Below are 219070 nucleotides of genomic sequence, written 5' to 3'. Positions count from 1 at the left end.
CGGTGTTAAACCCAACTCACTCACTCACTCAAGATACAATACGTGTCATGATACTTAATTTGCAGCATTTTTGTGTGAAGTTTTATGTTTCATATGCATCGGAACTAGTTAAAAGGCTTGAAACATCCTGAATACCTTGACTCCTATTTGAAAATAAAAATGTCTCATTCCATTAATCCTGGAGTGTCAACATAAGTACTTTCTGTTATTAATTATATCAAATTGCAAAATACATTAGATGTGCCCCCTAACTGAACAAGTTGAATTTGAACGAATGGTCCATGTGAAAAACGATACAGGATTAAAATATGAATCAATACAAATTATCGAAAAGTCAGGTAAATGTGTATCGCGAATCAAATCGTCTGAGAATATTAAGGCTGCATCAATGTATTGATGAATTGTGACATCCCTGCTCATTCTACGATTAGTATGTCAAGAGTAGTACTGATGGTGTTCATTATATTTCTAACAAGCCCATCGCCATCATCTCTGAAACTCAAACTTACAAGAGGGTTGATATTTTTTTAACGCCTTAACTTACGTTTGTCTCATGCTTGTGACAATGTGACAGCTGGATTATCTAGTCAGAGATGGGAACATCACGATGTATTTACTGTTATGAGTTGTATGTATATTCTTGTGTTGTTATTATTTCAGATATTTTATATCATGTTAAATATACTCCGGACCAGTGAGTTCAGTATGTCGGCCATATTCCTCACAACTTCTGTACATACCGTATTCCATGTAATAAGCGTCCAGGGCGCTCTCAAAATTAGAAATAGGGGGCTCTTGTTAGAATATTATTTTGGTGAAAAATAAACAAGAGTTGAAAGACAATAAATTTTGTGGTTTATGTTGACAGCCTAAAATGTTTATATACGACAGATATATTTTTCCAGAATTTAATTGTCCATAATTAAGAGACATATAACACACGAGTGCGTACTATACACGAATAAATAAGTCGTGTGTACATTGATCAATCGAAAGGGGTGCTAATTGGGATTGTTCACGAGCCAATATAATAGCAAATATCGCCGTGGGCGCTTATTAGAGCGGGGTGCTTATTACGTGGAATACGGTACTGACCATTTCATACCCTGGGTGTGTGGGGAGAAGGGTTGTTTTTTCGGTCACAGATAATTTCTCTGTTAGGAGACGAACATTATTTATTTTAATGAAGAGGATTTATGGATGTCAACTTCTTTACTTTGAGGAGTACTGTATTCGACATAAAAAGTGCCAAGGGCACTCTCAAAATTAGAAATAGGGGGCTCTTATTAGAATATAATTTTGGTGAAAAAAAACAGAGTTGAAAGATTGTAAATTTCTCAGTTTATGTACCAGAAATGATACTAAAAAAAGTCTGTGCGTATTATACACGACAGATATATTTTTTTCAGAATTTAATTGCCAATAATTAAGGGTACATATAACACACCAATAAATAAGTCTTGTGTACATTGATCATTCGGAAGAGGTGCTAATTGGGTTTGTTCACTTGCCAATATATTGGGCAAATATCAATGTGGGTGCTCATTAGGTCAAATACGGTATATACTTACTCCCTCATCAGGTGCATATTCTCCTGATGAGTAAGTATGTCCTCTGACGTTTCCTCATAATAAAGAAGTTGACATCCATAAACTCTCTTCCTTATATGTATCACTTCTAAATGCCTTTTAAAGACTTGATTATATTTTTGTTCACAGGACATTTGTTCAGGACATTAAACGTTATGGAACATTTTATATATTTTTTAAGAACATTGGGCAAAATTAATTTCCTCCAGAATATTCTTGGGAAAAGTATTTGAATCTCAGACCCCACCTTACTTGACAACCCCACCAACCCCCCACACCGCCACACCCCACCCCACCCCCACACGTCAAATGGTCAGTTTCTTATGCTACCCAGCTGGTGCACTGTAGATTCACTCAAAATATGTAGTATCAATGTTTTTCAATAGACATACAAGATGCCAGAATTGTCTCTTATTTTAAAAAATGCTGTTGATAGTGTCCTCTTACTCTTTGTAATGTTAACTTCATATTATTCTTTTGAAGATGTAGGATATATGTGTGAATTTAGTTTCTTTTGAGAAGATTGTACATTTGTATCTGTATTGGTTTGACAGACGGTCACATGACAGACTTCCTATTTGGTCACATGATGGGCTAGTTATATGGTCACATGACCCAGTCCACATATTGTGCATATATACAATACTGACATTTTTTAATATGTTATGACTCCACATTTTATTCTTTTTTTTAAGTTTCTTAAGAATAAAAAAAAATTCTTTTGCCATGTAAAACATTGAGATTGTGCTATAACAAGACTTAACTTGAAATAAGAATAAGAACTTAATAAGATGGCATTGATTATGTTTGATTACAGAAAAAACCTATTCCCCCATAAAACCAATTTTATGTTATATTTTAAGGACAAGGCTTAAGGAGTAGTTTTGCAAAAGTGAAAAGATCAATAAAAATGCTGTGTGTGATTTAAACTACGTTGTAAGACATGTTTGTTTGTAATTTTTTGGTATTTGATTAGTTTCTACATGTAATCGGAAAGTAACCTCTTCAACACAAACAACTGTTTTGTATTTATTTGGCATATTGAAAAGAAATTCTATAGCACAAGACATTAACTTTTTGTCCTTATTTTGATACTGATTGCCATGTTGTAACTTGTATAGAAAATTCTTTTCAGAACAAAACACATTTAGGGATCATGAACTGCGAAAAATGCTTAGAAAATGAATAATGCCCATTTTTAACCTGTAGAGTCCCTCGTTGAGCCCTAATGGTCCCCAGTGATGACAAAGTTAATTAATATTTGAAAAAATACACAGCACTAGTTGGAGATAATAAGATAAATCAGTATTATGATACTTGTTTTTGACAGTGTTTAAAGAACTTATTCAAATTTCCTATGATGTGGACTAGGTCTAAAATACGGCTTGACTCCTCATATGTCTTTTAATAAATGTTTCTTTCTGTTTTTGAGTGGCCCAGCCATCTAAGGTGCTAGAATTCGCTCTGCAGAGTTGCGTCCCTTGGGCACGCCAGAAACCTATGATTGTGAGTTTTAATTCTGGTTCGCCCCGATCATGTTTCTAGGTTTGTCAGCACCATACCCGTGCTCGGGGGTTTCACCAAACGTCTGAGACCTGCATCACTTTGGGCTTTCCTCCCACATTAAGCTGACACGCCGTGATATAACTGGAATACTGTTTAAAACGGCTTTAAATCCAACTCACAAACTCACTCTTTCTGTTTCGCTAATGGGGTGCAGACTGTTGTCAATCAATATTATGGAATGCAGATTGCTGTCAATCAGTATAAAGGTTGTAGATTGCTGTCAATCAATGTAATGGTTTGCAGATTGATGTCAATCAATATAGGGAATGCAGAATGCTGTCAATCAATATAAAGGTTGTAGATTGATGTCAATCAATATATAGGATGTAGATTGCTGTCAATCAATATGGGATCAACTATGAACTTATGACATTTTCTGAATGATTTTGTGTATCCGTCGTCAGCAGGACTCTTTAGTTTCTATGTGTGTGGAAGTATGTCCAACATGGAGAAAAAAATCCCTGGTTGGCAAGGATGAGTTCAATATTGCTATTGCTGTGCCATGCATCTTGTTGGGACATTATGCTACATGTAAATAGCCTGGAGCTTTCACCACTATTTCAAAGCCTGAGTCAGATGTATTACTCAACATTTGAGAGGGATACTCTGCTGTGTCATACTGCTACGTTACTAGAGGACGGCAGCTGGCGTACTTGAATTTTGTACTTACTCCTATTATCTTTACATGAAGCTGAACAGGCTCCAGTTGCATGGCAATATGGGATACTATTTGTATGACATCATCTCCAAGCAGCCAATCACAAAGTCAAGTCACATTTCCATACTCAGATTGACCGCCTCCGTGGTCTTGTGGTAGAGCTTCCAGGATTCGAACCCCAGCCACGTCATATCAAAAGACATTAAAAGATTTTACTTGTTGCACTGTCTGGCGCTCAGCATTAAGGGGCTAAACAAGGATTGGTCGGCTCGGTAGTCCGTATACTGTTACTGAGTGGGGTATTCATGTTAAATGGCGGCATGGTATCTCAGTGGGCTAGCACGATAAAATCGGCATCATTCTGGATTAGTACAAGCAGCCACACCCACACCACACCCACACACACACACACGTGCATATTAAACCCCTTTTCACGTCACCATACTCAGATATCCCTATCGAATGTTGAGTGGTATATTTTCTGGATGTAGTTAGATAATGTCACAGGATGACATCACGCTAGTAGACTTAAGAGTGCTGTGTACGTACAATGTATTGCAATCATTATGTGTCAGAACACTACATGCTATAGTGTGTGGAAACACTGCTTGTGTGCGCTCTGTTCAACACATACTAAATGCATGTGGAAGCATGTACTATATGTGTGTGTGGAAACAAGCTGCATGTTTGGCAAAAACCCGTTTGTGGAAACATACTATATATGTGTGTGGAAACCAGCTATATGTTTGGCAAAAACCCGTTTGTGGAAACATACTATATATGTGTGTAGAAACCAGCTATATGTTTGGCAAAAACCTGTTTGTGGAAACACACTATATATGTGTGTGGAAACCAGCTATATGTTTGGCAAAAAACCGTTTGTGGAAACATACTATATATATGTGTGTGGAAACCAGCTATATGTTTGGCAAAAACCTGTTTGTGGAAACATACTATATATAAGTGTGTGGAAACCAGCTATATGTTTGGCAAAAACCTGTCTGTGGAAACATACTATATATGTGTGTGGAAACCAGCTATATATTTGGCAAAAACCTGTTTGTGGAAACATACTATATATGTTTAGCAACGCTGTATATGTGGGAACATGTTGTGTGTGTATGACACGTGCTGGGCGTGTTTAGTGCTGGACCACAGTGCTACAGTTGCCTAATGGAGCCCTTGCCATGTGCCTAATCAGCATATGCAGTGTATTCTAATATATTAATAAAAATGTTATCAACTTTTATTGCAATCTCTTTGTATTTTATTTCTGATAAATAGACCCGTGAAGATCAAGGTAGAGGATAGGTCTTCAGCAACCCATTCTTGCCTTAAAAGGCGACTTTGCTTGTCGTAAGAGCCGACATACGGGATCAGGTGGTCAGGCCTTCTGACTTGGTTGATACATGTCATCGTATCCCAATAGCGTGGATCGACGCTCATGATGTCAATCACTGGATTGTCCGGTCCATACTCGATTATTTACAGACGGTCATCATACACCTGGAATATTGCTGAGTGCGGCGTTAAACAACAAAGAAACAAAACAACAATCTAATTTATAGTTTTACGAGTTAACCACTGGCACACGATTGTCGGGATGTGCCCGGCTCGTATCTCCGATCCTCATGCTTGTGCTGAGGCAGATTATAATGGAGATGGCCAGGATCTCTGACGACTGTCATGCTACCCTGGTGTGTCTGTTATACTTAGAGGCTGTTGTCATGTGGCTGGAATCTTAAAACTGAAAAAAACCCAAAACATTTGTAATAGGAAGTGTCCATTCCATAAGTGCAGAAAAGATTGATTGGAGGGAGCATGATTAGGGCTTCATGTGAACCACTCTGTTCCTTCCCTAAAGCGCACTAAAGACTGATTGGAGGGAGTATGATTAGGGCTTCATGTGAACCACTCTGTTCCTTCCCTAAAGCGCACTAAAGACTGATTGGAGGGAGCATGATTAGGGCTTCATGTGAACAAGTTTTGTTCCTTCCTTAAAGCGCACTAAAGACTGATTGGAGGGAGCATGATTAGGGCTTCATGTGAACAAGTTTTGTTCCTTCCCTAAAGCGCACTAAAGACTGATTGGAGGGAGCATGATTAGGGCTTCATGTGAACAAGTTTTGTTCCTTCCCTAAAGCGCACTAAAGACTGATTGGAGGGAGCATGATTAGGGCTTCATGTGAACAAGTTTTGTTCCTTCCCTAAAGCGCACTAAAGACTGATTGGAGGGAGTATGATTAGGGCTTCATGTGAACAAGTTTTGTTCCTTCCCTAAAGCGCACTAAAGACTGATTGGAGGGAGCATGATTAGGGCTTCATGTGAACCAATTTGTTCCTTCCCTAAAGCGCACTAAAGACTGATTGGAGGGAGTATGATTAGGGCTTCATGTGAACCAGTTTTGTCCTTCCCTAAAGCGCACTAAAGACTGATTGGAGGGAGCATGATTAGGGCTTCATGTGAACAAGTTTTGTTCCTTCCCTAAAGCGCACTAAAGACTGATTGGAGGGAGCATGATTAGGTCTTCATGTGAACCAATTTGTTCCTTCCCTAAAGCGCACTAAAGACTGATTGGAGGGAGCATGATTAGGGCTTCATGTGAACCAATTTGTTCCTTCCCTAAAGCGCACTAAAGACTGATTGGAGGGAGCATGATTAGGGCTTCATGTGAACAAGTTTTGTTCCTTCCCTAAAGCGCACTAAAGACTGATTGGAGGGAGCATGATTAGGGCTTCATGTGAACCAATTTGTTCCTTCCCTAAAGCGCGCTAAAGACTGATTTGAGGGAGCATGATTAGGGCTTCATGTGAACAAGTTTTGTTCCTTTCGTAAAGCTCACTAAAGACTGATTGGAGGGAACATGATTAGGGCTTCATGTGAACCAGTTTGTTTCCTTTCCTAAAGCGCACTAAACACTGGTTGGAGGGAACATGATTAGGTCTTCATGTGAACCAATTTGTTCCTTCCCTAAAGCGCACTAAAGACTGATTGGAGGGAGCATGATTAGGGCTTCATGTGAACCAATTTGTTCCTTCCCTAAAGCGCACTAAAGACTGATTGGAGGGAGCATGATTAGGGCTTCATGTGAACAAGTTTTGTTCCTTCCCTAAAGCGCACTAAAGACTGATTGGAGGGAGCATGATTAGGGCTTCATGTGAACCAATTTGTTCCTTCCCTAAAGCGCGCTAAAGACTGATTGGAGGGAGCATGATTAGGGCTTCATGTGAACAAGTTTTGTTCCTTTCCTAAAGCTCACTAAAGACTGATTGGAGGGAACATGATTAGGGCTTCATGTGAACCAGTTTGGTTCCTTTCCTAAAGCGCACTAAACACTGGTTGGAGGGAACATGATTAGGTCTTCATGTGAACCAATTTGTTCCTTCCCTAAAGCGCACTAAAGACTGATTGGAGGGAGTATGATTAGGGCTTCATGTGAACCAGTTTTTGTTCCTTTCCTAAAGCGCACTAAAGACTGATTGGAGGGAGCATGATTAGGGCTTCATGTGAACCAGTTTTGTTCCTTTCCTAAAGCGCACTAAAGACTGATTGGAGGGAACATGATTAGGGCTTCACTTGAACCAGTTTGTTCCTTCCCAAAAGTGCACTAAAGACTGATTGGAGGGAGCGTGATAACGGCTTCAAGTGATCCATTTTTGGCCTCCCTGAAGAGTACTAAAGACTGACTGGATACACGAAACACTGCTTCGAGGAGCATGATTGGGGCTTAATGTAAACCATTTTTTTTCATCACTAATACACGAAACACTGATTGGAGGAGCATAATTGGGGCTTCAGGTGAACCCTTTTGTCCATTTCTTAAGTACACTAAACACCGATTGTTGGGAGTATAATTGAGGCCTTTATGTGAACCAGTTTTTTTTCCATTCCAAAAGTACTCTGAACACTGTTTGGATCATGTTTGGTGCAAAATACTGCTTTCTTGTGTAATGGTTTGGGAGTATTAATAGCATGCCCTTTGGTCCTTTGATGTGAATAAATAAAAGCAACAAAACCCTTTCCATATCCTCAAGAAATATGAGTAGGATTCCGAATATATTATGATCATGTGCTTATGAATCACTGTCAAATGATGATGATACCACGTGCTCGTGAAAAGGTGATTGTATCCTGCCCCACCAGTGGCACCCGCCACAAACACATGCAAAGGCAAGTCAATTGTTCACCTGAAAAACAACAACATGGGAACATATGATGCAAGTCCGAATAACGACTTACTTCGATCATCATTTTAGTCACTCATGCGTCACATTGTGAATGTCCTCCACATGTCTGCAATAAAACGTTTTGAAAACTTTTATACAGAGGTCTTGAATGTTGTAACATTTTTTTAGCAAGCGTCGTGTGGCGCTCTTTGAAATCTTACAAGAAAGAGCTTGTAACTCAAAAGTTAGTAAATGGAGACACCACAGCTCGACAAAAAGTTGACTATTGGACAGTTGAAGTTGGAACTAATGCGTTTCGGGAAAGTTGGATAAAGGCTGCGCTAAAATACAAAGTAAAAGCTGTAATTATAAACACTGTCATTTATGTCAAATGGAGGTCTTATAAAATATAGATGTATTATTTCATTTGTATTTAGAAGTGGTAAGTTAGTTAAGTTTCCAAGAATCCTTTTCTAGTGGCTAGAAGTGATTTAATGGATCGGGGGTAAGGCGTACCCCAGTACCCCAGTGGCGCGGGACGTTGTTCAAAATAAAAAAACACACTGCTGTGCGGTGCCAAGCAACAAATACATTTTCATGCAAATCGTGTCAGTGGTGAGTGCAACTGGTACGGCAGGACATGCTTGCCCTTTTCGCGAACACCTGGTGTCAACACTGATTTTCAGTGGTCAATTTAAGTTTTACCGCTACTTTGCCTTCTACGCCAAATGGAATCCGCTCCGTCGGATAATCGAGACTGGTTATTCTCTGGCGTTGACGTTTTATATCTATTCGCAGACCTTTGTAAGGTTGCTGGGATATATATGAGTGCTGTCTAACACAACAAACTATTCCTTTGAATAGAGAGATCAATTATCATTCACAATTCATATAGTGAGATAAATATGATATTTAAACATGGTATCTGTGCAATTGTGAAATATAGACGTCATAACCTGGAGCTGACGGTATATAATTCGACAGAGGGGTAATTCACTAATAGTATTCTAGAAGAAAACACAACTTATGAAGATCTGAATCTATGAATGCAATAGAAAATTTTACGTAGTATCGAATCAGCTTGTTGCAACTTTGTATTACCCACAGGTTTAGAAATAACCGAGTTGATATAACTCGTATATGCGCTGGGGCAAATATCACTGCAAGGGCACCTGTGTATTGTTTCCGTCTTCCGGACGTCATTGTTGACGTCATTCGAAGCTTATTGTGACGTAAGATCGGAATGATGTCACACTAGAAATGACGTCATAGCTGAAGACAAACGACGGTCGTGATCAAAGCATGGAACTCAAAACGACTGAGAAATAATGTGTAATAAAGCAATTATTACACTCGCATGTATGTCATTCTGAAACCCGTGCAAGAATTCTTGTACACGTGTATTACCGTGGCTCTAGCTCGGGAAATACAAGAATTCTGACTCTCATTTCGTAAAATCAGCTACACATGCTCATATAATTATCTGTATTTATTCCTCAGTATAGATCTGGTTCCATTCCTTGTGTTAATCGTACTTTACATCTTTACACCCTATTATCGGTTTATAATTTTAATTTGCTTATCACAACATATCATGTATATATACCTCTCATTACTTGGATGGAGTCACTCTTTGGGAAAAGGGACGGTCGGGTAGCCTGGTGGTTAAAGCGTTGGCTCGTCACGCCGAAGACCCGGGTTCGATTCCCCAGCTGGGTTCAATGTGTGAAGCCCATTTCTGGTTTCCCCCGCCGTGATATTGCTGGGATATTGCAAAAAGCGGCGTAAAAGAATACTCACTCACTCTTTGGGAAAATCGAAATCATCTCTCTTGTGCAGCTTGGTGTAGAGGTTGCTATAATGTTGTATCTCTATGCAAGGATACCCAGGGCGCGGCAATTCGCTGTGCAATATTGTGTCGCTTGGGCACGTCAGACACATGATTGTGGGTTCGAATCCCGGTTCGCCCCGATTATGTTTTTAGGTTTGTCACCATACCCGTTCACGTGGGTTTTACCAAAATTGTAAAATCTGAGACCTGCATCACTGATGGCTTTCCTCCCACATCAAGCTGACACGCCGTAATATTACTGATATAATGTCCCAAACAACGTTAACCCCAACTCACTGCTTTAAATGTTCTCTCCCCAAATTTGACAAAGATGTTGTCGATCAGGAAATCCAGCCGCTCACATATATTTTTACGCCACATCTGATTTTTTCAGAGTTTAGTCACTTTCACCCTCAACCAATTAGATCCATTAAAAATTGTAATAAAATGTGATTTCAGAACCCCATTCTTGGAAAACAAATGCTTCACAGGTGAAAGTAATCGGGATGGAATATATACACAGCAATAGTGATTTATTTGTGTTCAATGTCTATCATACAGTGAGAGTGAGTGAGTGAGTATGGTTTTACGCCATATTTAGTCATATTCCAGCAATATCACTGCAGGGGACACCATAAATGGACTTCACACATTGTTCCCATGTGGGAAATCGAAACTGGGCCTTCGGCTTGATGAGCGAACGCTTTGACAACTAGGCTACTCTACCGCAGTGACATCGGCCATCAACAAGTACATGATATTGTTTGACACCTGCATCAACTACCTGTATCAACTTGTGACGTTTGTATACAATGTGATTGAAGTGTTCAGGTGAGGTGAGGTGAGGTTGGTTGGGGTTGGTTGGGGTGGGGTGGGGTGGGGTGGGGTGGGTGGGGTGAGGTGAGGAGGTTAGGTGGGGTGGGGTGGGATGGGGTGAGGTGAGGGGGATCGAGGTGAGGTGGGGTGGGTGAGGTGGGGTGAGGTGAGGTGGGTGGATGGGGTGAGGTGAGGTGGGGTGGGGTGAGGTGATGTGGGATGGGTGAGGTGAGGTGAGGTGGATGGGGTGAGGTGAGGTGAGGTGGAGTGGGGTGAGGTGAGGTGAAATGAGGTGAAATGTGGTCGTCGCTTCGTGAATTAACAAATGTTATTATCACAGTATTGAAAGACGTCAGCTCTTACACGGTCTGCCCATTCCCTAATAACGCGAGACTGCGGTGCCTTGTTGCTATGTCAGGTCGCGAACAACAACGCTTACCGACGCAAAGAGAACGACGTCACCGAAAGACGACCTTGTCTAACTGTCGCGTTTAACGCACTCAGAACTCCGTGTTTCTCACACGAAGGTTACAAAGGTGTGACAAGGCTTCATCGCAGGACTTCATTTCAGGACATGGATCAATGCTGACTTAGCCGCTCCGCGTTCTTTAGGGCTAGTTTCTGTTATCAGCGTATCAGTTGATGGAGGATCATGAACATCACCGATTTCGGAAATGACAGTAGTTATCATTTCAGGCTGAGACCCTGGGAGAATTTAATATGTGCGATGGTCCTTCTTACATTCGGTATGTGCTTTTTTATTTTTCTGATAAGGTTCAATGTCTGAACGTTTCATTTCTCATTATCTGCCGCCGGGTCCACAAAGCGAACTTAGCGTTTCGACTGTCCATGTTGGAGTATTGGACTTACTATCATCTTGACACAAACATTGTTCTGTGGAACGAGCCCTAGGTTTGTTTCCGCTTGTTGTGCTAGTAGTAGAATAAGCATATTGCGATAGTAGAAGTAGTATACTGACTCAGAACCGATCAGTCCTTGTTTTTCTCTCCTTAATGCCAAGCGCCAGACAGGGTAACAACAAGTCCCATCTTGTAACGTCTTTTGGTGTAACACGGCCAAGGATCGAACCACCAACCTTCCGCTCTCCCATGAAGGGGGTCTCAAATAAGCAGGCAAAGATGTAGTGACGGTACAATCAGCACGTGGACATATAGTGACAGTAGAATTAGCAGGCAAAGATATCGTGACAGTAGAATTATCAGGCAAAGATGTCGTGACAGTAGAATTATCAGGCAAAGATGTAGTGACAGTACAATCAGCACGTGGACATATAGTGACAGTAGTGGACATGTCCACGTGGACATATAGTGACAGTAGAATTAGCAGGCAAAGATGTAGTGACAGTAGAATTAGCAGGCAAAGATGTAGTGACGGTAGAAATATCAGGCAAAGATGTCGTGACGGTAGAATTAGCAGGCAAAGATGTAGTGACAGTAGAATTAGCAGGCAAAGATGTAGTGACGGTAGAAATAGCAGGCAAAGATGTAGTTACAGTAGAATTAGCAGGAAAAGATGTAGTGACAGTAGAATTAGCAGGCAAGATGTCGTTACAGTAGAATTAGCAGGCAAAGATGTAGTGACAGTAGAATTAGCAGGCAAAGATGTAGTGACAGTAGAATTAGCAGGCAAAGATGTCGTGACGGTAGAATTAGCAGGCAAAGATGTAGTGACAGTAGAATTAGCAGGCAAAGATGTAGTGACAGTATACTTAGCAGGCAAAGATGTCGTGACGGTAGAAATAGCAGGCAAAGATGTAGTGACAGTAGACTTAGCAGGAAAAGATGTAGTGACAGTAGAATTAGCAGGCAAAGATGTCGTTACAGTAGAATTAGCAGGCAAAGATGTTGTGACAGTAGAATTAGCAGGCAAAGATGTAGTGACAGTAGAATTAGCAGGCAAAGATGTCGTGACAGTAGACTTAGCAGGCAAAGATGTAGTGACAGTAGAATTAGCAGGCAAATATGTAGTGACAGTATACTTAGCAGGCAAAGATGTCGTGACGGTAGAAATATCAGGCAAAGATGTGTTGACGGTAGAATTAGCAGGCAAAGATGTAGTGACGGTAGAATTAGCAGGAAAAGATGTCGCGACAGTAGAATTAGCAGGCAAAGATGTAGTGACAGTAGACTTAGCAGGCAAAGATGTCGTGACAGTAGAATTAGCAGGCAAAGATGTAGTGACAGTAGGATTAGCAGGCAAAGATGTAGTGACAGTAGAATTAGCAGGCAAAGATGTAGTGACAGTAGAAATAGCAGGCAAAGATGTAGTGACAGTAGAAATAGCAGGCAAATATGTAGTTACAATAGAATTAGCAACCAATAAAACACTTTAAATAAATTAAATACTTATATACTTGTCTTCTGGATGACCGTCCAATGCAGTGGGCAAATATTATGAATAAAGTCACTGAAAACAAATCAAATAGTTTTTAGACACGGATAGTCAATTGAAGATCACATTTACACATTATATGTTATTGTCGAAAATAAATAGTGTAAACGGAGGAGAACATTTTTTGTTATTGATACTGCAGAACGAATTGAATTATGGAAATTGTTGTCTTGTTATGGTCTAAGTGGGAAATTGGTGCAAACATTTAAAGGTGTATATTCCTCAGTAAAATGCTATGTTCGATTATGATGATTGCAATTTACAGGCTTTATTGTCCATTCGGCTTAAGGCAAGGGTGTATGTTAAGCCTAATGTTGTTTTCTTTATTAATAAAGGAACTTGTTGTAGAAAATTAACACAGTGGAAATCATGGTATCCAGATGTTCCCGGATGTCGTGGAAACTCGTATGTTACTTTTCAGTGATGACAATATTTTGGTTTGAGTGTCCAGTCCGTTAGATACATTAGCTATGTATATACGTGGCGTTTAACTGTAAATTTAGACAAATCTAACACTGTAGGTTTTAGTTAGGGAAGTAGGTTTTCATCAAGAAAATAACTGGTACTTTAACGGGAAATCCATGAAAATAGTAAATAGTTATAAGTATACTTAGTTATAAAGTAGGTTATACTTTTAAAAATAAACGAAAGTAGGTGGAAAACAATAGACATATCACTGAGAATATATCCAGTCTGTAAACTCGGTATAGAAGATGAGTTTCATTTCATGTCCAACTTATTACAAAATTAGAATGAAGTATCTACCGCAAAACTTACATGTCAGTATTTTTAATTTTAAGTAGGGGTGACTACTGGTCTGGAAATCACTATTGCGATAACTATTGATATTGAAAGGAACTATTGCCATAACTATTAATATTGCAAGCAACTATTGCGATAACTATTGATATTGAAAGAAACTATTGCCATTACTATTGATATTGCAAGCAACTATTGCGATAACTTTTGATATTGAAAGAAACTATTGCGATAACTATTGCTATTGCAAGCAACTATTGCGATAAATATCGATAGTTTTCAGTGTATCATTTTAAATGGATTTTAGAGTTGAATTAAACCTTGGAACTGAAGTTTCCTTTGAATGTGATAACCATAACAACAAATAAAAAGTAAAGTTTGAGATATGACTGATTTGTTTTTTCTTTAACCTAATAATTTAAGAAAAAGAAACTTCCACATTACCATGTGTAAATTACTACCACTCATGATCAAAAGAAACCCAAATTTGAACAGCATTGCATGTATTTCATTGATATGGTAAATACAATCGAAACTATCGATATCCCTAACTGAAATCGATACTATTGATCGGAAACTGATTCAACAATCGATTTATTGACTTTAAGTGCTTACCAATAGCAATATATTGATATTTCGATTTATCGTGACAACCCTAATATTTAGAAACTTTTTCCCACGAATAATACATATAATTTGAACATGTTTTCCTTAATATTTACCATGCTCTTTAAAAGAGATGTAAATGTATGTGAATGTAACCTACCTTTGGCCTTGTTCTATATGTATGCACACGGGCCCAGGGTCCTACATACAGAAATAACGATTTTTTGACTGATTGAATGACAAGCAACCGGATGCTGGGGAGCAGTTCTAACCCGGTTCTCCACCGTTGACAGCTGATATGGAGAGCGAATCAAGCCTCAAACTCCCAGACTTGTCGATGTTGGTATTTTTTATGTCCAAAGACACACGGGGGAGATTCTATTTATCATCTAACAACATTCTTTCAATTGTTCAACTTGTAACCAATAATAGGCAGTGTCCTGTGTGCAAAAAGTACTGCAAACCAGCTTCTGTGGAAGAAGAAGCAGAAGAAGAAGAAGAAGAAGAAGTAGTAGTTTATTCATGAATGAAGGCCACATGGCCCAGAGTGGGTGAGTGAGTATAGTTTTACGCCGCTTTTAGCAATATTCCAACAATATCACGGCGGGGGACACCAGAAATGGGCTTCACACATGGCCCAGAGTTCATTAACATGAATAATATATGCTATGCACATGCACATATTTTCCTACAACAAACGTTCATATGTGTTACATTTGTATTTACCTTGGTAAATGTCTTTTAATTTAAATATATGGACATGTTTTTATAACAGAATAATTTCTGGTAGAAAGAAGACTGATACATTTTGGAACAGATGGTTGCACATGGTAACATTTTGGAATTAAATTTTCTCCACTACTTTTATACAAAGGACAAATTAACAAAAAGTGGTATTCATTTTCTATTTCATAGCGGTTACATTTACTAATAAACTTATCGATGACTCTGTGGTTGTATTAAATCGATTTTTCTGTATTCAGATTATGGCCTAAACAACGGAATTTACATAAAGCTCTAAGAAGATCTCTTTCACATACTAAAGTATACAGATACTTTTCTGGTTCGAGTAATGATTCATAAGATGAATAAATAACAAGGAAAGAAGAATTGGTGATTTTGTAATGCCAGTTTTAGAATTATATATCTTTACGTCGTTGTTTGAATATAACCATGAAGCATTTCACATCGCCGCAATCCTGAGACAACCACACATATGAAAACCCAGTTTAAAACAATAATTGTCGTATATAAGAAACCCAGTTAGTTTGATCATTTTCGTCAAATGCTTTTAACATATGGTAACAGGCATACGGATATCTTGTTTCATGTGATCTAAGTAGTCGACATCAATACTTGATACAACGACTGTAATAGTGTACACACAATGATGTTTTTCTCAGTTCCCCTAGAATTGCATTTGTTGATGTTCGTTTTCCAACGGAAAGAACTCTTTTAAAGAAATTACTTTGAACCTTTTCAATGCTTTTTTCATAGGCACATCTCCATTTTTCTGAGCCATATGAAAGAACAGGAGCAACCTTTGAATCAAATATTTTAGCAGCAGTAGAAAATGGGAGAGATGGGAATTTCTTTATCATATATAACACAGGACAAGTCGCCTTCTTTGCTTGAATAGCTAGTGTATCACATGCTTTAGTCCAAACAAGCCTTGAAGAGAATAGTAGACAAAGGTATTTGAAATATGATACATCTTCAATTTGCGAACCTTTATAAAACCATTTCTCAGTTTTCCTCAGATAACCACCCTTTCTAAAACTTAAGACTTTTGTCTTATCTAAATTAAATTCAATGCCCCATTTGTCACAATAAGAGTGTCAACAAGAGTGACATCATCAGCAAATAATAATAATAACATGATTTCATCAACATTTTCTTTCACAAATATGCCTCTTAGCCCAAGAATGTCCATTTCAAGTACAAACTTGTTTATAAAAAGTATAAAAAGAACAGGACTCAACATGCATCCTTGTCTAACACCACTTGTATTAAAAATACTTGTTTTCACATCTTCAACCCTTACACATGCTTTTATATTTGCATACATGTTTCTAAGGATAATAAACATTTTACCATGAACACCTCTATTTAATAACACATATAACAACTTATTTCTATCTACATAGTCGAAGGCATTTTTAAAGTCTATGAAACAGGCATAAAGTCTGTGGTTTGATTTTCCAAGAAATTTCTGACATAGGGATTGTTGAAATCAGTGGTGGAATAATCATTTCTAAATCCCGCTTCTGCTTCATGTAGCATATCATTAACTTCGACCAAGTTTCGTATTCTCAGTTCCAGTACTGAAGTGAAAATTTTACTAAACAATATTTAAAAGCAAAACTACCCTGTAATTGTCCGGATTTCGAGCGTCACCTTTTTATACAGTGGGACAATCATTCCTATATTCCACTCATCTGGAAATTCGCCACGATCAAATTTAAGATTATAAAGTATATTTAATACGACACAATGGAAAGAGCATTTTTATAAACATCAGAAGGAACACCGTCAATACCAGCTGGTGCTTTACCAGTCTTTAAACTTTAAAGTAATTCGACAATTTTAGCAGTCGCTGCATTAACTTTCATATGGACAACATCAAGAAAATCATAAACTATATGATTGCCCATATCAGAGTTTAAACTCTTCATTAACGTAGTCATGCCGTTTGAACTTGAGTATTGCTTCAGAATCAAGATTAGTCTGCTTGTGATATTGCGCACTATGGGAAATACATGAAAGTTTTAGCTGACATGAAACTGTTAGATGATCAGAATCCGGGCCAGAGTTCACAGCTAGATCTATGATATATTTGAACATGTTTTATGATGCGATAAAGTAGACTACCAAGCTAGTGCCCCCATTACTGACACATGTAAAACTTCCCTCTTTGTCACTAACTGATCTACCATTGACAATACGTATACAGAAGCTTTTACATAATTCGAGAAGTAACAACCCATAGCTGTTTACACTACTGTCTTGCGTAGACCTTTGTCGCCAAATACATACGTCTCACCAAGTGGAATATAATCTGAGTCGGTTTCGTCCACCTTAATAAAATCATCGTTATCTCCTACTATGGCATTAAAGTCTCCACACAGCAGTATATCTACATTTTCGTCATATTTTGATTTCAAGATGGCTAACTTTAAGTCTGAGTCATCGATACCATTATTATCTGTATGCATAAAGCGGGATTTATCTGGGAGGACACATACAGAGCCTAAGAGTAACCCTTTACCGGGTGTGATTATGCATATAAAGACAAAATTTACCCAGATTGGATGAATTTGTTCAGTTCCCATATTCCATATGCATAAGAAGCCGGGTTGGGATGTTAAATTGCCGATGAGGCAAATATGGAACTTATCTAACCCTGTATCGTCATGTTTTCCAAAAAGTTAAGTGTTCCCGTGCAGTGACATTAAGTGTTCTAGGCAGGGACGGTACTTCTTAACTCGTTCACTCAATCTGACGTTGTTAGTGTAAACACGCAGAAAGAAACAACGGCACAGAGATTGTCGGCAAAATTGTCAAGCGTGTGTGACAGTTTCTTACAAAAGGTAACTTTGGCAAAAGGGAGGAATTCAAGAGCCGTTTAGCGAATTATTATGTTCAATTTTTCAATTTCAAAAGTTTGTGCATTATTATCCACTGAAGCTGAATCTATTGTGAATTCACACTTACTAGTCGATCAGATTCGAATATTCACCAGTCATCTTAGAATAGCATCTAAGAAAAGTCAAAACGTGCCTAAACATTTTATTACCTTCAGATTTGCAATTTGTGTGAGTGGCGGGTGCTATCGGTAGGGCAGGACATGCTGACTCTTTTCGCGAACACCTGGTGCCAACACTGATTTTCAGTGATCCATTCAAATAATTTTCACCGCTAGTTTGCCTGATAGAATCTGTTTTGACGGATAATCGAAAGTGGTTATTCTCTGGCGTTGACGTTTTATATCATAATACGATTATGTAATCCCGTTGCAGGCATTTTCGGGATTGTCACGAACTCCGTATCCGTCGTGATGTTCCTACGGGAGAAGAAGTTCAGGACGTCGGTGGATGCGTTGCTCTTCAACCTTTCAATATCGGATCTTGGGATGACTGTGGTGTGTTTTCCCTTTGTCATCTCAGCAAACTTTGCTCAGGTAATCTTAGGTAGTTTGTACACCTGGTACATATTTATATCCCGCAAAATGTAATGTAATGTTAAGTGTTCATGTGCAGTTATGTTAAGTGTTCCAATACAATAATGTTAAGTGTTCATGTGCAGTTACGTTAAGTGTTCCAATACAGTAATGTTAAGTGTTCATGTGGAGTTACGTTAAGTGTTCCAATACAGTAATGTTAAGTGTTCATGTGCAGTTACGTTAAGTGTTCCAATACAGTAATGTTCAGTGTCCATGTGCAGTTACGTTAAGTGTTCCAATACAGTAATGTTCAGTGTTCATGTGCAGTTACGTTAAGTGTTCCAATACAGTAATGTTCAGTGTCCACGACCTTACGTTAAGTGTTCCAATACAGTAATTTTAAGTGTTAACGACCTTACGTTAAGTGTTCCAATACAGTAATGTTAAGTGTTCATGTGCAGTTACGTTAAGTGTTCCAATACAGTAATGGTAAGTGTCCATGTGCAGTTACGTTAAGTGTTCCAATAGAGTAATGTTAAGTGTTCATGTGCAGTTACGTTAAGTGTTCCAATACAGTAATGTTAAGAGTTCATGTGCAGTTACGTTAAGTGTTCCAATACAGTAATGTTAAGTGTCCATGTGCAGCTACGTTAAGTGTTCCAATACAGTAATGTTAAGTGTTCATGTACAGTAACGTTCAGTGTTCCAATACAGTAATGTTAAGTGTTTGTGTGCAGTTACGTTAAGTGTTCCAATACAGTAATGTTCAGTGTTCATGACCTTACGTTAAGTGTTCCAATACAGTAATGTTTAGTGTTCATGACCTTACGTTAAGTGTTCCAATACAGTAATGTTAAGTGTTCACGACCTTATGTTAAGTGTTCCAATACAGTAATGTTAAGTGTTCATGACATTACGTTAAGTGTTCCAATACAGTAATTTTAAGTGTTCATGTGCAGTTACGTTAAGTGTTCCAATACAGTAACGTTAAGTGTTCATGTGCAGTTACGATAAGTGTTCCAATACAGTAATGTTAAGTGTTCATGTGCAGTTACGTTAAGTGTTCCAATACAGTAATGTTAAGTGTTCATGTGCAGTTACGTTAAGTGTTCCAATACAGTAATGTTAAGTGTTCATGTACAGTTACGTTAAGTTTTCCAATACAGTAATGTTAAGTGTTTGTGTGTTGTTATGTTAAGTGTTCCAATACAGTAATGTTAAGTGTTCATGTGCAGTTACGTTAAGTGTTCCAATACAATAATGTTAAGTGTTCATGTACAGTAACGTTAAGTGTTCCAATACAGTAATGTTAAGTGTTCATGTACAGTTACGTTAAGTGTTCCAATACAGTAATGTTAAGTGTTCATGACCTTACGTTAAGTGTTCCAATACAGTAATGTTCAGTGTCCAAGACCTTACGTTAAGTGTTCCAATACAGTAATTTTAAGTGTTCATGACCTTACGTTAAGTGTTCCAAAACAGTAATGTTGAGTGTTCATGACCTTACGTTAAGTTTTCCAATACAGTAATGTTAAGTGTTTGTGTGTTGTTATGTTAAGTGTTCCAATACAGTAATGTTAAGTGTTCATGTGCAGTTACGTTAAGTGTTCCAATACAATAATGTTAAGTGTTCATGTACAGTAACGTTAAGTGTTCCAATACAGTAATGTTAAGTGTTCATGTACAGTTACGTTAAGTGTTCCAATACAGTAATGTTAAGTGTTCATGACCTTACGTTAAGTGTTCCAATACAGTAATGTTCAGTGTCCAAGACCTTACGTTAAGTGTTCCAATACAGTAATTTTAAGTGTTCATGACCTTACGTTAAGTGTTCCAAAACAGTAATGTTGAGTGTTCATGACCTTACGTTAAGTGTTCCAATACAGTAATGTTGAGTGTTCATGACCTTACGTTAAGTGTTCCAATACAGTAATGTTAAGTTTTCATGTGCAGTTACGTTAAGTGTTCCAATACAATAATGTTAAGTGTTCACGACCTTACGTTAAGTGTTCCAATACAGTAATGTTGAGTGTTCATGACCTTACGTTAAGTGTTCCAATACAGTAATGTTAAGTGTTCATGTGCAGTTACGTTAAGTGTTCCAATACAGTAATGTTAAGTGTTCATGACCTTACGTTAAGTGTTCCAATACAGTAATGTTCAGTGTTCATGACCTTACGTTAAGTGTTCCAATACAGTAATTTTAAGTGTTCACGACCTTACGTTAAGTGTTCCAATACAATAATGTTAAGTATTCATATGAAGCAACATTCATCGTTTGCCGTGATGAAGGGCATGTTTGCATGAATCTGTTTGTAACACACTTTATCTATTTATTTCAGGAGTGGATACATGGCGACGTTGGCTGCACTATGTACGGGTTTCTTAGCTTTCTCTTCGGCAACGGATCAATATCAACGCTATCGGCCATCAGCGTGGAACGATATCTTATAATATGCAGGAAGTATGAAGGTAAGCGAAGTACTGACACGTGCTTAAGGCTGTCAGTATCGAGGTTAACATCAAGTGGGTTTTTTTCAGATTACCGGGTGTTATTAGGTATTTAACACTCCAAAAAATGCCAGTTAAAGCCGACGGCTTAATCACAGACTGTGTTTTCTGATTAAATGTATTCGCCACTTGTGCAGGAACTGACGGTAGATTCGGAGAATTGACTTCAACATTTTTTGTGTTTTAGGAGGTGTTAATAAAAAACCCAGTGTGCACATTGTGTAAATCCTCACTGTTTTCGGTTTATGAAAATGTAAACGAAAAAATAAATACCTGCAAAGGCCCGCAATGGTTTTACAACTGGATGATTCCAGTGTATCATTTACATGGCTCGAATGCACAGTATGAAAATAAACTCTGAAAACACATGCTTTTCTGTATTGTAAATTACTTTGCTTAATTTTCATATCATTACGCCAATATCTTGACTGTCTTGAATAACCATGCCTTTATACCTATGGAACAAAGTATATGTGTTTCATATAACGTTCAGTAAAAATACATTTATCTTGTAATTAAATAATGCATATTTCAATACATAACCATGCAGACATCTCCTCGACTTTAAGATCGTGATTTACAATTTGCACGTGCAAATACAATGTAGATGTTTTCGTGTTTGTTGGGAGCATAATACTCACCCACACGTGAGTTTTGAATGTGCTCAGCACACAATCATTGTTCAAATATCAGGTGCTCATAAATGACATTTCTATGACCACAAATAACGCTCACGGCTTGTCACGGCTTGCTGAAAACTGACGTCAACGGGCCGCGGGTATGCCTCAAACAGGCATGGCGCAAACTGAAGTTGGCAGACCCTTTAATGGTCATCGAAACACAATAACATCTCTTTGGAGACGTTATCTACATCAGGACAACACTCATGACTTGCCTAGGGACAGTCATCCACCTGTGACGTCACGTCAACAAGACAACCATATTCGGTTGGTGCATCGAATCTACGAAACCGATACCAAACTGCCATCTTAACAGCTCGGATAATTCCTGGGTTGAAATCAATAAGTGGCAGAACGGTGAACAAACGGTTGAGGCAGCACAACATCCGGCCCCGACGTCCAGCGATAAGTCCCATTTCGCTTCCCCGCCACCGTCAGGAACGCATAACGTGGTGTAGACAGCATCTGGGGTTCAGAAGACAAGACTGGGACACTATACTGTTCACAGATGGGTCCAGACTTCATCTGAGCAACTTTGATGGTCATGCAAGTGTCCACAGGCGCCCAGAAGAACGTTTTAACAACGCCTGTGCTACTCAACATCGTCAGTTTGGGGTTGGAAGTGTAATGGTTTCGTGTGGCATCAAAACTAATGGGAGAACACAATTCTTCATTGTTGGTAACAATTTGAATGGTGTAGGCTACCGGGAAGACATCGTTCGAGATCACGTTCTACCATTTGTGGAAATGCAGGGGCGTAACGTCACATTGCAGCAGGATAATACCCGCCCACATGTTGCACGTGTCGTAACACTCTTTCCGAGGCAGCATAACCTTGCTGTAATTTGCCATGACCTTTCCCCCATAAAACGTGCCTGGGATGAAATGGAACGAGGTCTACGCCAGGACCAGAACCAGCCGGGAACGTCAGCTGGGTTGGGCCAATATTTGGTTGACTTGCCCCTAGGCTATTTTCAATCTTCTGGCGTCTTCAATGCGCCGCCGCTTCCTCGCCTGTATCAACGCAGTGGACTCCCGATATTGATATTGCCAATTGAGTTGTTACACCACCTCTATTTTAGGGCGTGTCTCTACGTCTCCTGTTACCATACATAGGTTTAACTAATGATTTTTTTACCATTTTTACTATTTTCAATAACATAACCTTTACATCACTTTATATACACCCCTGTTTGTATATTTTTACCTTCTTGTGTAACTATGCATACATCTAAACCTTCCAGTATAACCATGCTTATATCTAGACCTTCCAGTATAACCATGCTTATATCTAGACCTTCTTGTCTAACCATGCTTATATCTAAACCTTCCAGTATAACCATGCTTATATATAGACCTTCCAGTATAACCATGCTTATATCTAGACCTTCTTGTCTAACCATGCTTATATCTAGACCTTCCAGTATAACCATGCTTATATATAGACCTTCTTGTCTAACCATGCTTATATCTAAACCTTCCAGTATAACCATGCTTATATATAGACCTTCCAGTATAACCATGCTTATATCTAGACCTTCTTGTCTAACCATGCTTATATCTAGACCTTCTTGTATAACCAGGCTTATATCTAGACCTTCTTGTCTAACCATGCTTATATCTAAACCTTCCAGTATAACCATGCTTATATCTAGACCTTCCAGTATAACCATGCTTATATCTAGACCTTCTTGTCTAACCATGCTTATATCTAGACCTTCTTGTATAACCATGCTTATATCTAGACCTTCTTGTCTAACCATGCTTATATCTAAACCTTCCAGTATAACCATGCTTATATCTAGACCTTCCAGTATAACCATGCTTATATCTAGACCTTCCAGTATAACCATGCTTATATCTAGACCTTCTTGTATAACCATGCTTATATCTAGACCTTCTTGTTTAACCATGCTTATATCTAGACCTTCTTGTATAACCAGGCTTATATCTAGACCTTCTTGTCTAACCATGCTTATATCTAAACCTTCCAGTATAACCATGCTTATATCTAGACCTTCCAGTATAACCATGCTTATATCTAGACCTTCTTGTCTAACCATGCTTATATCTAGACCTTCTTGTATAACCATGCTTATATCTAGACCTTCTTGTCTAACCATGCTTATATCTAAACCTTCCAGTATAACCATGCTTATATCTAGACCTTCCAGTATAACCATGCTTATATCTAGACCTTCCAGTATAACCATGCTTATATCTAGACCTTCTTGTATAACCATGCTTATATCTAGACCTTCTTGTCTAACCATGCTTATATCTAAACCTTCCAGTATAACCATGCTTATATCTAGACCTTCCAGTATAACCATGCTTATATCTAGACCTTCCAGTATAACCATGCTTATATCTAGACCTTCTTGTATAACCATGCTTATATCTAGACCTTCTTGTCTAACCATGCTTATATCTAAACCTTCCAGTATAACCATGCTTATATATAGACCTTCTTGTATAACCATGCTTATATCTAGACCTTCTTGTATAACCATGCTTATATCTAGACCTTCCAGTATAACCATGCTTATATCTAGACCTTCCAGTCTAACCATGCTTATATCTAGACCTTCCAGTATAACCATGCTTATATCTAGACCTTCCAGTATAACCATGCTTATATCTAGACCTTCCAGTCTAACCATGCTTATATATAGACCTTCCAGTATAAGCATGCTTATATCAAGACCTTCCAGTCTAACCATGCTTATATCTAGACCTTCCAGTCTAACCATGCTTATATCTAGACCTTCCAGTCTAACCATGCTTATATCTAAACCTTCCAGTATAACCATGCTTATATCTAGACCTTCCAGTCTAACCATGCTTATATCTAGACCTTCCAGTCTAACCATGCTTATATCTAGACCTTCCAGTACAATCATGCTTATATATAGACCTTCCAGTCTAACCATGCTTACATCTAGACTTTCCAGTATAACCATACTTATATCTAGACCTTCTTGTATAACCATGCTTATATCTAGACCTTTTTGTATAGCCATGCTTATATCTAGACCTTCTTGTATAACCATGCTTATATCTAGACCTTCCAGTATAACCATGCTTATATCTAGACCTTCTTGTATAACCATGCTTATATCTAGACCTTCTTGTATAACCATGCTTATATCTAGACCTTCCAGTATAACGATGCTTATATCTAGACCTTCCAGTATAACCATGCTTATATCTAGACCTTCCAGTATAAGCATCCTTATAACTAGATCTTCCAGTGAAACCATGCTTATATCTAGACCTTCCAGTATAACCATGCTTATATCTAGACCTTCCAGTATAACCATGCTTATATCTAGACCTTCCAGTATAAGCATCCTTATAACTAGATCTTCCAGTATAACCATGCTTATATCTAGACCTTCCAGTATAACCATGCTTATATCTAGACCTTCCAGTATAACCATGCTTATAACTAGATCTTCCAGTGTAACCATGCTTATATCTAGACCTTCCAGTATAACCATGCTTATATCTAGACCTTCCAGTACAATCATGCTTATATATAGACCTTCCAGTATAAGCATGCTTATAACTAGATCTTCCAGTGTAACCATGCTTATATCTAGACCTTCCAGTATAACCATGCTTATATCTAGACCTTCTTGTATAACCATGCTTATATCTAGACCTTCCAGTATAAGCATGCTTTTATCTAGACCTTCCAGTATAACCATGCTTATATCTAGACCTTCCAGTATAACCATGCTTATATCTAGACCTTCTTGTATAACCATGCTTATATCTAGACCTTCTTGTATAACCATATGCTTATATCTAGACCTTCTTGTATAACCATGCTTATATCTAGCACCTTCTTATATAACCATGCTTATATCTAGACCTTCCAGTATAGTGAGTGGGTGAGTGAATTTTGTTAAACGCCGCTTTTAACAGTATTCCAGTTATACCGCGGCGTGTCAGCTTAATGTGGGAGGAAAGCCCGAAGTGATGCAGGTCTAAGACGTTTATCACTTCGGTGAAACCCACGAGCACGGGTATGGTGCTGACAAACCTAGAAACATAATCGGGGCGAACCTGGATTCGAACCCACAATCATAGGTTTCTGGCTTGCCAAAAGGACGCAACTCTGCCCAGCGAATCGCGGCGCCTTAGCCGACTGGACCACCCGTGCCCCCAATCCCAATGTAATATCCCTTTACATCTCTCGGAGTTAAACCTTAATGATTTTTAATAATCATTTGTAATCGATGTGTTGTTTCGTATTAATAACGTTAGGATACAATCATGCTAACATCTTATCAGTCTGTTGTATTTTACACACGTTTACACCCATGATACACTCGGCCATTATTTTATTTTAATTTATACTTCCAGGAACCATTTTGCAAAGAAGGTTGTCGCTCGTGAAGATTTTTGGCATTATTTGGTTCCAAGCTTTTATGTGGGCGATGCTACCAATCACTACAGGTGTAGAATATGCATTGGAACCATTCCAGGTAAATCAGTAAATGTGATTAAACAGTAGGACCCACCTGTGAAGATCCGGGGTAGAATAGGTCTTCAGCAACCCATGCTTGCCGTATAAGGCGACTATGCTTGTCATAAGTGGCGACTAACGGGATCGGGTGGTCAGGCTCGCTGACTTGGTTGATGCATGTAATCGCATCCCAATTGCGTTGATCAATGCTCATGATGTCAATCACTGGATCGTCTGGTCCAGACTCGATTATTTACAGACCGCCGTCATATAGCTAGAATATTGCTGAGTGCGGCGTTAAACAATAAACCATGCGAAACAAAACTCAGTTTTGAGGAAATAAACTTCGTCACAGTAGAAATGAAAAATAGAAGTTTTACAAGTGCTAAGTCATACATTCATGGATGGACCAAGCCGTTGGCTGAACATGGGTAGCTCTTTGTATGAAATCCTGGAAGGGATATTGTCGCGTTTTAAATTTTTTTTCACACATTTTAGATCGGGCGACAATGCGACACCGCGACATATTTTGACCGTGAAAAATGTCGCGTTGTCGCACTTGAGAACAAATTATTCAATAAATGCGACAAAACCCTTTCCATAGACTCAAGAAAGCTCTCCCAAAAGTAATAGCCGATAATGCGATAAAATAATTTTGGTTAATTTTGACATTTCGGTTTGTTTTTGTAAGGGCGACAATGTCCCTTCTAGGGTTCCATACTTTTAATCACTGTAACACTCCACACAGACATCGTGCTCGGTGGACTGGCAGGGCAGGTCTCTCAGTGCCAGGATCTTCATTTTTGGACTTGTTGTACTGGTGTTGGGCGTCAACACGTTTGTAATGACCTTCTGCTATGTCTGCATCTACTATACGGCACGGAAGGAACGTTTCCGGCGACGGGCAATACAAGATATCGTGATCACAAAGGTACTGTGCATATGTTCGATAAAGTGATACCGTTGTTGTCAGATGCCTTTTGTTAAAAAAAATCATGACTCAATTCGGATATGTCTCATTGGAATGACTACGCCATTGACAGCATAAATTATTAATACTGACTGGTGACATCTTGTTTCCCTCTCTAAGAGTTGCGTCCCTTCTACATGGATGCCAGGATCTGTTATTCATGGGTTCGAATCTCACATTGTCCGCGATCATGATTCACTTTTACCTTATTCGATAAAGTGGTATTCATATCCATATCGTGAATAATAATAATAATGATAATAATAATAATAATAATAATGCAAAATTCTTCATTTGAAACGTGGCAAGGTAGAAGAGGGAGGATCAGTCAGTTTACTTAGAGGAGGAGTTATTGACCATCTTGAGGAAGGTCAGGCCTACACGTACTTAGGGACCAGATTAGGGACAAACTCCAGAATCCCATGTACAAATGTAGACTAAAGAAAATCTGGAGTTCAGAGCTGAATACTTATGCTGTGCCCGTCCTTTTGTATTCTTTTGGTGTTGTTGATTGGACGAAACAAGAAATTCAGGGTATTGACACCCTCACACGAAGAATCATGTCAGACAATAGATCCCACCACCCTCGCTTTTCCCTCAATCGCTTATATTTACCAATTATGATGGGAGGGCGTGGTTTGATTAATGTGGATGCTCTTCATGATAGAATTGTTTTGTGCACTTTTGCACACATTTACTTGTCTGATGATCCTCTTGTGAAGCATGTCAAGACTCATGATGAAAACAAGGCATTCCACAGTTTTCTAAAACGAGCCAAGGATGTGGGACATAATCTCAATGTCGGTGTTGATTTTGTTGATTGTTCTGTACTGCTGAACGGTACAGAAATGACTGTCAACCAAGCGAAGTGCCATATCAAGTCGGCCCAGACTCAGTTTTTCAAGGAGAGGCTATCTGAACGACCACTGCATCGAGTTTATGTGCAGTGTGTTGAGAAGTTCAGCAATCCTGCAGAGTTCTATGCGTGGATGAAGTCGTCTGGCCTGAAAAGTGAAGTAGAAGGCTTTCTGTTTGCTGCTCAGGACCAGTCACTTCCCACTCGAAACCGTCAATGTGTGATTTTGCATCAAAATGTAAATTTGAAATGTAGATTATGTAATGAATTTAATGAGACTCTCCAACACACTGTCAGTGGATGCCCAGCTTTGGCACAAACACAGTATCTTAAACGACATGGTGGTGTAGCTCGATCATTTTATTACCGTCTTCGCCATGCTTGTGGTTTTGACACAGAGGTCCGTCCACCCAAGGTACGACCCGGAATATGTAGAGGGCGTCACGGAAAATGTTAAATACAAAATTCTTTGGAATAGGCCCATGTACAGCCTACGTATCCAGGCCAACAAACCTTTCGATAAATCCAATGAAATCATTGGTATCACTGAATTTTATGTCCCCTTTGACACTAATGTAATTGACAAGATTGAGGAAAAACATGGCAAATATGCGGACCTCGCTTTCGAAATGTCACGCTTGCATCCCAAGTACCAAGTTGTCCGACTCCCTATTGTTCTCGGTGCCCTAGGTTCGGTACCTCCCAATCTGTTGACTAACATTGGGAGAGTACCCGGGTTTGCTACCAGGAATACAGCCCTTCTGACAATCTGGGTAATGAGCCTAACCAGCCTGATTGTGCCAGGATCACCCAAACCCTCTTTGTTGCATTTTTTATTTATATTTTATTTATTTTTAATCTGTCAATAATAATAATAATAATAATAATAATAATAATAATAATAATAATAATCTCATGTACAAATGTTGAGGGGCGATTGATAAGTTCTAAGCCTAACAAAGAAAACAAAGTCAGTTTGATACCAAAGCTTTTTATCTTTCGACATAGTCCCCTTTAAGGTCAACACACTTCTGCCAGCGATGTTGCAATGCCATTATGCCACTTTTGTAGAAGTCAACTTCTTGGTCACTCAAAAAGTTGTTGACCGCTGTAATGACATCATCATCTGACTGGAAATGAGTTCCAGCTAAATGCCTTTTTAACTGTGGGAACAGATGATAGTCCGACGGAGCCCAATCAGGTGAATAAGGTGGATGTTGGAGAAGTTCAAAGCCACACTCATGGATTTTGGCCATTGCTATCGGTGATGTGTGTGCTGGAGCATTGTCGTGATGATAAAGCACACCTTTCGTCAACTTTCCACGTCGCGTAACTTTGATTTTCTCTCTTAACTGTCTCGGAAGTTCCACATAGTAAGCCCCTGTAACAGTACGGCCTTTAGGAAGCCAGTCCACCATGATCACACCTTCAGAATACCAAAACACGGATGCCATGACTTTCCCCGCTGAAGGCACAGACTTTTCTTTCTTTGGAGTAGGAGATGTGACATGTTTCCACTGTTTAGACTGTTGTTTTGATTCAGGTTCAAAGTGGTGGACCCATGTTTCGTCCATTGTAACAAATCGTTTGCGAAAGTTATCTGGATCACCTTCAAAAAGCTTGAGGTTCTCCCTTGAGAGATTCGCTCTTTGACGTTTCTGATCAGCTGTCAACAGTTTGGGGACCCATCGAGCAGAAACCTTGTGCATTCCTAGAATATCTATCAGAATGAAATGCACTCGCTCCTGAGAGATGTCCACTAAGTTGGCTATCTGTCGCAGTGTCACTCGTCGGTCGTCCATGATTATGTCCAGGACTCGCTGTACCGTTTCAGGTGTTGAAGACACAACAGGTGGACCAGGACGGGGTTCATCATCAGTGCTCAGTCGCCCACGTTTAAACTCTGCCACCCATATTTTCACTGTTGCATATGACGGGGCATCTTCCCCTAGTGTGGATAACATATCCTCATATATGGCATTGGGTGTAAAGCCTTTCTTGTAAAGGTATTTGATAACAGCTCGCTTTTCCTGTTTCTCCATTTTAAGTCATCTCATAACCCCCCTTGCAGTCAATAGCTTATACTAAACTAAATAATGTGTCCAATACAACAATCCTCCTGTGTATGTCACTGTACTTGATCAGTCTATCACCACCACAAAGGAATTCATCCGTACCACACTCCTTCAGAGGTAGGCTCACAACTTATCAATCGCCCCTCGTACTTATAATACAGCCCTTCTGACAATCTGGGTAATGCAGAAGGCTGCAGTGTTTCGGAGTCTTCACATTCTCCGAAAAGTTCTGGGTGGGTTTGACTAGGCAGCGCTTCCTGGGAGAAGTCCCATTAGCTGTCTGGGCTGTGTGTAGAGGGGGCAAGGGCCCTGAGCTGATGATGAGTCTAACCAGCCTGACTGCCAGGATCACCCAAACCCTCTTTGCTGCATTTTTATTTTAATCTGTACAACAACAACAACAACAACAACTTTATGACTGTACCCGAAGCATAAATTGAGAATCAACTAGCATTTGAATCAATTCTTTGTCTGGCAGTTCGGTTGACATTAAACTTTGTCATATAATTAAAAGCGGTAAAAGCGGCAAAACCCTTTCCCCAGTAATAAATATCTGCCAAAAGCAGAATCAATTGTACGATTCCAACTATATCATGAAAGCTTTTGTTCATGAATCACTATCAAATAGTGATGACACCAGAAGTTCGCGAAAAGGCAACTTTATCCTGCCCTGCCGATGCCAACCGTTACAAACACATGCAAAGACAAGTCAGTTGATCACCTGAAAAAAAACCTGGCAACACATGGCACAAGTAAAAAAATTGGTACTTATCCCAATAAATTACTGGCACTTGTCCTCTATTCCACCGAACACAGCATGCATCATATTGTTTGTAATCGTTTTTTGTTCTTTCAGACATGTTTCCTGCTAGTCGTCTCATTCTTCGTATGTTGGACGCCATATGCTGTCAAATCTATTTGGGAATCCTACGGCAACCCTCAATCTCTCCCTCCTTTCTTCGCCGTGGGCCCCGTCATCTTCGCCAAGCTGTCAAGCTGCCTCAACCCCATGATGTACGTCTTGATGTCCAAAAGGTTCCGAAAGCGTTACCTTGACACCATCAAGTGCAAGAAGCGGAACCGGATGTACCCGTCTAGCATCACCACCATTCAGATGACGTTCAGGCAGTACAGTGGACGTTGAAGGCGGAACCGGTTCACATTTGTTGACGTCACGTGACAGGACTACTGCTGTGCTGCGTCAGGCAATAAATACTTACTTTTTTATGCGAAGTTGGTTGGTTGGTTGGTTGGTTTGTTGATTAACGCCGCACTCAGCAATATTCTAGCTATATGACGGCGGTCTGTAAATAATCGAGTGTGGACCAGACAATCCAGTGATTAATATCATGAACATCGATCCACGCAATTGGGACCGATGACATGTATCAACCAAGTCAGCGAGCCTGACCACCTGATCCCGTTAGTCGCCTTTTACGACAAGCATGGGTTGCTGAAGACCTATTCTACCCCGGAATCTTCACGGGTCTTATGCGATGTGTATGAATGGCGGGTACTTCCGATAGGGCAGGATATGCTTACCCTTTTCACGAACGCCTTGTGTCGTCACTGACTTTCAGTGGTCCATTCATATAATTTCCACAGCGCTTTGACCTTTACGTCAAGTGGAATCTGTTTCGGGAGAGAATCGTGGCTGGTTTTTCTCTTGCATTGACAATTTATATTTGTTTGTGTGCTGTTTACCGCCGCACTCACCAATATTTCAGCGATATGACGGCGGACTGTAAATAAACTCTCATAAACTGGTGAATACATGGATTTTGAGTCAAGATTTCCACTTCATACGGATGTTTAATTCGAATGATTATATTGTAAATTTGTAATCAGATTTTTCTTTACTGTGTAAATATACCAATGATAAATATACATTCGTCTGTGTGGACTGTGTTCATTGTTTTCCTAAACCATCGGATATGGTCTTGGTCTCAGGGGATTCAGTGTCAGACGTGGTCCCTGTAGCCAGTTTGATATCCGAATCAGGCACATCATCCTTACCTCAGACACATGGTGACGACCTTTCCTACCCAGTGCGACCGCCCCCGCAGTGAAGTGGATAGAGCGTCTGTTGGGAGGGCGGAAGGTCGGTGCTCCGGTCCCCCGGGGGCGTCTTACTTCACCAACATACGTTAAAAGCCATTCGTGACTAACTCGTGTTATTCCGGGACAGGCCGAATAACGACTCGTGCCCCTCTCATGGACATTTTTGCGACCGGGTTCCGTCATAGCGCAAACGGGCATACATAAAACAATTGTCAACTCGTTGCGTAATGCTTCACATATATTTCCCCATATATTATATATATTTCAGATGCAATTTAAAGCACATCGGGACATGCGGAATTATACAGTATAATTGAACACATTTAACTGTATCTTGGGTATATTTTAGATGCAAAATATATGTAAAATCAAAAATTATTCCTGAGGGATTCTTTGACGAAGAACGTGCATAAGTCATACGCGCATTCTGATTGGTTTTTCGTATTTTCGCACATAACATTCATCGACAGGGGGACGAGTCTTCTTGCAGGTTACGGAAAGGGGCGAGTGGTGACGAATGGTTGAAAGCCTCAGTCGGCATGGAGTCAGTGCACTGTGTCTGACTGAGGTATCCTGGTTAACGGCAGCATCGTACAAGAACATACAAGGACAAACGAACACACGCACACACGATCCTTTCTCCAAATCCCTGCTTGAGATCAGGAGCCGTTGTTCGACCGGTGGAGTATTTGATCATCCAGTGGCCTAAGACATGTTGCTGAGCAGAATGGTCTGCTCGTGCCAGCTTCCAATCCATATTTACACGGACTATGATCCCTGGTCTTTCAGCACCATATAATTAAATTTTCGTTGTGTTCATTGAAATTCCTGTATTCTGATCAGCTAAATTGGTCACGTATTATTGCATAATTTCCCAATGAATGTAAAACAATTAGCCACGCCCACAGTGGCGCACTACTTTTATTACTGCGGAATGTCGGGGGTCCCCCCCCCCCCCTCCAATATTACAGTCGAGGGAATTCCCTTTCTGCTCACGTGTATTGTCATGCACAGGACATTTAGCGACTTTTTCATGCATATTCATTGTCCAAACTACCCTTTGAAACCGAAGGCCGAGAATGAATGAAACAGCAAACGTGCAGGCTCGCTCGCCTGTTTTTTCCCGCTCGCCTCGGTTCAACATTCATGTCTTCGGGTTTCATTTCTGAATAGCATATTTCCTACTTTTACCGTGATCAGGGAAGTAATGGTTGAATCTGGGGGTAACTGACCATGTTATTTGAAACAGCCGCCTTCCCCCGGACAATTTTTTCCCATAAGCATTGACTGTGTATTTTCCTCGGTTCATCGAGGTATGAATCGAAAAACCGATGTGCAAACTTTTGTAATAATCCTTTACGCGGATTCATACAGTTTGCACATCGGGTTTTCGATTCATACCTCAACGAACAGAAATAAATACACAGTCAATCCTTAAATAAATCTGGCAGATGTCTGCGACCTGCCTGAAGTTTGCGTTACATTCGGTCGATTCTTTTAACGAAGTGGTCCCCAGTGCCAAGGGCCAACTGGTCAGGCTCTGTGATTCGGTAGGTAACGTGTCGTTGTGTGAACTGTTGTGTATATTATTGCACATTTATCGAGTCACAGGTTTGTCTGGTCCAAGAAGCGCAAACATGCAAGTGGAGAGTCACATTACATTTCATATAGTATCTAAGGCGGATTTTTCATCAATTCTTTTGTAACCATTATTTTGAAGTATTTAAGAATTAATCTTGAATTTTAGTAATATTCTTTTTTGCTTGTCAATTCCTTTTCGGCACGTGCTAAGATAGCTGGCCTATTTACCCATGTGTAAGTACGCGTTCCGAGAGAGTACCGTTCTCAAAGAGCTCTTGACGACATGGTAGACGTTAAAAGATGGTACTTGTTGTTACCCTGTCTGGCGCTCGGCATTTAGGAGCTAAAACAAGGACTGGTCGGCTCGGAGTCAGTATACTGTGTCTGAGTGGGGTATTCATGTTAAACTGCGGCATGCTATCTCAGTGTGCTAGCACTATAAATCAGCATCAGTCCGGACTAGTACAAGCAGCCAAACACACACACACACACACACACACACACACAGACGCACGCACGCACGCACGCACGCACGCACGTCGCTTTATGATTGCAATAAGCTTGGACGCGACGTTAAACCCAATTTCGCCTCGCCTTGACGTCATGGTAGGATGGAGACATACCTGACACAGTAGGTTTTATCTCCTAATTCGAAAATGACATTTCAGAATCCTTCACTCTGATTAGTCCTCGAGTGATATCGAATCTACGTTATACTAGGATGCTACAGATAACATATATAGATGAAGATATATTTGAAAGCACTTCTCCCACATATCCGAGCTATTTCAACTCCTAATTCGAAAATGACATTTGAGAATCCTTCACTCTGATTAGTCCTCGAGTGATATCGAATCTACGTTACACTAGGATGCTACAGATAACATATATAGATGCAGATATATTTGGAAGCACTTCTCCCACATATCCGGGCTATTTCAAATACTGACCTACCTCCTACACGTTGCTAAATGCGATGTTGTTGGTCCTAGACTAGTAAGGGTGACATTTCATTTCAGACGGAAAGTACTATGAACAATGACTTAGTGAGTATATTGTCAAATTCAGTTAAGAATTGTCTTTCACTTTGTGTGAGTTCATTGGAGTATTAACCTTCATAGAGTGAGGGCCAAACTGTATTCTCGAGAAATGTGAAAATAGTCCGTCATGTTTACGTCATTTCAGGAATACAGTCTCGTGAAAAATACATGAACGTCAAATTGTGTCGTACATACGCGTATGAACATCAATATCGTGGTCATGTGTCCGACCTCTCGTCCAGTGGAAAAGCCGTATATCGTGTACAGTTCACATTAAAAAAATTATCACAGCTTGAATTTTGGCGCTACTCTAGCAAGTACTGTGACGTCATGATTTTCTCGTCAGAATTCTTGAAAGAATTGTCCCTGGCTGACGTCATAATAGTGGTATGTCCTTTAGAACTAAACTCAACGTGGAAAGGGGCGCAATACTTTATGCGCAGCTTTGTGCAATACTTTATGTGAAGCGATGTGCAATAATTTATATGCAGCGATGTGCAATACTTTATATTCAGCGATGTGCAATACTTTATATGCAGCGATGTCCAATACTTTATATTCAACATTGTGCAATACTTTATGTGCAGCGTTGTGCGATGCTTTATGTTTAATACATTATGTTCATTTCGCAATTGTTGAGGACTTTATACTCAACACATATTTATTATATCCTAATTCTGCTTTAATTTATTTGCAACGCGTAATTTTATCTCTTAATTCTGCATTACGTTATGTTCAAAACATATTTTATCTCCTAATTGTACGGGACTTCATGTTCACCGCATATTTTATCTCCTAATTGTACGGGACTTCATGTTCACCGCATATATTTTATCTCCTAATTGTACATAACCTTATGTTCACCGCATATATTTTATCTCCTAATTGTACAGGACTTCATGTTCACAGCATGTATTTTATCTCCTAATTGTGCGGGACTTCATGTTCACCGCATATATTTTATCTCCTAATTGTACAGGACCTCTTGTTCACCGCATATATTTTATCTCCTTATTGTGCGGGACTTCATGTTCACCGCATATATTTTATCTCCTAATTGTACAGAACCTTATGTTCACCGCATATATTTTATCTCCTAATTGTACAGGACCTTATGTTCACCGCATATATTTTATCTCCTAATTGTACGGGACTTCATGTTCACAGCATGTATTTTATCTCCTAATTGTACGGGACTTTACGTTCAATATTGTTCAGTAATGCACATTTCAGTAGCACGCAGCATCTGCCAGTGAACAACTACTGGAGTGGCGACGTGACTATGAACCACCTGACTGTGGAGACATGTGATAAACGAAACATAATCTCTTTAATTCGCACGTGGCTTATATACGACATTTTTATGACTGGCAGTGACATCTGCCTGTCTGTGCTCTGACGTCATATATCTCCCCATTCAACAACACTTCCGGTTAAGATACATTATCTTGTACATATATACAGTCTTGTCAAATATCCGAATTATAAACATATTGATTTCTTAACATAGAGCATACAATAGGGTATATAGATCGCATTCTTCTTTCTCGAGCTTAAAACTAAACTAACCATTTTAATGACACAGACTGGGGTCGGATAATCACAGAAGTTTGTTCCTTAAGTACTGAATTAGTATATGTAAACGATACATTGGCATTAACCTTCTAGAAGTCCTATTTTTGTTAGACAGGTTAGTCTCCTTTACACCTGGAGACTTGGGGGGGGGGGGGGGGGGGGGTAAAAAAAAAAAGTTACAATCTGAAAAGTTGTGTCTGGCTTGCAATCAAAATCAAATTGAAGATGAATTTGATTTTATAATAATTTGTGGTCGATATGTACATTTAAGACGAAAATATATACCCAAAAAGTTTTACCTGTACCCCTCCATACATACGTTTCATATTCTAATGGCATCAAATAATGTAATAATCATTCAAAATCTATCCATATTCATTTACAAAGCAATGATACTACGTCTTGTGTAAATTACCTAAAATTTTGTATTATAATGTTTCTCTCTCAGTGTATACTCTGTAATGTATAATGGGCCTGTGGCCTACAATACATAATGAATAAAGACTAAATACACCTGGTGTCGTCAATGCTGATTTTTAGGGATTCATTCATGTAATGCTGAGCGCTGTTTTGCGTTTGCCCCGATTGGAATCAGTTCCGGCGGATAAGCGAGACTGGTTATTCTCTGGCGTTGACGATTTATATTAACGAACGGTTTTGGAAATGTATACGAATAATACCAGCCGAGTCTTGGAATACCATCTGAATGATACTATAAATGTGTACCTTTCACAGCCGGAAAAAGTAATACCGTATTCGACGTAATAAGCGCCCAGGGCGCTCTCAAAATTAGAAATAGGGGGCTCTGATTAGAATAGTAATGTTTTTAGCCTGAAATGTTTATAAACGACAGATATATTTTTCCAGAATTTCATTGCCCATAATTAAGGGTGCATATAACACACGAGTGCGTATTTTACACGAATAAATAAGTCTTGTGTACATTGATCAATCGAAAGGGGTGCTAATTGGGATTGTTTACTGGCCAATATATTAACAAATATCGCCGTGGGCGCTTATTACGTCGAATACGATACTTATGGTATTTTTTTTATGAGGAAGACTGAAGCATCACACTGATCTCATCATATTTTGCAGCAGATGCTCAGGGGAAGTTACTAAATATGACACGTTGCACCTTTACAAACCTCTTAAGTCAATAGCACTTACTTTAATGGATTGGGCGGTCAGGTTTGTTGACTTAGTTCACAGTGTGGCGTCGTACCCCACGAAGTGGCTCATTGCTCATGATACTCATCACTGGATTGTCTGGTCCAGATTCAATTGTTTACAAGCCGCCGTCGTAGTGCAAGTGTATAGCTGTGTGCGGCGTTAGAAACAGACAAACACTTTCTTTTTTGTGAAACGTGTGTGAGTCACGTGTGCAATAAGTAAAGCAGAATGTCCTTACCCTTCTCGCGACCACCAGAGCATAACCAGAGCATAACCAGTCTCGATTATCCTCCGGAACAGATTCCATTTGGCGTAAAAAGCAAATCAGAGGTGACGGTTGTATGGAAGGATCACTGCAAATTAGTGATGACACCGGGTGCACGGGTGGCCCAGTCGTCTAAGGCGCCGCGATCGCTGTGCAGAGTTGCGTCCCTTGGCCACGCCAGAAACCTATGATTGTGGGTTCGAATCCCGGTTCGCCCCGATTAAGTGTCTAGGTTTGTCAGCACCATGGTTCACCGAAGTGGTAAACGTCTGAGACCTGCATCACTTCGAGCTTTCCTCCCACATCAAGCTGACACACCGCGATATAACTGGAATAATGTTAAAAGCGGCGTTCAACCCAACTCACTTACTCACAGAGATGACACCAGGTGTTCGCGAAGAAGGCATGAAACAAGCGTCTCCGTGATGGTAAAGAAGAGAAAAAATCTTCTTCTTGCTCCAACATACTACACTCTAATTCACAGTACTACTGAAATACATTGTCTTGAAACCCACAGCAAATTATATGTGACAGGTCAACACTCGCTTCACAACACTGATGTATATGGTAATTGTGGAATAATCTTCCCCAAAAAACTAATTAATAAAAAAAATATGATTATGACCTCATGTAGGACATGTTTGTATGCACCATCACTCAAACACGTGCGAGCAAGGAAATGACCTCCTGATGTCGGAATGGCTGTTTAAATATTTGCCTTTAAATATTTAAGGATTAATGAGACTCATATTTATAATTTCGTGACTAGGGTTGAATGCAACGACATTCTGCCTCCACATAAACACGATTTCGACTTTTAGTAATTTTTGGTTTGACGTTTACAAGAGCGTGAGACTTCTTTGGCTCTAAACAAGCACGACTCATGAGTCATAACACAACGTATACCGAAACAAACAGGAAAGGGATCGTAAATATTTTTTTTGGAATTTTTTAAAGAAATTGTATGCCCAGTCATCACAATAAAAATATTCATGATCCCAAACGTTTGTGTTCAGCATACATAGATCATTGTCGCATTTTATTATCACTGGCATTTCTGTACGTTGGGACTAAGATGAGATGAGACACAACATGGAGGTTACATAATCAAGTCTTAAATGAATAATACTAATTTTGAGCTGTTATAATCACAAAACAAAAAAGTTGATTCACAAGCAGATTGTCCATAGAGAATTATTGTCCCTGACCAGTTAATTGTTATGGCGCTGAACAGTGAGTGAGTGAGTGAGTTTGGTTTAACGCCGCTTTTAACAATATTCCAGTTATATCGCGGCGTGTCAGCTTAATGTGGGAGGAAAGCCCGAAGTGATGCAGGTCTCAGACGTTTACCACTTCGGTGAAACCCACGAGCACGGGTATGGTGCTGACAAACCTAGAAACAATATCGGGGCGAACCGGGATTCGAACCCACAATCATAGGTTTCTGGCGTGCCCAAGGGACGCAACTCTGCACAGCGAATCGCTGCGCCTTAGACGACTGGGCCACCCGTGCCCCCGGCGCTGAACAGGTTTCTCTTATCTTTGAGACAAGTGATTTTGTTCGAATAATGCCTCATTCACTCAGCAGCGAATGGGTACCCGGTAGAATGAGATCATAATGTGGCTGTATCATTCTTGCGCCTCAGAGGCTGCCTGGATTATATACTCCCCAAGGAGCTGAGAAAGAAATCGAGCGCACAAAATCGAGGTAGAAATGGCGTTAGCGCTTTGAGTATGGACGGACGGACTATAGCGCATTACAGTTATCTAAAAACTCAAAGGAATTGCTTGACGATTTGCAATCTCAGAAAAGAATCACTTTCAATTTTGTCAAAACATTATATTTTATAAATTTGTACACCACTATCCCACACGACGAACGTGGTTACCATAGATATAGTTACATATTTATCTTTCAAAGTTCAGGACAACTTGACAAAAATGAAAGCAAACATCATCTGTAGTTTGGGGGCATGGGTGGCCTAGTTGTCTAATGCGCCGCGATTCGCTGTGCAGAGTTGCGTCCCTTGGGCACGCCAGACACCTATGATTGTGGGTTCGAATCCAGGTTCGCCCCGATTATGTCTCTAGGTTTGTCAGCACCATAGCCGTGCTCGTGGGTTTCACCGAAGTGTCTGAGACCTGCCTCACTTCGGGCTTTCCTCCCACATTAAGCTGACACGCCGTGATATAACTGGAATACTGTTAAAAGCGGCATTAAACCAAACTCACTCACTCACTCATCTGTTGTTTTATGAGAAAACAAATATGAAATGCTGGACCAAAGATAACATCATTGTATAAATTGTGGACAGGACATTTGGCCTAGAAGTAGGAATCCCAATTGGCACTAATCGAACCCTCTCCTTGCTCCCTGATCATGGTGGCCTTCATAATAACGAGCCAACGTCTTAACCACTAGGCGACCACCCACCACCCCCGCGAGTGGATATACGTATAGATATGTATCACTGCATGGCAAGAGATATGTATCACTGCATGGCAAGAGATATGTATCACTGCATGGCAAGAGATATGTATCACTGCATGGCAAGAGATATGTATCACTGCATGGCAAGAGATATGTATCACTACATGGCAAGAGATATGTATCACTGCATGGCAAGAGATATATATCACTACATGGCAAGAGATATGTATCACTACATGGCAAGAGATATGTATCACTACATGGCAAGATATATGTATCACTACCTGGCAAGAGATATGTAACACTACCTGGCAAGAGATATGTATCACTACATGGCAAGAGATATGTATCACTACAAGGCAAGAGATATGTATCACTACATGGCAAGATATATGTATCCCTACATGGCAAGAGATATGTATCACTGCCTGGCAAGAGATATGTATCCCTACATGGCAAGAGATATGTATCACTACATGGCAAGAGATATGTATCCCTACATGGCAAAAGATATGTATCACTGCCTGGCAAGAGATATGTATCACTACATGGCAAGAGATATGTATCACTACATGGCAAGAGATATGTATCACTACATGGCAAGATATATGTATCACTACATTGCAAGAGATATGTATCACTACAAGGCAAGAGATATGTATCACTACATGGCAAGATATATGTATCACAACCTGGCAAGAGATATGTATCACTACATGGCAAGAGATATGTATCACTACCTGGCAAGAGATATGTATCACTACATGGCAAGATATATGTATCACTACATGGCAAGAGATATGTATCACTACATGGCAAGATATATGTATCACTACATGGCAAGAGATATGTATCACTACCTGGCAAGAGATATGTATCACTACATGGCAAGATATATGTATCACTACATGGCAAGAGATATGTATCACTACATGGCAAGAAATATGTATCACTACATGGCAAGAGATATGTATCACTACATGGCAAGATATATGTATCACTACATGGCAAGAGATATGTATCACTACATGGCAAGAGATATGTATCACTACCTGGCAAGAGATATGTATCACTACATGGCAAGAGATATATATCACTACATGGCAAGAGATATGTATCACTACATGGCAAGAGATATGTATCACTGCATGGCAAGAGATATGTATCACTACATGGCAAGATATATGTATCACTACATGGCAAGAAATATGTATCACTACATGGCAAGATATATGTATCACTACATGGCAAGAGATATGTATCACTACATGGCAAGAGATATGAATCACTACATGGCAAGAGATATGTATCACTACATGGCAAGAGATATGAATCACTACATTGCAAGAGATATGTATCACTACATGGCAAGAGATATGTATCACTACATGGCAAGAAATATGTATCACTACAGTGCAAGAGATATGTATCACTACATGGCAAGAAATATGTATCACTACATGGCAAGAGATATGAATCACTACATGGCAAGAGATATGTATCACTACATGGCAAGATATATATATATCACTACATGGCAAGAGATATGTATCACTACATGGCAAGAGATATGAATCACTACATTGCAAGAGATATGTATCACTACATGGCAAGAGATATGTATCACTACCTGGCAAGAGATATGTATCACTACCTGGCAAGAGATATGTATCACTACCTGGCAAGAGATATGTATCACTACATGGCAAGAGATATGTATCACTACCTGGCAAGAGATATGTATCACTACATGGCAAGAGATATGTATCACTACATGGCAAGATATATGTATCACTACATGGCAAGATATATGTATCACTACATGGCAAGAGATATGTATCACTACATGGCAAGAGATATGTATCACTACATGGCAAGAGATATGTATCACTACATGGCAAGAGATATGTATCACTACCTGGCAAGAGATATGTATCACTACATGGCAAGAGATATGTATCACTACATGGCAAGAAATATGTATCACTACATGGCAAGAGATTATATCACTACATGGCAAGAGATATGTATCACTACATGGCAAGAGATATGTATCACTACATGGCAAGAGATATGTATCACTACATGGCAAGAGATATGTATCACTACATGGCAAGCGATATGTATCACTACATGGCAAGAGATATGTATCACTACATGGCAAGATATATGTATCACTACATGGCAAGATATATGTATCACTACATGGCAAGAGATATGTATCACTACATGGCAAGAGATATGTATCACTACATGGCAAGAGATATGTATCACTACATGGCAAGCGATATGTATCACTACATGGCAAGAGATATGTATCACTACATGACAAGAAGGGAGTCACATAGATGTCAAAACTACAGCTGTAGCGTTTAGATTGATCAAAATGATATAGCCATAGTTCATATTAATTATCTGTTTATGTGAAATACGTCACTCATTTCATTTCACAAAGTGACGTTAGTTAACCTTAATATACAACTTTAACACAGCTTTGACAGACAAGGGGAGTAAAAAATCTCTATTCATAAATAGAATTTAATCGCGAAACAGACGTTAGCATATCCAAAACACGCCGATGCGTTTTGACGTATGTTGTCTGTGAATCGTCAGTGTTTTGAATAAAAAGACCAGACTCCTTGTTTTCATTTGGAAACCGCGGCGGACCAGCAGACGTGCAGGGGAGGCTTTGACAACCATTAAGACTGGTCGTGACGAGAGTAGTGGCAGGACTGATGTGCACGAACTAAACCTGCACGAGCTTGGGCGGTGGTATAACACGCGTGTCAGACGACATCCGCCAGTCACTTTTCGTCGCCATCTTTAGACAATCCAGGACGCCATCTTGACTCTTCGCCACAGGTCAGTGAAAGTACCAAGATATTTGTTTTGTTGATACTTAGAACCTAATTTAAGAATGCGCCCGATTTGAGTTCTTATTCAATTAGCTTTTTTAATTTAATTTCCTGATTTAAAGCTATGATAAACATTAATCTCTCTGCCAACAGCAACCAGACATTTCTGTTTCTGAAGTCTATTTAACTGTCTGGCATTTGGTGATTGTTGGGTTTGATTACTTTTTTTCTATTGTATAAACAAAACGTCATTCAAATTAAAGAGTTGAACTTGTGAAAAAAGACATGCTTTTGAAATAATGTAGCAAGGCAAGAACATAACCCTTTTAATCTCCATGTTTCATAATACATGACACTGTATTCCCGTGTAATAATGTGTTTCTAGTTGGGTCTGTCTACGTAAGTCTTAAGCATAGCTGTGTATTAGGAAACTCCGTTAATCCAGGCACCGTTAGAACAGAAACCCTGCGATTTTAAACCTTAATAAAGAACACGTTTGTGTCCTGTTCTTTTTTGGAATGGGTTTGGTTGATTCATTTTGGGAATTTCTCCAACACCAAATTTCCCTGCCGTGATATAACTGAAATACTGTTAGAGCGGGGTTAAAACACTCTCACACACTGTAGTTTGATCAGCTACTTGTTCCAGTTTCACATGAAAATTGTATGAGCGGGGCCCCTTTCGCCTGGTGGGTCACATACCTTTTTTATTATTGATCTAAATATTTAGAGGGCATAATAAAAACATTCAATTCAAAACTCCATTTTGCTTTTTACGTCCAATGGAATCTGTTTTGTCGGGTGGTGGGTGAGGTGAAATGGGGTTTAACGTCGCGTCCAAGATTATTGCACTTATATAACGACGTGCATGTACGTGTGTGTGTTTGTGTGGCTGCTTGTACTAGTCCGGACTGATGCCTATTTATAGTGCTAGCTCACTGAGATACCATGCCGCAGTTTAACATGAATACCCCACTCAGACACAGTATACTGACTCCGAGCCGACCAGTCCTTGTTTTAGCCCCTTAAGCGCCAGACAGGGTAACAACAAGTACCATCTTTTAACTTTTTAACGGTATGGCGCTGCCGGGGATCGAACCCCGGACCTTCCGCTCTCCGGGCGGACGCTCTACCACTAGACCACAGAGGCGGTCCTGTTTCGTCGGAAATTCGAGACTAGTTATTCTCTGACGCTGACGTATATACATCTCAATATTTGATAGACATTTTGTATTTAAAAAGGTGAGTATTAGTTGAGTAGTAATTCTTTTATATGTTATATATCTTGTTATATTTACAGATTTATGAAAGATGGCGGAAGTGTGCGTCTCGTTCCTCTATTTCGTGCTGGGGTCTCTCCTCATCCCCCTAGCAGCCCTCCAACCGGCCCCTGGAGGGACCCAAGTTGAGCTGAACATGCTGCAGCCTGGAATGTCACAAGGGATGATGCAGATGCAGCCACAAATGCATCAAGGTATGGGGATGCAGATGAGGATGCTGCCCCCGGTGATGCAAAATATACAGGGGATGCAGTCTGGGGGGCTTCAGATGCAACAGCCGGGGTCTGGCCCACCGGCCTGGATGACGGATTCTAGAGGCAGAGCCGTACAGATGAACTTTGCCATGGGTCCTGACGTGGGAGCTAGCATGACTGGAGCCGGTGCTGGAGCGAGCTCTGGAATTCCAGTGACAGGGGCATCTCAAGGAGCCGATGGATTAGGAGCTAGTATGGGAGGTGGGATGGGAGTAGGTATGGGTGCTGGGATGGGAGGTGGAATGGGAGGCGGAATGGGAGGTGGCATGGGTGGGGGTATGGGTGCTGGGATGGGAGGTGGAATGGGAGGTGGCATGGGTGGGGGTATGGGTGCGGCTATGGGTGCAGCTGGACTACCTGGCATGGCCTTACAGCAAGCTCAGCAGCAGGCTCAGCAACAAGCTCAGCAACAGGCTCAGCAACAGGCTCAGCAACAGGCTCAGGCTCAGCAACAAGCCATGGCTGCCCAGCAAGGGCTTACAGCCCAAGGCGCTCAAGGAATCCCAGGCGGTGTCGGCGGTGTTCCCCAACCTGACATGCAAATGCAAAACTCCATGTGGGCAATGGGGCCCTACCCCCAACCAGGAATGATGGGGGGACAGTTTGGCTTCCAGTACCCCATAGCGGGAAACTACCCAGGAGGGGTACCCGGTATGGCAGCCGACCCCCAGCTCGCCATCTCCCTCATGCCGGGGACGACGCCGCGACCAGCTGCCGCAGCCGCCGACGTCGTAGCCAAAGCTGGTATCGTAGGAACTGTTACGTTAACCCCAGCCGTAACAAAACCTCCCGCGTCCACACCGTATCCCAAGATTCTGTACGTAGACAACCCCAAGTTCACAGACGGGATGATAAACTGGAAAGACGTTGCTGATGCTTTAGTTCAAATTGGCAGGGTCCTTAATTGGCTAATGAAGTTCTCATATGCGCAGTAACAACGTTTTTTCTCAAAATTACCACAGTTTACAAATAAATACGTCTGCCTCCGTTGCTTTCTCGGTGATACTGTTCATGTCTTGGCTGACGATTTCGGGACAACTGGAAAGACATTGGACTATGCGTTGAATTACTGGACAATCATTAACCGAAATTTAGACCTATAACCCATTGGCGGTAAATGACGTCGATATGAGTAATGTAAAAGCAAGTGCAAGTCTATGTGTGATTAAAATCATATTTATACCTGTACGTTGTTTTGTTACCAATAGTTTACCAAATATTGGCTTCAATTGTACAAAAGATCCGGGGTAGAATAGGACTTCAGCAACCCATGCTTGCCGTAAAAGGCGACCATGCTTGTCGTAAGAGGCGACTAACGGGATCGGGTGATCAGGCTCGCTGATTTGGTTGATGCATGTCATCGTATCCAAATTGCGTGGATCGATGCTCATGATGTCAATCACTGAATTGTCTGGTCCGGATTCGATTATTTACAGACCGCCGTCATATAGCTGGAATATTGCTGAGTGCAACGTTAAACAACAAACAAACAAAATCAATTGTACAGTGTTATTTCATCGCGCAGAAGAAGGGTCGTCTATGTTTGTTTTATGAAATAACATAGGTACTATGTACCAACACATGGGCCTGAAATACATTATAAAAACACAAAAATGATGAAACTGTTACTTAAGTGTGAGTGTGTATGGTTTTACGCCGCTTTTAGCAACATTCCAGCAATATCACGGCGGGGGACACCAGAAATGGGCTTCACACATTGTACCCATGTCGGGAATCGAACCCGGTTCTTCGGCGTGACGAGCGAACGCTTTAACCACTAGGCTACCCGACCGCCCCCTGTTACTTAAGGCTCCTCGAGGTTAAGTGTTACGGTTAATTACAAAGGTGGCAATGAGGTAGCCTGGTAGTTAAAGTGTTTCTTCGTCTCGCTGAAGACCGGAGTTCGATCCCCGAAGATACACGAGGCCAACCTCTCGTGTACCCTTGCGTTATATTGTTTGAGTGAGTAAGTGAGTATGGTTTTAAGCCGCTTTTAGCAGTATTCCAGCAATATCACGGCTGGGGACACCAGGAATGGGCTTCACTCATTGTACCCATGTCGGTAATCGATCTCGATTTTCGGCGTGACGACCGAACGCTCACATTGTTTGAATATTGCAAACAGATGCGTAAAATAATACTCAATCACTTATAATCCCACAAAATGTGTTATTCTTGTCCGTGTATTTTGGTATGTATTTTCCCACTGATTTAAGACTTACAACTCACTCACTCACTCACTAACTCATGTTACATGAATGAATGGGGTTTGATGCTACTTTAAACAGTATAACACGTCAAACGTGGTCGGAAATCCAAAGAGACTTAGGCTGAGAAGTGATGTGAGGTGAAATGGGGTTTAACGTCGCGTCCAAGATTATTGCACTTATATAGCGACGTGCATGCACGTGTGTGAGTGGCTGCTTGTACTAGTCCGGACTGATGCCGATTTATAGTGTGGCCCACTGAGATACTATGCCGCAGTTTCACATGAATACCCCTCTCAGACACAGTATGAGACTCCGAGCCGACCAGTCCTTGTTTTAGCCCTTTAATGCTGAGCGCCAGACAGGGTAACAAAAAGTACCATCTTTTAACGTCTTTTGATATGACGCGGCCTGGAATCGAACCCCGGAGCTTCCGCTCTCCGGGCGGACGTTCTAAGGATGAGAAGATTACCAATTGGTGAAACCCACGAGGGCGTATTTGGTGCTAAGAAACCCAGGGCCATAATCAGGGCAGATTTGGGGTTGGAAGTCACTGTCACAGGATTATGGCATGATCCTGGCATCCCTAAGGGAAGTAACTCTGCACAGTGAATTGTCGCTTATAACGACAGGACCACACGTTCCCCTTAAAAATGGAGAATTCTAAGGTTTAGTCGGGAATACAAGGATGTGGGTTAGCTTTAACGTTGCTTTGAAAACAGTATGTCAGGTATATCAGTGACTTTGTGAGTTATTTGGGTTTAACGCTGCATTAATTAATCATACACCGCCTCCGTGGCCAAGTGGATAGAGCGTCTGCCCGGAAAAGATAGGTGGTTCGATAACCGGCCTCGTCATACCAAAGACGTTAACAAATGTTACCTGTTGTTACCCTTGGCATCAAGGGGATAATACTAGGACTTGGGTTCGGCTCTCTCTCTCTCTCTCTCTCTCTCTCTCTCTCTCTCTCTCTCTCTCTCTCTCTCTCTCTCTCTCTCTCCCCTCTCTCTCTCTCTCTCTCTCTCTCACACACACACACACACGCACGCACACACACTTACGCCCTCAAATAATAATCAACAATCGGGTCAAAACGTGCAACCAGTGAATCACCGGAGATAAGGGAGACAACTCTCCACTGCAAGTTGTAGCGGTTTCAGTAGAGATTTTTCAACAAACCCTGCATGTTTGTAGTCCAAGGAGGATTGGTCTACAAACAGAATAGTCATTGTCATCATCGCGTTGTATAAAAACGTGGAATACCATAAATCATTATCTATACTTTGGAGCTTTTGTGTGTGGACAGATTACATTTAGACCTGAGTTTGCTGGTTTGATTTGGATAGGATACTCTTTCAGCTTAACCGATGTTAAATACTTGATTTAGCGAAAACACATTACACATCTGTTTTTAAAAGATTCTGGTTTATCTATATTTAAGTGTCATCCAGAGGATTCAGTGTCAAAGGAGACAGGGTTGATTTATGGTGTTCAGCTTCGTTTATATTGTTTCATTGTGGCGTTACTGTCCATTTACTGGCGTATCTATCAAAAGAATGATTACTTTCATAATCGTTTTATAAATCACCCTTTGAAAAATCTGGTGAAATCTAATCTAATTGCAAGCATTCTGATAATCATTTAAGTTTCATGACAACTTTTGTGAAGAATTCTTATCAATCATGTGTTAAGTCTCATGAGAACCATTTGTAAAACTTTCTGATAATCATGTGTTAGGTTCAATGATAACCCTTTGTAAAGCTATTTGATACTCGTTAGTTGTTTTATGATAACCCTTTGTAAAGCTTTCTGATAATCATGTATTAAGTCTCATGATAACCCTTTGTAAAGCTTTCTGATAATCATGTATTAAGTCTCATGATAACACTTTGTAAAGCTTTCTGATAATCATGTATTAAGTCTCATGATAACCCTTTGTAAAGCTTTCTGATAATCATGTATTAAGTCTCATGATAACACTTTGTAAAGCTTTCTGATAATCATGTATTAAGTCTCATGATAACCCTTTGTAAAGCTTTCTGATAAGCATATGTTACGTTTCATGATTACCTATTGTAAAGCTTTCTGACAATGGAAACCTTTGTATAAACTTCTGATAATTATTCTAAAAGTATTTTCATAATCTTCTATAATGTCATGTTAAAATGCATGGGTGTTTTATGACATTATATTTCCAAACTTTGTGAAAAAGGCTTGAAAATTAATCATTTTCATAATTACCGCACCAAACATAGCAGTGTGTCAACCAGTTGTCACCTCTGATTCATGTTTGGGCATAGTGACGGAAGTCGACATATGTTAATGCTAGAAACGGAGTTTCCGTCAGCAACACAGAAGTTGAACTATGGAAGCCTCTAGTTTCCTGTTTCGTTTTCTTTTTTTCATATATTATTTATTCGTTTGATGAGGAAAACGACGAGCACATGTTTTACACATGACGTTTATTTGTCTGTTTGTTTGTTTGTTTGTTTGTTGTTTAACGCCGGACTCAGCAATATTCCAGCTGTACGATGGCGGTCTGTAAATAATCCAGTCTGGACCAGACAATCCAGTGATTGATATGATGAACATCGATCCACGCAATTGGCATCAATCAAGTCAGCGAGTCTGACCACCCGATCCCGTTAGTCGCCTCTTACGACATGCATTGTCGACTCTTACGGTAAGCATGGGTTGCTGAAGACCAATTCTACCCCGGATCTTCACGGGTCACTTACACATGAAGAGAGACTGGAAGATAATTGATACAGATATCTCCCTCTCTCTTATTAATGTGATATTTTCATGAGAAGGAATGTACACAGTGTCATGATTCCATTTATCATCGAAAATTCCTTAGCGACTTCTGCCGAGAATAGAGGCGTCGTTCATCTAACAACTCAACCTGCCGGAAGCTGCGATGAGACATGCGCAGTTGACGTAACAATCACAACAAGCAGCTAAACAAGAGCACGTAATGTCGTCATTCAGATGATTCATCGAAAAGCTGTGAGTTTACACATTCCTTTCAGCTGACACACCATGAAATATCCGAAAAACTGTTCAAAACAATTCTAAACCAAACACGCTCACTCATTACTTACTGGATCAGTCCAGATCACCCATCTTCCTCAATCGGGGGATTCCGGGAAAGAACTGGTCCATGTTCCCGAGGCAAGGGCGTAAACTGACTATAAAAGTACATTTTCTACCCTTGGCGAACTAGACTGGAACTCCGGGCTTACATTTTGGCTGGATTAACGAGTCTATGTATAGTCCAATCAAAATCGCGCAACGACCAAGACATCCGGTTCGTAAACAACATGGATTTCACCGTGCATATTTCGATCAACTGCAAGATTTGCAAAGCATGTGTACCGTCAAATGGGCGTCGATAGATATTTTCCAAATCTTTTTTAATCAAGGTGCTCGAGTGAATTTATGCACTTCGCGAGATAAGACCCGTTTTATTACAATATAGATCTTGTTTATCGATCAGATTGTCTTACCTGGGTGCCGCAAAGCAAATGCAAGTGATATGAGAGGTGGAAGCTGATCAATAACAGGGACATAGAAGGGACTTAAATCGTAATTGTCACTGGTGGCGCTACGATCGAGCCTGGAAATTCAAGCCTAGTTGGGCAAGGGTGGAAACTGGATTTTTATAGTCAGTTAACTCCCCTGCCTCGGGAAGATGCTTGTCCGCAGGAATGTATGCCGGTCGTATGAGGCAACTTATCTGATCGGATGGTATTAAGGCTCTGTGGCTTGGTTGATTCTGTATCATCGTACTCCGATTCATTACTCATAATATCAATCAGTTGACTGTCTGGTTCAGAATCGATTATTCGTTTTAACACATTTTTATTTCCGAAAATTATACACGGGCTGGATAGGTAAACAAGTCCTACGACTTATATTAACACCGCTCCATTTATACATACAATAAAAAATGAACATACTGTCAAGGTAGTGTGTGTGTGTGTGTGTGTGTGTGTGTGTGTGTGTGTGCGTGCGTGCGTGCGTGCGCGCGCGCAGATAATAAGAGATTAGGGCATGTATAAAACGTTGTATTACGTGTCATGTATAACACGTGCATGGGCTAAACCACTGGTTGCGTTTTCGGTTGCTTTTTCCATCAACTTCAATCTTGCACTTTTCATTGTTTTTTAATAGTCGTTGTCTATTTTCCCAATTTCATAAGAGCATTGGCATGAACAACATTGTCAACATACTCAGACCTATTGCCTCTTGTTGGCACCTTATGGTGTTTCTCACCCTCCATACCTGGGGAATTCTCCAATAATAACACACCACTGGTAGAGAGTCCGCCAGGAGAGCGGAGGGTCCAGGGTTCAGTCCCCGGGCGCGTCATATCAAAATACGTTAATAGATGGTACTTGTTGTTACCCTGACTGGAGCTCGGCATTAAGGGGCTAAAACAAGGACTGGTCGGCTCGGAGTCAGTATAGTTTGTCTGAGTGGGGTATTCATGTTAAACTGAAGCATGGTATCTCAGTGGGCTAGCATCAGTCTGGACTAGAAAAAGCAGCCACACACACACACATGTGCATGCGCGTCGCTATATAAGTGCAATAATGTTGGACGCGACGTTAAACCCCATTTCACCTCACCTTAATAATGACGCTGAGTATTACAAGGAATGTCACCTGCATGTCAGTTAACGTTGTGTATTTTTTTATGACCTGTTTCGAGAAGGTACAGGAACCTGTTCTCCTTTATATAGATCACATAATGCTGTTCCGTTTGAGAGTAATGCTCATCTGGCAGTTTGAGTACACGGAAATGTGGCACCAGAATATTTATGCTAATACTCCGTTGTTTTCAAGCTTTTTTTTACCTATTTTTGACACAGTGACTTCTGGGATGGTTACAGGGTTAGAGCAAGATTGCTGATCTTAAAATTTTAAAAATACGGAAACGTTGAATTGTGTTCAGAATTCGTCGTAGTCAACTGTCAAAAGAAACGCGCAACAGAGTGTTTCTGTCAATGATCCATTAGCATCTGTAGTCCAATGGGTCAGTAGTGTGTTGAAATAGTTAATGTGATTAAATGTCTGATTAACAAAAAAAAGCACCATCACTACTACTACTACTACTACTACTACTACTACTACTACTACTACTACTACTACTAAGACTACCACTATTTCCCCACTTCACTACTGACACTAATATTATTTCTACTGTTTATGCTACTTTTAGTATAAATATTACATTTACCACTACTACTACTACTACTACTACTAATACTACTACTACTACTACTACTTCTACTACTGCAATTCTTCTACTACTACTACTACTTCTACTTCTACTACTACTACTACTACTTCTACTACTACTACTACTACTACTTCTACTACTACTACTACTGCAATTCTACTACTACTACTGCTGCTGCTACTGCTACTACTACTACTACCACTACTTCTACTACTGCTGCTGCCACTCCTACTAAAGCTACTACTACTACTACTACTACTACTACTGCTGCTGCTGCTGCTGCTGCGCTATTTCCACCTCCATTTCTAGTGCCGTTACTGTAACTAATAGTAACATAATATTATTCTATCATTAATAATATTGTTACTGCTACTGCTACTACTACTTCTACTACTACTACTGCCGGTACTACTACTACTACTACTACTACTACTGTTACTACTATTACCATTACTACTACTGCTGCTGCTGTCACTCCTACTAAAGCTGCTACTACTACCACGGTTGCTGCTCTACTACTACAACTATTACTTGTGCTGCAAATAGTAAAATACAACTGCTATTAACATCATCATTGATATTATTGTAACTGATATTGCTGCTACTACTACTACTACTACTACTACTGCTACTACTACTACTACTACTACTACTACTACTACTACTACTACTACTACTTCTACTGCTACTACTACCACTATTATTACTGCTACTACTACTTCTACTACTATTACTACTACTACTACTTCTACTGCTACTACTACCACTATTATTGCTGCTACTACTACTACTTCTACTACTACTACTACTACTACTACTTCAACTGCTACTACTACCACTATTATTACTGCTACTACTACTTCTACTACGGCTGCTGCTACTGCTAGTACTACTACTGCTACTACTATTGCTACTCCTACCACAAAACAACATATATTCGTACATACGGGAGAAATATGATGTATTTATATATATTGTATATAAATCATCAAATCTTAATTTGTAATAAAGCAATTCTGAGCAATCTGTAAATTATGCAATTAAACATATAAAATCACGGAAAGAATATAAATTCATGGCATGACGGTTTTAACTGGTAATTACGGAGGAGATAAGCTAATCGCTGAGGGTGTGTATCGTGCAATTCATCCCCACTGCGGTTGGCATGTATATAAAAGTATGCGTGACTGTCACTCAAGCGGAAGGCCGTCTAGTGCATGCGCAGTTGTACAAGAAACAAGATGGCGGCCTTTTAGAATATTGTCACACAAACGTGACCCGGACCCGACCTCGAGAGGTCATGACGTATGTGATGGACATTATCTAAATACAGAGGCCTGAGCAAAACTCGACCACACGGAAAGTGTCAGGCCAGCGTTCTTAACGGAACTACATTATAGGCGCAGCTAGCGAGAGGTGAGTAGGCTAAAACGGATTAATACACACTATAATCCGGTACCAAAATCAACAATCAGAATATGTATTCAAGCCGAACTAGCAATTGTTTTTTTGGCGACCGATACTGTTTATTCTGATTTGATTTTTTAACTTAAAAAAAGAAAAGCTGAACAATAATTTCTCTGCTCCTCGTGATATAACTGGTACATATTAACAATAACATAGACGAGAATCAAAAGTACTTATAATTCAAAGTCCACTTTGTGTATACCGTTAATATAATACACATAGATACATTGAATGCGACATTGTAGTTAGCATAACACATTCTCCACAGCGCAACCTCGCCTATCTGGACTTTAACGCTATCTATAATGAAGCTTCGGAACGCTATTCACCTCTCTTAAGTATGCCCATTACATATATAGCCTTAGATATTCCCATTTCTTAATTAGGTTAAACGTTTATAGCCATATTTGCCGACATCAAACAATATGAGTTAGGTAAGGATAAGTTATATGGATGAACATCTTTTTTATTACAATAACAGACGTTTCGGTGATAAGGTTGTTCATAGATATATACCTTATATATTTTATACTTATTTCTGAATCCCACACACAGATGTTCATATTAGTTAGGGTTCGTTTTTTAATGATTTGAATCAAACTTGCTGGCGTTGGAAACTGGTTTGAACATAGGTTTCATTTAACCAATTGTTTATTAGTTTGTAATCTGATTAATTGTGAGTCCGCTGTTATTATTAAACATATTTCATTGTCCAAAAAGACAAAGGGATTGGGTACAAGTGCAACACTTATTACCGCCTTCTCCCTATATACAGTTAAACTTAATATTGCATAATAGAAATGAACATTTTACAATTGAAGACTGACATTGTGGAAACATAGTGCGCATATATATATGAAGGATATGTACAATATGCTGGAAAGTGAAGCCAGTGTGCATCTAACACATATGCAAATATTATACATTTTGGTGTTTATATATAGATTTAACAATATTAATTATTAACAATTTGGAAACAATCATATGCTAGCTACTGAATATGTCAGTCGTTTCTATAAATTTCTGTACAGACAAGAATATCTTTGTACTCAGGAAAGATTTAGGTTTGGGTCGCCAAAAAGAATACTATGTAGAGTTTTTTGTCCTCCAAGATCGTTTAGAAGCGGTTTCCTTGTATTTATTCCCACAATGAATGGTATACCCACAGGAAAGGATATAAGTACTTTTGAATTTTTATCCATCTAATTATACATTCACTTATGTTCGAGATAAATCAATTATATTTTTTTATTTTATAAACACGAGATAGAAATAACAATTTCTGTATGTGAAACCTTTCAGCTTTTCTTTCCAAACAACATCGGGTGTTTACGCTGCAATTCCTCTCAACGTTATGTGTTTCAGATTTGAGGGTTAAATTGAGTATTTGATACCTGTAAATTTCATTTGGAACTAACTATATCATAAGCATGTGTTTATCTATGACTAAGAGAATGGGGTGGTCGGGTAGCCTAGTGGTTAAAGCGTTCGCTCGTCACGCCGAAGACCCGGGTTCGATTGCCAACATGGGTACAATGTATGAAGCCCATTTCTGGTGTACCCCGCCGTGATATTGCTGGAATATTGCTGAAACCGGCATAAAACCATACTCACTCACTCACTCACTCACTCACTCACTCACTCACTAAGAGAATGTGATTGTAACAGGCCTCCGCGAAAAGGTGAGCGTATCCTGAGGCACAGGTTGCAAAGGCCAGTTACTTGTTCAACTGAATAAAAAAAACGGAGAACATACGGTACACGTGAAAATAAGGAATTGCACCTGACGTGAGTTTAGTTAATGATGCGTCAAAGTTGTAAAGATCCTCCACATGTCTACCATAAAATATTTTAAAAACCTTACAAAGACATCGTGTGCTATAACCCTGATCAAACAACTTGTTAGCAAAAGTCAATTCTTTGTAACAGAAATACTGCAAACGTAGACGATAGGCATGTAGTACGTATGTATAGAAATAATATTCAACTGATAATGTCACATGTCTTGTCATTTCTTATCTTCATTGCATGATACACATTAACCATTAAGGGACCTACCATTTGATATTCTGGGGTGGGGCTGTTTTGTTAAGAAAAACAGCTTGCAACAATGTAACGAGAAAAACTTGAAATTTCGGGAAAATATACAAATAATTGAAATAAAGCAAAATTTCGATTTAAAAATAAATATATATATGCTACCAAAGTGGCACCATAGGCTTTCGTACGATTGTACCTGAAAAGGTTTGAAATGTCGATGCCAAGGGCTAGAACTTCTGGAATATTGTTCGACATAAAGGTTAAGTTGGCTTGGGAGATTTTATAGTCTCTCTGAATTTGTATGCAAAGATCTTTGTATGAAACAGATAAGCTGAGAAACATGTTATTTACAAGAATGAAATATCAATTTAATGATTTCAGATTTCATCTCTCTCTCCATCTCTCTCTCCCTCTCTCGCTCTCTCTCTCTCTCCCTCTCTCTCTTCGTCTCTCTCTCGCTCTCTCTCTCCCTCTCTCTTTCTCTCTCTCGCTCTCTCTCTATCTCTCTCTCTCCCTCCCTCTCTCTCTCCCTCTCTCTCTCTCCCTCTCTCTCTCTTTCTCTCTCTATCTCTATCTCTCCCTCTCTCTCTCTCCCTCTCTCTCTCCCTCCCTCTCTCTCCCCCCCTCTCTCTCTCTATCTCCCTCTCTCTCTCCCTCTCGCTCTCTCCCTCCCTCTCCCTCTCTCTCCCTCTCTCTCTCTCTCTCTCTCTCTCTCTCTCTCTCTCTCTCTCTCTCTCTCTCTCTCTCTCCCCTGTGGCACCCGACACAAACACATGCTAAGGCATCAGTTATTCGTGCTTGTCAAAACACCTTTATCCCCAAAGATCTTTCGCCGTTCAATGGATCTTCAAGTGTAATGAAAACTTTAACTCACATTGTAGTCCTTGGCGACGCACAACAGTAGTATTTGAGGCGTCATAATATCTATGACGTAACAGTGACAATAGAGGGAGAAGTAAAACGTAGTCCTGTAAAATGAAGTCGTTAAACTTTGGAAAACAACTTCTTTATTTTTTGTACGGACGTTGGACGTTTGAGGGCTACTTCCTGCACGTCACCAGTTGAATCGAGGCGTAGCCCTGAACACCGTTACAAACAACATAGAAAGTTAATCTATAAGAAGGTCAATGTCTCCATGTTCATTCATACCTGTAAAAGTCTCACTAACTAAACACAATACAACTGTATATTTGCAGACACACAACCATGCCTCTCCTTCCCGCCATCGTAGTTCTTCTGTGTTCCGTCTGGACAACCGACGCACAGACAGGCGAATGCTGCGCCAAGAACTGTTGCACGTTCAAGTGTTGCCAAGAACGAGGACTCGCTAACAAGATACCAGTTGATCCTGCAGCCACCGGCAGCATTGGCGTGGGAGGCAGTGACCCCACTCGCGGCACAGGTTCAACCACTGCCTACTTCTATGACACTGCAGTGGGGCCAAACGCAATCGGGGGAGGATATAGGAACCAAGGTTCGGGAGGAAATCCCACGGGGTTGTTCCCCTACCCTGAGGAGGTGGTGAACTACCTCGACCTGTCAGCTACATCCGGTATGGGATCATCCAGGGCTGATGCTGTTGCTGCAGCGGCTGAAAATGCAGAGCGACAAGCCGAGGCCATTAATGAGGCGGCATCAGGATTGAGAAAAAACCTCGAAAGAGCAGGAATATCCTCAGATTTGCAAATGGCTGCAGCTCTCTCAGGTGGACCTATGTCGATGAATGTTTTAGGAGGCGGTGTCGGTGGACGCACCGTGAGTGGGACAAGTTCAAGTTCTGGATCTGCAATGAACACACTTGTGCAATTTGGTGGAGGCTTTGCTGACCCTCAGACAAACGCATTTTCCCAAGCTGATGCCGAAGCACGAGCCAAAGCTGGTGTTCAAGCACAAGCACAACCAGGTGCCGCTGCCCAAATTGGGGCTGCACCACGTTCACAAGCTGAGGCACAAGCCATCGCAGAGGCTCAAGCACAAGCACAAGCACAAGCTCAAGCACAAGCACAAGCACAAGCACAAGCACAGGCACAGGCACAGGCTCAGGCACAAACTCAGGCACAAGCTCAAGCACAAGCACAAGCTCAAGCACAGGCACAGGCTCAGGCACAAACTCAGGCTCAAGCTCAGGCACAGGCACAGGCACAGGCACAAGCTCAGGCTCAAGCTCAGGCACAAGCACAGGCACAGGCACAGGCACAAGCTCAAGCTCAAGCTCAGGCACAAGCACAGGCTCAGGCTCAGGCTCAGGCACAGGCTCAGGCACAAGCTCAGGCTCAAGCTCAGGCACAAGCACAGGCACAAGCTCAGGCTCAAGCTCAGGCGCAAGCTCAGGCTCAAGCACAGGCACAAGCTCAGGCTCAGGCTCAGGCTCAGGCTCAAGCTCAGGCTCAAGCTCAAGCTCAGGCTCAGGTACAGGAAAAGGGTGGAATCCAGGCCCTTCCGGGACACCCCGGTTCAGGAATGCAGAGTAACCAAGCCGGCACCACAAACCTAGAAGCAGCTGCTCTTGCTATGGCTGAGGCTGTTGCCGCCGCCGAGGCAGCTCAGTCAGCTGCTGAAGGAGCTAATGTCACACCTAATGTCGATGGATTTACCAATTTCTTCAACAAGCCGGCTTTCCTAGATGCCCAGGTCGACCCGGAGATAAAGGCAAATGTTAATCTAAACAGCGTGGAACCCGTGAAAGGGGCACAATCAGAAATAAATCTTTTAGGATCGTTTGGTATGGGAAACAATTCCCCATCGTGGGCTGGGCCAGGAGGAAGTTCGGCAGTAGGTTCATCACAAGCAACAGGAGGTTCACAAGCAGTCTTGTCACAGGAAGGGGCTCAAGCATTTGGCTCAGCACAAGCTACCGGGGGCTCACAGGGGATAAGCAACATTGTTGCAGCAGAAGGGGGAAACGCAGTTGGTGTGGCACAAGCTATAGCAGAGGCACAGGCCATGGCAAATGTTATTGCGGCGGAAGGCGCTCAAGCATCTGGATCTTCACAGGCTGCAGGACGCTCACAATCTGTTGCTAATGTTTTAGCTGCAGAAGAAGCTCAAGCAATAGCTATGGCACAAGCTATAGCAGCTTCGGAGGCAGTTGCTGATATTATAGATGAAGGAGCACAAGGGATGGGTTCGGCACAAGCATCAAGCGGTTCACAAGCAGCAACAAACATTGCAGCAACAGGAACGGCTCAAGCAACAGGTTCATCCAAGGCTGGGAGTGGTTCACAGTCAATGACCAACCTTTTAGCAGCTGAGGAAGCTCAAGCGATAGCAATGGCAGAAGCAATAGCAGCTTTACAGTCGAATGCTGATACTACCGCTGCAGGAGGATCTCAAGCTGTTGCCGGTGGACAGGCAGTTTCTAGTGCTCAGGCAGTGGCAGAGGCCAATGCGATAGCAAATGCTCAGGCCGCCGCTCAAGCACCAGCAGGTCTAGGGTCACAGGCGGACGCAGTTGTTCAAGCAGCAGCTGAAGCACAAGTAATGGCTAATGCCATTGCAGCTGCTGAAGCACAGGCGTTGGCTATAGCACAAGCAGAAGCCAATGCACAAGCAGCCACTGGGGCTCAAGCAGGTGTTCCGGTAGGTTCTAATGCAGCTCTGACAGATGAGCAGGCGCTTGCTCAAGCCATGGTCCAGTCACAAGCACAGATCCAAGTCCTTACCCAGTCCTTCTCAGCTGCAGATGTGCGTGTAAAAGCACATGCCATAGCACAAGCCCAGGTAGCAGCGACATTGCAGGCCCTGGTTCAGGCTGAATCAGGAGCTCTTTCAACAGCGGAAGCACAAGCATGGGCCCAGGCGAAGACAGCAGCAGATTCTCAAGTACAACTTTGGGGTCAAGCACAGACATATGCAGTGGCAGAGGCTACTGCTTTAGCCGAGGCAGTGGCATCAGCTCAATCGATACTGCAAGTTAACACTCTAGCAGAAGTACGGGCATTCGCAAAGGCACAGGCCGATGCAGAAGCAAACGCTGCCATCGCTGCTGAAACTGAGGCAAAAGCTATTGCAGACATACAAACTGTTGCAGCCATTCAAGCCCAAGCTGAAGCACAGGCTCGGGCACTAGCGACAGGGAATGCACAAGGTGGTGCACAGTCACAAGCACAGGCACAAGCTCAAGCACAAGCACAAACAGGGTCCGAGGCACAAGCACAAGCTCAGGCACAGGCACAAGCACAAGCACAAGCTCAGACACAAACTCAAGCACAAGCACAGGCCCAAGCTCAGGCACAAGCTCCAGCTTCAGCCCAAGCTCAAGCACAAGCACAAGCACAAGCGCTGGCAATAGCGCAAGGACAAGCAGGAACACAGGCCGGAACACAAACTCAAGCACAGTCACAGGCTCAGGCACAATCACAAGCACAAGCAGGTTCCGAAGCACAAGCACAAGCTCAGGCACAAGCTCAAGCACAGGCACAAGCACAAGCTCAGGCACAAGCACAAACACAAGCTCTAGCACAAGCACTAGTTAAAACCCAAACAGAGGACGACGATCAAGCGAAGGCACAAGCTCTAGCACAAGCACAAGCTCAAGCTCAAGCACAAGCACAAGCACAAATTCAAGCAGAGGCCGAGGCACAGGCACAAGCTCAGGCTCAGGCACAAGCTCAGGCACAAGGTCAAGCACAAGCAGAGACGCAAGCACAGGTTCAGACACAAGCTCAGGCACAAGCTCAAGCTCAAGCTCAGGCTCAGGCACAAGCACAAGCACAAGCACAAGCTCAGGCACAAGCACAAACAGGGGTCGGGGCACAAGCACAAGCCCAGGCACAGGCACAAGCCCAAGCTCAAGCTCAAGCTCAGGCACAAGCACAAACAGGGACCGAGGCACAAGCACAATCTCAGGCACAGGCACAAGCACAAGCTCAGACACAAGCTCAAGCACAAGCTCAGGCACAAGCTCAGGCACAAGCACAAGCACAAGCTCAGGCACAAGCTCAAGCACAAGCTCAGGCACAAGCTCAAGCTCAAGCACAAGCACAAGCTCAAGCACAAGCTCAAGCTCAAGCTCAGGCACAAGCACAAACAGGGGTCGGGGCACAAGCACAAGCTCAGGCACAGGCACAAGCCCAAGCACAAGCACAAGCACAAGCTCAGGCACAAGTTCAAGCACAAGCACAAGCTCAGACACAAGCACAAGCTCAGGCACAGGCACAAGCTCAAGCACAAGCACAAACAGGGGCCGAGGCACAAGCACAAGCTCAGGCACAGACACAAGCTCAAGCACAAGCTCAGGCACAAGCACAAGCTCAGACACAAGCTCAAGCACAAGCTCAGGCACAAGCACAAGCACAAGCTCAGGCACAAGCTCAGGCACAAGCTCAAGCACAAGCACAAGCTCAGACACAAACACAAGCTCAGGCACAAGCACAAGCACAAGCTCAGGCACAAGCTCAAGCACAAGCACAAGCTCAGGCACAGGCACAAGCACAAGCTCAGACACAAGCTCAGGCACAAGCACAAGCACAAGCTCAAGCACAAGCACAAACAGGGGCCGAGGCACAAGCACAAGCTCAGGCACAGGCACAAGCACAAGCACAAGCTCAGACACAAGCTCAAGCACAAGCTCAGGCACAAGCACAAGCACAAGCTCAGGCACAAGCTCAAGCTCAGGCACAAGCACAAGCTCAGGCACAAGCACAAGCTCAGGCACAAGCTCAAGCACAAGCACAAACAGGGGCCGAGGCACAAGCACAAGCTCAGGCACAGGCACAAGCACAAGCTCAGACACAAGCTCAGGCACAAGCTCAAGCACAAGCTCAGGCTCAGGCTCAAGCACAAGCTCAGGCTCAGGCTCAAGCACAAGCAGAGGCAGGGGCACAAGCTCAAGCACAAGCACAAGCACAAGCTCAAGCTCAAACAGAGGCCGAGGCACAAGCTCAGGCTCAGGCTCAAGCACAAGCTCAAGCCCAGGCTCAAGCTCAAGCAGATGCCGAGGCACAGGCTCAGGCACAAGCTCAGGCTCAAGCACAAGCTCAGGCACAAGGACAAGCTCAGGCTCAAGCACAAGCTCAGGCACAAGCACAAGCAGAGGCACAAGCTCAGGCACAAGCTCAGGCTCAAGCTCAAGCACAAGCTCAGGCACAAGCTCAGGCTCAAGCTCAAGCACAAGCTCAAGCTCAAGCAGAGGCACAAGCTCAGACACAAGCTCAAGCACAAGCTCAAGCACAAGCAGAGGCACAAGCTCAGGCACAAGCTCAGGCTCAAGCTCAAGCACAAGCTCAGGCACAAGCTCAAGCTCAAGCAGAGGCCGAGGCACAAGCTCAGGCTCAAGCTCAGGCACAAGCCCAGGCGCAAGCTCAGGCACAAGCTCAAGCTCAAGCTCAAGCAGAGGCAAAGGCGCAAGCTCAGGCACAGGCTCAGGCACAGGCGGATGCTCAAGCTCAAGCTCAGGCACAAGCGGATGCTCAGGCACAAGCTCAGGCACAAGCCCAAGCAGAGGCCGAGTCACAAGCACAAGCACAAGCACAAGCACAAGCTCAGGCACAAGCACAAGCACAAGCTCAGGCACAAGCCCAAGCACAAGCTCAGGCACAAGCTCAAGCACAAGCTCAAGCAGAGGCCGAAGCACAAGCTCAAGCTCAGGCACAAGCTCAGGCACAGGCACAGGCTCAAGCACAAGCACAAGCTCAAGCACAGGCTCAGGCTCAAGCACAGGCTCAGGCACAAGCGGATTCTCAGGCACAAGCTCAGGCACAAGCTCAAGCAGAGGCCGAGGCACAAGCTCAGGCTCAGGCTCAGGCTCAAGCTCAAGCACAAGCTCAGGCACAAGCACAAGCACAAGCTCAGGCACAAGCTCAGGCTCAGGCTCAAGCTAAAGCACAAGCTCAGGCTCAAGCAGAAGCGGAAGCTCAAGCTCAAGCTCAAGCTCAAGCTCAAGCACAAGCACAAGCTCAGGCACAGGCACAGGCACAGGCACAGGCACAGGCTCAAGCACAAGCAGAAGCCCAAGCTCAAGCACAAGCGCGTGCCGAAAGAGATCTTAAAGCTTTGAAGAAACTCAAGGAACAAGCAGAATCAAATATCAGGGCATTTTCGCAAGTATTGGCTGCCGCAGATGCCGAGGCCCAGGACTATACCAGCACTCTAACAAAGACTGTCGCAAGGGCGAATTCACTGGCTCAGGCACAGGCAGCAGCTAAGTCAAAAGATGAGGAGGATGAGTTTGCTTTTGCCAAAGCAGCTGCAGATACGTTGGTCCATGTATTAACACAAACACAGGCACACGCAACAGCAGAAGCCACCGCCTTTGCTGCTGCCTTAGATGCTACCACAGGCATAATCCAAGCAGATACTATTGCACAGGCACAATCACTAGCACAGGCTCGGGTAACTGCAGAAGCTCAAGCCCGAGCAGAAGCTGAAGCTAAATCGCAAATAGCAGCACAAGTTCAAAAAGCTACAGATGCACTGGCTAAGGCGGAAGCAAAAGTACTAGCAGTATCGATGGCAAAAGTAGACGCAAAGGCAGCTGCACAGGTACAGGCTAAAGCAGAAGCTAAAGCAACAGCAGAAGCAGAAGCTAAAACAGCTGCAAAGTCGCTGGCACAAGCGCAAGCGAGCGCGGCTGCTCAGGCAGAGGCACAGGCTCAAGCGCAAGCGAGCGCGGCCGCACAGGCGCAGGTCCAAGCGCAAGCGAGCGCGGCTGCTCAGGCACAGGCACAGGCTCAAGCGCAAGCAAGCGCGGCCGCACAGGCGAAGGCACAAGCGCAAGCGAGCGCAGCTGCACAGGCGCAGGCACAAGCGGATGCACAGGCAGCAGCACAAGCTAAGGCACAAGCTAAGGCAAAAGCGCAGGCCCAAGCACAAGCAGCTGCTCAGTCACAATCAAGCAGTAACACAACAGGCGCATCTATGCCCGTGAAGAGGCATGATGTCCCCGACTATCTGACACTGGATGAACTACGTAAGTATATCACTGACTCCGTGTGCCGTGTGTGGCGTAATCCTTTTGGACAGAATCAAGCTTCAACAAGCCTCAATTAGCTTCAACAAGCTTCAACAAGCTTCAACAAGCTTCAACAATATATAAAGTATATAAAGTAACAATATATTTGATAAAAAAAAATTGTAGTGTCATCGCATGACTGCAAAGAGACTTAGGAAAAGAAATTAAATATCGTGTTCTCCATGCGAATCGAGAAAAGTAAATTGATACAAATTCATTTGAAGGATACGTGAGTTGATGATTTCACCTACATCATTGCTGACACCATTTAAACACGTCGAAATCGTCCATTGATAGGAGCCCCTGTTTCGCTTCAGGTATGTCGTTCACGACGGGGAGTTTTGACCGGAACACGTGGTACGGCATCAACCCTCGCTTCTGTAATCAGTTCCTGGAGTTCCACATGAGCGAGAAGGGCGAGTTCTATGTCGCCAACAGAATGTGTCCGTATGGCCTGTTTTGGCTTCAAGATTACATGAGATGCATGGCTCCATCTTCTGTTCCCTGCAGCATTGGTAGGTGACACTACTTCCGGTTGGGCTCCACTACTTCCGGTCATTTCTGGTGACGGTGTTTTTTCATTGTTCAGTAGTTACATGTTGACGGATAGTAAAACAGTTTTGAAATAAATGTTAATAGAACAATATACGAATAGCTGTTTTACATTACAATTCCTAACATGCAAAATTGGTGAAAACGAATTTTCCAGTTTTTTGCTGGGCTAGGTGTAATCTTTCAGTGACATCGTCCGAATTAATGTCCCTTAAAATCCCAAGTTTAGGGATTAACAATTGTTCACAATACACGTTTCAGACCCCTGTCGTATAAACGGGAAGACAGGCGTGGTGTATGATCGACAGGACACGTGCGGCGGCTTCTATGAGTGTACCCGGGACACCAGCAGCCCCTACATCTACGCCAAACCCATGTGTTGTCCCGCCAACTACAGGTTCAACAGCAAGCGCGGCTACTGTGTTCCAGATAAAAAGTGCACGGAAAAGTGTGGGGTTCCGTCCGATCTTGCATCCTCCAGCGGTATGTAAAAAAATCAAACACCAGCTAAGGCCTCATTTATGGACGGGGGAATGACGTCTGTGTGAAACTGAAATATTATTCATTTGGCAGTTTAATCATTGGGTTTATTTCTGAAATACATCTCGGGGAGACATCCATATATGTGCCTTTTCTTAGTTATTTAACATGTAGGGCAAGATGGCCCAGTTGTCTAAGGCGTAGCTTTTAACGTGCAGAGTTGCTTCCCTTAGTCGTGCCAGAATCCGATGATCCGATGAATTCTGTTCTTGCGGTTTTCACCAGAGTGGTCAACTTGCATCAGCTTTCCTTTCTCAATAAGCTGACTCACCGTAATATACCTGAAACACGTGCGTTGGGGGCACGGATGGCCCAGTCGTCTAGGGCGCCGCGATTCGCTGTGCAGAGTCGCGTGCCTTGGGCACGCCAGAAACCTATGATTGTGGGTTCGAATCCCGGTTCGCCCCAATTATGTTTCAATGGGTTTCACCGAAGTGGTAAACGTCTAAGACCTGCATCACTTCGGGCTTTCCTCCAACATTAAGCTGACACGCCATGATATAACTGGAATAATGTTAAAAGCGGCGTTAAACCCAACTCACTCACTCACTCAAAGGTGCGTTAAACCAAACCGGTGAAGATTCGGGATAGAAATGGTCTCAGATGCCAGTGTTTGTCATGATAGTCGACTGACGGGTTCTGGTGGACAAGAGCGCTGAATCGCGCTTGTCATCATATTGCCAATTGCGTAGATCGATTCTCATGATGTCAATCACTGGATTGTCTGGTCTAAACTCGACTATTGCTGAATGCAGAGTTAAACAATAAACAAACAAACAAACAAACAAATATTTTGAAGGACATGAACATTTCAGGATGCTCGAAGGTGGCCGTGCCATTTGACCGCATGGCCTACTACCAGGTGACCGACAGCCAGAACACCTACGCCCTTCAGGTGATGCCCTGTCCCCCCGGGACCATTTTCAGCCCCATGAAGTGCCACTGCGTCACCTCGGCAATGCTGGCCGGTCCCGACCTTGTCAACCGTATGTATTCGTATGACTTCCTGTATTTTTCGTATGACTTCCTGTCTTTTGTAAGGATCACAACCCTGCGCCCACTTGCACAAAGCGATCTTAGCCCTAAGACTATTGTAAGCCTATGTTAAAGTATGGGAGTTACGATCATCTTAGAAGTGCCACTGCGTCACCTCGGCAATGCTGGCCGGTCCCGACCTTGTCAACCGTATGTATTCGTATGATTTCCTGTCTTTCGTAAGGATTACAACCCTGAGCCCACTTGCACAAAGCGATCTTAGCGCTAAGACTATTGTACGCCTATGTTAAAGTATGGGAGTTACGGTCATCTTAGCGCTAAGATTGCTTTGTGCAAGTGGGCCATGAAACTTTTGATTTATTGTGAAATAGCAACATCATTGCTATAATATAATTATTAACTTGAATAAATGAAAAGCATTTGTCTGAAATGTTTGAAGGTCAGTTGCATGTCTTCTCTGGTAATTGTCCCGCATCCCAAATTGACATCCGTTACCCATACTGCTTCATATACATATAAACGCGGAAATTAACTTACAAACTGCCCCCAAAACAAGTTGATGGCATAATACATAAATATTATCTACCCACGAGAAGTTAAAGAAACTTGAAGTTAAAGAAAAGTGATCTCTCACTTCACCTGAGTTGTATACCCGGCTAAATCTGGGATCTCAGACTTCAGAATCTAATCCACGTATACTGCAATATCAATATCACTTCACACAATGTACCCATTTCGGGAATCGAACCTGGGTCTTCGACCTGACGAGCGAACGCTAAAACCACTAGGCTACCAGACACCCCCCCCCCCCCCCCCCAGGGGCAGGGAACAATATCAAGATCACATTAGGTGAGGTGAGGTAAGGTGAAACGTCACGTGTGTGTGTGTGTGTGTGTGTGTGGCTGCTTGTACTAGTCCGGACTGATGCCGATTTATAGTGCTAGCATACTGAAATACCATTCCGCAGTTTAACATGAATACCCCACTCAGACACAGTACACTGACCCCGAGCCGACCAGTCCTGTTTTAGCCCCTTAAAGACAGGGAAACAACAAGTAACATATTTTAACGTCTTTTGGTATGACGCGGCCGGGGATCGAACCCTGACCTTCCGCTCTCCGGGCGGACACCCTACCACTAGACCACGGAGGCGGTCAGACCACATTAGACTATATTTACTGACTTAGGGCATAATCGGTTTCAGGGGCCGGGGGTGGCATAAGGTTAAAGCGTTCGCTCTTCACGTCGGAGACCCGGGTTCGATTCCCCATATGGATACAATAAATGAAGCCTATGTATGGTGTCCCCAGCCGTGATGCTGCTGGAATATAACAAAAGCCGGCGTACAACCATACTCGCTCACTCTATCACTCAATAGTTTCGATTGCTGGTTTGTTTTCAGCTTGCCTTCCTTCTCTGCGGTTTAATTTCGACATGGGGAAAGTGGAGGATGTCATGCACTCTGGAGCCGCATTCGCTCAGCGGGATGTGAAGATCGTCCGTAAGAAGGGTCGTATGTGTGCCCGGTTTGGCAAGGGCAGCTTCATCAAGTTCTGGTCTTTCAGCAACAGGTCGCTCGGGAAGAAGTTTGGCTTGGTGTAAGTCATGTTACCTACACATATAGGTGCTGGGTCTTGACATTGTGACTTTTCCTTTCTTCTTGTGTGACTTGGGTTTAACGCCGCTTTAAGCAATATTAAAGCAATATCACGGCGGGGGACATATAAAAATGGGCTTCACACATGGGTATCACATATTTATAATGATGTTATCTTAATGCAATCTTGACACCCCTTGATATATTGATATTCTGTTGGTGCTAACTTGATGCCATTTTGATGCCATTTTGATGCAATATTGACACATCTTGACAAACTGATATCCTCACGATGCTCTTGTTGTTGCCATCTTGACACATCTTGACACATCTTGGTAGATTGATCTCGTCTTGATGATTTTCTTGATGCAATCTTGACACTTCTTAGTATATTGATATCCTCTATCATTGATGCTATCTTGATATAAAATTGATTTCCTCTTGATGTCATTTGGCAATTCTTGATATCCTCTTGATTCCATCTTGATGTCATCTTGACACATCTTGATATACTGATGTGCCCTTGATGTCACCTTGACACATCTTGACACATTTTGATATACTGATGTGCCCTTGATATCACGTTGATGTCACCTTGACATCATCTTGATATACTGATGTGCCCTTGATATCACGTTGATGTCATCTTGACACCATCTTGATATACTGATGTGCCCTTGATATCACGTTGATGTCATCTTGACACATCTTGATATACTGATGTGCCCTTGATATCACGTTGATGTCACCTTGACATCATCTTGATATACTGATGTGCCCTTGATATCACGTTGATGTCATCTTGACACATCTTGATATACTGATGTGCCCTTGATATCACGGTGATGTCATCTTGACACCATCTTGATATATGGATGTGCCCTTTATGTCACATAAATGTCATCTTGACACCATCTTGATATACTGATGTGATTTTGACGCTATATTGATGTCATCTTGATATATGGATGTGCCCTTGATGTCACGTGGATGTCATCTTGACACATCTTGATATACTGATGTGCCCCTGATCTCACGTTAATGTCATCTTGACACATCTTGATATATGGATGTGCCTTTGACGCCATATTAATGTCATCTTTACACCATCTTGATATATGGATGTGCCCTTGATGTCACGTTAATGTCATCTTGACACCATCTTGATATATGAGTGTGCCTTTTGACGCCATATTGATGCCATTGACGCCACTTTGATATATTGATGTCCCTTGAAGCCATATTGATGTCATCTTGACACCATCTTAATACCCTCTTATTGCGTGGATCGATGCTTACGATATCAATCACTGGATTGTCTGGTCCAGACTCGATTATTTACAGACCGCCGTCATATAGCTGGAATATTGCTTAGTGTGGCGTTAAACAACAAACCAAACCAAAACCAAAACCATCTTAATGTCACGTTAACATCCTTTTCCCAGGCTTAACTTCCGCATCAACTATGTTCCTAACAAGCCTCAGTCCATCATCAGCAACTGTAACCGCCCCTCGGTGCAACTGTACATCGTCGGCAAGACGCTGTACGCACGTGCAAACAATGTGGAAATAAAACTACCATATAAGGTGGGTCCCAGTCTTTCTTAGATCCTATACTACATTTTCATTATATTAGTCACAGGTATATATGAGTATGTGCACGTGTATAAGTAATATTGTCAGTTTCCATTACATTATTGATATCTTTTTATAAACACTTCAATCACCTGTATATTCACAGATGATTTGGATGCAAATCCTCAACTGACACTAATTAGATCAGTCAGAACCACACCATAATTGTAATATTTCTGTTTATTTGGTTATTTAACTGTTAAAGAACCGACGATCCAGAGAAGGTTCCTTCAACATTCCATCCGCAACCCCCCATAACAGCAATATTTTATCAAACAAGAACGTTTTGAAAATAAATACAATATCTGAGATTAAACCAAAGTTAGGATCCTTGAATAAAGTTAAAAGACAGGGTGCCATTGTACAAAGAGATCTTAGCGCCAAGGTGATCGTAACCCACATACATTAACACAGACTTACGACAGTCGTAGTGCTAAGCTTGTCTTCTACTACGCCACCCTGGTCTTTAACTAATGTAGATATTTAAGATATATAATGCTTTAAAAATATTTTGATGATTTTTGTATATTTTAGATAGGAAAATGGAACAATGTGAAATATATTTTCGATGCTACCCGCGGAATGTTTGAACTGATCTGTAACGACGACGTCCAGATTGAAGGCGTACCTTCAGGTGAGTAGTTGTAACTGTTGCTCACAATATGAATCACTGGATTGTCTGATCCAGTTTATTTCCAAGCCGCCGTCCTAAAGATGGAATATTGTTGAGTGCGGCGTTAAACAACAAACACAAACATACAAACACAAACAACAAACACAAACATACAAACACATACAACAAACACAAACATACAAACACAAACATACAAACACAAACATACAAACACAAACAACAACCACAAACATACAAACACAAACAACAAACACAAACATACAAACACAAACATACAAACACAAACAACACAAACAAACAAACAAACACAAACATACAAACACAAACATACAAACACAAACAACAAACACAAACATACAAACACAAACAACAAACACAAACAACAGACACAAACATACAAACACAAACATACAAACACAAACAACAAACATACAAACACAAACATACAAACACAAACAACAGACACAAACATACAAACACAAACATACAAACACAAACATACAAACACAAACAAACACAAACAACAAACACAAACAACAGACACAAACATACAAACACAAACAACAAACACAAACATACAAACACAAACATACAAACACAAACATACAAACACAAACAACAAACACAAAAATACAAACACAAACAACAAACACAAAAATACAAACACAAACATACAATCACAAACACAAAATCGAAGGGGACGCAAGTCGTTGTGCAGAGTTACGTACCTTAAGGATGCCAGGAGCTAAGATAAGGGGTTTCGAATCCCAGATTCATCTTATCATGTTTCTAGGTTTGTGAGCACCGTATCCTGCTTGTGGGTTTCACCAAAGTGGTAAACATCTAAGGCATTCATCCTCTCATTAATTCGAATTTTCCTCCCAAATCAACTGATATACTGTTCAATAAGGCGTAAAGCACAACTCACTCACTCACTCACTGATGGTCTCCCAATCACTATCAATACTAACCTCGGAACCACCAAATTCCCACAACTATGAATGCTATTTACATAATCAAACGACATAGATTGATCATAAGTCCGAATTGCTCCTTGTAAATAATATCTGCCTATCTATGGTACAGGAGAGGGTCTTGCTGCAACATCGTCCTGCCTAACTATTGGACTCTGTCTTGATGGCTCCAGGCATATGGAAGGATTCGATGGCGATCTTGATGACGTAAGTCAACATGTCTTTTCACATGTATTTATATTGCAATAAGAGCGACTGGGTATAAAACATGTCAGCTGTGGTGAATAGCCAGACCTTTAGGGACCGACCTTTTGATTTTCTTGGGCATATTTTCAAGTCGTTCAAACACTACCTGAACTTAACTTAACTGAAATGTGATAATTCTGTTAATGATTACCCCAATAACACAGAGTGTCCTCACTTTACACAAGTTGCGTATTACGAACAAAACTAGACTTTACCCCGTTCACATGCACAACATTTACTGGCGTAAGTAATTTTACACATGTGTAACTATACATACGTGCGTACATTTACATTTTGGGGCACGGGTGGCCCAGTCGTCTAAGGTGCCGCGATTCGCTGTGCAGAGTAGCGTCCCTTGGGCACGCCAGAAACCTATGCTTGTGGGTTCGATCCCGAGTTCGCCCCGATTATGTTTCTAGGTTTGTCAGCACCATACCCGTGCTCGTGGGTTTCACCGAAGTGGTAAACGTCTGAGACCTGCATCACTTCAGGCTTTCCTCCCACATTAAGCTGACACGCCGCGATATAACTTGAATAATGTTAAAAGCGGCGTTAAATCCAACTCACTCACTTACTCACATATACATTTTCTATGCGTTCACATGAAAAGCATCTTAGGTGTGTAAATAAAGTATGTAAATTGTTCGTCATATTCGTCAGTCTGTTCACGACTTCCAACACAAAACAACATGAAGTAACATGTGTTTGATTTAATTTGTACACAAAGTTTTGACTCCTTGAAACCAAAAGAAAACACCGTCCGCTCAACTCTGTATATACGCATAAAAGTTGGCAACTGCTGACAATTTGTTTTTTGTTGGCAAAAGAACACATATTAATTGGATCATCCTCTTACGTTCACATTGCAACACATACACACAGTGCAAATTAACATTTACATTTGCACCTGCTCCAGACATGATGCAAATTTGCTCCTGGTGTAAATATACACACGTGAGTAAACGCGTTCACATGACAAGCATACTCACGTGTGTATTTCTACACGCGTATGCACATATACACACATATGTATAGAGGCGCATGTGAACGGGGTATTAGAAATAATTCTTTTTTAACGCTCTTTCAGGTTGAGATATTCGAGTGTGCACCCTCAGACTCTACAACACCCGACTCCCAGAATCAGATCGTGAGCATCTTTCACTAATTTATTATCATCCAATCATCGGCTGATAATGGGTCACGATGGAAAGAGCGTGGTACCGCCACATTTCGTCGTCCCAAAGTTCACCATTTTGTGATTCCATTGTGTGCACTCTCAGTTCGGCAACATCAGGACAGCAAAGACTTTCTTAGACTGCACGGGTGTGATTGTGACGTCAAAGGTCTTCGTTGTGTTATGGACGTTCTGGTTTGTGATGGTAGAAATAAATGAAAATATGATTTCCTCTAACCAGTTGTTGATCAAGCTGGCCAGCTGCCAGTTGCAGACGACTTCCGGTCGCCATGTTTGTTATACTTGTCTCCAAACGTGTTTTTACTATTAAATTTTTATGAAAACATGTCTGCTGTAGATTCATTGAAGGGGTAGTTTTCCCTTCTTGTGCTCCTCGTGCTTTGATTAAGTTTCTCCAGAATTTACTTTAAAAATGTAGCCTAATTCTAGTGGACAGTTTTTTGTCGCTTGTCGGGAGAAGGGTTGTTTATACTGAACAAAAAAAGGTTAGGTATCATGCATATTTTGGGGGATATTTGGGGTAGTGAAAACTGAGCACACAATTTCATAAAAATATCCCCAAAAATATTAATGATCCCTAACGTTTTTGGTTCACTATAACTACATACATGCTAAGTTTAGGGTAACCTGGACCAAAAATGATAAATTAAAAGACATCGTTTTCTTTATAACTTGATAAAGCAATTTAACATAATCTCGCACAATCGACATAACTGCATACTGGTATCTACCCATTTCCCAAAACAATTTACGGATTAATGCATGATGCATCATGACGGAGGAAAGCCATGTTAAAAAACACAATTTACACAAAGCCAGTTCACGCGCCTAAGTAGGCCAGATAGTAAACCGTCATACCCTCTATGTTTAAGCAATAACTTTATAAACTTCTGGCGCGGTGGGGTAGCCTAGTGGTTAAAGTGTTCGCTCGTCACGCCGAAGACCCTGGCCCGATTCCCCATATGGTTACAATGTATGAAGCCCATTTCTGGCGTCCTTCGACATGACTGAGGCCTTCGAGGATGGAGGTTGTCTTCAAGACTCTCCCTGCCATGCTTAAACTCTATGACTGCCCATCTCTTTACGGTAGCGGAGCGGTCGGGTAGCCTAGTGGTTAAAGCGTTCGCTCGTCACGCCACAGACCCTGGTTCGATTCCCGACCTGGGTACAATGTATGAAGCCCATTTCTGGTGTCCCCCGCCGTGATATTGCTGGAATATTGCAAAAAGCGGCATAAAACCATACTCACTCACGATAATCTTCTGACCTCATGACGTACTACGCATCAGGTAAACACATCGCTATTATATGTTGGACGGGTACATTCATCCGACATTTATGTAACCAAGCTCGTTAAAGCGGACATTACAAAACAGGAATATGCGTCTTGAAAGTTAACCCTTGCACTCCCGAAACAAATGCGCATTGTCATAAATATGCACATGATGTTGTGTCTATATAAATAAAAAGGCGTTTTTGAAAACGTCATTTTGTCAAAGTAGATTCTGACGTCCAACAAACATGACCAACGGCATGTTGAAAAGTGCGAACAAAGCCAGTGACAGAACACGTGACACCAAGTAATGGCCAAGCATATGTATAGAAGAGAATACATTGTATACTGACTTATGTGTAATCAGCAACAATCCCATTACCGTTACTGACACTAATGTTGAAATGAAATTTGGTTAAACACACAATAAAACACACAACGCCAGTGACCCCGGCTTAAATAAATTATCCCAAAATATACCAGACCATACTCGGAGCCATAAAGGTGTCACAGCTAGCCAATTGTGAAATGCCAATGGTGACGTCATGGCACGTGACACGAGACATCACGCTGCCAAAAGAGTCTGAAAAAGCTTCTTTTGTATTAAACAGATTCCATCTGTCAATGGTATCAGCGTGTGTAATTATGTCTGGCCAAATTGCACTGTCTAGACGCTTATAGACACATGATGTGCTGTCAAGACAAGGGCGGCTGTCGACATTTGTCGCCTTGAAATTACGAATGTTTAGTTGACATTTTGTTTCAACTTACAGCGTCCAGACAACATCCGGGACATCAAGGTGTGACATATGACATCTCATTGTCCGGTGGCAGGATAAAGATTGTCTGGTGTCATGCCAGTGTCAAAAGTCCTTCCATGATAATGATCAAAACAAAGGCGACGTAAGAGTGTTCGTCTACAAAGGGACTTTGTGAACGTGTTTTCACCAAGCCAAATCGTGTATTACTTGAATGTAGCTGGAATAATACAACAAACGTCTGGCTGCTGTTGTTTTCCTAAATACAAATGGTTCCCATTCATGCTGTAATGGTAACACGGTTCTAAATATACCACACAGGATTGCCCCGCGCGTAGTTCCGCCACTAAACAAGGATCCAATGCTTTCCTTAAAGACGTTGCTTTTTCTAAACCACACGGTTCCTCCACGCGTAGTTCCCGACCTAAACGGATCCAATGCTTTCCTTAAAGACGTTGCTTTTTCTAAACCATACGGTTCCTCCACGCGTAGTTCCCGACCTAAACGGATCCAATGCTTCCTTCACAAAGATATTGCTTTCCTAAATAAATCTCATGGTTACTATTTACAAGGTTCCGCACCTAAACAAAGATCCAATGCTTTCCTTCACTAAGATATTGCTTTCCTAAATAAATCGCATGATTACTCATACATACTTCCGTACCTAAACAAGGATCCAATGCTTTCCTTCACTAAGATATTGCTTTCCTAAATAAATCGCATGATAACTATTTACAAAGTTCTGCACCTGAACAAGAATCCACTGCTTTCCTTCACTAAGATATTGCTTTCTTAAATAAATCGCATGATAACTATACACAACGTTCTGCACCTAAACAAGAATCCACTGCTTTCCTTCACAAATATATTGCTTTCCTAAATAAATCTCATGGTTACTATTTACAAGGTTCCGCACCTAAACAAAGATCCAATGCTTTCCTTCACTAAGATATTGCTTTCCTAAATAAATCGCATGATTACTCATACATATTTCCGTACCTAAACAAGGATCCAATGCTTTCCTTCACTAAGATATTGCTTTCCTAAATAAATCGCATGATAACTATTTACAAAGTTCTGCACCTGAACAAGAATCCACTGCTTTCCTTCACGAAGATATTGCTTTCTTAAATAAATCGCATAATAACTATACACAAAGTTCTGCACCTAAACAAGAATCCACTGCTTTCCTTCACTAAGATATTGCTTTCCAAAATAAATCGCATGGTTACTCTGTACATAGCTCCCCACCTAAACAAGGATCCAATGCTTACCTTCACTAAGATATTGCTTTCCTAAATAAATCACATGATCACTCTGTACATAGTTCCGCACCTAAACAAGGATCCAATGCTTTCCTTCATGAAGGCGCTGCTTTCCTAAACCACACAGGGTTCCTCCACGCGTAGTTCCGCTCCTCAACAATGCTTTACCTTCAGCAGCTGTTACCTTCAGAAGTATGAACCACACAGATGTCAGCAATGTACAAGTTTATTGACATTTTGATTGGTTTTGACATTTCTGTACAAGACATGATTTTGGCAGTATATGTAGGCATTTGTTTCTACATCCTTGTCGTTGATAGTCAATACTCCAAATAATGCGACTACTGGAAATCTTATGGACAATCAATAAAAATAAATGTATTCTGTAAAATGCCTTTGTATGGTTATATCTGAAGGCACATATTGCATATAATTCACATAAATTAAAAAATGCGAAACAAGTCATTTCATGAACAGTGAACGTACAATCCACATTCGAAAAAAATATTTTTATCCCCATCAACTCATATTACAGGCGTATTGGATAAATATTTGAGATAAGATGAGATTCCAAAGTCAGTATTATGTATGATCATCTAGCAGCTATGAATGCCCTGCTCCCTTTGCTTAAAACCTTGACTAACAGATGATACATGAGGAGAGCAGGCTTAGACCTCCTGGCAGTCCAAGCAAATTTTATTCAAGTTATTTGTAAACATTTTTTCATTTAATGATTTGATTATTCAAATATTTCCTTCATCAAGATTTTGCTTTTCTAAAAATACCACAGAAGGTTCCTCCACATGCAGTTCCACCCATTAACCAGGGCCCACTTCAAAAAGCGATCTTAGCACTAAGACTACCATAAGCCTATGATAAAGAATGGGAGTTACGATCATCTTAGCGCTAGAACCCAATGCTTCACCAAGGCATTGCTTTTGCAAACACATGGTGTCATCACCAATTCTCAGTGATCCATTCGCATAATTTCCTCCACTGATTTGCCTGGATCTGGTTTGTCGGATGACCAGAGTCCACTTGCCCAAACGATCTTAGCGCTAAGACTATTGTAAGCCTATGTTAAAGTATGGGAGTTACGATCATCTTAGCGCTCAGATCGCTTTGTGCAAGTGGGCCCAGAAGTGTTTATTCTCCTGTGTTGACATTATATATTCCTAAATAAACCAGGTTTCATCCACGAGTTCCACAGGGTTCTGCCCCAAAACATGGATCCAATGATTTCCTTCATCATGACTTTGCTCTCAGAATTAAATCATCTGTAAACTTTTTTAATTTAAATGAATATATCAGTTGATGATTAAAACCTAACATCACCGAAACAGTTTCAAATTAGACACTACTCACTGGTTAATTCTAGACCGAAAACAGACACCAGATCATGGAACATAGTGAGTAAGTATGGTTTTACACTACTTTCAGCAATATTCCAGCAATATCACCACGAGGGACACCAGATATGGGACCCACACATTGTACCCATGTGAGGAATTGAACCCGGGTCTTCAGCGTGCCCCTTTAACCACTAGGCTACCCACCCACCCCCGTGTCTCTCCTGGAACATAGGCCCCCTTTAATGCTGATTAGTTTTTCTCATAGTATTAACCAAAAATAATAAATAGAAGAAAAAATTCTTTAATATAGTATAAGCCCATGGGTCTACTCCTTACAAGGTTGTAACATATACAACATATCAGAATTTACAACAAAATAATTTCATTTATGGTTTCCAAATATCGGGATGAGGAGTGTTAATGATGTACATAACTCTAACAATGAGTATCATAGAATGGTAATGAAAGAAGCCAGTAACCATGGTAACATTTCAGAAACATTGTTCCATCATCACTTTATCTAAGAGTAGGCTATGACTTAATAGTTGGGTGCTTAATACATACATTATCACACTGATTCTACGGGAGTAGCTATAACCGGTGTTGCACCATAATAAAGGTCATTGTTCTATACACTTTTACAGTGAGTGAGTTGCATTTAACGCTGCTTTTAACAGTATTCCAGTCATATCACGGCGTGTCAGCTTAATGTGGGAGGAAAGCCCGAAGTTATGCAGGTCGCAGACGTTTACCACTTCGGTGAAACTCATGAGCACGGGTTTGGTGCTGACAAACCTAGAAACATAATCAGGGCGAACCGGGATTCGAACCCACAGTCATAGGTTTCTGGCGTGCCCAAGGGACGCAACTCTGCACAGCGAATCGTGCCGCCTTAGACGACTGGACCAATAAAGCCCCCTACACTTTTACAGCAACTGTCTCATTGATAATAATGATGCTCATGTTTAGAACTAGATTTCTATAAAAAAATGAATTTAAAAAACAATACATGAAAGCTTCTGAACTTTTGATGGGGATACTGAAATAGTTTATAATCTTGATTATAATAAAAGGAGTTTCCAGATCATGGAGGCTACTTATTGTATTCTATGAACATTAATATTCATATTTTAACATTGGGGTTTTGACAATTCTTGATGTTCATCCCTAATTAAAACAATAAGACGACAACTTGCTGAATCCTAATTTGTCGCCTTAAAAAAGAGATGAAAATAAGTCCCAGTTTCTATGGCAACAACTAAAAGCAATCATTCCTGATGCCACCTGAACACTAAGAATATCCTTAACAAACTTGAATAGCATATTAACATAGGAAGTATGGTTTCAGTAAAACAATAGATTGTAAACAATGCAAACAGTGGGCCAACACTAAACAGAGTATCACAGACAGTTAACCACTGTTTTACATTAGGACCTGGGCCCCGTTCCACAAAGCGATCTTAGTGCAACGTTGATCGTAAGCCTATGCTGAAGTATGGCAGTTACGACCAACTTAGCACTAAGATCGCTTTGTGGAACGGGTTCCTGGTCATTTATTACAGCGTGGTGGGTCATGGTAAAATGTTACATAAAATGGGTGGGTTTTATGGGGTTCGGCAAAATATGATACATCCCCAAAGACCAATCCTAGCTCCCCCAACCCTGTATTAAATGACCAGTCTCTAACACACCATCAGACAAACAAAGACATCTTCGACTTGGACAAAACTTCAGGTATGTGGCTCTTCATGGATTACTTCCCCTTGATTCACGGTAACCCCAGTGCTGTCCCTATGAAAACACCTGTTTTGTTTGTTGTTTAATGCTGCACTCAGCAATATTTCAGCCATATATGACGGCGGTCTATAAATAATCCAGCGGTAGATATTGGCACTAGTCCTGTAGTCCTTGCCAAACTGCCCAATAGTTAAGGTATCATAAGGACTAGTAGAAATTTGCCATATTTAAGGGTTTTGCTATATGTTATCATTATAAGGACTAGTGGACTAAATATGTTAGTTTCTACCCCTGTAATCGAGTCATAATTGACGTCATGATGTTTGAAATTGGGATACAATGACATGCATCCATCAAGTCAGTTAGCCTGAGTACCCGATCCTGTTAGTTGCTTCTTACGACAAGCATGGGTTGCCGAAGATCACTTCTAACCTGGGATCCACCAAGTCAGTTAGCCTGACTACCCGATCCTGTTAGTTGCCTCTTACAACAAGCATGGGTTGCCGAAGATCACTTCTAACCCGGAATCCACTTGGGGTGCTTAAATAATCTCAACATGATTGTGACAGGGCTGCTAAACAGGTTCTTCAATCTTATTACAATTAGATCATTACTCTCATACACCTCTTTACACCTCCATAGGAGAATACATTAGATGAATTTTAATAGGCCAATCAGTGTGAGGCTTTTAAATTCTTGGCGTTTGTAAAACATTCAGGCAAGTAATATCCGATTTCTGTATTATTGCTGAGTTCCAAATGCTTGTTTGTTGTTTAACGCTGCACTCAGCAATATGCCAGCTACATGACGGCGGTCTGTAAATAATCGAGTCTGGACCAGACAATCCAGTGATTGACATCATGAGCAACAATCTACGCAGTTCGGATACAATGACATGCATCAACCAAGTCTGCAAGTCTGACCACCCGATTCCGTTTGTCGCCTCTTAACGGCAAGCAGTCACCTCTTATGGTAAGAGACCTGGATCTCTAACCAAATCTTCATGGGTCAGTTCCAAATGTAGATAAATAAAGCTCCACTACTAAATTGTTGTGGATATTTCATACATCCTGTTGTTAGTGATCACCATTGCAACAATGAACTATCCATGGTATATTTGATTCTGCGCCATATTTTTTGCCATGAATTGAATTTCTGAACTGAAGAAAAGAAGCTAAATCATCTTAGAAAGCTAACACCTGACTGGCTCAAGACGTCATGCAGCCTTTTTTAATATTGGGCGCTTCAGGATTGATCAGGGTTCATTGGAGGCAACTGTCTATAGAGGTGTCCTGAGATCATCGACGCAGAGAGGAATCGGAGCAAAGATCCGAGTTGAATGACACTGATGGTATGTATCTGCATCCACACATTGTAATGTCATCCATCTGTCCTGACACAGCAATCAACACACACACTCACACACGCAGACCCAGACAGACAGACACTCATTCGTTCTCATGACCTCAGATTTCATTCTATGATTTTACGATTCAGTTAGGAGGTGATAGCATGATACATGATTGAACCATCCAGTGATCCTGTGATTGAATCATCCAGTGATCCTGTGATTGAACCATCCAGTGATCCTGTGATTGAATCATCCAGTGATCCTGTGATTGAATCATCTTGTGATCCTGTAATTGAAACATCCAGTGATCCTGTGATTGAATCATCTTGTGATCTTGTGATTGAATCAACCAGTGATCCTGTGATTGAATCATCCAGTGATCCTGTGATTGAATCATCTTGTGATCCTGTGATTAAATCATCCAGTGATCATGTGGTTGAATCATCAAGGGACCCTTATACATGATTGAATCCTCCAGTGATCATGTGATTGAATCATTCAGTGATCCTGTGATTGAATCATCCAGTGATCCTGTGATTGAATCATCCAGTGATCCTGTGATTGAATCATCCAGTGATCCTGTGACTGAATCATCCAGTGATCCTGTGATTGAATCACCAAGGGACCCTTACACATGACTGAATCATCCAGTGATTCTGTGATTGAATCATCCAGTTATCCTAAAATTGAATCAATCCAGTTCCAATATTACCTGCAGCAAACAACAGAACTACAGATTCTAGGAAGGGCTTGATTATTGTACAATTATGCTCCAATTCTTGCCATATATACACAGGAGATACAAAATGAAACAAATGATTATATTTGTAAAAAAGGTATTAAATAGCAAAATATAGTTGAAAATGTACAGTGGAATCAACACAAACAGCATTGAAACATAAGTTATGCTAATAATTGCACTGTTGATAGGGCTTAAGCTCCACAGCTTAAGCGCCTTAGATGACCAGGCCACCCGTGCCCCTTCGCACAGAGTTAGTTAGGACCCAGTATTCCAGTTATAAAAAGGCATGTCAGCTTAATGTGGGAGGAAAGCCCAAAATGATGCAGGTCCTAGACGTTTACTACTTTGGTGAAACCCACAAGCACGGGTATGGTGCTGACAAACCTAGAAACATAATAGGGGCAAACCGGGATTCGAACCCACGATCACAGGTTTCTGGGGTGCGATTTCACTGTGAACCATACCGTTGGGTTAACATGGCTTCATCGTTATACAATTTCAGACATTAAATGGAAGCTCAATTAGGGAAGTACCAACTCATTCGTCAACAAACTAGTCTTAAAAATAAACGTCACCGCAATCAAGAGCCCAGGGCCACATGGTAAAAATTGGCATGAAAAGGTTTGAAATAAAAATATGGATAGTTAAAACAAAAAGCTTTGGCAATAAACAGCAGAGCTCCATGATAATTCTTGTCTGTTTTAATGCAAGATCAAGGAAAAGCACAAACTCACACACATGTCAAGGTTGGTTGGTTTGTTGTTTAACGCCGCACTCAGCAATATTCCAGCTATATGACGGCGGTCTGTAAAAATTTGAGTTTGGACCAGACAATCAAGTGATTGATATCATGAGCATCAATCCACGCAATTGGGATCGATGACATGCATCAACCAAGTCAGCGAGCATGGTCAATCCATGTCAAGGAGATTGTCTAGCACACATACATTCAGCCAAGGAGTCCACGGGTTGGTTCATCTAGACCGCATCAGAGGCCAATTTCCAGTCAAACACTGCAGCAAAATCTAAATTCTAAATTCTTGTTAAAATAGTTATAACTAATGTTCAATCTCATCAAAATCAGATCTAAGTTCTCGCTGCCGCTAAACAAAGATCTGAGGACATCCCATTACGGGTCACGTCAGAACGACTTTTTGCGAACTTTGACCGCCCACTGAAACGACTAACAAGAAGTCAACATCAGCCAATTAGAAAGCAGCTTTCTCGGGCTTTACGGCACTCGTTTCAACCTGGCAACTTCCATTTCAGACTACACTGGAAAAATATGTTGACACAGTTATGGATTAAAATTTTGAAAACTGAACAAACTAACAATCCGGAATGTCTAATATATGGTTGAAATTATATGGTAGTGCTTCCTACGTACTGTGCAACGCCTCCTCTGTTCAAATGTTTATCCCACGGCAGCGAGAGATAGTTTTGACGGAATCAGTCGTACGAGCTGTAATTGTCGTTCAGAATACCCTGTGTTAACGTTTTCGAGGTTGCATGATCAGAAAACCCATTCCGAGTGTCACTTTCATGATCTGGTAAGCGACGCTTTGATTGGTCAAATGAAAGGTCGTTCTGATGTGACCCTTAATGGGATGTCCTCAGACCTTTGTTTAGTGATAGCGAGAACTAAGATCTGATTTCAATGAGATTGAACTAATGTTATGGTTTATAACAGTAATTTGTAGATCACTGATAACTGGACCAATAAAGAGCAAGAGGTCTTAATGCCCGGGATAGACACGGCCTCTGGTCTCTTTGTCCGAGACCCGTGAAAATCTAGAGGGACTGGTTGTTTTATTCCAAAATCTAGTTATTTATTAACAAGTCCCAAATGAGCTTCAGCTTACTTGTATATGACCAATGGTGTCTACCCTAAATGCTAAATTTACATCATTGCACTGAATGCAAGAACTACCGTAAAATGAACTTTTGAACAAAATAATAATTATTTTTCCAAGTTAGCCTGTTAGTTAGTTAGGTGCTTAAAAGTACACACAATTTATGGATAAGAACTTCCCTAATTACTGTAAAGGCGAAGTTTCGGTATTGATCCTTAAACCGTTGTTAAGCTGTATAAGGATCTATTCCAAATGTCACCTCTACAGTAATTAAAGAAGTTCTTATCCATAAATTGTGTCAACTGTGTCATCTGTCAACTTCTAAGAAATGCCTATCAAACAATTCAAAGGAGCTAAGTTTATAATCCTAGATATATCCCTGTCTTCATTGGCTTGATGAGCTAAAGCTTCCCCCAGGAGATGACCCACGTCCCTCTATAGAGTACAATTACCGTATATGACTAAATAAGCGGCACTGCAGTTATCGTGAGTTAGAGGTGGGTCATTGACCAGGTCAAACACAGTATTCAACTTCACAATCTACTGTAAACAAGATGATCTAGCCAGATCCATTCCAATCCTTTGGCTCTAATTCGTCAAACATAATGCCCTAAGTTTGGTGGGATTCACAGAAAGTCAGAAATTACTGCCAAGCGAGATCATATAAACTACCTTTGTGATGCAGTGAGCTGCATGGCACAGGTGAGCTCTTCCACCGGACGTTATTGGCAGAATTTCTGTACATTTGTTCTTGGAGTCTTCAGAATACAGGTATGACACTTTACACAAGGCACTGTTCTCGCAATATGGACAGACAGGCACTGAATTCTGATGTGAACGAGTCTCTCTCTGTAGGAGGAAGGCATTTGTTCTCTCTCATACACAAATCAGGAACATGGGCTCACTCGGCCATAAGAACATAAATCGATGATGGAAGAGTGAGTGAGTGAGCGAGTTGGGTTTAACGCTGTTTTTAAGAGTATTCCAGTTATATCATGGCGTGTCAGCTTACTGTGGGAGGAAAGCTCGAAGTGATGCAGGTCTTAGACGTTTACCTCTTCGGTGAAACCACAAGAACGGGTATGGTGCTGACAAACCTAGAAACATAATCAGGGCGAACCGGGATTCGAACCCACAATAAGAGGTTTCTGGCATCGTCAAGGGACGCAACTCTGCACAGCGAATCGCGGCGCCTTAGGCGACTGGGCCACCCATACCCCCCCAATGATGCGAGAACTGCACAGACCGACTTTGTTGTGGTACCATGTTCGTCGTTCTAAAACGTCATTAAACCGTCCTCACACATCTATATCATTCCCTGTCAAACGTCCAATAGCTCATCCTGATACCATATTCTTCATCCATATTATAACTTTTTTCACATGGAATCACAAAATATATTTCCTTTTTTGATAAAATGTCTCCAAATTCACACCAAAAGCTTTAAATAGATCAATGTACAATATAAAATGTCAGTGATTCAAATATCAAGAGACGCTTTCGTCACAAATTAGGACCAGTCCTACGTTTAGTGGCTATCACAAAACCACATCTCTCACTGTCATCCACATGTAGTTATCTTCCCTACAATGACATGTCTCTTGCCCATGAATTTTGACCATCTAGCATATCACTGTCAGTCTACCTACGAATAGGTATCCCGCCAGGCAATGATCGTCCCCCTACATTCCACTCACTCGTCACACCCCATCAAATCTCACTCGTACTTCACACAGCTAAAACTCAATCATGAATAAAACCAACTGTAGCTGCCATTACATCTTCAATCTACCTTCAAGTAGGTACCACAATCCTTCATCATTCATGCATGCCACACACTTACCACTGTCAACAGATCTAGGACATTCTGGTTCTACCTGTGTACAACTACTGCATACGCTTGTCATGTCTCATCCACTTTTAAAAGTGGCACACATTTTGGCACATGGGCAAAAAGAAGCTATTTGCTAGCACGAAAGACAACCGGTGATGTTGGACAATCATCATGGCGGGTGGGTATCCATCCATTCAGCGTTACCATGGTATCACGTTTCCATGGAAACCAGAGTCCTGATGGTCGTCAAGGACATCGACAAGATGGAGCACCCTTTGGTACAGGAAGACGGCTTGCCGGAATCATAATTCCTCGAAAAATGCAACACGTGCATTAGAAGTACTCGCACCAATCTGAAATAAAGTGAGTGAAATTTAATTTCAGAGCCCACTTTCACAAAGCAGTCTTAGCGCTAAGATTATTTTAGCCTGTGTTAAAGTATGGGAGTTACAATAATCTTTGCAGTGAGACTATTTCAGCCTATGTTAAAATGTGCAAGTTAGTATTATCCTAGCACTGAGGCTTTATGAGTCAATGTTAAAGTATGGGAGTTACAATGGTCTAAAGATAACTTGCAAGTCAGTAGCTTTCAGTTTAAGGGACGAGCAGTATTCAAACCAATTAAGGCCAGGGTATAACTAATACGTGTTTCACTTTGTGTCTTCATCTGGACTTAACCACAGCTCATCAGTATTATGGAATGCAATCCAATTTGTGCTGTGAGTCAGATGGATTTAATGGCACTCTGAACAGTATTTCAGTTATGTCATGGCATGTCAGCATAAGGTGATACAGGTCACAGGGATGGTGAAACACACTTGCATCTAGGTGACAGGCACCATTAGGGGACCAGTACCATTAGGTGACCAGTACCATTAGGTGACAGGCACCACTAGGTGACCAGTACCATTATGTGACCAGTACCATTAGGTGACAGGCACCACTAGGTGACAGGCACTACTAGGTGACAGGCACTACTAGGTGACAGGCACCACTAGGTGACAGGCACTACTAGGTGACAGGCACCACTAGGTGACAGGCACTACTAGGTGACAGGCACCACTAGGTGACAGGCACTACTAGGTGACAGGCACCACTAGGTGACCAGTACCATTAGGTGACCAGTACCATTAGGTGACAGGCACCACTAGGTGACCAGCACCACTAGGGGACCAGCACCACTAGGTGACCGGGACCACTAGGTGACAGGCACCACTAGGTGACCGGGACCACTAGGTGACCAGCACCACTAGATGACAGGTACCATTAGGTGACGAGCACCACTAGGTGATAGGCACCACTAGGTGACCAGCACCATTAGGTGACAGGCACCACTAGGTGACCAGTACCATTAGGTGACCAATACCATTATGTGACAGGCACCACTAGGTGACAGGCACCACTAGGTGACCAGTACCATTAGGTGACCAGTACCATTAGGTGACAGGCACCACTAGGTGACAGGCACTACTAGGTGACAGGCACCACTAGGTGACCAGTACCATTAGGTGACCAGTACCATTAGGTGACAGGCACCACTAGGTGACCAGCACCACTAGGGGACCAGCACCACTAGGTGACCGGGACCACTAGGTGACAGGCACCACTAGGAGACAGGCACCACTAGGTGACCGGGACCACTAGGTGACCAGCACCACTAGATGACAGGTACCATTAGGTGACGAGCACCACTAGGTGATAGGCACCACTAGGTGACCAGCACCATTAGGTGACAGGCACCACTAGGTGACCAGTACCATTAGGTGACCAGCACCATAAGGTGACAGGCACCACAAGGTGACCAGCACCACTAGGGGACCAGCACCACTAGGTGACAGGCACCACTAGGTGACCAGTACCATTAGGTGACCAGTACCATTAGGTGACTGGCACCACTAGGTGACCAGTACCATTAGGTGACCAGTACCATTAGGTGACAGGCACCACTAGGTGACCAGTACCATTAGGTGACCGGCACCACTAGGTGACCAGTACCATTAGGTGACCAGCACCACTAGGTGACAGGCACCACTAGGTGACCAGCACCACTAGGTGACAGGCACCACTAGGGGACCAGCACCACTAGGTGACCAGTACCATTAGGTGATAGGCACCACTAGGTGACAGGCACCACTAGGTGACCGGGACCACTAGGTGACCAGCACCACTAGATGACTAGCACCATTAGGTGACGAGCACCACTAGGTGACTGGCACCACTAGGTGACTAGCACCAGTAGGTGACAGGCACCACAGTCACCACTAGGTGACCAGCACCATTAGGAGACAGGCACCACTAGGTGACCAGCACCACTAGGGGACCAGTACCATTAGGTGACAGGCACCACTAGGTGACAGGAACCACTAGGTGACCAGGACCATTAGGTGACCAGCACCATTAGGTGACCAGGAGACCATGACTAAAGGGTGCATCTCTGTACTACGCCTGTTCAAATAACAAGCCACCCAAAACATCAAGCTCAGAGAGAAGAGCATATAGGTTGCAGCAGGATCACGAGGGGTACATGGTGAGTGGTATAAAACCTAATTAGGGATGTATAAAACCCCATGTACCCCGAGTGATCCTGCTCCAACGTATTTATCTTACCGACATGTTTTAATGTGACATTGCAAAAGGATTCAAACAAATTCAAAATTGATAGAAAACAGCTGCTCAATTGAGCTGAGCTATGTCACATGACTTCCATTGACTCGGAAAAAGCATGCAGCTTTTTGCTTTGAAGCAGGGTATAAGGGATTATTCCTCCTGTCAGAAATCCACGTGCAGCCTGACTCTCTCATGGCGGGGTATAAGAGATTTATTCCCCCACTGAGAAATGTATTCCCCTCCAAGGTGTGATACACAATATACCTTATCAAGGTCACGTGGACCAGTGAGATCTCATCATTCTGACATGGAGGTATGATAAAAGGTAATGTTTGGCATAATTCATATTTATATGACATGATACTAGAATCTTTACAATTTGTGATACTTAGCTGTTATGATTTATTGGCATAGTGAATGAAAATAGGTTCACTGTCAACGCTTGAGTAACATGTAAAACTTTGGCAGTAATTTTCTCCTGGATTTGACTGTGTGGGAATTGTACCTTTCTGAGAGTGGAGTACTTGGTGTCCCCTCTCTGCATGATCTCCTCATGGAGTCGGTCGAAGTCTGTCTGTCGGTCCTCCACCTTCAGCACCTCGATCTCCGTCTTCAGCTCCTTCAGCTGCTCCTGCAGGTTCTTGCTCTTCTCCATGTACTCCTGCCTGAAACACACGTCACACACATGTACACATGTACACGCATCACACACATGTACACACATCACACACATGTACTCCTGCCTGAAACACACGTCACACACATGTACACGCATCACACACATGTACTCCTGTCTGAAACACACGTCACACACATGTACACACATCACACACATGTACTCCTGCCTGAAACACACGTCACACACATGTACTCCTGCCTGAAACACACGTCACACACATGTACTCCTGCCTGAAACACACATCACACACATGTACTCCTGCCTGAAACACACGTCACACACATGTACTCCTGCCTGAAACACACATCACACACATGTACTCCTGCCTGAAACACACGTCACACACATGTACACGCATCACACACATGTACACACATTACACACATGTACACGCATCACACACATGTACACACATCACACACATGTACTCCTGCCTGAAACACACGTCACACACATGTACACGCATCACACACATGTACACGCATCACACACATGTACACACATCACACACATGTACTCCTGCCTGAAACACACGTCACACACATGTACACGCATCACACACATGTACACACATCACACACATGTACTCCTGCCTGAAACACACGTCACACACATGTACACGCATCACACACATGTACACGCATCACACACATGTACACACATCACACACATGTACTCCTGCCTGAAACACACGTCACACACATGTACACGCATCACACACATGTACACACATCACACATATGTACTCCTGCCTGAAACACACGTCACACACATGTACACGCATCACACACATGTACACACATCACACACATGTACTCCTGCCTGAAACACACATCACACACATGTACACACATCACACACATGTACTCCTGTTTGAAACACACGTCACACACATGTACACACATCACACACATGTACTCCTGCCTGAAACACACGTCACACACATGTACACACATCACACACATGTACTCCTGCCTGAAACACACGTCACACACAGGTACACGCATCACACACATGTACTCCTGCCTGAAACACACGTCACACACAGGTACACGCATCACACACATGTACTCCTGCCTGAAACACACGTCACACACATGTACACACTTCACACACATGTACTCCTGCCTGAAACACACGTCACACACATGTACACACATGTACTCCTGCCTGAAACACACGTCACACACATGTACACGCAACACACACATGTACTCCTGTCTGAAACACACGTCACACACATGTACTCCTGCCTGAAACACACATCACACACATGTACTCCTGCCTGAAACACACGTCACACAAATGTACACACGTCACACACATGTACTCCTGCCTGAAACACACATCACACACATGTACTCCTGCCTGAAACACACGTCACACACAGGTACACACGCCACACACATGTACTCCTGCCTGAAACACACGTCACACACATGTACACGCATCACACACATGTACTCCTGCCTGAAACACACGTCACACACATGTACTCCTGCCTGAAACACACGTCACACACATGTACACGCATCACACACATGTACTCCTGCCTGAAACACACGTCACACACAAGTACTCCTGTCTAAAACACACATCACACACGTACTCCTACCTGAAACACACGTCACACACAGGTACACACGTCACACACATGTACTCCTGCCTGAAACACACGTCACGCACATGTAGTTATTGTACTCAGGTCCCTACCTCTCCTTCTCTATCTCCAGTGCCAATACCCCTACCTCTCCTTCTCTATCTCCAGTGCCAATACCCCTACCTCTCCTTCTCTATCTCCAGTGCCCATATCCCTACCTCTCCTTCTCTATCTCCAGGGACAGCTGGTCCATGTCCCCCGGCAGATGCTCCACTGGCATCTGTGGGGGGGGTGGAGGCGTGGGGGTCAGTATCGTGTGGTCAAGCTTCAGCTCGTTCATTTCTGGAGCCATGTGGTAACTGTGAAAACTCTGAAAATATGTGTACTGGTGAAAAAATGTATTCATTACAACTCTGGATATTCCTTTTCATAATTGCAATAGCATTAACGTTAGATTTAATATATAGATTTAATGGAGGCAATAGGAATAACATTTCAATGTATTATTCCAATCTCACTGATGAGAAGACAGGTAAGTTACCCCAGCACTGTAGGGGATGTTGGTCCGAGATACCTCCAGGAGCTTATCCTTGGCAAACTTCTCTGCGATCCTAGCATGAAGCAGTTCGTCCTTCAGGGTCTCTGCTTCCTTGGCTCTTGGGAAAACAAACAAACCAATCATCAACACACACGTCATATTGAGTACTGCTATATTATACTGCAAATTCCTGTTTATGCCCCAGCCTGTCCTCCAACACACCCCTGACCTGTCCACAACACCCCCCTGACCTGTCCACAACACACTCCCTGGCCTATCCCCAACACACACCTTGGCCTATCCCCAACACCCCCCTGACCTGTCCCCCAACACACCCCTGGCCTGTCCCAAACACCCCCTGACCTGTCCCCCAACACACCCTTGGCCTGTCCCTAAGACACCCCTGGCCTGTCCCCAACACCCCCTTGGCCTGTCCACAACACCCCCCTGGCCTATCCCCAACACACCTCCTCTCCGAGTCCTCCAGGAGTTTGGCTGCTATCATCTCTGCCTCCCTGGCCCGGTGCTCCATCAACAGCCTCTCCTCCTCCGTCTGAATACACACAAGAAGCAGCTGTACTTGTAGCAGGCTTCCACAAAATACATGCTACACCACTCAAACAAAGCTAACACCCAATTACTTCATATGACCATAGTTAACCTTTCATGGCTGGGGGGTATTGCAACACACAGCCTTCCAATTCTGATGTTCTTTAACTTGTTTTGAGTACAAAGTAGACACAAGTTATGTCAAGCAAGACAACGGTATAAGGATCTATCCCGAAACGTCACCTTTACAGTAATTAAAGAAGTTGTTATCCATAAATTGTTTCTACATTGTCATCCAACAACTTCTAAGTAATGCCTATCAGTGAGTGAGTGAGTTTGGTTTTATGCCGCACATCACAATATTCCAGCAATATCACGGCGGGGGGACCAGAAATGGGCTTCACACATTGTACCCATGTCGGGAATCGAACCCAGGTCTTCAGCGTGACGAGCGAACACTTTAACCACTAGGCTACCCGACCGCCCTTTAATGCCTACCAAAGAATTGTTTTGAGCAGAATATGTTCAGTAGCCAACAGGACTAGTGACACTAGACACATTGCCAGTATTACAGAAAATGTGCACAACAAATTGGAGGCTGGTTGGACCACGTTAATGTGTTAATGTAAGCATAGAACACAGAATATAAAAGCTTATGAAAGCTAAAGACCTTTATTGCAGACACTTTGATCCGATGGACTTCATTTTCTGCTTCTTTTGATTTTTCTCTCAACAACAGAGCCTCCTCATCCATGATGCGAACCTTCTCTGCCAACAAGTCTGCCGTCTCCTCCGAACGCATCTACACAAGCAGAAGCAACAAACTCAATATTTCATAGGCCGATACCATCAGCCAATGTCAAGCCGTTACAGAAACATCGTATCAGGGTTCAGTGATCACAATGGCCTGGTGCCATACGAACGCATCTACACAAGCACAAGCAACAAACTCAATATTTCATAGGCCGATACCATCAGCCAATGTCAAGCCGTCACAGAAACATTGTATCAGGGTTCAGTGATCACAATGGCCTGGTGCCATACGTGCACTGACATGTGAAATGGGGCATTCAAATTAGCAGTAAGGGCCCTTCCTTCTGTTGTGCCAGAATCATAGATGGCACGATAAATGTTATAATCCTAATATCGAGGTATGTCCGAATCTGATTACGACAGTACTGACAGTGACGTAGAGCTCCCAGAATGCAGTGTGACTGACCAGAGCTTCCTGCGACATGCGGACCTCATCTTGCAGCTGCATCAACCGCCGCTCCAGGTCCTCCTTCTCCCGCATCATCTCTTCCCGCATCTGCTTCTCCTTCGCCAGCCGCGCCCGGTCCAGCTGCAGCAGCAAACACACCATGATGAAATACATCATCGATCAGCCGGTGTAGCATGTCAACATTCTATACTAAAACCCTGGACCCACTGCTTCCTTTTGAGCCCAGTTCAAATGATCTGGTTGGTTTGTTGTTTAATGACGCACTCAGCAATATTCCAGCTATATGACAGCAGTCTGTAAATAATCGAGTCTGGACCAGACAATCCAGTGATTGACAACATGTCACAACACTAACATGAGACTACAAATCAAATTCAATCCATGTGCAGTGATTTCACTAAAAGCAAATAACATGATGACAATTTCACGATTTTATCTTAACTATGTGTTACACTTTGATAGGACAAGGTTAAATATTATTACAAAATATATCAAATGATATTTTGGATGGAAATCAGTCTACATTCTAGAACGTGAATTAATGTGTGAGATTCTTTTGGGAGTTACTGATGAAGAGCGATGAAGATTGTGACATCACTTCCTGTGTTCAAAATTAAGGGGAGTCCAAGGGTCGCCCGATTCCGAGCCTGACCCACATGTTTCTGAGCCTGACCCACCTGTTTCCTAGACTGACCCATCTATTTCCTAGACTGACCCATCTGTTTCCTAGACTGACCCATCTATTTCCTAGACTGACCCATCTGTTTCCTAGACTGAGCCACCAGTTTCCGAGCATGACCTACTTGTCTCCAAGATTGCCCACCTGTTTTCGAGCCTGACCCACCTGTTTTCGAGCCTGACCCACCTGTTTTTGAGCATGACCCACGAGTTTCCGAGCATGACCCACCTGTTTCCGAGCATGACCCACCTGTTTCCGAGCCTGGCTCACCTGTTTCCGAGCATGACCCACCTGTTTCAGAGCCTGACTCACCTGTTTCCGAGCATGACCCACCTGTTTCCGAGCATGACCCACCTGTTTCCGAGCCTGACTCACCTGTTTCCGAGCCTGGCTCACCTGTTTCCGAGCATGACCCACCTGTTTCAGAGCCTGGCTCACCTGTTTCCGAGCCTGACTCACCTGTTTCCGAGCCTGGCTCACCTGTTTCCGAGCCTGACCCACCTGTTTTCGAGCATGACCCACCTGTTTCCGAGCATGACCCACCTGCTTCCCAGACTAACCCACCTGTTTCCGAGCCTTTTCTTCGCGTGCTTGGGCCTTCATCTGCTGAGTTTCCATGGAGTCCGGTTTCCGCCTCCGCATGAACAGTTCATGGTTGCCCACACACAGCTCCAGGATCTGCACACCAGGATCACATGTCACAATAACGACGGCAGGGATGCTCTCATTGCAAAGTAGTTTGAAACACTTTTGCAGTTTAAAATCACTGACATGCACAATTGGAAAAGAAAAAGCCTTAGCTCCAACGTTCTGACACATCATGAAATAGTTCTTGATAATCTTATCCCAGATAACTTGATTTATTACTGAATCGTTTGGGAATATCACATCCACATTTAAATAACTTTAAAAACTTTCAAGTGTGGTATCTATCATCATCATCATCATCATCATCACCACCATCATCATGTCATACCTACCAACTTATTAATCCTCAGCTTTGGAGCATAGAAAGTAAAATCAGCCGCACCCTTGCCAACATTTTTTATAAGAAACTGCAATAAATGAGAAAAATTTGAATCAAAAACTTACAGGAAACAAATTCTAAAAAAAGTAAAAACACAGGTTCTCAGTCTAATTCTTGCATGCTTGCAAGTAATTTATTAACATGTAAAAACAATTTCTCTACAATGAATTTGGAAACTACTCAATTCTGAATTTTCAATCAAAGGTTGCAAATCCCAACAAATGCATTAATTCAGAGGCTAATATTTATATTGAATTATAATATCTTTGAATACTTATGATAATGATTACCTTCTTGTCCTTGAATGAGATATTCTTGATTTCACTCCAGGGGAATGTTATCTTGGGTGTCAGCCTGTTGTCCCGCTCGTAGATGTTGATCCCCCGAGCGTCCACACCCAGCCACAGATCTGTATGCTTCTTATTCTGATGCCATAAAAACATACAATTCAATTTGCTTTAACCATTCATTTTTAACGGTTTCGACCCCTAGTGGATAGAGCATCTGCCTGGAGAGCGAAAAGTCAGGGTTCAATTCCCTGGCCATGTCATTCCAAAAGACATCAAAAGATTGTACTTGTTACCCTGACTGGCATTTTGCATTAATGGGACAAAACAAGGACCTTTCGGGCTCAGAGTCAGTATACTGTGTCTGAGTAGGGTATCCTTGTTAAACTGAGGTATGGTATCTCAGTGAGCTAGCACTTTGACAGTCATTACTCCAGTGAGTGAGTGAGTTGGGTTTAACGCCGCTTTGAACAGTATTCCAGTCATATCGCGGCGTGTCAGCTTAATGTCGGAGGAAAGCCCGAAGTGATGCAGGTCTCAGACGTTTACCACTTCGGTGAAACCCACGAGCACAGGTATGGTGCTGACAAACCTAGAAACATAATTGGGGCGAACCGGGATTCGAACCCACAACCATAGGTTTCTGGCGTGCCCAAGGGACACAACTGTGCACAGCGAATCGCCGCACCTTAGACGACTGGGCCACCCGTGCCCCCCATTACTCCAGACTAGTTCAAGCACATACAAAAGATTTGGGACAGTTGGCAGCTATGCACGTTTAGTAACAATCATCAAATAAAACAAAAGATAAAGTCCATGGCATTGTGGTAGTACAGCTCCACTGGAGGATCTGCTTTGTCAACTAGATGCTTATTACACATCAACATGTTACTAGACAAGATCAGTCACACATACTCTACCTATTATTTCAATAAGCTTTAATAGACACAGATGTTGTATTGAAATAGTAACCATGGATCTCAATGCTTTGGTTTGTTTGGTTGGTTCGACAAGCATAGTCACCTTTTACGTCAAGCATTGGTTGCTGAAGACCTATTCTACCCCGGAATCTTCACGGGTCAGATCTTCATGCAGTCGGACACATTCTTCCTATTCTTACCTTAATCTGAAAGTAGTTTACTCCGTACATCTCAAAGTCCTGGGCTATCTTCAAGTACTCAATCTCAGCTTCATCTCTGCAACACACAATCACAACAGATGTTAGTGAATGAGTATAGCAATTTAGCACTTTCAGCAATATTCCAGCAATATCACGGCTGGGGACACCAGAAATGGCTTTCACTCACCGTAGCCATGTTGGGATTCGAACCTGGGTCTTCGGAGTTTATGGGCAAACGCTCTAACCACTGTCCTCGCCCACCACCCCACAACAGCTATTAACAATCACTGTTTACACACTTAAGTCAGTTTTCGATGGCTTTCATATATTGCAGCACAACAAACCAACAGATGTAACTAAATGTTGCTGGGCACTTTCATTTAAAAAAGAATATAATAAAATAGATATTAATTTGTTTAGTGTTTAACCAAGTTAGTATTTAATTTGCATGACTTTCGACCTCTATTTGAACTAGACTGACTATTTCTACTGTCAACAACTTCTTGGGGGGCATGGGTGGCCCAGTCGTCTAAGGCGCCGCGATTCGCTGTTCAGAGTTGCATCCCTTGGGCACGCCAGAAACCTATGATTGTAGGTTCGAATCCCGGTTCGTCCCAATTATGTTTCTAGGTTTGTCAGCACCATACCCGTGCTCATGGGTTTCACCGAAGTGGTAAACGTCTGAGGCCTGCATCACTTCGGTCTTTCCTCCCACATTAAGCTGACACGCGGCGATATGACTGGAATACTGTTAAAAGCGGCGTTAAACCCAACTCACTCACTCACTCAACAGCTTCTTGTGACAGTAAGTATAAGCTTTGATCTGCGTCATCTATAGCCATGCTTCTAGTAGTAGTAACTCACAGAAGCATCACAAATCTTTTATTTTTAGACCTTTGCTTTCTTTTCTCAAAACAACACTTTCAGTTTCACTGCTACAATAACAGCAAAGTGATGGAGTTAGTTTTGGTTTAACGCCTCTTTGAACAGTATTCCAGTTATATCACAGTGTGTCGACTTAATGTGGGAGGAAAGCCAAAACTGATGCAGGTCTCAAAACGTTTAACACTTTGGAGAAATCCACGAGCACGGCTACGGTGATGACAAACTGACAATCATAGGTATCTGGCATGCCCAAGGGAAGCAACTCTGTTCAGCTAATTTGCAGTGCCTTAGACGACTTGAATAACAGTAAGGATGATTTGCATGTAATTCTACCATGACATTTTAGAACCCTGCATTCTGATTGGTCAGCCAATGATATCACGTCTACATTCTACCATGACATCGAAGAATGCTTCATTCTGATTGGTTAAAATGAGTAATCAAATTTCCAGGCTTATTAAAATATATCGATAGCCTACGTTCCAAGAAATCTAAATGTTGTATTAAAAGAACTAAATCCGATAAAAGAGTCACTCACAGTTTTGTATAATTCCCTCATGAAATGAAGATCTAACATTCCTCACTAAGGCTCAGGCCTATAAACATGATAAATGTTGGCCAGAATACATTTTACCGGACACCTTCCTTTCGGTAATGGTTGTACTTTCCTTTCGGTAATGGTTGTGCTCCTTCCCTAACCATTGCTAGATTAACGGGGTTTCAGAGGCTTGCCAACACAACTGCCTTGAATTGAGTAAATGTAATTTTTAGCTACCAAAATTAATCGAAAATACTATGTTTCCTTAAATGTAGCTCCGATGGATGTCACTGACATGGTTGTCGTACGTCATTATGGAATTTCTATTTTTGAGTATTTTTTCGATGCTGGTGTCCAATTTTCAATGTTTATGAATTGCTCTGATATTCAATTTAATAATATTAAACCATACAAATGCACGCAGATATTTTTTCTGCGTATTTTTAGCTTTATCACCCTGTATTTCAAATAGTAAGTCGCGTGCAGATATATTTGAGCATCCAACAGACATAGCGGACAGGTGTCGGGTAAAAAGCATGTGTACCTAAACATTACTTTTACTCAAGTGAATGAGTGAGTTGGGTTTAACGCCGCTTTTAACAGTATTCCAGTCATATCACGGCCTGTCAGCTTAATGTGGGAGGAAAGCCCCAAGTGATGCAGGTCTTAGACGTTTACAATTTCGGTGAAACCCACGAGCACGGGTATGGTGCTGACAAAACTAGAAACATAATTTGGGCGAACCAGGATTCGAACCCACAATCATAGGTTTCTGGCATGTCCAAGGGACGCAACTCTGCACAGCGAATTGCAGCGCCTTAGACCACTGGGCCACCTGTGACCCCCATTTACTCAAGACAAAACATCTAAGCTTGTAAGTTATTCTCTATCTGCCAAGGCGTACTGACTGCCACCTACCTGGTCATGCCGCGGCGGTCAGCGTACCACACTTTGATTCTCTCCTCCCACATCTCGGGGGTCATCTGGTACTGGTCAATGACCCTCTGGGGCAGCAGGTCCTCACTGGCCAGCATCCCCGCCTTGTACGTCGAGGGGTCGTAGTCCCCATACTGCAACCCAGGTGGAATACAGTCACACTAGACTCTCGCCATTTTACATGTTTTTTCCATAAATGCAAAATGAAGTTACCTAATATAATATACATTTGAAAAAAAGAACTAACAGGCCTATAATAGGTTATTATGAAATTTAAAGAAAAAGGTACCACAGCAAAACTAAATTTCGGGGATTTCATAGTAAGTGGGTAATGTAAAAAAAATGTATTTGATGGAAACTAATCCCGGCTGTTTTTTGTTCGTTCCATCGTTAGTTCACTCGTATATTTATTTTACTTGTTTGGAAAGAAAGGGTATGACTGAGTGAGCAAATGAATTATATATATGTATATATAAAAAACAGAAATCTACAGCTATCTCCCCTACCATTTATGTTATTTTGTACATACTAGATTCTGTAATACAGAATTTAAAAAAAAATTGTAAAACAATTTTTAAACCCTGTGGGGATTCCTGGTTAAAATAGGTCCCTAGCAGCATACGCTGGTCTAAGAGGTGACCAAACTGACCGGGAGGCCAGACTTGGTGACTTGGGTGATAGCAAGTCCTCGTACTCCGAAGGCTCATAATATCGAACACTGGATTGTCGGGTCCAGATTTGATTATTTACATGCCACTGTCATATAGCTGGAATACTGCACATATGTTGCGCCCCACCAGTAAGTACCCATGAACCAAATTATAAAAATGACCGAGTAATGGCAAAAAAAGTGTTTTTCGCTTTTCAATATGGCGGCCATACTGACAATCGCACTTCAACTTCTTGAACAAATTTGGGTGTCATCTTTGGTGGGAACAAGATAGTGAAATTTCAGCTTCATTGGTCCAGGGGTGTCTGTTGTTGTTTGTTGTTTAACGCCGCACCTAGCAATATTCCAGCTATATGAAGGTCTGTATATAATTGTCTGGACCAGACAATCCAGTGATTGACACCATGAGGGTCGATGCACGCAAATGGGATACGATGACATGCATCAACCAAGTCAGTGAGCCTGACCACCCGATACCATTAGTTGCCTGTTAGGACAAGCATAGTCGCCTTTTACGGTAAGCATTGGTTGCTGAAGACCTATTCTACCCCGGATCTTTACGGGTCCCAGGGGTTTCTGAGGAGATGTTTACAGTGCCAGGAAATGTAGTGAGTGTTTGGGAACTATTCTGCAGCAGACACCCCACAGGGCTCACTTCCTCACAACCATGGTCTTAAGCCGCTTTTAGCAATATCACGGCAGAGGACACCAGAAATAGGCTCCACACATATACAGTCAAGTCTCGTTAATCCGACACTCGTTAATCCGACACTCGGCTTTATCCGACACAAATGATGGGAACCGATTGATTCAGTGCTATTTAGTCCTGTTAATCCGACATTCTCGCACTCCGACTCCGACACACCTAATTTGCAACGAATTACCGAAATCACTCATTAATCAGTCTCGATAATCCGACACAGTGATCAGCGTACTCCGTGGTCATCTGCCCGCGAGTACACAGCCAGTGTTTTGACACGCACTGGCTGCAGAGATTAACTTTCAATTAACAGGAAAAGCTATTCAAACCTGTATGTACAAAGCTATACAAATGTAGTTTACAAATTGAAGCCAGATTAATGTGCCAGTTTTAAATACGAACAGGTATATAAAACATGGTCGACTCACCATGGTGGACTGGTATGTAAACAAGAAAGCATGGATGACTTCATTAATATTCAAAGCCTGGCTACTGATCTTGGATCGGCAAATGCGATTGGAGCAATGCCACGTGGTATTGCTGTTGGACAACGCCCCATCCAATGCTACTGTCGACGTAACTAATGTGAAATGTCACTTGTGACGTGTGTCGTTGATGTGATAAATTCAGTGAGTAATGTCTCCATTGTTATGTATAAATGGGAAAATTATTATTATTATTGCACTGTCATTAATTATAAATTAAGGAATGAATGAATAAACAACATAACAATATTAATATTTCGTTTTTAATGATTTTATTACAAGGTACACACGGTTATTTTCTAATGTGAAGACGTCCGATTTTCGATCACAAATGAATTAATTTCGTTAATCCGACATACTCGTTAATCCGACACAATCATGTGCAACCAACGATGTCGGATTAACGAGACTTGACTGTACCTTTGTCAGGAATCAAACCCGGGCCTTCGGCATGATGAGTGTACGCCTTAACCACCAGGCTATCCCACCTCCCCTCACCACACCAAATACACAAGACTGGTTATTCAGGGTAGACCTTATCCTGTTAAAAACTGAATATTTTGTTCAGCTTGGAATATGCAGGGATTTAATAGGATTATAGTAGAAATGATATAGTTGGGTTCTGAACTTATGGTACATAATGCGAGGAGTACTTGCTTGGATTTATAGAGGGCTAAAATAAAGTCTGACACGTTTCGTTTTTATTTCCATTTTCCCCCCCAAAAATAAAAAATCATCCTTGAAAAAAAAGTGATCCAATATAGCACGCAGTTACTTCCCTTTACATGCGCACTGCTTTACTGCGGATCTCGTGTTATGGTCATGGCAGCAACAAGTTTGTAAGCTTGTTTATGTAGGGAGGCCCTTTCCCAGGTTGATGGTGCACTACTGTTTATTTGGGTACATACTAATTTGAACAATAAAAAAACCCAAAAAGAACCATCGCCCACCTGCACTATATTTTCAAAAGTCATTGCCTGAGAACCAATTTTTTTCATATTTTTTATGCCTAGGATTCCCTTCAGTACCCTTAGCAGGTTAAACTTGTAATTCTTATCAAAATTGGGATTTTTGTTAATGTTCTTTTTTTCTCAAATTAGGAGGTATTTTAACATTGCATTCAATGCAATAGTGTAAAACAGAACAAAAATGCTTTTTAATTCTGTTATCAGTGAAATACATGTCACCTTTGCAAAGCCAAAACACTGGTCATCGTTGCTCATGACTACAACAAGCGGGAATTTTGTTTCCAATTTTGGAATTTGTACTTGCAATGACTGCCGACTCTGAGCAGGTGCAGATAAATACCTGACTTCATGTCACAGAGACATGCGGTTCGATTCCCGACATGGGTACAATATGTGAAGCCCATTTCTGGTGTCCCCCGCCGTGATATTGCTGGAATATTGCTAAAAGCAGCGTAAAACCATACTCACTCACTCACTCACTCACAGAGACATGCGATTCCTAGCACTGACCTTGGCCTGCACGGCGTACGAGGCGAGCAGCACGGAGGCCTCGGGTGGGCAGTAGATGTCCATGTTGAGTATTGACTGCTTGACCTGCAGGAAGAACAGGTGCTGTGTGATCTCCTGGATCAACTCCTCCGACACGTCCTCTGGGTAAAACTTGGCCAGGAACTGAAACGGAATCGGAGTTTCCTTCCCAACATCCTGCCCTAGGACCTGCAACATCCAACACGCCATTATAACATGTCCGCCTTGTCCGACGCAGCGTTAGAAATTGGCACTAGTCCTGTAGTCCTCACCAAACTGCCCAATAGTAAAGGTATCCTAAGGACTAGTAGAAATTGGCCCATTTTAAGGCTTTTGCTATATGTTATCATTATAAGGACTAGTTGGCAAAAACTGTTAGTTTCTAACCCTGCCGACGTGTACACTATCAGACATCTTGACTGACATTGAATTCAGTTGTCTTGGACACGTGATCATGAAAGCTAATACGAATATTACAGACAGCAAAGATCTCATCTGTCAACTGCACAGGTAGAGTTATGAAAAAGAACTAATTTTAGGACTAAGCAAATAGTCCCTTTCAATATTCATTAGTCTTGATTTGCTTGTTGGTTTGTTGTTTAACACTGTACACAGCAATATTCCAACTATATGACAGCAGTCAGTATATAACTGAGTTTGGACCAGACAATCCAGTGATCGACATCATGAGCATCGATCTACCCAATTGGGATACGATGACATGCATTAACCAAGTCAGGGAGCCTCATCACCCGAATCCGTTGGTCGCCTTTTACGACAGGAATAGTCGCCTTTTACGACAAGAATAGTCGCCTTTTACAACAAGCATAGTCGCCTTTTACGACAAGCATAGTCGCCTTTTACGACAAGCATAGTCGCCTTTTACGACAAGCATAGTCGCCTTTTACAACAAGCATAGTCGCCTTTTACGACAAGCATAGTCGCCTTTTACGACAAGTGGTCCTATTCTCTACTCATATCTTCATGGCTCCAATATAGTCTTCAACTAACAGACTAATGGCCATGTCTATCCCTGTTTTCTATTTCTTTACCTTTTTATCAAACTTTAGCCATGCGATGTAGCCCTTGGAGTCGACAAACTGCAGCCCAAAGTACCACGTTTCTCTCAGGCCAATAGTGCGACACACCAGATCAAAAAGCTCCTTCCCCATGGCCTTGCTCTGTATCAAGATACATGATATATTGTAAATTTGTAAATCATGAATATAATGTGTCACCTAATTGATGCGAAAATCAACCCCTGGCCTAAAATCTGTCATGAAATTAATGCCAGTAGCCCTACCTTTGAGTTATAAAAACTGATCAGCAAATGATAACACAAAGACTGAAGAGTTTGAAAGACGCCGCCACAGGCAGTTGGCGACTGTCGAAACTGGTTGCTGAACTTGTGTAAATAAACTTGCTCCTACATCAGCTGTTGTGGCCAGTTCATAAAATCTGTGATATTAGCTATCAGACCCAGTCTAATAAAATGTATTTGAGGCTTTGTTCAGCAAATAATTGTCAGTATTCAATCCACATCTCTTGAACATGATGCAAGAATCATAATATAACTTCAAGCTGACAGTAAAACTCAATACTTTGGGCACAGACTGGTAATACATTCGCCAGCAATCGCCCCTTTCCGTAACCTGGAAGAAGACTTGTCCCCCTCATTCGACACCACTCGCCCCTTTCCGTAACCTGCAAGAAGACTCGTCCCCCTATTCACGAATGTTTTGTGCGAAAATACGACAAACCAATCAGAATGCACGTGTGATTTCAAGTTCTTCATTACAGAATCCCTCAGAAATAATTTTTGATTTTTGATGTCTTGCATCTAAAAATATACCCAAGACAGTCACACAGTTAAATGTGTTCACTCATACTGTATAATTCTGTATGTCCAGATGTGCTTTAAATTGCATCTGAAATATATATAATATATGGGGAAATATATGTGAACCATAACGCAACAAGTTGACAATTGTTTTAGGTGTGCCTGTTTGCGCTAAGACGGAACCCGATCGCAAAAATGGCCATGAGAGTGGCACGAGTCACTATTCGGCTTGTCCTGGAATAACACAAGTTGGTCACGAATGACTGGTAATATTTACCTATTCAGGTATCAACCATGGCAGTTATGACTATAGTCATTGACATGATTGAGAATATCTACACAAGAGTAGATAAGTGAAGAAATGTATGTTTATGTTTGCTTGTATCATGTGTATGAAATTGGAAGTCTACAATATATGACTTAAGATATTTATTGATGGTGCACTCAAAGAAACGAAATATTTTCATTTACAACATGTACAATGATTTAGGTCTTCTTCAGGCATGTAATCTTGCATATTTGTTTGTAGTTTTAAAGCCGGATTCTGCAATATTCTAGCTGTAAATAATAGAGTCTAGACCAGACAATCCAGTGATTAATATCATGAGCATCGATCTTCGTTATTGGGATACGATGACATGCACTAAACAAGTCAGCAAGCCTGACCACCCGATCCTGTTAGTCGTCTCATACAACAAGCACGGGTAGCTAAAGGTCGACCCATGAAGATCTGGTGTAGAATATGTCTTCAGTATCCCATGCTTGCCGTAAAAGGCGACTACCCTTGTCGTAAGAGGTGACTTACGGGATTGGGTGGTCAGGCTCGCTGACTTGGTTGCAGCATGTCATTGATCCCAATTGTATGGATCGATGCTCATGATGCCAATCACTGGATTGTCAGGTCCAGACTTGATTATTTACAGACCACCGTCATATAACTGGAATATTGCTGAGTGCGGCGTAACAAACCAACCAACCAATGCTAAAGGTCAGTTCTATCCCGGATTTTCTAAGGGATTCAGATATGAGGGATACACACACACATATATATAGGTTCAGTCATCATACACACATATATATATAGGTTCAGTCATCATACACACACATATATATATAGGTTCAGTCATCATACAGATAAATAGCAGGGATTTAGATACTTGACCAACGCCATAATTAGGGGTGACAGGAACTATTTTCACTATTGTGATAGTATAACCATGATAACAATAGTACCCCACACTATTACAATAGTATTGGGATAGTTGTCAACTAATACAATCGTATTGTGATACATGTAGTATAAACCAACTTTAAGGCTTGATAATTATATAACCAATGTGACAGAAATGAATAAATTATTGCAGACAATGTCAAAGTTAGCCATTTCCTTCCCTGTCACCACTCAATCCAAAGGAAATTACTCTAATCTAGTTGTTCTTATCCTTGCTATCCAAGTTTGAAATTCAACTGTAAAGTTGTCTGATGCATAAGATGTTTTATTTACAACTAATTGCAACTATTGAAATTATCAATTGCTACTCCTACTATTGACAATGCCATACAAATTGGCGTGTTTCATATTCCTATCGACACAGTACAGTTGTAGGGCAAACAATTGCAACACTTCAATAACTATATATATCGTCACACTCCTAATTATCATGTAAGACAATGACAAATATTTATAAACATTATTAAAATAAAGTGAAACGTAATATTCATATTGCTGTTAAAGAATTGACAAGCAACTACTAAATCGGTAAACTACTTAACTTGCTCTTTAGTAATGAATATGTGGATAGACATTTCATAAGGGAAATTAATGCTAATAAACATGTGAAACAGAAATTGGGTGGAAACGCCTACGCAAGTGCTTACATGATACTGACAGGTGATTTATTATGCCAATCCCAATCGTCATCATAACTAAAGACCGGTGGATTTCTAAAAATTTGATGACATCTTTGTCACCAGCTTCTCAGACTCGGCAGTTGTCATCATGTTAAATTTATAAATGAGTCGATATTTAAAATGATGCAAATCTCCTGTTTTCATCAAATCAATGGGCCCTGTACCTCAATCTCAAATTCCAGTTCAGCATCCATGGTCGTCACTCGGACAGGGAGGTTCTTGGAGTTGCCTCCCGACGATTTCTTCATTGAAACAAGAGGCATTTTCAATGTCTTATTCCCTCAACTCAGACTTTAAACGCCCGAAAGTTTTTAATCGATAGCCTTGTCATTTTGACACCCAAAATAGGAGTTTGTTGACTAACTCTTCATCACTTTCCTTCAATGTTGACTACCGGAAGTATATATTTTTATAATAAACTATTTTCCTAACAACTTCTTTTAGTTTCCACTTCCTGGATGAGGACCTGCTACTGGATGTGGGAATTATATTTCAGTAACTGTTCATATAATGACTCTTTGGTTTCCTTTTCTGTACGTGTTAAAAATATCGTCGAGTGTGGTGTCTCACTAGCTTTCATCATGTTAATTAAGACAACAAGTTCCAGTGCAAATATTTAGCTTTATTACATTTGCACTCGGAACTTGTTATCTTGAAACGCAAGTGAAATCAGCTGGCGAGACCAAAAGTTGATGAACAAAGAAACATATTACGTGAAACGCTTTCTTGGTTTGCGGTCATGTTGGCATCTTATATTCTTTTGGATGATATGGTCAATTTAATTTTTGTTTTCTTTTGACCGCGTGCATGTATGAGTTAGGAGAAAAATATACAGCATAATATGTGTATTTTTGTTCAGTTTCATATTTATACAGAAAACGATGGGTGTAATTCCGAAAGCCAAAGGCAATACTCTTTATCACATACAGACCACGGTAAGGCTATTTTTCAATTAAAGAGAGGCTGTTATGCTAATTTCTGGACTGGGTAATTAGTATTTCATGTGAAACTGTGACATTGGGGTGCATTGGGGTGCACCTCGGCAAAACGTCACCGATTTCTCTGGCGAAAACGGCTACTATGTGTCGGGCGAAAACGGCACCTCTATTTTTAATAATGATAAGAATGATTTTTGTAGTAATAGATATGGTTTATTTACATGTTATTTGATGTATGTGATGTATTTACACGGACAGGTAAGAAGTCCTCGGCAATCTGAAAATATGAATAAAAGTTAAAATACAATATTCGTTCTGGTACAAAATTGTGGTTATACAATAGCATTATGTAGTTTATTTTATTATTATTAGTACCTCGAAGTCCAAAGTCCTCGGCTCTTTGGGGCGCAACAGTTCCTGGCTTCAGTTCGCTATGCGAATGAGGGTTGAGTGGTTTTGGCGTCCTCCAGCCTGGTCAGGGTCGACGAGTCTCTGTTGAGCATCTTCAACGACACTGGCGCTCGATTTGTAGATGTTTTCAACAGCTTGTTCCTTTACCTAAAACATAATACGTTCATTACTCTACTGTAACAATAAACTATTCAACATGTAATTGAGAGCTTATTGTAAATTACCGAGAACAATTACACCAATCAGTTATAACAACAATATTAATACCTCAACTCGGACTTGAATTGCTGTCAACACTGTCCTGGTACCTGGTTAGGTACTCTCATTTCTTCTGCATCTTCTGATTGGAAACTGACATCAAAGTTACCGATCACCTCTTCAATGATGGGATCCACGCATCTCAAACAGCGGAAAGGGAAGTTTTCTTCTGTCCGGCAAATTTCTTTTTTACGGGCCACAGTTATCACATGATACAGCATATTGATAAGACTGGAAGTCGTTTCACCGATGTTTAAAAAAATTATTATTTAGGAGAGAACCAAAGAGACACGGAGAGCGTCTCAAAAATAAAACAGAATCACGCTTTTGGGCGAATGGTCAGACAGATAGACAGATAGTATGGTTATGTCTCACCTTGTGCGTACATACGATATAAAAGTATTCATGCAGACAAAGTAAAACATGCTCAAGCCACTCCTATAGGAGTTATGAGAGACAAGCATGTACATGCACATAAAAAAGGATACAGATAATATATTTAAAGTGTGTTCGCACATAACCAGTAGAGATAAAAGACTGAAAATATAATACGATAAGACACGAAGCATACTCTATATTAAGCGTGTATGCACACATTAAATATACAGGCATAAAAAATACAATTTATACATATACAGATACAGACATATATACACGCTCGTTAGTAGAATATCCTTGTAGGTTTCGCCTGAGTAAAATAACAGTGATGGGTTGCTAAAAATGTCACATAACTTCTGATCATTAGATAAATCTGTAAAGCCGTTAACTATTTCATTGCAACGTTGAAGAAAGGGTAAAGAAAAACTGGAACATGTAGGGCAGTTACAGTGAGTGAGTTGGGTTTAACGCCGCTTTTAACAGTATTCCAGTTATATCACGGCGTGTCAGCTTAATGTGGGAGGAAATCCCGAAATGATGCAGGTCTAAGACGTTTACCACTTCGGTGAAACCCACGAGAACGGGTATCGTGCTGACAAACCTAGAAACATAATCGGGGCGAACCGGGATTCGAACCATAGGTTTCTGGCGTGCCCAAGGGACGCAACTCTGCACAGCAAATCGCGGCGCCTTAGACGACTGAACCACCCGTGCCCCCTAGGGCAGTCAAAAAGAACCTGGATTTCGTTCTCAACAGCATTTTGGCAGGCGAAACAATATCTCTTACTAGGTGGTATATTTTCATATCTTCCTGTCTCTAGCTACACCACAAGGAGGGGCGGTCGGCTAGCCTAGTGGTTAGAGCGTTGGCACGCCACGCCGGAGAACCGGGTTCGATTCCCGACATGGGTACAATGTGTGAGTCCCATTTCTGGTGTCCCCCGCCGTGATATTGCTGGAATATTGCTAAAAGCGGCGTAAAACCATACTCACTCACTCACTCACTCCTGTCTCTAGCTACACCACAAGGAGGGGCGGTCGGGTAGCCTAGTGGTTAAAGCGTTCGCTCGTCACGCCGAAGACCCGGGTTCGATTCCCGACATGGGTACAATTTGTGAAGCTCATTTCTGGTGTCCCCCGCCGTGATATTGCTGGAATATTGCTAAAAGCGGCGTAAAAAACTCACTCACTACACCACAAGGAAACTGAGCTAGTGCACATCGGTTGCTTCTGCAGATACCTCTTACAACATAGTCTTCAACATGATAAAACATATTAAATGGTATACAGTAAACTACGGTTATAACGAACTCAAAGGGACCACTAATTTTAGTTCGTAATAACCGTAGTTCGTTGTAAGCATATATACAGCATATATACAACAAAAGGCCGGGACTAAAAAAATAAGTTCGTTATATCAGTCAGTTCGTTATAAACGTAGTTTACTACATATTTTTAGGCATATGTGAAGTTTATTATTGGATGACTCAGGCAGCCTCATCGGCAAACTCTACAAGTGTTAGAAAGCACTTCTGAAGTCCTTCGTGAGTTGGAATCTGACCTCTCCGTTGCCGGTTCTCCTCTACTTTGGGGGCCATTTGCCGCCTGCCTCACATGCACTGTGTCGCGTTGGTCTTCTGATCCATCTTCAGGACTGTCACGATCTCGTTCACACACCGGTGTGCCCTAGATACGATTTTCCTCAGACGTCCGTATCAGCTTTTATATTTATGTAATTTGTTATTTTCTTTTATATTATTTATAGAACAATAATTATTGTTTGATTTGCATTCTAGAAGTTGGTGAGTAAGTAATAAAACGTATGGATAACAACTTCTGGTTTAGCGACGTTACGATGGCGATTCTTACGCCGTTATGAAGCTGCAGTGACAACAACCAAGTGATGAGGGGTATGATATACATGTATGCAATATATGTTGTAATAAGAAGCAGATTAACATTGAAAACATCAGGTAATAGATAACAAGTAGCATACAGATAATTAGCCAATGTACAGTAATAATAACAAATAGCACACAGGTAGTGAAACACACGGGTAGTGAAGCCCGAGGTACAGCAAGGGTGAGGATTGAAGGGATTAAACAGTTATGACAAGCAGATTGAATCCTAATTAAAATAGTCTAATGCTTGATGAGGATTAAAGGGATTAAACAGTTATGACAAGCAGATTGAATCCTAATTGAAATAGTCTGTTACTTGATTACATCTTCATAGGCGGGCGGGATTTAATACCCTTGATCTCTGGTGATCAAGTTTTGTGACAGCGGATTTCTATAGCTTCTGAGATTTTTCTTTTGGTAAAGTCCTGATGTTTTTTAGTTGAGAGGATTAGGACTTTGCCAAACTGAATTTGATGGCTAGGTTTTTTTTTCGCTGGTGGTCTGAGAGTGATGATTTGCTGTCTGCTTTGGCGGTTGAAGTCATGGCGGTTGAATGCGGTATCTACTGGGCGGGACAGTCCACCAATGAACAAGTCACCACTGTCCAATTCATCTCCACACAGACCTAGAGTCAAGAGCACCTGCCCGAGCAGGGTGAGGTGAAATGGGGCTTAACGTCGCGTCCAAGATTATTGCACTTATATAGCGACGTGCATGCACGTGTATATGTGTGTGTGTGGCTTCTTGTACTAGTCCGGACTGATGCCGATTTATAGTGCTAGGACACTGAGATACCATTCCGCAGTTTAACATGAATACCCCACTCAGACACAGTATACTGACTCCGAGCCGACCAGTCCTTGTTTTAGCCCCTAATGCCGAGCGCAAGACATGGTAACAACAAGTACCATCTTTTAACGTCTTTTGGTATGACGCGGCCGGGGATCGAACCCCGGACCTACCGCTCTCCGGGCGGACGCTGTACCATTAGACCACGGAGGCGGTCCCTGCCCGAGAAAACTTGACCTTGAACTTAAACATAAGCAGCATGTCTTCACCAATCTCAACCAGTACCCTACCAAGCTAGTGAAGACGACCATCTCCACTACACTCCAGCCCGAACACAAACCAACCTGCCCAGAATCCACCCCCGTCACAATCATCCTACCCTACTTTGGAAAGGCTTCTCATCAAATCAGCACCAAGCAGTCATCGATACCATCTTCACTGTCCTCCCTCCCCATAGAACCATCCTCCAAGATAATGGCTGCACTCACTCACTCACTCACTCCTGTCTCTAGCTACACCACAAGGAGGGGCGGTCGGGTAGCCTAGTGGTTAAAGCGTTCGCTCGTCACGCCGAAGACCCGGGTTCGATTCCCGACATGGGTACAATGTGTCAAGCCTATTTCTGGTGTCCCCCGCCGTGATATTGCTGGAATATTGCTAAAAGCGGCGTAAAACCATACTCACTCACTTCACCAATTCGATTGTGTTACGTTTGCTTGTAAAACACTCAGTTAGAAATAACTAAACAATTAATCAAATTTCAATGCCAAGCCTTACGGGCTTACTTACATGTTAAAACACAATTACTCCTCCTAGACACAGCTGACCTTGGACTTCACTTGGGAGAATTGCAGCTTGACATACGCCTTCTACCATGAGCTGGGGTATCGTGCAGGAAGCTTGGTACCGTCAGCCCCCATGATCCCCGAGGTGGCCTAGCTTTGGTTACTGGTGGCTTATAGCTCGTGTTTTAAACAGTTGTAGATGAAATGGTAATGATAGAATATGTTTGACACAATGGCTTTTAAATATAACTTTGTATTCATGACTCAACTATATATTCTAGTCGCTATAGGCTGAAATAATGTCGATGCGACGCTTTACACTGGGTTCACTTTCTTCAATTTTCACTAATGATCAAAGTTTATTGTAAATCATTTGGATTAGTTAAATAAATACATTTTTTTGAGAAACTAAAATTGTTAATTCTTTATATTTATGTTTTTTTCATGGGTCCATTTGGACTTTTTAGCCTAGGCGTTTCGACTAGTGTGTCTGGACTTTTTGACATGTGTCCTTTTTTACCTAGACTAGTGACATCGGATGCACGCGTTGTAATTCGGTTGGGTACACTTTTGTTAGCGTGTTCGGTAATCGTTATTCAGGTTCGACTCCATGTATGATAATAAATCATACGTACGTGCACGAATCCTGTAAATATCTTTCAAAACTACAGTATATATTCCCACGTATTTCCTAGTGCGCCGTTGCTGTCAATTATATTTGATGTGATACATTCTACACACTAGCCGAAGTATAAAAGATAAATAAGTTCCAAAAATATATATCGATATATCTAATAAGAGATGCATATACATGTACTTGATTTTCGTGTATCATAATTGTATTGTCCATCCTAAAATCATCGTCTCCCAGATAGCCATAAATATTTGCAAGGAAAATAGTACTATTATTGGACAGGAAGTCGCAATGTTTGGACATGCGTAATGGTAGTTCCGAATTTATTTGGCGCCATTTAGTGTGTGTCAGCAAAACAATATCTCACAGAAGGAGAAAGGAAATAATAAGAAGATGCCTCCTCAACTTTCTTCCGGTTCCATTGAGGTACTAATTGGGGGAATACTTTGGTCTGATTAAGTTGTGACGTGTTGACATTGCTCAGTCGTGATTAATTTACTTATTTGTCAATATCATGTTGTCAATTTCGTTTTGGTTACGATCGGACCAAAGGCCTAAAAGAAATCACCATGTATCAGCATACATGTTTTGAAATATATCTTAAGTCAGAATTATGTTTACAATTGTGTGTTATAAGTTTACCTTTAAAGCCTATTAACTGTTCAACTATGTAATATTTGTATTCGGTTCAGAAATTCTCAAACATTCCAGGGTAGCTAATACATCAGCTTGTCATGTTATCATTACAAGCCGACTGACTAAACATTTTACTTTTCCTCAATAAGTCAAAGTAAACTTGAACATTTTCAGGAAATCATAGGTGGCAACACACCTGATAGCCCAATACTACAGATAATGGTAAGTGTTGTAGCCTATAGATATTTCATTCACCAGCTGTTCATGTAGGTTTCATATATCGATCAATATATCATATATCGACATGTCTCATTGCTAGATTTTATCATTCTTATATTTCATGTTACTGAGTACTGCTACTTGCATGAAGCCATCAGTCAATCATGAAGATGGATTGTGTCCAGTCTATCTTGGCAATGCTTGTTGTTTGAAATTGTTTGTGTAAAGCTGGTCAGCAGTCAGTCTTAAGCATGTTAAGATGTATTTATTATGCATGTTTGTTGAGGGGGCACGGGTGGCCCAGTCGTCTAAGGGGCCACGATTCGCTGTGCAGAGTTGTGTCCCTTGGGCACACCAGAAACCTATGATTGTGGGTTCGAATCCCGGGTTCGCCCCGATTATGTTTTTAGGTTTGTCAGCACCATACCGTGCTCGAAGGTTTCACCGAAGTGGTAAATGTCTGAGACCTGCATCGCTTCGGGCTTTCCTCCCACATGAAGCTGACACGCCGTGATATAACTGGAATACTGTTAAAAGCGGCGTTAAACCCAACCCACTCACTCATGTTTGTTGATGATTTTCCAAAGGTGATTCAGAGCTCAAGATAAGCTGCGTATCTGCGTAAAATACGCATCAGAAATGCAGAAATATGCAGTGAAATAAAATTCAAGCGTATCAAATACGCAACGAACATTCCAGATACGCTACAAAAATAAAACTTGTGCGTATCATCAAAATATTGTGAAGTAACCCTGCGTATTCGATTAGCAAATCAGAGACTTATTTTGAAATTATATACGGACATTCCGTCAACCTTACCAAACTCCATGATGACAGTTACATCATGATCATTTGCCATCACACTTTCTTGTGGAAGTATCGCAGTATTTTTGAGTCCTATAAAGCTCTCGAACCCACATGACACCAGTTTGCAGGGACTAGATGAATAGTGTTTTTAAATATTTAACTTAAATACCCACATGTGTAAAAACTAGTGGGTAACAGAAATTTGAATACGCAGATAGAATTACTGATACCCAATGATTTTTAAATGCATGGGTAAAATACCCACAACACCAAAAGCTTATCTGGAGCTCTGTGATTTCCTAAACCTGTTTTAAGGAAATCACCCAGTCAAGCTCATCAACAAATATGTATAATCAGTGACAATGAAACCCCAGATTAATCATCATGATTTTCTGTTCTTACATCCTTGTCCCTGGGTAGAAAAAAAGACAAAATGATAAGTGTTCATCATGATCATGATGATGATCAGGGTCATTGTAAAATGAAATATTTTGGTTATCTCCCTTAATTAGGGATTGGTATTGGATGTTTCAAGTGTATCACAGTGTTTTATGCTGCACATGGCCCGAATTGTGATACATATCACAATATATTGTATAATTTTAAATTTTGAATTCAGGAGCAATTTGAAACATCAGTGTAGGAACTGAAGTTCATAAATGGAACAAAACGAGATGCTGGTACAGCATAGTGTTTACTTATTCAATAAATACACACGGATGCATGCTCGCTCGGGGCAGTGATGACTTGGTGTTATGCCACTGCCAAGGACAAACTCCAGAATGCAAACTTGCATTTTAGAATAAGAGAACATTTCAAAGGTAGATGTACTTGGCAAGTATTACAGTGTATCACATTAAACACATACAAATCTCTATTTGAAATCACCGATATACCGAGCATTAAAAAATGATGTGATACGTATCATGGAAAGTATAAACCTCAATTTACCGATATATCGGTAATACCGCGCACCCTTACTTTTAATAATCATGAAGGTCATAGGTTTTGCACCACATGTATCATGATGTGTTACCATGGTTACACTTACAGAGTTCCAAGAAAATCTCAGCAGGTGGAGGGGCAGACAGATATCGGCTGCTGTTGTCGGATGGAAAGCACAGCTACTCTCGTATGTATCATGTGTATTGGATATCATGACTCTATTGTAGTGAAAAAACCTGTGCAATCAGGGATTTATCTAGACCTGCTCAGAGGCTGATTTTCGTCCCAAAGACTGCAGCAAATGCAGGGCTCAACGTAGCTAAATTAATCATGACCCAGTGCAACTAACTATTGAAAAGTGCAAACTAATATTTATTTCTACATGCCTAAAAAAAATCAAATTTGTTTCTGACAATATAACCCCTACTTCTCCACACAACACCTATCTTCGAACACAGTGAATACCTCTAAAAAAAATATATCTGAATTTAAGAATATATGAACAGCAAAAAAAAGAGGCACTTAGTTTAAAACTCTCGATAAATCAGTAGTCTAAAATCCTGGATAAATCCCTGGCCATGTACCCGTGAAGATTCAGGGGTAGAATAGATCTTCAGCAACCCATGCTTGCCGTAAAAGGCGACTAACGGGATCAGGGGGGCAGGCTCGCTGATTTGGTTGATGCACGTCATCAATCCCAATTGCATGATATTAATCATTGGATTGTCTGGTCCAGACTCGATTATTTACAGACTGCCGTCATATAGCTGGAATATTGCTGAGTGCTGCGTTAAACAACAAACCAACCAACCCTGGCCATGTTTCAGTTGTTGGCAAGGCAACCACAAAACCTCCATTAATTCAAACACTGTCTGTATGGATATTGTGCTTTTGTTCTGTAATCAACTGAAGTTTGTGATCAAGATTAACTGACAGAAAGACTACCGTCAGTCAAAGCCTTTTTGAGTCTACAGTACAAACTTTATGTATATTGGATGTGATTAGCTGAGCTTACTGTTAGATAGTGATACCATCTTCATCCAATGGCTAAGGTCGAAGACTGAGACTAGACCAGTTAGAGTACTCACTGATCAAATGACTGGGGAAATAATGTAGCTCTTTAAACATGCTTTAGGACGTGGATTTAGTGCATTATGCAGATCATCGTTATTAGTGACAAATGATGCACTATATATTACTGTATTCGACGTAATAAGCGCCCTGCTCTAATAAGTGCCGGCGGTGATATTTGCTAATATATTGGCAAGTGAACAATCCCAATTAGCACCCCTTCTGATTGATAAATGTACACAAGACTTATTTATTTGTGTATAATATGCACTCGTGTGTTATATACACCTTTAATTAGGAGCAATTAAATTCTGGGAAAATATATGTCGTTTATAAACAGTTCAGGCCGTCAGCATTATAATCACGAAATCTATCTTTCAACTGTTTTTTCCACCAAAATAATATTCTAATAAGCATGATAAGAGCATCCTATTTCTAATTTTGAGAGCACCCTGGGCGCTTATTACGTCGAATACTGTAGTAATCTGGTAATGACAGTTGTTTATGAACTAGCACCTGTTTTGTGTGTGCATTCCCAGATGCCATGTTGGCGACGCAGTTGAACGAGTTGATGGAGCAGAATGAGATCGACAATCTGAGCGTTGTGCAGGTCAACAAATACCTGTGTAACACGCTACAGGGGGACAGGTAAGACTCCGTGGCTTGCTGCAAGTACAACTTGTTAACTAACCTTCCAACATGTCTGCATGTCACCCCTAGCATAAGCAGACTCACCCATGCATGCACGTTGCTATGTGAGTGTTTTATTCTTGGAACGCCATGTAAAACCCCATTTCAATTCACGTCACCTTTTGGATGACAATAAAAAGAATCCAGTACACCAAACACTGATTACTACATGTTTGGCAATTCCTAATTATCAGCCTACATGATGCGTTTTCCAAATGGGGTGGTGGGGTCGCCTAGTGGTTGAAGCGTTTGCTCGTCATGCCTAAGGTCCGGGTTCTATTCCCCACATGGGTACAATGTGTGAAGCCCATTTCAAGTGTCCCCCGCCATAATATTCATATTCGTGATATTGTTGGAATATTGCTAAAAGCGACAAAACAATACTCGCTCACCTTTTCCAGATTTTGCCTGTCAGAGGCACTTAGTTGAAAGCCTGTTGGATCAGACCCTGTCACACCCAGGGGTTGATACCATTGGAGGATCAGCATGACTTAAATGAAATAGGGACCGCCTCCGTGGTCTTGGGTTAGAGCGTCCGCCCGGAGAGCGGAAGGTTCAGGGTTCGATCCCGGGCCGTGTCATACAAAAAGACGTTAAAAGATTGTACTTGTTGTTACCCTGTCTGGTGCTCGGCATTAAGGGGCTAAAACAAGGACTGGTCGGCTCGGAGTCAGTATACTTTGTCTGAGTGGGATATTCATGTTAAACTGCGGCATGGTATCTCAGTGAGCTAGCACTATAAATCGGCATCAGTCCGGACTAGTACAAGCAGCCACACACACATATACACGTGCATGCACGTCGCTATATAAGTGCAATAATCTTGGACGCGACGTTAAACCCAATTACACCTCACTAAATGAAATAGTGCAGAGTATTTTTTAAAGTTTTTGTTGTTGTATTCTTATCCTCCCGGCATATAATGCTTGGGGATATATAGTCATCATCTGGTCTGTCTGTCTGTCCATCCATCCAGTTTTAGTTTCCGGAGCATAACCTTAAAAAACTTAAAAGATTTTTCTTCCGAACTTGGCACATATATCAACCAGGGGCTTAAGTGGTGTCTTTTGCCATTTGGGGGGTACCTGTGAAGATTCCGGGGTAGAATAGGTATTCAGCAACCCCTGCTTGCCGTAAAAGGTGACTATGCTTGTCGTAAAAGGCGACTAACAGGATCGGGTGGCCAGGCTCGCTGACTTGGTTGATGCAGGTCATCGATCCCAATTGCGTGGATTGATGCTCATGATATCAATCACTGGATTGTCTGGTCCAGACTCAATTATTTTACAGACCGCCATCATATAGCTGGAATATTGCTGAGTGCGGCGTTAAACAACAAACCAAACCAAACCATTTGGGGGCCGACTCTTGTTAAATTAATCCTTTGACACCTGTGCCTGGTATGTTTTGTGTTTAACCACATGGTTTTGATGTCCCCTTCAGACGAGTGATGATACTGCTGGACGTGAAGGTTGTCAAGAAGGGTTCAGAGGTCGGGGAGAGAATTGGGAACCCGGTGCCTTTCAAACCTGGCCAAGAAAACACTGCACGTAAGTAGAACTGTTTCTGTGTCGAATACACAGACGCTGCACAAAGGTGTAATAGATCTGAGCTGGACCTCCTCAGGGGCTGATATTTGGCCCCAAGTCTGCAGCAAATGTCATACAAAAGTCCCAATTTATATTATAATTGGGGGCACGGCTGGCCCAGTCGTCTAAGGCGCCGCGATTCGCTGTTGCGTCCCTTGGGCACGCCAGAAACCTGGTTCACCCGATTATGTTTCTAGGTTTGTCAGCACCATACCCGTGCTCATGGGTTTTACCGAAGAGGTAAACGTCTAAGACCTGCATCACTTCGGGCTTTCCTCCCACAATAAGCTGACACGCCATGATATAACTGGAATACTGTTATAAGCGGTGTTAAACCCAACTCACTCACTCACTCACTCATATTATAATTATATCTGATCATGCTAATGTTATTACGTTGTACATGTTGTAGAGGTAACTGTATTTCACTGATAGCAGGACCAATATAGAGGAAGAGATTTTATGTTATTGCTTTGGACGCAGTGTTAAAACACCACTCAGTTTGAGAAATGTGGCACTGGGGGTACTCCAGGACAACAGGTCCCCAGCAACCTTGTTTGTTGTTTGAGGTGATCTTTTGGATGAAATGGAGTAATCAGCGGTTTTTGTTTTGAGATGACCCCTTTCTTCTCTATGTGAAGTTGTTGCTGAGATGATCTACTTTGCATTGAAGTAACAATTTGTTTCATTTATTTGCATGTAGCAGTACAACCAAATGGACAGAGTGCAGGTGAGCAAAACATCTGGAAATTGTTGACTATAACTGTTGACTAAATGTTGACAATAATTGTTGACTATAACTGTTGACTAAATGTTGACAATAATTGTTGACTATAACTGTCGACTATAACTGTTGACTAACTGTTGAAAATAATTGTTGACTATGACTGTCGACTATAACTGTTGACTATAACTGTTGACTAACTGTTGAAAATAATTGTTGACTATGACTGTCGACTGATAACTGTTGACTATAACTGTCGACTAACTGTTGAAAATAACTGTTGACTAACCGCTGACAATAATTGTTGACTATAACTGTTGACTATAACTGTCAACTAACTGTTGAAAATAACTGTTGACTATGACTGTCGACTATAACTGTTGACTATAACTGTCGACTATAACTGTCGACTAACTGTTGAAAATAACTGTTGACTAACCGTTGACAATAATTGTTGACTATAACTTCACTATAACTGTCGGCTAACTGTTGAAAATAACTTTTGACTAACCATTGACAATAATTGTTGACTATAACTGTTAAATATAACTGTCGACAAAAACTGTTGAATATAACTACTGACTATAATTGTGGACAATAATTGTTGACTATAACTGTTGACTATAACTGTCGACTAACTGCTGAAAGTAATTGTTGACAATAATTGTTGACTATAACTGTCGACTATAACTGTCGACTAACTGTTGAAAATAACCGTTGACAATAATTGTTGACTATAATTGTTCACTATAACTCTCGACTAACTGTTGAAAATAACTGTTGACTAACCATTGACAATAATTGTTGACTATAACTGTTAAATATAACTGTTGACAATAATTGTTGATTAAAACTGTCGACAAAAACTGTTGAATATAACTGTTGAATATTACTGTTGACAATAACTGTTGACATTAACTGTTGGCTATAACTGTTGACAATAACTGTTGACTATAACTGTTGACTATAACTGTTGACTAATTGTTGACTATAACTGTCGACTAACTGTTGACAATAATTATTGACTGTAACTGTTGACTATAACTGTTGACTATAACTGTTGACTATAACTGTTGACAATAACTGTTGACAATAACTGTTGCCTATAATTGTTGACTATTACTTTTGACTTCCCGAGAAGAAGTCGGTACCTCATTATGACTCCATGGGGATTCTGGGTTAGAAATGGCCCCAGCAAGTTCTACTTGTAAGAGGTGACTCACAGGATCTGGTGGTCAGTCTCGCTGACACCGTTGAAGACATGGATCATTGCTCACAATATCAATCACTGGATCGTGGAGTTAAACAACAAACAAAACCTCTGTAACAACTTGTCATAAAAGCGAACTACGTTGGGCATCTTGTAGTCATGCAGTCAACCACTTGTTGGCCTGGGAACAGTTTCCATTGATGATAGGAGGGCACAGTGACATCGCTTACTGCAATCCGAAGTAGTTCATTGGATAACAGATACGTCTGTTTATGTTCTAGTTTCTAATGGACCAGCTCAAGTGAATGGTGTCAGCAATTCGTCCAGTGCCAAGTCTCCATACAACAGAGGTGGGTATGCCGGCACGGTGGTAGGGGTGTTGTCATGCTAGGGAGGTGCTGCCTCCAATCAGGACACTATCCTCCTCATGGGACATATTTTGGTAGTGACACAATAGCAGGGAGTTATCTATCAGTGCGCAGAGGCCAATGTTTGGCCACATTTGTTGCATTGGCGACTTGCATTTCACTGATAACAGGACCAATAAACAAGGAGAGGCTTGAATATTAGTTTTACTTTTTTTTTGCATTGATTGAAATATTAAAATACCCCTGAATTTAAGAAAATAAGGACTTTTAAGAAAGTCACATTTTTTTTTACAAAATTAATGTTTTTCCCCATATTGCCTGCCAAGAACATTTATGTGATATATTTTTAACACCATGAAACCACACACTCCCCCATTCACCATGCCAAGGCCCCAAACTCAAACCTACACCCTGGTCACCACGCCAACAACCCCAACCCCAAACCCACTCCCAACACACCACACCCCCACTCCAAACACCCCACACCCCACACCCCACACCCCACACACCCACTCCCAACACCCCACACCCCCAGTCACCACACCAACACTCCCAACCCCAAACCCACTCCCAACACCCCAACCCCAAACCCACACCCACTCCCAACACCCCCAACCAAAAGACCCGTGAAGATTCCGGGGTAGAATAGGTCTTCAGCAACCCATGCTTGCCGTGAAAGCAACTAACAGGATCGGGTGGTCAGACTCGCTGACTTGGTTGATGCATGTCATCGATCCCAATTGCCGATTATTTTACAGACCGCCATCATATAGCTGGAATATTGATGAGTGCGGCGTTAAACAACAAACCAACCAACCAACCCAACCCCAAACCAACTCCCAACACCCCACACCCCCAGTCACCCCAACCAACACCCCACCCTGTATAATGATAGGATGAAGGTATCGTTCCCACTGAAAGCAAGGTTGAAATCATGAATTGATATATGATGTTCATCTGTACATTTTCAGCACAGACCACAAATCGTTCCCCACAGAAACCGTCCGGGGGTGCTGGCAACTACAGTATCCGGGGTGGAGCTGGACCCTCCACCCCCGGGTCATCTCGTGTTCACACCATTGCAAGTCTCACCCCCTACCAGAACAGGTGAGACAGGACACATTGTTACCTGCACTACATCATTGGGCCATGAAGAGTATAGAATTGGTCTTCATCAACCATGCATGAATAAGTGGCGACTAACTGGATTGGCTTGTCAAGCTTGCTGACTTGATCATCGTATCCCAATTGTGTAGATCGATGCTCATGATGTCCATCACTGGATTGTCTGGTTGAGACTTGATTATTAAGAGGTCTTGTTCATATAGCTGGAATATCGCTGAGTGCGGCGTTAAACAACGAACAAACAAACCAGGAATACCAACTGGTATGTTCCATTTGGGATATTGTCTGAGAACGTGTCAACTGTCTGCTGTAGTTCGTAAAGCTGAGTTTGAGAACACCCCATTACGGGGCATTGTCAGAACGACCTTCCGCAGACTTTGACCGACCACTGAAACGACTAACAAGAAGTCGATATCAGCCAATCAGAAAGCAGCTTTCTCGAGCTTTATGGAACACATTTCAACATGGCGACTTCCATTTCAGACTATGCTTGACAAATATGTTGACATAGTTCTCGATTAAAATTTTTATAACTGAACAAACGAACATTCCGGAATGTCTAATATATGGTTGAGATTGTATGGAAGTGCTTCCCACGTAACTGTGCACTGCCTCCTCTGTTCAATTGTTTACCCCATGGAAGCGAGAGATAGACGATAATTTTGACGGAATCAGTCGTACAGGCCGTTACTGTCGTTCGGAATACCCCATGTTAACGTTTTTAAGGTTGCATGATTAGAAAATACATTCCGACTGCCACTTTCATGATCTGGTAAGCAACAGACAGATTGGTCGGATGAAAGGTTGTTCTGACGTGACCCGTAATGGGATGTCCTCAGATCTTTGTTTAGCGATAGCAAGAACTAAGATCTGATTTGAATGAGATTGCAAATTAACAAACATGACATAAATATTGGTTGCCTTCATATTACCATATTTATCCACCAGGTGGCGGATCAGGGCTCGGGTGACCCAAAAGTCCGGGATTCGGACGTGGAGCAACTCCCGTGGGGAGGGGAAACTGTTCAGTGTCAACTTCCTGGACGAGTCTGGAGAAATCCGGGCCACAGGTTTCAACGAGGCTGTCGACAGATTCTACGAGCTCCTGGAGGTCAACAAGGTGTTCTTCGTCAGTCGCGCCACCCTCAAGACAGCCAACAAGCAGTACTCCAACGTTCAGAACGACTACGAGATGACCTTTAACCCCGACTCCCAGATCGAGATCTGTAATGAGGAATGTGACCTCCCTACCATGACCTTTGAATTTGTCAAGATTAATGAACTGGACAAACATCAGTCCAATGCCCTGATTGGTGAGGAATATGAAGTATAGTTGGTTGGGAATCTATGTTTACCTTTGCTGTCCGTTTTTGTTCAGTACCAATTTGTAACAAAATTGAAACATTGAGAACTGGTTCAGAATTATTGCGGGGGGCACGGGTGGCCCAGTTGTCTAAGGGGCTGCGATTCGCTGTGCAGAGTTGTGTCCCTTGGGCACGCCAGAAACCTATGATTGTGGGTTCGAATCCCAGTTCGCCCCGATTATGTTTCTAGGTTTTTCAGCACCATACCCGTGCTCATGGGTTTCACCGAAGTGGTAAAGGTCTGAGACCTGCATCACTTCAGGCTTTCCTCCCTCATTAAGCTGACATGCCATGATATAACTGGAATACTGTTAAAAGCGGCGTTCAACCAAACTCACTCACTCAGAATTATTGCCCTCAATTGTTACTAGTCTAGGACTACCACCTTTGGATTTTTACTTGACCTCAGCAGAGTTTACTTGTCTCGGGCTAGCAGACTAGCATGAATTTCAGAGTCTGCGCACTTAAACTTGCACTGTCTGGATCATGGACCTCAGACAATGAATTCCTATTTCTGATCAATGTTCAACCTCTGGTCCTTTTATTCTGGTGACCTGTGAAGATCCAGGTTTTAATAGGTCTTCAGCAACCCATTCTTACCGTAAGAGGCGACTAACAGGATCGGGTGGTCAGGCTCGCAGACTTGATTGATGCATGTCATCGTATCTCAATTGCATGGATAGTGCTTTCCTTCCAAATTTCACTGAAACACATTGCTTTAAGCTCAGATGAGGGCATTTGGGTAGATTAATTGTTAAAGTAGCCTCTTGTTTTGCTAGGATGTGTTTTTGTCTGAGACATGTTTTTATAGAGGATTGTTTGTTACCATGGTTACAGATATAGTGGGCGTGGTCAAGGTGTGCCAGGATCTATCCACAGTTGTTGGTCGTCAAAGTCAGAAGGAGATCACTAAGCGAGATCTGCAGATTGTCGACCAATCAGGGATGGGGGTGAACCTCACCCTGTGGGGGAATGATGTAAGTATATAAATATAGACAATGTCTTCAATGACTCGAATGTACATGATCCATAGACATGGGGAAGGACCAGTAAAGATCCGGGGTAGAACAGGTCTTCAGCAACCCATGCTTATCATAAGGGGCGAAGATCCGGGGTAGAATAGGTCTTTAGCAACCCATGCTTATCGTAAGGGGCGAAGATCCGGGATAGAATAGGTCTTCAGCAACCCATGCTTATCATAAGGGGCGAAGATCCTGTATAGAATAGGTCTTCAGCAACCCATGCTTATCATAAGGGGCGAAGATCCTGTATAGAATAGCTCTTCAGCAACCCATGCTTATCATAAGGGGCAAAGATCCGGGATAGAATAGCTCTTCAGCAACCCATGCTTGCTGTAAAAGGTGACTCTGCTTGTTGTAACGGGATCTGGTGGTCAGGCTTGGTTTGATGCATGTCATCGTATCCCAGTGGATCGATGCTCATGATGTCCATCACTGGATTGTCTGGTCCAGACTCGATTATTTACAGACCGATGTCATATAGCTGGAATATTGCTGAGTGCAGCCTTAAACAAGAAACAAACATGGGCTAGACAAATTTCCTTGTTGTCTGTACCATATATACAATGCATGAATACGATTTAACACAAACTACAAGTCTGTATCTTCCTTCATAGGCCCAGGCCTTCGATGGCAGTGCAAGTCCTGTGATAGCTGTGAAGGGTGCCAGGCTGTCTGACTATGGAGGTAGGTCATTCTTCAGAATTTTGATTTTTGCCTGGTATAAAGCCGGAATACAATCTACTCTTGACGATGTCAACTTCCTAGCTTGTAAATATTTTCTCATACGAGAGCTCCAGATAAGGTGCATGTTGGAGTGAAATATTCAAAATATAACAGCGTTACCATTGATTGCATGTCATCATACTCCTATGGCATGGATTGTTCATAATATCAATCACCGGATTGTCTGTTCCAACGTTGTTTATTTACAGGCTCTCGTCATAGTTGGAATATTGTTCGAGTGTGGCGTTGAAGAACATACAAACAAATCTGTAGGCAGATACATGTACAGTGCTTTGTTTTCTTGCAGGGCGGTCGCTGTCTGTGTTAGCCAGCAGTCAGCTGATCGTCAACCCAGATATCCGAGAAGCTCATATGCTGCGGGGCTGGTTTGACCGGGATGGACAAAGCATGGACTTCGACAGCTACCGCAACGAGGGAGGCGGCGGAGGGGCAGGTATGAATCTGTTGAGAACCCCTTTACAGATGTGACATTGCCATCATCAGGAAAATGTTGAAAAACCTTTTAGTTTCAGTGTTCAAGGAGGGGCGGTCGGGTAGCCTAGTGGTTAAAGCGTTCGCTCGTCACGCCAAAGACCCGGGTTCGATTCCCAACATGGGTACAATGTGTGAAGCCCATTTCTGGTGTCCCACGCTGTGATATTGCTGGAATAATGCTAAAAGCGGCGTAAAATCAAACTCACTCAGTCAATGTTCAATGATAGTAGTAATACCAATATCACTGCTAACACATGCCCCAGGGCATTGGATCCACATATGGAAATAAGTGTGAGTGCCAATGACAGTTATCATCCCCCGCGACGATGTGGAAGGGGGATATAGGAATAGTCCTCCAGTCCGTCACGTTTCGTTTCCGGAGCAGAACTCAAAAACCACGAGAGATATCTTAGCCAAACTTGGCACATGGATAGGTCTAGTGGTGAACTGGTGCCTTTTGATAGTTTGGGATTTTTGGATCTTGAAAACCGTACAATATTTCTCCACCAAACTTGGCACATAGATAGGTCTAGTGGTGAACTGGTGCCTTTTGATAGTTTGGGATTTTTGAATCTTCAAAACCGTACAATATTTCTCCACCAAACTTGGCACATAGATAAGTCTAGTGGTAAACTGGTGCCTTTTGATAGTTTGGGATTTAAAAAAAATAAATTTGTTCGAGTTTCCATAGCAACGACTTTGCTATGGCAAAGACTGAAAATGGCGGTAGTGCTCATTTCCTGAGCAGATCTTGAAAGCCATACAATATTTCTTGCCTTGCACACAACTGGACATGTAATTTTGTCAGGGGATACGAGTATTTCATGCTTGGTTAAGGTTACTTCATGATTTAGATATTAGGTGTGGCCAAACACTTCTGACTCTTTTCTTTCTTCCATGTAGGCATGGCCACAAACTGGAAAACATTCCAGCAAGTCAAGTCTGACAACATCGCGTCTATGGATAAGGCTGACTACTTCACCAGCAAGGGAACTGTTGTGTTCTTGAAGAAAGACAACTGCATGTACAAGGTAGGGGGAGGAGTTCACCCTAATGAGGGGCCACAGTCAACCCTAACAAGAGTTAACCCTTATGAGGGGCCAAAGTTAACCCTAACAAGAGTTAACCCTTATGAGGGGCACAGTTAACCCTAACAAGAGTTAACCCTTATTAGGGGCCACAATTAACCCTAACAAGAGTTAACCCTTATGAGGGGCCAAAGTTAACCCTAACAAGAGTTAACCCTTATGAGGGGCCACAGTTAACCCTAATGAGAGTTAACCCTTATGAGGGCCACAATTAACCCTTACAAGGGGCCCAATATTTGAGATGCTGTTCTCGCCGAATTCGTTGAATGTTTTGATGGGTGGTTACAACTTGTGACCTGATTGTATGTTTTAGTTCCCCAACATAAGCTCATCCTATCAATCACTGGTTTGCCTAACCCAGATTCTATTATTCATATAGTCTGTCATGTCACATGTTATGTTGCTACTTGGGTCAAACAATGTATATGTAACCCGTGAAGATTCCAGGGTAACCCATGCTTGCCATAATAGGTGACTCTGCTTGTCGTAATAGGCGACTAACAGGATCGGGTGGTCAGGCTCGCTGACTTTGTTGATGCATGTCATCGATCCCAATTGCGTGTATTGATGCTCATGATATAAATCACTGGATTGTCTGGTCCAGACTTGATTATTTACAGACCGCTGTCATAAAGCTGGAATATTGCTGAGTGCGGCGTTAAACAACAAACCAACCAACCAACCAAATGTATTACCATATGTTTAGTTTACAATTTTGGGTCCTTGGAAACAACCAAGGCGCCCACTTGCACAAAGTGATCTTAGTGCTAAGATGATCGTAACTCCCATACGTTAACATAGGCTTACGATAGTCTTAGCGCTAAGATCGCTGTGTGCAAGTGGGCCCAGGTCCCCGTTCCGCAATCCGACGTTTGAGCTACAACTGTCGCATGTCAGTGTTAAAGAATGGTCGTTGCAATCATCTTAGCACTTGGATCACTTTGTGGGACCACCCATAATGTCTACCACTGTTGTGTCCCTGGTTACAGGCATGCCCCACAGAGCAATGTAACAAGAAGCTGGTGGACCAGGGCAACGGCTTGTACCGCTGCGAGAAGTGTGCCCGCGAGTTCCCCAACTACAAGTGGAGGATGATCCTCAATGTAAGTAGTGGGCGGTCTGGTAGCCTAGTGGTTAAAGCGTTTGCTCGTCACGCCGAAGACCCCGGTTCGAATCCCGACATGGGTACAATGTGTGAAGCCCATTTGTGGTGTCCCCCGCCGTGATATTGCTGGAATATTGCTAAAAGCGGCGTAAAACCATACTCACTCACTCACTCACTCACTCAATGTAAGTAGTGCAGGAGGACACATGGTGACTGGCGAACAGAGACCAGGAGTTAAATTCAGCCATTCTACATCTCTTGACCCGTGAGATCTGGGGTAGAATATGTCTTCGGCAACCCATGTTTGTCGTAAGAGGCGACTAACGGGATCGGGTGGTCAGGCTCGCTGACTTGGCTGATGCTTGTCATCACATCCCAATTGCGTGGATCGATGCTCATGATGTCAATCACTAGATTGTCTGGTCCAGACTTAATTATTTACAGACTGCCGTCATATACATGATATAGTTGGAATATTGAGTGAAGATTGAGTGTGGCGTTAAACAACAAACAAACAAACAAACATCTCAGTTCATACCAGCTGCTTTTATTGGATAATGACAAAAACTGTTTTTTCATGTGTTTTTTCTAAAAAATTAAGTTTCCAAAATTTTGAGTAGGCTCATCTATAAGATAAGAATGAAATAATAAAGAATTACATTAACACATTGTGATGTGTTTGGTGTGTTGAACAGTGTATACATAGCTATGTCTGTAACCTGGTGAGGGGGGCACAGGTGGCCCAGTCGTCTTAGGCGCCGCAATTCACTCTGCAGATTTGAGTCAATTGGGCACGCCAGAAACCTATGATTGTGGGTTCGAATCCCAGTTCGCCACGATTATATTTCTAGGTTTGTCAGCACCATACCCGTGCTCGTGGGTTTCCACGAAGTGGTAAACGTCTGAGAGCTGCATCACTTCGGGCTTTCCTCCCACATTAAGCTGACACGCCGCGATATAACTGGAATACTGTTAAAAGCGGTGTTAAACCAAATCACTCACTCACTCACCTGATTATTTCACAGGCTAATCTGGCAGACTACTCCGACAACCAGTGGGCTACCTGCTTCCAGGATTCTGCTGAGGTCCTCTTGTCGGTTAAAGCTGACGAGTTGGGAAGCCTCCGTGATTCCGTAAGTATTTCATTCTGATCACATTAATCTTTTCACGAGTAGAACTTCCTCGGGATTCTGGGTCCGCATTTTATTCCCAGCAACCTTTGCTGGTTGGAAGTGGTGACTTGATGGACTGGGTCAATGGCGTGGATCATGCTAAAAATATCAGTGCTTGTCGTAAAAGGCAATTAACAGGATCGGGTGGTCAGGCTCGCTGACTTGGTCGATACATGTCATCGATCCCAATTGCGTGGATCGATGCTCATGATGTCAATCACTTGATTGTCTGGTCCAGGCTTGATTATTTACAGGCTGCTGGCATATTGCTGAGTGTGGCACACACTTGTAGAACTGAACTAGACTGCCATTTTTTTTAACACCATTACCTCCGTCATTGCTGTGTTGCAGTTGGTCAGACATGTGATTAAGTGTTTTTTTATCTGTTTGATGTGTCGTTATTTATTGGAGTGTAACGATTTATCAAACTACCATTCAATGTATTGCAATTGTTTGCCCTAAGATAGAATTATGTCGATAGAATTAAATCATGCCACTAGCATTGTCGATAGTATGCATAACAGTTGATAGTTTCAATAGTTGCAATTTGTTATATATAGAACATAACTTATTCGAACATGCCTGTGTTGGTTAGCAAGGATTACGACGACTTCAGATTAGAGTTACTTCCCTTTGGTTTGAGTAGCGCCAGTGAGGAAAATGGCCGACTTTGAGATTGTCAGCAATGCTTTATTTATTTCTATTACATGGATTAATATTGTTATCAAGCCTTAAAGTTGGTTTACTACTGTAACAATACTATTGCAATGGTGTGGACTGCTAATGCAATACAACCGCAGTGGTGAGAATAGCCCAAGTAGTCCCCCATACTTATGTATGATCGTTTTCCTTGTTGTGTTTCAGAATGAAGCCAGTTTCGACCAGGTCTTCCAAGATGCCTTGTTCAAATCCTACATCTTCAAGTTCCGGGCAAAGATGGAGATGTACAATGTAAGTACATCCAAACTTCTAATTAATGTAATTAATTGCTGGCCGAGTGGTGTAATGTGCTAGCTAGCTTGCAGAGTTGTGTCCCTTCTTCATGGCAGGATCTGCTAGTCATGGGTTCCAATCCCAGATTATGATGCTTGGTTTGTCAACAGATTCAGCATTGTACTCATGTTTGTGGGTTTGACAAAGGAGGTGAAACATCTAGCGTCTTCCTTCCCACATTAAGCTTATGTGCCTTGATATAATCATAATACTACTCAAAGGGACTTTAATCCCGTGAAGATCTGGTTAGAATTGGTCTCCAGTCCCTGATGGTCATGAGAGGCAACACATGGGGTCGGGTGGTCAAGCTTGCTGACTTGGATGATGTAGGTTATCGTATCTCGATTGATGCTGATGTCAGTCTCTGGATTATCTTGTCCAGCCATGTCTTGTCTTGACATCATAAGGGGGCACAGGTGGCCCAGTCGTCTAAGCCGCCGCGATTCGCTGTGCAGAGTTGCGTCCCTTGGGCACGCCAGAAACCTATGATTGTGGGTTCGAATCCCGGTTCGCCCCAATTATGTTTCTAGGTTTTTCAGCACCATACCCGTGCTCTTGGGTTTCACCGAAGTGGTAAACGTCTGAGACCTGCATCACTTCGGGCTTTCCTATCACATTAAGCTGACACGCCGTGATATAACTGGAATACTGTTAAAAGCGGCCTTAAACCCAACTCACTCACTCACTCACTCACTTGACATTATATACCACGAATCTTGCTGAGTGCTATGTTAAGCAATATGCAATCAAAACAAAAGGGACATTCACTCAATACTAGAAAGAAGTCTATTGATACCTTCCATATTAAGATGCAACCCATGAAGATCCGGGGTAGAATGGATCTTCAGCAACCCATTGTGGTCAGGCTCGCTGACTTGGTTGATGCATGTCATCGATCCCAATTGCGTGGATCGATGCTTATGATATCAATCACTGGAGTGTCTTGTCCAGACTCGATTATTTACAGACGGCCATCCTATAGCTGGAATATTGCTGAGTGCGGCGTTAAACAATGAACCAACCAACCAACCATATTAGATACACATGGATTTGTTTACGTGAAAAACAATTTTGGAAATATAGCATAAGCAACTGTAACGCCATTGCAAATGATAAATATTTTAGCAAAGTTTGATCTTGGGGATATAAAACCCCCACCATAATATGTGGACTTGTATTTTTATTTGAATACATTGAAGTTGATAACCTATTGACTATTACGTCTTTTATCAGGACGAGCAGCGCCTGAAGACTGTGTGTATGTCAGCAACACCAATTGATTGGACAGAATACGGCAAGCGGTTGGTCGACGAAATAAACAAGCTAACGGGTTGAACCAGGAAACCTAACACCCAATGTTAAGATTCCCACGTTACGGAGTACAACCAGCCTAACAAAGATTCTGTCAGAACATCAGCGACCATGATTCTTGGACAGAACAAGTTATCACTTCCAAGTGATGGGGGCAGTGACAATTGGCAAGTCTGATGTGTTGCCATGGTTATGGCAGTATATCAGTCTTGATGACTGTTTTGAAAGGCACTATGTGTGTGTATATACTGCCTACGTGTACTCCAGGCATATTGCCAGTGTATATAGATGTAAAAAGATTGAACAACATGTATTCAGATAACTACATGTTTTGTTAATTTAAAAGTGCTCATTATATTTCAGTCGAATCTCCTACCATTCTGATGAGCAATGTCGACAACTGTTTGATTACCACAGATGAAGACTTCATAGTGCTTCAATACCAAACAGATCACCATTTTGAAATCAGACATTCATTCTTTCATCGCTATATAATTATTTTTCTCATTATTATGCGAGTAGCAGTTACTTGTCAAAACGTCTTTTTCCAAAGATATTCTTTCATAAATTGTATGTTGAAATGTCACAAAGTATTGGTTTGAGCATGTATTCTTGTTTCGTCATGATGTACCCATTAGAGAGGGAATAAACCCGAACTCACTGATTCTAGTTGTGTTGTCATATAAGCTGACTACAGACAGGGCAGAGCTGGTAACTGGGTTGGATTCCCAACATCAGCTACTACCCAGCAAGGAAGGATCCAGCATTTTCAAAAGGGAGGAATCCAAGATAACAAAATCTTCTCTCAGATAATTTTACTGCCCACAACATAACTACAGTTGTCGATGGTGGTGCAGAGTTGTGTCCCTTTTGCATGCCACAAACCTGTGACCAAGGGTTCAAATCCCGGTTTACCCCGATGTATCAAGGTTTGTCAGCACCATATTCCTGATCATGGGTCTAGTCGGGACAAGTAAAAGCACCCACAGACACACGCATGCGTGCACATCGATATGTAAGTGCATTATCTTCAACGTGACGTTAAACCCCATTTCCCTGTAGTAAAAGGCGACTAACAGGATCGGGTGGTCAGGCTCGCTGACTTGGTTGATGTATGTCATCGATCCCAATTGCGTGGATCGATGTTCATGATGTAAATCACTGGATTGTCTGGACCAGACTTGATTATTTACAGACCGCTGTTATATAGCTGGAATATTGCTGAGTGCGGCATAACACAACAAACCAAACCAAACCAAACCAAACCAAACCAAACCAAAACCATTTCACCTCACCTCTGGTCCAAGACTTAATTATTTATGGTTGAATGACAAAGCTGTGAAAGTACAGTGTTATTATTATACAGAGGAAGTGACGCACTGTGTGGCCCAGTCTACTAGGGCTCTGCAATTCGCTTTTCGAGTTTTGTCTCTTGGGCATGCCAGAAACCTATGATTGTGGGTTCGAATCCTGGTTTGCCCAAATTGTTCCTAGGTTTGGCAGCACAATACACGTGCCTGTTGGTTTCACCAAAGTGGTAAACGTCTGAGACCTGCATCACTTCAGGCTTTCTGTCCAAGTTAATCTTGGATGCTGTGAATAACTGGAATACTGTTAAAAGCAGCGATAAACCCAATTTACACACTCATCAACGCGGTAGTAGAGATGTGGTCAGATCATTGATATTTTTTTATATCTAGCTTGATTTAGGAGAAAACGTTTTCAGATTTGCAGATAATACTGAGCATTTGATGGATTGAAATTTGATTTGGACGCTGAGAGCATCAGACAGGTTACAAATGTTACATAATTTCCAGGCACTGAATTCTCAAAACCCACGTATCTGTAAACATGTTTGTCGACATTGTAACATACATAGGTTATCAGTTATTTTCTGTATCTCTCTATACCTGAACTCACAGTTATGTGACAAACATAACATCACTCTGAAATTTTTCACCTGGCTGCATGTCGCATTTTTAAAATTTGGGATTGAGAAAAAAACATGACTTATTAATAAAAGTTTTCATGTGCAGTGAATACCCCAGGAGATTTCCAGGGTTCCCATTTGATCAGGTTTTTTTACCAATCAGATTGCAGCACACACTCCCATTCGTTATAGGATTAGTTGTGATATTACAATTGATCTCAACAATGACAGTTACATCTACATAGCAGCAGCAACGTTATATTATACCTGTACATCTTGAATATTTACTTCACCTGAAGATCCGGGGTAGAATAGGTCATCACCAACCCATTGTTGTAAGAGGCGACTAACGGGATCGGGTGGTAAGGCTCACTGACTTGGTTGATGCATGTCATCATTTCCCAATTGCGTGGAATGATCCTTATGTCGACAATCACTGGGTTGTCTGGTCCAAACTCGATTTACAGACCACTGTCATATAGCTGGAATATTGCTGAGTGCAGCATTAAACAACAATCACAGAAAAAAATATTATATTTATGTGGGTTTATTGACAAAGATCACATAAAAAACATGGAATGAAAATGACGAGAAATATATCACAGATTTGGACTTGGTACAAAGCGCAAGTATCGAAGACAATTGCAAGGATTTATTAAGGCAATCTCAAATTCTCAATAGACGAAATAAAAATTTAGTTTTACAAAGGTGGCTTATTTATTATTGACGGTATAAATACTTATGTTTACATTGTTATAATGAATACAATGCTAAAATATCTGCAAAAGAAAAAAAGGACTTTAGTAAAGCTCCCAGTTTGGGGACAAATTAACAGCTGTTTCCCAATGTCCCTTCCACATGCCTTAAAAAGACGGATTCTTGTGCATCCTGACTTCTAAAAGCTCACGTAGGCTTGTCAACAGTGTCCGTTCTTGATGAGATTTTGCTGGATATATTGGCAAACTCTTCAACCACTGATATTGCGGTTTTCTTCGCTTCTCTGCTTGACATGATTTTCACACCTTCTGACCCAGGTAAACCCCGCCGTTTGGCATCTTGGTCCATCAGTTTCTGAACTTTCTTGTCAAGTTTTATGCATTCCTCGCGTGTCTTGCGCACACGCTCTATCATGAACTGCTCTTGTTGCTGTAAATCAACAAGAATTCACATTAAAGGTGCAACATTCAATTTATAATTCAAATATAATATCAGCTCTCATGTGAGAAAATAATTATTCTGCTGTGCTGAAGCCCATTTCTGTTTTTGATTTGGGAGAATTCCATAACAATGTTGACATAAATGCTCAACAAAAATGCTGGTCGGAACAAACATGCAAATAAACCTCAGGACCAGTAAATCTAAAACTGGTGGTCCAACTGGCTGGTGGTAAATATTCAATGTCAGTATCCCAAATCGTATTTGTGTTTGATGATTGGCTGGAGTTTTAGAGAAAATATACTTCAGATCCATCATAAAGTGTTAACCCTCTGGATACCGAGGTTTTTTTCTGAGGCACATTTTCCTAGGGGTTGCAGAAGCTATTAATTAAAACATAGACTAGTGTGTACAGAGGGCATGTCACCATCAAGGGAATTAGGTGCAGTGTGAAACCAAAAACATTAGCATGATCAGGGAGGAGCATAAATAAATGGCACATTTTCCGTATTCGACATAATTAGCACCCCGCTCTCAAAATTAGAAATGGGGGCTCTTATTAGAATGTTATTTTGGTGAAAAAAAAAGAGTTGACAGATAAATTTTGTGGTTTATGCTGACAGCCTGAAATGTTTATATACGACAAATATAGTTTCCAGAATTTAATTGCCCATAATTAAGGGTGCATATAACACACGTATGCGTATTATAAGCGAATAAATAAGTCTTGTGTACATTGATCAATCGAAAGGGGTGCTAATTGGGATTGTTCACTAGCCAATATATTAGCAAATATCACCGTGGGCGCTTATTAGAGTTGGGCGCTTATTACGTCGAATACGGTACTTTTAAAATGTTGGCAGGCCTCATTCGTGGTTTTTACACTTGTGGTTGAAGAGATTGTTGAAAAGGTATACAAGTACCAGGTAAGAGTCATATTCAGGGAGATGGCAATTTTTATATCGTCGGAAATCGTTTTTCGGACATCATACGTTTTCGAACGACCATTACTCGCGCTATAACAGGGTGTAGCATCACACAGACATCTTAAATAATCAGATGATGGCTTGTTTTTAAGAGATAGTTGTCTTTTGTAGTGAACGAGATGTTTTACAGTTGTTCATGTGATTGGAGAGAAATCTAAGAATGTTTCTTAAGCGTCCGAAAACCCATAACACGGGGATACAAAAACTCCCACAAGCACAAATTAATACATACATGTCTCTGCGATGCTCGTTGTATCAAGTGTTCAACAAAGTTTAACAAATAAATATACTTGTAATTAATCATATTACATTGTTCATATAGTCATTTCTTTGCATCGTACCTATTTCCTTAATATAAGGTCATTTACCTTTCTTCTAAGTTCAGCTTGAGTCTGTTTTTCTTCTATTTGTTCACGTGTAAGCGAGGGTTTGACGTTTACTCGTGTAAGTCGTTGTGGTGGTGGTCTCAGTTTTCGCTCGGGCTCGCCAAAGTCTAACTCAAATGCTTTTGGTTTATCCATTGCGTTTTTCAGTTCGTGTTGTCATGTCACCACCAGTCTATACTGACAAAAACACAGCGACATGCACGGCTGCAGCAACTACATCACATCGCCAGATGATGAGGATGTTTACATTGGACACCGTTTGTCTCTTGACGACAGCACTTCCGTTGAAGAGGCACGCGCTGACATGGAGTTACCTTCAAGTTACCTGAAACAAAACAAATAATGTTTGAAATTCAGCGTTAAAGATAATTAAAGCAGATGACGGTTTCATTGTTCGAAATCAATCACAAATATTTTCTATTAATATTCGGAATATTATTGTTACACAATTCGCATTAATGCCATACCGATGAAGTATATGGGATTTAAGAAAATATTACGCCTGAAACCAGTTGTTAAGAATATCTTATTATTTGGATTGACCTTCAGGAATCGTCTGCATGAAATTTATTTTAGATTTATGCACGTGGAAAGTAACGACGGATTCCGACGATCGTAATCGTGAAAGAGAACATGACATATTTAAACATACTTTGATAAGATATTTTGGTATGTGAAAACATATTTTATTTGTAGCGAGAATGTCGTATCTGCCATTTTTTCAGATAATGTAGCCTCCATTTACCATTTCATCTAGGTCCTCTGTTTTCGCGCAAGGACACTTTCTATGTAGTTTTAAGTACAGTTTGGCCATTGCCATGCAGACACACCAACTGACTGATATATTTATTATAGTCTTTCATACCAGTAAATTGTATCAAATTTGAAGCGTTAAACATAAAGAAGTAGGATTATCCTATAGACTGATATATTGATAAAATGTAAAAATAAATCATGTAGACCCACATGGGTTACCAAATGAACAAAGTATTGTTCTTGATTTATGTGTGGAATTAGTAATTAATTATGAAAATGGGGTAGAATGTACACTGTCACCCTCTATCACGTCTATTATCTAGTGTATTAGATCTCCATTATATGTTTAATAATACTTTATCATGCAGGTTTATTAAACATACATGTATAACCTATTTATGTAGAGAACTAGAATCTGTTTTGTGTGTTTACAGGGATGTATATTTGTATATGTAAATAAGTTGTAAAAATCGATGGACACTTTACTCTTTGGATACTTTTAGGCTAGTAGTGTTCCAGGTTCAAGACCGGCAAAATATTGTTTTCCTGAGAAATGGACTAATACAAGTCATGTTTTCTTGCAGGCTATGCCAATGAGGTAGGTGAATCTTTCCGTGCCCTGATCCACGTGAACTGGGTGCGGTTGTCCTACCTGACAGCATCTGGATATGTGGTGGCAGACTCCATACACAAGGGATACCTCACTTCACAGGTTAACCACACCACTATTTTGAATTTCCTTAAAGATTTGATTTAAATACCCAGTAGTTTGTTCTACTCATACAATTTTGGCAATAACTAACAGATGGACAATCCATATCTATAGGCAAAGTTGTTATTGAAATGGATAATGGTATTTATTCCTCAACTAGTGGTTGGAATGTGTGTTTTTAAAGCCGAAAGCCAGAGTTTGTTTTTTCACACATGTGTGGAACCCATTTTTGGTTTAGCTGTGATACTTAAAAGAAAGTGGCGTAATACCCTTCTCACTCATTCCTAGGGTAGAAGAACTGAGTTTCTGTTAATGTGTGTTATTGTTTTGAATATTTTGTATTTTCATTGAATTATGAACATGATAAGCAGTCACTTCTGCTTAAGGAACAACTATATAAATTTAATCTATATCTAGTCAATAGACCACCTTCTTGATCATGATTTCAATATCTTGATTTTATTAGACTGTACAGAGTTTTAGAACAAGAAGAATGTTCTTGTTGTAGGACCATAATTTATAAAAACTTGGGTATTAATTCACAATTAATACAACATTACATAATATGATTTTATTAAGGGTTAAAATATCGATTTTAGTCACTAGTCTGAAGCCTGAGTCTAGTAAAATTCTGTTAATACATGGTGTCCATATGAATACACTAAAATCTAATGAAAATGATGTCAAGATCCATGTTTGGGCAAGTAGACTCCAAAGTATTTGGCACAGACTGAACTATTAAACTATTTCAGAATTAAACATTATTACTGTTCTGCCTTCAGAAGTCCTTCAATAGTCCGCATGAAAAGAGAACTCAAGTTTCCGTGTCAGTGGGTGACACTTTGGTCTGGCAGGGTTTGGCATCCGTCGCTATTCCTGGTCTGACAATCAACAGAATCTGTGCCCTGTCTAACATCCTCTTGAAGAAAACTTCCAGCCTCCCATGCAGTGTGAGAAAATGGACAACCACAGGCATAGGACTAGTCTGCATCCCTTTCATCATTTCTCCGATAGACAGATCTGTCGATCACCTCATGGACAAAGTTATTCGACCCTATTATCCTGTATCAAGTGACCCACATAGTAACCATGAAGATTCGGAATCAGGATCTTGACCTTTTTCAAAATGAGACACTTCTGCATTTTATTGTGTATGAAAGAGGGACTTTGATTGTAGACGATGTTTGCATGATAATGGCAAAAAGAGGTAGATTTTAGAATTTGTATGATCCATGTGACCATTTGTGGCAGAGCTCCAGATAAGCTGCGTATCTGCGTGAAATACGCATCAGAAATGCAGAAATATGCAGTAAAAAAAAATCCAAGCATATCAAATAAGCAACGAACATTACAGATACGCTACAAAACTAAAACTTGTGCATATCATCAAAATATTGTGAAGTAACCCTGCGTATTCGATTAGCAAATCAGAGACTTATTTTGAAATTTAAACGGGCATTCCGTCAACCTTGCCAAACTCCACCATGACAGTTACATCATGATCATTTGCCATCACACTTTCTTGTGGAAGTATCGTGGTATTTTTGAGTCCTATAGAGCTCTCCAACCCATACGACACCAGTTTGCAGGGACTAGATGAATAGTGTTTTTAAATATTTAACTTAAATCATGTTAAATACCCACATCTGTAAAAACTAGTGGGTAACAGAAATTTGAATACCCAGATAGAATTACTGATACCCAATGATTTTAAAATGCATGGGTAAAATACCCACAACACCAAAAGTTTATCTGGAGCTCTGCATTTGTGGTACAGCATTTCCTGCAACATAGTAAGCAGTAGATGTCATGTAGATCGCAGTCATCTGATGTTAAACAAGAAACACTCTCCAACAATTATCCACAACATTTTCTTTATCTGTTTATGTGCAACATGATTCCAGTTAGTGAGGATTTAGTTGAGGATTGAAAGGCCACCATGTGTTGTGGATACTTGTTCACGCTGTCCTACTGGGTTGCTGTGTCTCGGTTACAGGGCACTTGTTGTGGACTTCAGACATGACCGTACTCTGTAACACATGGCCGGTCAGAAATAAAACAGAATCAACACCAGCCATATTTGGAAGTGTCTTGACAAAAATTGGCCTTTAATAGTTAAACTGTTCTTGCCAAGTATCTCTTAGACATAGGTTGACAGAAACTTCCATATCTTGCTAGGTGATAACCGCAGGTGCGTCCCGCTCGACCCATGTCCACTTCTGGTGTGATGATGTTCATTGTTAGCAGGGATTTATTTTGGGTTCTAAACTAAGTGCCCATGGCAGGCGAATTGGGCAAAAATGCAGGGATGTGTAATTCCTCGTTATTTTCATCGGTATCCATGCGACAGACATTTGTCTCCCTGATATCCCAGAATGTTAATGTAAGAGGTATTGCTATTTGTATATAAAGAAATTTGCCAGATTCTTGTAAAGCAGAAATATAATACCAAATATACAGGTGTATTTATTGATATATATTTTGTATTTAAAACTTACGTAATACTTCCACATACCACTATGGAATTATGTTTTATGACAACAAATTGTACTCTTGGCCTTGAAGACAGTTTATTCTTGGATACTGAATAAACTCTCTCTCTCTTTGTTGCTGACTGAGGTGTAAAACAACATTTACTTACCGATAGAATTTTATATGATCAAAGATTTGTAGAAATCTATTATATATACTCAGTCCATGTTTTTACTCAGATATATGTATATGTAGTATTTAAACATACACTGATGTCAGCAATGCATGCAGACCAGCAAACTACCCCCAAGAAGTATTCATGAAACGCCGTTGAAATGTTCTTGTTGCCACGTGGGGGGTATTTCTTCCTTTAGACAAGGTGGGAGTCAAGGGGTACAACTGCGTCTTCTCAAATACTTCATGCCAAAATTGAAAAAAATCAAGTTCTTAAGCCACAACAAATCAATATCTTGTTTATCTTTTTCCAAATCTGCAGAAATTATGGTTTTATGTTTTTCAACAATTTACACTATTTGGATGCAAAATTACTTCCAAGGCCAAAAATAACCTCAGGTTAGACTCAACGAAATGACAAACAAGTTCTTGGTATTTTTTGTGTCCCTTTCAGTTTAAATAATAACTCAGCTGATGCCCACTATGACCATTCAAATGAAAGGAAAATGTGTTGTTTCTTAATAATAACTTTTTTTTCATTTAGTTATTGGTAAATGAAGTTTGGTAGTGAAGTGTAACCTCAGGATTTGTTTCCACGTGATCTCAGGGTTTAATGATCTTTCGTTATCCTTTACAAACATCACCATGTAGATGATCTTTTGTGTCTGTCATCCTGCAGCGATTTATTTCCTTACAATAAAGTCAGTATATGTTTTTTCTGTATCATGTATTGCCAGTGTTGCTTTATTTCATTTCTTTCAACGATCATGGGAACACCGTGTCCAAAATGACTGCCTGCCCGCCTGCCCTAGGCAGTTACGAGGGATGGTCAATAAGTTCATAGAACATGGTATCTAAATGAACCCAGCAGAAGATTTGATGATTGTATCGTAATCTGGCATCTTTCATACTAGTGTCTACAAGAGTATAGGTAGTTACACCCATTAGTAATGTTACAGTACTTATTTGATGTGAGGTAACCTTGTTAAAATATGGATAGCTCCAAAACTGAGTATAGGGCTGTGATCAAATTTCTTACCAAAGAAGGAGTAAACGCTCGCACAATTCATGAGCGCATGGTTAATGTCTACAGTGAGGATGCTCCTCAATATTCCACCGTAGCAAAATGGGCTGCTGAGTTTAATCGCGGACGTACAATACTTGAAGATGACCCACGGTCTGGCAGACCAGCAGATGTCATCACAGATGAAATTGTGGCCAAAGTTCAAAATATAATTACGACTGATCGCCGCATCAAGGTGGATGAAATTGCCTCAGAGTGTGGTATTTCTCATGGAAGTGTTTGCAATATCATCCATGAACGTTTGCATATGTCTAAAGTGTCTGCCCGATGGGTACCCCGAAATCTGAATGCGCAAGATCGTCACCAACGAGTGGTATCAAGTCGAGAGCTCTTGGACATTTATAGGGCAGATCCAGAGAATTTTCATGCTCGCCTTGTGACTGGAGATGAAACCTGGATTCATCATTGGGATCCAGAAACCAAAAAGGATTCTAAGCAGTGGAAGAACAAGACATCTCCGCCGCCAAAGAAGTTTAAGACTCAGCCATCTGCTGGAAAGATCATGGCCACCGTTTTCTGGGATTCCAAGGGCGTCTTAATGATAGATTATAAGCCACCAAAGAAGACAAAAATCACTGGTGCTTACTGGGCAGATCTAATGAAGAAATTGCGAAATGCAATCAAAGAGAAACGGCGCGGGATGTTAACTGCTGGTGTTTTGCTCCTTCACGACAATGCACCTGCCCACAAGAGAAGAGTTGCGCAAGCCGCCATTCGTGAATGCAAGTTTGAACAATTGAATCAACCCCCATATAGTCCAGACCTGGAACCAAGTAACTATTATCTGTTTCGACATCTCAAGTCACACCTGCGTGGAACGAGATTCGCCAATGATGACGATCTCATTGCTGCTACAGAAGCTTGGTTTGGGGGGCAAGGAGAAGACTTCTATTTTCAGGGAATTGAGAGTCTACAGCATAAATGGGAAAAGTGTATTCAAGTGCATGGAGATTATATTGAAAAATAAAAACATGAAACCTCACTTACACCTTGTTTTTATATTGAGTTCTATGAACTTTTTGACCATCCCTCGTACCTTTGCTGTCAGGCTGAATGAAATTTTCCTCCACCTACTCAACTATCGGGCACATGATTTTAAGACTACTTATGCAATCAAGACTTGATTTGTCTCTTAGTTTTTGTGATAGTTCAGTATTTATAATGCCTGTGCGGGCAGTTAATTTTGAAGATGGGCAGGCAACACTTTCGGTCATCAACCTGACTGTGTTGTTGGGTTTAAAATTATTTCAAACACTTTTTGAACATGGATGGCCAATGATCTTTTTGTTTGTTTGTTTGCCTCACTCAGCAACATTCCAGTTAGTTCACCGTGTTCTGTAAACAATCCAATCTGGACCTGGCAATCCAGTGATTGATATCATGAGTATACCATACCATAACAGCCGAGTTAGTGAGTCTGATCACCCGATCACGTTTGTCACCTTTTATGACAAGCATGGGTTGCTGAAGTATTCTAACTGTGATCTTCACGGCAGCCCATCTTCCCAAGCCAAGAGAGTTAACTGACTATTAAAGTCTAGTTTCCACCCTTACCCAACTTGGTTTTGTTTTCACTGGACTAACTAGTCTATGCAAAATCGCGTAACAAAATCGACAACTGATTCGTAAAACTTTTTTTTGTTTTAATCAAAGTGCTGACGTGAAGACAATCCACGCAATTGGGATCGATGACATGCATCAACCAAGTCAGCGAGCCTGACCACCCGATCCCGTTAGTCGCCTCTGACGACAAGCATAGTCGCCTTTTACGCCAAGCATGGGTTGGTGAAGACCTATTCTACCTCGGATCTTCACAGGTCTGATGTGGGAGTGAGTTCGGTTCCTCGCTTGAGAAGGGTTTCAGTTGCATCACGGCGTATCAGGTTCATCCAGATGCCCGTGTAACGCAGATCATATATAGGCGCTTACCACTTTGTAAAAACCCACGGGTATGATGGTGCTGACAGACCAGAATCGGGGTAAAGCTGGGATTTATCGTAATTATGTTACATGACAACAAATTGTACCCTTGGCCTTGAAGCTTGAGGGGATACTGAATAAACTGTCTCTCTGTGTGTTTCTGACTGAGGCATATAACAACATTGACTTACCGATAGAATTTTATATGCTCAAAGTTTTGTAGAAATCTATTATACATACTCAGTCCATGTTTTTACATAGAATTCTGGCACGCCTGAGAAACACAACTCCGTACAGCGCCTAAGGGACGGAGTCATTTATGGAATATCTGAAGTTAAAACTGCTTCGGCCCATCTCTTCCCTGTACAGTTCGTCAAACATCTCACTCTGGCCCACAGTGAAGTGATTCTTCCAGTCTCCCACTTCACCTGCCCAAATGACACACGGTAGTATAACAATATATTCTGATAGTAAGAAATAGATGCTTATCAACAGATTGAACAGAACCATGACTCCCCCCACATGCGTACTGGGGGATAGGCTCGTCTTGTGGTGATACTGTCTTCTCGTCATACTGAAGGCACGGCTATAACGAACTCAAAGGGAGCTCTTATTCTAGTTCGTTATAACCCTAGTTCGTTATAAGCATGTATACAGTATATGTACAGCAAATTGCCGGGACCAAAAAAGACAGTTTGTTATAACCGTGTTCGTTATAAACGTAGTTTAGTGTGTTTGCCAACATAAAGCAATGGACGTATGCAGATAATTCATTCAGACCTGCAAATATTAAATGGGCGATCCCTTATGCTCCCTTGTTGCTTCCTCGTCTTACCAACACATACGTCGCCTCAAGGTGTGAGGAAACCGGTTGGGATTCCGGGTAGGAATATGGTCCCAGGCAGCCAATACTTGTTTGGTTTGAGATAAGTATTGTTTTAAAGCTTAGGAGCTCAATTATTTTGTCTCACATTAACTGGTGCTCAATGTTTTATTTTTAAATATATTAAGATAACGAATTAAATGGATCAGGTGCCAGGCCGCGTGACTTGTTTGTTAGGATGTCATCCTATCTCACCCTTGGGCACGCCAGAAACCTATGATTGTAGGTTCGAATCCCGGTTCGCCCCGATGATGTTTCTAGGTTTGTCAGCACCATGCCCGTGCTCGTGGGTTTCACCGAAGTGGTAAACGTCTGAGACCTGCATCACTTCGGGCTTTCCTCCCACATTAAGCTGACACGCCGTGATATGACTGGAATACTGTTAAAATTCGGCGTTAAACCAAACTCAATCACTAACTCATCATATCTCAACTACGTGGATCGATTCTCGTGATGTCATTCACAATATATTGTCTCGTCCAGACTCGATTATTTACAGACAGTGCACAGAAAGCTGGAATATTGCTGAGTGCAGAATTAAACAACAAACAAACACACACAAAGATTGTTTTAGGAGTTGGGTTCCACCTTTCCTGTACACTATTGAAGTTCCACCGTGTTCCTTGAGTAGTCTCCCCTTGGTGGCCTGCATATGACTGAAGCTTGTCCTTTCCGCCACTGTCTCGTAGAACTCCTCCGATCTCTCAACCCCTAGAAACTCCGCCATCTTCCTGATCACTGACAAAGAGTCCTGAAAGGAAAGACGTTTCAGGTAAAACGTTCTGAAAAGAGGGTGCCGACACCTTTTTGGTACACCGGATGCCGAACGCTGGATACCATGAAATGTTAATCTGGTTCCGTATGCCAACGTTCTTAAGAATTTTGTTGGTGTCTGTGTTTCTTGCAAAGAGTGACACATCAATATAATATGAAGCTCTAATTTAAGCTTTTGATCATCCATGGTCATGCATTCTATGTGACAATCTCGTACTAAAATGCTTGTTCCAGCTGTATGCACTGATGTGACTCAGGAGATCTTTTGAAAATTGGATGCCAAGACAAATTCAAAATTGAAAAAATTAAACCATCAAAAATCCTGTCTGATCACAAGACGAAGTGACAACGGAGATAATTGTACCTCTTTCAAATCCTCGTAAATGACGGTCAAGAACGGTAACTCTGGATGGTTCTTCATCTCTTTCTCCCAATTCTGCATGTACGTGAACCAAGAGCCAAAGTCAACTGCAAGATGAAGGACACTGTTTGTTACAATCCGGCCATGTACGGAGCTCAGCAACCAAAAATGGGCTGCCAGTAAAAGAATCGTGTGCGAAATACGTATCATGTCGGAAAGCGCACGTAAAATCTCTCAAAATAAAAGAAGAAAAAAAAGGGAATCATCTCAGTTGGTCAACAACCTCCAACCGGTGCTCATCGTTGCGAAGCCATCAGAAGAAGCCGATCCCCAGGGTAAAGATAGGATTGGTTGGTTGGTTGGTTTGTTGTTTTACGCCGCACTCAGCAATATTCCAGCTATGTGACGGCGGTCTGGAAAATAATGGAGTCTGGACCAGACAATCCAGTGATTGACATCATGAGCATCGATCCGCGCAATTGGGATACACAATCTCATTAAAATCAGATCTTAGTTTTCGCTACCGCTTAACAGAGATCTGAGGACATCCCATTACGGGTCACGTCAGAACGACCTTTCGCGATCAATGAAATGACTGTCAAGAAATCGACATTAGCAAATCAGATGGCATCTTTTTCGAGCTTTACGACACTAGTTCCAAACTGGCGACTACGCTTCGAAACATATTTTGACGTATTCTCGATTAAAAAATTTAAAACTGATACAAAGAACATTCTGGAATGGTTTACAGATGGCCTAGATATTGTATCAATATAATCATAAAACCCGTAACTCTCGTTCCGAATACCCTCTTAGTCTGTAAATATTTCGAGGTTGCATGATTAGGAAACAAATTCCGTCTGTCACTTTAATGATCTGGTAAGCGACGTTCTGATTGGTTGGATGACAGGTCGTTCTGACGTGACCCGTAATGGGATGGCCTCAGATCTTTTTGCTTAGCGATAGCGAGAACTAAGATCTATTTCAATGAGATTGTTGGGATACGATGACATGCATCAACCAAGTCAGTAAGTCTGACCACCCGATCCCGTTAGTCGCCTTTTACGACAAGCACAGTCGCCTTTTACAGCGACTATGGGTTGCTGAATACCTATTCTACCCCGGACCTCTCTTTGACCCCTCTTTAAACCTGTTCTGGAAAAAGGTGAGATCTATGCATCCTGATACACATCCAGATGTCCTATCAACTACGTGTGGATGAAGCCCATTGTCAAAGATATTATAGTTCAGGTGGAATTGTCTGAGTCTGAAGACTGTCAGTGATCCAGCCAATGAGGATCATAGTGACCAAGATAGACCCTGAATAATGTTCTGTGTATTGTGCATTTGACTGTAAGGTGCTATCAAGAAATGTCTCCGTCACTAGTATCATATATATATGGTGGAAATAAATATTATAATTGTATTCATGCCTTCAAGTTTATTGACTGAGTGGCAGGTGGCAGGTTAAATATATCTGGAGATATACGTGTGTGAGACACCTATGCTAAGTCTATCTCCCACCTAACACACAGGGACGGTTCACCACTCCTTGCATTTGCGACTTAAAAAGTAGTTTCGTGTTTGCAAAATCTTAAACAATATAAACAAAAGTATTAAAAAATATTAAGGGTCACAAAAAATCTTTATCATACATTTAGATATGATTATATACAAAATCAACTAAAAAAAAAATCTTAAAAACTAGGAAACCGCTGTTGGAAGCGAAAGAATACACGCTAGTCAAGTAACAAAAATGGCACTTTGTAAACATGGTGAAACGAACAGTCTCGATTAGGTGATTGAGAAATTTACAGTTTATAACGAAACATTTTCGAGAGAATAACAAACGGCAAGAAGTGATATTAACTCCATAAAAGACCATTATTTTGCCTTGTCAGTGTGGAACTAACGTAAAAAGGACGTCAACAGTTTGTGTACGAGCTAGATACTTACGATGAAAGGAGACAATTCAAGGGGAGGTTACTCTTGTATGACAATAGTTCAGTCAAAATGTTCTGTTCACTGCAGTGACATTTCAAGTGTATGTTCACTGCAATGAAAATATCACTTTTCTCAACTTCAGAAAACTCTTTCACACTGAAATATATGATAAATATTTACACTATCAGCTTACTTTAAGTTTGTTTTAATAATAATTATAAAAAATCCAAAGCTTATCGAACTAACTAGACAGTCCAGCTACGTGACCTGGTTTTACTTTCTGTTTACTTAAGCTTTACACTGTGCACACTCCCCCGAGAGACAGGACTTTGTTATGGTCATAGCTCAGGGCTTTCCCCAGTATTGCACCATACCTCGCAATAGCTACAATTTTACCGCGACGTTAACCCCTACGCGATACTCATTGACCAATCAGAACACTCGTGCCGGAAAAATCTATTTATAAGTGATGCTAAACTCTCCTTTCTTCTTCACATGTCAATGGACTTGTGTTCATAAACATGTCTTCACGCAATATTGTCTTTGACTATTTCAACAGATGCACACAATTTGACGTATTACCTTTCAAAGTGGTGATCCTTAGCAAACCTTGAGTAGTATACCATCTTAACAGTGGGATCGGCGGGATCACAGTTCGTTTTAATTGTGTATTCCCTTAGTCAACGAGCTTCAATCGACACATAATGTGAGTATAACTGTTAGTTACCTTTGCCTTCCAGAAATAAGGGGAGATAATTCTCCCACGTTCCTTCATATTGATAGTACATCGGTAGATTCTTATGGTGTTGGTAGAACGAGACTGCCACATCTTTCGGGTTCCTGACAAGGGAGATAATTTTACATTTCTTCTCTAGCACTACCCGCGGCAGCTGATGGAACAGCACGTGCATATTCAAAATTCGCGGCGATGGAAACTTCTCCATGACGTCATTTGCTACGAACTCCAGGTGGAGCTCATCCTTCTCTCGTATTTCCCCGTCTGTATTTCCCGCCAGCAGTAAGCGGGTTATTTCCCACAGCCAGTGTGTGCCTGTGAATGAGAGCCAATCTTGGGAGATTATATACAGCGGATATTACCGAAAAGAGTGCAATATATTTCCGATATATAGAGAATCTCACCAGAGTGTCTTTTGATATCAAATATATCAACACGAGTTGATAAAAGTGGAAAAATTCCGAGGCTTGCCGTGGATTTTTGCCACTTTTATCAACGAGTGTTGATATATTTGATATCAAAAGACACGAGGGTGAGATTTTATTTATCATCCAACATCATTCTTTTAACTATTTCAAATTGTAGACAGTAATTAGCAGTGTCTTCAGTGTAAAAAGTACTGCAAACAGCTTCAGTAGCAGAGCCATTAGTGATGTCATTTGATTGTGACGTCATTGTAACCAGTGACGTCACAATGGTCTGCAAAGCATTGTGATGTAATTTCATTGCAGCGATACCTACAGTGTAGATATCGCTTGAACTCATCCAAGCGATATCTCCTGTGGGAGCCAGTTTTGGATGATAAATCTAGCTTTACTCTTAGGCTATTCTCAGTGCTGATTAGTCAGCTTACTAGTTAAAACAACACGACATGACGTCATCCACTGTTCATGACGTCACATATTGATAACATTACGTAATCGGAACAATGGGCTGACCAGTGAAGTTGCTGTTTTTTCTTTCTTAAAATGACAATGATGTTTGTTTGTTGTTTAACGTCGCACTCAGCAATATTCCAGCTATATCTGTAAATAGTCGAGTCTGGACCAGACAATCCAGTGATTCACATCAAGAGCATCGATCCACGCAATTGAGTTACGATGACATGCATCAACCGAGTCAGCGAGCCTGACGACCCGATCCCGTTAGTCGCCTCTTACGACAAACATAGTCGCCCTTTAAGGCAAGCATGGGTTGCTGAAAAATGGAAAAAAACGACCATAAGGACACAAAAAGTGCATGATTGAAGGTGGTGGAAAAAAAACCTACACAAAACACACGCCTAAACGCAACCAGTGGTTTATCGCATGCACCTGTAAGACATGTATGACAATTAACAGTCAGTGTGGGAATAAAATGGTTCTTTGCAGAAGGAACTGAACTGCACTCTTTGAAGTTGAAAATGCGACGCTCCATCTCTCATTATCTTTGTGACCCCAAAATAATGACGCTAACTATATATATATGTTACAAGTACACACCCAATGACGGAATATGCTGACAGTCCTTTCTCTGTGAAGCTTTCATAAAATATAACGTGGAAATTCAAAAATATAAGTAAATATAAGTACATAAAATGTAGTTCCCGTATAGCATTTAAGTCTTAGACGATTAAATTAGAGAAAAGTGATAATGTTCCCTCCCAAACAATCTCTCCCCTGTCATATTTACCACTTTTAGGGTATGCGCAAATCAATACGTCATCATCTCTGATCATGACGTCACGTATACCCCTGATGACGTCAGCAGATGAGTTTGGGTAATAATGGCCGTCCACTTCCAGCAGTGTCAGAGTGCTTCCCCCTCCATCCGGGATCTTCACTGTCGTCATCTTTAGCTGAAATATGCCTGCAGCCTCTGAGAATGTTTTTGGGACAATCAGACCAAAGAGGTGATCTGTTTATACATCCTACCTTCCTCCTCATACCTACGAAATAAACAACGACCACGAGTCGTTTATTTCTTATATGATATATCGACATTATATACAGTCTCTTTAAGGATGTTTATTAAATATAAAAGCTTTAAAACTATTTACCAAAATTTTAATAATGATGACTCCCTGAACAGAACCGACCTCGGAAATGTCGGACAAGTCCATTTTACGAACAGGTGGGCTAGGTTTGGTATTTCCCGCACATTATCGCAATCCTCACGTCCATTATCTGTACCTTTTCTCCTAATACCAATTGTTATAACTCTCCCACTTCTGGATGCGATCGTTCGGCAATTGCGTTCATCTGCACTGTCCAGCTACATCTATGGGGAACGTGACTCACCATATACACTTCCCTCTAAAAAATAACGTCGTCCAATTTGCGACGTCATCAAGTTACGAGCGCATGTTCGAATCTCCAGGTAGCTAGCTATCTTATATCGCTGGATAAAATACAGTCGGCGCCTCTTATCTTTTAGCGAAGCGTCTTAGAAGTATAAATAGCAAAATAAGTATTATCAAACCTACTTATTGCCCAGTTTATCGATGGTCAAATGAGTGTAATGTTTTCTTCACTGTATTTGTGCAAGGAATCGCTTTTAATCCAGATATTGAACTTGCTTAGTGATAAAAGCGTTAGTGCGCCACGCCGAAGTGAGTGAGTGAGTTGTGTTTTAACGCCGCATTTAACAGTATTCCAGTTATATCAGCTTAACGTGGGAGAAAAGTGATGCAGGACTCAGACGTTTACCACTTCAGTGAAACCAACGAGCACGGGTATGGTGCTGACAAACCTAGAAACATAATCGGGGCGAACCAGGATTCGAACCCACAACCATAGGTTTCTGGTATCTCCAAGGGACGCAACTCCGCACATCGAATCGCGGCGCATTAGACGACTTCGCCACCCGTGCCCCCGCCACGCCCAAGACTCAGGTTCGATTCCCATCAGGTGTCCACCTGCCTCAGCTGAAGTTCTTCTTTTGCATCAGCAGAAGTAGAAGTAGAAGTTGCTTTTGTTTGTTTGTTTAACGCCGTACTATATGACGATGGTCTGGCAATAATTCAGTCTTGACCAGACAATCCAATGATTAACATCATGCGCATTTAGTTAAGTCCTGACATAAAGTTTCATCCTGACCTTGACCGCCTCCGAGGTCTAGTGGTAGAGCATCCGCCCGGAGAGCGGAAGGTCCGGGGTTCGACCCCCGGCCCCGTCATACCAAAAGACGTTAATAGATGGTACTTGTTGTTCCCTGTCTGGCGCTCGGCAGCAAGGGGCTAAAACAAGGACTGGTCGGCTCGGAGTCAGTATACTGTGTCTGAGTGGGGTATTCATGTTAACTGCGGCATGGTATCTCAGTGGGCTAGCACTATAAATCGGCATCCAAGCAGCCACACACACACACACACACACACACACACACACACACACACACACACACACACACGTCGCTATATAGGTGCAATAATCTTGGACGCGACGTTAATCCCATTTCACCTCACCTCACTTCATCCTGACCTTTGATCTAGGCCCAGAAACCTCCCTTATGCAGTTTCAGTATTTTTCCCTTCCCTCTATTGAAATTAATCTCAAATGTCAATGAACAGTGTGCTGTCAACACAGTCACGACGCGACCTGCAGAGCGGCCTACCTCGGTGGTGTAATTGAAGTGTGTACTCACCAGGAGTGTTGCAGCAGGACTTAGGTCGCATCGACCTGATAATAAATGACCTAAATACTAACCGGTGTACAAGAGGTTTAGGGTCTCATGTAAAATATCATCCTCGAGTAGCTTGTAGTTCCATTCAATAATATAAGGGTAACGCTATTTTTCAGGGCATTATCATTTGCATAAGCCCGAGGTCTTCCATTAACAGTTGAAAAGGCCGACGTCATCGAATAATTGACGACATCTTTTATTTTGATAAACTTTCCATGAGGTTGCATAAAAAGCTCCGCGGACTGATATGGGTCATCATCAGGCTTGCGGTCTGGTATGGCTTATCAAGCCTGGAGCCTGATATGGATAATGACGTTTCTTTATTATCGGGGTCGCAAAAAATACGTATCTAGACTACCCGTGAAGATCCGGGGAAGAAGGGTGGTCAGGCTCGCTGACTTGGTTGAAACATGTCATCGTATCCCAACTGCGTGGACCGATGCTCGTGATGTCAATCACTGAAGCCGTCATATAGATGAAATATTGCTGAGTGCGGCGTTAAACAACAAACGAACAAACAAACAAACAAAAACACATCAAGACTGATACAGTAACTCATATTGTCAGGCATGTACGGTTTAATAACCAGCTTAATCATGCCTCAAAACCACCATTCAGATCAAGAACCGCTGATGTAAGGCTTGTGTCACTATTACTTCAGTACACCCTTAAAGTTTGAGAGAACCTGGTCCCGACGGTGATATACTTTTTTCAGTTTGGAGTCCACTAATTGTGAATAAAGACATTCTTCTTCACTTCATTTACCATTTTATATATTCCTATGTTTTTTTCCAGTTACATCAATTATTATTTGTCCAGGTTCCACAAAACAGATTCTCCAAAAATCTCATGCCTGATTATCAGGTATAAAGCGGTTTCATTGTTAAGCTTTCCAAGTTAATGGCAACGTATACTATGCATGGGTCCATGTCCACAAAGCGATCTTAGGGCTACGATTGTCTATATGAAGTATGGGAGTTACAAACCCCTTACCGCTACGACCGCTTTGTGGAGCGGGGACCACACTCTGGTGCAGTGATGTCTTAGCATTTCACTATTAGGGTTGCCGCATGGAATTCTGGGTAAGAGCGTGGAACGGGACCCAGAAAGAACAGAGTTCACATTTTGACCTTGACATTTCAAACAGACCTAGCAACGGACAGGGTTGCTAGTCGTCTCCTCTGACGTCCGCGTTTGATCTATTAAAAGCAGCAGCTTCGCTTCATGTCACTGTTCAACAACAACAACGTCACAACTATTGTTACGTCATACCATTGTTACTGAAGGTCGAGAGGTATGTTTCGCAGCTAAAGACGGTATGTAGACATCTCCTGATGGTTTCAATTTTAAATACCGAATAGTTTTCATAACTGGCAAACAACACTAACATGCCCATTCGTTCATTGTTCGATACAGTGTTAATGTTATTATTTTTTCTTCAGATAGGCAGGAATTGATAGACCTATGGGACTATCTCCTCCACTGAAATGTCGACCCTGAACTTGTCACACACGTAGTTAATGTTTGCTATTTATATATTATTCACTTCCAAGTCAGTCTCCACCAGATTTGTTTGTTTCTTACATAAAGAATGGTATCAGTTTTATACAGCAAGACTTCCCTTAAATATTCAGCAACCCGTGCTTGTCGTAAGAAGCGACTAACGGGATCGGGTGGTCAGGCTCGCTGACTTGGTTGATTCATGTCATCGTATGTCATTTACGTAAATCATGGTGTCAATCACTGGATTGTCTGGTCCAGACTCGATTATTTATATACAGACCGCCATCATATAGCTGGGATATTGACGTGTGCAGCTTTAAACAACATATAAATCAATTAGTTTAGTTTGAGTTTAGTTTAACATATTTTATTCTCATGAAAAGGATTGGGCACAAGTTATCACAACTTAGAACGCCCTCTCCCATAGATTTACATGTATGCTTATTTACAGTTAATAAATCAAATGTCAGAAAGGAAAGGAAAGAGATAGAGCAACGTATGTACATTGATAAATCATTATAAATCAATGAAAGACCACAAGCTGGGTGGATGGTACAGGCTGTGGACTTGTTGTAGTTGATTCTCTAGTTTGACCGTAAAAGACGCAATCTCATTAAAATAATATTTTAATTATATTGAAAAAAGAATCTTGCCTCGCATCTGTGTTGGAAGGATCTAAAACTTAGAAATAAATCTTGTTATGTTTGTATGTCATTAAAATCATTATTGTTTTTTTTTCTGTGAAAAATACAAGTTATATAAGTTGGTATTAAATAGTTACATGTATTTGTCACATTTTTGTCATTTTTTATATAATAATTGATGCTAACTCACAAGCCAAACGAATTGGAAATAATTATAATCACTGACATTCTTTCGCCGAGGTTGTGTCATGTAATTATATACCAGACTGTATTTAAACAAAGAATATTTCTTTGAGAAATAGACACAACAATAACACGAAAAGCTCATTGCATTTTACTCAGAGAAACATTGTTTTTTAAGACTGAAATGAAAACAACCCTTATTCCGTTTTCGTCGGGTTGAGTATTTATTAACAATTCCTTTCCTTATTTCATCTTCAGCACGATTTTTTTAAGTATGAGCTTTTTCATCTGAATAGTAGACAACCGCGTCCTACCATGGTACGTATAAAAAGTATTCCCTTTATTCACTTCTAAATCTTGCAGTGGAATATCGAGCCGCCATTCAGTTCATCATGTCACATATGTTTGTCTAGGTGCGGTTGTGAGTCGATCTCATTAAAATCAGATCTTAGTTCTCGCTACCGCTAAACAAAGATCTGAGGACATCCCATTACGGGTCACACCAGACCGACCTTGCGCGAACTTTGACCGACCAATGGAATGACTGACAAGAAGTCGACATCAGCCAATCAGAAAGGAGCTTTCTCGTGCTTTACGGCACTAATTTCAAATTGGCGACCATGCTTCGAAATACATTTTGAGAAATTCTCGATTATAAATTGAAACCTGAACATAAGAACATTCTGGAATGGCTAATAGATGGCCTAGATCGTATGGATTCAGTCGTTGAGCCCGTAACTATCGTTCGGAATACTCCGTGTTTAGAAATCACATTCCGACTGTCACTTTCATGATCTGGTAAGCGACGCTCTGATTGGTCGGATGAGAGGTCGGTCTGACGTGACCCGCAATGGGATGTCCTCAGATCTTTGTTTAGCGGTAGCGAGAACTAAGATATGATTTTAATGAGATTGGGTTGTGAGTGCGTGTGTATGCATGCGTGTTTTGTCACAGAAATAACAATCACACAACACAGAAGTAAGGTTTGGACAATTCTTTACACTTTAAATGTAACAAGTTGCATGACCAAGAATCTTGTCAACATGACATTTCAATCAAGAAGTCATGAATCCTTCATTAAAAGACAAACTATATCGTAAAATCTTAAGACAACTGACGTGAACACATCGATTAGCACCTTGAACAATGTTCACTGTCCGTGAATCTGTGGTAAACATGACGGAAATACGCGGCATTTAACAACATGTTGGTCATGATTATTTTACTCTGGATTATCCAACGCAGCCAGACGGCCACGCTAGGGTTATCCCCCAGGCTGTAACATGCTGTGTATGGCCGGTCGCACCATCATTTTAGTATCAGATCAGTGGAATATAAAGGATAATACGTGGTCAATACACTCCGTAACTAACGAATAATTGTAATTTATACACCACCGATGTGGCAGATTTAGATCATAGCTTCAACGTAACTTAACGTAACTAACGCATTCTACAGAAGTAGTCCCTATATATACGGAGTCCAGTGGCAGATACTTCACTCTGCCACGAATAAAGACTTAAAGGGACTCAGAAGCCTTCTCTCTGTTTTAAAGGTAATAGCCGAGTAATCAGCTCTACCAAGTTAATTCCCCCACTATCTTGGTCATTGTGACGTAGCAAACGGGACCACGCCCACACAAGGCAAAACTGTCCCAAATACAATCTACGTCAGTTTCATAAGTGAGTGAGATAATGATGTTTAACGCCGCAGTCAGCACTATTCCAGCTACAGGACTGCATATGATTGAGTTACGGCCTGGCAAACCAATGGCTGACGGCATGAGCACCGTCTAATGTGGAGCAGTTCGATGAAAAAAGGCCGCGCAACATGGCCTGACTACCCAATCTTCACCTTTGACGACTCTGGCGTTAGGCAACAGGACATTAAACTACGTTTATAACGAACACGCTTATAACGAACTGACGGATATAACGAACTTATTTATTTTGTCCCGACCATTTGCTGTACATATTCTGTATATGCTTATAACGAACTACGGTTATAACGAACTAAAATTAATGGTCCCGTTGAGTTCGTTATATTCGTAGTTAACTGTATTTCAAACGCTTGCTAAATGGAATGTTAATTAGATATGCGTTTATGAATATTCGTGGTATACTGCTTCCGGTAAGTCAAAGCTATAGAACATTATACAAAACCAAATTTTGCTGGTTTGTTTATGTGAGTTGTGTTTTACGCCGTTTTTAACAATGTTCCAGCAAAAACACGGCGGGGGACACCAGAAAGGGGTTTCACATATTGAACACATTTGGGGAATCGAACCCGGGTGTTTGGCTTCAATGAATATCTGGTATATACATTTTAACATATACATTATACACTCATCCGTTATATTGACACCAGCTATACTTATATATACTTATAGATAAATGGATTTAACGTGGATGTTTAACTACAAAAGGATATCCATTGTACTCACACCATCACCAACACTAAAGCACTAGATATTCCAATGAACTTCATATTTAGCACACATCTCAAATCTTATTTTCGAAATATGTTAAATAGAAGTGCAGGCATACTTATCAAATATTAACATTTTCCCTGCTTAATGCATTATAAATATCAGTTATCTGTAGTAAGATACCTTAACGACGTGACATTCCTATGTAAGAATTCGACTCTTACTGCAGCGTGTATCTAAAGTTTATGTCACAATCAGCCATGTTCTTCTTGTATGCTCTGTCAAATATCTCGTTCTTGGCCACTGTGAAATAATTCTTCCAGTCGCCAACTTCACCTGAAAGACGGAAAAAGAAAACAGAATCTCACTGAATAAATATATGTTTGTACTGGGAGGAGAATAATGTATCCAACATATTTAGGCAATTATCAGATTGGATTTTGATTTCTCGCAGCAAAATAATTTTTTTACTATAAAACAACATATTGCATCCCGTTAGTCGCCCCTTATTACAAGCATGGGTTGCTGAAGACCAATTCTAACCCGGATCTTCACCGGTCTATACTATTATGTACTCAGAATGTTAATCTGTATAGCAATAATGTGTGATAATACAGTCCAACAATAACCGACCACGAAAATGACGAATGGTAACAAGGTTCATATACTCCCCCCACACAAAAGAAACACAAAAACACATTAATGAATTCGTTGTATGGATCAACGTAAAACGGTCGTATGATCCCAATGCACGTACGGCAGTTGACTCCAGTCAAGGCCATCTGCAGAACGTTTGTGCCCACCCTGTGAGTCACGAGCTTCCTGACATCTGCCCATGGAAGGAATGGTTGTACTGTTATATGGCAGAGTAATTCATTGTTAATTGTACAGTAAACTACGGTTATAACGAACACGCACATAACGAACTGACTGATAAAACGAACTTATTTTTCAGTCCCGACCATTTGTTGTATAAATGTCGTATATATGCTTATAACGTACTACGGTTATTACGAACTAAAATTAGTGGTCCCTTCGAGTTCGTTATAACCGTAGTTTACTGTATTGCATTGTTTTTTGTTGAGATTCAGTAGAAGTTCAAAAGATTGTGTTTTGGCATTGATTAGTTGTCAAGAATGTAGTACTGTCTAATGTAAGCAGTGGTGTTGAAGTTACTATATGTAGATGTTTTTTGAACTGAAGTGCGATCTAGAATGTTCTAGAACCGCTAAACTAATCCAGCACTTTATAGAAACGTCTAGGAGGCATTTAGACTATATAAAGGGGCAAGGGAGTGCCTCTCTCATTTCACATTACATAAAGGTGAGGTGAGGTGAAATTGGGTTTAACGTCGCGTCCAAGATTATTGCACTTATATAGCGACGTGCATGCACGTGTATGTGTGTGGCTGCTTGTACTAGTCCGGACTGATGCCGATTTATAGTGCTAGCTCACTGAGATACCATGCCGCAGTTTAACATGAATACCCCACTCAGACACAGTATACTGACTCCGAGCCGACCAGTCCTTGTTTTAGCCCCTTAATGCCGAGCGCCAGACAGGGTAACAACAAGTACAATCTTTTAACGTCTTTTTGTATGACGCGGCCCGGGATCGAACCCTGGACCTTCCGCTCTCCGGGCGGACGCTCTACCACTAGACCACGGAGGCGGTCCATTACATAAAGACCAGCATTGTAGTCACCCTGGATATCCAACCTAGGCCTATTGTGGAAGCTAGATCACTGTTGCTCCTAGGTGAATGATACTACTACTGCTATCATATTTCATATTGCCATTGTATGTGTACTGCTATTGAATTTTGTACTGTCATTCTATTGTGTACTGCCATTGTAATTGATGTGCAGTATTTGTATTGATTCGTAAACCGAGTTAATTAAATAATACAATTGGTAATTGTATACGACTTCTTTGTTGTTTGTTGGTTTCACACTGCATTCCTTCACGCCAAGATTTCTGGACGAACTTATTGTTTCAATTTGGAAGTCGACACGTAACTGTACGAATCAGACACTAGGGAAGTGCCTGTTGGTGCCAGCTGTGGCAGTTTGCGGCTGTGACTGACGCTGTCACAGCCATCCATCCAACTCATTCCATAAATGTCCAGGACTTGAATGTTGTTAGGTATGTCGATGTTAGTTGCGCTGTGTGTGGTCTGGCATTATCGTGCTGGAATACGGAGTTGGTTTTCTGCATATTAGGAGTGACGTATGGTAGAACTTCATCTTGGTATCTTTGTGCAGTTAAATAATGATGATTTTAAATAATTATACGTAATTATACTTATACATCTTCCCGAGGCAAGTGAGTTAACTGACTATAAAAGTCCAGTTTCCACACTTGCCGAACTGGGCTGGTATTATGGAGTCTAGGCATAGTCCAATCAATATCGCGCACCGAAATCGAAATCCGGTTCGTAAACTGTCATGCACATTTCGGTCGATTGCAGGATTTGCAAAGCATGTGCACCGTTAACTCGTTGTCAACATATATTTTCTAAATCTTTTCATGTTTTTAATCAAGGTGGTCACGTGATTTGATGCACTTCGCGATGTAAGACTCGTTTTATCACAATATAGATCTTGATTATCAATCAGATCGTCTTGACTGGGCGCCAGCGTGTTGTTTGAAGCAAATGCAAGTGATACGAGAGGTTGAATCTGATTGGTCAATAGGAGAGGAATAGAAAGGACATAACTCGTAACAACCACTGATGGCGCTACGATCGAGCCCAGTAATTCCAGCCTAGTTCGGCAAGGGTGGAAACTGGACTTTTAAAGTCAGTTAACTCTCTTGCCTCGGGAAGATGTACTTATATTGCGCTAGCCTAAAAACACTCGGTGGATGCTCAAAGCGCTACATTATTACACCGGTCATTGGACCAGTGTGCTCGTGATTTTTATTCTCAGCTTCCTGGGGAGTATACAGTTATGTTGCTCTGAACGTGAACCAGGATGGTCCTGCCATTGTGCGAGATATCTGCCCACATCATCACGCTACCTCCACCGGATCTTTTGTTTTCCTTTATGCAGTTTAGCGCCAAACGTGGATTCGACACCACTGAGATCATAGCAGACAATGTTGGTCCGTCAAAGTGACACCTCGAACAGATTGACCTGTCTCACGTAGGCAGATCCTCGCAGTCTGGGACTGATATATGACATCTATCTGATGTAGCGGTCCTGGGCTATGGTTTTCAAACGTGTTCTTCCGGACATGGTAAAGGCACGCGTTGTCCCTTGTTGGTATCGATTCTAAAGTCTCGCAAAGGCGCTTGGCTACCGTTGACCTAGATTCACCAGTTTCAAAGCAAACGATGTTGTTGTTTCTTTCTGATTCACCCAGTCGTGGTTTGTGTTTGCTGTCGTGTAATCGCCCATGTAAAGAGGCAGGTAAACAAAATCCTGCCCTTTCATAGACTTTGTCTTCACGTTTCACATCCAGATGGGAGGTCGGGTGGCCTAGTGGTTAAAGCGTTCGCTCGTCACGCCGAAGACCCGGTTTCGATTCCCCATGGGTACAATGTGTGAAACCCATTTCTGGTGTCCCCCTCCGCGCTATTGCTGGAATATTGTTAAAAGCGGCGTAAAACCTTAACACACTCACTCACTCACATCCAGATCGCGCAAGTGGCAGTGGCGAAAGTGCACGTTTGTGAACTGCATCTTGCCCCAGCTGCGTTGAGGTCAATGTAATAATGACTACATGTTTGGACCACCAAAATACATGAAATTCATGATTCCTGCATCACAGTGGGTAACATTCTTACATATTAATGACTTCATTCATTTTGTGTTTAAAGTGTTATATCTCTCTAAGGCCACATCAACAGTGGGACCACAAGCGAGTCGTCAAAGCGCTAAGATTGCTTTGACGAAGAGGGCCGAGTTCCCGACAGGATCTTAGCGTTAGCTGCTTTGGTTAAGGTACAGAGTTTTCGACAGGATCTTAGCGTTAGCTGCTTTGGTTAAGGTACCGAGTTTCCGACAGGATCTTAGCGTTAGCTGCTTTGGCGAAGAGGGACGAGTTCCCGACAGGATCTTAGCGTTAGCTGCTTTGGTTAAGGTACCGAGTTTTCGACAAGATCTTAGCGTTAGCTGCTTTGGTTAAGGTACCGAGTTTCCGACAGAATCTTAGCCTTAGCTGCTTTGGTTAAGGTACCGAGTTTCCGACAGAATCTTAGCGTTACCTCTGTTGTAAGTATTAGAACATGAAACTTACATATATATCAATGGGCTGCTCCACTTCCATTGGCAACAAGCTGGTGGTAGCTTGGCACCACTCAATACTGGTTTTTGTCAATGACTAACATCACACCAATTAGAAGTGCTGGCAAATCCACCCACCTTTTCTGTACATAACAGCTGAACCGTCAGATGCTTTAAAGAATTTGCCTTTCGCTTCCTTCATTTTGTTGAAACTCGTCAACTCTTTTACTTTAAGGTAAAATTCCTCTGATTTCTCAGCATTCAGAAACTTTGCTAGCTTTCTAATACCGGGAAGTGGATCCTGAAATAGATGAAATATTGGATGACATTACCACCATAATACATAGATGAATGCACACTTAACATGCTTGGTTTTGTTGCCGTAACATTCAGTTCCATCCCAGCTCATGGGGCCACGGGTGACCCAGTCATCTGACGCTCCGAAATCCGCAGTGCAGAGTCGTGTGCTTTGGTCGTGCCAGTAACCTATTATCGTCAGTTCGAATCTCATATTCGGCCTGATTATGTTTCTAGGTTTGTCAGCACTATACCCGTGCTGGTGGGTTTCACAATACTGGTACACGTCTAACGCCTGCATCCTTGCTGCCTCCCTCCTACATCAAGCTGTTCACTTTAACTGTGATATGACTGAAATATTGTTACAAGCGGCGTTAAACCAAACTCTCTCTCTCTCTCTCTCTCTCTCTCTCTCTCTCTCTCTCTCTCATGATTAATTATTATTGATTTTCCTATAGTTATGAAACTTCCTGTAATTTAAAATTTGATCTACAAAATGAAGTAAGCAAAAGTAGTAAAACTGATAATATCTGATAGAGTGTTGCCGACATCCTACAAAATTGATACCAAATATGAACCGATAATGTCTGCATAGATTGGGATTGATATGTGTGGAAAGAATGAGGTACTGCAGAAATTTGGTGAAAAGATGGAAACATCGGAAAAACACAACCAACATGACATACACGTGCAACATCACTTGTTGGGCAATAAAACGTTGCCATCTCTCTCTCTCTCTCTCTCTCTCTCTCTCTCTCTCTCTCTCTCTCTCTCTCTCTCTCTCCTTTTGTTCTGTCTCACTCTCATCAGTGTAGCGAAAACATAAACGCTGGGAATTTCACTTGACGTTTCATGTGAAAAGACGCAATGCATTGCCCATACACCACATAAGCCCCAAAGGACTTTGCACAATGCTATACAAATAGAGCGCGTGGCTACGTGCAGTTAACTGTTACCTCTTTTAGATCTTCATACACCAGGGTCAAGGTCGGCAAGTCGGGATGGGTTGTCCCAATGGCAGCCCAGTCCTTCATGTATGTGAAAAACGACCCGAAGTCAACTGAAAAGTGGAGAGTGTTGTATAAGAGGTTTGTGAAACCTAGTTTTTATAATCTGTTGTATGTTATCTCGATTCTATTTTGAGAACCACACTGGACCCATTCGCTTACTTAAATTCGCTTAGGGGATACATTTGCATGTACTCAACAACTTTATCAACCCAGCATTGTGGTTTCTTACCAGTCGCAATTCTTTCCTGCTGCTTTCATTAAACGTGATACTTACCGACTAGACCCGTGAAGATCCGGGGTAGAATAGGTCTTCGGCAACCCATGCTTGCCGTAAAAGACGACTATGCTTGTCGTCAGAGGCGACTAACGGGATCGGGTGGTCAGACTCGCTGACTTGATTGATGCATGTCATCGTATCCAATTGCGTGGATCGATGCTCATGATGTCAATCACTGGATTGTCTGGTCCACTCGATTATTTACAGAACGCCGTCATATAGCTGGGATATTGCTGAGTGCGGCGTAAAACAACAAATAAACAAAACTTACCGACTAGAACCAGACATAGAAACTCAATATCCTTGCTCAAATTAAAAAAAGTCGTCTTGAAAAACATAAAGTTAGCATAATAAAGTAAAAACCGCGAAAAACATTTCATAAATCACCTTCCTGCAAATACCCTTACTTTTTAACATATGGTTATCTGGTAAAATGAAGCTTACACGTGTCCATTCCCTGATTGTAATGTGACAAAGCTGTAATGCATTTATTAAACATACATGGTGTCATAATAACCATTATAATACAACCATTTTGATAAATCATATCGCACTGAAATTATACACTGAATATTCGAGGATGTCTACGACTCAACTTACTGATTATTCCGAAACACATCTTGTCATGAGAGGCGACTTACGGGATCGTGTGGTCAGGCTCGCTGACTTGGTTGATGCATGTCATCGTATCCAATCACTGGATTGTCTGGTCCAGACTCGATTTGTTAAAGATCGCCGTCATATAGCTGGAAAATTGCTGAGTGCGGCGTTGAACAGCAAATAAACAAACAAAGAAACAGTCATAATAATGTTTCATAGTATGGCTTGACAGTGTATTATGGTGACCGAGGTCTAGATCTTCGAAGGATTTTAGTTAAGATTAATCTTAACAACCTGTGTTCAAGGATAAAATATCTGGGCGCAGACAGTACTCTCAGTCAGTAGTTTGCCTATCCGTAAATAAGCTTATTACGACATAAATCAACATTCGACCACTCACTCACTCTAAATAGCTCTAACCTTTCCCATCCAGCAGTAATGAGACATGATTTTCAAATTTCCCATCATATTCATAGCATTTCAGCTTCTTGTGGTGGTGGAACAACGACACTGCCATGTCTTTGGGGTTCCGAAGAATGTAGATTATTTTACACTTCTTCTCAAACACACCACGTGGCAGCTGCTCAACAAAGCAATGCGTGTTTAAAATTCGCGGGGACGGGAACTTCTCTAAGGCGTCATTTCCGATGAACTCTAACATCAATTCATCCTTCTCTATAACAGTCTCTGTGTCGCTCGACAGAAGAAGGCGGGCCATTTCCCACACCCAGTGAGTACCTGGAATATCACAACAGAGAGATCAGTTCATGTGTCAAAGCGAGGCGGGGTAGGCAATCTGAAGCAGGGGTTGGGGGTTGTGTCGAGGTTAGATTTTTTTTCAGCTAAAGCTACAAAAACCAGATATTTTCTAATTTAAAACTATGAGCCTGAATTTTTATTTTAGAAAAAACACCTTGCAACAATGATTTTTTTGTGGCTTGCAATTTATTTGTTTTGCAACAATTTGCAGCTTACTTATTTTTGCCAAGAATTTTCAGGGACAATCTATGTTTATCGATACAACCCCAGGCCTCCACACCCGGAATAGCAAATGGTCGGTCCCCAATACTTGTTTCTGTTTGTTACGCTTCATCAAATGGCTATAAATAATTGTACGTCACATCATAACGTTACTAAAGCCTCCAGGTTTTACACACACAAAGAAATGTTCATTGGATTTACTGGATGTCCTCAACACAGAAATATCCACACACAAAAATGTTTGGCTGCCCCTATCGGAGAAGAAAATTGTTGAAGGACAAGTACAATATTCTGCCTCTTAAAGAAATCTTATCAATGGAAAAAAGAAGTTATTTCTCTACTGCTCACCACATTTAGGATACGCGCAGACAAAGACGTCATCCTCTCTGATGGGGAGGTCACGGATGCCTTTGATGACGTCAGCGGGGGAATCAATGGGGGAATTGGGGTACAGATGATCATCTACTTCCAGGAGAGTGATGTTGTCTCCGCCAGCATCCTGGATCTTTACGACTGACATCCTCAACTGTCACAAGAGAGGGGGTTATTAATGCACGGTAGTGTAGTTCGTCAGAGGCCTAGCCTTGTCTCATGAAACGCTACTACATGTCAAGTTTCACGGAGAAGTATTTGAGAGTTATGATCTGTAAATGAACCCTGCCTACGAATAAGAACCAGGCAAACCAGTGATTGAAAGCATTACGCGCAAGCCACGCCTTCGGGTATGAAGGTACACACTCATCCAGTGAAAACCCGTCAATCAGGACGGTACAGTCAGACGAGAAATCGTCCGGATAAACAATTATCCAGAAAAACGAATCATTGTCATTTGCATATAATTATTTATACGTTCCTAGCAGAATTGTCCGGAAAGCCCCATTTAATAACAGGTATCTAGGTGATGTCTCTGGTCAAACGTAAGCGTTAAATGCTAATCAGTAAATACACCCCTCCCCCATTTATAACAGGTATCGAAGTGTATCTCTGATCAAACGTATGTGTTAAATGTTAATCGGTAAATACACACCTCCCCCATTTAATAACAGGTATCTGGGTGATGTCTCTGGTCTAACGTATGTGTTAAATGCCAGTCAGTAAATACACCCCTCCCTCATTTAATAACAGGTATCTGGGTGGTGTCAAACGTATGTGTTAAATGCCAATACATAAATACACCGCTACCCCCTCTGACCGACTGATAGGAAGTTTCGGTCGCGTTTACAAGGTCACATATAGTTTAAATATGTAATGAGATGACACATGTGCTTTGTGCCACGGACCTGAGATCTGAAGATGTTTGGCCCTGGTTTATGCCAGTCAGTGAGTACACCATCCACCCCTACCCCTCCGACTGACAGAAACGCAGGTTCGATCGCCTTACTTAGGTCAAGTATATATCAAATATGAATTAAGATGACACACGTGTATAGCCGCCACGTACCTGAGGTTTGTGGATGTTCGGATTTGCCTGTGAGTTTGTTATATAGTATAGGATAGACTGTAGCTCGTAAGTGTGAAACTTTATTTTGCGAACCGGTGTTCTGACGTTTTGTTCCCTGTAAAAAATAACACGCACGCTAACGTATCTAGCTGATAATACCAGCAGCTTTTTAGAATATGAATGAAGAAAAACGATATCGCGTACGATTAGATATTGATTGCTGATTTGATCAATAAATGGAGAAAACGATGCCATAAACCGTTTATGTCATTCGTATCTAAATACAGGGGTTCAATTTAAGGTAATCTGCTATTTTATTCATATTTCATTTCAATATATCTACAAAAAATGTCAGAATAAAATTTAGAAACATTAAATGAGTTTATAATTTGTCAGGAGGAAAGCATCTTGTACCGATAAGGTTTGAAAAATCGATTCATATTAGTGTCATTAATCGACTGTCATTAATTGGCTCAACTCGAGTCCCATCATACAGTAACACCAAAGGTCCAATACGTGTCTGCCGGGCCAATACGTGTCTATAGGGCCAATACGGGTCTATCGGGCCAATACGTGTTTATCGGGCCAATACGGGTCTATCGGGCCAATACGGGTCTATCGGGCCAATGCGGGTCTATCGGGCCAATACGTGTCTATCTGGCAAATATGGGTCTATCGGGCCAATACGGGTTTATCGGGCCAATACGGGTCTATCGGGCCAATACGGATCTATCGGGTCAATACGGGTCTATCGGGCCAATACGGGTCTATCCGGCCAATACCTGTCTATCAGGCCAATACGGGTCTATCGGGCCAAAACTGGTCTATCAGGCCAATACGTGTTTATCGGGCCAATACGGGTCTATCGGGCCAATATGGGTCTATCTGGCCAATACGGGTCTATCGGGACAATACGTGTCTATCGGGCCAATATGAGTCTATCGGGCCAATACGGGCCTATCGGGCAAATACGGGCCTATCGGACCAATACGGGTCTATCGGGCTAATACGGGTCTATCGGGCCAATACGGGATTTGAGCGAGCCATTACGTCTTTTGTGCCTGATTGTATTCTTTACAATGCAATAGGCTGTTGCCATCACACTTTGTTAGAGTGTGGATACCGCTCTCTTATAACTGTGACATTGGTACCGTACTACCTGGAAAATATAGTTCAGATAATCAATTAATAAATGTGTTAATAACAGGTGTCTAGGTGGAGTCTCTGGTCAAACGTATGTGTTAATGCCAGTCAGTAAATACACCCCTCCCCCGTTTAATCACAGGTAGCTGGGTGGTGTCTCTGGTCAATCGTTTGTGTTGAGCGAGCCACGTCTTTTGTGCCTGGTTGCATTGCAATAGGTTACTGCCATCACACTTCGTTATATTGACGGTCGGCAGACTGTATTGGCCCTGTGTTCTTGGAAAATTATATTGGCCCTCGGCAGGTTCTATGCCTCGGGTCACCACAGCCTGCCTCGGGCCAATATGGCTGACTGGCGTGTAACAAGGCCACAATGAAAACACACATAGTAATGACATGATAATATTACACATATGGAGAATTTTTTTCCGATGTTTGCATTTGAGCTGTTATCAGCGCTGATAACTCTGTTGCTAGGCTGACGTCACAGGGCATTATTTTGCCGGTTTCAACAAATTGCATCATTTCGTGACGTGTTTCTAAACGTTTTGATGCTAGATCATATGGTAGGCCCTTTCCTCTTACCTCAAGTTTGACAGAACTCCCACCAGATGAAGAGTACCACAGTCTCTACGCTGTAGTCACAGGTTTTTCCCCTTTACAAACTGTGTCGTCTTATGCAGATATCTCTCAGTACTACATGGCCTACAGTCGCTATTGTTGACGCTACCTGACCTGTATGGTGTAAGATTAGTATGCTGTGTCACTGTTAGGTTAGGTTAGGTTATTTGTTGTTTAACGCCACACTCAGCAATATTCTAGCTTTATGACGGCGGTCTGTGAATAATCGAGTCTGGACCAGACAATCCATGATTGATATCATGAGCATCAATCCACGCAACTAGGATACGATGACATGCATCAACCAAGTCAGCGAGCCTGACCACCCGATCAAAACCACAATTATGATTCCTGTGATCTCCAGCGAGTAACCATTTCCTGTTTGTTTCATATTTAGCCAACGTCAAACGTTGATGTATACTTTCTTTAACCCCGGCAGTTTACGTCCGACTGTATTTAAACAAAACCTATTTTGTTGAGAAATATCCAAAATAACACGAAAACGGATTTTGAAGACATTTCATTTCATTTTACTCAGAAAAACATCGTTTGTTAAAAAGAAATGAAAACAACCCTTGTTTTAACGTCCGGCTGAGTATGTGATGTCCGTAGTATTGACATTTGAAATATGAGGGGCGTTCAATAAGTTTTGCAACTTCAATATGAGACCAAGTCGCAGAATATCTTTTGTACTTTTATTTTTCAATATAATCTCCATTCACCTCAATAAACTTGTTCCATTTGTCCCTCAAGCTTTTAATACCACTTTTATAGAAATCCGCAGATCCCTCTTACAACTCCTCTGTGGCAGCCTTTATGTCCTCGTCATCCTGGAAGCGTCTTCCATGTAGGGCAGATTTCATTTGCCGGAACAGGAAATAGTCACTGGGGGCTAAGTCTGGGCTGTAGGGTTGGTGATTTTACTGTTCGAATCCACATTCACATATGGCAGCCTGTGCAATTCTCGACTTGTGAACCGGAGCATGTCTGGCATGCTGTTTATGGTGTGGGCATGTATATTTTGTTCGAGAAATAACATTCACGCAACACGAAAGTAATGTTTTGATAATATATATTATATTCATAATGTCATTTTGTCAAACGCATAATGGCTCAATGAATAAGAATGGTCATGTAACATGTAGAGAGAGAGACAATTGACGTTAAGACATCGATGAGAAGAAAAGTTAACAATATGAAAGAAAATGATCGTCTTTTAAATGTATTTTCTTAAATGCATGTCTTGAGGTAATATTGTATTTGTGATCCACGTGTTCCCGCTGTTTTAAATAAATAAAACAACAACTAAAACACACACACACACACCCCAAAAAAATAAAAAATAATAATAAAAAAATAAAAAAATAAAAAATAAAACAACAAAAAACCCACAATTTAACAATCCACAAAAACAAAACAAAAACAAACCCAGATTGATAAGCACTAGGAACAGTGTTCATTGTCCATGAACCTGTTATAATTATGGTGGAAATGCGTGACATTTAACAACATGTGGATCATGATTTCCTAAAATGAGTGAGATACTGATATTTAACGCCGAGGTCTGCACTATTCCAGCTGTATCACGACAGCCTGTATTGTATATAGACGAGTCTCGGCCCGGCACATCAATGGTTGACAGCATGAGTAATATCAAATGTCGATGGGCACAGAGAAACAATCACACAATGGGCGACAATTGCGACAATCATGCAATCGGCGCCAATGAAAGTAAAGGTAAATGGATGACATGTGGAGCACATTTCCACATTTGACGCATTGGAGAGAAAATGATGTCTGAATAATTCCCTATTTTGACCTGCACCCTATGTTCACGTTTATTTTTCAGGTGAACAGTTGACTTGCCTTTGCACGTGTTTGTGACGGGTGCCACCTGTTGGGCAGGATATGCTCACCGAAACAGGAACTCCTTGTATGATCACTATTTGTTATAATGATACACAGATACATGCTCATGGTATAGTCGGAATCTTACAATGGAGTGAGTGAGTGAATGAGTTGGGTTGAACGCCGCTTTTAACAGTATTCCAGTCATATCACGGCGTGTCAGCTTAATGTGGGAGGAAAGCCGAAGTGATGCAGGTCTCTGACGTTTACCACTTCGGTGAAACCCATGAGCACGGGTATGGTGCTGACAAACCTAGAAATATAATCGGGGCGAACCGGGATTCGAACCCACAATCATCATCTTCCCGAGGCAAGTGAGTTAACTGACTATAAAAGTCCAGTTTCCACCCTTACCGAACTAGGCTGGTATTATGGAGTTACATTTTGGCTGGACTAACGAGTCTATGCATAGTCCAATCCAACTCGTTGTCAGCAGATATTTTCCAAATCTTTTCATGTTTTTAATCAAGGTGCTCACGTGATTTGATGCACTTCGCGATGTAAGACACGTTTTATCACAATATATAGATCTTGATTATCGATCAGATCGTCTTGACTGGGCGCCGCAGTTTTGTTTGAAGCAAATGCAAGTGATACGAGAGGTGGAATCTGATTGGTCAATAGGAGAGGCATAGAAGGGACATAACTCGTAATAGCCACTGGTGGCGCTACGATCGAGCCCAGGAATTCCAGCCTAGTTCGGCAAGGGTGGAAACTGGACTTTTAAAGTCAGTTAACTCTCTTGCCTCGGGAAGATGCACAATCATAGTTTCTGGCGTGCCCAAGGGACGCAACTCTGCACAGCGAATCGCGGCGCCTTGGACGACTGGGCCACCCGTGCCCCCCCTTACAATGGACTTCAGCAGAGATTACCTACGATTACGAAAGGGATTTGTCGCTTTTATTTACAATTTAATGATAATGTTCAGCGGTATAGGAGCACAAACGAATGTTGTTTATTGCTTTCCATAACCCTTCAAGATATTAAATATTTCGGGCAAGTGATGTGTTTGTCATGATTTTCAAAAATCATCTAGATAGTGAAACGGACATGAACATGCGCATATTTCGGGAAGTGAGATATAATTTTCATAACTTTCTAAACCAGGGTCATTTATGTCGAAATGGAATCAGTCAGTATATAAATGTCGTTTAACGTCACAGTCTTAAACTTGGATACACATATATGAAAGACTATTCACTGTATACACACACGCACCTACACAGAAGCACCAGATTATGTAAAATAGAATTCTAAACAAAATTCAGTAAGTATTAGATTTAAAGTATAGCCTTGCATAGTAAATATAATATCAGTTCTGTAGTAATTTGTTTCTTGTTCTCGTGACGATACATGGGCATATATTACCCATTGGACACCTTCATCTTCGATTCTTACTGCAGCGTGTATCTAAAGTTTATTTCACAATCAGCCATGTGTTCCTTGTATCTTCTGTCAAATATCTCATTCTGGGCCACAGTGAAATAATTTTTCCAGTCGCCAACTTCACCTGAAACACGGAAAAAGGTAACAGAAGCTCACTGAATAAATATATGTTTGTACATTTTGCTGATTAATCCGAAACTTTACAAGCACATTTGCGTGTCTTCATATTCTAGCAACTTCTAAATGCCATAGAGTCCATCAACAATAACGAGCTTCGAAAATTGTTAGTACGTTCTTTTAGTCCATCAAAAAAACAACAACCGCAAATGCAAAGGTATGGATTCATGTAATGGATGAACGGAAAGCAGCCGAATGTTCACATATGACACATGCTACTACAGTTGACATAAGTCGCCGATGTAGACATGACATGTCAAATATCAACGACCAAGGCCATCTGCAGAAAGTATCGTATGTGCCCACCCTGGGAGTCAAAGACATCTAATGACCATGAAAGCAATGAGGGTACGATTCGGACCTTGAGGAATGATGGCCCACTGGGCCTGTGGTACCCGCTGTGACAGAGTCTGTGGATGACGCTGTTGCATCCGTCTTTCCAACTCATCCCATAAATGTTCCATGATGTTCCAACCTGGTGTTCCAGAGCTCAAGGGTGGGACTTGAATGTTGTTACGTATACCGTTGTGATGTTTGTGGTCTGGCATTATCTTGCTGGAATACGGCGTCGGCGTTCACGTCAACGTCTATACAACCGACATCTTGCATCTGTATGACAAGGCGAAAAAGGTGACTCGTCGCTAAACTACAGTTCTCCATCGCAGGTGAGGCCATACTCACATGAACAAGACACCAATGACGTCGTAGATGACGATGTTGATACGTCAAAATGACACCTTGAACAGACCGCCTGGCTCAAATACCTGTCTCATGTAGGCAGTTTCTGACGTCGTAAGCAAACCGGTATGGATGACCTGTAGAGATTGGTGGTCCTTTATCATAGATAACGAACCTAGGTGGTCATCCTGAGCAGTCTACCAGTTCTGGGAAAGCCATGCGTTCTCCCTTATTGGTAACGTTTCCAAAGTCTTGCAATGGTGCGCGGGGAGACATAAATCGCCCTGGCTTCTGCTGAGCTGGCTTCACTCGTTTCCAAGCAACCGATGGCGTTGTTTCTTTCTGCTTCACCCAGTCGCGGTATGTGTTGACTGCTGTGTAATCGCCCAGATAAAGAAGACAGGCGAACGAAAAGCCTGCACTTTTATAGACCTTGTCATAATCTTGCATGCCACAGATGGCGCAAGTTGCAAAGGGAGAATGTCCACGTTTGTGGGCTGCATCTTGACTCCGCCGTCCTTGATTAACTGGTGGATCCTTGACACCACTCAATACTGTTTTTCCTATCAATTAATACCATTACATAAATTAGAAGCCCAAGTGCTGGCAAATGTACCCACCTTTTCTGTACATAATAGCTGAGCCATCAGGTTCTTCAAAGAATTTGCCTTTCGATTCCTTCATTTTGTTGAAACTCGTCAACTCTTTTACTTGTAGGTAGAATTCCTCCGATTTCTCAGCATTCAGAAACTTTGCTAACTTTCTAATACCGGAAAGTGGATCCTGAAATAGATGAAATATTGGCTGATATCACAAAAATACATTCATACCCTTAACGTTTTGAATTTCGTGAAACATTCTTATCCAACCCAAAGAGGGGCGCAGAGTTGCGTCCCTTTGGTCGTGCGAGCAACATATTACCGTTGGTTCGAATCCCATATTTGGGAGGGTTTGTAGGGTCGTGACACCGTACCCGTGCTGGTGGGTTTCATAATGCCGATAAACGTCTTAGACCTTCATCTCTTCGGTTTTCCGATGAATTTAGCGAATATTGTTGCTAAGTCGAGGCGGGGGCACCAAGGATGGGTTTCAAACATGGTTTGGAATGAAACTTCAGCCTCCTGTAAATGGAACAAGTGTTGTTCAGCCCACCACATGCGACGTAACTCCCGAATGAGCATAGGCACAGCTCATTACCCAGCTGGAGCAAAGTGGATTAGCATGAACCTTGATTCAAGTAAAACCATCCCATATAAATAACAGAGAACTTGGATATCCCTAAACATCCTGAAAAAGATGGCAATATGAATTATGCAAGATAAAGTATTGAGGCTGTCTGTAGTATGTTTATGCAACAAAATGGGAAACATTTACTGGTATTATTTCACGTTTAATTAACTTTTTCGATTCGTATTACCTATTTAAAAACACAGTTAACCACAGAATGTGTTGATGCATTTTCATCGTTTGCAGATCAGGAATCATAATAATTAGTTGTTTTTGCACGGGAGATTACATTAATAAAGGGCAAATATATATATTCATCTAACCTTGATATACACTACTTTTCGATTAATGAATTTAAATAATAACTCCGGTCAGTGAATCAAGCACAAACATATAACATGTCTCCCAATATTCAGAAAGCCAAAAAGGCTCGACTTCAAAGCGTCTTAAAAATCCAGGTGATGTGTTATATGAACATATCCAATTTCAAATTCACTATCAAATAACCACAAATAGACTTCGCACAATGCTATACAAATGGTGAAGTTAACTGTTACCTCTTTTAGATCTTCATACACCAGGGTCAAGGTTGGCAAGTCGGGATGGGTTGTCCCAATGGCAGCCCATTCCTTCATGTATGTGAAAAACGAGCCGTAGTCAACTGAATTGTGGAGAGTGTAATATTTTAATAGTTGTATTTTATCTCGATTCTATTTTGAGAAATACCACGAATCGCTACGCTGACATACATGTTAACATAGCTTCGCTGAGATGGTATGTTTACGCCTTGTTCAAAGATATATTAGAAGATGCATTTTTCGAAACTTTCTCAAAATTGTCATAGATTGTACAAAGCTACGATACCTGTCGCACCTCTGACAGAACCAATTTGTGGGTGTTTCCTAATGACTCCACGGGGGATTTCTACGATACGTTATTGCTACGATAGTTACAAAAATAGACTATTTCCTAACAAAACTCATCTTGGGACTAAGAACGTTTTCGCTGTTCGTACTATTTGTCAGCAGTTTGTCTAGCTGGAAAATTAGGTGACTGTATCATAAAACAACATTCACGTACTCACTCACTCCAACTAGCTCTAACCTTTCCCATCCAGCAGGAAAGGGAAATAATTTTCCCATTTCCCATGATATTCATAACATTTGGTCAGTTTCTTGTGGTGGTGGAAAAACGACACTGCCATGTCCTTGGGATTTCGAAGAATGTAGATGATTTTGCACTTCTTCTCAAACACACCACGTGGCAGCTGCTCGACAAGGCAATGCGTGTTTAAAATTCGCGGGGACGGGAACTTCTCTAGGACGTCATTTCCGGTTAATTCTAACATAAATCTCTCCTTGTTTATAACAGTCTCTGTGTCGCCTGACAGAAGAAGGCGGACCATTTCCCACACCCAGTGAGTACCTGAAATATCACACGAGTTCATATTTTGAAGCAAGTTGTAGTAGCCAAGGTGCAAACATGAACGTCAGGCCAAGACCCGGGTTCCATTCCACATGTGGGTACAATGAGTGAAGCCCTTTCCTGGTATCAGCTGTCATGATATTACTGGGACATTGCTAAGCAGCAGTATAAAACCGTCTCACTAACCCACTACTATGATGGTGTTATTTGCGCCCAGTACGTGTTTTATCAAATATATATATGATTGCACATAAAACGTTGGGGAGGAACACTGATACACAGAAGGTAGTCTGGTGTTAGAATACGCGAACCGTATATGTGGCAGGATCCGCTGGTCGTTGGTTCTGATCCAACCTTCTGCTGGCAGTACCACTACCCAATGCTCGTGGGTTTCACCAAAGTGGTAAAGTGCCACATAACACATCAAACCGTTAATGAACTGAAATACTGAAAGAAAAGTCATCCATACAGCGTGATATGGCTGGAATATTGCAAAAAGTGATGTAAAATCACTCCTATTTTTGATGGTTAATTTGTGCCCAGCACATGTGTCATCATGTAACATAGGTTAGGGCAGCATTCGGTTTCGGGGAGGAATGAGTAAGTGAGTATTATATTACGCTGCTTTTGGCAATGTTCCAGCTTTATCACGGCGAGGAACACCAGAATGGACTTTACACATTGTACCCATGTGTTGATCGAACCCGATCCTCTAGGCGTGACGAGCGAACGCGTTAACCATGAGGCTACCACACCGCCCTGTCAGGGAGGAACAATGACACATTGATTATCCTACATTTGTTAAGTCCATTGTCCAGATATGAATACTATTTGTTTCGGTTTTAATTGTTAGTCAAATGGCTGTCATCATAGCTGTAAGAACTATATAGTCACACACGATAAAAAATCCTTCAAGTTTTACACAGGCAAGAAATATTCATTGAATTTGCTAGATGCTCTTAAAACTGAAATGTCGACTCACACGAATGTGTGACTGCTCCTATCACATAATTGTTTGTCTTGAAGGGTTGAAACAATCTCCTGCCTCAAAAAGAAATCTTAGCAAGGGATATTAAATGAAGCTATTTCTCGACAGCTCACCACATTTAGGATAAGCGCAGACAAAGACGTCATCCTCTCTGATGGGGAGGTCGCGCATGCCTTTGACAGCAACTTCAACGGGGTAATCAACGGGAGCATTTGGATACAGATGACCATCCACTTCCAGGAAAGTGATGTTGTCTCCGCCAGCGTCCGGGATCTTTACGATTGACATCATCAACTGTCACAGAGAGGGGTTATTAATGCACGGTAGTGTAGTTCAAGTCTAGCGATGTCTCATGAAACACTACTGTATATAAAGTTTCACAGGCAAACACTCGGCCATGTCACAGAGTCACCTGACCCATATTGTCGACTATCTATGGGAAATCGTGAATTCTTATAATTCTGACGTGTCTTAAAGCTTAACATTTCGTGACCACTTATATGCAAGCAAGTGTTTCCCAGTTCAGTTGGTCATTAGTGTGTTGAACTAAAATGATCCCGAGAATAAGTTTGTCTCATCCAATTGTTCGATGCATCTGATTACTTGATTTGTTTGTTCTTTAACGCTGTATTCAACAATATTCCAGCCATATTACATATGATGAGTGCGTTGTGTAAGAGATCGAGTCAGGATGAGACAAACAAGTGATTAATATTAAAAGCAACGATCTTCCTCGGGGTTCGATGACACACAATTACCCCCATACCCTGACTTCCCGATCCAGTAAATTGCCTCTTCCCACCAGGAAGACCGCTTGGGATCAATTCACAGCGTAAATGAACGATATTGTACAGTAGATTACTGTTGAAAACAATTCAAGTTAACCAGCAAAAAATATTAGGTTAGCTTTTAATACTAGAATATAACAATAACAACATTTCCTAGAAAACATATCAGGTAAATGTTGTATAAAATAACCGAACATTCCACACATCCGATTCGATGTACCACAGATCAAATAATAACTATCGAAGGAACGGAAAATCAGTTCGACACAACCGAGTTTTTGTAATACCGGAATTCGACACAACGATGTTCGACTGTATAAACATATACGGATGATTCGCAGCGATGTAAAACATGTTGGTCATAAACAGTGGTGTTTTCTGAAGACAACTGTAAACGTTTTGATAAAACTCGTGATTGATAAAGAGCTTGCAAATGCATTCAGGCAGGCATGTTTAATAGTGTGATTGGTTAGTTGGTTTTTGGTTTAACGCCGCACTCAGCAATATTCCAGCTATATGACAGCGGTCTGTAAATAATCGAGTCTGGACCAGACAATCCAGTGATTGATATCATGAGCATCGATCCACGCAATTGGGATCGATGACCGTGCATCAACCAAGTCAGCGAGCCTGACCACCCGATCCCGTTAGTCGCCTTTTACGACAAGCATAGTCGCCTTTTACGGCAAGCATGGGTTGTTGAAGACCTATTCTACCCCGGATCTTCACGGGTCTTAATAATGTGAGCACATGCAGCTGTCTAATGACAGCACAATGCAGCGTAGATAGTATTTATTCGTTTATTAAAAACTCCAAAACTTTTCCATATTCATAAAAAATCGCAGCCAAAAGCAGAGTCGATTGTTCGATTTCGACTATATCATGAGCACGTGGTTATGAATCACTATCAAATAGTGATGCCACCAGGTGTTCGCGAAAAGGTGAGCATATTCGCCCCACCAGTAAGCCACTCCACGTCTTAAAAGTGTAGATTGACCAATATGATTTATGATAATAGTGAAGGATAATATCAACATTTCAAATAGTTACATTGTCTATGCAACAGAATAACCAGTCAAGATTATCCGCCGATTCCATTTGGCGTAAAGGACAAAGTAGCTATGGTTGTTGGTTGTTGGTTGTTGGTTTGTTGTTTAACGACGCACTCAGCAATATTCCAGCTATGTGACGGCGGTCTGTAAATAATCGAGTCTGGACCAGACAATCCAGTGATTAATATCATGAGCATCGATCCACGCAATTGGGATCAATGACATGCATCAACCAAGTCGGCGAGCCTGACCACCCGATCTCGTTAGTCGCCTTTTACGACAAGCATAGTAGCCTTTTACGGCAAGTATGGGTTGCTGAAGACCTATTAGCAATTGAAAGTATATGAATTGAGCACTGAAAATGACACCAGGTGTTCGCGAAAAGGGTAAGCATGTCCTGTCCTACGGTAGCACCCGCCATTTATACAATTTGCATAAACCAATTAAGTATTTATTGCTTGACGCCGCGCAGCAGTACTACAGCCATGTGACGGTGGCATGTAAACAAACCCAACGTCATTAAAATCAGATCTTAGTTTTCGCTACCGCTAAACAAAGAGCTGAGGACATCCCATTACGGGTCACGTCAGAACGACCTTTCGCGAACTTTGACCGACCAGTGAAATGACTGACAAGAAATCGACATTGGCCAATCAGAAGGCAGCTTTCTCGAGCTTTACGACACTAGTTTCAAACTGGCGACTACGCTTCGAAACTTATTTTGACATATTCTCGATTAAAAAATTTAAAACTGATAAGAAGAACATTCTGGAATGGCTTATAGATGGCATAGATTGTATGGATAAAAATCATAAAACCTGTAACTGTCGTTCGGAATACCCCGTGTTAAATATATCGTGGTTGCATGATTAGAAAACAACATTCCGACTGTCACTTTCATGATCTGGTAAGCGACGCTGTGATTGGTTGGATGAAGGGTCGTTCTGACGTGACCCTTAATGGGATGTCCTCAGATCTTTGTTTAACGATAGTGAGAACTAAGATCTGATTTTAATGTGATTGAATCATACCAGACAATCAAGTGATGAATGAACAATAACAGTATATTTATTGTTGTTGTTGAAACTAGTCAAAACGATATAATAAGAAGTCTCTAAATGACATTTAGACGTGACACACATAAGAGAGAATTTATCGATGTCAACTTCTTTATTACGAGGAACACAACGTTTCGGAGTGTATGCTTTCTCAATCCAAACAGCGCCATTTTGAATCCTAACTGGATCAGTGTTACACCGACCTATATACACGAGTTGAAAGAAAGACCTCTACATGCCATATAACACATTGATCTTCTGCTGGTATACCATGCAGCTAGTGCAGTTGGTGTCTCTCGTCATACATGTGGTTTATGCCAATCAGTAGATACATCAACCCACCCAACCCCACCCCACCCCACCTCACCCCCACGACTCCGACCGACTGTTAAGGAGTTTCGTTCGTTTAGAAGTCAAATAAATTGTGCAAATGAATCAAGATGACACATGTACATAGTTACCACTTACCTGAGATCAGTAGATGTTCCGATTTGATTGCGAGTTTGTGGTACAGACAGCACCACCTTTATAAAGAAATATGAAACTTAATTGTGTACAGTCGAACCGGTGTTCTGACGTTTTGTTCCCTGTAAAAGAATGACACATCTAGCAGCTTCTCAGATTACGAATGAAGTGACACGACACCGAGTACGATCAGATATTGATTGCTGATTTGCTGATTGTAAAGAACGGTGACATAAAACGTTGATATCCATCGGATTGTATGTGTTATGGGGGCAAGGGTGGCCCAGTCTTCTCAGTCGCGGCAATTCGCAGCGCACAGTTGTCTCTTGGGCACGCCAGTTTCTATCATCGTCGGTTCGAATCACGGTTCGCCCATTAAATTTCAAAAATCGGTTCATGTTACACGTATGGGAAGAAATAGACCGATATGTGCATTTTAGCGGTTAGGTTGAAGTGATATCACGTCACATTGCATCGTTTTTTAAGAAATATGTGATATTAAGTCATTAATGGTTACAAATTGATAACAAGCAAAATTTAATGCGTTGCATCAACACGGCGGCAAATTGTTTGTTGATCAGATTATATTTTATAATAATGTAATTGCCCCAAAGTGTTTAATCAACACTGGCATTGTTTAAAACAATATGTACAATTTCTTTCATGTTAAACCGTGTTTTTGACACAACTGGTAATCCAGGATAAGTTGAACCAACTCAAAAAACGCGTTTGAGACAAGTATGGGTGCTCAGAATTTGGGCAAACATATTTGTTTTGTTACATGTAGGAGAGTATGTACGCACGTCGTGCAGATGCGGGTCATTCGTCCCTGTGGACACACGTGTTGCTCATAAGACCTAAGAGATCGGCGTGACAAGTCGATACCAGAATTCTCTAAAGACGTTTGATAGTGAGTGAGTGAGTGAGTGAGTTGGGTTTAACGCCGCTTTTAACAGTATTCCAGTTATATCACAGCTTGTCAGCTTAATGTGGGAGGAAAGCTCGAAGTGATGCAGGTCTCAGACGTTTAACACTCCGGTGAAACCCACGAGCACGGGAATGGTGCTGACAAACCTAGAAACATAATCGGGGACATTTGATAGAGGTTGATTACAAACAAATAAAGATGTCAAAGCTAGGTAAGCATGACCAAATCATACATTCTCAAGCTCGAAAATTGGCCTACAATGTCATAAATTACATGGAGAAAGACTGTACAAAAAACTCTCAAGCATTGTCAAAAGCTAACATTGCCACTGGTCTGCCTGCGTCTACCTTAAAGAGCAGCAGAACAGAAGGTATCCCCGTGACAAAGATGAGATTAGTTTCATTGGCCCAAACAAGTCGCGAAATGGCCCTGTTATCAAATCCCAACTTGACGATTTCGACCAGTGTGCCGTTCGCTAATTTGTACACAATTCGTATGTAGTGCGAAAACAACTTCAATATATGTTCATTTCTTAAACAATATATTTAGTAAAATGTAGCATGTGAAAACTTGTATGCAGAACGAAGCTGCCGTATGATTCGTTTGTTTGTTTGTTGTTAACGCCGCACACCGCAATATTCCAGCTGTTTCACGGCGGTCTGTAAATAATCACGTTGGACCAAACAATCCAGTGATTGACATCATGAACATCGATCCACGCAATTAGGATACGATGACATGCATCAACCAAGTCTGCGAGCCTGCCCACCCGATCCCGTAAGTCGCCTTTTACGGCAAGCATGGGTAGCTGAAGACCTATTCTACCCCAGATCTTCACGGGTCGTGTCATGATGTAGATGCAGGTGACGCTCTGCCTGTGAAACAACATCCCTACCGAATGAATCCAATTAAGCTTGAAGCCTTGGAGAAGGAGATTCAATACATGCTGGACAATGACATTATTGAACCAAGTTATAGTGACTGGAGTTTACCTTGCACTCTTGTGCCGAAACCTGACGGTAGTTACAAATGTTGTACTAATATAAAACGTGTGAACGCTGTTTCCAAAATTGACTCTTATCCAAAACCAAGAAAAGATCCATGCATCGTCAAGATCGGTAAAGCCAAGGACGTATGTTGTGCCCTTAAACATCCAATGGTCTAAAGTCTACAATGGGAGGAGCTTATGTGATCACGTGGCACAATCTTCCGCAAAGCTGGTTGACGTCTAACGATCGCATCGCTGTCTCGGCTGTCATTGCGTGATACGATGTGTCACTCACTTCAGGTATATAACATGTAGTGTATGTGTCTTTGTGTCTGATTGTGCTGTACTGTATTTGCGAGTCTCGACTTCGGACAGATCGAAAGTTACGCGAATTACAGAGTCAACCCAACTCGCCTTTCTCCGAAACATTCAGTGAAGCACAGTAGCCCTGCTCGAACCATTGACATGTCTTTGCTATTACTTCCACAGCAATTCATACCCAAAAACAGTTAAAACCTCTTGTCACCCAACTCCATACTTATACAATACATCTTTCTCTATTTGTTATATGCAAGAGCAAAGCAATTTCTGCGTATGGCAAAAGTAGGTCAACTATAAGATATTTTGCAACTGTACTTTTTTTAATTTCCGAAACCCTGATAAGATTCCAGGGAGTTAATTAACATGTTATCCCAGAAAAAGAGTTATCATGCTTATAATATATGGCGCCTAGAACAATGTTTATTGATCAGGCCCAGGACTGAAGCAATCAGGACAAATCATTCGAGAGTTGAGTTGGTTTCCTTTCTTATGTGTCTGAGAGACAGAGGTTCAGAAATGTGCAATCCTCTTTCTGGATAAAAATAACCATATGAACAGAGATTCTGATTTTTTCCCATTTTCAACCACACATCCACACAACAATTTCCTTCATTCTGTACTGCTTAACAATCGTCCACATACATGTAGAATATATAACAAAACTGAAGCAAAATGTATTGCATACAATCCAAGGTAATCAAGTGACACAACTTTTATCTTCAAACAATATCTTATCTGATGCCTCATTTCCATAAAATCTGCTGTTTATATATTTTTTCAAATTCAATTTACATTTATAAATTAAACATTTGGCCAATTACTGATCATTACTGAGCATTTGTCTGTTACCAAAAACGGAAGAACTGTCAAAAAGTCCAAGAAAACATGTAAAATAGTTTCTTCTCTAGCAAGTCATAAACTCCATTGATCATGATCTAACATTTTCATAAAAAATATAAACAAAGTTGTTGGTATTTATCGGTGCAGAAGTCTTTCCTTGAACTACCTAAGTTTCAAGTAACTTGAAATGCCTTGACATAAATTTGGTCCCAGTCAAGATCACTATTATTTGTAAAGGTGCAATTTTCCCATCCAAGTTGTGATTGTGATTTCACCTTGACCATGCACAATCCCATCTAGACTGAAAATTTCACTACTCTCTCTCCCCCATTTCAGCAAAAATGGGCGGCTTCCTTGGTGCCTCAAGGCGGACAGGGAGTGACCCTCTCCCATTTCAGCAAAAATGGCCTGCTTCCTCAAAGCGTCAAGGCGACAGTCACTGTCCACCTCAGAGGTTCTGCCAGCTTGCCAGGTGAGCTTCATTCAGCCCCATGCACCCTAGGGTATTGGTCAAATATAGAATACTAAACGAGCTCCCGTGTAATACCAATTTTATGAAACGAGTGAATAGTTGTGGTATCTGACGAGCGAAAGCGAGTCAGATACCATAACTATTAACGAGTTTCATAAAATTGGTTTTACACGGGAGCGAGTTTAGTATTTTATTTATTACTGGCCATTTATAACGTTTTTAGAATTATACTGTTGAGTGTGAATAGGCTGACACCTACACGATCCACGGCATAATCCAATTGAGTTTAACACAGTAATACTTCAAACACGTCAAAAGTTGAAACGTATGAATTTAATACCAGACAACAGTCCACCTTTAGAATTCAGGCGTCCGTTCCACAAAATTATCGTAGCGTTAAGGTTATCGCAACTCATATACTTTAACTTAGACCAACGACTGTCGTCGCGCTACCGTACGATCGCCTTGTGGAACGGGGCCTTGCACCTCAAAGTTTACAATCACGTCACAATACCCGATGACGTAATTTGTGGAATTTTGTTGCAAGATCCTTTAGGCGAAACAATGCCATGTGACGTCAACCTAGCAACAAGGTTGCTGGGGTCATCGAGTGTGCATAAGCTCCTCTCAGTGATCTATCATCTCCACACGCAATGTCGTTGAATAAGCCAAGGGATGTTGAGAGCTTTCAAAATTTGTGAAACGTGTTCCGAGAGTACATAAGCACGCGTTTTGGTATTACACAATGTGTAATACAGCTGTATGTTTATTAAACGGGTGATCTCTTCACGGGCAAGTAATAAATATCATTTCTTTTTCTCTCTGTCTTTTTCTAAAATACGTGTGTAGACTTAAGACCTCTGTAGGTTTAAGACCTCCTATAGGAAACCTTAAAGCTACAGAAGGCCTTAAGCCTACAATGATTGGTGGGTACCTTCCTGGACTCTCCAGGCTGTCATGGGCTGGAGCATAAGCCTCTCCTGATCCCTTTGACCATGCACAACCCCATCTAGACTGAAAAATTCCATTCACTCTCTCTCCCATTTCAACTAAAATGGACGGCTTCCTCGGCGTGTCAAGGAGGAGGTCAATGTGTACATCAGATGTTCTGCCAGCTTGCCAGGTAAGCTTTTATACAGCCCCATGCACCCTAGGGTATTGGTCAAATATCATTTCTTTTTCCCTCTGTCTTTTCTAAAATACGTGTGTAGACTTAAGACCTCTGTAGGTTTAGGACCTCCTATAGGAAACCTTAAAGCTACAGAAGGCCTTAAGCCTACAATGATTGGTGGGTACCTTCCTGGACTCTCCAGGCTGTCAAATGGGCGGCTTCCTCGTTTCGTGAAAACAGTCGGTGGGCAGGTGAGCTTCATAGCGAGCCAGTATATTTGAGAATTTCACAAAAGCGTAAGATAGCAGGTGCATTGTCAAAGCTGAATCAGCCATTGGATGGGCTATCAAGGCAAGAGTAAGTGTCCTTTCGCAATTCAATGAGCGGTCTCTTTCATGACAGACTACTTCAAAGATACATGACCCTGTGACCCCAAGTAATCCTGTAGTTAACCTTTGGAGTGGAAAGACCCTTGCCATGATAGGCCTCAGTCCACAGCTACCCCGTCGGCTGGTATGTCACTGTTGCAGAGATGGAATCACTGTTGAGAATGAGAATGAAACTAAATGTGTTCTGAGACCTGCTCTACGTTACCATAAACAATGATGCAAAAACATTGTTTTCTGAAACTCAACATTGATGCATAGAAGCATAATAAAATTAATAATTTATATTAAATATGTATTTTAAAAAAGTTAATGCAATTTTTTAAACCACCTGTTTCAGAAGCCAAGATAGTGGAATCGTTTTATATGCTCTTTAAAAAAAGAAACGCAATACGGATATTTTGGGACATAAAATCAAAATAAGCGGACCAAGAGGTGCCCCAGTGCCCAGAGAGGACCAGTGTCAGTGACAAATTTCCCGGATCAAAATGATCACAACAAAGACAAGCAAACCATTAGTCGGGAAACACGTTCGATTCGGAAAAACGCACCCAGCGCATTACAAAAAGGGCCATGGAGCAGCACGATGAACGTTAAAGTGCAGGGTTCGTGATTGCCTGGCATCAGTGACAGTTCAACAACATGTCAAGATTAACAGAAGTGCAAAGAAACAACGCCATAGGCCGCTTGCAGGCAGGGGAATCCCGATCAGCTGTAGCCAGGGTTTTCAATGTAGCGCCCACATCACAAGGCTATGGAATCGGTTTCAACAGCATGGATCAACACGTGATCGGCCAAGGCCGGGACGACCAAGAGTAACCACCCCCGCCCTAGATCGCTACATTGGACTGCGCCACCTACATGAAAGGACAACCACGGCAAATGGTTAATTTATTTGCCCGTCACACCGAAGGCTCAGGATCAATTCCCCACACGGGCATAATATGTGGGCCCATTTCTGGTGTTCCTCGCCATGGCATTGTTGAAATATTGCTAAAACCTCCCACTCAACCAACCACCTTTTCAACCACCTTCTCAATCACTCAACCAACCACTCGACCAACCACTCACTCAACCGACCACCAACTCAAACACCTTCTCAATCACTCAACCACCCAATCAACCATCCACTTACTCAACCAACCACTCACTCAACCAACCACCAACTCAACCGCCTTATCAACCACCCACATAACCAACCACCCACTCAACCAACCACTTACTCAACCACCCACCAACTCAACCACCTTCTCAACCACTCAATCAACAAACCAGCAGCTCAACCACCTCCTCAACCACACAACCACCCACTCAACCACACAACCACCCACTCAACCAACCAACCACTCACCCACTCATTCACTGTCTATTGTCTATTAAATTTGCTGACCATAGTCGAGTTGCTTCAACATTGTCAGTAACTCATTAAATATCCATCATATCTACAGTATACAGTAAGATACATTTAGTCACTGCCACCACTTCCACTGTCACTTTAGCCTTCAGGTTTATCATCATGTGCCATTTCTGGTGTGCCCCGCCGTGATATTGCTGGAATATTGCTAAAAGCGGCGTAAAACCATACTCACTCACTCACTCACCCACCCACCCACCCATGTGCAGAGTTTTGACAACCAAAGCAGGTGCAGTGTTTAGTACGTGGCCGTCCAGGCATGAGACAAGGACACTCTCTGGAGACGACATTTGATCTGTCACTGCAGATGAGATGAGTGATGTATCTACAGCCATATTGTCGTCTGAAACATGACTCTGACTATGTGTTGCTTGAAACATCTTCTATAGGTGGGAACATTGTAGCTGCCTTGCCAGGTCATCCAGGTATTGCAGGAGGACGAATGCTCAAGCAGAGTTTGGGGACACTTCTTGGGGGCTCAATCCAAACTCAATCCAAGTTCTTGAACATTTCAACGTGTGTCAGCAATGTTGAGAAAGCTGTCTTTTTCGAATTTAATACCAGACATCACCCTAAGATTTTCACGTTTCACAATGTTATTCAAGATCACAATTACGGGTGTGCAACTGCCTTTCCCGATTCACTTACAAATAAATAACAGAGAATACCCTGTCTCGATTATCTCAGCTCAGTGTAATTACGCTATTAGTCCGTTCAATAAGTACATTCCACAATCCTTGCTCGACTGTATTTATTAAAGCAAAGTGAATAATCAAGAACTTGTGTTTCGCTTGGACATCGCACAACTGTGAACATTTCTCTTCTGGCTCTTCTAGCCTCTTGATATAACGATTGTTGAGGCAGTAGATATATGTCTATATGTAGACGTACCTCGTATTTACTCGCGAGCGGTAGGGGGTAACTGAAGAATGACACAAATAACTATATTCCACACTTTTCATGAACATGTTATGTTCAAAGCATGTTCATTTTGAGCCACTGACATGTGTTACGTGTCATTAACGTGTTGAGTTAAAACACACAAAGACACAAAGACACAAATCCAAAGCATGTTTACAGCTGCGTATGTTTAAAACCTATTTCATACCATAACACGTTATTAGAGTCTTTAAATGTGGTAACATCTTATAGACACCACCCTTAAAATTCAGTATTGCAGAAGAAAACAGAACATTTTTATAAACGTCAACACCAGAGAACAACCAGTCTCGATTATCCGCCAATACAGATTCCATTGGGAGTAACAGCAAACGGCTGTGAAAATTCTATGAATAGATCATTGAAAATCAGCGAAAAGGGTAAACATGTCCTGCTCTACCGGTAACACTTGCCACTCACACAAGTTGCATGAACATTTAGCGTTGTATGTTGCCATGCGACGGTTGTCTTTAAAAAAACCCAGAGAATCAAGTAATGGACCAGACAGATCATCAAGTTACACGATAGTGCATTTACTGCTTTTTGCGGAAACTAAAATCATACATGTTTATTTTGAATTACCTCTGCCGTGAACAAGTGCAGAAATGTGTTTGGGATGCACCATGGCTACATGATCACAATATTGCTTTTATGCCATGAGTAAAGATATTTCTCGGTGATATCTCGGTCATATTCATTTGTTGTTACTTTTAACAGTCTAGTCATACCGAACCGTATGCGTTTTATGGTTAAACAACTTTCTCTTATGAGTGAGTGAGTTGGGTTTAACGCCGCTTTTAACATTATTCCAGTTATATCGCAGCGTGTCAGCTTAATGTGGGAGGAAAGCCGGAAGTGATGCAGGTCTAAGACGTTTACCACTTCGGTGAAACCCACGAGCATGGGTATGGTGCTGACAAACCCAGAAACATAATTTGGGCGAACCGGGACTCGAACCCACAATCATAGGTTTCTGGCATGCCCAAGGGACGCAACTCTGCACAGCGAATCGCGGCGCCTTAAACGACTTGGCCACCCGTGCCCCCCTTTCTCTTATGAAGAATCATGTATGCATTCTCTGGGTATTGAGAGCAAAAGTGTATTCATTAATATTCTGATTATATGTCAGATTATGAGGTTAGGATAAATTTATGTAGTCTTTTGAATGACATCTAGAACTAATACACATCAAGTAGACAATTTATGGATGTTAACTTTTATATAATGAGGAAGACCACATTTCGGAGCATATATTTCGCAGTCGGGGAAGGTGGGGGAAAAAACAATAAATAATGGAATAATAAACATAATCACCATTCCCAAAAAACTGTAAAGGAAGGGGAATAACCTAAAACAGTGGGAAGAGAAGAGAGGTAAAGTTATCCTAATCTTATAACTACCCTAACTAATGTATAGCATAGTGGGACAATAAAAGCAGTTAAGCTGCTGTTAGTTTATATGGGATTTAGAAAGCAAAGAAAAAGGGAGAAAGCCTAGTGTAAGTCTAGATGCGCTGGGGGGGGGGGGGGGGGGGGGGGGGGGGGGGGTACGGTGGGTCGTGGTTGTTGTGTCACGCAAACTCGCATTGATTGAAGGGCTTAGTAGTGTGGTTAATTGAATATAGGATTGTATAGGCTGGCTTATTGAGTTTGACCGCGCGGACGTCGGAGAAGACAGTCCGCGCTGAGAATTTCGATCCCGATCCGAATGGGAGGTATTGTTTACATTTTAAGACTGATTTATTTGGGAGATTCTAAACATTTAAGTTGTGATTTTGACTGTAGTTAGTGGTTTTAAGGGGACGAAGGTGGCAAGGCGGAGGGGGCACGTTAGTTTTAGGGAATGGCGGCAAGGGAGCCACTGAGGAGAAATTTAGTAAGTTTGTAGTCGTTTAGTGAGAGCGGGTGGTAAGACTTTTTAGTAAAGTGAGCCGTGGTGTTAGAGATAAATTGAGGGGTTAGTTGAATGCCCTGTTCTTGGATGTCAATAAGAAAGGAATTTAGATATTGGATTGTTGGAATTTCGTGTTCAAAACGTTCTTGGTTAAGGTATTGAATGATGGTGAATTTAGGACGTTCTTGGGTAGATTTGTAAATTTTGATGCCAGAGGATTCAAGGGTTAGTGGGGTTGGTAATAGATAGTGAGATGAAAGAATTTGGTCGGCATGCTGTGTGAGATCAGATGTTAGTTGGGGTTCAGATATGAAGGTTTTTTGGAAAGGGTCAGTTTGAGTTGGGGTAGTTGACAGATTAGTGGCCTTGATAGGCGAAGTGTGGGCGTCTATGGTGGTGGCTTGGGGTGAGGGGGGGGGGGGGGGGGGAGTTTCAATTATCAGAGTCTGAGTAGTTTGGTCTAAACAGGGGGTATTAGGGATAGGTGTAGCTTTAGTCTGGGTAGCATGGTCGGAGAGGGGAGGGTGGGTGGGGGTATTAATTCTTTTACGTTTTTTCTCCTGGGTGGGGACGGCAGATGGGGTGGAGGTTGAGGAGGGGGTTGGAGGGAGGGGGGAAGGGGGGCTGGAGGGGGAGGGGTCCATAGAGTGGTCTAGCGTGGTAGAGACAGGTTCGGGTTGAATGGTAATATTTACGTGTCTCTGAGAGTCATTTGCTTGGGCTTGGCTTGGTTGAGGGTAGGAGGGGTCACGTGACGGAGCCGTGTCGGTAACTGGAGCCCGGGTAATCCGTTGGGGAGGAAAGTGAGTGAGATCTCTCCTGGAACGTGGGAGTTTGGGCTGGTTTGCATCAAAGGTGATAGTAATCACCTTTGTGCCGGCCGACAGATCGGCATTGAGGGTGTAGTTCGCTACCCTAAATGATAGAAGAGGGAGTATCACTCCCACAAGTTCCCTGGGAAGGGACTTGTTGATGATCCTGTCTGTGGATGACATGACTGAGATGGCGTGTGTTCACTGTGACGAGCGAACGAGAATGTGTGGGTGAAAAACGGTGACGGTCGTATGTGTGTTAATGCTATGAAGCAGAGACGATGTATATGTACCTGGAAGAACAACAAAAGTAATAAGATAACAAAGGTGGAAACTAAATAAGGGAAGCCAACAGTTAATGGGTGATTAGTAATGGACAAATGGAAGCCCACACTTAGCAGTTAATTAGCGCTGATGGAAGCCAGCTGGATAATTAGCACAGACAATTATCCAAGCAATAAGTCAGTCGCACTGGGCAGATAGGTTCTCAGGCCACGGTTCATGCCTGGCTGGTGTCTTCTTGTAGTGTTCTTTGTCGCCAGTTGTTGTTGTTGTTGTTTTTGTTGTTGTTGGTAGACAGGATCTTGGTGGCTTCCCACTAGATGTTATGGTCTTGGATCTTGACAAAGTGTTCTTGTTTGTTGACAGAGGTCATGTTCTTTTAGTGGTGTGTTGAGGGATCTGAGGGTTTCTCCAATGAATTGGTGGCCACAGTTGCAGGGGATTTGACAGAGGTCATGTTCTTTTAGTGGTGTCTTGAGGGATCTGAAGGTTTCTCCAATGAATTGGTGGCCACAGTTGCAGGGGATTTGACAGAGGTCATGTTCTTTTAGTGGTGTCTTGAGGGATCTGAGGGTTTCTCCAATGATTTGGTGGCCACAGTTGCAGGGGATCTGGTATAATCATCCTCTTGGGTTTGGACTTGCGCTGCTGGCGCCTCTGCCAATGGTTCGGGGACTGTTAACTGTTCCATTTGTCCATTGCTAATCACCTGTCCGCGCCAATTAACTGGTGGCTTCTCTTCTAAAGTTGCCACCTTGTTATCTTATTACTTTTGTTGTTCATACAGGAAAATGTTCTCTGCTTTATAGCATTAATTGATGAAGGTATAAGTATATGTGTTCCTCATATTTTAACTAATTACACAATGTCATGTCTACTATGTCTAAACTATCACATAAATGATACAAATGAGGACTCAATGCACACACCAGCTTTTGGGGGAACTCTATTTTACCAAAAACAAAGTGCATTTCGACCCAGAAACTGTATCTGCCACCAAAACATTTGACCACAACCATCATTTTCTAGCATGCTGGATACAAAAACATAAGGAAAATCTAAGTTTGCTTTGTTCTACTTTGGGGAGGGGTATCTCGGCAGTTTGAGGGTCTGGCCACTGCTCAGGTATGTCCCTCATTGACTATACACTCTTTAATGCAGTCTCTTTCTCAGTGATTTAATACGCTAGCAGTTAGTTGTAATCACGTTTTCCAGACTTAGCTTCAGGTACACTTACACGATTGATCACGAAGTGCGACCTCTCAATCCAGCGGCATCACCTGCGTCGTGCGAGCTTGTCGTATCAAAATGGCCGCCGCCTGGTCGGCATTCTTGATATCTAAATATGCCTTCAGTTGTATCCTTGTTGACTCAGTTGTTGACTATCGTCAGACATTATCTCGAACATAATCTATTTTGTCCAAATATATCTCAGCGTTCTGCCAATGAAGGAAACACCTGATAAGAGTAGATAACTCTTGGAATCCTCTCGGGGGGTCATTGCAAATACAGCTGCTGGGTAATGCTTTCTATGGAGCACCGGTGACGTCCACGTTATGGTGTAGCCATGGCAATTGCTTCTCAAGACAATGAAAGAAAACATATACGACGATTATTTACGATTTATTTTACGATTTGATTGAACAATGCATCAATTATTAAATGTAAGTACGTGTACATTTGTAAGGCTGAACTGAATTTTATTGACTGTATTGGCTGGCTGAACTATTTACCAGGCATGTCCAGTCTTTCCGGTCGGGTGTCGTAGGTGCTTTTAACATTTGCTCACATGAGTATAAATATCGTGTAGTTGAAGGACCATTTATACTTACCTGGTCGGTTCTGAATTTTCCGGAGTAGACATGAGGAATCAAACGGGCAATTATGTCTGGGCAGTTTGCCTTGTTGTATTGCACGGGCTTAACTTCTTGGACCTTACAGTAGCTGCAGAGAAAATGTGCACTGACAATGTACCCTCTGTGAAAAGAGGAGTTAAAATGGCAAATGCTCAAATCCTGTCCACTAACGCCAGTGGACTGATAGCCTGCGCACGCTACTGTTTTGCGAAAAAAATATTGTGAGTCATTCAACAATGATGGGGGAAAAAATCAGTGTGATCTGAACTATAAGTCATCTGATAGCACAAACGCAAACATGGAAAGTATATCAAGCTTTCTCTTCTCTGACATTCAACACTGGCCACAGCGACTTGCTGCAATGTGTATCGATGTATACAGAGCGAGAATTGGACTGTATTCTCAAACAAAAGGTACGAAGCAAATATCACTTGACAAACATGGCGTGTACTCGCCTACAGTGTCAGGATCAGATACACACTTTAGAGTCGTGATCTGCTGTGTGTTGCTTAGCCTACATGTTTTTCTAGCATATTCTCTTGTGGATATATTACTGACCTCAGCGTCCAGATAAACACTCTCCGTGGTGACATTCAGATATATCAGGGCTTGTCAGACAGGTATTAGCAGGTGGCTCATTGCGAGTAAGTGAGTTGAGAGTAACTTTCAGTCTTTCCTTTATAAATCACGGCGTTTCAGACACGTATAGACAGCTGACATTATGTGAGTTTGTTAGGTACTTGGGTTCAACGCTATGTGAATTTTCTTTCAGTCTTTCAGTTGTATCAGGGCGTGTCAGCTCAACATGGGAAGAGAGCCCAAGTGACGCAGCTCCTGGAAACCCATTTGCAAGGATATGGTGCAAACTCTATGATTCGTACCATATATGATAGGATTCTGACGTGACAAGGTATCCAACTTGCCGTATCTTAGACGACTGGTCAAAGACCATTCGTCATGAGAGAGACCCGTCAAGATCCCGTGTAGAATAGGTCTTCAGCAATGTTTGCTTCCCGTTAAAGGCGACTCTGCTTGTCGTTAAAAGGCGACTTATAAAATCGGGTGGTCAGGCTGGCTGAATTGGTTGATGCATGTCATCGATCCCAATTGTGTGGATCGATGTTCATGATGTCAATCACTGGATTGTCTGGTCCAGACTCGATTATTTACAGACCGCCGTCATTTTGCTGGAATATTGCCGAGAGTGGCGTAAAACAACCAACCAGCCAACATGATTAGAGAAAGTCATTTTTTATTTTAAAACTGTGACATGGATGTTTAATGCTATGAAGTAATTGTCCCATGGCACAATGAGAGTAGTCTTATCCCACAAATGTTGTAAACGCCTAAAACCTGCATCACTTTGGGCTTTCCTCCAACGTTAACTTACATATTATGATAGAACTGAAATATTTTTCAAATCGGTGGCATTAAACAAAAGTAAAATATTAAAGCATATCGATTTAAGGTATGTACTTCAATGTTGTTGCTCCTTTCCTAAATGTATAAAAATAATGATAGTTAGAAGTTTGAAATGCTTCATATTTCAAAAGGCATATTGGTTGGGCAATTTCCAATCATGTTCCCTTTGAAATCTTTTGTTTTGTCGGCTGTGACGACCAGCCAGTTCAAACCTGGAATCCTCTCGGGGGGTCATTGCAAGTACAGCTGCTGGGTAATGCTTTCTATGGAGCACCGGTGACGTCCCCGTTATGGTGTCGCCATGGCAATTGCTTCTCAAGACAATAAAAGAAAAATATATGACGATTATTTACACACTGAATGCATTCTTGCACTTTTCAAGATTACATCCATTGAGCAATGCATCAATAATTAAATGCACGCATGTATGCATTTGTAAGGCTGAACTTGACTGTATTGGATGGCTTAGCTATTTACCAGGCATATCCAGCCTTTCCGGTCGGGTGTCGTAGGTGCTTTTAAGTTTTGCTCACATGTGTATAAGTATCGTGTAGTTGAAGGACAATTTATACTTACCTGGTCGGTTCTGAACTTTCCGGAGTAGACATGAGGAATCAAACGGGCAATTATGTCTGGGCAGTTTGCCTTGTTGTATTGCACGGGCTTAACTTCTTGGACCTTACAGTAGCTGCAGAGAAAATGTGCACTGACAATGTACCCTCTGTGAAAAGAGGAGTTAAATTGGCAAATGCTCAAATCCTGTCCACTAACGCCAGTGGACTGATGGTCTGTGCACGCTACTGTCTTGGGAAAAAGTATTGTGAGTCATTCAACTATAATGTGGGACAAAATCAGTGTGATCTGAACTATAAGTCTTCTGACAGCACAGACGCAAACATGGAAAGTATATCAAGCTTTCTCTTCTCTGACATTCAACACTGGCCACAGCGACTTGCTGCAATGTGTACCAACCATGTGTGCCCTCTCAATACCATTTGCATTCCAGCAGGAGAACCAGTTTGTGAGGTGTCTGGTTGTTTAACGTCTCTTCTCGATGCCATTCCCAATGCCGTCTTGAACACCACGGTTTCTGCTCGTGAACTTCCTATAGGAACTACTGTGAAGTATGTGTGTGAATCAGATTTCTACCCAGAAGCCAGTGCATCATGTGGACTGATTTGTAATTGGTCATTCACAGATTGCCGTTTAGCCGTACCATCCTCATGTCGTGAGGTGAAGCAGTGTGGGCCGACCAGTGGTGATGGGGAATACTGGATTAGGTTGCCTAACTTCGACTTCTACAGAACTCGCGTCTACTGCCACAATATGAGTAGCGGGAACCCAAAGGAGTACCTTACACTCACATATAAAAATTATGGTATTTTTCCTAATAAGAGTAACCATGTTTGCCGAGGAGAAACAAATCTGTATCCCACCTGTGAAGGGCGTGATGGAGAAGTATGGTACTCGAAAATAAGAGTTCATCCAGTCACAATGCATGTGATTGTTGACGACACCACGTATGCAAACATTTCACAAACTCCTCCGAGGTATGGCTATGCAACAGATTGTTATGCTAAACATGAAGATTTCAATGTGAGTTCTTGTGGGGCTAAAGGAGAATTCACCATGGATCTGCGAGGAACAGGATGGATTGTTTCACCCGAGCAACAATGGAAACTGACAGGCCACAAATCAGCCATAGAGACTTTGTCAAGGAGTGCTGAGGGGGCTGTTATTCATATCAAATGCGGCGGGTTTTCAGGAGGTTGTGTGCCCAATGGTACATTGTCGTTGGTACCGAATGTGTTGGACAATATAACAGAAAGTTCTGCCAACAGGTACCAGTGCAACTGACGAATTATGATACTGTAAACGTTCTAATTTAAATTAATCTAAATTACCCCAAACAAGCCCCGTAAAACTGACAAAATTCATAGACTCTTTTAAGGAAATACAAATTTCGAATTATGCCCCTACCCTTCATCCATTAAGTTAATAATCAGATGTTATTTGGTGGATATTTCATTCATCTTGATCCCTGTGACATTCGGTTTTGCCAGTCACTGGATCATGGTTACAAGTACAGTGTCAATCGCAAAAAGTGACCGTATTCCATTTAAGTTCAGTTAGGTTTTGAATTTATACTATTCTTTCAGTCGCCCGTGAACAAAAGTTGAAAATGGTATTTAATCAAACTTATATGGTTAATGTGCTCAATCACGTAGCACTTGCGTGTCGTGTCGTGGCGTGACTCAGTGAGTGAGTTGGTTTTAATGATGTCTCCTGTGTGTTTCGGGTCAGAGCATGCCTAGAGGACATTTTGAATTTAAATTTTTGCATTGACATTTCAGATAGGAATTATGATTTTAAGAGCCCTATGATTTTAAGTGGTTAAAACATGTTAGCATTTACAAGCAGCATGTTTTTCATTTTCAGAGATACAAAGCAAAGGGTTTTTTCAATGTCAGAAGCTTAAAAGCTTCTCTGCAGCAACTTGAATTTGCATGTGAGATGACACGTGAATTTGTTGGTAAATATATCAATCTTAGATTTGAAAGTGACTGATACAACAAGTGAAAATTCACACATGACTTTGGTCACAAATTCATATTTCTTTTCCTTTGGGGAAAATTTTATATCTACCAGTATCTACATACATACCATGTATTGGACATCGTAAACGTACGCGTATGAACTTTTCAAAGATTAGCATCCAGAAAACAATTATACAGAATATTAACAATCAACCTCAAAGTAAACGGAGATAAAGATGTGGATATTTCGTTGGAATATTAATTGTTTATCCTTGTTTAAAAGACTTAACAAATACCTCTGGGTATTTGATCTGTTGCTCTAACCATACATATCTATTCCACTTTTATCTAACAAATTTCTAACCTTCATATCCCAGATATTCATTCAACTGCTGTCATATTATAACATCATATTGCAGCATTTATTCTTTATGCAAATTGTGTGAGTGGCGGGTGCTACCGGTAGGGCAAGGCATGCTTTGCCTTTCCGCGAGACCTGCTGTTTTCACTTATTTTCAGTGATCCATTCACATAATTTGCATCGCTGTTTCACCTTTGGAATCTGTTGTTCTCTCATGTTGATGTTTTATACTGTTAACTAATAATATTTCAGTGTTAGTGTACTGAATGTTTTATGCCTCTTCATAATGTTTATAGTATGTCCTGTCCATTTGTCTCATTCAATAGTGATAATAGACAAAACCTCGTCAGGTGACTGATTTGTGTTGTCAATGAAACAATATCATAGTCTCCCCTTCCACAAACGGAAACGTTGCTCTGGAGCACAATTATCTTAATATTTACACACAAGGTTGTATATACATTGTGGTATATTATGTTCATTCGATACCCACAATCAGCTTTACAAATGGAATTAGTTGATGAGATTGAAGGGAACTGACAACATTTAGTGGCATGGCCTGCATAAAATCGAAGCCATTTGTGAATATCAAGCCTTAAGCGTTCTCGAATGCTTGGTCATTAGAGCTCGTAAGGAAGAATTTCACATCAGACTGTACTGCTGCATTTATCAGATAACATACATCGTTATGACATATAACCTGATGAAGATCCGGGTTAGAAATGACCTTCAGCAACCCATACTTGTCGTAAGAGGTGACTAACCGAATAGGGTGGTGAGGCGCACTGACTTGGTTAATGCATGTGATCGTGTCCCAATTGTGTAGATCGATGTTCATGGAGCCAACTAGGTTGTCTGGTCCATAGTCGATTACTGAGATGCTTAGTGGAGCGTTAAACAGCAAACCGAGAAACAAACGTTTTGATGTATGAGTATTTTTTTTCTATAGACGTTTAAGTTTTGGAGGAGTATTTGTGCAATCATTGTCTTTTGAATTTTGGATCTTGATTATATGTATTGCTGTTTGTATTTGGGCACATACGTTTGCATAATATTTGAGTGTTTTGAGTTCATAGAATAGTCTTTGATGATAAGACAAGAGGTGTGTTTGCATCGAGAGACAAACTTTACCTGGTTTACAACATTCAAACGAAAGTTATTGTTATGAAGAACAAGAGAAGTGGTTGACGCCGTGGAGAACGTTATTCGGATGCTTGTGTTGTTGAGAGAGACTCGTTGGGTGGTCAAAAAATCATCATGATGTCGGGTGGAATTGAGCTTGCACAGAGGGTCGGCCCTGTGGTCTTCCAGAACATCAGTCCAGGGAGAGGCAATAGTGTCACAACAGCTCGGTACATTGATCAAGTCTTCAGACCACACTCCATACCTCATTTGGCACTTCGCGTTGCGAGAGCAACAAGAGACTTCCTCCAGCAGAATGGCATCAGAACCATGCAGAGGCCTGCCCTCAGTTCCGATTTAAATCCCATTGGGGACCTGTGGTACGAGATTCATAGATGGCCGAATAACGTCCGACTAAGGCCGACAACTGCAGCTGAACTGCGTCAGGCGTTCCTTAGAGTTTGGGCTCAAGTGCCTATGGCCTTCATCAACCGACTCATCCATTCCATGTATCGATGTTGCACGGCAGTCATCAATGCACATGGCGGATACACAAGATAATGACTTGTGATGTCATTTTCTCAGAGACTCGTGTTGTGTTTCACTTTAAGAATATTTGACACTTTAATTTCAACCTTGATGATCAGTTTTGCCAAGTTTCATCTTTATAATATTCCTCAAAGTATGTTTAGAGTGTTTGGACAAATAGGGTTTCTCATATATCTATCCATGATGACATTTCTTTTGCGTTTCAGTACATATGCATATTTTGAGAGTAAATGATATCATTACAGTTTATAATTATTTATGCAGAACTGTTTGAGCCTGTATCGTATTCGTTGCCACTTATATTTGATATAGAATGTATTTGATTTTTGACTTCTATAGACATTTCCGTGTTTGCAGTACCGTTTTTATCTTTTATCCTTGAATTGTTGAACTTAAGAAACTCGTTGCTATGTTAGACATACCGATCTAACTGTTTTACTGTGTCCTTTAGAATTGCACAAGGTTGTATGGCTATGATACAAAATAAAATTCTAAACACATCTTTAGGATTGAATTGTTTTCATTTTCAGTTATATCAAGGCTTGTCAGACACGTATAAGCGCGTGGCTTAGTGCGAGTTAGTGAGTTGAGAGTACCTTTCAGTCTTTCCTTTTTGTATCACGGTGTTTCAGACACGTAAAGACAGGTGACTTGGTGACAGGTCGGAGTTTGTTAGGTACTTGGGTTCAACGCTACGTGAACTTTCAGTCTTTCAGTTGTATCAGGGCGTGTCAGCTCAACATGGGAAGAGAGCCCAAGTGACGCAGCTCCTGGAAACCCATTTGCAAGGGTATGGTGCAAACTCTGGGATTCGCACCATCTATGAAAGGATTCTGACGTGACAAGGTATCCAACTTGCCGTATGTTAGACGACTGGTCAAGCACCATTCTTGATGAGAGAGACCCGTGAAGATCCCATGTAAAATAGGTCTTCAGCAACCCATGCTTCCCGTTAAAGGCGACTCTGCTTGTCGTGAAAAGGGACTAACGGGATCGGGTGGTCAGGCTTGCTGACTTGGTTGATGCATGTCATCGATCCCAATTGCGTGGATCGAGGTTCATGATGTCAATCACTGGATTGTCTGGTCCAGACTCGATTATTTACAGATCGCCATCATGTAGCTGCAATATTGCTGAGAGCAGCGTAAAACAGCCAACCAACCTAAGTGATTAGAGAAAGGAGATTTTGTTTTAAAACTGTTTAATGCTATGAAGTAATTCTCCCATGGCACAATGAGAGTAGTCTTTTCCCACAAATGTGGTAAACGCCTAGAACCTCATCATTTTGGGCTTTCCTCCAACGATAACTGACATACTGTGAAAGAACTGAAATATTATTCAAATCGGCAGCATTAAACCAAAGTTACTCTCTGAATATGAAGGCATGTTGATTTATGGTATGTACTTCAATGGTGTTGCTCCTTCTTTCCCAAATATGGAATAACAACGATATCTAGAAGCTGGAGACGCTTCATATTTCATTTAGAATAGCGATTGGACAATCCTGTAGAAACCGTTATGCATTAACTTCCTCCTTCGGTTGGTTTGTCTCAGTGGCTTGGCAGATCATTTTCACAGACAGGGTTTCTTTGGCGGTTAGGCTCAGTGGCATGGTTAGTTGGGTAGGAAGAAGGGGGTATTGTGCACCCCCCGGAAATCAATTTCTAATTGGTGTTTCTAAACTGGAAAAATGTCATAGAAAACGATTTGCTATGTTAAAAAGTTGTCAAAATGTCCCACGTACCATATTTTTGCAAATTAGTCGCCATTACTGGAAAATGTATGTTTCGTCATATCTCAGCCCATAGTGCAGATAGCTCAATACTTAAGGTGTCTAAACCCATGTTTTGAGGGTCCAAGAGCATTATAAAACTATTGTTGAAGTGATCAGATGTGTCTAAGACATGTGAGTATGCTAAGTATTGCCGCCCTTAGCGAAAAATCTATTTTTCGCCATATCTCAGCCAATATTAATGATAACAGCAGACATTAAGTGTCCGGACCTATGTTCAAAGGGTCAAAGAACACAATAAAACTACTCGCGGGGTGATCTAATATGTCCTTTGCATGTCTCTATGCAACATAACAGCATGTGTACTGCATCTTTGGTGTTGTTTCAGCTTTGCTTTGCATTCCACATTAATGTCGGTGGTGGTAGAAATACATGTAGTAGTAGAGGTGGCTTTTGCCACTTCTACTACTACATGTAGAGGTGGTAGTAGAGGTGGTAGAAATTCTAGATTAACATGTGTGGTGGTATTTTTCAGGTCTTATAATAAACAGTGGTAGTAGAGGTAGTAGACATTACAGATTGCAGATTAACAGTGGTGGTGGCAGTGTAGACATTTAGCAACCATGTCTAAAAGAAAACGTGAAAAGATCGCAGATCCTGGACCTTCCAAACACGCTCCACCTGTATGCATCCTTCATGTGCCATCTTTATCTGATCATGGTCGATTCACACCATTCAGTAATGTTAAAGGAACTGTTGCTGAAAAACTCTGGCAAATTCATACAATCCGGGAGAGACGTCTCCGCCAACCACATGGGTCCCCGTATCGTATGCAAGCAGTGTGCGACCACATCCCTGCATCTCTGCCAGATGACCTGCAAAGTGTTGGATATCATCGACAGTGTTATCAGCGGTTTACTGGCAACCTCCATCTTCTGGGAGATCAAACAGAATCGCAAGCATCAACCTCGCAACAACATCATTCCCCTCGTAGAAGGTCTTCCACTGGACCTATCTTCCCCCCAGAGTGCATATTCTGTGACAAACTAGAGGTCAAAGATGGTGACCGTAAAACTGAACGAGCTGAGCTGTTCTCGTCCTCGAAGAACAAAGAAAATTCATGGCGGCAAATCGATTCACGAGCTGAGAAAATGGGTCTAGATCAACTTCATCGACTGGTGAAAAACAAGGATCTCTTTGCTGTTGAGGCCAAACACCATCCATCGTGCTTGAGATCTTTCCGAACAGCATTTGCTAACTATGAACGTGGGATTCGCAGGGCTGAAGGGCCAAAGGATACGGAGCATGCCCGTGTGTCAGCTGCACATGAAAAGGCACTCGACTTCGTACTGGAGAACATTCAAATGCATGTTGTCCAACAGAATGAGGTCCTACTGCTGTCTTCCTTGCGCCTATTATATGCCGAAGAATTGAAACGCAATGGCTATGAGAACCAGAACTATCGTTCTGAGAAGTTGCTGAAACGGCTTCAAAATAACCCGATCAAAAATCAGGTCAACTTCACGAAGGTCCCGGACAACACAAAGGATGCCTTTTCATTCTGGCTTGTGCATAGTTCGGTTATCACTGTTGCCGATGCTCTTGCTCAAGCTTACGTCCTTGGAAGTGCAGACAAGTACCGGGACGTCGCTCTCCGTCTTCGTCGTAACATTCTGCAGGCTTTCGAAGATTCAAAAGACCAACTGTGGCCGCCAACATCCGACAATATGGAACTCAGTTGCGAAAATGTCCTGCCTCCAGACCTCGTCCGATTCCTTAACATGGTTTTGGCCGGCATAGAACAAGTGGAAACGCAGGAGAAGTTGAATCGTATAGTGTTCTCCATCGGGCAAGACTTATGCCGTGCTGTATCAGAGGGACAGTGGAAATTACCAAAACACGTGCTTCTCTGTGTGACTGTCAGGCACTTGTTAAGAAGCAAGCAGCTCACCACGATATTGCATCGGCTTGGCCACTCTGAGAGCTATGACTTTGGCTTGGAGTTGGAAACTGCACTGGCCAAGGCGACGGATGCAGCCTCAACCCATCTGACACCCCAGATTGTGACAGGAGAAGGAAACGTTGTATTCCATTCAGAGTGGGACAATTTGAACAAGACCACAACAAATGTGCATGGCAGCAACATTGTAAACAGTGCTGGGGGAATCATGGTGCAGGAGGTCAAGCCTGGATTTGAGAGCACTAGGGTCCGAACTTTGCCTATTATCGGCAAGTCACAGCAGCGAAGCCTGAAGGTAGACACGCCAGAAACTCTCCCACCGCTGCACTTCACTCGCATTGGCCCAAAGTTTCCCGAAGGCTCATCACACACAAACCCCCTGCAGGGAATGACGCAGTCTATGCTGCTCAGATGAAAGAGTACAAGTTATGGCTGTTCAGCAGGTACATCAGAAGCAGTGGCAAGCAGCCTGTACCAGGACTAGGGGGCTTCACCTCTGCAACCGGTGCCCCACCACCAAGAAAATCAACAGTGGACTACTTCACACCCATCCATCAACCTATAACGGATAACTGCGTCGTCCACGAGCTACTGAAGCGGTCGGAGGCAGCCACGGCTGAAGTGGGTCAGACGTGGGTCCTGAATACATTCGATCTAGGTGTCTGCATGAAAGCCCTACCCATCATCTGGCGATGGCCAGATGAATTCGCTAGTCACGTTGTCACGATTAGGCCATTCCACACGTCTATGAATTACATTGGTATGCTCACCGGCCACAAAATGGCTGGCTCAGGATATACAGAGATTCTATTTGAGGCACAGCTGGTCACAAGTGGATCCCTCAAGGGTGTTCTCAGTGGGAAGGCCTATGCCAAGTCTATTTTTTGTCTCAAAAGTGTGTGTGAAGCAATGGAGAGGCTGTTGATTGAACAATTTGCAGAGGAGGAGAACATCACCTTCAGTGACCCGGTTGCTCTTCTGAACATGACTCAGTCTTGCAATCGACAGAGCGTCAACGAAGCCCTCAATGACCCTCACACTGGAACATTTCTTGACAGGTATCACGCATATGAGGAAAAGGTTCTCAATGGCCACCTGGGGAAGACGGCAGCTTTCTGGATGTCATTTATCAGACACTGTCACCTAATCTTCATGCTCCTCCACTCCGTGAAGACTAACAACATCCAGCTGTTTCACAAGTGTAATGGTGAGATGGCGGCACTCTTCTTTGCATTCGATGGGCAAAACTATTCCAGGTTTGTAGAACTTTGATATGAATCTCCATAACCTTATGTTCTTATCTAATGATTGCTGATATCTTGAATACTTTTATCGACAGATATCTAACCTGGCTGGAGGTCTACCTAACAAACATTGAGAAGACGCATCCGGGGGCCAAGGACCTGCTCACGAAAGGCGCTATCGCTGTGGCCCGCTCAATGATATCACATGTCTTAGACACATCTGATCACTTCAACAATAGTTTATAATGCTCTTGGACCCTCAAAACATGGGTTTAGACACCTTAAGTATTGAGCTATCTGCACTATGGGCTGAGATATGACGAAACATACATTTTCCAGTAATGGCGACTAATTTGCATAAAAATGGTACGTGGGACATTTTGACAACTTTTTAACATAGCAAATCGTTTTCTATGACATTTTTCCAGTTTAGAAACACCAATTAGAAATTGATTTCCGGGGGGTGCACAATACCCCCTTCTTCCTACCCTATCAGTGGTCATCCTTGGTGACTGGGTAGATCACCTTCAACACATGGGTGGATCGGGTGGTCAGGCTCGGTGACTGGGTAGATTATCTTCCCCACTGGGGTGGATCGGGTGGTCAGGCTTGGTGACTGGGTAGATTATCTTCCCCATTGGGGTGGATCGGGTGGTAAGGCTTGGTGACTGGGTAGATTATCTTCCCCACTGGGGTGGATCGGGTGGTAAGGCTTGGTGACTGGGTAGATTATGTTTCTCATTTGGGTGGATCGGGTGGTAAGGCTTGGTGACTGGGTAGATTATGTTCCTCAATGGGTTGGATCAGGTGGTCAGGCTCTGTGACTGGGTGGATTATCTTCCTCAATGGGGTGGATCGGGTGGTAAGGCTTGGTGACTGGGTAGATTATGTTCCTCAATGGGGTGGATCAGGTGGTCAGGCTCTGTGACTGGGTGGATTATCTTCCCCACTGGGGTGGATCGGGTGGTATAAGGCTTGGTGACTGGGTAGATTATGTTCCTCAATGGGGTGGATCGGGTGGTCAGGCTTGGTGACTGGGTGGATTATCTTCCCCAGTTGGGTGGATCGGGTGGTAAGGCTTGGTGACTGGGGAGATTATCTTCCTCAATGGGGTGGATCGGGTGGTATAAGGCTTGGTGACTGGGTAGATTATGTTCCTCAGTGGGGTGGATCAGGTGGTCAGGCTTGGTGACTGGGTGGATTATCTTCCTCAATGGGGTGGATCGGGTGGTAAGGCTTGGTGACTGGGTAGATTATGTTCCTCAATGGGGTGGATCAGGTGGTCAGGCTCTGTGACTGGGTGGATTATCTTCCCCACTGGGGTGGATCGGGTGGTAAGGCTTGGTGTCTGGGTAGATTATCTTCCTCACTGAGGTCGCAGTGGTGAAAACATGTTGCCATTTATAACCGGCCTGCTTGTACTGTTTACAAATGTGGAAAAAGACCAAATTCTCATGAACAGGTGAGGTGAGGTGAGGTGAAATTGGGTTTAACGTCGCGTCCAAGATTATTGCACTTATATAGCGACGTGCATGTACGAGTATGTGTTTGTGTGGCTGCTTGTACTAGTCCGGACTGATGCCGATTTATAGTGCTAGCTCACTGAGATACCATGCCGCAGTTTAACATGAATACCCCACTCAGACACAGTATACTGACTCCGAGCCGACCAGTCCTTGTTTTAGCCCCTTAATGCCGAGAGCCAGACAGGGTAACAACAAGTACCATCTTTTAACGTCTTTTGGTATGACGCGGCCGGGGATCGAACCCCGGACCTTCCGCTCTCCGGGCGGACGCTCTACCACAGGACCACGGAGGCGGTCTCTCATGAACAATTACAGCTGGCATGTATGTGAGTCGATACATGAAACTCTTGGTAAATATATCAAATACATATACTCATGCTTAATGACCCACATGAAGATGTCGGATTCGGGAAAGTATCCAGCAACACACGCTTGTCATAAATGGGCGACAAAAATGATCGGGTGATCTGGCCAGATGACTTTGTTAATTTCATATCATCGCTTCTCAACGGCTTGGAGTTCGGTCATAGTATGAATCAGTTGTTTGACCGTAGCAGACCTTATCATTTACCATTTGCGGTCATAAGGCTCGAACATAATGTTTATCGACCCATAAATCAACAAGGTTGTGTGAGCATCATCATAACAAATAATTAGCTCAGTTAGTTCATGTCAGTAAACTGCATATTGATTCTTAGCAATTATGCGTTTTCCCCTTATTTCAGAATAATTGATCTATGTGTACTTAGCAACAACCATTGTCCATCGATATGTGACATGCTAAAATTAAATTAGTGTTAATGTACATCTCATTAATGTTATCGGGATTTGGTTTGATTGTGCGCTGGGCGCTGCCTTATCAACACTTCGTTTTTCAAAGACGATAGTGATTAACACACTAATTACTTACACTTTGAGTAATGGTAGAGCGTCCGTCCGGAGAGCGGAAGGTCCGGGGTTCGATCCCCGGCCGCGTCATACCAAACGACGTTAAAAGATGGTACTTGCTGTTACCCTGTCTTGCGCTCGGCATTAAGGGGCTAAAACAAGGACTGGTCGGCTCGGAGTCGGTATACTGTGTCTGAGTGGGGTATTCATGTTAAACTGCGGCATGGTATCTCAGTAAGCTAGCACTTTAAATCTACATCAGTCCGGACTAGTACAAGCAGCCACACAAACACACACACGTACATGCACGTCGCTATATAAGTGCAATAATCTTGGACGCGACGTTAAACCAAATTTCACCTCACCTCACCTATTTAAGTGATACTAACAATCGTTAACGCGACCTCGGACCGCGTTTCATCTCACCTCAGCTTCTGATGTCCATCACTTCAAAAAATGGATAATATTAATTTTAGTAATTTACAGGAGTCCTTTAAATAAAATCGACAAAATTCATTGTGTAATCAATAACTACAATCTTAACTTCAATTATTAATACGATCTAAAAACGTCAGATACCTCTATTTATTACGAATAATTTGGGAGTGAAGGGACGAAAAGGTGCCAAGTACCCCATTTTTGGCAAAGTGAGTGAGTGAGTGAGTTTGGTTATACGCCGCATTTAGCAATATTCCAGCAATATCACGGCGGGGGACACCAGAAATGGGCTTCACACATTGTAGCCATGTCGTGAATCGAACCTGGGTCTTCGGCGTGATGATCGAACGCTTTAACCACTAGACTACCCGACCCATGTTTGACTAAAGATCCAGCCGCACAGGATCGGGTGGTCCGACTTGGGACTCGGAGTATATTACCTTCCCTAATCGGGGGTTCGTTACTAATGCTTCCAATTTGCCAAGTCCAGACTCGATTGTTAACAGGTCGCCATGATATATCTGAAATAAAGTTGAGTGCGATGTTAATTTCAGTCCACTCATCCTATTTGTTGTCACTATTTTTCAGGCCTGATGACACTGCTCAATGACATGACCCACATAAAGGATTTGGATTAGAATGGGTACCCGGCAACTAATGCGTCTGAGCCGACGAAAAGGATCGAGTGGTCAGGCTAAGTGACTTTGTTAATTGTATATCATCGTTTCTCCATGGTGTGAAGCTGCTCATAACATAAATCACTGGTTTGTCTGGTCGAAACTAGCAATCTTGAGCACCTTCTGTTTGTTTGTTTGTTGTTTAACGCCGCTGTTTAAAAATAATTAATTTCTACCAATGAAAGTAATCAATCGGGGTTGTAAATTTAACAATAATTATATTGTCCCAGTCTTGTCTGTCCACACCAAGCTTGGCGTGCGTCGAGGTAGGGGGCAAGTTGGGCGTATCGCTGGATGTCAAGCCAGGCGCTGTGCTCGCTCAACCGGTTACGTACCGTACTGTCCCTTATTGGCGTCAAGCCACAAATTGTCCGTGTTGTTAATGTGGCACTTTGGTATCGATTCAATAGATGCACCAACCGGATATGGTTGTCTTGTTGACGTGAAGCCACACGGTGACGACCGGCCCGTGGCAACTCATGAGTGTTTCCTGCTGTAGATAACGTCTCCAAAGAGATGATGTTGATTTTTCAAAACTTCGTTCCTGTTTTGAGCAAATCCACGGTGCGTAGATGTTGATTTTCAGCAAACCGTGAGATTGTGTAAGAGTTTAATGAGCACTCGAAAGCTAAACAATAGTTGTATGCTGTTCACACTAACATATCATGCGCATGAAAGTCATGCTCCCAAATAAAACACCAAAACCATAGCAACCATAATAATCAGGGACAGAAACATGAGCATGACGTTTGCATTATTGATAATATGGTAACACATGCAATGTAACTACATAGGTTGGCTGTTTTGTAGGCAAAGCGAAATGTTATTGTCTAGTATGTAACCGTGTTACAAAACAACTCCCAGTCAGGTCCTGTGTATCTGAAACCTTATGTCAAATCATGTCCTATTATTTAAAACAAATATCTTTCCATCGGTAAGTCTAAACACAAGTCACACAACACACAGTTAATGTTTTGTTCGTTTGTTGTTTAACGCCACACTCAGCAATATTCCACGGCGGTCTGTTAATAATCTAGTCTGGACCAGACAGTCCAGCGTATGACATCATGAGCATCCACGCAATTGAGATCGATGACATGCATGAACCAAGTCAGCGAGCCTTGGCCTATTCTAACCCGGATGTTCGCGGGTGTACCTTCCGCAATGATGGGATCATGGATTATGCCTTCAGTCATTGATTTTCTTCATCCAGACTTGATTATTGACAGGTTGCCATGACATATACTGACATAGAAACATGTATATAACAAACCAATCTCATTTAAATTACGGGCTTAACGACTGAATCCAAGTTACGGGCTTAACGACTGAATCCATACAATCTAGACCATCTATTAGCCATTCCAGAATGCTTTTATGTTCAGGTTTCATTTTTTTATGGAGCATTTGTCATGATGTGTTTCGAAGCGTAGTCGCCAATTTGAAATTAGTGCCATAAAGCACGAGAAAGCTGCCTTCTGACTGGCTAATGTGGACTTCCTGTCAGTCATTTCATTGGTCGGTCAAAGTTCGTGCAAGCTCGGTCTGAAGTGACCGGTAATGGGATGTCCTCAGATCTTTGTTTAGTGGTAGCGAGAACTAAGATCTGATTTTAAAGAGATTGATTACAAACCAACCGGTTACAAACAAAACCTCATTACAATCCCTGTCCATCCCGTCACACAGAAATCAATGTCCCTTACACATTAGCATGTAGAATCTGTGCCGAAGTATCTAATTCAGATCGAGCACAATGTAGACTCAGAGAACTGAGGGATTTACTACTAGAAAGAAACTACCCTAGAAAAATGGTAGAATGCGCAATAAACAATGCTAAATCACAAACCGTTGTGATCTTGTAGAACCTAAAGATATACCTAACGAGAGTGTTCTCCCTTTTGTTACAGGCTTTAATCCCCCAAACCCGGAAATATTTGGAAATGTTCAGGAGATACTCTAAATGAGTGTAAAGAACGTACACAAAAAATGTCAGAAAATAAACTTATTAAAAAGAAAAGACACAGCCGTAATTTTGACAGATTCATTCTAGGGCTTCTTTCTCTCAAGGAAATTGAGAATGTAAAACAGTACAAAAGTGTGACAGACCTTATTGTGGTACTTGTCCTCATGTTTTTCAATGTTGTTCTTGTACATTCAATGACGGGAAAAAAATTTCTATGTCCGTGAAAATATGATTTGTGCTTCCAAAAACTTGATTTATGTCATACAATGTGCTTGCTGGATGCAAAGCCAAACAGACTGGACAGACAGGAGATACCCTAAGAGCGAGAGTGCGAATCCACCGACAACTACAAAAAAAGAAAGGGACCCCTCTTGCCGGTATATCCTACACGGTCAACACATTGATCAATGTTTCGGAAATAAAGCACCAAATTGTGTGATATTCCCGTTTTACAAATGTGAAAATGTTCTCACTTGGTGCTAATAATGTTGATTGTTTGTTGCATACAGACAATCTATGTTGAAATGTTTTCACTGCTCATCTTTTGACAAATCATGGTCATCAAAAGTAAGGTATACTCGGATATATATACTTACATTTTCCAAAATTGTGAGAGATATTAGTTTCTGGTAATAGTGGTATGATAGAAATGAACTTATTGGGACTACATTACAACCGGTAGTGAAGAATGACAGAAGTTTGGACCACAAACGAACTTGAAGGACAGTAGGAGTAAGATTGGAAATTTCAATGTTTTTGTCTGTAGTGGTAACACCGCCACGATTTGTAAAACATTCATTCACTCGATGTGGAATACTGCATATGAGTCTCCAAATGGGGATTTGTAGGTGTCTGTTCCGCCCATGTTGTCGTTCCTTGCCAAGTTCAGCCAACGTGGTCGGCGGCCTATGACGTTGATGTACAAGTCTCCCGATCATGTACCAGACGTGTTCACTGGGGAAAATGCCTGCGCTCACTGCTAGCTATGGCATTCCATGGATGTTGAGCTGCTTGAGGTGAGCACTGGCGATCCGTGCACGGTGATCTCGGGCGTTGTCATCATGAAAGACGAATGGCAATACTGGTTGTCAGTATGTTGTCTCTTTTGGCCCTCTAAATGCCTGTTGGCCGAACCAAAGTAATGACGCACATCATGGACATTTTTAGGGAATGGGACTTGTGTGACTGTATCTAATTTCGAATGATCAACATGGATGCCATCTATGCTAAATACTACCGAAGTAGGTGACTTGTTTTGTCGCGAAATTACATTTGATTGGTTTTTTAGTGAGTCCTGCTTCTTTGATCTTTTAGAATACTGCTTTGAGATAATTCAAATGTTCCAAAAACGTTATGATGTCATCCACATATATTAGTATGTAACGCAAATTCCTTTCTGTAAGTGCTTCTAAAACGGTTTGCTCAAATGAGCATTTTTGAGTTCGAAAGGGAGGAGATTCCATTCAAAAACACCATCAGATGTAATGAAGGCCGACTTGTGTTTTGTGTCTTGATGGTGAGTATTTGACAAAAGCCACTAGCACACTAAAGGACATTAACATTTGTGGGATGGCTGTCGCCTACAGCATCAACGACATCTTCAAAATGTGGTAGAGGGAAAACTTTTGGCTTGGTAACTGTATTATGGTGTCTATAATCTACGTCAAATCGGTAAGAGGTATCACCTTTTTTAACTGTGACAACTGGAGAGTGCCATTCAGAAGAACAGGGCAGAATGATATTGGCATCTTGCACCTGTCTGGAACATCTTTTCTAATGGATAGATAAAAGGGAGTCTAATGGATCTGGTGTTAATTGTTTCTATTTTGTGATGATGTTAGTGAGTGACTGAATTCTTGCCAATCTGTGGAATTGGAGAAAAGCATTTTACTGTATAATTGTACTTTCAATACTTTTAAAATGTTTATAGGGACAAAAGCTCCACGACGTTTAGGGGTATTGGTATGGTGTAAACCACTTCAAAGGGTTTCTTTAGAACTTTATTTATCACAAATACCTGGTTTAGTCAGTCCAGACTGAAACAAAAAGGTGACCACAGAAACCGGTTCGTAGAGGACTAAATTGTGAAATCAGTAAATGAACACACAAGATCAAGGTATAATCCACAAATTGCACTCAAAACCACAGTTTTAGGATAACAATCACAAAAGACAATACAATTTGTCAATTGTGTGGCAGCAGCAGTAACTAACAAGCTCTTGAATAAATGAACTTGTATGTGCACTCAAGAATGTACATACTTTGTCACTGTCAATTGTCATGAAACAGGCCTGTCAACGTTCTTGAAGCTGACAAGTATTCAATGTTTATAACCAGGTATCCACTCTGCATTTGGCATGTAGATGAAATCTTTTGTTTTGTCAGGTCTGACGATTAGCCAGTTCAAACCGGGAATCATTGGGGTCATTGAAGGTACAGCTGCTGGGTAATGCTTTCTATGGAGCATCGGTGACGTCCACGTCATGGTGTCGCCATGGCAATTGGCTCTCAAGACAATGAAAGAAGAAATATACGACGATTATTTACACACTGAAAGTGTATGCATGCAGTTTACATCCATCGCAGTCTCAGGCGTCGATGTTGAGCAGTCAGTACCATTCCTCGGAAAGGACGATACGCTCGGGTTCCAGCAGCACGAAGTCGTCGTAGTACTGTACGTTGGCTGATGGAATGTTCCAACGCTTTTGCTGCTGTCGCCGTCGTCATTACGAATCTGTTTCGCAGGTGAATGAGCTGCATCTGACCGTCTTCCAGTGCTGTTGTCACTCGGGGTCGTCCGGTTCTATCAGCCTGACTACTGTCAATTGTGTACAACCAAACCTTCTGGCAATTTGAACCTGTGTTGCCCCCATTTCGGCCATACCGATGGTTCTCTCTCTCTGCTCCTGTGACAGGCGTGGCATTTCTTTTGTGTGCTTTCATCACGTGTGGTTATACCCTTCAGACGAACGCATTTATACAGCTAACGTGCAGTTTATGCCATAGGCGGGAAACCTGTTTCCCCATATTTTGCCACCGCACTAGCGCCGTCAAAGGTAGCTCGTTCGGGTGAGGTGTTTTTTGGTACCTGTTCCTGGGCAGTCATATTCCCAATACCCACTTTCCACTTGTTATCGCTGTTTTTAGGAAAATTACAAATTGACAACCTATACCTTCTTTTGCCGCTTAGTTTAGTTCTCTATTTAAGTGTTTGATACAGCGCATTAAAGAAATCCACACACGTAGATCATATTAACAATAGGTATATTACGTTCATTCTATACCTACATTCGGCACTCGTGAAGAGCAACCTCCTCGTGGTGAGTGCTGGGTAGCGCTAATAGCTCTTCCCCCGTGTGGAACCGGGGTAGAATATTTCCACAGCACCCCATTGCTGGTCGTAAGAGGCGACCAAAGTGGGCAGCCCGTTTGCCGTGGGTTGCGTCCCTGTGTCGGCGGAGGACGGGAGTCTGGTAGTTGAGGGCACTGGTTCCTGGAACTGTGTTCCTTTGCCCAACACACTACTTCGACCCTTACTTCGCCTAGACGGGTGGTAAGATGGGCCCGGTCTTATCAATCGGCTGGTCATGCCAGGCCCTGTGCGTAATATTGTATATGCACTCCTGTGTTGTATTATAATGTATATTTTGGACTTGGCCAAGCATACTTTGTATGAATTACCAATTTTTGATGGAATAAATTGCCTAGAGTCTTACGCCAGAAGGCGGTGGCTCATGGGCCAATCTGGTGATGTTGACCTCTGTATTCTGTATGTCTCCAGTTTCTTGTCATGGACTGAACCTTCCTGGCACTACATCTGGTAGATAAATATAGCTATTCAAGTCATATTTGCTGGAGTATAGCATCCCTGTATCCCTGGTGTTTGCATCCTGGATATCCGGTGCAATATAACACTGTCCTTGTTGACACTCGATGGCGGGTGGGGAACAGGGGTGCTGAATCATATTCTTTCATCATGGCTCAACAACAATCTGGTTCATCTCGCAATGAAAAAAAGAGACGATTAGAAGACATTGATATTTCGTCTGGAAGTATTTCTCAAAATATTGATACCTGGGCTAGGTTCCTGGTTATTGAGGCTGCTGATAACCTGCCTATCAAATTAAATCCTTTTGCCATTTCTAAGGCTGTGTCCGGTATTTGTGGTGAGGTCAAGAACGTCACCCGTCTCCGTAGTGGTTCGCTTCTGGTGGAGTGTGCACGGAGACAGCAATCTCTCAATCTGTTGTCTATATCTACATTTGCCAATATTGAGGTTGCTGTGTCTGTGCACAGAACTTTAAACTCTTGTCAAGGCATTGTTCGTGACAGGGCTCGTTGTCTGTCCGACATGTCTGAGGATGAAATTGCTACTGAATTGGAAGACCAAGCTGTAACCGCTGTAAAACGTTTCACGATTAAGAAAGACGGTGTCATCACGAACACCAATACCTATCTCATGACGTTTGCCCAAACTTCCCTTCCACAGTCAATAAAAGCAGGTTATATGAACATCGGAGTGGATGTGTATGTCCCCAATCCGCTCCGATGCTACAAGTGCCAACATTTCGGTCATGGTTCAAAATCCTGTCATAACTCTGTGGTATGTCATCGTTGTGGTGACAGCCATGAGAGCATTGACTGTAATCATGATCTGAAGTGTGCAAATTGTTCAGGCCCACATGTTGCTTCATCAAAATCTTGCCCTGTGTGGCAAATGGAATCCAAAATAATGAAAATCAAATGTGAAAAAAACATATCCTATCTGGATGCAAAAAAACTATTCAAAACTCAGACCACTACCCCCTCAACTATGTCCTACTCCGCTGCAGTCTCCCGCTCTGTTACAACATCTACTATTTCGTGTCAGACTGACTTGACATGGGTCACGTCAGATCAACCAGTTGATACTATTCCAATCACTCAGCCTATTCCTACCATCAGTGTATCCAGTTCAGGATCTCAGACTGAGATTCAGTCTGAGAGACCTTCACACACGTCAGTCAAACAACCAGTCGTTGTTCATTTGTCGACTAAAGAAAAAAAGAAATTGAAGAAAAAACAACTGCCAATCGTCCCTTCACCTTCAGAGGTTCCTTTACAGAACTCCTTTGGGCCTCTGGACATGGAGGTTACTCTGTCCTCACAGGACAGGCGGGGGAGTAGTTCCTCCTCACATTCACGCGAGCGATCTCCAATTGAGCCACCATAACTCAATTGTCTAATATAATGCAATGGAATTGCAGAGGACTTAGGCATAATTTTCATGAACTACAGTTATTAACAAGTGATTTAAATCCATCAGCAATTTGTTTACAAGAGACGTACCTTAAAAATACAGATAAGTTTGATTTAAAGCAATATAGTTCATATCATTCCTTCTCTCCTCCAGGAGATAAAGCTACTGGAGGTGCTTCTATTTTAGTGCGGCGGGGCGTTGTTCACAGTCCTGTTCCGCTTGACTCGACTCTGCAAGCAGTTGCAGTTAGACTAACACTGCATATTGCCTTCACACTTTGCTCCTTATACATTCCTCCTTCTTCAAATCTTCAGCGAAATGATCTACAAAAACTATACGACCAACTCCCAAAGCCCTGTGTCATCATGGGTGATCTAAATGGGCATAATCCTCTATGGGGAAGTTCAACCATTAATCAAAAGGGAAAAGTAATCGAGGATTTTGTTTCCGATAACGATCTTTGCATTTTTAATGATGACTCCGACACTTACTTGCACCCTGCTACTGGTACCTATTCATCTTTAGATCTGTCTTTGACGGATTCAGTTTTGTTGAATGAATTCTCCTGGTCTGTCCATGATGACCTATGTGGGAGTGACCATTTCCCCACGGTGCTTAAACCAATTAATCCCGCTGATGATCCACCTTCACCTCGATGGAATTTTGTGAAGGCTGATTGGCTTTTATTTCAATCTTTATGCAAAGATAAATTACTACCTACGTCTTTTCAAAATGTTACTGACCCGATTCAGTTGTTCTCAGATCTACTGAATGAAATTGCTGATGAATCAATACCTAAGTCCTCTATCAACCCACGTGTTCGTAAACCGTGGTTTGATGACACTTGCAAACAAGCTAAGAAATGTCGTAAGAAGGCGGAGAAGTACTTCCGTAAACATCCCACTGTCCATAATTTAAATATTGTAAAAATTTCAAATGCCAAGGCAAGACGTCTATTTAAGCAAAATAAACGTCAATCCTGGCGGACCTATGTCTCCAAAATTAACTCTCGTACCCCTATGTCCAAGGTATGGAATATGATTAAAAAGATCAAAGGCAAGGGATCAAATTCTACAGTTAACCATCTGAAGGATGGCGATACTTTGTTAACTGATAAATCTGCCATTGCCAATAGCATTGGTGAAACTTTATCTCATCATTCTTCTTCATCTAATTACGCTCCTGAATTTCAAAAATATCAGCTTCAACAGGAAAAGAAAAAAGTAAATTTTACATCTGATAATGGTGAAGATTACAATGAGGTATTTTCACTACATGAGCTATATACTGCCTTAGGGCAAGCTCATGATACAGCAGCAGGCGCTGATAATATTCATTATCAGCTGCTGAAACACTTGCCCGAATCATGCCTTGAAACTATGTTAAATATATTCGATGATATTTGGACATCTGGGATGTTTCCAGCTTCATGGCATAAAGCCATTGTTATCCCCATTCCCAAACCTGGGCGGGATCATTCTGATCCATCAAATTACCGACCTATCTCTTTAACTAGCTGTGTTTGTAAAACGATGGAACGCATGGTAAATAATCGATTAGTGTGGTACTTGGAAACAAATAATCTTCTTTCCAATATACAATGTGGTTTCCGGAAAAATAGAAGTACTATCGATCATTTAGTGCGTTTAGAATCGTTCATTAAAAATTCCATTGTAAATAGACAACATGCTGTATCGATCTTTTTCGATTTAGAAAAAGCTTACGATACAACATAGAAACATGGTATTTTAAAAGATCTTCATGATTTTGGATTAAGAGGCCGTCTGCCTCATTTTATATCCCAGTTTTTAACAGACAGGCAATTTCAAGTCCGAGTGGGTACAACCCTGTCTGATCATTATAATCAGGATCAGGGTGTCCCACAAGGCAGTATTTTGTCTGTCACTTTATTCAGTATAAAAATTAACAGTTTGTCAAAAGTTTTAAATGATTCAGTTGATGGATCACTTTTTGTGGATGATTTTAATCTATCTTGTCGGGGTAAAAATATGCACACAATTGAAAGGAAATTACAATTATGTCTTAATAAAATTAACAAGTGGTGTCTAGAAAACGGGTTTAAATTTTCCAAATCAAAAACTAATTGCATACATTTCTGCCGAAAATATAAACCGCATAAGGACCCTGAACTATTTCTGAATGGCACTCCTATCAAAGTTGTTAAGGAAGCCAAGTTCTTGGGACTTATTTTTGATCATCACTTAACTTTTCTCCCGCATATTAAATACCTCAAAGCTAAATGCCTGAAGGCACTCGATCTATTAAAAGTTGTTTCTAATTCAAAGTGGGGAGGGGATCAAACAACCCTCTTACACTTGTACAGGTCACTAATTCGTTCCAAACTTGATTATGGCTCCATCATCTATGGTGGAGCCTGCAAAAGTAATTTACAAAAATTAGATACGATACATCATCAGGGTCTGAGGCTTTGTCTTGGAGCCTTCAGAACGTCTCCCATTCACAGTCTCTATATAGAAGCAGATGAGCCTTCTCTTAAACAACGCCGACTAAAATTATCTCTACAATACATCACTAAATGATATTCTAATCCGTCAAATCCAGCTTTTGAATGTATATTCCATCCTCTCTACAAAGATCTTTACAATAAGAAATCGGCACTCCATCCACCACTCGGAATTAGAATAAAATCTGCAATATCAGCTTCAAATATTAAACTCCAAGATATAGCTCCTACTCAACTTTTCTCCTCTCCTCCTTGGCAAATGGTAAAGCCAGAGGTAGACCTGACATTAACCAAACTTAAGAAATCAGATACTAACCAATTAATATACCAACAAGAATACCACCAACTTAGAAACAATTATGACACTTATAAATCTATATTTACCGATGGATCCAAGGATGGTGGCACAGTTGCTAGTGCCACTGTCATTGGATCCAGAACAATCTCTTCCCGTTTACCTGATAACAGTTCAATATTCACTGCAGAAGCAAACGCCATTTTTACAGCACTTAAATATATCAGTAATCAATCTAAACATAAACAATTCATACTGTTTTCAGATTCTCTTTCATGTCTTCAGGCAATTAAAAATATGTCTTCAAAACATCCACTTTTAATCCAAATTCTTGAGTTATTTAATGATCTTGCTACTGGCCAATATGACATCGTCTTTTGTTGGTTACCAAGCCATGTTGGTATCAAAGGTAACACAATGGCCGATGCTGCTGCAAAAGCAGCCCTCAACAAATCTGTGACACCACTTCTGATCCCATACACTGATTTTAAACCCATGATTCGATCTTACATCCGAGATCTTATGCAACAGAAGTGGGACGCCCAAGTAGGTATCAATAAATTACATGAAATTAAACCAAATATCGGTTACACCTACTTGGGCTGTCAGTCCAGATTTGAAGAGGTCATTATGCGACGATGTCGTATTGGCCACAGCAGATATACGCACGAATATTTATTACAAGGTGAGGATCCTCCGTTTTGTATCCCTTGTGATGAAAGAATCACGGTCAAGCATGTCCTGCTTGACTGTGTTGATTTTTCCATCACAAGGGATAAATATTTCAATGTAAAAACAATTAAGGACCTTTTTAATGATGTTAATTCTCGTTTAATATTATGTTTTTTAAAGGAAATAGAGCTTTTTCATAAATTTTGATGTGTTCAATGTATTGTTTTACAAATTGGTAGTGCGAAATTCATAACTTAGATTGTTAGTGGCTGTACCCTTGAGGGGGGTTGAAGTAGCGTAAAATTATTGTCCCCCTAAGAGGGTATGTAAGTCCCAAATCATTCGAAGTATTTTTCTGCACACTAGGCTTTTAAACGTAGTATCTTCGTTATTTTAATCTAAGGCTTAACTGGTACACTGTCGCCAGTGACTGAAGGGATGATATAAATCCTGCCGGGGTCCATGCAGGAAGCAAAAGTACTGTAAGTCCCCATGGTCCCCAGTATGGTGATCTCCCTTCAGTTGCTGACGATTTCTAGCCCATTTTTAAATTGTGATGTTCATTAATGCTTACTGCCTTTTAATATTCTCAACTAGTTTTAAATCAAGTCTGTGATATTCTAGTTATTCTACTGTCCTTCGTTGACAGCTTTTTATTCAGTTTAAATATATGTATCATAAATGTATCATAAATGTAATTTCTCGTCACGATATGGCTGAAATATTGCCCATGTGACGTTAAATAATAACTCACTCACTCACTATACCCACATTCAGCTTGACAAATAAAATTAGTTGATGAGATTGAAAGGAACTGACAACATTTAGTGGCATGGCCTGTATAAAATTGAAGCCATTTGTGAATATCAAGCCTTGAGCATTCTTGAATGCTTCTGCTGATTGGTCGTTAGAGCTCGTAAAGAGGAATTTCACATCTGACTGTACCGCTGCATTTATCAGATAACATACATCGTTATGACATATGATGAAGATGGAAATGACCTTCAGCAACCCATACATGTCGTAAGAGGTGACTAACGTAATAGGGTGGTGAAGCGCACTGACTTGGTTAATACATGTGATTGTGTCTCCATTGTGTAGATCGATGTTCATGAAGTCAACTAGGTTGTCAGGTCTGTAATCGATTACTGAGGTGCTTAGTGGAGCGTTAACAGCAAACCAAGAAAGAAACGTTTTGATGTATGAGTATTTTGTTCTATAGACGTTAAAGTTTTGGAGGAGTATTTGTGTAACCATTGTCTTTTGAATTTTGGATCTTGATTATATGTATTGCTGTTTGTATTTGGGCACATACGTTTGAATAATATTTGAGTGTTTTGAGTTCATATGAATAGTCTTTGATGATAAGACAAGAGGTGTGTTTGCGTCGAGAGACAAACTTTACCTGGTTTACAACATTCAAACGAAAGTTCTTGTTATGAAGAGCATAGAGAAGTAGTTGATTAACCACCAGTGATAGCTTTCGGACATGATATCGATCGATGTATACAGAGCAAGAATTGGACTGTTTTTTCAACCTAAAGATACGAAGCAAATATCACTTTACAAACATGGCGTGAACTTGCCTGCAGTGTCGGGATCAGATACACACGTTAGACTCATGGTCTGCTGTGTGTTGCTTAGCCTACATGTTTATATGGCTTATACTCTTGTGGATATATTATAAGATGCATATTTCCAAGTGCGATTCATTTGTGCAGACCCGGTGCCCACTGGGGTGATCACCCACAGAATAATATGGTGGAAATGAACCCTGGACCGACTACCCAAGATGATTTTAAAGACTTAATTATAAATGATAAAGAAACCGTCATGAAGGAATTACATTGTGTTAAAACTGACCTCAGAGTCCAGATAAACACTGGTGATGATCGCAGCTTAAGTGAAAAAAATTCAGCCACCTCGAAATTAAATTCACAACTCTTCAGAATGATATGGATCTGTTTGCCACATCCAAGATGTTGTGCATGCAGATGTTGGTTTGTTATCTACGAAGATGGAGAAAGTACAGGGGAAAATGGAACAATTTAACAGCGAGATAGACAGACGTGAAGCATTCAGTAGACATGACGTGATACAGAAGTTATTCGCGCACACAGGTTTGGGGTTCACAAGGATGGTGCTACTAAACCAAGACCAAAAATAGCAAAGTTGAGGTTCTCAGATGACAAGATGGACATTCTTCTCTCGGGGATGGTGGCTACGGCGTTTCCAGTCATCATTCTACAACAACAACTGGACGTTAAAAACTGAGTACTAGTGGTCTACTTCAAGAACGGCAAACTGATGACGAAACCAAGACACGACCGGCCTTCACGTGCAAGAGTGAGTGAGGAGACAACTCACGGGTTACACACAACGAAATGGAAACACCTGTTTGTAGCAATCTGGCCAAGGCCCAGAACTTCTCACACAGGAGACAAATGACATTTTCACCAGTGACTGTCAGAACTACACCATATTGTCATAAAATATCAGTGGTTTGAAAAAGAGGTTTGGCGATTGTGACTTTATTGAATATTTACAGTGTTATGAAATTATATATCATACGTCAAGATTCAAACACCTCTGCAATACATTTATATGCTTTAGGTTGGTCTGAATGAGTTTAAAAGTGAATAGAGGAAGATATTTAAATATTCTTAGTGACTTGTCTCATTTAACATCAAGCCCAGACAGAACCTTGTCAGGGGACCTATTTATACAGACAATGGAGCAATATCATAGTTTGCCATACAGCAAACTGACAAGTGAGGTGAGGTGAGGTGAAATGGGGTTTAACGTCGCGTCCAAGATTATGGCACTTATATAGCGACGTGCATGTATGTGTGTGTTTGTGTGGCTGCTTGTACTAGTCCGGACTGATGTAGATTTATAGTGCTAGCTCACTGAAATACCATGCTGCAGTTTAACATGAATACCCCACTCAGATACAGTATACTGACTCCGAGCCGACCAGTGCTTGTTTTAGCCCCTTTATGCCGAGCGCCTGACAGGGTAACAACAAGTACCATCTTTTATCGTCTTTTGGTATGACGCGGCCGGGTATCGAACCCTGGACCTTCCACTTTCCGGGAGGATGCTCTACCACTAGACCACGGAGGCGGTAGGCAAACTGACAAGTAACAATGGAGCACGATGTTCTTAATATTTGCACACAAGGCTGTATTTACACTTGCCTTACCCAATAGGAGTGTTTTGTTCCATGGTTGAAGCACTAATTGTTTAATCTTTGTTCTTTGGATTTTGAATCTCGGTGTTGCTGTTTGTATCAGGGCACAAACATTTGTATGATATACTGAACCGCAAAAGAAACGTCACCCCAAGTAACATTGCATGAAAAGTTGTTATTTAAATATCTGGGTAATGTTTGTCAAAGTTTCTAAAATTTAGAATTACCTTGTCCGGAAAAATGAAATTTGATGATAAAAAAACAAAGCAGATGACAATAAAACCGATCGCCCAAAGGTATTACGCCAACCCAATGCACGTGAGTTCCGTGCAATTTGAAATGCACATGCGTTCCCCCATTTCTTGCCCTATAAAAATCCACCCAGATCGGATAACATTCATTCGTTATTGAATTGCTATCACATGCCAAGATTGACAAGACATCAGCGACACCAACCCTTTGGACGATTGCAAGCTAGACAAACCGCCCGGTAAGTAGCCAATGCATTTCAAGTCCACGTATGGACCATATACAGGCTCAAGCAACGGTACCAGACCACTTGACGAGCAGACACCTCCGCTGTCACAGGCCACACCGAGGACCCATTCTGACACCACGTCATTGCCGGGACCGCCTTCAGTGGGCAACACAGCACCAGCATTGGCACCACCAGACGAGAGCCGTTATTGCAGAGAGAGAGAGAGAGAGAGAGAGAGAGAGAGAGAGAGAGAGAGAGAGAGAGAGAGAGAGAGAGAGAGAGAGAGAGAGAGAGAGAGAGAGAGAGAGAGAGAGAGAGAGAGAGAGAGAGAGAGAGAGAGAGAGAGAGAGAGAGAGAGAGAGGAATTGGTCTTGCACAGAGGGTCGGCCCTGTGGTCTTCCAGAACATCGGTCCAGGGAGAGGCGATAGTGTCACAACAGCTCGGTACATTGATCAAGTCTTCAGACCACACGCCATACCTCATTTGGCACGTCGCGTTGCGAGAGCAACAAGAGACTTCCTCCAGCTGAAGGGCACCAGAACCATGCAGAGGCCTGCCCTCAGTCCCGATTTAAATCCCATTGGGTACCTGTGGGACGAGATTCAAAGACGGCCGAATGACGTCCGACATAGCCGGCAACTGCAGCTGAACTGAGTCAGGCGTTCCTTAGAGTTTGGGCTCAAGTGCCTATGGCCTTCATCAACCGACTCATCCATTCCATGTATCGATGTTGCACGGCAGTCATCAATTCACATGGCGGACACACGAGATACTGACTTGTGATGCAATTTTCCCAGAGACTAGTGTTGTGTTTCACTTTAAGAACATTTGACACTTTAACTTCAACCTTGATGATCAGTTTTGCCAAGTTTCATCTTTTTAATATGTCTCAAAGTATGTTTACAGTGTTTGGACAAATAAGGTCTCTCATATATCTGTCCATGGTGACGTCTCTTTTGCGTTTCAGTACATATGCATATTTTGAGTGTATATGATATCATTGCAGTTTTGAATTATTTATGCAGAACTGTTTTGAGCCTGTATCGTATTCGTTGCCACTTATATTTGATATTGAATGTATTTGACATTTGACTTCTATAGACGTTTCATTTTGCCATCACAAGGGATAACTATTTCAAAGTTTCATTCTTCAAGCATCTTTTTGATCTTAGTTCTCATTTAATCATCGGTTTTTTAAAGGAAATTGAATTGTTACATACATTTTGAATAATATCTTCTGTATATATAATTCGTGTTTTTTAAAAATTGGTTGAATAAAATTAATTACTGAGACTGTTGGTGGCTGTATCCTCAAAGAGGGTTGAAGTAGTGTAAAATTATTGTCCCCTTGAGAGGGTATGTAAGACCACGTCTTTCAAAGTATATTTATTTGTACCACACTTTTAATCGTAGCATATTTGTTATTTTAATGTTAGCCAACTTTATCAATAATCGCTAACAGCTGAAGGGATGATGTAAATCCGGCTTGGGTCCATGCAGGTAGCAAAAGTACTGTAAGTCCCCATGGACCCTAGCATGGTGATCTCTCTTCAGTGGCTGGCGGTCAATATCTCATTTATATCTTGTATTGTTTCGTATGATGTTATATTTTTATTGTTATCTACTAGTTATAAATAAATTCTGTGATAAATCTAGTTATTTTACTGTCCATCGTTGACAGGTTTTTATTCAATCTAAACAGAAGTATTATAAATGTACTTCTCGTCACGATATGGCTGAAATACTGCCGATGTGACGTTAAATATTAACTCACTCACTAACTCACTATAGACGTTTCCGTGTTTGCAGTACCGTTTTTATCTTTTATCCTTGAATTGTTGAACTTAAGAAACTCGTTGCTATGTTAGACATACCGCTCTAACTGTTTTACTGTGTCCTTTAGAATAGCACAAGGTTGTATGGCTATGATACAAAATAAAATTCTAAACACATCTTTAGGATTGAATTTTATTTTATTTTCAGTTTTATCAGGGCTTGTCAGACACGTATAAGCGGGTGGCTTAGTGCGAGTTAGTGAGTTGAGAGTAACTTTCAGTCTTTCCTTTTTATATCACGGCGTTTCAGACACGTATAGACAGGTGACATTGTGGGAGTTCCTTAGGTACTTGGGTTCAACGCTATGTGAACTTTCTTTCAGTCTTTCAGTTGTATAAGGGCGTGTCAGCTCAACATGGGAAGAGAGCCCAAGTGACGCAGCTCCTGGAAACCCATTTGCACGGGTATGGTTCAAACTCTAGGATTCGTACCATCTATGATAGGATTCTGACGTGACAAGGTATCCAACTTGCCATATCTTAGATGACTGGTCAAGGACCATGCGTGATTAGAGAGACCCGTGAAGATCCCGTGTAGAATAGGTCTTCAGCAACCCCTGCTTCCCGTTAAAGGCGACTATGCTTGTCGTAAAAGGTGACTGACGGGATCGGGTGGTCAGGCTGACTGACTTGGTTGATGCATGTCATCGATCCCAATTGCGTGGATCGATGTTCATGATGTCAATCACTGGATTGTCTGGTCCACACTCGATTATTTACAGACCGCCGTCATTTTGCTGGAATATTGCTGAGTGCGCCGTTAAACAACAAACCAAACCAAACCAAACATCATGACACACTCAATCTGTATGGCCAGGTTCATCCGTGAACAAGTAGGCAAACTCTTGAATTAACTCTAATCCTAACACTCTTACATTTGAGAATTTTGGTCTTTTAGAATAGCAGAATGCGGCGTAAAATAACCAACCAACCAACATGATTAGAGAAAGTCAGTTTTTATTTTAAAACTGTGACATGGATGTTTAATGCTATGAAGTAATTGTCCCATGGCACAATGAGAGTAGTCTTATCCAACAAATGTGATAAACGCCTAGAACCTGCCTCACTTTGGGCTTTCCTCCAACGTTAACTGACATATTGTGATAGAACTGAAATATTATTCAAATGGGTTGCATTAAACCAAAGTAACTCTC

The 219070-nt window shown here is 41.6% G+C and overlaps 11 protein-coding genes across 12 annotated transcripts; 6 read left to right on the top strand and 5 right to left on the bottom strand.

The window, feature by feature from the left end:
- Positions 1–11302: 11302 nt before the first annotated feature.
- On the top strand, positions 11303–28774 carry LOC124137866 (opsin-5-like). The gene is made up of 6 exons (XM_048385302.1): positions 11303–11373; positions 18424–18584; positions 20909–21038; positions 26132–26253; positions 26983–27165; positions 28751–28774. Exons 1-6 carry the CDS (start codon positions 11355–11357, stop codon positions 28772–28774), a joined length of 639 nt encoding a protein of 212 aa, XP_048241259.1. The 5' UTR covers positions 11303–11354.
- A 278-nt stretch (positions 28775–29052) lies between these two features.
- LOC125374422 (histone-lysine N-methyltransferase SETMAR-like) lies at positions 29053–30102 on the bottom strand. Its single transcript, XM_048385301.1, has one exon. The coding sequence runs from the start codon at positions 30100–30102 to the stop codon at positions 29053–29055; it is 1050 nt and encodes a 349-aa protein (XP_048241258.1).
- Positions 30103–42900: 12798 nt separating this feature from the next.
- LOC124137885 (heavy metal-associated isoprenylated plant protein 33-like) lies at positions 42901–45835 on the top strand. Its single transcript, XM_046504362.2, has 2 exons — positions 42901–43123; positions 44416–45835. The coding sequence occupies exon 2, from the start codon at positions 44427–44429 to the stop codon at positions 45582–45584; it is 1158 nt and encodes a 385-aa protein (XP_046360318.2). The 5' UTR covers positions 42901–43123; positions 44416–44426; the 3' UTR covers positions 45585–45835.
- A 7608-nt stretch (positions 45836–53443) lies between these two features.
- On the top strand, positions 53444–72255 carry LOC124137867 (retinitis pigmentosa 1-like 1 protein). The gene is made up of 10 exons (XM_048385300.1): positions 53444–53519; positions 56807–63519; positions 63879–64076; positions 64375–64596; positions 65469–65639; positions 67052–67247; positions 68692–68833; positions 69416–69515; positions 70602–70696; positions 71823–72255. Exons 2-10 carry the CDS (start codon positions 56817–56819, stop codon positions 71898–71900), a joined length of 7905 nt encoding a protein of 2634 aa, XP_048241257.1. The 5' UTR covers positions 53444–53519; positions 56807–56816; the 3' UTR covers positions 71901–72255.
- An 11103-nt stretch (positions 72256–83358) lies between these two features.
- On the bottom strand, positions 83359–104258 carry LOC124137821 (merlin-like). The gene is made up of 15 exons (XM_046504288.2): positions 104029–104258; positions 101166–101294; positions 100096–100302; positions 96745–96896; positions 94404–94479; positions 93287–93421; positions 92950–93024; positions 92534–92647; positions 91288–91410; positions 90739–90870; positions 89987–90072; positions 89523–89637; positions 89200–89351; positions 87208–87367; positions 83359–84448 (listed from the first exon to the last, which is right to left on the bottom strand). The coding sequence occupies exons 1-15, from the start codon at positions 104125–104127 to the stop codon at positions 84398–84400; spliced, it is 1806 nt and encodes a 601-aa protein (XP_046360244.1). The 5' UTR covers positions 104128–104258; the 3' UTR covers positions 83359–84397.
- Positions 104259–110245: 5987 nt separating this feature from the next.
- Positions 110246–129279, top strand: LOC124137822 (replication protein A 70 kDa DNA-binding subunit-like). Of its 2 annotated transcripts, none has more exons than XM_046504290.2 (17): positions 110246–110384; positions 110769–110816; positions 112674–112752; positions 114176–114284; positions 115770–115876; positions 116622–116645; positions 118131–118199; positions 119189–119324; positions 120291–120655; positions 121544–121683; positions 122343–122412; positions 122759–122905; positions 123850–123977; positions 125024–125137; positions 126165–126272; positions 127176–127262; positions 128538–129279. In XM_046504290.2, the coding sequence occupies exons 1-17, from the start codon at positions 110352–110354 to the stop codon at positions 128637–128639; spliced, it is 1866 nt and encodes a 621-aa protein (XP_046360246.1). In that variant the 5' UTR covers positions 110246–110351; the 3' UTR covers positions 128640–129279. The 2 variants fall into 2 exon arrangements, with proteins under 2 accessions (XP_046360246.1, XP_046360245.1); XM_046504289.2 differs by having other exon boundaries at positions 116619–116645.
- A 1797-nt stretch (positions 129280–131076) lies between these two features.
- Positions 131077–133368, bottom strand: LOC124137824. Its single transcript, XM_046504291.2, has 2 exons — positions 133055–133368; positions 131077–131691 (listed from the first exon to the last, which is right to left on the bottom strand). The coding sequence occupies exons 1-2, from the start codon at positions 133205–133207 to the stop codon at positions 131449–131451; spliced, it is 396 nt and encodes a 131-aa protein (XP_046360247.2). The 5' UTR covers positions 133208–133368; the 3' UTR covers positions 131077–131448.
- Positions 133369–133610: 242 nt separating this feature from the next.
- Positions 133611–135898, top strand: LOC124137868 (mitochondrial fission process protein 1-like). The gene is made up of 3 exons (XM_046504346.2): positions 133611–133741; positions 134413–134540; positions 135323–135898. The coding sequence occupies exons 1-3, from the start codon at positions 133633–133635 to the stop codon at positions 135653–135655; spliced, it is 570 nt and encodes a 189-aa protein (XP_046360302.2). The 5' UTR covers positions 133611–133632; the 3' UTR covers positions 135656–135898.
- Positions 135899–138262: 2364 nt separating this feature from the next.
- LOC125374421 (histone-lysine N-methyltransferase SETMAR-like) lies at positions 138263–139237 on the top strand. The gene has a single exon (XM_048385299.1). The coding sequence runs from the start codon at positions 138263–138265 to the stop codon at positions 139235–139237; it is 975 nt and encodes a 324-aa protein (XP_048241256.1).
- A 1140-nt stretch (positions 139238–140377) lies between these two features.
- Positions 140378–164042, bottom strand: LOC124137886. The gene is made up of 14 exons (XM_046504363.2): positions 163869–164042; positions 162141–162255; positions 161048–161225; positions 160139–160456; positions 158788–158891; positions 157673–157835; positions 153531–153642; positions 150705–150711; positions 148510–148566; positions 146560–146725; positions 144880–145203; positions 142212–142315; positions 141662–141824; positions 140378–140618 (listed from the first exon to the last, which is right to left on the bottom strand). The coding sequence occupies exons 3-14, from the start codon at positions 161217–161219 to the stop codon at positions 140491–140493; spliced, it is 1818 nt and encodes a 605-aa protein (XP_046360319.2). The 5' UTR covers positions 161220–161225; positions 162141–162255; positions 163869–164042; the 3' UTR covers positions 140378–140490.
- A 2654-nt stretch (positions 164043–166696) lies between these two features.
- Positions 166697–175146, bottom strand: LOC124137826 (sulfotransferase 1B1-like). The gene is made up of 6 exons (XM_046504294.2): positions 175061–175146; positions 171808–171988; positions 170386–170706; positions 169839–169942; positions 168675–168837; positions 166697–167323 (listed from the first exon to the last, which is right to left on the bottom strand). The coding sequence occupies exons 2-6, from the start codon at positions 171983–171985 to the stop codon at positions 167208–167210; spliced, it is 882 nt and encodes a 293-aa protein (XP_046360250.2). The 5' UTR covers positions 171986–171988; positions 175061–175146; the 3' UTR covers positions 166697–167207.
- Between the last annotated feature and the right edge of the window lie 43924 nt (positions 175147–219070).

This window comes from Haliotis rufescens, unplaced genomic scaffold, assembly GCF_023055435.1.
Source record: "Haliotis rufescens isolate VD_foot unplaced genomic scaffold, xgHalRufe1.0.p SCAF_57, whole genome shotgun sequence".
Lineage (NCBI taxonomy): Eukaryota > Metazoa > Mollusca > Gastropoda > Lepetellida > Haliotidae > Haliotis > Haliotis rufescens.
This window is presented reverse-complemented; position numbering and strand designations above follow the sequence as displayed.

What these genes read in the sequence shown, in the direction of transcription:
- LOC124137866 (XM_048385302.1), top strand. An exon ending in AATATGCAGGAAGTATGAAG is followed by an intron (nt 21,039 to 26,131) that starts GTAAGCGAAGTA and finishes TTATACTTCCAG; the next exon opens with GAACCATTTTGCAAAGAAGG. An exon ending in AAGATATCGTGATCACAAAG is followed by an intron (nt 27,166 to 28,750) that starts GTACTGTGCATA and finishes TCGGTGCCCTAG; the next exon opens with GTTCGGTACCTCCCAATCTG.
- LOC125374422 (XM_048385301.1), bottom strand. Translation starts at nt 30,102, where the DNA reads ATGGAGAAACAGGAAAAGCGAGCTGTTATCAAATACCTTTACAAGAAA.
- LOC124137885 (XM_046504362.2), top strand. Translation starts at nt 44,427, where the DNA reads ATGGCGGAAGTGTGCGTCTCGTTCCTCTATTTCGTGCTGGGGTCTCTC.
- LOC124137867 (XM_048385300.1), top strand. Translation starts at nt 56,817, where the DNA reads ATGCCTCTCCTTCCCGCCATCGTAGTTCTTCTGTGTTCCGTCTGGACA. An exon ending in TCTGACACTGGATGAACTAC is followed by an intron (nt 63,520 to 63,878) that starts GTAAGTATATCA and finishes GTTTCGCTTCAG; the next exon opens with GTATGTCGTTCACGACGGGG. An exon ending in AAATAAAACTACCATATAAG is followed by an intron (nt 68,834 to 69,415) that starts GTGGGTCCCAGT and finishes TGTATATTTTAG; the next exon opens with ATAGGAAAATGGAACAATGT.
- LOC124137821 (XM_046504288.2), bottom strand. Translation starts at nt 104,127, where the DNA reads ATGCCTCTTGTTTCAATGAAGAAATCGTCGGGAGGCAACTCCAAGAAC. An exon ending in CGTACGCCGTGCAGGCCAAG is followed by an intron (nt 96,897 to 100,095) that starts GTCAGTGCTAGG and finishes CCTGGGTTGCAG; the next exon opens with TATGGGGACTACGACCCCTC. An exon ending in TAAACTACTTTCAGATTAAG is followed by an intron (nt 93,422 to 94,403) that starts GTAAGAATAGGA and finishes TTATGGCATCAG; the next exon opens with AATAAGAAGCATACAGATCT.
- LOC124137822 (XM_046504289.2), top strand. Translation starts at nt 110,352, where the DNA reads ATGCCTCCTCAACTTTCTTCCGGTTCCATTGAG. An exon ending in GGGAGGCGGCGGAGGGGCAG is followed by an intron (nt 122,906 to 123,849) that starts GTATGAATCTGT and finishes TCTTCCATGTAG; the next exon opens with GCATGGCCACAAACTGGAAA. An exon ending in CAAAGATGGAGATGTACAAT is followed by an intron (nt 127,263 to 128,537) that starts GTAAGTACATCC and finishes GTCTTTTATCAG; the next exon opens with GACGAGCAGCGCCTGAAGAC.
- LOC124137824 (XM_046504291.2), bottom strand. Translation starts at nt 133,207, where the DNA reads ATGGATAAACCAAAAGCATTTGAGTTAGACTTTGGCGAGCCCGAGCGA. An exon ending in AAGCTGAACTTAGAAGAAAG is followed by an intron (nt 131,692 to 133,054) that starts GTAAATGACCTT and finishes GTTGATTTACAG; the next exon opens with CAACAAGAGCAGTTCATGAT.
- LOC124137868 (XM_046504346.2), top strand. Translation starts at nt 133,633, where the DNA reads ATGAAATTTATTTTAGATTTATGCACGTGGAAAGTAACGACGGATTCC. An exon ending in TACTTTGATAAGATATTTTG is followed by an intron (nt 133,742 to 134,412) that starts GTATGTGAAAAC and finishes GTTTTCTTGCAG; the next exon opens with GCTATGCCAATGAGGTAGGT. An exon ending in AGGGATACCTCACTTCACAG is followed by an intron (nt 134,541 to 135,322) that starts GTTAACCACACC and finishes TTCTGCCTTCAG; the next exon opens with AAGTCCTTCAATAGTCCGCA.
- LOC125374421 (XM_048385299.1), top strand. Translation starts at nt 138,263, where the DNA reads ATGGTTAATGTCTACAGTGAGGATGCTCCTCAATATTCCACCGTAGCA.
- LOC124137886 (XM_046504363.2), bottom strand. Translation starts at nt 161,219, where the DNA reads ATGTCAGTCGTAAAGATCCAGGATGCTGGCGGAGACAACATCACTCTC. An exon ending in AGCTGTTATGTACAGAAAAG is followed by an intron (nt 153,643 to 157,672) that starts GTGGGTGGATTT and finishes TCCGTCTTTCAG; the next exon opens with GTGAAGTTGGCGACTGGAAG. An exon ending in GTCCTGCTGCAACACTCCTG is followed by an intron (nt 146,726 to 148,509) that starts GTGAGTACACAC and finishes GGCATATTTCAG; the next exon opens with CTAAAGATGACGACAGTGAA.
- LOC124137826 (XM_046504294.2), bottom strand. Translation starts at nt 171,985, where the DNA reads ATGATGTCAATCGTAAAGATCCCGGACGCTGGCGGAGACAACATCACT. An exon ending in TTTCCTGCTGGATGGGAAAG is followed by an intron (nt 169,943 to 170,385) that starts GTTAGAGCTAGT and finishes TCCACAATTCAG; the next exon opens with TTGACTACGGCTCGTTTTTC. An exon ending in AGCTATTATGTACAGAAAAG is followed by an intron (nt 167,324 to 168,674) that starts GTGGGTACATTT and finishes TCCGTGTTTCAG; the next exon opens with GTGAAGTTGGCGACTGGAAA.